The sequence below is a fragment of the Plectropomus leopardus genome, chromosome 8, assembly GCF_008729295.1.
Source record: "Plectropomus leopardus isolate mb chromosome 8, YSFRI_Pleo_2.0, whole genome shotgun sequence".
Lineage (NCBI taxonomy): Eukaryota > Metazoa > Chordata > Actinopteri > Perciformes > Serranidae > Plectropomus > Plectropomus leopardus.
The window spans coordinates 26728723-27016603 of NC_056470.1; the positions used below are offsets into that span (position 1 = coordinate 26728723).

A 287881-nucleotide genomic window follows, 5' to 3' on the forward strand; every position below is an offset into this window, starting at 1 on the left:
GGAGATTTTTACCAGAAGCTGAATTATCCATAGAGGTCTTTTAAAAAACAAACAGACCAGGTGATTAAAACCAGCAAAAATACAGAATAAAGCAATTTCATGTTACAAGTCAGTGTTTCTCCTACGCTGTACAGCTGAGCTGTCAGCCCAGCGCCTGCTAATGTATGCTCAATTTATTTCTGATCCAGACATCCAGGATGTCTTTACCAGGAGCCGAATTATCCGCAGAGTCGTCCCCTTTCCAAAACAAACAAACCAGGTGACTAAAACCAGTAAAACACAGATTACAGCAATTTCACATTCACATTTTCCGATGCTGTTTAGTTGTGGCAGACAGGCTGCAAGCCCTGCACCTGCTAATGTGAGCTGATCTTTTTTTCCTCGAATAACTCCAGACATACAAGAGGTTTTTACCAGAGGCTGAATTGTCCACAGAAGGCTCTATGTCTCCAAAACAAACTGACCTGGGGTTTACAACCAGTAAAAACACTGAATAAAGTAGTTAAAGTATGTTAAAAAAATCTGTTTTTTGCCCAATACTGCTCATTGTGAAGGGGCTACTAACAATGGTAGCGATTTCAAAACTTGAATGGCCCCATCTAGAGCCAGTGTTTGGCTCGTGTGTTCTAGGCTACAGCAGAAACACAGCGGTACAACATGGTGATCTCCAAAAACAAGGACCTGCTCCCTCTGCAGATATAAACCATTAATTTCTAATGCAACAAAAACACCATGATTCTCATTTTCAGGTGATTACTCACTAAAGAAAACATACTTACTGCATTATATTGCATTTCTGCCAACATATCCCCCTAAATCCTACACGCTGGACCTTCAAATCATATTTGTGCATCTTTTTTTTAACCTGCTATTTCAAAACCATGATCACTCTGATCTCAGACTCTTTGGCTTCTCATATTTTAATGTTCTGGCTTAGTGGCCTTCATCAGAGCATATTTGCACTTCATTATCCTGCTCCTAATGTGTTTCCCCCTTTATTTATGCAAAGCTTCATATGCCCTGCAGTAACTAGCCTACTTGACTGTGCTGCTTTTAAACAGTGTATCAAGGTGTTGGGAGTACACTCTCTTGAAGGAAAGAAAGAAGCTTCTTAGAATTTCCTGAAAGACACGAGATGTGCAAAATGCGCAGCCCTCTATCTGAAGCTGTGTGTGCACCAGCAAGATCCACCAATTAAAAACACTGTGTTTGGTTTCAGATATTGAGGTTAGGGATCGGGCCGTAGTTCAGATAAGGGTCTGAGAGGTGGGATGTGTGCGCAGCCTAGGGGGAAGCACTGCCCCACAGGGCCGAAGAAACAATTACTGGAAACTTGACGGCCCAAAAAAAAAAAAAAAATGCTTGAAGATGTCTTCTATATTTCCCAAACCAAAATCCAAAACAATCTCATTAAGATGCAAAGCTTGGAGAAGCTCCAATAAACAGAATAAGAGACTGACTGTCAGCACAAAGCCTGTTACTCTTAACCTTTACATCCAAATGAGTTTCCTTGTACTATAATCTGTCCGAGACCTGATAACGTTCCCCTTATAGCCAGAAAATCATCCAGGATATGTTTACTGTCATTTCCTCCATCTTTGGTGATTCATTTTCCATGCTGCTGCGAGTTAGTGTGACATTATAAGAACAGTGTGGGATAAATCATTCTCTGTCGGAGTCTCTTCCTTTTCAGAGCGAGCAGCTGAAAGCACGAGCATACGTCAGCGCTGAAAATCACAGGCATCCAGCAGAGGAGAGAGACAGACAGACAGACAGACAGACAGTCAGACAGGCAGGCGGAGAGACTTTTCTCTGTGTCGGAGGAGTTTTCGATATCCATTCCTCTGTTGTTCCTCGTCACTGCTTCTCGATCATCACAGAGTGTCCACAGTCTGGATCACCTCCTCTGCTTTCTCCTCCTGGCTGTCTGTCTGTTTGTTGGGGGGGGGGCTGCATGTGTGGTCTTGCTGTTCTGACCACAGTCTGGTGATCTCCCAAACAACAGCAGATCCGTTCCTCTCAACACAATCCTGTTTTCCAAACTGCTGATTCTGCTTCTCAATGATCCTTTAACAAGCTTTCCATTTTATAAGGCTCAGTCCGCTCTGCCATATGTGTGTCTTGGTGAAATAGTTTCATTGAAGGCTTTGGACTCTGGAAGTTTCTTTTTTGTGGAGGATAAAGTTTTAAAGTCCAGATGCTGCTGTGTAAAATCACCATGCAGTAGGAAAAACTCTCTTTTCACCAGTGGTGGACTGTAGCTAAGTATATAAAGTCAAGTCCTGTCCTCAAGTACAAAAATGAGGTACTTTTACTTGAGTATGTTCTTCTTATTCCCCTTTATACTACAATACAGAGGGAATTATCGTACTTTTTACTCTACATTTAGCTTTAGTTGTAAGTTACTTTACAAATTAAAAGGGTAAAATCTTTTTTTCAACCTGGACCTTATTTTCCCATGTTTTGCGTTGAAGTGACTCGGGAACTGCAGTTTTTGAAAATGGTTCTGCACAGAGAGAGAGTGCTGCAGTCAGCGGTGGCAAAACAGGCTGCAATGTGACCACTTCGCACCGCCAATTTACATCATCCAAAAGTGCTTGTTTTTACCGGTGACAGGCTCAGATTGTTATTCTAAGTGTCTGACAACATTATGCAAAGGATTCCTACAGAGGCAGACCTTTTTATAAAGAGTAAGATCCTTCTCATTAAACCGGAAACAGCCCAGAAGTTGCTATTGCTAAAGCCACCAGACTCCATTGAAGTGAACTGTAATTTTAGCCTGTATAGAGTCAGCATATTTTCACATAACTGGGTGAATTAAGGGTTTATTTGAACCAAACCAGAGTTGGCGATTATTGGATCAGCGTAAAGATGAACCAAGAAAGTTTCTGATTTTTAATTTGTTTCTGTCAATTTTAAATGAGGTGTGTTTTTGAAGATAATAAAACTAGGGGAGTTTGGTGGGATTGACAATAGCAATTTTGGGTCTTTTTCTGGTTAGACAGAGAGGATTTTACTCCTTAACAAAAAGGTGTGTCTCTGTAGGGATCCCTTCCATGATGTTGAGTTGTTAGGCACTTTTTATAACAATCTGAGCGTGTCAGTAATAAAACTAACAAACAAAAAACAAAACAAAACTCTCTCTCACTCTCAATGCGCAGACTGCTGCTTTTCCTGTTAAATGTTTGTAATGTTGGTTGGACAAAACAAGCGCTGTGAGGCTCTCTGTAATTCTAACAATCATCACTATTTTCTGAATTTTTACAAACAATCAATCAATTCACATCAAGAAAATAATCTGCAGATAATCTGTAATCAAAAATAATTATTTGTTGCAATCTTATACAAAATAATCAAAAATTTGCTCCACCTTAACCAACTACGACAGTAAAAGCCTGCTTCTACGGCCATGCATTAGTCATAATAATCTATAATATATAACAGCGGAACAGATACAGAGGCCACTTTCCTGCATAAATATTTTTACTTTTAATACTTAATGTACATTTTCCTGATTATACGTTTACATTTTCAATCAAGGACTTTTACACATACTGGAGCATGTTCACAGTGCAGTATTAGTACTTGTATAAAGGGTCTGAGCACTTCCTCCACCACTGCTTATCAGAGAGTCGGTGCATGAGAGCTGCAACACGCCTACAGGTTGAACATCTTCATTAGAGGCCTGTTGACACTAATCAGAGATGACATCCACTAGCACTCTGGTTAATTTACAAGATTTACAACACAAACAATGAAGCAAATAATCTCTCCATCACAGAGCGAGAGTTCCTCATAACGGAGACGCATCTGACGAGGTGTCGAATTAATCTTTGTTCTTAGCAGAGGTTATAATGCCACATGCTGTCCTCAGCAAAACGGGCTTCGACTCACATTTTAAATAATTGGTCCCTCTTGACAGACCGAGTTCATTCAGATGAGTCAAGAGCGTAATGGATCTATATACATCTGTTATAACTCAGGCAGTGCGATGTTTTGGTCTAACCTACAAAGTCATGTAAGTGAGATAAAGTACTAGTAGTAAATGTTTAAATAATTCAGTGAAATAAGCACCTTTATTTCACTGACACATGACTATAATGTTAGCTTCTTCCTCTTTGTGTTGGCGTCAGTTATCAAAACATTTCTTCATGAAGCTGGATGATTATATTAAATCTCCTAATACATTTTAATCGCTTGGGGAGATAAAACTACAGGAAACTCGAAATCCTGAATTCTTAACTTAGTAGGTGTTGATTGTGCTGGTGTTTTTTTCCTTGAGCTGCTTGCCATTACATAACATATATCCTTATTTTAATTTTCTGCTTGATATGCTCACAGTTTTGTTATGTAATTGACAGATTTGTTCATAAGTGTTGGATTACAGTATAAATTTGAAGGAGAATATTGTGATTTGGCTCAATTTTACACCATAAAAATACTAATATTTGATACCAAATGACAACAACACAGGATAATTGTATATTTTGTATTTTAACCAATACAAAATAATTTGGTTTATTTGGTTATTACAGGTTATTTTGGGATGCTGTAATTGGCAGTGGTACAGCAGCATATGTTCACAATTACACTAATTAGGCAACAAGAACATCACACATATTTTACTGTTAGTGCAGCAGCTTTGGGTGGACAGTAAGGTTACATTCTGTATGTTGTTTGGATCACAAAATAAATATGTCAATCTGCTTCCCACGAGGCTTAAATATACACTCACATAATACAGGTCAGCATTTGGTACTTACAAAACCAAATATAATCACGCTCCTTCATATAACGATTTTCTGATCTGATCTATTGGACTATACAGTACATTCATAGGTTATTTTTATTACATTGTTGATCAGTACCTAAAGCCATATGAAATCACAGTTTAAGTACTGATTTGTAAATTTTAATAAATAAATTATTTTATATTATTAAGGTTTGACTAGATGTCAGAGTGAAAATAACTTTTAGGTTTTGGGAAAGATCACAGTTTGGGTACCACTTTTCTCAGGTTGAGGTTAGTTAATATGGTTAAGTAATTGTCATTAATATGTGCTATCACTGTCAAACAAATACATGAAGTAAACAAAATTAGAGGTTAGGGACAGTGTCCAACATTAAAGTAATCTGTCACCCCAACCCTCCAGCCTGACTTCCTCCCTCAGTTGACTGTGGCTCCGTAAAAACATGATACCACTTTGTCCTTTGCTCCTGACTAACAACACTTTAATGTCCCCAAAGAGGCAATTAGTGCTGAAGCACAGTAAAGAACACAAGATTATGACAATGATCTATCAATCAGTAAAAAGGACGTCCTTTGTATGCTGATGCATTGGACCAAATAGCCTTTGTTTTTTTCTGTGACTAATTTTGGAATTTCCACACCAACACACGACACAGTACCAAAGGATGCTCTCGTATGATGATTTGAAAATGAAGTAAGAATTTTACAAACAGGCTTTTTTTATAATGGTCAAATCATAATAACTATGGGCATTTGAAGTTCACTTGAACCTTTTTAAGTAACTTTTTCAGAAAGAAAAGAGACACAACATTGAAGCAGTTAAAAAAGTAACATTATCCACCTCCTCCCATCCCTCTGTGCAAACTGTGTGTGTACTCCACAGTGTATATTCCCATGATCATGCCTTAATAGAATTGCATTGTATTATAAAAAGCATATGTAAACAAATGTTCAACTGAAAGAAGAAATCACTGAGGTGTTATGAGGGTTCTCTCACTGCAGAAAGGTTAGCAATATGTGTGTAAATCTTGTTGCTTTCCCTGTCATCTCATCGTATTTTCTGCATATATGAAGTATTAGAGAACTAGGTGAGCCAGGCTTTAAAACACTGGGATATCTCTTTGTACCAGACCCTATGGTTTACAGAGACCTTTCCACACTGGATCAACATGCAAAAAGTTACAAAAGCAGACACCATAGAAATGCTGAAGAAGGTGCTGGAACCACATTAAAGTGCAAACACTGAACACAGGAAGGTCCGGATACTTCAGCTCCCTTTATCTTATTGAGATACTCACAAAATCAGGGATGGTTCGAGCCTCATGCTCTTCTTCAGACTGAATCAACATCATTTTCAAATGAGATTTTGCAACCAGTTTAGGATGTTACAAAATCATGTCAATAAACATCTGAGTAACAACGGAAAACTTCTGCGCAAAACTTCTGGAGTGCAAAACCAAAACATATCGTATGAGCCAGCGGTCCATCAGATCGTTTGCAGTCACTTGAACGTGAGCATATGTTGTTTTGGAGCATTTGCTAATGCGTTTTTCTTGGACAGAAAGTCTCTGTAATTGATTGGTGTTGTTTGGTGCAGGCGACATTGCTAAATCAGGTGTTCTTCATGCTCTGCCAGAATTAAACACGCAGTAAACAAACATTTAGTTATCTCTCAGGTTAATCGGGCAAAGCTGCAATGCTTTGTTTCAGGTTATTAAAGCTCCTCTCATTTAACAAAACTGTTAATGGCTGTTTTTTTTTTTTTTAATTTTCACTATGGACCTTAATGTATAACATTAAATGTTTCCAGTACAATAGACATACGTAGACCTAAATATCTATAGGCTGGATCAAGTTTCCTATAAGTTTAAAGGCTTCCACTGGAATATTCTAGTTTCATACAATTGTTATATTTTTTTGTTTCACGAAGGGGCCCACTTCTACATTTTTCATTGATATTCACAATATGTGAGCTGAGGCATTTTCCCACTTTCTTTGTCAATGTTAAGGTCTGCCCACTACTCATGAATATGTATGAGCATATCTTCACACTAAAGAAATCTGGCTCATGAACTCCAGCTACGTGCCTTAAAGACAGAATCTCTGTGCAATCGATCTGTAAAGCTGCAAGGTCCAAACAAACAAGCCACTTCTATGTGCATTACAGTGGGATTAGGAACTTGCATAGGTGACAGTTTAAAAAGAAATCTGTTGATACAAATCCAGAAAATGCATGATTTCTACTGTTAAAATTTGTGATAAGGATAAAAAACATACATTAATGTGTAACAGTTCATAAGGAACTAAAATCATTATATTAGATAAAATATTTAAAATCAGTGAGATCGTATATAGAAGTAGCTAGATGCTAAAAAATGGTTTATCATTTTTTATTGATTAATATGAGATTTAAGTGTTTTTTTCTGTGTTTAACAAGGTGGTCTTAATCTAAGATTCTAAAATAACCATGAATAGATCTAAAAGAAGCAAATGACCATATTTTCCCAAATGTCAAACTTTTCCTTTAACGAAGTACAATCATGCTTTGGTTGGCATGATTTGATGTTGTTGGAAAAACTGATTAATTACATTGACAACAAACATTTTGCAGACGCATTCAAGCTCACTACGAATATTTTGCAACTTTGTAGAAAAGTTCATTAAAAATGTTATTATTATTTAGTATATTGATGTAGCAGTACGAGTTTTTCACAACCTGCCAGTGTGTGACGTAGTACCGTATGCTGTATGCAGAGAACTGTGGCTCGCCGGCCAAGTCACATCGTGCTAAAAGCAGACACCCGGGGGGTCTGTGGGAGGCCATTCCTTCTGTTGAAAGTTACTATGCTATTAGATCGACTTTGAAACTGCTATTTTACGGTAGAAAAGCTACACAATGTTGCTTTAAGATTGTGCTGAGGAAAGAACACTTTCATTCTGTGATTATTATTGCCCCTATTTTAAGGGCGTAACCATACATATTTCAATTAAAAAACACAGAAACAGTTCCACAGCTTATTCGAAAGGAAAAGTTTGGATTGTAATGACATATGAGGTATTGGCTTAGCAGTGATGAAAATATTGGCCTATTCAACACAGACTGAATCCTTTGAGTAGAAAGAAAAAACACAACCCTCAGCAAGGTCCGGTATTCAACGGAAATGTTCTACATGGGCCTACAGCAGAAAATTGTAGAAATGAAAATTATCCCCACTTTTCCCATAATGCATGACTTCAGGGCCAGTTCCTTTTAGCTGCAACAGACCACTCCAGATTAGCTCTTGTTCTGCACACCAGTGCCTGGCAGAAATCTCTTGCCAGCAGCAGTGGGGAGGCACAGCCGAGTTCCTAAATCCTGCAGTCAACAGCCACCCAGCTCTCTGTGCACTACTCCTGGCCTTGATTACGATTTGTGTGCCACAGTGGCTGGCTCCACAGAAAAGGGCCACATGGAGATATCAAATTATACGTGCAGTTGGATTGAATGGGCAAGTTCACTGCCGAGATTTTGAAAAAAACATTGTAATTTCACATAAAGTCATAAACAGTTTAAATGAAATATTCAAAATCTGGGCAGTGTTCACAATGTGTCAGGTTGTAAAAGCAAAGGAAATCCTAAACAAACATTGTGACTCAAGGCAGTAATCTTATTTTGCTCCTCTACCGCTTATAGATCCGCCATTCAGATCCGATTTTCTCATTAGTCTGCCACTGCCTTAAAGAAAGATGGATGCAAAAAAAAGCATTCATCCTATATCCTAAACTTGTTCAAAGACCATTATAGGTATCAGCGCTGGCAGACGCTTGACATGATTAATTGCAATCCCATGCCCTCTTTGTTTTACTCAAGCCTACAATCTTCACAATCGAATATGAACAAAGCATGAGAGGAAGCTTGGGACAAATATGAGGAAGCACAATGTCATTGTTTCTCAGCAAAATGCAATAACATATTGACTTTGCAAGAGTGCATGCAAGTTACCTCAGGTCACTGCTGATTGGCTGGCACAAATTAGCAAAGACAAACATTTAATTGAAAAATGCAAAAAAAAAAAAAAGGAAAAACAGGCAGGATGATGTTTTATTCAACACCTCCTGCTGTATTTGCCAATAGTTCAGCAATCATACTCCTCAACAACACCCACAGAGTTGTGTTTAACAGCATTACATTGTAAAGGGAGAATGCCATTAGAGGCTTTAGTTGTTTCACTTGGTTGTGTTTTGCTTTATAATGGCCCTGTAGGGCTACTACGTGCACCACAGGTCCACTTAATGGTGTGCTGATCTGTTAGAGCCCATTACTCAGAGAATCCTTGTCATTGCCCTTGCCCTTCCGCAGTAACACACTTCAGCTCACCAGTAATGAGATGTCTGTATTTACAGCAAGTCCTGATTACTAATGCAGAGGCAGTGATATGGTATAGCATGTCTACCACTCCCAGCTTTCATGTCTGACACCTGTAAATGGGGAATTAGAGACGGTTACTCATATTGCAAACATGCAGACGCTTGGAGCCAAATCTGGTGAGCCGCTCAAGCAACTACCATAGGAATAAATACAACCTGTAGTGAGAATTTCTACAAAAACACCCACTTATTTCAATCCTGATGCTGAGATTATGTTTATATGCTAAACAGTCATAAGGAGATGGTTACATGGAATGATGGGTGGATCCTAGAGACCGTCCCACATGTGGTTAGGTATCATTAGGAAATCTTATTTGACTGAGGTTAGGAAAAGATGGTGCCTTTGGTTTAATAGTGGGAAATCAAGCTTTGTCATGTAGTTTCATTCTCAGATTCATTTAAATTCAGCACAATCCCCTCATTATTACAGAGTCACTATGTTTAAATTTTATGTTGGCTAGTTATTTTTCAGATTTTTCCTGAATTATTATGATATTACAAAGTGAAAAATGGTCAAATAATTGGCAGCAGTGGCTGCCAAACAAAACTGCAAAATTAAAGTAAAATGTCCCAATTCAAATAAATTGCAAAACTAATAAATGTAAAGAAATGTTCATTAACGATTTTGCAGATAAACAGTTGTTTTACAGATGTTTGTTGGTCTTGAATAATGGTCTAAAGTGTCAGACGTCAAGCCATTGACTACGACAAAGTCAGTTCACATACATAATAATCAGAACTACATCTTTTTAGAAATGATATAATATACATAAATGATGCAAATGTGACGTTCCAACATTTTCTTTGATGACTGGGATGTTTAAATGAGTTTAGGCTCCTGAATTTTCATTTCTGAACTGCAGTGAAAACTAAAAACCTAAAATAAAAAATAGGCACACCATTTTAATAATACAACCATGTCTGAAAATTTGCTTTCAGATGCATAGTTTGCTTTCGTGAAACCATTATTGACTTCGACAGATTTGTTGTGTGAACACAGACAGGCGTGGACAGCATCCTCAATGAGATGCTGTGAACTATATTTGTTTCATGATTGAAGGTACCTCGAACTCCCCATCTGACTTACACTCTGTGTCCTGTCTTTGTTTACAACGTGGCTGTAATGGGGGCTCTGTAGACTTTCCTCAGTCAATACAAACACTATTCTAGACCCTGGCTTGGCAGCGTGAAGCACACACGCACCCGCACACACACGCACGGAGCAGCAGCAGCAGCCGCACTGTGTGGATGCCTTAGGCTGTTCTTCTCTGGATTTTTATCCATGTAGAGAAATATTAGTACATGGCATGGAGTGCATTTGATATATTGCGACGTTCCACTAGATTTAGCTCCACTTGTGCCACCAACATACTGTAGGCTGTAAGGATAAGAATATATGGCCTCTTTATTAAAAATGCAAGATGAAAGGCAAATATTTGAATTTGCATCTCTTGGTGGTGTCTAAGCCTCAGCTGCTGCAGTCTAAGACATACAAGTTACATAGCTTTCAATCTGTTTGAGTTCTCTATTAAACCCATTGTTTCCAGGATTGTACATAAGATCAATCAATAAGGAGTCACTGTAGAGGAATGAAAAAACAAGTTTGTTTAATTTCACTTGACAAACCTATTGGCTTGGGTGCCAAAAGAACAATCAGTCTAAAAACACACCGCAGCTGCAGTAGCACAACATATGACATGTACCAAATGCTTCACCCAGCACCAATACGACCGCTGTCCTGCAGCACATCAACAGAAGACCACAGACAGTTATTGGTGCTTTTACTAAAAGGTCTGTATTTCTTCCAGCATTAAGCCTAAAATCATCTATGGACACTCGCTACTTAAACTTCACATCTCACTTTAACAGTCGATCTCAAGAACTATGGTTGCCAGGCCATATCTTTTTTTGCCATCATCTTTATAATGGTGTCATTGTGGGACGTTGTAGCTCAAGATATTTCTGAATTTCAACAACTACTCTCTCTTATTCCATTCACACACAAGAGACAGCAACAGCAAGAGGTGAGGAGAGAAGTCAAGCTTCCATGGGGAAGCGAGAAGAAGAGTTGCTACAGGAGCCGGGATGTGCAAGCAGCGAGCAATTTTGGAAAAAATAGATCCCTTCAGGGGCGCTGAGGCTGGAAATAGGACAGTAGTTTGAACTGTTGCAGGTTTCACTGCCATGCAACAAGCCAGCAGTTGTTCATAGAAAGTGATAGGGGCGGCTGTATTGATGTCCACCATTTGATGGCAGTACGCTTTGTCTTCAAGTTTACACAGTTTATCCAAAAGAAGTGTCTGTATCCTCCTCTCATAACTGCGAATCGTTTTTCTTTGGTGAGGTAGTTCATGCTGCGACAGACTCTCGGTTCCCTCAGAGGTTAATACCATCAAGACATCTTGCTGATGTTCAATGTTGCAAATGTGTTCAAAGTTAACCAAAATAGAACTTCACACAAAAGATTTGTGTCCCCTACAAGTTAATCTGTTGATCATGGCGATAACATTAAAAAGGAACATGTTGGTGCGGCTTGGTTTGGCTGGCTTGGTTTAGGCTAAAGGATTGACATTGGTTGGGTTTAGGGTAGACTGTCAAAGTAAGCCTGTCAGAGGGCGAGTAAGGTGAGTCATGCCTTCGCCATCCTAGGAAAAAAAAATTGCAAAACACACACTCCATTTAATACATAAACTTGTCAGTGCTCCCTGGTGGACAAACTTAAGCGATATTTTCGATAAAAGTTGATTCTACACCTGAATCGGATCCCCCATGCACCACTGTCTTTGCTATACGGATTGACAAAGCAGTCCAGCTATTAGTGCCTGTTCCATCTTGCACCTTTTCACACTTGTTTTTGTAAATTGGTGGCTCAGCTCCAATGTCTCCCCTTACAAACTTACAAGACTGTGGTGCACGTTCCCGCTAAGTCAGAGAAAACTCAGGGCTGTCTCACTATGAAATCAGCAAGTGTTGGAGGGCTCTGCCACAGACTTTTCGAGCCTTTTCTGCAACTCTGCAAGTCTGCTACAGGATATAACCTACAGTAACAACACAGCATTGACCTTGGATTTGTGCATTGTAAAAAAAAGAAAAGTAAAACATGACTGAAATTGTGAAGATTATATTATCCTCTAAAGTGTGAACATGCAACACAGTTTGGAGCAAAAAACGCCCTCCTAAACTTACACAGTTTGGGTGCAGGGGAAAAACAGAGCTGGACCAGTTTGTTTTACTGCCATCTGTGTTTTAGACCTGCAAAATCAGTGAACCTCCTTCCTGTGTTTGTCAGATCTTTTGCCCACTCTCTTCTTGCCAACCACAAGCCCTTTGTTCGACCATCGATTCCTGCGGATTGCCTTTAATTCACCCTACTTTTCCTATGTGTCTGCATTTGGGTTCTTTCCCAGCTGCCACATACCTGACCTGTGACAATCAGCTACTTGGATGAGCAGCTACATTAATGACTTACACATCTCCCCATACAAATAAAAAATTAGAAGATGAAGGAGATTTTTTTAGACGCGCTTACAAGAGTCCAGGAATTGTACCAAGTTAAAACTGGATCCAAAATAGCAGCGTCTCTCTGAACCTCTAATTAAGGGTATGGTGTGAACAAAAGGCCATCCTTCCAGGTGCACTGTGTGGGCACTCTCACAGCCAGTCTTTCATCACAGTGCAACAGCAGCCACCCGTACCGGCTTTCTAATGAAATGCTCCATCTCTGTCATCAGGCTGCCATTTTCACGATCTATTAAACCTCATACATTCACTGCACTGTTATGCATTATGTGCCATTGACTTCTGCTATCCTGCAGCATTGTTTCAATTATGAAGAAGAAGGGAGCGGCTGCTGAAGCTTCATCACAAAGTCATATCATGATTTTCCACATTATGTATATTTTCCGAGAAGCTCGAGATTACTTCCTGTGTGATTTTCCACCTTGCATGGTGGCCTTCCCGCTGAACAAATTGAGGATCAGCGGCTAGCGTTTAATGTATGCGTATTACTTAGTTTTCTTTGATGTTAATGTGTTTGCAGGGTTTAACATCCACCAAGACCAACACACAACATGCTTCCTCCAAAGTTGCACTCCACATAAATGACCACAGGGTTAAATTCTGGAATAATCTCCACCGACAGAGCGGTGGGCCTGCATGTAATGGCACAGCTTAGATGTTTATTGGAATTTGGACCACCGTATTTGCCCACAAGTTACAAAATAAATAACAACTTTCAAGCCGCTTGGATCATCCACTGCGACAACTTGGGGAATCAAAAATAAGAGTCTGCATGTGCCAACATAGGATTTAATAAATATTATGTTGTTTGAATGAGGCTGAATCTCTTAATGAGAATGCCAAGGCAGTAATGTTATCTGATGTAGTTTGGTAAATGCAGCAATGGAAAGTCAGTCATTTTATTTAAGAACTGTACTCATATTTTTTCAGGTACTTACACTTTACATGATTATTCGCATTTTATGCTACTTTATACGTCTACTCTGCTACATTTCAGATACTTTTCAGATTATTACTTTACATGAAATAAATGTAACCCAGTGGTTTCCAGCCCTTTTGGCTTGTGGGTTGGATAACCAGTGTGCCAGTATAGCAACAATTCCCATATGAGCATTTACAGTACAGTTTAGAATATCTGTCAGTAAACAACTCCCAAAGACCAAAGCCAAGTTCCCCTGTCTTTCATGCCACCTGCTGATTTATGGGAAGAGGGTTAGCCCCAAAGTTAGCAAGCCAAGTCACATTTGAATTTGAACAAACTCACTTAAGGTGGACCAGCAATTATATTAATTATTTTAAGTTCAAATTTGTCTTTGCAATAAAAAGACATTCTTTAAAGTAGTTGAAAAAAGTATCAGTTTGTGCACCGTTTAGACACCGGTACCATTTTAAAAGTATAGTTCTAGCACCGGTATCGGCAGAAAAAACAACAACGACACCCATCCCTACTCGTTATTGTATGAACACAGGTAAGACCCAAGAATGCAGGCTCAACTCAGAAGTGAAATCAGCAAAACAGTCTTTGATTAGGGCAAAGGTCTCTACACAGTAAATCCGTCCACTCTGGCAGAAGTATAAAAGTCCACAAGGCAAAAGGCAATGTCAAAACTCAAAACTGGTAAAAACTACGTTGGTTCACTAGGAAAAACACGAGGAATTGCTGGAACGCTGACACAAAAGACAAGACAAACTGACAGGGAGGGGAGGTGAACAAAGACTACATGCTCTAGGCGAGAGGAGACAATGAGACACAGGTGCATCACATTAAGGCGGGACAGGTAATCACACAGGAGGCCAAGAAGTAAGGAGACCTGGAGCGAGACAACGTGTGAATATCAAAATAAAACAGGAGACACAAGACTTGAAACCTGAGGAATTAGTGACAAAAACTTAAGTACCAGGAGGGGGCATGACAGTAAACACATACAAAAAACTATGTGGTTGGGGCTCCGTTATGTTTCAGATGTCTGTGAGTTGAATGCAGACCCACCAAAGAGACATTTTTCCTCTTGATTGTTTTACTTAAGCAACAATGCAAGGCCCAAAGTGACAAAATTATCAAATATTTCACAAAAAGCACAACTCAAAACTCAATGTTTATCACTATGACAGCAACAGACTTCTTGAGGTAACTGACAATATTTTGGGTTGATTCGGTTTAGCGAGCGGATGTCAGTGTTTTGTGAACAATCCAAGCGTAATATATTCTTATATCTCATGCGTGTAATTATGACAGCTTTTAAATGTCAAAGAAGTTGAAGAATGAGCACGTTAAGGTATGGGAAGGCATCTCATCATGTGTTCTGCTGATGCAGTGAATTGTTTACATTACAGTCTACCAGTATTCAAAGATAATAAAGCTAACACACCGTGCACCTGGTCACACAAATTAAAGTGTGTCCTCATGAACCCCTGAATGAGGTCAAACATTTTTCATATCCTCCCTAATCATATCATATCATTGAACATTCATGGCAAAGAGCTGGAGGCTTTTCTTTTTAAAGAATAGTCCAATATCGCAGCACACTTTGACAGCAATCCAGGGAGGTTTAAAGAGCTTCTGAGAGCAGGTAATGCCCTTTTATTGAATATAAATATTCACTCACATTTTAGATATTATAATGATTTTGCAATTAATAAAGTCAGAAGTCAATAAAACACAAAATGATTAGCTGATTAATCCATTACTTCATTAGCCAAAAACTAAAAAAAATATTTTGATGACTTAATTAATTAATTAATTAATTTTTCAAGAAAAACATTGTCTAGTTTTCAGTCTCTCAAATGTGAGGATTTGCTGCTTTTTACTGTTTATATTATATAGTATGTCATATCGGTATTTGACTGAATATCTTTGGGGCTGGGGGACAAACCAAGCAGTTTCAAAACATCATTTTGAGCTCTGAAAAATGTAATGAGGATTCATTTCAATATTTGTCTGACAATTCGTAGGCTAAACAATAAATACATGAATCAAGAAAACAATCAGCAGGTTAACTGGTATTGCAAATAACTGTTATTTGCAGCCCTGATGAAAGCCTTCTAAAATATATAAATTATTATTTTGAATGTCATCTAGTCACGATCACTTTAATCTTTGTGATACAAATACCCACTAGCAACATTAACATGATGTGTTCCAGTTTCTTACATAACAGCACATCGCTGGTCTGCAGGAGACATTCACAAACATAATGCCATCACAAAAACAAATTAAAAAACTTAATAGAGACGTACTGCAGTTATATATCCAAATATTTACCTATTACAGGCTCGAGGTGAATTATTAATGATAGTTATAGTTAACAAACCCCATAAACCAGAGGCTCTGCCTGAGAGAGTTGTCTGTTCCCTCGAGCTTATTGAGTGGGACACACGGGATCATTAGAGGCTGATGTCGTCTGTTTGAGGTCAGATGTTGCAGTAATGAAAACATACAACCTCAAAGGACGACAAGGGGAGCTCAGAGATGACTGTGTAGCATTATCTCTTTACATTTTGTTTAATACATTGTTACATCAACCACCTACAAAGTATAGTCCCTATGAAGTGCTGTCCGAAGCTTCATTGCAGTATTTTGCCTCCTGCTTTTTGTTTTTTTTCAGTCTAGAGAAAAGGATTGCTATAACTTAGCATCACACCAAAATTTTAGTGTCCAAATGGACAAAATCAAACCAAATGAAAACACAGAGAAGCATTTAGTTTGATTTAGAACGGTGCATATTTCATATTCTGACAATTGATTAATCATTTAAGTCACTGTCCAAGCAAGAATACCAAACATTTGCCGGGGGCAGCAGCGGTTCAAGTCCAGCTCGGACCATATTACAGGCTATGGATTGGTAGCTGGAAAAGTTCACCTCCTGCACACACACAATGGTTTGTGGACTACCATTTTAAAGCCTCTAGTTTTGCATTTTAGCTGTCACCATCTTGTTTTTTGGGGCCAAAATTGTTAATATTTGAAGGACTGAGAGCCCTTGTCAATTACAAGGTAGTCACACCCTAAAGTATACCCGGCTTTATCGTCTATTTTACTCTAAATGGGACCACAATTTACAAAATGAACATCATGCTGTATTGAGGAAGACTTAAAACTACTGATTGAGATCATAAATTAATTAGGAAAATGTTTATTGAGGTAATAAATCAAGTGAGGAGAAGGCTCATTTCCCCATTACAATCGGAATTCTTATTGGTACCAATGGTGATGCCGCCTGCTGGCCATTAATGCAGGATTAAGCACTTCCATACTGGCATCACTTTTCAGACCCCAAAAAAACCCTTGGTGGGAGCCCCAACACTTTGGCATCTCTACAATGCACATTCATGTGTGTTTAATTAAAATAAAAATAGGAAAAAACCTGGAACTTCCCCAAGAGTTCAGCTTCTAAAATACGATCATTTATTGCTGTTTTCTGTTTCATATAATTGTAAACTGTAGATCTTTGGGCTTTGGACTATTGGTCAAATAAAAAAAGACATTTCAATATCTGCCTTTTCAAATTTGGGAATTTTCCACAGGCTTTTCAAACAGTTTTTATAGATGAAGCAAGAAATGGAAATAATGGTTGGTTGCAGCCCCTCCATTCATTCATTCAACTACTCAGCCAGCCTAAACCAATCTGCTCAGCCAGACAGCCCTCAGTGAATATAAACAATCTGATCACATCTTCAATCTCCGCTGTCGGCCCTCTCATCTTCTCATTGTCTGGAGATCAAGTAAACTTTCAGCTGTTTGACACGGCTTAAACAAAAATAATGCTCTGTAAAATCTCTTTGCAAATTATATTCATACACTTGCGTTCCCCCCTCTTTTGCTTGCTTGTCGCACGGCACATGCCTAATCTACTTAAAACAAGTTGATAGACTGGTAATATAAATGAGACTGCTCGGCCATCTGAGGATCTGTCTTCATTAGGAGCGGATCTGGAGAGAGTTTCTATTAGCTCACTATCAAGATGGGGAGACTGTGAGGAGGAAATTACGCATGTCACAAGACAAAGTGCAGGCGGCCCACAGCTAAGCCCAACGGAGGATGAAAAGCCTTAATCAACGACAAGGACTACCGGTGACAAGCCACCATGATCGCCCAATGCGTCTCAATGTGGGAGATTATATCCAACCTCTGACAGATTGACAGTTCCTCTTTTTTGTCCCTGGCCAGAGAGAGTCGAGAGTGGCACCTCCCTCCCTTCCTTTCCTTGCTTTGTTCGTCACCATCAAAGGTCTTCCCCACATTTGGGTCATTATTTTTTGGTCTCATCTGCAAGGGTAATAACGCTTACTGTTTTTTGAAAGATAACAGCGGCAGAGCGAGCCCCGGGAGGGCCATGAACACAACTCGCCAAGACAATGAATCACAGTTATAAAGGAAGTGGAGATTTCAGAAATATATGAGGATGTTTTCATGTAAAATACTTATTTCAAAGGTCATTATCCATCTGAATGAAAGTCCTCCTGTTGTGCTATCCTTATCTATTTCCTGTTTCACTCTCTTGTCCTTGTCACATTACTATTACGAATAACCTACGTAAACAGCGTTGGTAAAAACGCTTTCCTGTGTTTATTTCAGTGCTTTACAGACACTCTTGTTTGAATTAGTCAGATGCTATTATCACAGGTGCACTATAAACAGTGCTTCTTCCGATTACTCATCTGCCGCAGCTAAAGAGGGTTCACTGTAGACAAGAAATGTTTTTCTTCAAAGAGAAAGGATCATTATTTTCGCCCGACCTTCTGAGTAAGAGTGCAATTACTCAAGACACGCCTCTGAGCTACAACAGTGCAGATAGGATGATGAGTTCAGGACTGATGTACACACATGAAGCTGGAGAACAAAAAAAAACAAACAAAAGAAACATTGTCTGGGGTGTTTTTCTACCACTTCATGCTCTCATGGCTCTACAAAAACAGTTTTCCTGCCTGTTGATCCTCAGTTGGCTGTAGTTGTCATCCACCGCCAAGGTTACTGGCTGTGACTTGTTGTTCTTTTGTCGTTCTTCTCCTTCATGGGGTGCTGGCTGATAATTAACTTGATTTAATAGCTCCGGTCTTTTGAGGCAACTGTGCTAATTAAGAAACAAGGAGCCAATATTTCCATCTTGCTCTCAAATGAAAAGGGTGCTAATTGCTCAAACCTAATCAAATCTCATGCTGTATCTGCGCCAATGGTTAAACTCATTCTTTGTATGCTTCTTGCATAAAAATCCCTGTAATGACAGTATTACAATAGAGCACACCATCGATTAAGCATTGCAGTCCTATAAGACTTATCAGGGGACAGTGCGTTTAAAAAAAGGATCAAACTCGATGCAGCAGATTGATTGATTGTCTTTTGTATTCTGCACATTCTTATTTGTTGTTAAACAGAGACTCTGACATTACCCACGATACATCACTGCTAACATTGCTGTCTGATGGTGTGCTCCATTTGCTGTGGTAAGTCTGAATATCAGTGTCAGAAAAGTTCAACTGGAGCACCACCTGAAGTTGGATTTTTGACTCAAAAAAATAAAAGGGACCCCACCAACCCTGACCTTAAAATCCAATGTAGCTTCTCTGTGCATCAACAGCAGTATAAGCTTAAGTAATATATTGTTTATTAGCACTTCTGTGATATTTGTTTCTCATTAAAACAGTCGCATACAAAGTCCTGTCCAACTTTACATCTGTGGACATTCTGCTGGGGTTTTTGTATACGCAAAATATGGCGTAATACTTTGTTATCAACTGGTATGCTAACAGCGGCTGACCTGGCTTGAACTGGTATTGTTTATAACATCTTGGCTTTCCGACTTGCACTGGATCTTTATGCCCCAATTAGTGCATAGACAGTATGGACACACTAACAAAAGCAGCAATAGATGATGTTACTGATTTACTAAACAAGGGCACAGATAAGCAACAAGGGACAGTGTGTGAGGAAAAGGAAAAAAAAGAAGAGAAGAAAAATAGTTAAATAATTTGAAAAAGGAGAGAAAAACTATATTCAAAATAAGAAAGAGGACAAGGGGAAGGTGAAATAAAAAAAATGAGAGGGAGCGAGGGAGATAAAAATAAATAATTGAAAGGCACAGTCTGGTTTGGATGCATTTCAGTCGAGTTTTGCAGGATGGGTTTGGTTTAGAATCATAAATTCTCTCAATAGACACACAATCACATTTACACTGCCAAATTTCCCCAATTACATGCTTACATCCCCTAATCAACCGCTTGTTTTCCAGTCACAGAGTTAAAATGACTCAAATCCTGGAGACACACAGATGAGAAAGAGCTGGTGTACATAAAGATGCCATGTCGACCGTGTGGGTACAGTACAGGAAGTTAAATGTAAAAACGCAGCCTTTACAGAACATCTTTACAGGCCAAAATGAATCTAAATTTCATTCATTTATATATTCATATTTTGGGGGAAAAACATGAATTTGGGCTTTTTAAACGACCGATTTCTAAAACAAAAATGACTTAATTTCCTTCATTATTTCTGTGTTCTTGCTCATTTACATCAATGTGATGTAAATGTACCAAATCTGGCCGCGAGGCTAATTTCCATTTGCAAGGTGATGTTAAGCATTAAATGAAACATCCAGGCGAAACAGAAAGCAGAAAAAAAAATCAGTGCAAATAGGACACCGCATAAATGTCAAATCTACAGAATGCCATATGACAGTTAAACCATCTCCAGCGGTTTCAAACCATATCTCCCTGAATGTTGCAATTTCTAAATATTATACGTCATGCCCGGCATATCAAAGGCTATCTTTCATCGCAGCGGTATATCTGCTTCTTTGCTATTGTAGATTTGCGGCATATTTCAGTCCCTGCCAGCGGTTATGTAATGAGGCTTGTCGCCAGGGGTTGTGCAAACACAAGGGACCCTGCTCTCTTCTCTGAGTAAGTGCCAAGAAGGAGAACCTAGGGTTATAAGGAGGAGGCAGAGAGTGTAAACGGCCTGCTCTCTGAGAGCTTTGCATGGGATCAAATGATCAAGAGTGAATAGAGCATCCAAACAAGAGCGAGATACTGTCGTTGCAGGACTTTTGTGTGGATAAAGGGCTACAGTTCAGGTCTAAGAAGTACTCCGGGGTTGATAAGAGGTGCTTGTCTATTCTGCGTCTCTGCTGACCTTTCCAATAAAGAGCCTGCAGTAATGACAGAGGTTCAGTATTTTCCTGTAGGCGGTCAGGCTGTGGTTTCTGGAAAAACATATCAGCATGGCACAGTGACACTTGTCATCTTGAATGCTTGGCTGGGAGCAGTGACAGGGCAATGTGAGCCGGAGCTAGCCTGTCGCTTGTCTCCACCCGGCCGCCTACAGTGATTAAAAATGGCAGAGCAGTTAAACCCTCAACCACAAGCGCTCTTCGAGGTCTCACGTCATGTTCAGTTTTAGGCAGACTCCTGATGTTGGACTTAAAAACTTCTGAAAACATTATGTTCTCCTGTTGTGACGCTCTTTAAACCAATCTGTGCTGCATATTGAGAGATCTGTCACCAACAATGTGATTATGCCTATCAAAGGGACTGATTGTGCACTTATCATGTAATAACAGAGTTTCTCTGTGGAGTGACGCTTTGTTAAGTCTATTCTTTTGTATTCTAATCTGGTTATTATCCCGGTGCATTTGCTAATTAAGGTGTGCTGTGTTCTTTGTGTTTGGGACATCCTGCATCTTAAAGCTCAAAGTCTGGTTGGATAAGCAGCAGCTCTCCGTTTCAGGAGTGGGATCAGTGCCTCGAGGGAGCATCAGGATATATCTTTTGCTTTGAAGCTCTGAGGGCTGGACAGAGTTCACCCAACTGCCAGTTTAATGGATTGAGTCTGGCTTTGCAGAGGTGCCACAGAGACAGAGCTATTTGCTGCGCTGGTTAAAAGTCGAGGAAGCGGATCTGTCCCCCGCCTCTCTTTCTGTCTCTCTCTTATTCTCCTGTTATCTCTTTGCTCTGTTTATAGCTGAGCTGATACACTCATTTATTCACTGTTTAACAGGGAAACAAGCAGCAGTGGAAGACATATGCAGTTCCTTTACTAAAGTAAAAGTACCAATACCAGACTGTATTAAAATTTTAAGTAAAAGGCCTGCATTTAAAATCTTACATAGTAAAACTAAAGCCCTATTCTAATGTAACAATATTCCCCCCAAAAACACCCTAAATCACCAGCAAATAATAGAGATGCCGATTGGCGTGGGACTAATATTATCGTATGACCTCTGTATTCTGCCCTGTAATCTTCATTTTACAGACATGGCAGATTCACGTGGGATTACAATCATAGTTGTCCCCGCGTAATACTAGTCGGGGGTGAAGAGGTTGGTATAATGAATAGAAATGAATAAATTATACCTCCCTGAATAGATAGGTATAATCAGAAAAATGTGCTTAAAGTATTAAAGATAAAAGTAACATCATAATTAATAAAATCAGAGTTATTTTTAATGTGATCTCTTCTTCTTCTTCTTTTATGCATCTTAATTTGTAAAGTAACAAAAGCTGTCCAATTAATGTGATTAAGTAAAAAGTACAATATTTCCCTTTAAAATGTAGTAGAATGGAAATATAAAGTGGCAAGATAAGAAAATACTAGTGTAAAATACAAGTACCTCAAATTTTTACTTATGTACAGAACTTGAGTAAATGTACTCAGTTACATTGCACTGCTGGAAACAAGCAGGAAAAAAAGGAGTTTGAAAATAATGCAGCTGCCACTCATTTTAACATGTAGTATCAGCGAGCATTAAGTCAATATTAGCACATCCAACCTCTCTGAAACTTTATCAGATTTCATTGTCACAAATGTATGTCTTCTCAAACACAGCTCCAGTCTGATACAGTATTTTTCACATAAGGTTTCAGCTCAGGATAGCCACCATTTGTCACAGCTAAAAGTTATATAGTGGTGTATATTCTACACTAAAGACACTCACAATCAATGCATGAAGTGTTTTTTGGGAATAAACAATCTAATTGCACTTCATTGTCACTGTAATAGAGAAGGTCAGGCAAAAATAATTTAAACACTGGATGAAAAATGCCTTTATCTTTGAAATAAACAAATCACAACTTCAAGGACAGAAACATTGCTGAATACCAAACACCAGTCCTCATGTGCCAGTTTTAAAAAAAATAAGTCTGGCAGTCACTACTTTAATACAAACGATGAAAGCAACATGAAAAACAAACATGCACATATCAGTAGCCTAATTCTGAACAATATTGTAAAATTTGAGTCGTTGCATTTGTTTGTGTCCCTGCTGCCTCAACATGAGTGACAAGCTACTAACAGTCGCCAAAATAAAATGTTGGTATTGTATCATATGTGTCATATCAACATTTTAAAGTGATGTAAGTGGCTATATATGCTGACTATGTCACCTAGAGGTGAAGAGGATGGTAGATAACATCTTGGCGAGACCCCTGTCAAGCTGCAGACCACAGTTTAAGACCAACAAAGTCAGTTGTGAATTAGCAAGTCATTGCTTTTTTTTCCCAGAAGCTTTTTAGGCACACAGAGTGGCTTTTTTTTCTTGTTTGCAGAGACATCACTTTATTTCCTACTGGAACGGTAGCTCGAAAAGCATTTAATTTTTACAGAGACATTGTTGCTCTTCTTGATGGGAAAGTGGCGGGAAAAGTGTTTTTCCTTTTGCTCGGACATTTCTGCCTTTCCTGCTGGGATAGTGGCACAAAAAGTGGCTGTTTTTTACTAAAACATCACTGCTTTTCCTGCAGGAATAATGCCATGCAAAGTGATCTTTTGCCAAACATCACTCCTTTTTTCTGCTGGTATGGTGGCAAAATAAGCAGTTCCTTTTCACAGAGATTGCTGCTTTTCCTGATGATATTTTTGCAAGACATAATGCTGTTATTTGGAGAGACATTGCTGCTTGTTCTGCCAGGATAGCTGCAGGAAAAGTGGTTGTTTTTTTTTTACTTTTTGCACCAATATTTTTTTTAAGATATTGGTGCATTCCCTGCTGGGATTTTCTACTGGTTTGGGGATTTTGCCCCCAAACTGGATATTTAAGCCATCTTTTCCTTATCATAAAGTGTTTTTTTTTTGTTTAAATGTAAGAGTCACTGTGTTGTTTAAATGTACATAATAACATGCAAATTTAATGTTTGAGTGGTTTGCAGAAACATATGACTTCATTTTTTCTGGTGATTACATTGGAATGACACCAATCGCAGACGGTTTAAAATTCAAAAAAGCCAAACTATGATTTTGACCCAGAATGTTCAAAATGGTGTTGGATCTGTAATCCAGGACACCATTTACTCAGATTGACCATTATTGTAGCACACCTGCAAGTGATTACAGGGTTTTTTTTTATAACACCAAGTGGAAATTTTGTTGGACGCAATCTTTTCTCACAATGTCCAAATGATATCCAAGATGATAATGTCACCATAAACACCGCAAAACAAATTCAGCAGTCCCTCCAGGAACACCAGAATGAAGTCAAACTGCTTCCATGAACTCCACAAACACATGAAACCTTTATGAGATGTTCTAGCATGCAGAGTGTAAAGCAGAAACCTCCTCCTTCACCCACAAACAGCTGGAGGCTTTCTTTCTTGAAGAAAGGTTTAACATCCCACGACACAGCTCTGCATGGCAGCATTCAGAGGACTGAAGCTGCTCTGAAGCAAAATGTCGGTCTGACTCCTCACCTGATATTCATATATTTCGGTGTTTTACAGCATTTCTTTTTCATGATGATGAAAGCCCGTCTGTCATGCACCTCATTATGTAAGTGAGACACATTGGTCTCATATCACATAAAGCATCTGAGCCAATTTTAGGTAAAAATCACAATAGAAACTTATTGGTAACATTACTGTAATACTTGAAACACAACTCTTAACTTAATACCAACAGACTAATGTAAATGCTGCAGCAGCAGCAGCGCAAGGTAAAACCTTTGAAATCTTTCAAAATCATAGGAAGAAGGCAACGAGCAATGAAAAAAGAAATGACCCAGAAATTTGAAAGAAATAAGTAAAAAGTACAGGAAAAATCTTTGGAAAATTAATTTTAAACAAAACAACAACAATTTTAAATATGCAATTAGGACTTTAAATATAATTGTTCCGTAGACATTTTTTCCTTGCTTTTTTTAAAATAATTTTCTAAATATAATAATTTTCTTGCAATGTGTGAAACATTTAACATCAAATTGCTCATTGTCTTTTCCCATGTCTTTGAAAGAAATCGCTTTGCTATGATTATGCTTATTTTAAAGTTCATACCTACTTAGTTACTCATCTTTAGGCTTTAATGGTCAAAAAAACTTTATTTTATTTTTGGCAAAATTTTATTTGATAATAATGTATATACAGAAAATAAGGCAAAGCATAAAAGGTCTCCTTTAAATATACAGAGACATTAAATGCATGTCTTGTTCGCCTTACTGAGATAACTGTTTTACATATCTCACTTAAGCATCATCTCATGTGATCAAAGAAAATTAAATCTGCTTGATTAATAAGAAAAAATTCTGAATAAGCTGATTTTATGTGGTTCGGTGGATTCTTCTCATGTCAGATCAGTTTAGAAAAATTCATTTTACCCTTGCTATGCTACCGGGGCAAATGGGGTCACAAAAACCTTCATACAACCTTAATCATCCAGCAATATATTTTTAATTCATGCTAACTTCATGGATGAATAAATGAATATCAACTACGCTTAACAATTTACATACAGCATGTGAGCAAAAATGGACTTCATTTCTTAGAAATATAGGTTTGTGCAAGGTTATGCTTTTTAAAACAGTCTGAATATGTTGGATTTTACTAATAAATGATTAAATTGATATGGAAATGTGTGGGAGGATGAATTGTGAGGGCTGGGTGAGGGGTAACAGTCATGTCATGTTGAAGTAAAGTAATAAGGAACATTTACGCAAAAAGGCCAAGATACACCAAACTGACATAATATAGCTAGTGGCGAGGAAGGCCGACTGTTGCCTCATGTTGCCTGTGTCTCTGCAAAAAAGTTGCATTTTAATTCACCGCAAAGGCTACAGCTGACGGCCAAAAAGCATGTTTATTCTCCACCTGTCTTTCAGGAAATAACTCTCCACATCAGGAGGCAGCAGTAGTCTCTGTTTGTCAGTCAAAGAGGGAAAAGGGAAGACTGACAGGATGGATTCAAGACATTAGTTAGCCCGTTAGCATGTTAACAACACAGCCCAATGATGAAAGAACAACTGACATTTGTCACAAGCTGGAGAACAATAACACAAACAATTACGAACCATTTCTGCTAAAAAGCTTGTTTCTCTTCTTGTGCACTGAGTTGAACTGCCAATCAGAGTGATTTCATTCACTGATGGGATATGACGCTAATTCAACATGCTGAACCAGCTGAGAAAAAAAAGCTGACAAGGGTCGACAAAGGCTGACGAATGCCAACGTGGGCTTACATGAGGCAACGGGGGCCGACAAGTGTCAATGATGTGGGACACATCATCAAAGGGCAACAGATGCTCACCAAAGGCCTGACACTGACCAGCGGCCGACTGTTCGCTTGGTGTGTCAGGGTCCAAAGACAACTGTGTACGAATGACAAAAAGCCCAGTACCAGATAAATTAAGCCAGCAATGTACATCTGGCAGCCTTCACGCAAACTGAACAAAGACAGACAAAAGTCAGACGAAAACCTTTGTCACTATGACACAACCAGCTTTCAGTGTTTCAAAAGTACTCTTTGAGTATGTGGAACTACTGCATATATAATTGCCAGTTACATGTTTTGCACTTCTTTTTTTGCAGTATACATTGCAGCAACATGATGCTCTATTTTGAGCCATGATGGAGCAAAAGCAGATAAAAACGTTCAGATCCTGTCAATATGTGCAAATTAACCCTCCTTTAAAATATAAAAGAAACTTCCAAATTGGACCTTTCAGTTAACGGTGTCAGGGTGTAAAGTGCGTCTGCGAAGGGTGTTTTTGTTTTAATAAGGACGAATGACAAACAAGCGTTTTAAATTGGATCCAAAGCACAAAAAACAACAAGCTGGCTTGCCTCTTTTGCTATAATAGAGCTCAAAAGTGATAAATAAAGGCCTAACAGCTTTAATTAGCTGTCAGTATGGGGTCTGGGGTCATGAATCCTCCTCCCACTACAGAGACACATCTCACTCTCTTCCACAGATTCCGCTCCTCCTCTCTCTCCATCTTTTTTTGCCCCCCTTCATTTTAGCCTACTTTTTCTCATTGACACCCTCTATGTGTAAATTGAGGGAGGCATTTCAAGGTTGTCTCCATCTTTGATCGTCACACAGTGGACCCCATAGGAAATATCAAATATTAAAGCGACAGAGCTCCTCAGTAGTGCACACTTTGAGGCACGCTATGCCATGAGAATGCATAGTGTGATGTTCAAAATGCAAAGCAGTGGTGTTACAGACTTTCCAAGGCAGTTCCCACGGGATCCTCCTTCCATTACTTTGAACAGTTTGGTGTTTGAGCGCCTGAACGTTCTCGCTGCTGGAAACAGGTTAACAGAGAGTCTAATCCAGGCATGTCATGAAGGGCAGACAGTGTTCAGATTATACCTGGTGAGGATGAAGAGATGAGGAGAGGAGGAAGTAATTAGTCAAATCATTTGGGGTTGTATTCATAAACATTCGGAATAATTCTGTCAGAGAGCTTTTTAGCATAAAAACTTCCAGCTTAGAGGTGATTTAGAAAGTTCTCTGAGTGACTCTGAGCAATAACAAGAAAACTTTTATCTCAGCGTCGAGGTTTCTCACTTGTGAAATGTAATGAAGGAACTCTAAAAAAAACGAAATAATCCCAACTATGACCTCAGTTTACTATTTTACGGTTCTCTGAAGATGCCTCTTAACATCTTCGCCGGTCTCTCCTGATTCGAATTAAAATGTCATGCACACCTGAGCCCCAAGCAAGCTATAGGTGGTAAGCCCATTTAAAATGGAAAGAAAAAATTACACGTAAAATCCAAGATTACACTCTGACAGGATAAAAACGCAACATCTACTTGGAGAAAATAGTGTCAGCGCCATAGAAGCAGCAAGATATGTCAGTGCATGTCACAGAGACAACCGACACAACACATAACAGGTGGAGTTCATCTCCTCACAGCTCAAACTCTGCCTTTTTATTTACCCTATTTACTCTACGCCACGGGTTTAAGGTTTTTTTGGTTTGTTTGTTTTTTACACTTGATTCTATGAATTTGTATTTATATATTGTTGTTAATTGTTTCTCTAATGACCTCATGCAAACATTAATTACTAGTTTAATTACTTACTTTACTTTTTGCGTGTTATTTATGTTATTTATCTGATCTGTTGTTAATTTAATTCACTGTATTTGAATTGGAATTGTGCTTTGGCAATGCGTGTCAAATGTCTTGCCAATAAATCCTATGGAGCTGACTTGAAAAAGACATCTGAACGTTAAACTCATAATTTGTGAAAGTCTAAAAGAAACAGCCACGAGAACGTCTCCAAATGCAGCTCTGGTGATTTTAACACCTATGGTAACCCGGAAAGTGCACCAAGCTGTTGAAGCTTTTGTCTGATGCTTGAATGATCTGTGTGGGTGAGGGAGCCCCCGAAGACAACATAACTTTTGTCTCACTCGTAGAACATAAAAACATTCACCCATGTCTTATGTGTGGGTTTATGAGTAGTTATTAGCAAGCTAACTGTTTCTGTTGCTGTTCTGTGCACAAGTAACTCTTCTTTTGGCATTTTTGGCAGCTGATCATGATTTGCATGCAGCCCTGAAAGACCAAGAAAAATCTACAGTCATAGATTTGTGATCTGGCTTCACAGAGAATTGTATATGTGGCCTCTGTATTTTATTTGGACACAAGAAACTTGAAATGACAAGTTTAAATGGAGCTAATAGGATACAAAGATGTAGCCTGTTGCACCATAACATCAAATCCCACTCTGAAACATCTTATAGAACTATGTCTACTTGCAGTTATTTGTGTGGATATGATAAATGTATCATTACACGTCCATCATGTCATGTTCGGAGGTGGTGAAAATGAGTCACAACTTTGACTGCAGCCTACATGAACATGTTCACTGATGTCCATCGTCTGATGACGCAGATGTGCCTCTCATCAGTGATTCCAACAACACTAGAGGAGTCTGTTACATCGATTAAAGCTGCTTGTTTGGCTCTCAAGAAGTGCACATCCTACGGTAATGAAATTAATTGAAGCTGTGCAACAGTGTTAATGGTGTAATAGCATTGATTTATTGAACAAGGAATACAAACTTGTCCCCAATGAGACGAAAATCCACCACAAATATCATCCGTGTACAATCTAATCTGTTGGACCTTTACAGCTGCTGGTTACTATGAGAGCACTTTTCTGTATTCGTCTTACTTTTAAACATTCTGCATCATGCATACAGTCTCTAAGGCTTCACAGCGGTGTGTACTCAAAGTACCCAGAGTAAAAGCACTTTAATATTATTAGCAACATGTACTTCAGGTGTCCAAACTTTGGATGCTTGCTTGATTAATAAAGTGTGTGGCAAGACACATATAGTATAATTTCAAAGTCTAGCTGGGGGGCATTTAAAACTGATCCTAGGGCCATGATTGGCCTCTGGACTGGACTTTGGACATGCCTAACTTCAAAGTATCTAGAGTAAAAGTACATTAGTATTATCAGCAACATGCACAAAAAATCCACTAACCCCCATTGTTTAATGTAATGGGAAAGGTGACCATCAGCATTAACACCCACATCAAATGACTCTGCAGTTGTCACGGGTATTTTTTAACCCCTTAACCAGCAAGATACAATGGTGTGCAGATGCAGATTGCCGCCCGTCTCCATCCAAGCAGCGCTCAAACACCGATCCAAATTAGTCTGCACCCAGTTTGAGAGGGAGGCTCATTAACTAAGAGATATACAGTACAAAGAGGTGTAACCATCGAACAGATTTTACAGGCCTCCATCCATGTCGCCGTCTACTGTTTACAACATGTTTGCTGGCATGTCCTTAACATTGAACATGGTACACCAAAATGCACACGAACATGGTACACCAAAATGCACACACACACACACACACACACACACACACACACACACACACACACACACACACACACACACACACACACACACACATGCAAGCACACGGGCACGCAAGCGCACAGGCACGCAGGCACGCAGGCACACAGAGAGAGAGGCATACTCGTCTGTTGCAGAAGATCTAGTCTAGCAATGGGAAAGGAGTCTATCGCCTACTGTGAGCTGGTTTACCCATGTTTAAAAAAAAAACAAAACACGTACATGCACTAATTTTGGTGGAAAAGTGGTATTAATAATGTCAGCAATGTGTACTTAAAGTTTACAAAATAAAAGTACATTAGTATTATCAGCAACATTTACTTTAGGTATTCAGAATAAAAATACATTAGTATCATGTATCCAAATTAAAAGTACATTAATATTACATATTCAAAGAAAAAGTACAGTAGTAATACCAGCAGCATGTACTCACAGTACTGTATCAGAACTTTAAAGGTCCCCAAAGATGCGTTGCTTTAAAAAAAGAAACCAACACACTCTTGGCCTTCCAGATCACATGATTTGACACCCCTGCTGGAAACTGTGATGTCACCGAAAGACAGCAACAGTGCTTTCACAGGGGTGTGGATATTGTGTTTTCTGGGTCACAGCTTCTAGCCTCCCTGAAACTTGGTAAAGCTAAAAAAATTACAGTCTGTGTTTTCACTTTGTTGACAACAGAGAAGTTGTTGAAAGAGTAAGTTGATCAAATGATGTTTGTTGTTGTTGAGAGTGTATGTGCATAGAAAGCAGCATTTTTCCCTGTGCCTCTTACATAACTTGCAAGTCATTTGAAAGTCATCGAGCAAAAAAACACAGAAGATCGGTAACAACATATTGCTAAAAACACAGAGAGCACTTTTCTTGTTTGCCAATTTCCAACCTCTTGTGTACGAGTGACAGATGAGGAAGAAGTGACCTGACCCTCGCTAAAGCACCACTTCTGGAGCTGAGAAAAACTAAAGAGGTTGTGAGAGTTCATCTGACAGGTCCACATGGAAATGTCGCTGCAAGCACATTAGCTCCCCTCACTTCTACTGTTAAATGTCAGTATGCTAATAACCAGAAACCCATGTCAACGATGTTCTCCATGTTATAGCATGCCATGCTGGGGTGTTTCTGCAGCATTTTAAACCAGTCCTGTGCAGAACCTCTATGTGCATGTGGTTTCTTCCAGCACATGCTAAGGCAGATAGGATCTGATGAAACATTAAAGTTTCAGTGGGGGTTTGTGGTCTCTGCGGAGCAGGAGCAGATGCTGAATGTATGTTCCCTGGTTTAAATCACATTTCCAAACCCTTTGGGCATAACCGAGCGTGGAAATTGTGTAATTTTTGAAAGCCGAAGCACGGGCAAGATGGAGTCCCCATATGGATAGCTGCAATACATGCTGCATAAGGTTGCTTTACCAATATTTATTCAGCCCTTTTACTGTATTCACTTACAGATACAATCATTGGCGGTATACAGTCGCTGGTGTCTTTATAGTCTTTATAGAATCACCTAAGTAATCATCATTTAGTTTGATGAGCTGTCAAGTTACCGATGCCACAACTGTAAAGCACATATTCAAAGACTCATGTTCACACATATTCCCAGACAAAAATGAAGGGTTTTACTGCTGCGTTTTCAAGTCAATGTGAGAACCCTGAAGGTGGTATATAACATATGCCGTTTGGTGGATCGCTCAGTCACATAATCTACCTGTGAGATCTAGAGATGCTAGATGTGTAAAGACAAAGTCATGGTGCTGGAAAACTGACATAAGAGATGAAGATTCTGCTACATTAATTCAAATATGAAATTCAGAAAAATAAAAAAGAGGTAGTAGTCAGCAACTCATCTTTCCAAGTTATCTTGGATTGCTGAACCCATCATGATTCAGCAATAAGGGGAAAAAACTCTGGGTTGCTTATATTTACTTAAACCAATCACTGTTGTCTCAGGAGGCACAGAGCCCAGGAAGCAGCCTCTGTGCTCTTGCATAATAGCTTGGGAAGAGAACTTTTTTGGTGGAACACTGGCATGTCTGGAGGGGAGTGGTGGCATAAAAATGGCTGATTCCCCACAAAAGAAAACACCACACATCATTATAGAGTGTGGGTTGGTAGTTCAGAGGTTGTTGTTCTTTCACGCATAGCGTTAAAACCAAATGTTGAGATTTATGAAGCTACAGGAATTAGCTAGGGTAGAGGTACATGCCCAAAAGAAGAGCCACATTTATTGTCAGACGGTGAAATGAACCTACTTTTAAACATTGTGAAAGATGTGGATATCATTTTTTGGGCAACAAAGCTGTTTAAGGTTTTTAAACTTTTGTGTAAGTTTCTTTTTATTGTGTGTCCTCTCTATAAATTTGGACATTACTGCAGGTCCATGAACGCAGCACAGCTGGAATTCGTATTGAGTTCATTTTTCCCTATAGCAGCAGTTTGAGGAGTCTGAGTGACGGGTGGATAATTGATCTGTCGATCCGGTTAGAGCTAATCTGATCGATGGATGAGAGGAGCAGCTGCTGCAGACTTTTAGACCCAGCACAATGAATGGTGAAGTTTCACTTTTACTGCGCCTGGAATTCTACTGCTCTGTCTGTGCCCAGAGTACGCTCTGCACTCCAGCACTGTGGTATAATGCATAACCAAATGGTAGGCTTACCCAGTATCACTGCTAATGAACGGTCCAGCTCCTACGTTTGTTCAGGCAAACGTTTTAAACATGGAGGGCTGCCTCAATGACATGATTGTGTGTGAAACCCTGTTGGTGGAATATTCATCTTCATCGGTAATGTGACCTGCTTAGTGGGAATATTGTTTTTTTCTGGCGTAAGGTCAATAAAACTGAATATTTTGTGCATATAAACATTAAGTCAAGTCTCTACTTTTGGGAAGAAATGGAAACTGTACCACCTCTAACAGCACAAAACTCATATCAGTTTAGGTTTATGTTCAACACACTGTTGTTTAAGTTACAAATTTAGTTCAGCTTGACTGTTGACGCAGACACAAACAGTACAACTTGTCCCTGAACTCTGTCACATTTTAGCAATGCTAAGTTAACTCAGTTTGTTACAGCTACCCGTGGCCACTTGTTCAGGCTGTCCTCTTATCTTTGGGAAGTAGGGGACAGATTTATGATCACATTATCCAGTTTAAGGTGTGACTGCATGTGTTCCCACATTACTTATTTCCCAAAAAGCTGTAAAAGGGAGAAGTGACTCATAGCATGCTACTAACTGACGGAATAACTGAAGCCCATAATTCATGCAAGATATCATGGGACTAGGAATAATGTGGATTGTTACACATGTATCTGTTTTTGTATTAGATTGTGGACTATGTGCCCAGATACACTGAATCATCTGAGAGGGAGAGAAAAACATATGCACACACTGACACACATGCACAGTTTTCTAAAGCTGTGTTTCTCTCAGGTGTGCTGGTTGACTGAGCAAGCGTTTAGTGTTTGTTTGTGTCTGCCACAGGACGGTTGATCCATCTGCTGCAGTCACCGAGACTGATGGTGAGATTCCAGCGTCCAGTGGAAAGTGACAAAAGAGGAAAAAATAACTGCGGCCCATATGCTTCAGGACAAGAGAAACCATTAAGAGCTGAGAATTACTGAGCAACCTCACTTCAAAGAGATGAACAACGACGCTCGGAGCGTTTTTTTTTTTGTCATTGTGCCCGTTTTGATTCAGACGTTCAGCACCATCAGTAGACCATTAACAAAGTGCCAGAGAAGAAAGCAGGGAGTGACACCTTTACAGAATATGAGTGCACACATGAACTGTTGGATGTTGTCTGTAAATTTACATTTTTAACACATCTGTTTCTGTATTCATCTGGCAGCTTTTACTGTATGGCCTTATTACCATGTCAATGACAAATAATTGCTTCTTCAACCTTGTTGCACAAAAACTAAAGACGGCTCTGATTATGCTGATTATGTAAGGAAATTAAAGTGATTACAGTAATGTAGAAACCTTTCTAGACCTCACAGCAGTTACAACAGCGAAGACCTTTAATGGGAGCACCACAGATAGAACAGGTTTATTCTCCGCAGTAATTAGAGCTGTTCGGAGATGTAGCCCAGTCTTTAAGGAGAACGTTTCTTAATTGCTACCTTTGTCGCAACACTGCTGCCGTTTGAAAGGATAATAACAGCCAGTCAAAGTAATTGTTGCTTTATAAATTCATTTGTTGCTCTGTACTGGAATGTTTCCCCTAGAAACTGGTTATTGTTCTGCGCTCAAAGCTGTTGCATCGTCGGACAGATGCTGCTAAATTATGTTGCATGACAACAACAACAACAAAAAAATGCTAATGTGCTCCAGCAAGAAATTCAGATGGTTTGAAGAAATGAGGGAATAAAATGCATGGAATTCAGGGATTTGAGTTTTCAAAAATTAAAACCTGGGAAACTGTTCTAGTTTGAATATATGAATTAAAGCGTAACTTTGATATATTTCAACCTGGACCCAATTTTCCCATGATTCTGTACATGTATATACATGTCTCTTTTTTCTTTATACAAATGAGTAATCAGAACAACAGTGTCTGAAACTAATCCAGTATTAAGCCAGAGCACTGCAGCTGGCAGTAAGGAAACAGGTTGTCAATTTACATGGACTAAAGGTGCTTGTTTTTACCGCTGACAGGCTCAGATAGTTACCCTAAGTGTCTGACAACATTATGGAAAGGATCCCTACAGAGATAGCATTTTGCTAAAGAGTAAGATCCATTTTGTTTAACTAGAAACAGCCCTGTAAACGCTGTTGCCAAACCCACTAAACTCCATTTTAGCATGTATTAAACCAGTATATTTTTACATCGAACTGGGTGAATTTAGGGGTTTATTTCAACCAAATCAAAGTTGGTGATTGTTGGAAGAGTTAAAAGATGAACCAAGACAGCTTTTGTGTTTTTTTTGTTTTGTTTCTGTTGACTTTGAATAAAGTGTGTTTTATGATAATAAAAATTACTGTTTTTTTATGTTGAATCTGGTGGGTTTGTCTATAGCAATATCGAAGCACCATCAAAGGTGGTGTCTATTGTGGCTGTTTCTGGTTAAACAAAAGGATCCTTCTCTTTAACAGAAAGATCCATCTCTGTATGAATCCTTTCCATAATGTTGTCAGACACGAAAAATAACAATCTCAGCCTGTAAGTGGCAATAACAAACACTTTTAGGGGATGTAAATTGACGGTGCACAAAATCTCCAAGTGGTTACACTGAAGGCAGTTTTGCCACTGCCAGCTGCAGCTGTCTCTCCCAATACTGAACAAATTCTAATTATTTTATGACACAAAAATGTCAGAAAATAAGGTCCAGTTTGAAAACACTGAAGTTAAACAAGGAATAATAGCACAAAGCAGTGATGTTCATTAACAAGTAAACACCTTGAAGTTTCCTTGTGAAAGGCGAGTTTAGACCTGCATCCTGCCCTCGGAAATTGATATGCCGGTCAATGACAGTGATTACAATGCCTGTGGTTCTCCCTCCTACGCCTCTCCTGTCAGAGCAGCTGAGATAATGAGACAGCACATGTTATTTGGCCGTGCTGTGATCATGTTTTACTAACCCAACAGCAGCAGAGATAACCTAGTTGTTTCAATTGTCCTGTGCCGTTAGAAAGCCGTGATAAACCAACCACTTTGCTGTAGGCCATGTATGCAACCACAGATACATCATCATATAAAGACTCAGTGACAGCAGATGAAAAAAAATCTATCTCGTTTTAATCAGTGGGAAATGGATTGCTGCAGATTCAGTGCAGTGTGGGTAAAAGCTATAAATGCAGGAGCATGCACATACAAAGTCTGCACACAGGCATTCTCTATTAGGCTTGTAACCAGTGATGAATATTTATATATTGCATACTTTTAACTTCCCATTAGTCTTTTTAAAAAGAGCCCATGTGCACTTTTCTGTAAATTTGTTTATGCTGAATCCCTCATTTGTTGAAATTTTTTCCTGTGTTCATGCATCAAAGCATTTGCTGTAAAATATGTGAAAAATATTGTTGTTGTTGTTCTTCCTACGAGGAAATTTGCCCTCCAAATCCTGAAAATATACAAAACTGCACACACAGGTCCAGTCATATGCCAAACTTCCTCAGCTGACATTGTGAGCTAAAAGTCCTGATGAATGATACAGCAACTATCTAACTTTAAAGTTTGAAAAAAAAAAGTGCAACTTCCATTAAAATGTAGCCCAGTTGGGTAGAAATGTTCAGATGCTTCGAACTGCCAGAAATATTGAGGTGCATCACTCTGTTTTTCTTTTAAAACTGGAAATTAATTAAACCTATCTTCCCCAACAGTTTTGCTTAACTGACACCAAACTTGCTTAACATCATCTTCAGACTCTCCTCCACAAACAATTTCAACAGATTTTTAAATGACCAGTCCAGTCCAGTGAGTCCAAAGTGCAACAGGATGTTTACTGTAAACAGCTACTATACATTTTCAATCAATAAATATTCAATGTGATGAAAATAATTACCATAATATTGATGCTGTGGTATAAGTAGTGTAATAAATTCCAGATTCGTATCTTAAATACAGCATTTTTTGGCAGTGCTTTGAATTCTATCCTTGTGCAAACTATTGCAGTCAAAGGAAAAAAGAGCATCTTGAAACATCAAATTTTGTGGAGCGATAAATCTCTGTAAAAAAATTAATTAAATGAAATCTGTGTTGTTTAGATAAGGAACACACATTTTTGGTATTTTGTCTTAAATACCAAAAATGCTAGCTAAATTTTTGACTCTAGTTTGAAATCTGCATGTACATGCAACCTCTGTGATTGTTGGAGTTATAATGTAAAGCAGATCTTTGATCTTACTCACTTGGCTCATGTAGCTCAACATGATCTAGACTTGCCCTTAATGTATAAGGCTGTGAATTCAAACTGCAGATGATGCAGAAAGAAAAAACAATTTATGTTTGTTAGGAGGACATACATTTAAGTTAATTTCAGTTTAATTAAGTTAAATAGTCAGTTCTGCTGATGGACTCTTCCTGTCTCTCGTTTCCTTCTTCCTCCTTTTTCCTCCTTCTCAAAATGCTCAGTCCAAACTCATTGCTGCTGCACTGCAGCCATATTTTAATTTGACCTGTTCTCTCTCATTACGTGGCTTTCCACACAGAGAAGGGTTATAATGAATGTCAAATAAGAAATTGAATGTCACTTTAATGAGAAGGTGAATCCACAGAATTCACGAAATGTAAACACAGAGTGATTATAAAGGCTGCACTGTTCTCTCTTATGTGTTGGAGAAGTAGTTATCATGACAATTTGGGAAATACATTTTTTTAAAACGTTTTACATTTTTTTTTGGAGAGTGAGATGAGAAGATAAAGCCAGATGAAGCCAGATGATGTTAACTTAGCTTTGCGTAAAGAATGAAGCAGAGGGAAACAATGCTTGATTTTGGTAACAAAGTCCATATTTCAGCACCTTTAAAACTCACAAATTTACATGTTACAAAGTCAGGCTACTTGTTTCCTGTTTAGCTAAGCTAAGCTAAGCTAAGCTAAGCGGTTACTGGCTATAACCTCATACCGCCATGAGAGTAGTATCGACCTTCTCATGTAACCCTCTGCAAAAACACCATAATAAGCATATTTCCCCAAATTTCTGTTTTATTAATTGTTCCTTGATATATCTTTACAGTAATTTCACAGCATTAGCCTGTATATAAAATTAGTTGTACAATTCATTTGTGCAGCTCAAGAAATAATATTAAGATTAAGATAAAAATCAAAGTTAATGGGGCATGCTAAGACTTTAGTGGGCTAATCTTGCCAGACCTTAATCAAGTCATCCCCTGTCTCTCTCCTAGGCTTTACGTATCCCAAGCTTCGATTTAAAAAGATAGAAATGCCAAATAATATACACGTACAAGCCAAAAAAATTAAAAAAAGGAAAAAACCTCATCCTCTGAAATGTAGATACATTCAGAAGGTTGAGCCTTTACACCCATTGCATGCCTAATCAACATCCACTGAGAGAGTTCTGGCTCATTAAACAGGCCCTTTGTGCCGGCATTAATAATGCAGAGGCTATGTGAGAGCCGTGATGTGCTCAAAGACCTGCCATCTCGTTAATGCACCATTAATCGCACAGGTTAAGACAACAGCCTTGAGGGCAGTTGACCCCCTCCCCCATCTTTAGGAGGAGGGGTCAGAAAACTGGGCATGCGTTCCCCAAAATGGGCACTTGTTCTCTCTCCCAGACACTCATCGAATCCACCTGGAATACCTTGAAAATAGAACCACGATACAACACGGAGCAAAATGCAAGATATGACACTTTATTCTGTACTGAATAGTATTAAGCTGTATTTGTCACTACAACCTCACTTCCTTTCTGTGTGTCCAACATGTTCTCATCTAACGGCGTCACATGTTGCCGCTTTGCAGAGGACTTTCGCATCTACATATTATTGGTATCCTTCTGCATGTGCTATTGGCATTATGGGATGCTTCTTCTGTTTAGGCAAAAATAGCACATGGAAGCCAACGCAGGACGTCAACAGACGCACATGCTGGCATGGATGGTTAGATTTAGGCAAAAAAGGCACATGGTATGGTGTAGAAAAAAAAAAACAAAACATAAAATTCAGATTGACAGCAAACACTGGATTCCCGCATGAAAGTCCAGAGTTTGTTGGATGCATCCATCCTGCTTCTAACCCGCCCTACAGGAACCTTCTTGCTCCTTATATTACATCGTTACAGGCAGCGTCTCAGCCTGACGCCATCCTGCTGCATGTAATCATGATCGTTTTTAGCTAATGTAAAGTGTTTTTGAATACCATGAAAAGTGCTCTAGAAATAAAATGTATTCTTAATAAAATAAAATTACTACTACTACTACTAATAATAATTATTATTATATTTATTACATGACAGGTCCAGTCCAGCTGCATTCTCAAGTAATGCCGCCCATCTGTGTACCATGTTGCCATGGACATCTGGTGGTGTATCATAACACTGCTAACGGTTCTGTTTGCAACTGATGCCATCCAATGGTGTACCATGCGGACGCGAAAGATGGCTTTTTGGATGTTAAGGGTTATCCATCACTGCAAAAGCGGCAGTATTAATGACTTTGGAATGAGATTGGGAAAGTATGTCACAGGCACATTATTTTCACTTAAACCTTGCAGTAACAAAGTAACAAGGTGAACTTGGCAAAATAAGAGTAGAAAACTATCAGCGTAAGAGGAGTGTATTAAGAAAAGAACAGGATGTTAATGAAAGCAGATCTGAATTTAATCCTTAATTCTCTCTGAATATGTGTATAATCCTTATCATGGCACCTGTTTTTGTTTCACTAAGAATTATCCTGTCGCTCCCACATGAAAATCCTCAGACTGAGGTTACATCTGTAAACATTTCTACATACTCGCCTGTATGCTGTATACATCGGAAAATTTCCATTGTGGCTAAAAATTAACTCCTACAGAAATTCAAGGACGGAAGTAAGGGTAGAAGTAATCATACGAGACAAGAAAGTGACCTGAATCGTCTTGACTGACTTTTTCCCTGCACCCACATGTGCATTGCCACACTTTATCTGACTACATTTCCCTCGACGGGGGATAGACTGCTAGTTTGAAGGCTTTTCTGACTCGCTCCTATTCCCTTTTCCTCCCACCTGCTTCTTGAACTGAAATCAATGTTCCAGCCCTTTCATCCTCTCTGCAGATTGCCTCAACCAGGGCAGAGTCTATCAGGCACCACCAGACTGACATTTCCCTCTAGCTGCAGCACCTACAGGGGACTCCATAACTGACTCAGCCCCCCCCCAGGGACGGATAATCCCAGGCTAAAACCCCCAGATTCTGTGATTAATGATATGTCTAGTGGTTGTGACCCTTGTTCTCTAGCTGTGATGCCTCGTGTCGAGCCCAGGGAGCTTTCGAGAGCTGACAAGGGAGACCTGTACAATTATGCACTGGCACAGCAAAGCAGCCCCCTGGCAAACATAGACGGAGCTTGACAGGACCTTTATTAGCAACAAGACATGCGGTGCATATACAGTACAGTATATTAAGAAACAAAGCCACAGTGCAGCCATGGTGCTTTGTACAGTGGGTGAGGGGTTTGCAGCGTTTACAAATAGTGGAAATTTATTCTACATGTGAAGTCATGTGTGGTTAAATCTCTGCTGTACTACATAGTGTAAATGTATTTTGCATGCAACCACCCATATTTTAAAGGGAGCCTGCAGAGTGTCAAATGCATTGGATTGCATTGTATTCTTGAGGCCTAACAACTGTGTTGAATGCATTTTCCTTTCTCGTGGAACATTTGCAAAGCTAATTTTTGGAATATTTTCAAACCTGCATCCATTTTTATATCAGCCAGCAGTCTTCTTCTTTAGCGCAGTTTTGTGACCTTTTCTGCCAAAAACTGTCGCCAGTAATGTACATCATATGCATCCTTGTGTAACAAAAGTGCACAAAAGAAAAACTGCTGCAATTAGCGCCTTGCGGTTGTGTTCCTCCGGGAACCACTCAAGTTGCACTTACAGTTTACATCCATCTGTCCAGACTCATGTCTTGCAACGACAGTAGACAATGCTTTTAATATAAATGCTGCTGAGAGAAGCTACATATTCTAAAACATGGATCCTTCGCACACCTCTTTCAACCAGCAGCACAGGAGATATGTACAATCAGCACAGTTTCAAGGTGAGCACCCAAGATTAGTCACCAATTTAGTATCTGACCAAATGTCTGCCCTTCTGTTCCTGAGTTGCGACACTTAATAATGGCCAGAAAAAGTGTTTTGCCAGAACATTATGTCATAGTGAAGTTGACTTTTGACCATTTGAATATAAAATGTCATCACTTTATCATTTTATCCTTTAGACATTTGTGTGAAATGCTGTCATAATTATCATATGAGTTACTGAGTTGTGGCCAAAGCATAACTGGCCACCAAATTCTAATCAGTTCGTTGCTGAGTCCAAGAGAACGATTGTGCCAAATTTGAAGAAACTCCCTCATTCATGAGATATCGCATTCACAAAAATGAGATGCAAAAGGTCACGGTGACCTTGACCTATGACCAACAAAATCTAATCATTTCATTACTGAGTCCAAGTGGACGTTTTAGCCTAATTTGTAGAAATTCACTTAAGACATTCTTAGGATACTGCATTCACAATGGGATGGACGGTAAGACGTGAGTATGGACAGCCCAAAATCATAATGCCTCCAGCCACTGTTGTCTCCAGCATGGAGGCATTAAAAAACAGGACTAACTAATCATCACATGACTCCACTGATGGTCAAACCTCCACAGGGTATCTTTATTTCCACTAACTATGGAGCATCATGATGTTTTTGATCATACTGCCTTTGTGTGTCAAGTTTACAACGACATGCTGGTTACGCGTGCTGGAAACTCAGAACTGCCTGCAGGTTTGATTTTAGCCTGAGTGTGCAGGTCTATAGAGGACTGGCAATCTGTCTTTGTGCTAGAATACACTTGACTAACGCGGTCACTGACAGGGCTGGTCTGCATTTATGCAAATTAGGGCTTATATGTTGAGAAACGTTGATAATTTAAAAGACAGATTATCTATTTTTTTTCTCAACAATAATTCTAATTGTGTCTGGGCTTGGCAGACAAAAGTTGTCTGCAGGTGTCTGTGTTAAGTTGTTTTTCAAGGCTTTTAGACCCGAGCAATAAGTCAAAGGTAACAGCTCCAGAGGGGCTGCTCAATGACCAACAAATAAAACTGTGAGTGGACTGTGCAGCCTCCAGCTGTGACTGTGTGCAACTGCGAGAGCATGCAGCAGGGCGTAGCTGAGACATTCATGCTCAGCTAACCTACACACTCACACACTCAACAGTGCATTCTCAAACCGAAAACTATATCGTAACAGGCACTAAATAGTAAATCTTTACACCCAAAGGCACACAGTGGGTAGTTTTAATATATCCAAATGTATTCAAATGTAAATCACATCTGGCTGAAGGTACAGTTACCAGCTAGTTAAAGGGACAGTTCACCCCAAAATTAAATATACATGTTTTCATCTTGTTGCTATTTGTCAATCTAGAATCTAGATAGGGGGTAGACATCTCTACATCTGATATCTCCAACAGTCAACTCACACAAAAACAATCTAGATTGATAAATAGAACTATAGGTACAAGGAAACATTTTGATTTTTGGATAAAATGTCCCTTTTGGTCATGCGAGACCTGGGTTCAATTTCTGGAGGTGGTGCCTCTGGCTTGCCCCACTTAACACAACTGGTTGTGCCTATGGGGAATCATGTGCTGAAAACTGGTTTAGTCAATATGTCTCACAGGGACTGCTGTGGCTCAGGAGGTAGAGCAGGTTATCAACTGATCGAAAAATTGGAGGTTCGATCCCTAGCTCTGCCAGTCCACATGTTAAGTGTCCTTGGGCAGTGTGTGAGTGTGTAAAGGGTTTACCGAGCAGCAGGTGTCATTATATTTTGGTTTTTGTAATATAAGTGTTGTCTTTTCTTGTTTGTAAAGCCTGATTTACAGTAAAGTGTGATGTTATTTTCTTCTTCTTTTTGTCCTTTACCCACTAAGTCATTATATGCACAAACCTACATATCATCTCAATATTTATATTGAGGTATTTGGTCAAAAATATTGTGATGGTTGATTTTCTACATATAGGGTTACCGCACATTTTGTGATTAAAATTTCAAAACTTTTTCATGAGTTTTTAAGGACCCAAAATCCTTATTTCAACACAATTCTGGCTAGCTGGCATATATGAAGGGAGAGAATGACTGCAGGGAGAGAATTCAATTTGCCGTTATGTTACATTACGTGGACATTATCCACAGAAAAATAACTGTAACAATTCTATTACAACCAACAAAATCCCATGTCTTTTCCAAAACTTTCATTGGTTTTTACTAATTCCATGACTTTTCCAGGTATACAGTGACTGTAAGAACCCTGTCTATATCACCCAACCTTAAATTAAAATTCAATACAAATAAGTTATAGTACTTAAACTGACATAATTTTTCAGAGATGATTTCAGAGAAAAATTTAGGAGCAATCACACTGACTATTTTTATTGCTGTTTTCTTGATCCTTTAAAACTGAATGAAATTCCTCCATAGTAATGAGCTCTGACTGTTTCGGGCCCTTCTGTTCATCATTCCATGAAGGAGAGGCAGTATATTTAAAAGCTTTTTTGCCTTTTGCCACGGACCCTTCTGCCTACACCCTTCCCACACCAGGCAACAGTAACATCTCTATTCTACAAAGTGAGAAAACTGGGAAAATGCCAAACCGATTTTCTAACACTTGTCTGATTATTACACCATTGTCTACAGGTGCGTTGTTTTTACTTTACTAGTACAAATTGTACTAAGTGAACAAATGATGCCGACCTTATTAAAAGTGATTTTAATATGTATCCTTTAGATCATTTCATCCACAGGAGGAGTTCAATTGTTGCTTAGCAAGGTGCTCTCACTAAAAGGTTTCAGACAGGCCCACAAAATTCAGAAAAAGATGTAATAAAATAAATGTTTGAGAGCAAATCTGGCAAAAGTGCTGCTGAAATCCTGTATAAATTTGAATGCTCATCTCTGCCAAAGTGGAAAAATGAAAGTACTTGTTTCAAGTGTCATCGTTTCTCTCTTTAGCAGCTAATCTCCCTAAATAAGTTGACTTCATAGTGGAGCTCGTCTAATAAGCTGCTGTGCAATGAATCTATTCCGAGTGCACCTTAGATTACCACAAGACAGCACCTGACGGGCTTAGTGATCAGCTTTTGTTTCTCTCATCCAGAACCACAAGATCAGCGTATCACTAGAAGACAAATTATGCTCCAGTGCTAATCTTCACTACAGCATCACCCAGTATCCAGCTGTCCCATATTTTACAAAGATACTCATACAAATCTTTTACATGATCCTTTTATGGATCAAAGTCTTTTTCAAAGCTTTCTTCTCAGAAAATTCCAATTGCTCAATCAGACACCTATTTCCGCTGAGGAGCCTCAAGTTAATGACCCTGTTTCTCATCTGGGCTCCTCCCTATTTTCCTCTGGCGTTGAGGGTGAATGCTTAATCTTCAGGGGAAGCTGTCAGAACATGATGAATGCTAGCAGTAGACTGGCTCTCAAAACCTGCATTAATTTTTAAGCACAATTACTAGAACAAATTTTTTTTATTAAGCTATGGGAGATGACTGCAGTGGCACACGCAAGGCCAGGAAACTTGCACAAGGGGTTTACTGGAACAGTATTCCTGCATATTTGAGTCACAATCGGTGAGAGTTTTGCTGTAATGGCATAGGGGAACATGAAACAGAGACAGAGAGTTTTCACAAAAACGTTGATCTCAACGCACAGACGGCGGTGTTGCGGGTCTGCTAACCCGTCCAACTCTTTGCTATAGTTTGCAATCAATGTCTCATTCATGCTCTGCCTCATCGTCTTTGATCCAAGAATTAACAAGACAGATGAAAGGAACAATTATCAGGTCCCACGCTTCACTTAAAGGACCGTCTTACACAAAGTTAGCTCGGTTTATGTTAAGCTTTTGCTACAAAGAGAGGTTTGCATTCTCCCACTATCTGCTGCCGAGCATTCGACGAAAGAGGGGAGAGATAAAGAGGACTAAGGAGGCTGCGATACAGCAGAGAGGGGTGAATAATTAATGGGCTGTATTCAATTGTAAAAACCTAAGATGCACACAAGCTTGTAAATACGGATGCTGCAGAGAGAGATAGGGAAAAAGAGAATCATAGCATTTAAAAAATTCAAGTATGTCAAAAGGCCCTGAATTGTAAGGTGCCCTCTTTTATCCTGCAAAAATGATGTTTGTGAGACAAAGACCTTGAAGTTTGACACAGGGATTTAACAGCAGCGAGACTATACAGGAAGAACCCTGAAATCAAATGTGTTTCCTGCTGGAAGCCACAAAAGAGGCACAAGGCCGTGCCCAGAGTGTCTTCTGTTTCTGTGAATTGACATGGAAGACATATTTTCTGTTTCACTGCAGAGGGGGTGGGGGGGTGGGGGGTAGGGGCAATGAGTCATCTCAACCTCGAACTTCTTTATTAATACAGGCTATTTTTTCCTGTGATCATTAATGAATCCGGCAATGTTCAGCTGACACATTCAGAATATCTCAGAAGATTTAACCATCTCTTTCTTAGATTATTTATATACTTACTAGAGATGCAGAGGATATTTTGACTGCTAATGATGTCGATCTATGGGTTACTGCACTGTGCACCAAGTCTGGTGGGAGCTAGCTATTATTGCCACTAGTTAGGGTCATGACAGTGATTTAAGATGTACTTGCACAAAACAAAAGGACTGAAATACAACACAAAAGAAGACAAGATTGTCCAGGCGAGATTAAGAAAGCCCTTATCTCACCTCAATAAGGATAATAAATTCAAATGTTGTGTAATCAAGACAAGTAAGCAAACATAGTCAATAAACAAACATACAGTCAGCCAAGAATTACTTCTAGTAATGCAATCAATTTTGAGCCACAAACCCCCTTTAGCATTGTTAACTATGTTATCACTGTTTGATCTGTTAGCACTGTTAGCCGAGGTTTCCCACACATTCATTGTGTGTGGCAGCCCACCAAACAAGTTAAGAAAAATGGTAAATTTCCTGATGGGGGAATTATTTTTCCACATGTTAACGCAGTCAGCCACCTGCTTGTAGGTAAAGTCAACCGAAATTGAACTCTTGTATTTCATATCATTTTGCAGTCAAATCATATCAAAGCAAAATTAATCAAAACTGACATTGACAATTCTTCTTTTTCATATTGCTTCTTCTTTTTCTTATTGTCTCTCATGCATTCCTCTGATAAACTGTATATGTGTGTTTTATATATATATATATATACACACACACACACATATATATACACATATACATATACATACATACACACATATATACATTTATACACATATATATATAAAGCACACACACACACACACACACACACACACATATATATACATATATACATATATACACACACACATATATATATACATTTTTTTTGTGGAAAAGTTTTAAGCAGAGTTGATCTCTCTCACTTAAACCTACTGAAATAAGCCTAACCAAGAGTCTAACCAAGAGTTTATATGTATGATTATAACTAAATATCATTTTTACCATCAATCAATCTGCTGATCATTTTCTTGATTAACTATCCAAAGATGATGTCAAAGATGATTTCTTCAAAATGCTTGTTTTTTGCTCAACAAACAGTCCAAATCCAAAAGGTATTTGATTTACTTTTATAATGGACATAACCACCAATTTTGTTTTATATTGTTTGTTATACATTGTTGTGGGCATTTTCTCTTTTAAAAATGACTTAATTGACTGATGATCAACATTGTTGCAGATTATGTTTAAGTCAACTAATTGGTTAATTTACTCTAAATTTACTTTAAACCTCTTTGTGCTCACAACCTGCATCCAAATATCAGTGTAAAATTGTAAATAAATCCTACATTTGTAGTTGTCTGAATACAGACAACAGCATTTGAGGAAAAAAAAACCTCTTTGTGTTCATGTTTCAGTTTTCATTGAGGTTTTGTGTCATATTATAGCTCTGTTCCACGTTTCTTTATGACTAACAGAGAATAAAAAGCAGTGTGCGGTTGCATTCTCGCATCATGCTAATTATAGAGAGTACAGCATGAGCATTGTGTTAAGTGACTTGGCTTTGGCTACTGAGCCCCCGTGGGACTGATGGACAGCTGGACGAGCCGCCATCATCACGTCTCATTTGGCCATTAATACCTTCAATCACTGCAGCTCACTGTCACTGATTCAAAGCTCCTTGAAAGGAGCTTCTATATAAAGTCTGAGGCCAGTTACTTCTCAGTCCTCAAACAGCGTCTGCAGCCGAATGGGTCAGAGGCTTCTGCTGGCAGCTGGATCACAGCTGACAGGCCCTGTGGCTAAGCTCATCATGACAAAGCCATGTGCTGGACCTGCTCTGAGAGATGTATGCATTCATGTATCGTGACTGAGAAGCTGCTGTAATGTCACATTTTTTAGATTCCGTGCTCACAAAGTAGAGAGAAGTCTATTTGCATAGCTCTTAATCACAGTTACAACCTTGAAAAGCTTCACAGCAGCAGGATCATAAACCAGTAAATGAAAAGGACAACCCCTCCACACCCACTGAACACCGTCAACTGAGCACAGGAAATAACTCCTACGAAAACAACAATTAGGACACAAATTGTGAGGGAAAGGCCACATGGAGAAGAATGCCGAGGGTACAAAAGCAAGGATTAAAGAAATACTTTGCAGATTTACCACCAACTCTGTATCAAAACAATGTGGCCAATATGTATAGATGAACTGCGATAAACTTCCCTCTATCAAACTAGATATCCCTCCTTCCCCCACAGCAAAACACATTCTCATCCCAAGTTGTCACATATTACCACTTTGCAGTGGATTTCTGCCTTTACATTATACGCTCAAGGTATCCTTCTGTGTCTGCTGTTCTGTGATAGTGCCACCGTGATGTCAACAAATGCACATGGTGCCTGACGTTTACACAACACAAGCACGCAGCAGCCAGCAGGACATCGACAAAACCACATGCTTAGGATTAGGCAACAAAGGCACGAATAGTAAGGTTATGGCAAAAGGAGCACATGGTTAGGTGTAGAAAAAAGCTATCAGCGAACACCAGACTCCCGCATCAAAGTCTGTGGTTTGTTGGACCCATCACCCACCCCATAGGGACCTTCGTGCTCCTTATATTACGTTGGTACTGGAAGGCGTTTCAACCTGAAGCTGTACACTGCCCTATCATGTGAACATGACAGCTTCCACCCTGCTGCGTTCTCAACTGATGCTGACCGTCTGCGTACCACGTTACCTGGTAGGTGCCGCCTGCGTTCTTAGCTGATGCCTTCCAGCGGCGTATCATGTGGATGCGAAAGATACCTCCTGGTGTCGGGATCTTACACCATAAGAACTGCAAAATCAGTGGTATTGTCTGACTTCGGAATGAGAACGGGCTGGAGACTTCACTGGATGACATATGACTTTTGCACAAACTACAGGCTGCGATTTCATATTGCCTGCCACCGATGCTGCTGCCACCGAGGACACAAGGAGCACAGAGCAGATCACTCACTTGCCCATCTCTCTCTCTCTCTCTCTCAAACTCGGATAGAAATCTGATCAAACAGTAAAACTAGGCAGTGCTGACTGAATATAAACCAAGATTCGGTTACTGAGCTGTCTATGTCTCTCCTAAAATATTCTTAGAAACTGATTTTTAGTACCATATTTAGCTGTAAAAGTGAGAGTTTTTGAACAGAAAGTGGGCAACATCTCGCCCAAAAAAACACAGAGATCAGACAGTAAAATAATGCAGTGCTGATCGAATATAAACCAAGATTCTGTTACTGGGTTGCCTATTTGTTGCCTCAAATGTGTTCAGAAACATGCTAAATGTAACACGAGATTGCTGGCTGCCATTGTTTCACATGGACCAGCCCACAACATGTCACCCACCAGCGGGAGTGTTTATTAGTCATGGTAAGGTGCGTTGCATTGTAGTTTTTCTAACTTTTGAGCAAGACAGTCAATTTTCTCTATTTTCTCTGGTCATGTGGCACCGCTTTCAAAAGTAAATGTATCTTTCTATCTCATAGTTTTACGGACTTTCTTTATATTGGTGAAATACTTCTGTAAGCATCAAGAAAACCTTTAACTTGCCTTCACTGCCTCTATTCTATGCACAGTTGGATGATACACAAATACCATGCTGTACTGTAACATTCATTTGACTGTAAAAACCATCATGCACTATTTGCCTGCAGTGCTCTACTGTACCTCTCTAATGGTTTACGAGACACTTTCTGCCAAGAATCACAGAAAAAAGGCTTGGAACTGGAAAAAAAGTGGCAGATTTTAATAAGAGCGCACTGGCAACCCAATTAGCAGTGATGCAAAGCTTACAACCTAATACCCTTTGATTCACTGTTTGTATTCCTGTATTTAACACCCAGCTCCACTCCTCTTGGCATACTCAAAACATGCTCTTTCAGCCACACTCCAGCTGCCCAGCATGCACATTTGACAAGATGAAGAAGGGCAAAAAAATCACTTTTATAAAAATCTTTAGTCGGGGGATTAAATCCATGTCATGAGACCAAAGGCTGACGGGGTACCCTTTGAAGCCGGATAGATCCCTCTAAGAAGAGATGAATGGCAAAAGAGAGGAGAGATTTTGGTGTTGGCAGATAGCATTAAGTGAGCTGGGCTCTGCTCTCTAGTTTTTTAGTAATGATACCACGAAAAAAGGGGAAGATGACAGCGCCAGGAAGTGAATGTGCCTGAAAGGGAACTGGTTGTGATGTTGACAGGGACCTTTGATAGAAGCGCCAAAGAGTGTGTGGCCTGATGCTACAGCAGCTCAATATCAATTTACTGTTGACCTGTAACATAGTGTACCATGGAGTCACTGCACCACAATACAAAGCAATCTGTGACCACATGTCCTCAGAAGCCTGAGCAAAGGAAATGTAGAACTGTAGAACAGAGATGCATCATTTTTTGGGAAGGTGTGCATAACCACAACAATTTTATTACAAGCCTATGTCACTTAGATTTATATTTAAAGACCAGTAAATGGTTCCGCAGACAACAGTTCAGATTGTGCTTATGGTTACAACCAGACTACAAAACCACTAAAGTTAGAGAAAGGATCAGGGCTCAGTTAACCCTTTAGAATCTATATTTACACGAGTTTTGCTGTGCTGCATTCAGACGCCTTTCACACATACTTATATCTGTGGGAGCTGAGAAAATTGGTTTGATTTAAAAAAAAAAAAAAAAACATGGAAAAAAGGCAATGAGAAACTTGGCAAGACATGCCTAGAAAATTGAAAAAATAAATAAACAGATAAATAAATAAATAAAAGGTGACAGGAAAATGACTTGCAAATTAGCTGAGGGGAAATTATTAGATATTACCCAAAAAAGGGAAAAAATGTCCAGACAGCTATATTTATCATTCTTACAATGATATTTTTCAAATTATGTCAGAAAAAATAAATATATTTTTAAATTTTATTTTATTTTTCACACTTTTTTAAAGTTCTTTCTTGTCTCTTTTTGTTTTTTATTTTCCTTTTCTTTCTTTTTTTCTTCTTATTTTCAGGTAATTTTCTTGCAACTTTTTACTAATTTCTTGCTCATTTTGGGGGCCATTGCCCTCTTCCCTTCGATTGAAATCAAGCCAATTTGTTCAGGTTTCAAAAGGTAACAATTTAAAATATGCTCATTTGCTTTGTTGCTGAAATTAAGATAAAATAGTTGATAACACTCTCATCTCTGTACAGTAAATACAGCTAAACCCAGCAGCTCAGCAGACAGACTGGGAGCACGCTAGAAATGTCACGCTGCTGACATTCCTAGCATTGTGTAAGTATGCCGTGCTCCCAATTAACAAATTGCACTGGTCTCACCAAAAAAAAGCTTTTCTCTACCACAAGTAAAGGCAGAGCTGTCGCTGCAGCTGCACTTGTCACCATCTTCCATGTGTTATTGTTGGAAAGAATTTTTGGCCTTGACTTGTTGGCAAAGTTTGGGTTCTCGTGACATTTCTAACTCCAGGAGACAAAGTTGACATTTTGGTCCTAAACTTGATCAGACTTTATGAGGTTTATTACAGTAATGTGTATTTGTATTTATCTTCCCTCACCAGAATAGCAATTGTCTCTTTGCTCATTTTCAGCCACCATTTGCTCCAGTCCAGCTGTCCTGTTAAATCATGCATGCTTTTTAGTGTTTGTCACCGAGCAGCTCAACAACCTTATCTCTAATTGTATTGTCCCAACAGAGGTGAGTGGTTTTGCAGCAAAGGTTACATCACAAAACACCATTAACAAAATAAAGCACAGGTATTCTAGAAAGAGTAAAACAAAAGATGTACAGTATATAGCACAAGAACATTTAAAATCAATAAAATCACTAGAAGCTAAGATCTTGATGAAAAAAGAACCAGTTAAACTGATAAATATGGCAATAGAGCGAATAATATAACTAGGTAGGAAAGCAGAGATTACAATTCCTAAGAGTTCGGCTGAGCTTTGTGCACAGAGGACAAATGAAACAAGAGCGTCAGTGCTTTTCTCTGTGCACTGGGAGAGAAACATGTTATTAAGGCCCTGCTGCTGTGACCTCCTGACACTCATTCAAAACCCTCAGGGTACACTCCATTTGGCCCTGCCAGCATGCCACATACTGTGTAGTGACAGGGGTGGTGAAAGCCACTTAGAGTACAAGTGACAGGTATTACACTGTATCCCGATTGGCTGACAATCAAACAAAATGATTAAACAGTGGCAGGTGGTTTATTTAAAGCTGTGGGAACACTTCTCAGGGAAAATGAGCTGCATTAAGTATCTGGTGAACATAAGTATCAGGTAAAGAAACCTACTGAAGATTTCTTACTTGGGTGCAACCGTGTGAAATGAGCATGTTTTCTCCGGTGTTTCAGGCTGTCACATACGGCAAGTGCCATTCTGTGAGAGATATTGTAAATGAAGTGGAAACCACACCCACTTGGCATGAAACAGCTTTGTGCCGGTAGGGTTTGGAGCTCTCCCTACGTTTTCTGAAAGCACCATATATCAGAGAGGGATGTACGATTATCTCCACCAATGGCAGTGCCAGTGAAAATGAGGTCCAGGTGTTCAACAGTGAAATCATGGCAGGGTGGCGGGGGTGGGGCTCTTTGAAATGATGGAACTCAGTTTGCTCGCTTTTACCAGGAAGTAACTCTTTGGTCCAGGGGAAAAAGTCGAAATAATAACTGAGTTCTTGCAGCCGAAAGAGACACAGTCGCTGTAAACAGACTGCCGCCCGGCCCGATTCCCCTGTTGAGCGCTTGGACCTCATTTTAAACTGGGACTTTGGCTGGTGGAGACAATCATACATCACTTTCTGATGTTTACAGTTTTCAGGAAGGATTTCTCTCTCTCTCTCTCTCTCTCCTCCTCAAATAAAATGTTGCCTTTGAGTCCTCCAGGAACATTCAGCTCCCCTCTGCATCCCACGTCTGTATGTAAAGGAACACAGGCAAGAAGTAAATGGTGGTGTTCTCATGATAAAAATTCCACTTTATCCATTCAAGCATGCCTCAACACTGAAACCCTTTTTGACAGGGTGGCAGCAACCGGAGGGATGCAGTATTCATACAGTCATCTCTGTCTCCAGGAGCGCAGATAAACCCGGGCTATACTTAGAAGCTCAATGTGCGATTTGAAACATGTGATTCCTCACAAATACGTCTTTGCCCCCCTAATGTCACCACCAAGGGAGGTGTGTGTTCGCTTTCTGTGACAAAACTACCCTCCTCCCCCCACACACACACTGAAATGTGCTCAGCACTGTTAGCCAACTATTACTTGACTATTAGGATGCTGCTCTTGGGGAGAGATTTATTGGACTCACAGAGTGCTTTGCATGGCAGCTGCCACAGTCTTCCTTCATTTGATTTCGGTGCAGCAGACATAAGAAATGTTTCATTCTCGCTTGAAAGAAATGTGCCTGTGAGCTTTGTTGTTCAATCAGACCTTTAGCAATCTGATTTAGACTTTTTGAAGGAACTCAATGGGCTGAAATGGACTTAAAGGATGAATACCCCTTAGAAATGGTTTTATACCTCAAAATATTTTCTAAATAGGCTAAAACTGAAAGTCTTTAAAGTGGTATTTCACTGCTGGAAAGATGGAATTTTCATAAAACTAGGCTATCTATGCAGTAAAAAGATGCACATAATTGGTGCTACATGACCACATAAACCAGAGGGGAGCTTTAGCCTTTGCTTTTGCTCAAGAGGTAGAAAACCTGCATTTTTTGAGTGTCACATTCCCCGCAAAATAATAAATCACCATCAGAATTTTACTCATTTGGTCCAAAAACATTTGGGAAGTCTAAAAGAGCTGCACGATTGAATCACATTACCCCCATCCAAGTAAGCAGAGCGCCAAATTGGAAGTAGTTGGCTCGGTATGTTAAAGTATCCAGTGCCCCTGCTCTATGGGCCACACAGTGCAGAAACAGTGCCGATTATCTGGCTCATTTAATACGCCACAGTTGACGTTTTGTGGTTTCATGCGCCAGCTGGTAACAAACTATCTCTATTAAAGTAAACATGGTTTGTATGGTTTATATTTGATCAGCACTACCTAGTATTACTGGTTGACCTCAGTTCTCTCAACAATTATTTTTACAATACAGTAAACAGTGTGGCTCCCACTTCTCGGATATCAGCAAAACAGTTCACTAAAATATTAGGGATGAGCGCACCATTGTCAATATCTGTTTGAACAACTACATTATCTTTATCTGTATCTTTACTTTGAATGGGTGGAGTTTGAACCCGGATGTGGGTGGGATAAACTGGAAATGTATTTCACCTAACCTGACATTGTTATTTTAACCCTGAAATGAGTAAGGGTTCATCAGAAGTTGCTATATTTATTAGAAAACTATTTACAGAAAAATCTCAGGATTGAGCCTCAGATCATTTTTGATCATATCATCACATATGAGGATTTTCTTTTATAGTGAGTAAGAATATTGACACATTTTGCTCAGATGATACTCATAAAAAGTACATTATCTGCACTGGATACTCTTCATTTGAGCACTAAATAAGCAGTACATAAGCAGTATAGCAAAATCTTTGTTTATACTCGATCAGCCCTGCCTAGTTTTTTCTGAGTTTGACAGAGAGAGAGAGACAGAGGGGTGGGTCTCTCTCTTGAGCCGCTTCTATACTCATTGTGTCCGTGGTGGCGGGTATACGAAAATGCAGAAGTACAATATGTAGTTGGCGCAACAGTACTAGAGCCAGTGAAACTTTGAGATGGTTCATGTATACATACTATACAAACTGTTATGATACAGAGCTGGTTGAAAACGTCAAAGCATCCCTTTAATTAAAAAAAACATTCAAATTCTGGTCTTTCCTCTCATTTTGACTTCATGTGTCATTGCAGTCTTTCTTATCCTTCATCTTGCCATGTATGACACCAGTTTATCGATCTGCGGGATACAAGTGTCACAGCATCATCTGGCTTGACTATCAATGAGTTCGATCGCTTGTATTCATTCTCACTTGGTTGAAACACCACATGTGGAGCAACTGTGACAAAACTGCCCCTTGTTTAACATCTCCGTTATTGTTGTACCAAGGCTATTTAGACAGGTTAATCCATATCAGGACTTCTTTCTGAGTCATGGTGCACCAAAGAAGCAAATAATAATCAGCTGCATTGATGAAATGATAGATTGCTCGGTTGGTTGCTAACTCAGCTTGTCTGCAGCCCTAGTTTTTGGATAAAAAGCATCACACTGTAGCTGATTCTTCATACTGTCCACTCCTTTAGTCTGTCTCACTTGGCACATTTAGGACATCCTGATTCAAGCGCTTACAAAGTGCTGTGCCCGGCTCCTCAACGGCAAAGCTCAAAGGGTGCTTTTGTGTGTTGATGTTGTAAACTGTAGTGCGACATGAAAAATTAGTTCAAGCAAAGTGGGACACACACAAAGCCTCAGCTAGTGCCTCTTGTTCACTGCTTCACTGCCTCTCGCACAAACATTTCTTATCTCCCTCTGAAAAAGCAAACACCAGGACAAAGTCATATCTTTCCTTCACCCCGACGAGCCCCCTAGCATTAATTGCGCATATGTTGGTGGAGCCTTGAAGGATTTCGCCATGAATAATTCACATCTTACATACATGCAGTGAGGAAGAGACATGGTTTGAAACCACGTATAGTGGAAATTGCATCACGTAGCAAAGGAGCTGTTTAAAGAGTCATTTAACTGCTGAAACACTGCATCTGACCAACAGTTCAATTCTTGGATCCATTTCTATCATCCTGATCTATAAAGGCAACAAAGGCGTTCCAGCTGAGCAGAAGGCTATTGTTCATTCACAGAAGATACTCTTGTATCCTTATCTGCATGCAGCCTGTATTGATAGATTTGTTTATTTAAAGGGGACCTAATATGCTTTTCTATCCTGTTATATATATAATGTTACAATAATATAAAATATTCATATTAATGCGTCAAATGTTTCGAATAATGAGGTAAAAGTATGTGAAAGAAATCCTTGTGAGTAAAAACCCTCATGCTTCTGACTGTACTCTGTTTTTGCAACACATTCTCATCCCAACTCATCAAATATCGTCGACTCGTTAGTGCCGTTCAGTCTATATATGACGCAGTGTCCTGTGTCTGCTGTTGACGTTCTGGGACAGTGTTTCAATTTACGCCTTGCATTGTGTCTTTTCAAAATACACTTCTGCGTTCACAGGAAATACAGTTTCTGCTAGCGCTGTGAGTTAGTAATGACGGGCCCCAGTGTAGGCGATTAGGATGGGCCCTTTGGCTCGCTAGTTATGAAGCACACATGCCCACACATACAGTATGCACACTTTTAGATACGCACACACAATTAAGGGTATATATAAAGTACCAACAATTTGTTGGATTTTACAGTTGGAATGTGTTACTTAGGCCAGTGTTTCCCAGCTGGTTAAGCCACAGATTTCTCCTTCGAGGTCCACATGTTAAATACATTACAGCATATTCTATTTTATTTTGCAAAATGTAAACAACATATTGGCTTATAACACAAGTAAATAAAAATATTGCAAAAATAAATAGAAATGACATTTCAAAATAAAAGCTGGAAGTTAACTGTACTCTAAAAACAAACGTGTGCTTTCTGAAAATTTGACATGTTCTCAAGTCACTTGCTGTGCATTCAGAATGGGCCCCCGACCCACTTTTGGACCATGACCCACCAGTTGGGAACCACTGACCAAGGCTATTGTATTTGCAAAGTACATAGGTCAAAGACATAGTTATGAGAACCATGGGAAGTGCTGTGACAGTCAAATTTCTGAAACGTGAATACAAGCACCTGAGAGCTGAGGAGATGTCCATGTAACTGTCTGCTGAAATGACCGCACACTTTTCATGAATTTTTAGCGCACTCCTCTTTGAAATACAAGCAGGAGATTATTGTACAATACATACTAGCAAACAACACCGTGTCCCAAAAACTGGCCAGCTACAGCAACACGCACACAGTTTACCCACAAAAGTACAAATACACAATGAAACAGGCGCTCAGCAGCAACCTGTCTCCAAAATAACACCAGACTTTGAAACACGGGCATGCGGCCCAACAGATAATCCAAATCCCCTTAAAAAGGCACTTGTACTCACCCATTTGAATGCTTCTGTCTCCGACTGGTTAGGCCTGCAACAAGAAATATATAAATATACAGTGATAATGCTAGAAGTAGACAGCATCTACTAGGCTACTAATTAGCTTACCATGAAAAATCATAGACTGGCTATGCACCAGTAGCGATATTAATTTACAAGCAGCCAACAATTTAGCCTACATAATACATGAACGCCTTGTCTTAAAATTTGCATGTAAAACTATAGCCTAATGTTAAATTATTTAGACCAACGTTAAATAGCTTGCAGCTAAGGTCAGCCTACCTGCCGCATGTTTGTTGACGTTCACTGAGGGCAGCAGCAAGGGGCTGGTCCATGGACTGGCGACTGTAAAAAAAAAAACCCCAAAGAATCTAATTTATCAGAGCAGATGTTTTTTCAGGAGGAGGGGCTTAAAGAGACAGGTGCTTCCTTTCAGAAAGTGGGTGAATACAGGTGTTCCAGCACAGACATGAGCAAAATAAAGTGTTTTTTGAACATTAAAGCTTGTAAACAGTCTAATAGATGCTCCAAATGAACCTGAAAATGAGCACAATAGGTTGCCTTTTCAGAAAAAGAAATCCTGAATCACATTTGGGATCATTTTCAGTAACAAAAACACTATATGATTCAGGTACAAAATGTGAATCTATAATCTCATTATTATGACCTCTTTAAAGAGTTGTTTTGACTCACACTGCCTTTTCACTGTTAGACGTTCTCCACAGAAGTCTTGAATCATCTTCCCTGATAGCTCTGGGCAGTAACACAGACTGTTTGTTAATGGAATCTGCATTTTGCATGAAGAAAGTGTTAATGAGCGAATATGAATCGGCCCTAATATCTCCAGCTCTGGTTGAGCGAGCTAATGGACAGTGTCCTGGAGAGGGGGAAGAGGGTAATGGAGAAAAGGGGAATTAGCTTTGAGGTGGGTGTCTGATGTCTGCCGTGAAGATAGGATGAATGCAGATAGCCTAGTATATAGAGTTACAATGCATGTAATGAAGCTTTGTGCAAACTCCCCTTTACTCCCCCTTCCTCTCAACCACTTTCTATTCCCCCGCACCCTCGTATCCTTGTTTTTTTGTCTTCACTACCTTGAATGTGACTCATCATACAAGGAATGTTTCACACAGATTTAATGTGACAGTGACTCAGAATATTTTGCATCCACAAAGGGTACTCTTAAAAGAAAACTACGATTGCATCTGAGATCATCCCATTGTATTAACCACACACTGAGGGGAGTTGAAGGGGGGAGGCAAAGATACTGCATGAGATAAAAGGCAAGTAAGGCTTTAATCTGTGAGCTTGTGTAGATTGTCACAATTTGCTTAAAACTCATAGTCCTAACACTCACTATTTCTGCTGTCCATTGCAAAGAAACATTCATGAATTTGCTTAGAGATCAAAGAAAGGAGAAGACATTCCCCTTATTACTGCAGACCTTGCACAAGTGTCAACAGAATTTAAGGTTTTCTTCAGTACTAAAGTAATCCAGTGATAGTTTTCCTTACATTCATGGGTATCATCGACTGGACATCGTAACTGTTCTCTAAAAGTGAAGCCAAAATATTTTGATTGCCCCCTGGTGGCTGGCTGCAGTACAGGTCATAAACTCCTACCCTCCCTCTGTTAGTCAATGGGACATGAAGCAAACTAAAAAGTCAAAGTACATGCCAAATACATTTTTCCAAAAAATGGTTTCTGTCATTTAAGATAGTTCTTATCACCCTGATGTTTGCTCAAATGTTCTTTTTTCTTGTTTAAATGAGTTATTTGATACTATAAAAAGGGGATTTGACTACATGATTGACAACTATGTGTGCCAACACAGTGATGATTGGTTGCATGGGTGTATGGGCGGGAACCCACAAACCTACTGCACAACAGCTTTGCAGCATTTTCGTGTTTCTCTTGTTACATAACGTTGCTTTCCTTCAAAAGGAGCCAGTCATGCATTTTGCATGTTAGACATGTTTGAGGATTTTATAAACATATTCTAAACAGCAAAACTTTGTCAATTCAAAACTTTTTCATAACATTCTGTTAGTTCTAGACCACTTCCAGGCCTGGAAGGCTGCTTTTCTAGTTTCATGGCTTTTCCAGGAATTTCATGACAGTGGTAACGCTGGATCTTTGTCCACTACTGCACTGCATTGTGAGATATTTGAGATATTTTACTGAATAATAATAGGCATGTCAGAAACCATTAATGTTATATTTTTATGTTGAACTATCAATATTTGCTTGATGTTTTTATATCACACACTTACACATACCTCTAATGTAATATGTGATTCTTTGCATGTAATTTACTATCTGCATGTACAGTAAATCCCAAAATGTCAATTACACACATTTCTCCTTTACACTACATGATGTAGGAGGAGATTATTTTTTCCTCCTACAATATATCGGTGTAAATAAACTGCATTCTTCTTAAACATAATAGCCAGTGACTCATTGCTTTTACAGGATCTGTCACTACTCCGGTTGGCAATGAGGACAGTGTTTTTCCCCCACTGCCTTTATTGTCTAAAAAACAATAGTCATAGTCATCAGTTTGACGCCAATAATAATTAAGCTCCCGTTCCTTTTGAATCTCAGCAGAAACTGACACAGAAACTGTCTTATGTCACGGCAAAATGAAACAGCGGCAGCTGAACGTTACAATTCTCTCCTCTGATGGATTGCTGGGATTTTAAAAAAGAGACGAAGACATTAAAATGACAATTACTTTAAAAGAGCTGTGCATTGAGTCACGAAGAACTACTGCAACACTTTCTACTCTCCACAGCATTCATTTTCTTCTCACATGCAGCTGAATTTATACAGTACCTGATTGTTTATAATAAAAAAACATGGTTAAAATGCACTAAGTGAACACGAGGGAAACAAGAGTAACAAATCTGAAGATACAAAAACCATCTATGTATTCTGGCAGACCAGCGATCAGACAGACAGTGTAGCACTCTCTACTGAGGACTTTATCTTCACTCTCAACTGTAATCATATTGGTCTTTTGGGCCTAAGTATCTCCTCTGCCGAAGCAGAACGGCCAAAACAGCGGTTCCCTGTCGGATTAGGACATCACTGTCAGACGGTCCCAGCTACTCTGTGACAGACCTATTAGCAGGACGCATGTCATTGTGAGGCTTTGCAGAGATGACAGGATGTAAAATCAAGGGGTGTGTCTCGCTGCATTTCTTTGGCACTTTTCTGACTTTAGAGAAAATGAATAAAACATCAAAACATTACACCATCAAATACTAAACTAGAATTACCACCTCACGGTGGTATGCCTCCTTAAACCAGTCGAGTTGCAGTTTGGATTCATTTCTGGCCAGACTCCGATGTTTGTGAAGCAAACATGTTTTAGAATATGCAGCTTTTTTTTCACAGCAATATCCATATTTGCATTTTCTATAGTCATAGCTACGACTTTGTGTTCTATCAGAAAAAGCTTTATTGTCCAAGCATCTAAACACAAAAAGTTTGACTTGATGTTTCTCTCAATTCTCAATTAAACACTAGTAGACTTACAGCTGAACAAGAACAATAAAGCTTAGACAAGACAAGTCTAACCAGTTTTATTATTCCTATATCACAATTGAAGGGTCTGCACCAAGGGTATTTACAATCGAACAGCAAACAGCATCCTCTATTTTTAGACCCTCATGTCAGATGAGGAACAACTCAAATCAATGGGCAAAATGGAGAAAAAGCAGAACAGAAGGGATCCCTCTCCCTAGACAGATGTGCAATTGATGTCACATATGCAGAATAGACCATTACAGAATACAATCCCTTCAATTTCAAAGTGGACATCCAACATTAGTGTCACCAATTTAATATCCAAACAAATGTCACTGAGTAATGACCAGTAAAGTGATTTTTGCAGATCATTATGATGTCCCAATGAAGCTGACTTTTGGCCTTTTGGATATAAACTGTCATCACTAATCAGCTCATCCTTGAATCCAAGGGGATGTTTGTGCCAAATTTGAAAAAGAAATCCTCAAGGAATTGCCGAGATGCTGCGTTTCTGAGAATGGGACAGATGGATGGACGGCCTGACTAGACTATAGTAGATTAACTGACAATAAAATATTCAGGCTGGTTTGTTTGGTTGCATAGCTTTAGTCTACAAGTTATCAAATCATTGCAGATGAAGATATAAGCTGCTGTCTCTGTGGGTGTCATGGCTTGGTTCAAGTGTTTTCTGGTATTCATCAACATTCTGGTTGAATAGTGATTAACTGAGTGATTTAAGACATCTACTGTTATTGCTTGTGTAAACAACAACTATAGAGACTGAGTGTAATTAAGTCTTACCTTAACCGGGGGGAGGACATTCATCGCTCTCGCTAGTAAAAAACAGAAAACTGGCTTAAAGCTGCTGTGTGGTGGGATGCACTACCAACAACATAAAGAACCAGAACTAAGTTTTAATAAGCTGCCAACTCGAAAAAAAGCTTTAAAAGTGGATACAGGCACTAAGACGTGATGCATCAGTAGGAAGAAGGGATCCTGACACTCATAAATAAGTTACAGTTGCTGATTTGGCCAGATAAACTGTAGAGGTCGAACTAAGCTATGCAAAGTTTGGTTTTCATCTTTGAATGTTAAATGATGATTTTAGCTTGTGATTGAATTAATTAATTGTAAATATTAAAGCATTTCATGTCTGCCTGGAATCATGTCTCCAAGATATCCTAAAGGAGAAGGGATAGACCTACAATAAACTGACAATTTTGAGTTTTCAGATATAACTTTTCCTCTATGGAAGACAAAGGGTGCAAAAATGATCCTTTAATATGTTGAAATCCAGTGTTTTTAGCTAGCTGCAGGGATTTTGTTAGCGTTTCAGCCCTTGGTTGCATTTTGTGGTGCCGATTGTCTTTCCCTCCAGTGAGTGCAGTTTTCAGAGGCGTTGTGCTTTGTCTGAATAAAGATGGCTTTGATGCTACATAAACAATAGCTGAAATGATTCAGCTAATTATTGGCCGAGTTGCCTCAGAAGCCGTCTGGCTTGGTGGGAGTTTGCTTGTCTTTCCGCCTTGGTGTTGGCTGGCGAGTCGCCAAAGGCTGATTCAAAATTTAGAATCGCCGTCGGCAATCTTTGATCATTTGGCAGAGAAAAAGGTTTGTACTTTTCTGAACTGTTTCTGAGGCAGTTCCTGTATGTCCCTTCATTTTTAGCATTTAATCTTTTTCCAGCTCTCCAATATTTAGTTAAATCCCCAAGAGAAACTCCCTAGTGGGCATTAAACTTTCTCATGCTTGTAACAAATTTAAGTAAATTGCATTCAATTAAAATGTCAGAACAGAGTGTGTGTGAGTGTGTGTGGCGCTGTTGAAGAAAGAGCCTAAAACTCCAAACACATGCGGCTAATTGCTCAAGAAACAATCACCAAGATAGATTTTAAAACATCTAAAAAAAAAAAAAAAAATGATCATACAGCTTTTATGCAACTGTCATTTCATGGCAACCATAAACTACAATGCTATATTTAATGTATTATTGATTCTTTAAGTGAAAATGAAATGTCCTGAAATCACTGCTCACTTTGTGCTCACTAACACATTTACCTTCACTTTAAGCCTATTTCACTGATAATAAAAAAAGGCCCTCACATTAATCTATGCTGTCTCTGCAGTAGAAAAGCTCAAATACTTTTTACATTGGTGCTATGTGACCAGAGAAAGCAGAGAAAAAGGACACTGCTAGAATGCACAGTGCCACACCGGACCAATAAATGCTCCCATCTGGATGACATAATAAGTCCACGTCTGTTTGAAACAACAGCAAGAACAAACCTTGTATTCCAGTTAAACGGTGGGCTAAAATGTGTTTCTAAAAACATTGAGGTGAGAAATAGGCAACACAGTAACTGAATCTTGATTTATGTTTGATCAGTGCTGCTTAGTTTTATTGTTTGATTGCTGTTTTTTCTGCCTCTGTTTTTAAGTTATTTTGAAGGCTACAGAAAATTAATTTGCCATCACCTGGAAGGTTTTCATTGGAAAATTATTATAACAATTTCGTAATACACAACAAAACTCCATGACTGTTCCAAATCTTTTAATGATTTCAACTAATTATGTCACTTTTCAAGACCTGGAAAATGTGACTGTGAGATTCCATAACTTTTTCAGATTTTCCATGAACATGGGAAACCTGTTAAGTGCAAAACACGTTGTGAATTAACAGAGCAGTGAGCACTGAGGTGGCTTTATCAACTATTTACTGTTGATAATCTGATTAATTTGCGCTGCAATGTAAACAAACAAATTTTAATAGTGATTAATTGAACTTTTAATGAATGGCTCCCACTCACTCAACCTTGTGGAGAGCACACAACTGCTGACAAAAAAGGCATGCTATCTCATAAATTCTAGACACACTCCAGTAAATACTACATTAAAAAGTTTTTTCCATAGCAATGTGCGATTTAATTTTCGAGAAACCCTCGGTGGAGAAAAGCCTACAGCTCTGTCAGCCATCAGTGTGGCAGTGCACACAGCAGCGGGGGACTGTGGTCGAGTGCAGAGGAAGCCGGAGTTCCTCCTCGTCACAGTGAGGGGAGATGGTTGCTGTGTGGATTCTGCAATTTCCCCCTAACTCCCGCTCTCTGCAGACAGCTGATGTTTATCTGCTCTGCCCATCTGGGCCTTGCGACTAAACATCTGGTAAAGCTGCCACTGTGCATGCAGTGTTTCACAGAGTGATGACAGTGAAGGGGCAATGCTGTCCACCTCTTCCAAAAAGATCTTGAGAGGCGGGGAGGACTTCATCTCTCAGATGTCTAGGCTTGTTCTTAAAACGTGACTCAATTACCGCAGTATTGTCCGGCACTAAAGACATTTATCTGGCTGTTTTGTTCAGTGGTGCATTGAAATTATCCACGATTGCAGCTTTATTAGTTTGTAATCACAATGATGAAGGTGATTTGAAATAAAAAGCAAGTTTCTTGCCTGCAGCTCCTTTCTGTAATTTTCAGGCTGAGATTACGATCTCGTTGAAAATGATCAAACAACATTATTACCAAAATGCCCACAACGAGAAATGCAATCGTCAAATTAAAAAGCTTTTTTCAGGGCCACCCATGCTGCAAAGCTTTTCAAAGTAAAGCTCAGAGTGCCCTGAAGAGTGATTATAGTCTATACAACAGGGGCCATTTTCCTTCGATGTGGTGCTTTTATAATAGTTGTTACAAAGCAGGTGTTGCTCCATCATCATTACAGCAGCAGTTTCCTTTCCTACCTGTTTGTCTGTTATCAACTCTTTCGCAAAAAGGACAAGCCTGCGTAGCCAGCCCTCCCTCGCCCTTCTCTTTGAGGCTTTCTCCTTGAACGAGATGTTTTGCAGCGACTGGTAGGCCTTCATCCATTATGGATGCTGTTTTTTGGTACCCAGCAGGATGGGAGAAGCAGCACAAGACAGGCCACTGTGTAGTGTTAGAGCAGGGCATCTTTATTATTTGATTTGATGTCCAAAGTAAAAGAAAGCAAAGATGCGCACGCTCTTTTTAATTTATGAGTCACTGCAAATCTCTCAACACCTCCACTTCAGTGAGATAGTTCTACAAATATATTCTCAACATTAGAGATGAAAGTTGCAGAAAAGAGGCATTCCAATTGTAAATAGATAAAATAGTTATGAACAAACCAATCACTATTTATTAACTTACATGCTTTACATGTTATGATATTGCTGATTTTAAAACTGAACAAATATTTTTTTTTTTTTTTTTTTTAAGAATTGGCTTCCTACTTATATTCAGAGGCTGTTTGAAAGCAGAGAGTGCATGTACAAACTTAGGGGAACAGGTGTGTTTAAAAAAAAACAGGGTGAGAACAAACATGATGAGCAGATGTGTATCTATCAGAGGGGTTAATTTGTGGATTGGATGTGATAATGAATTAAAACTGTGTAGCTCACTCTGAAAATTTTTAAAAAATGAGTGAAAATATGGTGGTAAATGAAAATAAAAATAGGGTATGATTATTATTTTGGATGAAATGTTTCAGAATATTGTTTCTATTTCTCTTTTGTCCTTCTGATGTTTGAACCAGATTTTGTTTTCTAAAGATGAGTTTCTAAGGTGAATATTCTAAAGAGAAAGGGTAGGTATAATAAGCTTCTCGCCGAGGGCACCAGATGTGCTAGAACCGCCATTGCCAGTTACTGCCACTACACCTCCATTCCCATTAAAATACTTGCAAAATATCACTCCTCCACGACGATGGATTTGACAGCTGCTGCAAGGTAGCACAACTTTGTGGTCCTGGATGAGCTTTTGCCCTCTGTGTCCTCTGACACAGGCCGCACCACGGCGGGAGGCTGTATGTTAGCATACAAAAGCAGCATGAGGTAAAGCCTCACAGATACGTGTGTGTGAGAGAGAGATGGTCAATTGAGAGTGAGAAAGAGGGAGGGCTGCAGGACTCTCCCACTGTGTCCAGATCCTCTGCTCTATTAGTCTGGCACTGTGGGGGAAGTAAGCCTACTGTTGGGACGTGCGTACGAACACACACACACACACACACACACACACACACACACACACTCTATTGATATAAAGGGAAGGAAAGACGATGAGGGATTGGATGTGCAAAGAGCAGATGTGTTCATAACCCGAGGAATATTGTTTCTTTGATTATCAGAATCCCTTGCTCTTAATTTAGCGCTATATTTCATAACCTTTTGGTAAAACAGTCTGGAGAGGATCTACATGAGCAGAGCAGTGTGCGGTTATGAAGTCAATGGAACAGTGCCAAGCAGCAGCAAATCAGTTATGCTCAAGGCACATAGAAATAATTCATTGCAGTGCTCTGAAAGCAGTGGAGGCATGGGTGCAACACAGAACAGATTTCCTGTGTTGAGTTGCAGAGTCCAGGTATTATTTATGCTTGAATTTCAGGATCCAGAAAATAATTTGGTTCTCTAACTGACCCATGCAAATGTGCTATGCAGCTCGGAGTATGACATCAATTATAATATAGCAGCTCATCTCCCATACTCTTATGGGAGACTTAAGTAGGACCATGTTGGAGGCTAATACAAGGCTGTATAAATCTATTTGTTGCTCTTCCTGTTGTTTCATCAGTTTTTACACCTCTCGTTTCTTTTTTCAGGAGCCTGCAGTGGAGCCCGCTGGGTCATCTCGTGACTTCCTGCTTGCTTGAAGGACCAAAAGGAGAGCTAAATGCACCTGAGTGATCCTGGAGAAGCAGAGAAGAGAGGCTAACTTCCCACCTTTGTTCTCGCCTTATGTGAACGCTCTCTACGGACTCTGGCTCAGCTCGCCCTGTGCTGTTTCTGCATGTAGCCACTGCTCTCAGGTGCAGGAAAAGAGTGAGACAAGAGGAGAGAAGAAAAAGATAAAGAGAGCGAGGGCTGCATAATTAGTATTACCCAGTTTGTGTCAGAGCTAGAAACCATGAGAAGAGACTTCTGAAGAACGACTGTGCTCTGAAAAACATTGCGGCTAACCTTCAGGACATTTGTATGTGTTTGTGGGTGTATGTGCGCACACCTCTTTCATTTTCAAAGGACTTGAATTTGTATTTGGATGCAGATTTAGCCTTTCATTATGACTCTGCGAGGAAGCTTTGAGAGAGCGTGGATTGGCTGCAACAGAGGTGTCTGCTGCTGGGTGCTGCTGCTGGCTTGTTATTTCTCGATCGCCTTGGCAGCCAAGCCCAAAATGCCAGGCCACACACACCTCAATTCAATACGCATTGATGGGGACATTTCTCTGGGTGGGCTGTTCCCGGTGCACGCCAGGGGAAACGATGGCAAAGCATGTGGGGAGCTGAAGAAGGAGAAAGGGATCCATAGGTTGGAGGCCATGTTATTTGCCCTGGATCGTATCAATAATGACAACGAGCTGCTGCCTAATATCACTCTGGGGGCGCGCATCCTGGACACCTGCTCCCGGGACACCCATGCTCTGGAGCAGTCGCTGACATTCGTTCAGGCACTGATTGAGAAGGACTCAACTGATGTCAAGTGTCTCAGTGGAGGGCCGCCCATCATCACTAAGCCTGAGAGAGTGGTGGGAGTGATTGGTGCATCTGCCAGCTCTGTGTCAATCATGGTAGCCAACATACTGCGTCTCTTCAAGGTCAGTTCAGCTTCTTCCTCTTACTTTACTTTTTCCTTCTGAACATGCTTGCAGTGTACAGATATATTCATGATTCCTGCACATATTTAGGGACATTTCAAAACTTTTCCATGACTTTTCAAGAACATATATATTCACATCAGTTTGAAACGCAGCTAAAAACGACATATAAGGAGCTTGAAAGTCCCTCTAGGGCAGGCGGGAGGTGAGATGGATGAGTCCAGCAAACCCTGGACTTTTACCCGGGAGCCCGCTGTTCGCTTCACATATGAATGTAGAGCCAATAATTTTTCAAACCTATGCTTGTGTTGCACATAAACTTAAATAGGAGGTGTTTTACTGATATCATAAGTTCATTCTGACAGACTTTATGCACCTAACGAGCAGAAACTGTACATTACCTGTTAAAATGGAAGTGTATTTTGAAAAGACACAATGTATTTAACAGGCGTCAATTGACAAGAGCCCTGAGCCGCAGAATGCACTTGGTTCAGCACTGTGCAGAATATTCCCTAAAACATATTTTTGGAGATCAGACTTTTAGTTGAAAACAATATGAAAGGGAAACTTTGCATTTTAATCTGACATTGTTTCCATATCACCAGACTGTGTCCAAAGTTAACTCTAATGGAATAAACATGCATACACAAACACACACACACTTTTCATTCAGTGTTGTTATTGTTTCTCTTTTGACCTTTGTATATTCCTCAGAAGCTTAAACCACATTAGTTTCAGACTTTTTTCTTCCACTGTCCAGAATACCATGCACTGATCATTACACCATAATTCTCCTCACTAATGACATTAATTTGCCAAGACTCCTTAGTGTTGCCTTCCTCTAATTAATTCAGGGAAGCCATGCATAACACCATGGGCTCATTGCTACTGCTGTTGAATATAGTGCACAATATGAGCCTCAGCGTTGTGTTGGCTCAGCAGATGCAAATATTATGTGCAAATGAGAACAACACATAAACAGTATATGACAGGACTTTTGTAATACCTGCTCAAGGCTGTCAAACCAAACTACAGGCCACAACCGAACTAATGAGCGTAAGGACTGTGTCAAAACAGGTTGGCTCTTTTTTGTAATATCCCAACATTCATAGCAGACTAGCTGCAGTAGGAATACAGCAGTTATGTAGTGTAAGCCCTGCTCTACCAACACAAGTGAGGACCTCTTACGGGCTCTTCAGGATTGACAAACATGTTTTTATGAATCCAATGACTAAAAAAGGGACATATGTGCCCACTCATGAATCTATTTAACCTTACAGAGGCTGAATATAAAGTATCATGGATATTCATTTTACCTTCCCTGTTCCTTATCCATTTAGCTTTGGGCGACAAGTGAAGTGGCAGTGAATATAGCGAGAGCTTCCATTGATGTTCAAACAGCAAGAAATACAATATGTAGCCATTGTTCTGTTCATGCAGGCTTCATCTTTGAAAAGAGCCCTATAGAAGACGAAGCATGGCTCACCCGCTGTTAAAGTGATTGTGTTTCACCTGCCTGCCACCATCCTGGGCCTGTAAAACTGCTCAGCAGAGGGCTGGAGGGTGATTAGTATGCCACATCACAAGCATGATCGACATGTCACAGTCTTACCAACTACGTAACACAAGGCTGGCATCTGTATCCAGCCATTACAAACCAAGGCAGCGTTTCCCCTATATGCATTATGAGTGTAGCTCCCATATGCAATCGACTGGCTTTTTCTCTACTATTAAAAGCAAAAGTTGAGGACAAGCAAGGACTATAAACTGAGCACCCCCAGATAAGGTTACTACAATCAATCAGCCGCCAATCGTTATCAGTTAATATTAAATAGTTTGAAGAGCAATCAGAGGAGCTGATCAGATGATACAAAACACATGAGACATTATGGAGGCCTTATGGCTTAAAAATAAGATCGCAGTATGTTTAAACTATATCGCGATACACTAAATATGCCTTGATTTTTAAAAATGTCCTCCAAACTACTGTAGACTGCTGAAGTACAATATTATTAAATGGACTATGGTTACAATAAAGATGAGGAAAAAAGACACTGTTTTTATAAGAAGGTTGAATAAAATATTGTTATAAAGAAGTTTAATGGAATACTATAATAATAATGTTTCAAATGTACTATTATAATAAAGGTCAATGAAATACTATTTAATAAAAGTAAAGAAAAGGCTGTTATAATAAAGGTTAAATATAGTACTATAATAATAATGAAGTTAAATATATCACTGTTATAATAAATATAAATAAAATTTTGTTATAATTAAATTAATCAAAGTGAAACCACTGGTGCTTTTATTTTGATTCACCTTGTTGATCTGTGAAGTTTCTTGTGAATTTGTTGCTTTCAATCAACAGTTGGATGTTAACAGTTAGAAGAAAATTGCCACTGCGCTTTTAAACATGAGGATGTTTTCACTGTGAGTTGGAAAAAATGAACAGCTCTCTTGCTCATACGTCAATAACATTTGCAAGGTGCACTGGTGCTCCGCGGTCGCAAATTGCAGTTAAATAGTCACGTCCTAGACACTTGCAAATACAAGGACACACACTTTGCCTGCTCACACATCATTGCTCAGGAAAAAGTGATTTGCATGATGATGGCCAAAATGCAGAACTCAAAGCTTCAAAAAGTCATTCCACAAACCAATGGGTACTTTTACTTTACCTTTTTTTCTGGTCTAAAATCTTTCTTGTATCAGGGGACTCACTAATTATCTTCCGGTGTCAAATTATGAAACTTTCACACTTCAGCATCGTTGCTGGAAAAAAATTTGTGGAATCGATCTTCTGGTGCCGTGCATGGACCTGTCACATACTTTCACCATCAGGAAATGCACATTCTTATTATAAGTACCACTAAAAAAATAGATGGTTGGTGACATACTGTATCTCACATTGTCAGAAACTGTCTCATTGCTCAGTACAACAAAGGCTGGTCACTATGTTGCCCCACCACTTTATGTCACATGCCAACATTTTCTCATCCTGCACAGAACAGTTTTATATATGCACTCAGTCTGTGGGAGGTGTTTCGACAACAGGTCAACAACAACCAGTCCACAATCACTTTCTGCAAAAGCAGAGGGTGTGGGAGACAAGTGACACTGCTCAGCAAACCTCGATAAAAAAAGACCCAAAAGTCAGAAATAAACAACTCCATCCATGCCACCTTTACATCCCTGCAGAAGACACAGCTTGCAGCAAAAAGAGTCCCCGCATTAGCCTCGAGACACTGTTGAGCGTGCATCCCGAGAGGCTAAAAACCCAACCCCAAATGTTCCACCACACAAGGCTGTCAGTGCTGCCAGACTTCTTGTGGAGGGCACATGAAATCGCCGGAGGAGTTTCTGTCCACTCACAGGCTTGTGAGACGTCTTCACACAGCTAATTGGCAAGCCTCTGTTTGGGCAGGATTTTGCCAATGAGTTGTTGTGTGTTCCAAATAGCAAGCCAAATCCTGCAGTGGGAGCAAATGATTTAGTTCTCTCTCTCTCTCCCTCCCTCTCTCTAAAGGGCATTGAGTTGCTCCATCCAAGACTCTGTGTTTTTGGGGGAAAGAATGAGTTTTGTGTGAGAAAAATGCGACTCAGATTCTGATAGCTAAGATGGACAGAAAGTTGTTCTCCCTGTAGGCTTAGGTCAGAGCAAGCAGGGATCCTTTTTTTTGATGGACAACAGCCCTAAAAGGTATCTGCCCAGTGGGCTTGAACAGCCTGCTTGAGAGGGCCTTGAGCACGACCGGCAAATCCCACTGAGGGACATAGGAGACTGCTACAGGATGCTGCCACTTCACCCCAAGCAGGAAACACTATATTTCAAAAGATGGATACTAAAACTATCTCTCTCAAAACCACTCATGGCAAGAGATAGCTGACACGTACACTTTGAAATCTGGAACTTGCACACGTAGCAGGAAACTCGAGAGTTTGTGCTTCAATTTCCTTTACTTACAGTTTCTTGGATGGTCACGCAAGCATTGGATGACTGTACCATTGCCGGGTACAATCTTAGAATCTCAAGTATGTCCGTGACATGATACAAGCTCTGAGAGGCATTGGGTGAGCAGCCATTAGCTGAGCATGTTCTGCATATCACAGCGTGGCAGCAGAATAACCAAGAGCTGCTCCTGTCTGACTCTCTGCGTCAGCTGTGGGATCAGATGGAAGGAGGGAAAAGCGTAAGAACAAGCTTTTAGGTAATAGAGTTATGTGCAAATGCATCCACCTCCAATGGTGGATGGGGGAAAAATCAGAGGGTGTTCAGTCTCTACATGAACAGCTCACATCCTCTCAGCTTTAAAAAGTATGGGGAAGTCTTGAGTCAGTGGATGATGAAACATTTCTGACACATTTCAGGTTTGTTTTGGAGCACTAATGTGGCATGACAGTGCACCCAGCAGAAAATGTGAATGGTAAACAAGCAGGTTGGTCATAGTGCTGCTATTTCAAAAATCTAACCTGAAAAACCCAGAGCACACAAGGGTTTCTCCAGTCTAAAAATGTAACACTGTGATTACTGTACAACAGCAGGGTGTTTCTCAACCTTTCTTTCTTTATATCTACAATCAGTTAAATCTGTCATTCTGCAGCTCAAAAAAATACATGGAATTAAATAGTTTATTCTTAATATTTTGATTTTAATTTATCATGGTTGTAGGCCTTCTTACATTTCCCAATGGCAAACATGTGTAGCATGTACACTAAATTGAAAAAAAAAGTTTTAACATTTCATCAACTGATTATTGTTTTGTCCACAGCCTGGCGCCTTTTCCTCTAAATTTTACTGAACTCAGTAGTGTTGTCTAGCTTTCAAGTCCCATTTCAAAAAAGAAAAAATCTCTTAGAAAAATAAAGAATTTAAAAGAGAACCATTTTCAAGATTCATTCATGTTATTCTTTTGGACAACAAAAATAAGTGAACATGACCAACTATATTCCAAATCTGAGAACTAGAGTGCTAAACTCAGATATGTGATGTCATCAGGTATAAAGTCTGGATCTGCTCTGTAGAGAATGAATTGGGAAAGATTTCATAGATGACACCTAGAGCAGCCGGGGGGAATGATCTCAGTACATTAAGACATTTTCTGTTTAAGATCCGAGATCAGTAAAACAAAATAAAGCTGCAAAATTAAAATACCAAATAATCATTAATAGCCCACTGCGGAGTAGCCAACTTGTAAAAAATAACTAATTGTCTTTTAGACCTATTAGTAATGTTGAAATGCTAACTTTGACTTAATAGGCTGTGTTACCCTCACTATAAGGCTAAAGTACATTATGCAACACCTGACAGATTTTTTTGGAAATGCGTCCTTTGACAATGAAGATTACCTACCCCTGAGCTAAATGAACAGTGAATCTGTTTATACAGCTTACATTTCACTAAAAAATGCTTCATCAACCATGCTGGAAAAACACACGCCCCACTATGTCCCTGAACTGAAAATACTTTATCTAACAGATACAACAGGTCAGTGTGGCTTCCCTCCTTGCTTGTGTTTGTTCTTTCTTTGTTTAGTGCTTTTTTTCATAATTTTACACAAAATGCCAAGGAGATACCATTAATTGCAAATATAAATGAAGAACCACCTACAACACCGGTGGCACCCTTCCTTGAAAAATTTTTCTTTAGATGTTCTTTCCTGTAATATTTCAAATAAGCATTGCAGAGAACTGGGAAGCTTTAAAAGCCTTTAATCGACTTATCTTCTGTTTTGCACACGACAGCCAGAACGATTTTTCATGAATCACACTGATAGGGAAACAAGAAGCCATGGAAATGGGATTTGTATGGGGCCCAGAAGTGGCCCCAGGTGAAAAGAATAATACTTGGTTTAATATTTTTAATAATAGTAGTCCTGCACAAGTCACAAGATGATTTTGCATATGTATGAGTCAGACCCTGTGCTTCAATTTACTGTCATGAACCAGATGCATATCACCCCCTTGTTTTAGTTAATTTGTGCCCCTTTTTCTGCAATTTTCTCTTCAGGATTTAATCTTCATGCCAACAAATTTAATAATGTAAACAAGTAGATAAAATGTTCCCACTGTGCTTAATTTAACTTGTTATCTCCACAATCCACCATCCTCTGTTTTTGCATTACACTCCAATCTACTTGATTGGATTGTTTGGTTAAATAATGGTACTTTGATCAGGTGACTGTTTAGATAAATGAGCCTTGTGTAGTAAATAGCATCAGTTTAAATTTCTATTGCCAGTAGGTGATGTTGTCCCCCTTTTCAACAAAATGACCAAAATGTATCCTCCTTGTTAGCTTGTCATCCCTCTCCGTCCCCCAGGTCCGGACCCAGACCCATAACCGATAAATTGAAAACAATAATCAAAATTTGACGGAAGCATGTCCACTCGAACTGGTGCAGCATTTTTAGCACTAATTTACAGACCAAGAAACTCTCAGACCAATTGCATATGTGAAAAAAACCCATGTGATGCTATTCAGACAATCAAGACTCTTCTTAGTAATTTAATATGCCTTATCGTTTTCTCTGTTATCATGCCATTGCATTTCCTACATTATGTTACCTGCTTGCTAAATTTTTAGAATTGGTGGCAACTAGATACCAACAGTGGTAACCTTGTTGGTATTCTCACTACTTAACCACTTGAATACCAAATATAATATGAGAAATTCTTCCCATGTCGTAACCACAAGCTCACAAGTTCAAGAGACAACAGTTGCAGAAATAAGTGACTCTGTCAAGAATCAACAAATTGCCAATTGAGCATTGCAAAACACAAAAACCCACGACATATTTAAAGTCTCTACCACTGCTATAATGAAAACTGGAATGATGTTTTAGCGTATTGGACAGAAAATTGGCAAAGTTTTCATTTTCTCCTGGTTCTGATGGAAATGCATGAACTTCAAGTGAGTTGGGAACAAAATTATGCGTATTGTCTGGCAGTTGTCCAAATGTATTGCGGGAAATGCAGGAAATCACTAACTGAGGCAGAGGAAGAAGAGTTAAGGGAGACAGGGTATATCCAAGATAAAATAACTCACAGGACATAAGTTAAAAATGAAACTGATGACTTATAGCAAAACGAGAATTTTCCTCGGGTGGATTTTTCCGTCTAAACATTTGTCACAAGCCTTCAATGTGGCCTTTTTGAATTCCTGAGTGTAACATTTACCAAGACCCACCAAAAACCAATCTGCTACAATTACATACAATCCCATGTGCTTGACTGTAATGATACAGAGTATTCAACACAAGGGTTGTGCTTTCACACAGCTTGGCGTGGCTCAGCTCAGCAGGCTTGGCTCTTTTCTCCATCATTAAAGTCACATAAAACCATAAGCAGGACTCTGTTGAGTGGCAGGAGCGGTTTTGCCATTCACCACTTCCCTCTAATGATTTCAAAACTCTGACATGGCTTCTTACAACCTTTCAACCTGTATTTGTTTTCCTGACCTCAACTGCTGGGCTTAAACTGAAACTGAGACGATGATGATGATGATACTGGTGAACCTTTATTTTGCATTTGATGCAGTCTCTAGGTTGTTTTGAAGACAATCTAGAACAAAAATAATGATGTTAAGAGATGTGCAAATAAGTGGTTGTGGCTTATATATATATATATATATATATATATATATATATATATATATATATTATATATATATATATATATATATATATATATAATATATATATATACACACACACACACATATGGAAGCATGTCCAGAAAAACAATATATAGAAATTTCATAATTATATATTTAAACTTTTTGATAATTTTTTTGATTGTTTTTGACTTTTCTTTTTTGCTTATTTTCAGGGAACTTTCTTGTAACTTTCTACTTAATTCCCGCTTAATTTTAGGCCATGTCGAGTTGATCATTGCCATTTCCCCGTGCTTTTGATAGAGATCAAACCAATTTGCTCTGGTTTTAAAGGGTTAACAGCTTATCAGTAGGTCTGCTGGTTTGTTGCAGCTCTTTGTTTCTCTTCATGCAGCCTTTTTTTTTTTTGGTGTGTTTTTTTTTTTTTTTTTTGCTTCATCAAATTTTCATGGTTATTTGATGATCTAATAAACACAAAGAGCACGCTCATGAAAGCAGACAAAAAACAAAATATACCACCAGTATGCTTTTGGACCTGATGCTGTTAAACCTGCTTGCTGTCCTCATGAGGACAAGAATTTGTTTCCTGATGATAGCTGGCTTTATGCTCGCAATTGTTTTTCAGCTCCTTACTTTTGGGCTTTTCCTTATCCTGCTCACAGTCTCAGAGTGGCTGAGGGCGAAGTGTTTGCTCAGCACTTCAGAGCAGGCAGGATTCCGTCCCCATGGTGTGTCATGAATATTTTACTATATTGTTACGTAATTTACGCCCAGGGATTGGGGTTGAAAGCTCCCTCTCTGCATCCCCTCATCAGTGGGTCCGGGCAGCTCTTGGTCTGTTCTCATCAGTTGCGTTTTTTATACTGCCTTATAAGCAGGAGCAAAGTGCACCAGCACTTGTGGTAATTAGTGGTTGGTTGCTTATGATACTCAAGACAGACCGAGTGTAATTAAAGCTGCGGGCTTTAGATTGTGTCTTATACATCACTGAAAACAGCTCCACTGACTGGCTTGAGGGATATTGCTGCAGCAGTCAGAAACTGCAGGAGCATGCACTGTTTCAGGTATGGAAGTTGACTTGCTGAGACAATCATAAGCTTCCAGACAAAGGAGGGGGTGGGGGGGCAGCTTGGGCAACTTCCACACAGCAGCTCTTTAAATTAGGTACAAGCAGGCACAGTGAGTGTGCAGGACTAAGTCTTTCCTCTGTGGAGGAGTGAGCTTGAAACCCGGGAGACGGATGGTGTGTGAGGAGAGCAGAGGTGGTAGCTAGGTATAGGCCGAGCAGAAAGAGGAGGCTTAACCAGTTGCCTGTTGTTCTGTCTGTGAAGAAGAGACCTTGCATCCGCCTCCCTCTTCTCTCATTAGAGACAGAGGCAGAGGCCCTCAGGCACAGTGCCTTACTCCCCCTCAGCATTTCACTGTGTTGAGACAGTGCTCTTATTGGATTACCCCGTCAGCCTACAGTGAAGACACGCTGAAAGCTTTAGAGGCTATCAAATATATGCACACAGCTGCTTTTTACTCTTGCTTGTTCATGCTCAATCCATTCATCTGGCCATAAAGGTAAATATCCATTTCAGTTCATGTCAGACCTGAGTAAAATTTCAGCAGCATTAAAATAAAATGTATGTTAAATTTTGCTGTGAAGCTATAGTAATGTGTTCAAAAGGGTTGAACGGGTATATAGTTTAGCTAAGTTCCATTTTTTGGCATGCCCACTGTTTTGTTAATAAATAACTCGTTATTAGCTATAAAAAGTTAAGCTGTCATGGTTAATGTATTAGCAAACAGTTGCCTATTTACCAACACATCCTTGTTTCCTGCCAGGATTATGCCCCAAAAGCAGGTATTTTAAGCCAAAACATGATCTTTTCCTAACTCTGTCTGAGTGTTTTTGTGCCGTAACCTGTTAACAACAGCATTGCCGAAACATTTAATTTCATACAAATGTATTGTATCCATGGTTTGCAGAAATACACAATGCCATCATTTTTTAGGTGACTGAGTTGGGTCAGATGTCCACAGACTCAATAATAGCAATATAACTTTGGTACATTCTAAAGTAATTGTTGTGCTCAATGCGACTCCTCAGAGTGTAATACAGCTGGACGCTCCACTCTGACTTGTTAGTGCTTCATCACAGCTGGACAGTGCTCCCATGGTGTGTCCTGTCACCTTCACAGAGCCTCAACAACCTGGAACTGTGTGGTAATTGAGGGGAGAGAAAGGTCTGAATAGGAGAATTGATTCTGACGAAGCTAACTCCCATTCTGGGCTAAGTGTAATTTGGAGCACACCACGCTACATTAGCTCATTCGTGCAGCCCATTCCCTGAAACCCACCCACCCATGTCCAACAAAATCCCATGTACTCACTGCAATCCCCACACCCGGAGAGTCCAAGTGACACGAACAAACAGGAAAGCAAATCAAAAAAATGCCTTAAAAACAAGCAGAAAGCAATTGTTTTCAGTGTGTTCACAGACCAGTGGGCTTCCATGGTTTTTATCTGTGCCCCCCAACTCTTGACTTTTACAACTGAGCGGACCAAATCCACCAAGCTGTCTCTCCCGACCCCAGATTGCAGACATCCCCCATCTACCATGCTCTGGCTACAAAGGAGCAGCTCCTTTAGTTCAGGATTAGTTCCAACTCAACTCACTTTGCCCACCCAAGCCCAGGTGGTCAATTCTCAGGACAGTCATGAGTGAAGGCTGCTGAGAGCCTCGCCTTTTTTATTCTTGGCACTATTTTATCCCCCTTTCTCCTGCCGTTTGCAAATCCCTCTGCAGGCAATCCCAACCACTGCTGGTAATCACCAAGCGCAGCGACAAAAAGCTACTGTGTGGTTGTCTCCTGTGCATTCTCTTTCTCGATATGTTAGGTCTCACTCAAATTAATTTCTGGTATTTAATTAGTGTGCACTAGCAGGCCCACTGAGGGGATGCTGGCAGGAGGGGAAAAAATGTCTTTTCTTTTTTAAATGTATGATTTCATTCTGCTGAGCATTGCTGTGAAATTATCAAAGCAGAGAGGGGACAACGGAGAGAGCAACATAAACACCGACAGGGTTTGCTTATGTTCGCTGTGTTGGAGCTGTCACTACACCACAGTGGTTACAATCCTCCAATCTTGAACATTTAGATGTGCATTTGGTATCCTGCTCTGACTTTTCTCTAAAAGTTTACAAAGAAGTAAAAAAAAAGAAAAGAAAAGCATCCTCAGAAGAGAATAAAGAGTGTACAGCCGTCACACAGTTTCCTTGAAAAGAGCGTGGGATTAAAGGCTTGGAGCTGTCTCACCTGCATAATCTCACCATCAACCCAACAATCCATCACTGTCCTGCTGTGTTGAGGCTTAAAATTTACTCAGACTAAAACAAAAGGTTTGACGCCACAATGAAGAGAAAAGAGAAACCCTCGAGTAGCTCAAGCCGATTTAAATTAGAAGTAATCAATGGTGCCATGACAGCTTTAGTATTGACTGTGGGAGAGTGATTTTTTATTTTTCTTCAACTTGAACAGTCAAAGTGATAGTGTCAGCTGGTGAAAAATGACTGATGAACTGCAGATGTTTATTAATTTCAGCACAGCAGTTTATGTGTTCTGGTCTTTACCAATAAATATAAAACGCACAACCAAGAAAAGGTCAGTATAATAAAGATTTCATGCGGCCACTGTAAAGTTGCCTGAGATCTTAAAGGGATTGTTCTGTCAGCCTAATGCCAGCCGATATCCTCAGCCTACCCTGCAGCGGCGACAGAAAGAGAAAGTTTGGCCGCCTTCAGGCTAAGCAGCTTGGACATCATCCAGCCTTCCAGCACATGAGACAACATGGAGGCTCCCATGAGTCACTGCTGTGTCACACAAAGGGACTCGCTTTCTGGTCAGAGGCAGTTGGGATTTACCATGAAAACACAACACTGAAGCTATAATTCTGAAAATAAATAAAACTGTGTTGAATTGATTCAATACTTTTAAGATGTTGTTTTGTGTCGAGCACTGTGATATTGTGAAGGGACATGCATTATGGATGTTATAGTTTTCATGCCCCAGTAAGGACAAAAATCTACATTTTATACCGTGAGAAAAAGACTGTTATTGTGGCAGTCATCACAAGGTCTTTTGCTATTTCTTCCTCTACTGTGTGTTCAGTGCCCTTGATCATCCATAGAAGGTATTTTGTCACAAAGCGCAAAAGAAAAACAGTAGTAAGGGGCCTTCCACACCAAAAATGATAACTATAACAGTACCAATAACTATATATTGTTTTAATATAATTTTAACTCAAGTGGATGGGTCCACACCACTACTATAATGACAATGACAGTGGTAAACAATATTGTTGGGATAAATTGTAGAACAATTTCATGAAAAATAGAAACACTGGCAGCCAATAAGAATCCATCTGATTGTTCAGAATGCTACATTCAACATGGAAGATGATACTGTGGAGAGACTCAGCATTTAAGTCCAAAAATCCCACCCCTGATTAAACAAAGAGTCGTATACAGTACTATCAAGAAGGACATCTTGGATGCAGTCAGGCTAATTAGTAGTTATTGTCATTATTATTATTATTATTATTAAGGTAGAGAGTCATAAAGCAGTTAAAGGTCATCAATATTTCCTCAGCTGCCGACAAAGCTGGAGCACACAACACATGCTTGCCACCGCTGTTAACAAATGTCATTGTTCATCAGTGTGGAAGCTAACATCATCATCTTTACAGTCAGTGTATCCTCATACAACTGTGCGTAGAATATCTAACTAATTAGTGCACCTACAAGTCAGGCTAGGCTTATGACAAATATCATGGCTGGGCTTAATCAAGCTGCGTGATCTGGTCATCTGGGGGAAAGTCCTGTATTTGTTTGACCCATCCACCACCACAACCTGCTTCCTTACACTGACTTTCTTTGCTCTTTATACTACCTCCCTCTTCACTCCAGTCAACATATTTGTAAGATGCAAACAGTGCATGAAAACAGCCTCTTAAAGTTAGCATCATAGTTATCGTTCTTGTTGTGGATGGAGAGTATACAGCCACAGTTATATGCCCAATGACAACATATAATATTTAGCTGATATTTACCATGTTTGGCATCTTAGCTTTCCATGCCAGCATGCTATTATTTGCTAATGATCACAAAAAAATGAACGACAGCTCAGGCTGATGGAAAAATATAATATAATATAATATATAATATATTAGTAACTAATATATTAAGCCACAAATCAAAGAAATTGACAAATTGAAATTATGCCCTGAGGACAGTACTAGAGAAAAAAGGGATCAAAAAAGTCATTACAATTCATCCTGAAGGGGACATGAATATCTACCAAATGTCACTGAAATCCATCCAATAATTCAAAAATCGAAATGTAAACCTCATGGTGGCAAGTTAGGAACTGTCTGGGAACTATGAAGATTTTGTGCCAATCCGTCCAGTAGATGTTAGGATATTTAAGTCCTGATCAAAGTAGTTGACCAAGTGACCAGCAGACCAACACTGCCATCCCTTGAGCCACGCTGCTCACAAGGCTGATGGTCATTGTGCTAATATTGATATTGGACATGAGGGTATTGCCTACAATCATACTGATAGGTAAAATTGCTATAGGAAAGGAAAAAAGATACTAAGCACCAGCTAAATTTTGCCTTTAATGATGTTAAATTAGAAAGTCATACATCTTTTACTTTTAAACAAAGGCTGATTACTCACAGTTGTGCAGCAGTTAGCATCAGGGCAATCTAATGAGGATAGCACTGGTGCTGGTGTGATTTTTTACTGATGTATTTCTTCATTAATTCCATTGATTTTTTTGGGCAGAAATCACTGAAATTGATTGACCTAATCTCACCCAGCACCTTGAGATATATTTAAAACACACTCTAGAGACATAATTTAGCTTTTTTTTTTTTAAAGCTGTGGATCCACACGATGATTAGGGTATTGATTAGCACAAAAATATTTGCTTATTCTTTCCTTAAGTAAAGGCTTGATTTTAAGAGACGTGCCTAGAAAAACAATTATGTGGTTGCTTTTTCAAAATGAATGTTAAAATAAATAAATAAATTAATGAGCTGAGACAAGACACAAAAATGAAATGGTTTCAGCGACCGTGACAGCTGATATTTATGTATGCCAACAGGCAAAGATGAGATGAGGAAAAACAACTTTATAGTGGCAGTACACTATTCATCTATTCAGATTTTTAAGCCATTTAAAAACATCCAAACCCTTTGCTTCTTGATTTCTAAAGCTCCAGCATACATCCCTAATGTTCTCACACCAGATGGTCCCCCATGTCTCATGAATTTGTTTACATTTTCTTCTATTATGATTCCCTCAAGCACTTCCAGTTTTCAGTTTCTACAGCAGTGCAAAGGTGGAGTGCTGCCATCGAGGAAAGAAATTATTTGCATGGCTTTACAGCGGCTGCCATTTTATGAAGTCAGTTGATATTTAAAACCAGTGTCCAATGAGATTGGCTGCAAATGTAGAGGCAGGATACAGAAGCCAATCAGGCCTGCTCTCCAAATATTTGTACACATTCACATTACCAGCTGGCAGAGGGGGATCAATTCTCATTTACAGGCTAATTATCGTCTCAGAAGCTTCCTCACTCGGTAAAAACACAATAAATCCTCACAGACTAGCTGTCCATTTTGTCACCACCCCATCACCTTGTTTCTTTAACCTGCAATCATTGAGCTATCAAGATTTGAAGACAAACACACACCTGGATATTGACCTGGCCGTCTTCAAGCTGGCGTGACAACATGCCTCATTTCCTGACACGTTCACCTCATCCTTCTGTGGCTCAAAGTCAGTGTTTGGACCTGTTCAGAGCAGAATTGGAGCACATTGCTATTGATTTCTGAAAAATGTGACATGTTGATATTAAACTTTAGATGACTGTTACATAACAGCAGTAAAAATCTCTGCCCTCCTTCTCCGAGGATAATTCCCTCAATAAATTCTTATTATGAAATGGTGTATCAATAATAATTCGATCTATGCCAGTGTGGGCAGTCTGAATGATTAAAATTCAGAATAATCATTCCACCCGTGGCACCAGCAGACATGTAACTGGGTTGAGCAGCCCTGACAACAGCAGCAATAAGAATAGTAATAAAAAATAATAGTCATTCCTCAAGAGGCCACTAAGCCTCTGATTCTTTGTGAAATCGTAGGAACCAGCATTTTGTATTTCACATTAGAGTAGAGTTTTGTATCCTGAGGTCCTCTGTATTAGTCACCACTGATTCGTCTCATATAATACATTTTGTTACACAGGTAAACCTGCAGTTTGCCCTCTGATGTAACATATCTAGTAGGTCATCTTATCTGATCTTAGTTGCACTATACATTACAGACAACAGCTAGGCTATCCCTGTAGTATTTAAGCATTCGACACAGGCCTCAAAAATAAAAATGTCGGGGGAGTGTCTGTATACTTGGGCATTGTCTCTGGCAGTAATACTCTGGATTCAGTTTCCCATCCCAAGAAAAATTAAGAATTATTTAAGCGTGCTACCAAGCAACATACTGTGTGTTTTTGTTTGATGAGAAATCCTTTAAGCGGCCACAGTAATTATGGAAGGAGTAAAGGAGGAAGTCAAGGTGAGGGGTGGAAATTAGTGGGACAACAAAAAGTTGTTCTTTAATGGTAGACAGCTGTTTGTCTCCTTTTTCCAACTTAGGGACAAAGATTTTTAAATTATGACCACAAAAAGTCCTCCTAACCTTAAACATGGATTTGTTACCATCACCATAATGATGGAGCTCCCCAAACCTTTACAAAGAAGACATTTTAACCCAAATCACAATGTTTTTCTAAATCCAACCAAGTTGTTTTTGTGCCTGAACTTAACCAAACCTTACCCACAGCGTGGTCACATAATAAGACAGATATATTTTTAAAATAAATTATTCATTTGAAGATAAACTGTTTTAGTATTAAGCATTTGTTTTGCACATTTTGGTTTTCTAGATGAACAAACTAACCCAAAAGCAATTTAAAGGTTCTGTATGTGACATACAGAACACTAATATAGCAACAAATCATCTGTAAAAGATATTGGAATAATGCATCCAGAGCAGCTGTGTGTGTGTGTGTGTGTTGTGTCCCAGCTTCTCTTTGGTTTATTGTGGTAAACTGGTCTAGCAGCGCGAGCATATCCGACTGGCTAGCTAATCGCTGCGACTTTGCACTGCACACTGCATGACCGTCACCGCTGATATCTGGGAGGCAGCATCGCTGAAGCATTACACCCACCCTGTTGGACTGTTGCTATGTTTAGCGCTGCTTATGGAGTTTACACCATTAGCTGTTAGCCACCTCCAAATTGAGAACTTTGATTTTTGCGTAGAGACTCTTTAACCACGTGTTTATTAATAACACGATAAAGAGAAGCTCACATAACCATAAAGAAGAAGGTAATTTTCACCCAAACCAAGACACTGTCTTTAATCTTAAATGATGTAAGGGCATCAGATCAGAGAAAGAGGGCCAGGACAAACAACAAGTTGGAGCATTTGTTGCAATAACTACGAATGTTGTAAAATAAATAAATAAATAAATCTTAGTTTAAATGTAGACCTAATCTTTTTAATGCGTTGGACTCAATTATCATTTTGAAGATTAACAGTTTGATAAAAGGCTGTTGGTAAAGAAATTAACCAATAAGTTATTTGACCCTCAGATGAGTTAAAAGAAAGTATATTAGTCCCTGGGCCAGATGTACAGGTGTAAATAATGTAAGCACAAAAATTTGTGACGTTATAGCGACAAGTCCTAAAATTTAGACAACAAAATAAGGTTTGGTTAGGTTTTAGCTCACCAACAACTTGGTTAGGAAAGATTATAGTCATGATTTAAAGAAATCAACGCTGATACATATGTTGATATTTATGCTTTTTAGGCACAAAATGTAGATGATATAGTTTTTTACAGTTGGACAGTGTGTTTCACATATACAGCACAGCGAAAACAACACAGAAAACAACCAGGAGTTTCTCACTCCATCTCTCTGCGTAAAACTTCTGCAGGTTGTACAGATTTGACTCATGGAGTTTCTGGGTCATTGCCAAGGATGCTGCAGTTTCCCATCTCAAGCTGCTTTTAGTGCTTTCATATAGAATGATATCATCTCAGGGTGGAGATCTCTACCCTGCTGGGCTCCTCGATGAAACTCTATAAATTGAGACATGATCCACGGCCTCAGCAGTGTTGTGAGCCTCTGGCAGCTCACAACACTGCTGCTCGCACTAAATGAAATGTCAACAGAGCGGCAGTTTAATCACATTAACAATGTCACATTCCTTATTTTGCCATGCATGACTTTCTAAATCAGGGAGAGGATTTACTACTCTTTATATTACAACCTGCTGTCTTTGGTTTGACCCCAGATTTACTGTCTCATGTGTCTCAATGGCACTGCAAAGTCAACAGTACAGATGGTAAACCCACAAGATCCCACTGACCCCAGCTGGAGCATGACCATTACTTAAAACCAGAGCGGCATCGACACAGGGATGAAAACAGTGAGGGAATGGACTTGTTCCAAAGTCATTCAAAGGTGTTGTGCCATTAGCTTTGAATGATAGTGCAGTTTGTGCATGAAAAATCAATATCTGTGAATGAGCATAACAAATATAACTTTCTATAAATTCTGTCACTGATATATTGGGAGAACAAATGTCGTTGATGCAAATAGTTGAGACTGCATTTTGTCAACAATCTGTTATGTGCCTCGGGAGAAACATGAAATCCTCAATAAATGTCTTTTTCTGAATAAAAGATCAGACATAGTATATATTTTTGGTACATGCAAAAAGAACAAACTTTTCTATAACACATACTTCCTGTAAATATAGTAACAGCTCTTAAAACATTCCTCTCTATAAGTAATCAAGGGGGGAAAAGCTTTAGATAAGTACATTCAATTAAGGAAAGCAGGTAATTATGCCCAATGTGAGTGTGAAACTTTCTGTAAAACAAACAGAAATTAGTTTCAATGGTGCTTAGAGCGCTCCAGATTAAACCCTGCAGAAACTTTGGGTTTAATCAGTGTTTTTTTCCTTAAAGCACAGGATAAAGGTCACGGCAGGATAAAGAGGATAGCACGGTTTACATCAATCATCAATTTTGTCTGAAGCCATGAAGCGATGTAGAAAATTATCTGCAAAATGTTTTTAAAGCAGTCCACACAGCAGCAAATGCATCCAGCCAGTCACAGCATGCGTCTTCCTTGAAACAGATTACCTGTGCAGACAGTGACACTTTTGTGTTAAAGCCATTGCCATCGACTCAGTGAATACATTACCTGCCTGTGTACTGTTCTCACAGTTAATCAACTAGTCAGTGTTAATGGAGGCGTCAGATCCTGACATAGACACTGACAGTGAGTCTGCAGCTGCAGTACAGTGCTTTTCTCCTCCATTTTATCTCACTTTTGCTAAATGTTTTAACAGCACAAAAGACACCTCTGGTCAGCCAAAATGGTGGTGATTTTGTGTTTATGGAAAAAATGATGGGAAATTAGTTCTTAAAGCAGCCCTGAATGTGTTGGGTAGAGCTCAGCCAAGTTAACAGCAATGTTTTTAATTGGTAAACAACAAGACATGGCAGATTGTTTTGGCAAATGCTTCTCACATTAATCACATGTGCTTCATGCATGAATGCGTTTCCCAGTAATTTAATATTGCATTATAAACAATATGGATTGCATGTGACATGGAGGCCCATTAAACAGTTCCCCTTTGTTCTCCACGCATGACAGAAACAATAGGAGGCATCTGGACTTCCTTTTGTTGTGCTCTCTGCATTGAAAAATAACACATTATGCTCATTATCAAGTTAGAACATGCTTACATATTTTTAATGGTCAGCGACACACATGTTCTCGCAGGAGTATGATCCAAATCAGGGTATCAGCAACCAAAATTTCATGTTTCTCTGACTTTAACATACTGATATGTAGTAATTGAAGCCATAGAATGACTGTAACATAGAATCGCAGCTCTTTCTAACATGAAAAATCACCTAGAAACCTTTTGAAAAACAAGTGAACATGTTCTGGTGGGAATGTGATGGGAAAATGCAGGAATAATGAAAAACATTGCAACAAAGGTTCCATGTTTTCCAGACATTAGCATGAAGCTACATGTACATTAGCAGTATGCTTGCAGCTGAAGAGTGACTGCATTGGAGAAAAGCGCCATTTTCTACCATGAAAGAATCACTAATAAAAGTTTCAAGCACAATCAGACATGTACCAGCAGGATTATGATCCAAAATTGGGGAGAAACTGACAACATCAGCAACCAAGTTTACATGTTTCCCTGACTTAAGCATGTAGCTACATGTAGTAGTTGCAGCTGGAGGGTGACTATAATGGAGAATAACTGCACATTATACTGTGAAAAATCACCAATATAAGATTAATTTACAAAATCCACAATCAAGTTAACATGGTTACCTTAGGTTTGCACAAGGCTACATGTACATTAGCGGTGTACTTTGAGCTGGGGTATAACCACAACAGAGAAACGTAGAAACCAACTTGGCCACTTAAAAAAATTACATTCTTTACTTTAACACACAACATACTAAAAAGCCTAGGCTAATAGGCCAATATAAGGTGAAAACTATTAAAAACGGTCCACAGTGAGCTCTGTGGATTATCCTGAATGGTCTGGTCAGAATAAATTTATTTCTAATATTACTATTATATGACATACTGTATGTTACTGTCACTAAGCAGGATGTGTTGTATATGGCTCAATACGGGCCCACTGTGGACAAATTATACACAGCCGTGTGTTTTAGCCTAACAGCGAGAATCAGAGATTAAGTGCATGTGTCCATCACCTGCAGCTTTAATGGATATCAGAGTAGCACGAGGCCTTCAACAGCCATGCATTTTTAAATGCTGTGTCATGTCATCAAATACAACCTCAGTGTATCTGGCAGATTTCAGAAGTCAGCTAAAAGCATTACTACCAGGAGTAAACCATGAACTGCGACGGGTTTGTTAAAATAATTAATCAGTTGTAACTTTAAAGCAGTGCAACAACAGTCTGTAGAGTTTCATGATTTTCAGCAAATTTACTTATTGATGTAAATATTTTATGTTGCCGTCAGTCTTTGTAAAAGCCACATCGAGAGTATTGCACCTATGTTTCTTCCTATTTCAATTTGCAGGTCCTAAACATCAAAGATCTGCCTCAGGTGAAAAGCCTGGTTTGCTTACACATGGAGAAGTCGGCTGTCTGTTGGCATCAATGTCAAAGCGCACACAGGAATGACTCGATTGAAACACTCAGGCAATCAGCCCGCGCTGCTTACAGACTTTAGCTAGGCACAGCTTGATTTTGAGCAGGAGAGACTGCAGGCACACTCACTCAACCCACTCTGTTGTCTCATAACTGCTGCATACTGTGCTATCAATGCTTTTCACCGCCCCATTTCTCTTTTCTGCAAGTTAAGCTGAAAAAAGAGTAATGAAATATTTAAAATCCAAGTATTGGGGTTTGCAGAGGAGTGCCTTTCTTCCTCTCCGAGTCCCAGAGGCATTGCACATGTAGGTGTAGTTTGACGTTGATTTAGTCAAGATAATGAAACACAACTTAAAGGAGAGCATAAAGGGATGGGCAAAAAAAAGAGGGGTAAAGGGACAGTTCACCCCAAAATCAAAATACATATTTTTCCTCTTACCTGTAGTGCTATTTAACAATCTAGAATGTTTTGGTGTGAGTTGCCGAGTGTTCGAGATATCGACCGTCTGCCCTCTCTCCAAAACAATGGCACTTGATGGCGCTTGGCTTGTGGTGCTCAAAACGCCAAAAAATATACCTTTGAAAACTTCAACAGCCGTGTCTCTTTCAAGAAGTCATGACTGGTTATTTGAGATAATCCAGAGACCTTGTTGTGAGCAGTTTCATGTACAAACTATTTTCTTCTCTACCAACTGTATCACCGCCATATAACAGGGATGGTAAATGATTGTTATTGCCATTGTTACTGTTTATAAAGTGCTGCCGATGCTCATGTTATATGTCACACAAGAGGCTGTTGGTGTGACATGTCATGACTCTCGTTTCAGGGATGGTGACATCGCACAATCACACACTGGAGCGACATGATGCCGCCATCATTTGTTTCTGTGTTTTAAAAATGCAAAGGCGGCGTAAAGAACAGACTTTGTAATGATCCTATAGTGTGATCTCTATGTAAAAATGGCCATTAATGGCTATTAATCCTCCTTGTATGAGTGCTAACATTAGCTTGCTCAGTGGTACGAGGTGCCAGCAGTAGATGCACGCTTCCTCCTGCCCTGTTATACAGTTAGTGGTGTTGTTAGGTAGAAAGAAAGTAGTTCCTATGTAAAACTGCTCAGAGCAAGGTCTGTGGATTACCATGAGTAACTGGGTCATGATATCTGGAAAAACACATTGCTGTTGAGTTTTTCAGATGTATTTTCTGGCTCTTTGTGCACCACAAGCCAAGTGCTATCTACTTCTATTATACTGGAGAGAAGAGACATCTCATCTCACAACAAAACAATCTAGAAAACTTGTAAATAGCACTACAGGTAAGAGGAAAAAATCTGTATTTTAATTGTGGGGTAAACTGTCCCTTTAAGATTTAGATGGCGCCTATTAGCTGAGGTAACATGAAAAGACCATCTCCTGCTTGTTTACATCAACGTTTCAACTGTTGTGACATTGCTGCCAAAGGATGCTATTGAACTGGTCTCTGTGGGATGGGTTGTAATTTGATTAAACAATCTATGCAAATTAGATGTAATTTGCATTACCTTTTGTGCACTTCAGCACAGTTAGTTGTCTGCAATTAAAATGCTTTTGAACAGGGGCAATAAGGCCGCTTCAGACACACCACATTCCAAATACTGTGTCAAACCTCAAAGCATCTGAACAGCGGTTTTAACACTTTGTGATCTTTTCCGTTTTTGGTGAGAAGACAGTGAGAGTATCCTGATTTTTAAACTATGTTGCCTTGCTCTAGTAAAAAGTTCTTATTTGACCTCAAAGGGATGATCCAGAAACTAGTTTAAATTTAAAGAATCCTTTACTTTAATGTAACACTTCTTTTTTATGGTCTGTCATAGAAAAGAAAGAAATAACCCCATTAAATCTTTTTTATTTAGGAATGGGGTCTTAATAGCTTTGTAATAGATAATTAAGTGGTACTAATCAGTTGCCTTCAAGTACTTAAGGGATATTCAGAAGGGACTCAAATCCCATAATATTAAAAGGACAGATGACACCTACCCTAGATTCATTTCAAAGTTACAGAATTACAACACATGGTCTACATAAGTTGAGAAAGTTGCAAACGGGACATATGATTTTGATATTATTGCAATGGTTTTCTTCTATATCCATTTTAAAGCTTAAAACTTAAGCTTATATTTTTTCCCAACTTCCTTTTTCATTTGATTTTGGTTATTCAATACACATCCGATGGGGTATAGCCAAAGCACACAGATCAATAGTGCAGTCAGAGGCTTTAAAAGCTGGCAGGATGAATGGACGGCAGAGTGCTTTGAATTATTCAATGGCGCTGTGGATTTGTCTCTTTCGCGCTGACCGTACTGTTTACGCAGCTACACCTCAAGAAGCTACGACCAAGATGTTAAATATCACAGCAGATATCATTCACTCATAACTTTCATCCGTTTAAGGTCGAAACCTGGAAGAGAAATAACACGCCACTTATACATAAAGAAATATGTTTCCTTATGGGAGACCATGGAGATCAAACACATTTCATTCTGGTTAAAACACGTAGGATGATATCGCTAGCTGTCCTATCTAAAAAAAATTAGACTCCTGCCTCTTGTGCAAAACATGGCTGTGGCCACACTGCATTCAGGTCTATTACAGCATTCAGTGGATGCTATTTGCCCCCTGGTAAAAGCAATACAAAAAACACACCATCAAACAACAACATGGACCTTGAGCTCAGTGGATGCTGCCTCAAAAGACGTTTGAACTGGAATTCAGAGTAACATCAGACTCTTAACTGTGAAACTTTTTGGTGTAATGGATACCCACCCAGCAACCAAAAAGCCACTGGAATATATAGGATAGTACACACATCTACCTTGTGTTACAGCCACCTCAACAACTAGACCGCTGGTATCAATAGAAAGGCCGACTCTGAGGATATGAGGCACAGTTTCCTGGTTTGGTTTAAAGGGTGCATGAACCATTACACACAGACATGGTATGTTTCTGTCATCTTAAACATCTTTTCAGCAGATAGTTTTGTCATTGAGCTAAAGGAGCTTGCAAACACAACAACCCAATTGCCAGAAAAAAATGTTGGCATTTCACTTTTCTGCAAACCACAGATATGTTATATTTGCACCTTAATTTGCAGAGGATATGTTGAAACTTTAAATTTCAACAATCCTGTGGTTAATGTGTGGTTAGACCTGGTTATGGTAAGGAAAAGTATGTTTTGAATTTAAATGTATCATTTGCGGGCACAATGCTGTCTATGTAAAAAACAAAATAAAAAACACTCTTTTTGTGCCTAAAAATCTGCTGGAGAAAAATGTTAGGATGCTAAAAAAAACACCCACGTTTGGGACCCGCAAGTCAAACATTTATTATTTTAGCTATGGAAAATTAGTGCTACGGGCAAAACAAACAAACAAAAAAAAAATGTATTCTGGGATATATATGTAATAATGAACTGAAGTAGAAGTGAACAGACAGGTTCAGAAAAGAAATTAGTTGTCTACCACTAAGCTGCAAGTAAATGTTAATTAATGACATCTAATGGCCACCTGATTAGGCTGCAGTGACTACTCTTATAAATACTAAATTTAATTCAATCAAAGCGAAAAACAATGGTAGGTAACAACAGCCTCTCAAAACTGTTGACCATCAACCCAAAATGACACGCAAATGTTTACAGTAAATCAGAGCTAACAGATCAACTGACTTTGCAAAACAAACACTACAAAAGTGCACTAAGGGTATGTGGAAAAGTATTTATTCCTATAGCCATAGTTATGGAAGTGCACTTTACTGACTCTTAAAAGTAAAGACACTTGGAAAAACAGATACCTGAATAATTGTCATTATTCCAGTTCGGCCCTGACTAATACAAACCATATGTCAATTTAGTTGCTTACTAGCTGCTAGTTATACTGGCCATGGTCCTGTAGTGTGTTACATTTGCTTATATAATACTGTATATGTGTCTTAATTGTAATAAAAATTGAATTATAGCAGTGTATACCTTATATTTATGGCAGGTTTCCTTCCCTGATTCTATTTTATAAATGAAAATAAACCATTCTCAGTCTTTCTCCATTCCAAATTCCAAATTGTAAACATTCACAATGTGAGTGACAAAAAGACAAAGTCACACATTTCCTTTCATTTCTTATTCAGTTGAACAATCTCTGCGACACTTGGAAACTTGAACAGTTCATGAGTGGAGGAAAGTTTCTGAAGATTTTATCCTTATGAGCTGCAAATAGCCAATAACATTTCTGAGCCCATTTTGTTCCCAAAGCCGGTAATGTCAAGAGCAGCCATACGTCTTTTTCCACTTCTAAGAAATGGCAAAAAGTAAAGTACCCTGTAATCAAAAAGGGTAAAAATGGTTTTAAGTGTTTGGGCTGAAGATGGAATCCTAAAGAAACTGAACAGAATTAAAATAAATGGGAGGGTTTTTGAATATGAGTTGAAAAAGTATGCATAGGAGCTGAAAGGAATTCCAAAAAAGTTCTAATGAGAGTAAATGAGGGTGGTCATCAGCTATAATATGGACTAAATGTTGGATGTGACCACTGTGTTACTCATGGCTGAAACAGTTTGTGCTCTGCTGGAACGTGTGCACCACAAATCTATATTCACTTTTATATTCAACAGATCATCAATCTATTAATTCCTTAGAAAATGTGTCTAATTACAGCATAACCCTTTTATACTCAAGCAAATTGGTTTGATTCCTTTCTAAACCATGGGAGGGTAGCAAGAAACTTTACAAGAAATGGGCCAAAAATGAGCTAAAAATGAGTTTAAAAACAAACAACAACCAACCTGAAAAAAAGCAAAAAAAAAAAAAAAAAAAAGAAAAAAAAAAGAAAAACAGAGAATAAACTATAAAACAAAACCAAAAAGTATATTTATAGTTCTCTTAATTATAAATTTAAAGTGAGATTACAGAAAAAAGATGGGGTTATATACAAGTAAAGAAAAATTATGTTGATCAAGGTGTAAAAGGGTTAACCTTCGAAACACCTGATATTAGGAAAAAGATCATCTTCACCATTATGTTTTCAGCCTGTGTGCTGTTTTTGTCTAGTTATCCATATTGGATGGTTTTCTCCTCAGTGCAAAATAGAAATTTGAACATTACATTTTTACAGAAAGCTGGGAAAGACTGTGAAGAGCATCATAATGGAAACATTTCAGCCCCGATCTGCTGTTGCATCTGTATAATTACTGTAACAATAAACTGAATATGTTTGATTAAAACCATTTGAGATATTATGGAAAACAAGTGGACAACACAAAGATGCACTCAAGTCAACACCTGTTCCCATTTATTCCAAAAGACTGAAACACAGCGACTTGTCAGCCGGAGCTCGAGGAAACGAGATCTAATTAGCTCTCATTCCTTAGCCGGGAACCCCGACCTCATTTTCCCAAATCCAAACCACAACTATACCTCATTTCCTGACACTTCACAGCAGAACAGTTATTATCAACTTCCACTTTTATTAGCTATCTGTAATGGCTCTTGACCAATTATAAAGTGTTCGGATAATTGGTTGCCTTGGAGAATGGGGAGATTCTCAATTGTTTGTCGCTTGAGGCTATCTTTGAGGAATTATTTGTCAGAACAGAGACGAGTGCAATAAAACAGTGCAAAAGAGGGGGAACAAGAGGAGTGAGTTTGAAGAGATGGAGAGTCCCCAGTGGTGCAGGGAAGAAAGGGCGCCACACTCACTGGAGCCAAGTCCTAAAATTCTCCCGAAGTGCTGTAGCAGCCCGTGAAATGGCTTCTTGGGGTCGTGTAACCCCAAATTGTTTCAAGGGGTTGTATATAATGGCATGTATTCTACTACCTCCTACTAAAGAGCCGAGCGATAATGGCAGGGAAAACATACAGTAAATGTGGGCAGAGTCTTCAGGCTTTGTTTCTGTTTGTGTTTATCAGGCATCCACAGATCCCTTCCAGTGTAGGCGTCTAGGGTAATGGATTAGAGTGCTGGTGCCAGTGATATCATGGTTGAGAAAGAACTGCATATTTTCGACTTTCTTTGTCTCTATGTGAGGCCTGTGTATTTCACTGGTGAGTTTGACTGTTACTGATATGCCCCCTGGCGCGGTGGTCCAGTGTGAGTATAATTTAGTGCAACAACATTGGCAAACCCGAGGGTGTGGAAGAATGGCAGAGTAACAGGCCGGCCAGGAAGGATTTAACGTTAGCCTTACTTTGTGGCTGCAGAATTATGGATTGTTTTGCACACCAGATGCACCAACATTTAATAAAAAATACTACTGGCAGGTATTATATACACTGCATGCCAATATTTCAGTGATAACCTTAGTTAAAGAAGCAGTGTGTAAGATTTAGGGGGATTTAGTGGCATTAAGTAATGATGAGTACAGATTACCACCAGCTGAATCTTTTCCTAATGAGAATTACTTCTATGTTCATTGCTCAAGAGGTTTTTACCGTTGAATCAACCCATTTTCAGCCCATCTTATTGAATATAACTTGGTAAGTCCAGTTCACACCAACATAATGCGAACTAAATATCCTCCTGTGTTTGTTGTTGACATTCTGGGATGGTACGTCAATGTATTGAGACTTTTCAAAACACTTTAGTTTTCACAGGAAATGTACAGTGTCTACTAGTGAGATGCATGTTATCTTTTTCAAGATAAACTTAAGTTGGTAAAACACCTGGGGTGCCCAGTAGCTCACCTGGTAGAGAAGGCGCCCCATGTCCAGAGGCTGTGTCCTCGCTGCTGCAGCCACAGGTTTGACTCCAACCTGCAGCCCTTTGCTAAATGCCTTGTTTTCGCGTTTATTTTCTTGTGCAACAACAGTACGTGAATAGGTTTAAAAGCAAACACAGCAGTTTGCTGGACCCGTCCACCTCCCTCCAACCTGCCCTAAGAGGGCTTTCCAGCTCCATATTATTCTGTTACCGGCAGCATTTCCAACTGGCGCCACATATCATACCACTGTGACAGGTGCCGTCCGGCTGACTGCCGGCACATCACACTGTCACAAAAGGTGGCTTTTGGCATTGGTGTCTAACGCCAAAATCTCCAACCAAGTGGCAGTACTGATGAGTTCCAACTGAGAACCGAATGGAATCATCTCCAAAGGTATCCTTCTCTCCAAAACAAACAAACAAACCCAGTTTCATGTTACAAATCACTTTTTCACAGTTTGGCTCTTCAGAGAAGAGCCACTAGCACAGCACCGGCTGATGCGTGCTCACCTATTTTCTTTGGTGACTAAAGATCAGAAATTCAAGAGGTTTTTCCTAGGAACCAAATTATCCCCAGAGGTCTCTTCATCTCCAAAACAAACAGACCAGGTGATTTAAACTAGTGAAAACACTAAATAGTCTGCTAACTAAATTGTCTGATGTAAAACATGAATGGCCCTACCTAGAGCCAGTGGCAGCACTTGCCATAGGTGATATAGCCAGTGGCCTAGGGCACCACTGCAAAGACGGCATCAAAATTACACCCAGAAAAATAATCATCTGAACAAGGTGCAATGCTATCTTTGATGGGTAACGTTAAAGTGGAGTCAGTTGGATGTTAGAGGGGTGTATGTGGAGAGAAAGAAAATTTAAAAAACAAATACATATTAAATCGTGTGGAGGAGTGCTAATTAACGTTTGCACTAAACAGGTAGTGGCTGCAATTAAAAGCTCACAGTGGTTGCATCGGGTTACACTGTGATGCATTCAGGCTCTATTCAGTAAAAATTGGTATTGGGGGAAGGTAAATTATATTGCGCTAGAGGCTTGCGTAGGGCACAAAATGTGCCTGAACTCCCACTGCCTTCAGCCACTGTTTGGTTTGTCCGTTCTGGGCTACTGTAGAAACATGATAGTGCAACGTGGCAAATTCCATAAACAGGGATCAATTCACTATGTAGATATAAAAAGCTCATTCTCAGCTAACAAAAACACATTCTTTATTTTCAGGTGATTAACACTACAGAAGACATTATATTCCATTCTGCTGATATTTTCGCCTAAATCCTACACACCTGGCATTTAAAACTGTTTAAAGAAAATAAACAGCAGATGTTTTGGTGCTTGAAATTGTGTTCCTGTTTATTGTAATCGTTGGAGAGTGTCATCCACAAGAACAACTGCCGACCTGTGAGTACAAGTGAAACAAATAAGCAAGTTTCTACACCTCATCTCTGAGTCATTTCTGTTTCCTCACCTCACTTGCACCCATTCCTCAGCTGTTTACAGACATATCCTCGATCCTATTCCAAGTGTAACACATCATTTTCAGAAACATGTCAGTAGAATTTCTCAGCAAAAATACAGAAATGTGTAAAATTTCCACTACAGTACAGTACACCCCCCTGGATCCCTGCCGCTTCCCTGAGTGCATGTTCTGTCACAAGCGTTCATTGATAACTGACATCATCTGTCAGTCATCAATTTTAAAATGGGACCTTATGGAAGGAACAGATGCAAAGATGAAACGATGATGAAACAATAATGAGATGCTTACTGACATCTTATTCTTATTGATGCTTCCTGAAATCCTGAGATGCATAAATTGCTTTTGTGTCTCCAGTGGAAAAGTTGCACGGCTTCATCAAATATGTGATGTTGTCAGCTTGCATTCTGCGACTTTGTTGAAGAAAATCTCACATCTCATCAATATTATCTTCATGTCAGTATTACTTGAATTTTTGGCTCAGAGCCCGTAGCTTGCACACATCTGTGCATACTATTAATGAGTTGAAAAAGACGCTGTACCCCTGAAAAAGAATCTATTTAAAAGATGAAGGTGTTTTGGAAAAAAAGCTGTGGGGTAGCATTTATTATCCGTCTGTATAATTGCTTAGAAAGTAGGGAGGAAATCAGCAGGGAGCTTCTGATATGATAGTGTAAGTGTTCACGTGTCCTGCTTGTCGCCCCATTGGCCCAATCGTAGCCCACATATGTGGACACAAAAAGGAGCCCACATTGAGCTTGTGGATGATTACTCATGTGACTCCTGTCTATTGGCAGCATTAGTGACCCACATACATTTGGAGCTGCTGGACACATTTTTGTGAGCCAAATTTGGGAGGCCTCAATGGAGGCCAAACGCCAGACCAACACAAATTCACATTAAGCCTACAAGGATGTTCAAAAAGATAAGTACTTTGTCTTTATGTGTTCATGCAATTATTTTAATAAATTAGTACAGACCTTGCATTTATGTCTCCAGAGTTCTTGTTAGGAGGAAAAAGCAACAGGTTTCCCCCATTCATATTTTAATAGATTTTATTTTTCATAGTTTTGTGCCGTGTGTGTGCATATCGGTTGTATATCAACTCGGGATGGTTATGAGTAATTGAGTACTGGGCAGCTAGCATGCAGAGGGGTTTTTAAACCTTCTTCAATATAAACAGCTGCCTGTTTAAACAATACTGATGAGAGCTGTGAAAGAATCCAAACAAAGCGCTGAAAGATAACAAAAGCTCTGCTGAACTGAAGGGAAACTGAAGAGCAGGGTGATAATTCTCTGACGGCAATATAAAAATATTGATTATAGCAGCTTTAAATTGGCTAAGACAGGGTTTACAAAGACCTTTAGTCATTCTGTATCAAGCTTTGCTTTGTCTTTAAAATTGTGCGCCAAAGCTTGGATTCAAAGTGGGCAGGTGCGGCTCAAATCTAATGCAGCGTATAATCATCCTCCATGTGTGTTTTTTTTCTTCTCTGGTAATTTGACCACCGTGCGAATTCTTACAAAGGATGGTTGTTTCAAATCTTGAGTTATAAGAAAAGACAAAGCAAGATGCAATAGACTTGTTAAAATGCTGTTTGGAAAATACTGACACTGCCAATACAAGAACAGTTACATGTTATACTGGAAAATATAAATGATGACTGAATTTTTCTCCTGCCTGTTCTGGCTTGACCACATGAAGAGAGAAAAGTAGACCATCAATATGTTGGTGCTTAGAGGCAGACTTGAGCAGACGGATCAAAATGAGACAGTCCACAGTGGGTAAAAGGATTCAGACCTTGGAATGATAAATAAAGTAGAGAGACCTTGCTAAGCCTAACAGAATGAGAATGCGGCTATCCCTGGACCCCCCAGACCATGCACATGAGCTGGAGTTAAGCAAATGGAAAGCTACCATTAATGCTGAACTAATTAACATGACACGACAGCCGCTCACTGCTCGGTAGTTGACTGGGATCATTATTGAATGAAGTGAGGTAGGAAATCACTACCGGCATTAACTGAGACTTAGAGCAGCTGCTGTGCTACCGGATGCTCAAAAGAGCTGAACATTGAAGTTAAACATCAACTGATCGAACATTCACCAATCATCCAATTCAAATAAATCAATGAGGCGGTCTTTAAACCTCGAAACAGAGGACTATAACTCTCCTAATGCCTACACCACTACTGCTGTTTCTGTTTTTTCTCCTACGTTGCCACTGTAACTAATTAAGCTGCTGCCAGTGTCTGTCGCGACACCCGCTAAGAAGCCGAGAGTCCAAACTCGGATTAGTCTAAGCCAATGGCCTTTCATTATACCGAGGCCTCACTCAGTCATAAAGTCCTGCTTCAGGCCTTGGAAACCGCTCATTATCCTGCTCCTTTCACCGCCAGCCACACATGCACTGGGTCTTAAAAACACTGGAGCTCCAAGAAGAGAACATTTCCCTTGAACTCATTAGACACCCGAGCCTTACTTCCAAAGGAATTTTGGACACAAAGATGTCTATTTACAAGAGAAGACTGTTGGGACATGCAGTCCTCCTACCCTTATTTAACCTATGCCAACTACATGAGAAGGTTTTGGTCTGACTTACTGACATCTAATAACAAAATCAGAAACAGGAATCGCCTACTGATCATTGGAGATAATTGGGATATGTTACAATTGCTCTTACACATAAGCATGGAGAAATTTAAATATCAAGAAAATAAAAAGGATGTAAAAATTAAGGCTGTCCCTTGAATGTCAGAGACTCAAATCATCAGACCCCTCAGTCCACTGGGATTGCTTTAGGTCGAGCAGTCTTTTTTTTTCTGTGCACTTTACTTCTGGAGAAATTTTGGTCCCCAGATTTTGCTGCATAGTGAGTGCTCATGACTTTCATGCTACTCATAGCCGCTGCAGATATGCAGGCAGCGGCACAGTTGGAGAAGAAGTGGTGAACTTAAAGCACAGAACAAGTTAATATGATACAGTCTCTGCTCTGGCTTTTGTTGATATGTAGAGCTGGCAAAAAGTGTTGCACATTTGTAATGCGTCGTGGGCACCGATAGCTTGTTTTCTTTATGACGTGGATGTCACTGTCACACTGAACGTACTGCAGAGCCTGCTTAGACTTTAAAACTTTGTATACAAAACGAATCATCAGATATTTGTATTGAACAGCCAAATCCGATTCGACAGAATTCTGAGTCGGGTACAGCCGTATCAAAAATACATAAAAATATGTGCATTATGCATGTGTAATATGCTAGAATATGTACATAAAAAGGAAAATAAGAAATAAAAAAAATAAAATAGAAATATTAGCTGAAAAGAATATTGCATAGTTGCAATATTCTTTTCATGCTCAACTTAACAAGCACAGTATGACGTCAATCTGTAGCCAGATTAGAAAAAACTGTTGGAAATAGAGTATTCATAACAACAGGGGTTACTTTTACATATGTTTATCTGATTTTTTAATAACATGTGCCATATTTAATATGAACATCCTTTATTGTAACATTATATTTTAGACACAAAATATGGAAAAGCATAATAGGGCCCCTTTAATAGGAGAACAAGATTGTATCAAGACATCTTAAAACAGCTGAGGAGTGTTCATCTCGGAGAAACACCACCATTACGTTACTTGCTAATTGTCTAAAACAACAAAATTACTCAACTTCAGTATCAGCTGATTGTGAGTAAGACACTATGCTTGCACATATACAGTCGAACAGATTGTCTGAAACTATTGGCATTCAATGCAGCACCTCCGCTGTAAACTTGCAGCTTATATTTAAGCCCAGAAGGTGTCCAGAACTTTTCGCCTGTATAAAAATACTGATGCAATCTTAATCATTTGAGGGTATCCAGTAGCTGAGCTCACACCTCAACTGCAAAGTTATGTAAGCATCCATGGAGAATTACAACATGCTTCCCATATATGAATAGGATGAAGACTGCGGTGTTGCATCTTTTGTTTGAGGCAAAACCAGGAGACAGACTTTTGTTTGTTTGTGCTCACCACAAAATCTCACACCGCTGCTTGGATTCCTCGGGGAGGGATGCTGAAGAGCTGAGCCCTTTCTGCCAAATTCAACCGTTTCTGAGTGAAATGGAGCATTGCATTTGTTCAGGCAGAACACTGCAATCATGCACTCCATCAGGCGATCTCTATTAGCTCTTACAGTCACCAATCACATCCAAAAATCTCAATGGGGTGGTCTTCATAATCTGACAGCAAAGACTCCCTTTTGGGAACTTTCAAGCCAAAACAACATCACCACTGACTACGATTTTAAAGAGAGGTGCTGAGTAGTCCTCATCAACGAGCAGGTGTCACTGATCCATAACTGTTTGCACAGATATTTTGCTGCTGAAAACACACTTAACATCTGTACTGCTCATTATGGACACATGAAGTGGGTACTTCTCATTCATTCTTTGTGTAAAGGCTTTAGATAATCCAATCAGCTTTAATCTGTCAGTCATTGCCACTTCACAGCCGCAGATATGGAGGTACTTGACTTTGTTGTGAATTGCTTTGCTTTGGACACTGAAAAAATGAAATACCCTGATTACACAAAGGTAAGCATCGGGGCGTAATTAGCCATTTGCTCATAATTAGCATTGACATCCTTGTCACCAACAATACAGCATCTAGTGGTTCCAACAGCAGATTGTTTGTGTGTGTGTGTGTGTGAATGGGAGGCTTAGTTTAACACTCATACAAGACGAACGACATCATTCAGGCACAGTAGTCGATTATTAATAGGATGTAATGTCTTGGCATGGTCTTAAGCCTTGTTCTAATTATGGATTTAATAAACTTGCAGTCTGTTTGGGAGCAGAAACTAAAATTACCGTTGTCTCATGAATAATAGATCCTGTTTTAAATACAGTATGCTCCTCAATTCATCAGCGGACATCCAGTACACTTAAGGACATTCTGCTTTCACAAATGTGTTTTTTGGATTTTAGTACAACGTGTGAGTGATATGCTGAGAGGATATTTTTTAGTTTTGTTTGTGAATTTCAGAGAAAATTGCACAGTGGAATGACTGCTGGAGGTAAATGGGAAATACAGTACACTGAGGCAGGCTGTGGATTGTTCACTGCTGATTGAGTTTATACAATCAAAAGGCAGGGATACCCTTTTGATGAATCAGATGGGCTTATCCACAGACGAAGTATAATAAATTCAAATCACTCTCGTGCTTACCAAACAGAATATATGTTTTTAAATCCAGGGAGAAGATATTTTGTTTTCTATTCAAATGCTAATCTTGATTCCGACTGTTTTTGCAGATCTGCTCCTTCATGAATTACAAAAAAACACATAGAATAGATGGTGGTCCCAGGATCCAGCCAGAAGATGGTACAGTGGAAAGTCTGCATGAGATGGAAAACAACTGCAATGCACAAATGCCGGATCATTTTTAGGGTCAAGTTCAGACTTAGTTTCTCTAAACACAATCCAACAAATGCCCAACATGTCATGTGAAGCTTAGAAGTTAACATCTGACTGCTGCTCATGAGAGAGATTTTGCTGCCACTTACTTTAGCTTGACTGTGTGTCAAATTGCAGGATGTAAAGCTTGTATCAGACTTAATATTAAACAGATTAGATATAACATAGACATTATTATCACATGAAATGGATGAGCCACCTTAAGCAGAGGTCAACAGCTGCTTAAAGAGTAACTAAACCCCCAAACCACATTTTTTTTCAGTTTAAAAGCAGTACATATTCAGTTCAATTCAATTCAGATCAATACAATTCAATTCAATTCAACGTATAAAGCCCATTATCACAAATCACAATTTGCCTCAGAGGGCTTTAGAGCATGCAATATCGCTATGTCCTTGGACACTCACAAGTAGCATTGATAACTGATTCAGGTCCAACTCTTGATATTTGAGTGCAAAGTATTACAATTCTACATATTGTGTTATAAATATGCATAGTGACTTTTAAGGTTGAAACCTGGATATTACAATTGAATTTTGATATCGCCTGCTTTCATCACCAACCCCCTGTTGCAGCCCTCTCACCAACTGATTATGTGCATGGGGCAGGGAGGTACTGTGGATCAAGAGGGGGGCATGATTGAGTGACTGGTCATTTCTCAGTCAACAGTGGGTAACCCTCTAAAAAATAATGACTTGCTTATCTCACATTGGGAAACCTTAAAATAATGACTTGTATCTTAAAATACTGAGATATTTTTTTCAAAATAATGTCAAACTTTCTTATGATAAGTACTTAAAATTTCAAAAATTAGACAATTAAGTCATTGTTTTGAGGAGATATTAAATCATAATAATAATAATAATAATTATTATTATTATTATTTAGAAAACTTACTATTTTCATTACACTGGTATAAATCGACTTCCATAGATTCACACAGATGGGGACATCTGAATGACAGACAGACCTGTTCTGATAATCACATGGCTGTGAGGCAGATGGTCCACAAAATAAATCACTTCACCATTAAATGCCATGCAAAGGTTGTTTCAGAATTAAGAATGTGCAGCATGTTTCATAGCTGTCTCTTTTGTCAATCTGAACTTTCATTTAATTACCTTCAAGCTTGGTGTGAGCGGTGTGTGAATGACAGGACCAAAGGTACACAGTGACAGCTGTGTGCTGATGCTGGAGCTGCTCATCCAGCTGGAGAAATGAATGATACTTCTTATTGAATCGGATTGATACAGTGTCATTTATCATGTTTTGATGCCTGCTCGTCATCCTCCTCATCTTTATTACTATCAATCTAAAATATACCTGCCCTCAGCTCTGGACATCTGCTGGCATGGCAGCACACTCACACCCTCTCTGCTGCATTGGCAGCGGCAGCGGAGCTAATGTTTGCCTCACTAGGGCTCATTAGGCTGAGACGCAGAGTGAATATTGTTAGCAGCAAACACTAGCAGCAGTTGATTCCTTTTGAAGAAAAAAAGTTGTCAGAAATGCTTTCGTTTCTCTTTCTTTTTTTGTTTGTCTGTGCCGGTTGAGTAGCTTTACTTTAATTTATTTGTTTGTTATGTTCTCCGTCTCTTGTGCAGTAGAAAGGAAAATTAGCTGAGAGTCAAGTGGCAGCATCATGCTAACAGTCGAGTGGAAGAGTGCAGTGAAACTAAACTCTGTGCTTGTGTGTGTGTGCGTGTATGTGTGTGTGTACACTGACGAAGTGGGTAATAAAATGTAATGACTTTTGGGGACTAAAATAAATTACTATTTGTTTTAGTCTTGTAACGTAAAGGCACATTTATCACATTGTTGTCTTAATTAAGCTCCAGCCTACCAAGTGTCCTGCATTTGTAGTCAACAATAAGGCTAAGGGTCAACATCCACTATAGCCGCTGAGAAATGCTTTGAGGTTAATGATGTCAGCAATATGCCAAAATTACACTATGCTGGGCAGTTATGTCTAACATGTTGTGTTAGCATGGTGAAATTCACAAATGAGCACTGAGGCTGAGTGCAGCTGAGGCTGATGGGAATGTTATTAGTTTTGTCACAAACTAAAGTACTGGACAAATTATAATTCATAACCTGATAATAGGATAAAAAAAAAAGTCAGAGGTCACTGAAGTTATTAGAATTTGTCCTGAGGGGGACATGAATGTCTGAATTAATTTTGTTATCAATCCATCAAACAGCTGTTGAGATAATTCAGTCTTTGGGTATCAGCAGCTAATCAGAAGCTAAAAATGTTGTCTGTGAAGCTTTGCAACATTATGCAACCCTGCATCAGAATAACTCATAAATCTAATCGATAAGTTACATGTGAAAAATGCAGGTGCACTATTAAAATCTTCACTTCGTATATATTGAGCTTATTTTTACATTAATTTTGAAACTTGATCTCAGAGAAAAACAAAATGACCACAAACTCTTAAAACTGCTTTACGTGGCGGTGGCACGTGAAATTAAGTCAGTGGGACTTGGTTAGGTTTAGAAATGTATTGTGTTCTTCTTCAAAATAACTCCGCTTGTTAAATACAGGACGCAAGCACATTGAAAAGGGACGTACCATTATGCAGTACGTAAAGGATGCAAGTATGTGAAGTTAAAATAGGTCAATGCTGACTTGTAGCTCTAAACACAACACAAAAATGATCTCCTGGGTTAAAGTCCTATAAAGTACATTGCTGTGCAGCAGTTGCAATACAAAGTTAGAGCCGATCCAAAGCATGCAATATACCAGGACTAAAATTACGTTTTTGCAGAAAAAGCAAAAGTATAGCAAATTTAAAACTAGCTAACTATAGCTTGCAAAATATTAAAAAAAATAGTTAACAGTAAGTGAATAAGGTGTAATCCAATATATACAATAACGACACAAACAGGTGGTTAGCATGGATGATAAATATAGTCCGGTGGGGTTTCTTACTCTTTTTGATACCTAAGAGGTTGTTACATTGCGTGACTTTATTGAATCAGGCAATCTGTGTGTCCATCGCAACAAAGGATCCTATTTCCTTTCCAGTGGCATTGTTTTTATAGTGCCAGCATGTAATTTTTTACACATAAGTGCATAATGCAGTGTTAAGAGGTCATGGTCATTTCATTTATTTCTGTGAGACCAGGCTGTCATTTTGTGAAGATGCATCTTCGCAGTGTTGTTCTGCACGCATTGGTTTTTACATTATATTTAGTTTTGTTTTTGTTTTTTTCGTCATTTGAATCAACTGTTTGAGGCGGGGCGATGATCCCTAACTCCCTAAAAGTCTCCTCTGTCACATGAAACTGCATATGGTGACTAAGTGGTACACTTTATTAACAACTGTCACTGTTCCACAACTGATCTCAAATTTCCAAAAAGAAATAGCTTTTTGCTCTGCGTTTTGTATTGTCTTATATGTCCACTTTAAATAATCCTATTTATAGGAGACAGTAAACAACAGTAGACATTACAGCAGTTAATAGTTCAGAATCTGTTACTTAAAATGGGATGGTTTGGATGTACATGATTTTCATCTTTTAGCAATGTTATGTTATTTCATATTTATAACATAGAGGTTTAACTATTTTTTCAGTGTAAAGGATACATGCCAAGATTTTGTTGCAGCAGTCAGTGATGACCTCAAATTTCAAAATTTTCCAGGGATATAAGACAAGTGAATGAGGATATGTACCTTTAAAGTTCATCATATAAGGATTTTTGTTGTGCCAGAAAAAAAAATCTTATTTTGTTTTGTACAAAAGCTCCTACACCTCCTCTTGTTGTGTCACATCATTCAAGCAGCAGTAAACATGTTTGTCACAGTGCACAGTACTGAGTGTTCAAACAAACTGCTTCTCAAAAACAAAATGCCATTTCTCGTCTTTTATTCATCTCTGCAGGTGTGGGATATTGACTCATCAGTGTCACGGATGTAACTTTTTTGGGAATCGATTCAAAACAAAACTGAAATCATGTATCTGTTCTCTTATGAAATTGTGTTTTATGCTGATAAAAAAATGCTAAAATGGATAAAATCTTCCACGGACTACTATGCCAAAGTTTCCCACATCAGAAAACTTAAAACATAAACGCCTGCTTGACACAACGGGCTCTCAAGATGGCGGCCTTAGTATTTCAGAGGGTGTTACACCGCGGGGCATGGTACAGAACTTATTTCACCAAATTAGACACGATTTCATCACTGTTTACATACCTGGGGCAAAGACATGCTTTAAAATTCAGAAAGAGAAGTCAACAGAAATACAGTAAGGAGTAGGCTAATGAAAAAATGCAGGATATTAGAGGAGGAGAAGCTTTGTCAGACTCAAAGGTGTGCAGAAAAGCAATTTTAAGTCCCGATATTAGTCTTCAACACAGATATGGATAGACAGATTATTTGTTTTTGACAAGTGCAAACATTTTGTAATTGAAGCATTTCCAACTAATGTCCTAATGTTTCATCTCTACTGATCTGATAGAAGACAGAAGTTACATGATTTCTCTTTTGGTTTGGACAAATGCCCAGAAAAAGCCACAACAATGACATTGATGAGTCGACAACCCACACCTGCAGGGCCTAATGAGAGAGGAGGAGTGACATTTGTTTTCCCAGATTCTGAGCTGACTATAAGTGGCTGAATACTCAGTACAGTGTGACAAAATTGTTTATTGCTGTTCAAATAATAAGACATAAATAGGAGGTTTGGGAGCTATTGTGCAAAACAAAATCATATTTCTTGTGGCACCTGCAACCTACTTAAAGCACCAAATCCCAAATGCAATAATTGTCAGGAGATAAACGGGAAAAATCTATCTGCAAAGTCTGAAGAAGGTTCAGTTATCAGAACTCAATAATGACTTGTTCCTGCACAGATAATCAGCTCATTTCCATAAATTAATCTTTCCCTTAGCATTATTGATGAGTGTATAGCAAGGTTCAACAAATGTAAGCCGTGCTGAGTTATGATTTGAAATAAATGCGCAGTCATGCATTCCAGGGAGGGGATTTATATTCTTTACCCTTCAGCAGAAATATCAGCAGAGCTATCGTTTGTTTTTCTCCATCTCCCCAGTGCACTATTTACCAGCTGGGAGGAAGTAAATCTCTTCATCTAAATCAATTAATCAAACAACAAACCACAGTTTACCGAAGAAAGATGAAGCCCTCATAAACACAGTGTGTAGTCAAACATGAATGCAATGGAAAAACAAATTAACCTAGGTTAAATATCGTAACCTTAAACATGGCAGACGAATAAATTCTATTCACTTAATTAGGATTTTTTTCTATGCGAGGGCCACAAAAAACATATAAGGTGAAAAGGTGGAGTCGCAACTGACCCTTTCTTTGTGTGGATATACACACGATATATAAAGTAAATATATCTCTCAACCAATGTGCTGCGAGAAGAACAGATTGCCTGTGCAGCCTCACACATCATTAGGCAAAATGTATTTTTTCATTCACACAGCAGCAACAACAGCTGCAAACATACGGTACTATACAAACACCAGTGAAGTGTTTGTATACTGTAACACCATGTTCTCAGTACTGGGCCAACTTAAATTTCAAACCAGCCAGCCTCCATGTAGTTGCAATTAATATGTTTGTTAAATACATGGAGATAATGTTTCAATCAAAGATTTACAGACAGCTGAGGGAAAAACACAACCAGACTATCAAACTCTGGTTTCACAGCTAACTTCTGAAGTTTGGGGACATCACAAAATTGAGAAAAAAGGGGCCATGATAGCTAGGCATATCGGCATATTTTGTTAGTAAAACTATAAAGCTCCTTAAAGTCCCACATAAACACTACACAGTACAGCAGTGCAGCTGTGGCACAGGAGGGGGAGCGGATCGTCCACTAATAAGAAGAGTGGTGGTTCAATCCCCTGCTCCTCTACTTCGCATTATATGTCCATGTTACATGATGACGTATCTGTAGGCAAGATACTGCTGTTCCATTGGTGTTGGAACACCAGTGTGTGAATGGGTGAATGTGACGTGTAGTGTAAACACACTTTGAGTGGACTAGACTAGAAAAGTGCCATAGGTCCATTTACTAAACAACATTGCTAAGTGGGGGCCCCAGGAGCCATAGATAAAGTAGTTGCATTGTTAAAGTAGTTGAAAAGTTGTCTACTTCCACATAAAATCATATAGTATGAGGACATCTCTACAAGTATTAACTAAGGCAAATAAACCTCAATGCTTGACAAACGTGAGTTTTGCAATTCCTTATCACCACATTGACGTGACGTAATTCAGTTCATGTAAGTCTAACACACACTCCTGTCTTGAGTGTCCAGATTGTTAATAATTAGAGACAAAACTTTTTCCACCACACAACGATCATAAACCCATGTGTATAAAAACGATTCACAGAAATCAGCTGAGAAATTTAAATGTTACAATGCTTTTTAATCTTAACTTGCATTTGTTTATAGGCAAGTCTTTCTTTCTCCAATATGGCAGCAATGTTGAAGTACTGCTGCAAGGGCTGACAGTCACTTCCATGTAGCTACAGTATGACAGCTAGATATCGTCAGTAAGAACTGTCATACATACAGCGTTGGGTATAACCATCAGTGCAATGAAACAGGGCCTTGATGGGCTTCTTTGCCTGGGGCAAATAGTCTAGCACTGTTTTTTGTATCTTTATAATAAACATTTTCACACACGTGTATCTGTACATCCCATATCCAGCTAGCCAGTCATCTATAGAAAGCATGACTCACTGTTGCCTTTGAAGCAGCCTGATACAGATTCAACAAGGTGCTGGGTACGGTCCACAGGGATCTCGGTCAGTGCTGACTCCAGCAGATTCCTCAGCAGCAAATTCTCACACATCCTGTTACACCTCATCGTAAAAGTGCTGTGCTGAACTCTGGGGACTGCTAAAGCCATGATCATAGATCCAGCTTGAGAGGATATGGTATTTAAACCAACTTGAATATCACTGTAGTACAATAAAATCAGACAGTATGTCTGAAGTTTAATTTCAGGGAAAAATTCATTTCTTTCCCAGAAATTATTCAGAGCATGAAATACTCCTCATCACGACAAACATCAAGGCTGCCTGAGGGGTTTTTTGGGGTGCTGAGTCAGCCATGATGATCAGCAGAAGCACCTGCTAGCTTAACGGTAACTGAGCAACACATCTCCCAGAAGAGTAACGTCACATGTTGAACACAGAATAAAAGGGCTGTTCTGATAGACTGGATACACTGCAACAGACTGAGCAAGGAGTATTAGCTAATAGTTTATTTAAGCTAGTTAACATTAACTAGTTAGTAAACCATTAAAATATTAACAGTTTGGTCTCATTATCTCTAAATAATTAAAATCTCTGTGGTGTTTATTTCACAGTGTACTCCCTCTCAGTCTGCTTATACACCTGTGTCTGACATTTGCTCTTACAGAGAGAGGAGGGTTGCATTAAAACTGACAGGGCACATTATTCTGCTGGAGGTGTCCCTATTAAAAGCTTGGACTGTGGCCACAAAGAGATAGACCAATGTCTCAGTCGCACCTAAATGGAAAAGTGGCTGATGGTATACCACTCATTTTGGAGGCACATGCCCATTCTTTAACCAACTTTACTTTTTTTTAAATTTAACAATGGTAATGCATTTTTATGACATTTGTCTGCAGCCTCCAGGCAGGCAAACAGTGTGAATAAATGCATTGAAACTATAATCAACTATAAAAGCTGTAAAAATATTCAGACACAATTCTGAGTATATATGTCACTGATCTACTGGCCCAAGGCCATTATTGTCAAATTATTGACATATGCTGATAATAACACGCTGCTGCTGCTGCTGTATACAGCCTGTTTTGCTGGAAGATATCTCTGTCCCTCTGCACTGTCACAGCCGTCCACCATGATGTGCCTCTTTTTTTTAACTGTTGTGACGATTTTTCATGGTATGGCTCTCTAAACTAGTGGCTTTAAATGGTGGCTTGCTGTTATTTGATACTACATGACTGATGTTTTATTGTAATGAATCACTGTCGACCAGCATGTGATCATTTTTTATTGCAATATGCCACTGCTGTGGCTAACAGTATACCATATGCACATATCTAACTTCTTACATAACAAAAAAAAAATAATAAAAGTGACATTGTGAGATAATTTCCGTAAGCACATAACTAACATTAGTGGCCAAACTTTGCCCAAAAGTAGCCACAAATGATCTTCCAGTATGATGTAATTCCGGCTGTATAACTCATAATTATGTCAGTAGAATCAGATTTGGCTGTTCAATACAAGTATTTCACTATTGGTTCCTTATTTTCCACAAATATTTTGAGAGTTTGGACGGGGTCCAGCGGGGTATCCAGTGTAACAGTGACACAGATATTAAACAAAAGCCAGAGTCTGTACCGTAATAATTGTTGTGAGCTGTAAATTCACCACTTCTAAGCAGAAGATGGAAGAAAGCATTTTTTCTGGGACTTACGGGGTCTCTCCTCCTCTGTGCTACTTACGCAGAAGCCTGTACCAAGGAGCAGCACAGTCCTGCCTGCTTTATGCTTCTGCCTCCAGTCATTTGGTGGGTTAGTTGCTGGAGAATATGTCATAAGTGCTTCAGGTTGAGAACCACCTGATTAATGTATTTCACTTTAGTTTTATCTGTGCAGCTTTAGGTTGAAAATCTGGTTGTAGATTTTTTGCATAATTAACGGATATTGTATTGACATGGTATCAAAGTATCAAACCATTTAACAGCCTTAGAGCTGAGCCTGTGTTTGGGCCAGCACAGAACAGTACTATATATTCTACCGAGATCTTACACTACTTGAATACATACTGGCCGCCCACCTGAAAGCAAAGGTCTGGCCATTCTCCTCTCACCTCTCCAGATAACGAGGCATCCACTGGACGGCAGCTAACTGGTTGTTTTTTTGCTTCTCATACTATTAAAAACTTGTAGACCAAACTCCAAAATGTAAAACTTCGTCTCCCCAGAGGGAGTTTGTTTCTGAGATCCAGATTAACAACAAATCCTTTCATATTTATCTGCATCTTGGCCATTGTTAACATTCAGACAAATGTCTCCTGTCGCTGTTTACTAAATATTCATGAGAAGTGGTTTGTGTACACAGGGAGCTCTGCCCAACAGAGAGGAGAGTTTCCAGAAGGAGAAGGGTGAGAGCATGAGAGAGAATTATATAAATCTTTGCTGCAGTGGATCATATTGTATGTTGTGTGTATCATTTTCTCTATCCGCAGTACTTACCCTCTTACAACAGGATCTGTCACTCCGATAGTCGCACAGATAACGTATCAAAAGGAAATGAATGCATGCTTTTCATTTTGTCTGCCCCGGGGATATTCATATCGCAAATAAAATTGCTGTAAGAGACCTTATAATACACAGTATGATGAAAAATGCTGAAAAAAAAGATGGTATTTTGAGTCACAGTCATAGGGGTATTACCAAAGTTCAGATAACAGCAACTGCTACTCAGGCAATTCTTTGACTCAGCATGTTGCTGGAATTTAAATCTCCGCTGAAGCAGAGATCCAAACCTTTAAGACGGCAGTGCTACTCCCATCATTGAGAGGGCTTCAAAGTCACATGATCCTGTCTGGGAAGTCCCATTAGCTGGGTTATGCTTGGGATATGTGGCTGAGGGGACGGATGTCCTGGAGCCCAGTATGACACAGTGATACTTTGATCTAGCAGCCAGTTTCTCTAGCCCTGGGTCCTGCTGGGTGTAGTATCAGAGCCACATAGAGTCACTGTAAGGCTCCTGCTGCTCGCTGTCTGTCTGTGCCCTGTGGCTCAACACTGCACCATGCAAGACAGGAATCTTTAAAGGACATCCAGGATCACCATACAAACCAATCCTTCCCCTGACTACACTGCAGCAATGTGTCTAACTTTCAGACGCACACAGTGAGGGGTTTCAGTGTCCGTCAAAGTTAAACATATCTCACAACTCCTAAATTGATGTTTCGGGCTTCATCTTGCCTTCATTTGGGAGGTATTTGTATTTATTTCCAGTGTCTTAGATCAGTGTTTCCCAACTGGTAAAAACTAGGTCATAGGTCCGTTCTAAATTGATTGCAAGTGACTCATTAACAGGTCAAGTTAGTAAAAACACACTTTTATTGGAGAACAGACCCAGTGACATTATTAAGGGCCTTATTTATCATGTCAACCTGTTTTTTCCCAGTACAGCAACTATGTTATTGCCTTATTCTTGATATTACTTTACGTGCTGTGCCTTTGCAGTGTTTTATGTAACCAGTCTTAACGCAATAATACGCATTTTTCTGGTTGCATACAATATAGTGGCTACATTTTAAGCAACTGGATGTTATTTCACTGTTATAAGCCCATATGTTTACATTTTGTCAAGTAAAATTGAATATGTGGTAATTCATCTAATATGTGGACCTTGAACTAATGACTAAAGGGAAATCTGGACCTCATGGCTGGACCAGTTGCGAACCTCTATCTTAGAGAGCCATTTCCAGGCTAACCTCTGTTCCACAAGCTTTTGTCACGTTTCTTTCATTTGTCTCTAGACTTGATCATTGTTGCCAACTCTTTTCCAATGAAAGTAGCTCACACTAGCTAGTCAACAAAAGTGGCGAGGTGATGTCATTTGCATACTAGTGACATCATTGCACATTAATGGATGCATTAAAACTTTTGACTCGATAGAAGAATCATCGACAAAACCTTTGAATGGCATGAGAACTATAGGGGTTATACTAGAGAGCAACATCTTCTGCACTTCCAATTCAGAGAGCGAAAGCTTTGTCTCAACTACAAAAAAAATCACTACAACTTCCACAACGAGCGACGTCCACGCACAAGAGGAGAGAAGGGGGAGCCCCTGCACTGATGGCAAAACAGCCATGGTCTGCAATCCGTTTCCTCTTAACCCACTGACTGATTAAACACATTGAATTGCTGTATCTTTTTTTAACAAAAAAAAGAGCTAATTATTCTCTTTTTAAACTTATTTTTACAACACATCATTTCTTCTGTATGTGTATAACCTTGATGAATCCAGGTTACAGTCGTTCTCAACACATGCCTCCTTTAACTGAAATCCATTATTCTTGAAAAAAAAAAAAAAAAGCCAATCCGATGATTCTGCAGCCAGTCCCTCCAGCCTGGAGCCAACACGGAGCAACTGTGAGGTCCAGGCTGCAGACAAGTCTCTGTCAATAGTCCAGGCGAAGGCAGAATTAAAATGCTCTCTGTCTTTCTCTCATCATGTCACTCACATTCACTCACTAGTGGCTCTCTGCTTATTTCGTTCATGCCAACAGTTTGCTCATTAAATAAGTAACCATATATCAAATGGGAATCTTGTGTATTGTAATTCCATCTTGTGTCATTCTGGTTTGTTCTTTTGAATTGACTGTATGAGGGACCGCTTGAGAGGGATATAAAATAAATAAATAAATAAATCGCTAAAAACCCACGGACAAAGAGACAGACATGATGCTGGTAAGTGCGTTCCATTTTTGTTTAAATGTTAGCTCCTCTTTTTCTCCTCCTCCACTAATGGCTCCAAAACATCCAGCTGAAAAGTGCTGCAGTTAAATACGCTGAGCCAGAGAGGAGCTGCTTAATCATTTAGGAAAAAAGAAGAGTACTTTCTTGTTGGTAAGAATGGTAATGAAGTGCAAAACCCTCTCGCAGTTTTTTTTTCTTTTTTTCTGGGAGTGTCTAATGAGTAGAGGTGCCCTACTTTAACAAAGAGTCTATCTTTTGCAGCGCACACAAAAATCCAGACAAGACAAATATAGATAACATAATTAAATCAAACAATGTGGAAGGAAAATAGGGGCTCAGTTAGATGAGGAGCTCAAAATGGTGAACTGGATACTGAACAGCAAAGCCCCCGAGACATTTGAGACTTGTACAGTTAGGATGATTTCTGGGTGATGGGAGATAGTTATTTTTGTGATGCTGTGAGGGATTCAAATGTGGGCGTGACATACAGAGTTTTTAATTAACGCTCACTCAAAAACAAAAACTGTGCGCTTTATTCCTCTGTTTTATCTCCTAAACAGTGTGTGTTCACTCTTTTAATTGGATGAGTTCAAATACAGTCAAATATTTTTCCTTTATGTGACTCCTGACTCAGGTGATTTAAGGCATATTAGTGTGTGAGATACCGGCAGGCAGTGGTGGAAAGTAACTAAGTATATTTACTAAAGTATTTATTTGAGTATTGTACTTTCTACTTCAACTATACTCTACTCATTACAGGAGAAAACATTGTAATTCTTATGCCATTACATTTTTTAACACCTTTAGTTACTTTTCAGATTCAACTTATTAATGTATAATTAACTAAATAAATGAAAAAATGATGCATGAATAAAATTAGCTCAGTATTTAATAGCTGGATCATTAAAGTACATATCAATGCATCAAAAATTAAGTATATAGTATATATGCATGATGATTATCTTGGTGCTAAAGTAGGACCTACATTTTGATGCAAACACTTTTGTTCACATGATTTTTAACACAAGACTTACTTGTAACTGAGTATTTTTACCCTGTAGTACTGTGCGTGTTGTAATTTGAGCTTCTCTATTCTTCGTTGTGGTAGACAGTCTGGTGGCACATGAGCTCATGCGAGTCTCTGTGCAGTAGCTTCCGCTTCCCGAATCCACAGCATCATTGCGAAAACGTAAGGCCCACCCCCTTGTTTTTTCTCAGGTTAACAGGTCTGTTGCTGTTGTTATCACTGTTCACGCTGTAAGCACCGTTGGCTGTTAGCCACCTCCATGTTAACAACAACCTGAATCAGACTCTGAATCATGAATATGCTCAAAATATTGCACATAGTTCCTTTAAAGTTTGTCAACGACTAAAACTCCTATTGAGCAAATTTAATAGGTGTATTAAACAGGTGTCATTGGGTTTAATTAATCTGTTTTTGTTTGACTTTTAATTCATTATTATTATTGTTATTATTATTATTATTATAAAATATAAATGATAACACAAATATATTTATATGAGAATGAAATATGAGGGAGTTTTTGTTTTTGTTGTATCTTTTAATGGAATATTAAGTCATTTATTCATACATACTTCTTGCCTTTCCATAACAAGTGAGCAAACTCCATCTGCTGATAAAAGACATTACTTGTGGCTAAAAAGCTCTAAACTTGTAAGTAAGTAAGTCAGCTTTGAGTGGAGATGTTTTGGTCAAACTAATATGTAATATTGAGATCGGTAATTACTGAATGAAGCTCAACATCTTTTAAATCTGCCTATGAATGGTTTGTACATGTTCATGTGTGTGTTCATATGCAATTTTATTTATTATAATTACAATTATGCTACTCTGTCTGTCATTCATTCTCTGTTTAAACAAGTTACAGATGCTTTATTTAAGAAGTTATATTGTTGACCAATACATTATTAAACACCTAAAGTTGCCTGTTACTTGTGAGTTGCAAGCCATTTATTTAAGTTTATAAACTCCTTATTGGCAGGTTGAAGTTACATGATATTGTTGCAACATGTTGGTGTAAATTGTAAATATGGTCCCAGCATTTATGTATATTTACTATAAGAACAGGACTCCAGCTTTTGTCCAGCTTCAACAAACAGTATAACCCAATACCTATTTTTATACTAAACTTCTATTTCAAGAATTTAGAAACTCCAAAATATTCCTGAGTACACTTACTTTTGTCACTCTCCCAGTGATGAAATGAGAATTAATATGTAGCATGGCATTGAGAGACAGACTTAATAACAGATTACAGTGAACACCTGTAAGCTGCATGACCTTGATCACTGCCTCTTTGTGGCAGGTGCCATCACAGTTGTTATTAATAGAATAGCTGCTGACTGCACTCCAGCAGGTCGTCTATGTCGGAGGTATTCAAAGGCTCTGATCGCTGCAAACTAATGGCTTTCATTTGGATCTGACAGCTTGGTATTTGCAGGTCCCTCTTGAATTGATAGATTGCATAATTTGGAGTCATTTGTTTACCCAGCCTGTCTTGTGTGAGCTATTTCGCCTCCGTAGAACTGCAAAATAACAGAACAGGAATTGGATATGATTAATAGGACGAGTTATAATGTTAAAGCCGATTCCTGTAGAATGATACTTGTGTGGGCATTGTTTTCTCCCTGAACTCACAGGTTTTCTCCAATGAATGTCAGTGTTATTTCAGTGTGAAGGCAGGTTAATTAAAAGTGCTGATGTAAATATGAAACTCAAATGGAAACTTTATATTATAGCATCTGAGCCGATTATTCCTCGTTGATATCAGCTGATGCCGATGTCTAGACTCACCCAGGGCTGTTGCTGCAACTTGGTATAATCACACCAACTTCTCCACACAGATGATAAGATAATCAAATCCCCTGCTCAAGTAGTCCAGAGGGAGTTTGTATATGATGGCAATCTGTGAGCATCTCTTGCAGAGAGCCAAGGAGCCTCAGCTGAGACATGATCAAAGAGATCCAAAATGTGCTACTGTAGGGAGGTAGAGGAGCTGGAGTAAGGAGGTTTTTAATGATACCAGTACTGTAAGGTTTGCTTACTGATCAGTATTTCATGCCATAATTGTTGATTTCTCCTGACTCCTTTTCATCTATGTGAAGAAAATCTTTGGAGGATAAATGTCAGAATGACTTCCACACTTCCTGCAGTGGCACACAGAACAGAAAGCCATAACCCAGAGTAATGTGTTTTTATGTACGTCCTTCATGTCAAGGTAACCAACAGCATCTGGCTTTATGGGTGGAAAGAGATGCATCAGGCCACAGAGAACAGAGTCAAGTAATGGCTGGCAACATGACTGAGACTACACGCCAGTCCACAGATACAAGCTGAACATGCTATAAGCTTCTCCCTTGAGAGCTTATTTTTCATCTCCTTTGATTTATGGTTGTCATGTAGACTTCATAACATTCTTTGATCGTATGCACAAAAACATACAGCATACTACAGTGTTGACAGGCTTACTGATATAATGTATTCTACTACAGATAACTATGTCCTGAAATGTAATTTGTATTATCCATTAAATTACTCAAACTAAGTATTCTAAATACTTTTGATTAGTTTTCGAATATTTTAAAACCATCTTCCTGAACTAATTTGTCTGGGTATTATATTTCCATGCCAAAAACACATTTGTGGCAGTTTTCTGCCAGTATATCTCTCCTGCCATTGTCATGTAGCAGGTGCAAATGTGTGCCTTTTATTAATTTTACACCCGTGCCTGATATAGCAGCAAGCGTCACTCCCTGTCCACACTGAATCTGTTAAATATGAACTCCTTTTACGTCATGTGCACAAACAACATAGGCTATCTATCAGCTGTGCGCCCAAATAGAGACAAAGCCACTTAATGGTCCTGCGTGTACAATTTAGGGGGTTTTATGGGCAGAAATTGAATATAATATATTCAGTATGTTTTCTTGTATAATCACCAGTTGTGCATAATCACATGAAAGTAAGAGTCTTTGTGTTTTCGTCACCTTAGAATGAGCCACCTCTATCTACATAGGAAGCATGTCCACGCCTCTTCAATGAGCAGTGTCAGAAAAACACAGATTCTTTAATGTGAACCTTCTTCATTCAGTGTTTTACAAGTTTATATCACCTGATCCATTTGTTTCGGAGATTAAGAGATTGATTTAGATGCCACAAAATCCCCCTAGATATTACACACTGTTCCTTTAAAAGATGGGTGAGTACTTGCCATCTTTCTACATTTGTACTTTTAAACAGAAAACACACATTTTATATTGTGATATTTACTGGAAATGACACAATATAGCCAACAGCAAGTAGTTTGTTATTAGCTGTAGTCATTAGTTCAGCTCAAAACAAAAGTGCTGCATCGCTCTCAGCCAGCTGGAACATTCAAATAGAAAACAATGCAATCAAACTCAAGCTCATTCACGTTGCATTCAGTTAGGACACAATGTTAGAGCAAACTAGGACTACCGTCTCGTGAACTATCCATGATCCAGCGAGGTTGCTGTTACATTTAACATCTATGTCTGTCCAGACTCATGTTGCTGCCAAGAAGCTATAAACTCTTAAACATACATCACAAAAATCTTCAACCGGACAGCACAGAAAATCTCCAAAACCAGCACAGTTTTAAGATGGACACCCAAAGATAGAGTCACCAATTCAGTATCTCACCAAGTGCTTTCCCTTCTGTTCCTGAGATACAGTATGATGCTGAATAATGACCATAGACATGATTTTTTTTGTTATTATGTCACAGTAATGCTGACCTTTGACCTTCTTGATATAAAATGTCATCAGTCTATCATTTTATCCTATAAGACATTTGTGTAAAATTTTAATTAGTTTATGAATTCTTGAGTTATGTCCAAAAACATGTTTTGTGAGGTCACAGTGACCTTTGACCACCAATCAGTTCATTGTTGAGTCTAAGTGGATGTTTGTGCCACACTGGATTATATTCTCTGGAGGTCTTCTTGAGATAATGCGTTCATGAGAATGAGACAGAGGTCAAAGTGACCTTTAACCATAAAAATCTAATGAGTTCATTGATGAGACCAAGTGGACACAATGGACAAGTGGTTTATAAGGCAGAAGAAATAAAGTAATCCCTTTAAGTAATCTACTATTAAAGACAGTAACTGTTTTAAATACACCATTGATTAAGCTCTAGCTGTAACAAATATAGTTACTCATATGTTAAATACCCGATGGCATTACTTGTACTCCATCATTTCCCAATCCAGATGGTGTGGGTCAAATTTAGTGCGAGTGACGACGTCAAAAGCAAAATATCATTTAAAGATCTTCCATAGAGCTTAAATCTTTTTTGTTACAGTATTTAATTAGTGGCCTGTTAGGTCTCAAAGGAACTAAATAATAATAACCATTTAAGAGGGTATGATTAACTTTTTGTCAACAAGAGAGTAAATGACTCTTCAGATTGCTACCAAAATAAACAGCAAGGCAGCATAACAATGATGCATACAGATTAATAAATTATACCTAGACATAAATTATCAATCACAAGATCATTATGGTGCCACACATGAAAGTGCATAATGTAGCAGAGCAACAAAGCAATATATCTTGTGCATGTGAAGAGAAATGATGCCAGAGGATTTCTGTAAAAACCAGAGTGTGTGCTGACATCTACTTATGTGTACTTGTGGGGGGAAACATCAGACACGTAAACAGTTTACCACCATGATGAAACACAATGAGATTCATTTAACTGAAGAATCAATGACGACGTTTAATCAGGGTAAAATAAAAGACAGAAATAAAGGTGAGTTTTATTGCTCAGCACAGTTTTATAAAAGTGTCCTCCAATCTGCAGCCATGCGATGAGAGACAGATGGATGTCTACAATCAGGTTGACAGATTGAGAGCACATACATACAGCCTGATGCAATCAAAGGCAATATATGTTTGTCTTTTGTCTTTGCTTTGCTCCCTTTCCTTCACAGTTCAGAAGGTAGAAGCAAAAGTACAAATAAAGCAAGAAATAAAATCAACACCTCTCGCACTCAGACATCTTAGTTTCCTTAACTCATATTTGTTTTGGCAGTTTCGACCTCATTCTAATGATAGATAACAGGCAGTGTGACTGGCATGTGGTATTTCTTGCCATTTGTTGGGAATAGTCTGCCATGTTCACGCTGCGACACATCACCGCTGCACAGTGAAGAATGTAATGTATTACCACAACACAGCGGCGTACATTTCTGCTGAGCTGTAAGTGCATTCAGCCTCTCGTTATGACTGAAATTAATGTTGCTATGTAAATAATTAAGGAGTCGTGTTTGTTCTGCAGTGTTGAAAAACACATGGAGAGTTGGCAACACAGCATGTGATTGCCTCAAGGATTTCATTTACTTTCAAGGAATGTGATCATTATTGTGTCTTGGTGGCTTACTTTGGTCAGATCAGTACAATGAGTGGGAGGGAAGTTAAGGCAGAGAGTGCCTGGCGGGATCAGTGAAATTGGCAAAGTGGTAAACTGTATAGGATCTTGATGGATGAGTTGGAAGAGGGATGCAGGGTAATATTTTGGGAGGGGAAATCTCATTTTCTCTGAGCTACCTTAAGGGAGCACTGAACTCAATCAAACATAAATGTAATCAAACATGTCATCGCTCTTTGTAGCCGTAGAGGGATCTCTCTGACCACGGACTTACAGTTCTCGCTCTCTCTCCCACACTTTGTCCCTCCCTCGCTCGCCCCTCCATCACTCCATAAACACAGACACAAGCGTCGGAGTGGTTAAGGTCACTGTGAGTTTATGTGGAAAAAGTGCATAAGGGAACACTTTACTGCTTCCGTTTGATGAAATAATTCTGTTTTATCTTAGTGACGGAAGTTCACATTAAATAAAACTACATGCAGATGTAGTTCTCAGACAAAATAAGGACACTTACTCTTTAATGCTGAATAGGGTTGCAAATCTTAAGTACTTTCCTTAATCAAGAATTGGTATAATTAATGATAAATGAATTGTTATTTGAGAAAAACATTAAAACTTTGCTTACTTCAAACAAAACCAAACATGTTTTATCCTCAACGATGAACGCAATTCAACAAAAAATAACGCATTATGTACGGACCTTAATCACATCTTAATTAACGTATTAAAGCTGACAGCCCTAAAAAAACGAAACCTTAATATGCAATGCACAACACAGATGATGTGTTAAGCGTTACCAGCGAATCCTTGTCGAATGTATCCATGACACATAAATATATGAGTCTGCCAATAATTCATATTTTAATTGCTTATTGTATGCACCATATAAAGGTTTGTTTATTCATAGCACTTAAAACCGCCCTACACATTATTGTAAGTCTAGTTCATGCAACTCAATTTTATGTAAGTAGTAGGAGGTCCTTACTCCTTTCACTTTCAGCTAGGGGGTCTTTGGCCGAAGACCTAATTTATGCAATTCAGTGTGTGCTACATAAATCGAGAAGGCTGAGTTTGCAGCTGCAAAATCTGCATCTGGGGCTGCCTTTGATGAAATGGTGACGTAGTTGGAGGCAAGAAAGAACTACAGGCTGATTCATTGTTGTTTATGCGTAACAAGGAAGCATGTTCGAGATGCCGCGCAGAAACAGAACTTGGATTGCAAACTAGCTTCATTTCCAACGGTGAAAATGGCATCCTAGAGTGCAGAGGATGTTATAGACAAGGCTACATTTTACTGTGACTCAGATATTCACCCCCACGAGCGAGAGCTCTACATCAGGGCCAGTACCCACCGGCTGGCATAAAAAAGGTGATTTCCAGGTGGTAATTTGTTGTTTATGTGTTTGGTTCTTGGTTCTTAGTAAATGTGGCTCAGATTGCAGGTGTTGGGTGATAAATATATTGAAATATAATTAAAATAATAATAATTAAATTTGATGTTTTGACGTTTTAATCCTCTGACTGTTGACTTTATGAGTTGGCTCTTTCTTCCGCGCCAGCTGGAATATGAGAGCTGCATCAATCAGGTGCGTTACTAACAAGCACATTAACTGTGGAGATGTGCAGCTCAGTATTACGAGAATAAACAAAAAATATTCATTTCCTGATTAACCTCATTTTAAAATATACTACCTTCGTTTCATATGTATGAAATGGCCCAAAATGATCACTTTCAACATGCTGTTTAAACAAATTATTTGACCAGCGTCGCCATTATAGGATTGGCATTTTAGGGTTGGCCAACGGATCGAGTCGACGGGTTGTGGAACTAATTGTTCATATGTGCAAGTGGTTGGACGGGTGCAGTACTGCATGTCCCAGTGCTGGTTTGGGAGCAGGTCTTAAAAATCACACCCATGCACAACTCTGTCACAAGCTACCAGGTTTTTAGAAGGATTTGGGGATTGGGTGCAATGCATCCTGGAAAATGTAGGCACCAGCAGGAGAACTCAGCTTTTTCGGTCGATATAGCATGAACTAAGGAATCTATTGCTTAAACTGACTATATTTTCCATCAACACTAATAGGAAATCCACATAACAGATGGCAAATTTTCTTTATAACATGTTCAGTGTTACAGTGCATGCACAGAACATATGGTTTTCTTGCCTGAGATAACAACATGGCCAAGGACAGTATCTGCTGCTGGATAAAAAGCCCAGACAGGCTGCTGCTGTCGATATCTGCTATATGTGCAATGCTTTGAGCTCCTCAGCACAAAGCATACATTACATCTCTGGGGAAAACTGAACCATGGCACCGTATTGATTAACGGGCACTCCTTTTGTAAGACACTAGCACTGAAGCTGTTTTTAACGCTCTCTGTAGGTGTGTTTGGAATATGCTGACAACTAGGCGGTGCATGGAGATAGGTATCTCAAGACAATGGTGTTGTTTTGGTGTTCACCTGGCTGGACGGCCACTGAATTTTATATCTGAGCAACTGTGTCCCCGGTTTCACAGTCAAAGCGACACGTGACTGGCTTTGACTGTGCATGTCTGAAAGCATGTGTAAAAAACATGTCTTTGGGATGGAGGGAGACATTTGATAAAAGCCCATTGGCTGGACAGAGGGGAACTGTAGGTCAGTGGGTGTCATGGGGGACATCATGTGAAGTGGTCTGAGGGAAAAAACACACAAAAAACAACTACAGAAGTTCCTGTTTTAAGCCTGAAATTGACAGGGGTTTATCAGAAGATGCTAGATTGATTATTTATCAGAAAACTATTTACAGAACAATCACAGAAATAAGCTTCAGACCATTTTTGATCACGAGAGTAAGATATTTCAGACTTTCTTTCATCATAAGGACAGATATTGACACATTTTACACATTTGGAACTCGCACTCCCAAAAAGTACATTATGTGTATCGGATACTCTTTTTATCAGGGTATTCAGCTACTGTTCAGTGGACCACACTCTCAGGGCGGCAGATCACACTTTAGAGAGGGAACAGCAGAGTGCCATGCACAGTGAAAATGAAACTTTTTTTTGGTGTTATTTTATATAAAAATATAGCACTCTTACACTGGGAAATTGGTGAGAACCTGACCCAATTCAAGACCGGGCAAATACCAAGAAATTACAGCCTGATCCGGATCCAGCAGCTAGGGTTCAGCTCAACGGAGTTTAGCCATTATCCTAAAATATTTATAGGGATAATCAAGAAAGACTGGGGGTGAACTGTGAATGATGGTTTTAGTGGGGAGATGTTTTTTTACGCTTTAAATACAATGACAAATGTAATAGAGGATTGAAAATCATGGCTGGGAAATGAAGATATCCTGTTAGTATGTGTGTGAAATGCACCATAAACAAGTAATGAGGCATCAACAGGTACAGGGCTAACTAACTGGAGGGACCATGTCTTTTGCTAAAGAAAAAAGTACATTGGCTTCTGTGTGGATTTAATTAGTGACCAGTCACTTCCATCAAAGTCTAACCACTTGGCCAGCAATCAACAAGCATGAATCAGACATTAGGCTGAGGCACTGTGACTTGAATACTAGTTTTGTAATCACAAAGCCAGACTTCTGAAGAGACAAAAACACATTTTCCTTTCCATTTAACTTGATGATTCGTAGTGACATACTAGCCTGTAACTAATACTTACAACCTGCTGGGTTTCACTTTCTTGCAATTTTTAATTTTATTCTCTTTTACAAAAATTCATCTATGATTATATAAGTACTTTTAGCAGCGCTATAATGTGTCTATCTATATTCATTCTTTGTGTCATTCTATATTCATTCTTGTGATATGAGAATCTTCAGATGCTTATGAAGCTGCCACAAAATCCTGTTTACCCATCATGTCACTCAAGTTTTCTTTTCCACCACAGGGACAAGCTGTAAGCTACCTTGATATCAGCAGACAGACAGACAGACTCTCTTATGTGCCTTAAAAAGGTTGTTATTTCCTTCAGAGTGCTAGAAATAAAGACAGAAAACAGTCTTCATTGTCCTCAGTCACTGTAGATGCAGCGGGCCCTTTCAACCGCAGTTTGAGCTCAGCAGTTATGTTTCTCCCCCAACAAAGCTGCTCAATGAAAACAGATTTTTAAGAGAAGGATTTGCTCAAATTGCAATTTCCCAAATGCAGCTGCATGATAAATAATGTTTACCAATGGTCAATTACCATATCAAGGCATATTACTAGCTGAAGTGTAGTTTTGTGGAATGAATAGGGCGGGAAAATTTTCAGAGGTTCACACAAAGGTCTCCTCCATTAAGGATCAACGAGTAATAAAAGACTGGCAGGATTATAGGTTCTGATTTCTATTGCAGATTTTCCATTTGCTGATGGAAACGTGTCAAAAGCAAAAGTAATCCGAATACAATAATTGCCTTGGCTCTCACGACAACATTCATAGTTAATAACCCTGCTTTTGAAATTATAGATGACAGACTGAGTCTACCTCCTCATAATTCATGGCCATGTCTCATAAGTGTGGGTCCCACACAACCTTATCATCTGTATCTGTAACCAAAATCATGCAAGTAAACAACATGCTGCAGCTCTGTGGGTTTTATAATCTCTCTCGTGTGTGTGCGTGTGCTCTGTTTTAGACTGCCCACATATACCTTAAAAAATTGCTTTGAATCACAGATTATCATTGATAGAGATCCCAACACCGTGGGGGGATATCTGTGCATTATTACCTCAACTCTTACTGATCCCACGTGGATCTTTTATCTATTGATTGTACTGTATAACATCCATCAAGTCCAGCAAAACAACGAAAGACATTACTTAAAATTTTTCTCCAGACACTTTTTACAGTGTGTAATAATACCCTATTATGATTCATATTTTGTTTAAAATGGTTTTTCAGAGGGGCTCAAAGCAGATACTCTCTCCTGCATAGAGAAATTTGAGTTCTGCTCCGCCCACCACCTATGCTTGCACTAGGTCTCGCTTTCATGTTTTCCAGCGCTGGCACAGTGCTGACGGGGAAGTAGTGATGTGCAGTTCAGATAGTTTAAAGCCTGCGCCAACCTGGGCCAAACCACACCGCCAAATATATGGGTTTTACTGGTCATTCGATGACCTGAACCCGAACCCGAACCACAAACCATCACTGAAAGTTTCCTTCTTGTTGTTGGCTATGTTGTTAACATTTCTGTTTTTAGAAGTATTACAAAAAGTTCACAAAAGCTTGCAAATCCAGACAACTCAACACGAATTAAATATTTGTGGGAGCATAGTACTCACCCATCTTTTAAGTGGTTACCTATGATATTGAGAGCAGAGCTGGTAACCTATGTGGTTTGTTTACTTGACATTACAGATGTGCATATTCATTGGATTTATCATGGACAGAGAGGTGCTTTCTGTTAGGACATGGTGTTACACCTATATATTTGCAAAGGGAAATATTTTTAGCAGTCATTATGATGGGAGAGCTCTGAATATGTCCCATTGGTCCAGTTTACATTAAAAGAATTGCACACTCTTAACATGTTTATGGTCAAAACTTTCACTATGGTAATGCTAACTCTCTGTCCTAAAACGTTGCTGGAGGTTTGAGGTTCATTTGCCAGCATTTGTATATTGGACAGTGATTGGCTGTTGCATTTGCAACGTACCTATATCAATCTTGCTTGAGCAGGCATGTTTGAATCTCAGATTTTAGGGAAGTGCACAGACACCTCCCTCTCCAGAAGAGGAATGGGAAAACTCTTCTTAAATGACAAACTTTGCACAGACATAAGTCAGCATAATCAAGGTCAGATGTTTCAGACATTAAGTGACTCTTTGGTGAAGAGCTTGGACCCTCCAAACACTGCAAAGGCTCTCTATTGGATGGCACATTTCATTTTGTTTAAGTATTGATAAGCCAAGGCTGTGACTTTGGGGTGATTGATTTTGGTTTGAAGAAAAGGTCATGTTTAATGACTTGCTAGTGCTTCATGCCAACTTTGATCCATTCCAATATTAGACAAGTAAATATCAGACAGAACACATTTTAATCAAAGTGACAAAGGATTTAATTAGTTTTTTTTCCTCCGTCACATATTCTACTATAGGTGCAGAGACTGTCCTCTCACAGAACAGCATGTGTGAGCTTTACATTGATTGCAAGAAACTCACAAATCACTTTAATTGTCTTTGGACGACACTGATGTCCAGACTGTGTAAACCCTGCTTATGTGACAGAAGGTGAAAGTATGTAGGGCCAAAGCTAAGACATACTATCCACATTGAACGTCCGTGGACAGCTGCGGTCATGCAGACATGGTTTTATTCGTGCTACGCTTGACAGTTTGTGTCAGGAGGGCTGAGAAGTGAACTAAAAAAAAACTAACTTCACTGTGGTGAGGCGGCTGTGGCCGCAGTGTGGAAAAGAGACTTGAGCATGCATATTTGGTGCGCTTACAATACCTACAGTTCCTGTGGTCACAAAAAATGGCTAGCATGCGGTGGTTAGGGCTGCACATTTAATCAAATTTCAATCACAATCACAATTTTGGCTTCCCACAATTAAAAACAAACATGATTGGCTCTGATATATCAATGTTTAACATGCATGCTCTGTTCATAGAAAACTGCATATCAAATCAAGCACTTCCTAAACTGACAGCCAGCTGCGACTTCTGAAAAGGCTGTCATACCATTACCCATGCACCATGCAGCAGCAGTGTGCAAATGACTTCAATGGATGTTGCGAATGCAGACGGGCATAACGAAAAACATCTGTCATCCACCATCATCATCTGTTGTTTCAAAGTTTTTCTGAACAAATCATATGCAAAAAGTGCATGCGACTTGTTTCTGTGCTGCAAAGCAGCACAACTAACTTGTTAAAGCCAAGAGAAAATGCCACAAACTGCAGTATGATGAATGCATGACGGCCAACGTTAATAATTTTGCCAAACAATACCCCACTGAATCCCATCCTTGTCGAGTCAACTCAGAAATTCATAAAAGCAACAATTTACAGCATGTCATGGTGCAGTGACCACTAGAAAAATACAATAAATAAATAAATACAGTAATGGATCAGCCAAAGACAGACTGAAATAACCAATGCAGTCACATTCCACATTTGTTAATTAGCAGGAATGTAGCATGACATGGAAGTGAAAGCAGTGCTCGGTATAATTAAATGTGAAAAAGCAATATAAATATTGTCCCCAAAATCAATGAATAATCATCATAAACAATCTCTTTCTCAATATTGATCAAAATAATCATGATTTTCATTTTTGGCCATAATCATACAGCCCTAGCAGATGTCCACGGGATCTGTGCTAACACAGTGTGTGAATGTTGGACTCAAAAAGTGATTCTTGCTGAGACTTGCTTGTTTGCAACTAAAAATAGTCACTGAATAATGAGAAAAATACACATGAAAGACAATCTCACTCTCTGACACCCATATATGAAATAAACGACACCTATTTCATATCAATCACAGACTCGTGCTCTAACTTGACTCTGCTTTCCATTGTGCCAATTTAGTTTAAAATAAGGCTGACTAGCAGTGTGGAGCAGTTTTTCATAACTCTTTATGTAGGGCAAAATAATGAATTCACCAAAATAAGAACAAGAGAAAGAAACTTTTATAATCAGTCTTTTCAAGTTTTCTTTTCTACCAGTCTAAATAGTCACCTCAATACATTTACTTTATTGTCAGTGTATTTAATTGAATAAGCCTTATGATTTGAATGTGTTTGTAGTCATGCCAAAATTGATATTAGTAAAACAAATTGCTATGCAAATGCAGTGACCCAAGAAGCAAGAATTCTTTATTGAATACTTATATAAAACACACATTAAAGCCTACACTGTTTGTTTCTATCTAATGAATGCAGAGCAAAGAGCCACTAAGCGACTTATACACATGTTAATAAGGGCTGGAGGATATCAGTAAAAGCTCTTGAGCTGTTACCCACCGAAGAAGGCACAGAAAAGTTGATGCGATAACCTTTCTTCAGGGACCGCTTTAGTCCTGTTGTGCACACAAGGTACAGAGGTACTTAAGGAGACTCTCATTTCACTTTCCTATTAACTGCCAGTGCCCTTGTCTTCTTTCTCCACCTTCAAGTATATTGATTCATCACATGAGTATGAGGCCTCAGACTGGGCTAAAATTGCCTATGTTTGGATTCTTTTAGGTTTTCTGGATTGCTTGCACTGTTTCAAGTACTACAACTTAAATGAACTGGTAACATCATGTGTAATGTACTGTTGTATCAGTCTACAAAGAGTCAGATACAGTTTCTGCTGACAACAAATCAGGGAATGATCTGGGATGATCTGTTACCCTAAACTCAAATACAGGTTGGATATGGTAGATGGGAAATAATATTTTATTTATTTTCATATGATTAAGGGACATATATGACAGTTTAGGTTTGATTCTGTTGCTTAAAAAAATAACAATTATTTCATCTTACTATTTCTTTGTGTTTTTGATGGATGTGCTATAAAACTGTCTGGGGTTGGGTTTAAAGAAGGGTGCAGGGACGAGTCCATTAGAATTTTAGCACACCCTGTTCCCTCGTTTAAAGTAAATGGGTTTTTCTGAATGAGTTTTGGGGTAGATGCTTGAAATAAGCTTAGCATGTTAAAAATTTTGTTATAGGACATAAAATATGTTAGTAAATAACTCCACTCGTAAATTTTGAAGGTTTTGCTAACAAGTGGCTAAATGAGACTTCAGAACATCAGCTTTTAACTTCTGGCAACTGCATTTACACCTTAAAATTCATGATAGGGATGTCTATTTGCAAATATTATTTTGCTGAATAAAAAAAAAAAAAAAACAGCCCGACGAGTGCCAAATTTGTGGCACACACTATCACGACGAGGGCCACGGGTACTTGCTGTCAGACCAACACGGGCAGGTGGCCGACCTTCAGCTTGCTATTTGTGAACTGCACTAAAATGAAGGCCAAAGTTCACCAAATTTGAACTTGATGCAAAAAATCTCTGCAGATTTACTTCACCCCTGCAAGAGAATTCACTGATTGCTGCAATTCTATTGAAATCAATGGATTTTGACGCAAAAGTTTGCCATATTTAACAATGTTGGGATCAGGCCTTGATGCTCAGTAATTTTGTTGGGTCACAAAATGTGTCAGCTCTGTCTACCATCCTGTGATTAACAGATTTTTTTTATAGTTCTTGAGTTGTGATGATCTCTAAGAAACAACAGAGTTTGTACCTGCTTCAACCCAAAAGGATTTTTTTTCCCCAGTCTTACTGGGTCGTCTACAGTCAGTGGGAGTCACACAGAGATATCACAGACTTTCCATCATACCATTGCTCTATTTATAAGCCTCCCCATACACCAGCCTTGCTCTCCAGGGAGGTCATTAATTTGCCTCTCTGTCAGTGGTATGCCCCACAAAAAGTCCATCAAAACTTGCAGGCTGCTTATCTATACGGCTACATTTGCTCGAGTAGAAATTATAGCCGTGTGAATTCTCATTAGAAAGAAGCCTTTTAATTACCGAGTCATGACAAATGCTGCAGCAAACCCAAAAGACAGATGACCCTCTTTATTTTTGTTTCTTGTGTTTTAGTTTCAGACAAAATGAAATTATATCATAACAGTGTTCATGGTGATAAAACATATCTGACTGCTCTGGAAAACAGGACAAAGCCAACTTATCATAGCCTAGTGCCATGCTCCTTGATGGTACCCACAATGTTTATTTTTTTTTTATTATTTCTTAATATTATTATTCCTCATTTTTCTTCAGTTCAAGTGTATAGCGATAAGATATGAGGGACAGAACAAGGTGCAGGAGCAGATGTTTTCCAGTGAAGATAAAGTGGTCTGGAGATAAATGTAATGCAGTCTGTGACTCTGATAACCTCGGGTTGCTTCTTGTGTGGCTCTTCGCTCCCTGCTACTGTCTCAGCATTTATCAGCGGACTTCTAAAGTGGGTTGACCCCCTGACCTGCATGAGCTTATATCGTGCTTTTCATTCCAGGCGTAGAGCCACGGTGGCTGTGAAAGGTGTTTAATGAACTGTCTTGTAAGGAGAAGGGTGCTTGCCCATCAGCGCTCATCCCTCCTCCCTGTTTCTGCATCACTTTCTTATTTACAGCCATATCTCAGCTGCCTTTTTGCTGAGCTAGGGAGTTTTCCCCGAATTGAAAAGCCCTGGAGGGGTGACTAGTCCGTCTGTACAAAGATACATCATTTGTTGGGATTTGCATGTTACAGAGGAAAGCGTGGAGAACACAAAATAGGTGTAATAGCTGATACTGGCATTGAATCCACTTGAATTTACACACTGAAAATATGCAGAATGATTTACTTTGGAGAAAAAGGAAATGCTTTGCTGATGTTGAAAGCTAATATCCTAGAAATATTTTTGAGGGAACCATGTAATTGCATCTATTGGTCTGTAACACCAGCTACTGGTCAATGGCTCTTTGTTTGAAGCTGCTGGCAGCATGTTAGATCCATTCATTGTTGATTTATTGCCTATTGATCATTCTGCACATGAATAGGAGGCTACTGTAGCTAATATTCTATTTCTTTTTTTTTAAACAATTAATGCTTTTTTAGAACTCCACAGAGACATATTCTCTGCAGTCAGCAGTCTTGATATTACAATTATCATATTTTTCATGTACTTTGTGTAGAGCTCGACTGTAATGGCTACAGAGAAACAAATGCAGTAGATTCTTTTTAGTGCATGCAAAAGCACAGAGGAACCAGTGAAATCAGTTCCCGTGCAATTTACTGAGGAGAGCTGCAATTCAGCTGTAATCATTTTCACCATGCATAAAGTTACTGTAATTTACATGTACTATTATGCATACTTGAGTACAATGTAAGTCAAGAGAGAACTCGGGAGAGATGAATAGTAGCAGGTTTGATGCTTTGTGTGAACTTTCAATTCAGAGTAGACTTGTTCCTGCTTGCAGATTCTGAATGGCTGCTTCTAAGAGACAGGTTTTGATTGGGCAGTTGTCTTTTTCACAATTACATTTTTCCTAACAGAGACAGCAGAGTATTCAGCTGTCTTGATTTTACAAGGTAAGGCGATTCTTGCCAGATTAGTCTTGATTAGGAATCAAATGACAGCAAAAAAATGCATGATTAGCATAAAGTGGGTAAAGGGGAGACTCGTGATTAAAAAATGTGATTAACTGCGATAAACTACTGAAATTCTACGATTTATTGCGATTGAAAAATGAATCATTTGAAATCCCTAATAAATATGTGAAAAACTTATATACAGATATATTCAAAGTATCATCACATATCAAGGAGTCAGACTAGAATATAGCCCTTCGATGGAGCCCAGAATACTGACTGCTGTCATGCATCCAAACATTTTTTACATCCTCAGCACAAATGTGCACAGAGCTACATTATTGAAGATGTTAACGTTTCATCTACATTTTCAAAGGTTGCAGAGCAGCCCATTTAGATAATGTATGTATGAGTCCTCTTCAGTGGTGACTAATAAGATATCTAGGGAGTGTCTAAAGGTTAAAATAATTAGATATCAGATTATGAGATCGGTTAGTGAAATGATTATAATATCAGCAGCAAAGCTGGAAATTCATTTATTCCACTTCCTTATCTGAATGACTGGAAAAATTACTAATTGAAATGTTGCAACCAGTATCCTGCCGTAACATGTTTATTTACAGACAGAAATGAGCGCCAGAGATGGTGGTTTGGGATGTTTTCTGCATCATAGGAGAGGAATTGATTTTATTTCTTTTCATGTTTTTAAAATGGTTTCTATGAGGTCGGTGATGTTGGCTAACCAAGCTGTAACAGTAGATACTGCCTCTGTTCAGGAGAAACCACAAAGAGCATCAAAAGCATCACAGCATTTACCAAACATCCGATCATCGTATTTCATTATTAATCTACAGGTACCTGAGGTTAGTGCTTTGTTCTTTTCTTGTAAAGGCTGTGGTTGTAACAGGCAGCTCCCAGTTCAGACACTCACGTCAAGAATCTGACCATTTACAGCCTCGTGTTTGGACAGCTAGATGTTGCAGAAAAGGCTCTGCTCTCTGAGGGAGCTCTCAGAAATCTGAGCACCACCTGTCAGTATAATGCAAAACAACTCAACAGCACCACAGACTACAGCCTGCAAACTGTGAAGCTATTTAAAGAAAATATGATTATCGCCTACAGGAAGGTAGTATATTTTGAAGGACTGTTATATTAGACTATATTAGTTTCAGCTAGGTGTACCTGCTGTTATAAAACTGGCAAACCCAAGTGAAATGGAATATGTGGGTGAGGTATGGTTACGAAACAGATTCAAATCAGATTCTTAAGATCTGACTTTGTATCACTAAACAGTAGGCATATTTATTTAAGTTTCAGGGACAATAAAAATAGCATCTGGTGCACAAAGACAAGGAGTCTGGGTCAATTCTGGGACGGCAAGAAACGTATAATTCCAAGTGAAATTAGTACATTCATGCGTCATAAATTGTTAGGGGTTCAGATTCAAAAAATGTGAGGTGGCATCGTCCGAATCATACAGAGAGTCCCAGATGAGGGAACAAAAAACCCAATGATGAAATGCTGAGGTGGCTCAATAAGACCAGCAGCAAAGCAAGGGAGCCCCCTGAAAAAGCCACAGTGACAGCCAGAATCTTTATTTTTGATTCAGTCGTAAGTGTTGGGAGCAACTAACCAAAATTCCAAAAACAAAACAAAAACAAAGAACAAGCTACTGCAAAGCAATGGACTCTTTTGAGCAGCCAACTCAGTGCACAAAATGAAAACATCTTCTGAGCCAAAAACTGAGCCGCTGCGCAGCTACAGACTCTTTAGCAGCTCAACCAGGAGCCCAGAAACACACACCAGGCCGAAAAACGAGAGAGACGCTGCACGGCGACAGACTCTGTCGCCGTGCAGCCGTGTAAGAAAGCAAGCAACACTAATATATAATATAATGCTACGAGCTCTGACGTCAGTAGAACATTTCAGCTACTTCAGCGGACACACCCGCAGCATTTCAGAGCCGAGAATACTGTTCATTTTTCGAACGATTTTGATAACTAATTTTTAATACTTAAAAATGTTTTAATCATTCAAATTTGTCTGGGTGGTTAATAACTATTTTTTCTGTGGTGTGACAGACTTATTACACATATACTAAAATATTTTTTGCTTTATCTGGACTTTGATTTTGGGACAGCTGGAAGTAGATTTTGGAACAATAACTGGAAATTGAGCAAAAAAGTGACTCTCGAGTCCTGGGTTAGCTAGCACCCCGAATTACATTTGACTTGTGATTTCCAGATGAGTCATAATTAAGGAAAGCTATAGCATTCAGCAGCCTCACAGTACGCATGATACTGTAATTCCTATGAATTGGAAATGTAACAAACATCCCCTTTTAAGGAGATGGTTGCAGGAGGTGTTGTCTTTGCTTCAGCTTGAGAAAATTAGACAAACTTTCAATGGATCCTTAGACAAATTCAATAAAATATGGTCTTCATTTATTGATCATGTAAAGGGACTTACTCTTTGATACGCCAGGCCATCTCATTGGTGATTTCTTTCTGTGTAGATATTGCTGCTATAATTAATATGTATATATTGGACCCCACTCTTTTTTTAATGCTGTAGGCTTTTGTGTATGATGTGAATATTTCTGTGTATTACAACTGTCTATCCATTTGTATGTGCATAAGCAAAAAAGTTCTTTAGATAAAAGTGTTTTAAAAAAGATGAGTCATCAAAAATATTTTAACAGAAGGATAATGATGGATATTTTTAACAAATATTTGGCATATTACAAGAGATGGCTGAACAAAGGATTAGAATGTGGAAAATACTTTTTTTTTCAAGAGATCCTTGTTTTTAACTTTAATTGAAAACTCACTCCAAGCTGACATTTAAAGAAACGAGTGATATCCATTCGCTGTGAAGCCTTTTCCTCAAAAGAGTGTTTTTTTTTCATGCTGTATTCATCTGTTTGGCGTCTGACAGAATTCTAATTTATATACCTCACAGGGGAGCTGTTTTATATGTAGACAGTGGAAGGGGGTAAAAAGTGGAATAACATCATAAATAAATAATAGACCCTCTATTGTTAAATAGCTTTGTGCTGTCTGGTCTCCTTCCTGAACATTTAGGTAAGGATCAGGACAACATACAGCAAAACACTACTAAGAGAGATGTATAGATATGAGGACTGCTGTGATTCAGGTCATGGACCCCGTGGGGCTACATTCAAGAGAATAAAGTGACCCATATTGTCTGTAAATATGTACACTTAAATAATGCGCTGAGCGGAGAAACAGCTTCTTTTAAACAAACTCCCAAATTGCAAAAGGTTTTAGGTTACTGCAGTGCAAAGCAAACACAATTAATGTAATGGTTTAAGGAGCAGGAAGTCGCCCGGAGTAAGAGTTCTCACATTTATGAAACGAAATTACACTAAAACTATGTTGTTTGTCCCCGTACAGATTTCAAAGTAGTAGCATACGGCATGTAGTTCATTTTTGATGCGACCAACACCTCATCTGTTTTATCTGACCTCAGTGCTGCCCAAACCTGCAGGCAGAATTACGTGGTGAATGACTTCAAATGTAGGCAAGAGATGATGGAAATGCCTGACATGCTGCTTTATATGCTGCTTCTTTACTGATGGGAATAATTAAGTCAAAGCCCTATCCTGTTTTACTTTTTTTAAAGGCTTTCTTCTGGGGTTTACATTTCCCTGCTGATATAGTTTTATTAAGAGGTGCTTGAGCTTGGCTGGCTGGTTTATAGGACTGAGCTCCAATTTCTGCTCTTCACATCAACAACAACACTTGTTTACCTTGTCCGCTTGGGACAAGTCTTCACGTTACACCCTGGATTCAATTTTGCTTGGCTTTTTAGTTTGTCTTTGTGAACAAAACAACCAGGCAGCAGTGGTCTCTGTCTGACCTCTATTTGTCTTTAGTCCTCCCTCTGAAATGAGCCTTCCATCCCCCCCAGATCCTTTTTTTCCTCTATGGAAATAGCTCACTGACACATTTTACATGTTTACCCTGAAGGTGAAAAACTGGCTGATCAAAGCCTGTTGGGAAGCTTAATAAAAAACAACGTGCTGTCGTCTCAGAAAGACACAAATGTTTGAACCAATATACATACTTCTGATCATTAGGCAGGTACACAGTTCACACGAGGATATTATTTACGTGCAAACCTAAGACAGCCCAGTTGGCAGAAGAAAATGATGGTATTTTACGTGTAACTGTAAATTTCATATGTATCATATCAATGTTTCTAAAGTGACAGTGTATAAGCAGACTTTGTCATCAGGAGGTAAAGGAAATTGCTTGACACCTTAGCAAGATGCCTGCCAAGCTGTAGACTGCTGTTCGAGACGAAGTAACAACAAAACTAACTGTTTTAAGCCCCCACTGGGGATAGTGCCATGAAAAGCAGTTTTTTTTTTACCAAGACATCGCTGTGTTTTGTGTTAGAATAGTGCCACAAAAATGTCCATTTTTTTGCTAAGACAGAATTTTGCCACAGAAAGTGGGTATTTTAACCCTTTGAAAGCTGAGCAAATTGGCTTGATTTCTTTCAAAAAGCATGGGGAAAAGGCAATAAGCAACTCAACAAGAATTACCAAAATTTGTGGAAAAATGTGTAAAAAAAAAAACTGCTTTTCATGGCACTATCCCCAGTGGGGGCTTAACACAGTTAGTTTTGTTGTTACTTCGTCTCGAACAGCAGTCTACAGCTTGGCAGGCATCTTGCTAAGGTGTCAAGCAATTTCCTTTACCTCCTGATGACAAAGTCTGCTTATACACTGTCACTTTAGAAACATTGATATGATACATATGAAATTTAAAACAAACGTTGCTGGTATCGGTCTGCAGAAAGACACAAATGGTTTTAAGCCCCCCACACTAACATTTTACCTTACTTGCATCATTACTGCAGGTACCCCCGAGAAACCCCGTTAACACCCGAGGTTATTTATTTAGTTGTCCGCCCGCCCTTTTACCGCCAGGGACTAGCCTCAGTGGCAGATACTCAATTGATTGGTCCCATCTCCTACGTTGGTAACTACACTATGTACAATTTTCACCCATGTATTTTATCAATGTGTTCTACACCAGTGACAGACTGTTTTAATACCCCACCCACGGCAGCTCATTTCCAATTTGATCATCACGCCGGAGGTAACAAAAGGGAAATTCGCTTGGACGCACACTTTTAGCAAGGTAACCCTGCCAAGCTGCAGTTTGGGGGACTAGCTGTTGCGAGACGAAAAAGTAGTCAAATACAATTAAAAATCTTAACTGTTTTTTAAGGGCCCCCACTGGGGGAATAGTGCCATATGAAAAAAGCAGTTTTTTTTTTTTTTATCCCAAGCCCCCATCGCTGTGTTTTGTGTTAGGAATACGCCTCTGCCACAAAAAAATGGGCATCATTATTTTTGCTCCGTAAAGGAAAGAATTTTGGCCACAGTAATATGTGGGTATTTTAAAAAAAACCCTTTGAAAAAGCCTGCAGCACGCCCCATTGGCTTGATATCCCCTTTTCCCCCCCTGGGGGCCCAGGCAATTAAAGCAACCAACAACCATGACATTACCCCCCATTTTGCCCCCCCCCCTCACCCCCCTCTCCCCCCCCTCCACCCCAACCCCCCCACCCCCCCCCCTTATCCCCAACCTCCCCAGAGCCCCCCCCTCCCAAGAACGGTACTTCACCCCCTAACAGCATATAAGAAAATGAAAGAGCTACATTTATATATATATATTTCTGAAACATAACAGAACATATATAATTGAAATAATTATAAATAGAGTTTTCATGTACATTACATATATTTTCCTTATTTTCAAACAAAAATTTCTAATCTCTCTCTCCCTCTCTTATTTTTTGACTTATTTTCAGGTCATTTTCTTGTCACGTTGTCCTAATTTCTTGCAAGGTTTAAATGCTTGTTAAAGGCATCTGAATGCAACATAAGAAAACTGAGGTCAATAAAGGTTTCTGAAAGGTTAACCCACATGACATAAACATGACCTTTTCCCAACTAAAACCAAGTGGTTTTGTGCCTATAATTAACCACACATGAACCACGGCTTTGTTGGAATGTAAAGTTAAGCAAAGTTTTAATGTATCCGCTAAATAATAACGTATAAATATAGCAGATCTATGGTTCTCTGAAACATGCAGTGACAATTTTTTTCTGGCAATTGGGTTTCCCAATAAGTGGCAAACAGGTAAGAAAGATACATTTTCAAAATCTGAATTCAGATCCGCTGTATCTTTTGTGTAATGACGAGGCAGCTGAAAGTGACCTCAATAGACTGAATGGGAGTTTATTTAAGGTTCTCCATCTATTGAAAATTTATAGCTGCAGCACTTGACTCCAAAATGGACATCACGGGCACCCTCCCCAGGGTGTGTCTACTATAACTAACCCACATAGCCTCACCTAGCCTGGAAGAGAATCCCACTATGTGCATAAAAAATGAGGAAAAGGGAAATACATGATCATCTGCTCTCATGTGCGGATTAACACCCGCTGAGAGACAGTTATTTTTAGCGAATCTTAAATGCAAAAAAACACTATGCTGACTTTCTTTGCAAGATTAAGTACCACTCTAGATGACACATTTCATAAAGAATCAATCAGCAAAGTCCAGTGGCGAATGACATCATTTGATGAAAACAAATGTGTTCATTTAAGGGTTTATGCACAGTTTACAGTTGAACAAACTTGTAAAATAAATATTCTGTTATGTGGTCTGAGGGTGTATCCATTGTTAGTCCTGCATAGCAAGACCTATCTCCAAACGGCTGTGTCATCGCTAGAGAAAGGTCCACTATAGGGGACAAATGCTCTGTCTTGTTTGTATTTATTTATACCAGTCACAATATTCTTCGGTGTCACTGAGCTCAAGATGCAGCGGCAGTGCTCCTGCAAAAATAATTTTGGGGGAAACTTGCTTTGGTCTAACATTTGCATATGGGGTAACAGACAGTAACAGACATATGATTAATCTTTTACTGTTAAAGAAGACAAGTATAATTTGATTATCTGTGCCCTAAAGGTGAAGTCTGGCTATACTTTAGCTCTGGAGGAGCTTACTGAACCAGTTAAATCTACAAACAACTTGCTGGCTGTATGTGGCTCTTGCACAACATTATTACAATGATAACACAGAAGTTCATGAGAAGTTAATGTCACCAGCACATACTGCTGCCAAGGCAAAAAGACATGGCAAATCAACAACGACTGGCTCTATGAGAAAAGTTATCAGCATCAGGCGTAAATTCTGGGCTTTTCTGAGGTACATTCAAGTTGTTTGATTCATTGCATGCCTTTACAAACTCTCTAAAAGAACAAAGCAGGTATTCCTTATTACACAATCCAAATCCTTGTCAAAACTTGACATTTTCAGCATGTAGGTTGTTAGCTCAAAGGATATCGTTTCCCATAGCAAAAAGGGTTTTTCAAAACGGTAACATGCAAATAGCATAAGGTAGGGAAAATGTTGGACTAAATAGCTGGCCAATGACAGGTTTATAGCCACAGTCAACATCCAGTAATCCAATCTAGTCCATCGTCAAGTTGTTCATTACCAAAGACATAAATGTATAAAGATATAAAGATAGATATAAATGTATAAAAATAAAAAACATATAGCATAGCGTAGATATAATGGAGATATAATCCATGTAAGTAGCTACAGAGTGTTGTGTTTAAAATACTTCCATATGTCTGAATATTCCTCAATGAGCCATTCTAAAGTTAAGAGTCTCCACATAAACTTTCAAGGTTGAATGGCTTGAAATTTGATGGCAAGTTACCTTGATATATATTGAATAAAATGTTTCTTTTAGAGGCTTCGTAGAAGCACAGTCATCATTAATTGACACCTCATCTTTCATGCTAAAGTAGAGAAGTTAACACAGTCTCTCTCTGTCTCATCTGCCTTTCCTTCGTCTCACCCGACTTCATTCCTGAAGCAGAATAAGTAGAGAAAGGAGGAAAGAGCGATAGTGAAAGGATTTGGGACATACCCTCAGTAAATGGAGCTGATGATGCCACATTTTAGAAGTGGCCCCCTTTGGTCCACCTGCAGGGAATACTTATCTGAATTCCCAATCACTTTAGATGGTGATGTCTTTCTCTATTTGAGATTAGATGAATTTTGTCACTTTTCTAAAACAGAGGGTAGAACTCTGAATTATTCATGGAGTTCATATTTCCATATTAATGGATGGTATCATTTGTGTACTGTGTTTTGTAGCTGTGTATTGTCAAACTTTCGAGAGGGCACCGAAGTCAGAACATTTCAGATTCTACAAACAGGCACTAAAACATGAATATCACTAAGAAGATTAGGATTTTTGCATATATTTGAACAGGATTCTGCAGCCATGCAAGCAGCTCTGTAACCTGTGCTTTGACACAGTGGTTTGAGCCAACGCTAACCTCGGCATTTGAACAAGGTTCACAATGCTCTCCATCTTAGTTTAGTATTTTAGCACGTTGGGGTGGTATAAAAGTATTACTGTATACTGGGGGTATTTAAAAATCCCAAAGGTATAAAAATACAGACAGTCGTCTTTCTGTATAAGTGATACAGAGACGCTGTATTGAGGCAATGTATTACAGTGCACAGCGTGCACCACTAGAGGTCAGTGCAACAGGCATCTAAGATGAGTCGAGTGGTGGGGATAACATTACAGGATGAATAAAACAAGAAAAATGCCAATGCTACTTTTTGAGAGTCCTGCCACATATAACAATCTTTAAATGACTTCTTCCAACTACATAAGAATTTATTAGTTATATGATTTTATTCAACAATCATCTCCATCTGGCCCACTGATGTATGAAGAGGACTAAACATAGTGTTGGTGTTGTGGCCCCGCTCATTACTATGAAAATTGTTAAGCGGCACATGAAGCCAAAAACTAACATGTATAAAAACTTGCCAAATTAGCCCTCCGCTAGCTTGAATTGGAATGAAATGAGTTAATCTCTAGCTCCTCTAGACTTTTAAAATGTTATCTGACTGACTGGATCAAATCTTGATATACAATTGCATCATATTGTGAAAATTGTGATGCTCAAAAACATTTATGTACTGATTTACGGATGTCTCTTTCACAAAGTATTTTATACTACTAGTAATTGCTTTGGTGTTTTCCAGTCAGTGCAGGGCCTTGCCAAACACACAAATAATATAATCCACAACACAGCCACTGCTATAAAACTAACCACATCCTGTGAAGCTCTGGAAAAAAAAATACTTGGAATACAATACTTATATTTGCTACCATGTTAATGTTTGCCTCTAACTGAAACTGAATCAACAGATAGCCTTATTTATTTTGTTTCTGTAACAAACTTTTCTTCACTGTTTGAATCCAAATATTGGAAAACTGGCCATTAAGGCTACGGGTTACTTTTGCTCAGAAAAAATACTGATTTTTATGCAGTCCAGCTGCATTACAAAACATATCTCCTGCTACCCTCCCAACGCAGAAATATAATAATCTAAAATAAATGTCGTGCTTATTATGCAGGAGGAAATGAAACTGGTTAAGTAAGCCAAATCTGAAATAAAATATGGTAAATGAGCCTATTTGAATGTGTAGGAGACACATTTCTTTATTTTAAACATGATATTTCTCATTAGGTTAGGCTGTATGCTCAGGAAAATGTGATGATGTGAACTCATTATTTTTAATTAGCTCCATCCTCTTGGTGTGTTATCACCAGTTTTACCGATAACACTGCTGTCTGTCAACACGTGTTTGTGCCTGCTGCTGATGTTTATGGCTACTGTCGGCAAACTAAAACCCCGAATACAAAAACTTCAATGAACTGGCTCAGGCTGGATTTCTCTTAGGTCATAAATCAGTGACACAGAAGAATGAATCAGGCATGTAATTATACAAAGAAGTTGTGAATTGGCCTACAGGGGGGAAAGAAAGCTGCTGCAGCGTCATTGGTTCAACCCCCGGCTGCTTCTGGTGTGGTTCCATCAAACAAAACTGGCAGCGCTCATTGGTGTGAGGCACTGCAATAAATTTAATGCAAAATTCTTCAAGAATTTATGGTTCGTATGCAGGAACATCAGGCAGCCCAATATACTGTGGATGAGTTGGGGACCAGTGACCTCATGATGTTTAAGACACTTTTAAGATTGGCCGAGATCGATGAATAAAGTATGAATCTGACATAGCGTGCAAGACTCGTTCTGAATCTTCCCCCAGAAATATTAAATCCATTCATATCCCAAGGCACTGTCGAGAATTTCCATTTTTCCCTTCATTGATGTCTTTTGAACCAATGCAGTATAAAATGTCTGTTGCCTGGGGAGAAGAGACACAGGAGGGCACCAGTTCAGAGATGTTGAATGCAAAAGAGATATCCATTGTGTTAACCCCAAATACATTCAGACAATTTATTATATTTCAAGTTTATTAATCATCTGTTGTGAATCTCCCTGAGCTCTAACAAGAGTGTGGCTTTTCACAGCTTAGTGGTACTTGATAAAACTGTCAATTGAGACGAGGAGGGACTCTTATTTAAAAAGTTTCAATTGTATTTTGATCAATCAACTTTTGTGTGTGGTTTTTAATGTTAGGGTTGTAATGCTAATTCACAATAACCAGAGGGAGGATCAGTCACACCTGAGCATTAATTGCACTATTTACAACTTCCTTTCAAATTTTGTCGTAAACAAGTGCATTATTTTTTATGCAGTGATTCATTAATCACAAATGTCATTTAGTTCAAATCTCACAACACTCTTAACCTTTAGCTGAGATCATTTGCATGTTTAACGCAAGTAATAATTCAATTTGTAATGAGATAATTAATCACAGTCGCCACCGGCCAAATTAATGATTGCCACAGCTTAACAAATAGAATAACAACCCCTGTTTAGGAACAGCAGAGAGTGGCTTTCTGAATTGGGGATGAACAAGAAGTGCCAGGGCATATCAAATATTTTATTCAGCTGCAACATTTTCTTGCGTTGCTTTGTTTTTGCAAAGGCAAAGTAAGAAAAATGAGCTACCTATTTGTGACAAAAGGTTGAAAATGAAATGGAACAGCCCACCCCTGCAAGAATGGGAAATAAATTCTTATCTAGTATTGCCTGTCTGTTCTCTTTTCTCAGAGATACAAAGATTTATGCAAACTGTAACAATGCAGAAATGGCTGCCGGCTACTGTTTTGTGCTTAGTTTGGTGAGTGTGTTCTATTGAATAAACGAATAGTGACAAAAACAGTTGTGTGGACTGGTTTGAACATCATATCGCATCCATGGCTTTCACAGCAGCAAAAGTTGTAAATCGGGTCTTGGAAGAGTGAACTGGAATAGGCCCGGGGATGTTTGGTGCCAGAATGTAAACCAATCAGGGAAACTGCTACAAGATGAGGAGAATAAGGTGGAGTGAACACAAAATCACCCGATTAATCAATTAAGCTCCAGCCTTCAAACATGCAAATGTGTTGCTCTCCATAAACAAACAAGGGCCAACATGTGTCACTTGTTCTGCTGAAGGATAAGCATGATCTGACTCATTTTCTCCATTAACAATCTAGACATTTCTAGCAGCGTAGTGTTATTTAAGACTGCTTGAATGAGTGGCTGGCAGCTGGTATTGCAGGGTTGGCAGTTCCCTCGCTCCTACTGTCACAATAATTTTGTAATTGACTGATCGTATGATGCATGGACATGATCATTTTGCTGACCTCAATATTACCCATTGTTTTTACGTGTGTTTGCTTACACAAGAATGTCAACAAAATTTTAGCCAACATGATGCAAGAATAAATAGCAGGGTTTTTCCAAATGTTGCAAGACTTGGACGCAGCAAGTCAGGAGAAAAATAAATGACACTTCAAAGACAACACAGTGTAGCTTAGTGGTAGACTGCAGCTGCACTTTTGGAGTAGAAAATGTTAAGTTCTGATAGTCGTTAGCTTGCTAACCCCAAGCAATGAGCCAAAAAGTCTGTCATTAGAAGTTTAACACGCCAACAACTTCATCCTCTACTCCGTGATTCCACCAGCAAACCACTCAGTTAATAGGTCCTCCATCCCAAGGAGCCAACTGCAGCTGCAGTGTTCTCAGTGCTACGATGAGCTTTTCTATTAGTTGCAAGCTACCAGGTTACTTGATTTTGTTTTTTTTGTCGGCCATGCAGTAATTTTTGGCTACCCTTATAAAGGTATTATACTTTTATAAATACTTTTTTGTACATTTTATTAGGTGTTTAAAATTATTATATTTATATTATATTTTACATTTTAATTTAAATGTCTGAATAGTCTTGAGAAATTACAGTTAATTGCTCTTCAAAAGGGTGTTCTTGTAGTATTTTACTATTATTTTATCATCATATCTCTGGAATATAATGATCTCAAAATGACAGTAATATCTTTGACTGCAATTATTTCTAATACAATATGTTATCCAATAAAAGTACTTCATCCTGACAGGCCGACTCCTGTCAAAGTCAAAGTATCCTTAAAGATATACTAGATATATCTATGTTTTGAGTCATACAGAAGATATCTCTCTCAATCATCATAAATGACCACCTAGGAGAACGTGGCAGAGTATTTTTCTGCAGAGACTCTGTCCACTGCCTGGATTTTCTTATTTTCTTGTTATTTTCTGTTCAGGACGATTGTGGGAGTGTATCCCTGCAGCGCTCTGGTGAGGTCAGGGCTTTATAAAAGGGGCCAGACTGTAAGCAGCAGGCATCCAATAGACATAGCACTGAAAAACACAAATATCATCAGGCAAAACAGAAAACAAGAGTGAATCTGGGGTTAGCTTTTACTTTCACTTTTACTAGGTAAAAGAGAGACGGTAACCAACAATCCTGCAGAGTTTACCTTAAAGCAAGACAGACAACCACAACCTGCTCACTATTGGGAGGCCAGCACCTCTGTGTGTGAATGTGTGTATACATGAATGAATCAGAAGCATATTTAAAATGCTTTGTCCATTGAGGTAGAAAAGCACTACATAAGTGCACATCATTTACCATTTAAATTCATGTGTCATAACTAAAGGCACTTTTAAATCTAACTCTGAGGCTCATTTGCTGCAACTCAACACAACACTGCTGGGGCAACAGTGACATGCAGACATGAATGGCAACAACAAACAGTAATTCATCACTGCAAATGTGAAGCCACCAACTGCATTCTGAAATACTAAATCAGAGGTTTTTACGTTATAAATATCAGTTACACTCACTTTTTCATCATGAGGCCCACACTTAGGAGGACACATGAGCTGCCATTTTTACTTTTGTTCTCAATAATTAAACTGCGAATTTAATATTCTTGGCAGTCATGAATTATTAAAAGCCTTCAAGTTAACCAAAGCAACATTTCCTTTCTAGACATTTTCTAATGTAATGGTTAAACTGCCACCAAAATGATTAAGTAGTGTACCTACTTTATAAAACAGTGAGGACAGAAAACATGACAAACGCAATAAAAGCGCAGTAAAGCCATCTACATTAGTGTTAAACAGAGATTGTCCTGAAAATGAATAAATGTGATTTCCCTACCTAACTTTAACGTTGTTTTTTTTCTGTAATGTGAAGTTTTCTGTAACATCTCCACTGAATCTCACAGAGTTCAGTTTGGCAGAGGCCACATCAAAGCCCCATATTCAATACACAGCACATATGAACAGCTGTCATTACCCGTACCCTGTAAACATGATTGTCGCACTTATGGATCTAAACAACATAACTGCCAAGAGCTGCCTGAGGAGAGGGAAGCAGGGAGTCGTCGAGATGTAGCACATTATTTTTAGTGTTTCTTGGTACATTTGTGAATACATAATAATGCTGCCACTATGACTGGCTTGTGCGATTACATGTTTTGCTTTTCTTGGCATTTCTAGATAGACTGAGTCACTGTTTGGAGAGGAAAAGTTTGCATCAGTAGAACAGGAGAAATGTAGTTAAGTTTTTGGCCATTCTTTTGTGAATCATGCCTCTTTGATTCTTTGTGTGTCTGGGTCTTATGAGCCACTCTTTGTGAAGATTTACAACTTCAAACCCAATTTTCAGAGACTTTACAGCATCAAAGACATGAAACTGTAGTGTGAATGCAACATGGTTAAGTGATAAGCTCACTAGGGGATGGCTTTTACAGTAGGCTGTGGAAAAATGTTTCTGCTCTTTCTAATTTCAAATATACGCAAACACATCGGCTTGTGTTATTATCATTATTTTTTTAAAAATGCAATGCAGTTCTCATTTTCATGTGCATTCTGGGATTGCAGCATACTCTCAGAGCATTCACCAAAACTATATTGGGGTGACCAACAGCTTCAATCGTATCGGTCTACAATACCGTCACCCAAACTCTGTCCCCTAGAAATTACCTTTGTATGTTACGAAACATCCTTCTTAGTTATGCTGAATGATGTTCAGAGACAACATTTTCAGGTAATTAAATACTATATTTATGTGCTGCTTAGGCTTCAAAATGGTAAATGGTAAATAGACTGCACTTGTATAGTGCTTTTCTTCTTTTATTTTGAGTGTGAAGGCATGTATGGACGCAGCATCTGAGTCCAAGACAAATTTCCCTGTGGGGACAATAAAGCATATTGTATCATATGGTATCGAATTGAAATACATTTTCGGTGAACAATTTGCTGATACATTCAGTATGAACATTTTTGTGACTTTCTAGATACATTAATTAGCAAAATGTCCTCATTATGACAATACACATTTTAAGATGCACTGCATTACATTTCCCTCAAAACATTTTTGGTGTTTTAAATTAGTGTATATAAACGTAATTCTGAGGAGATAGGGCTATGCAGCCAAAGGTGTTTGTGTATCTGAGGCTGTGTCCTAAATCCCTCCCTCGGTTATTATTTCCTATATAAACAGAAATTCAATACTTTACAGTGAGCAGAAAATCGACATTGAGACACAAATGAATCATCATTTTGCATCATCACTGACAGTTGTAATATTGCATTATATTCCATGTTTGTATCTATCAAATGTAACACAAAGGACTGTGGGATTGGTGGTGAGTAGTAGAGTTCATTCATGCCATGAACACTTTTACTAATGTTTGCACAAAATATAATGCGCTAAGTACTAAATAGGGAGTGATTTCTGACACAAATTAACTCTCACAGACTAATACTTCCATGCACACAAAACATCCACATTGTGTATAGCAGTTGGAAGAGTTGTCAGTGGACGTTCTCTGTGAAGTGAAGCTGGGAGCAGTGCCAAAGTGTTTTAACTCAGCACTTAATGTCTCTCATTTGCTTCCTACCATTGAGAACAATACATGCATTTGTTGACGGTAATGTCAGACACTTTCTGTCTGTCTGGTGCTTTAGAGTCTCCTGAATCTAAAACAAATTGAATTCTACTAACACAAAAGTTGAGGAGTCTACAACGCTAATGTTGTGCTGCTAGCCAGCTAAACCTGCTGACTGCAGGGAAGGGGAGTCAAATTCTTTCTCAAATCATTATTTTGTGCACTCAAATTAGTGATTTGTGCTTGCAATTTAATATTGTTATTGCTGTGAGACACCCACTTTCAAGCTCTGTCTTTCACTCTCTGCTGCCCAAACAAAGCCACACAGCCACACCTAAAGAAAAACATTCAGTAGCTATATAAGTTAATTAGAGTGCCTCAACAAACATGATTACATCTGAATGTCAGGCTATTTTTTCATATTCTTAGGTTAACAAAAGTGCACACACAAACCTCTGAAGTCTTTTATTACCTGTCTAGTATTTTGAGTTTAGCCTCTTTCACTTTGTTCTCATTTTCAGTCTGTAAGAGGCTGGATTAATAAACCTATTATATTCACACGCCACTGAGTAATCAGTTTATTTCGATAATTATTATACCTGTAGACTTCACACAGCAGCAGGAATGATACCACTGTTTCCAAATTAAGAATGGGCTCCTTATTCTGCAGAGTGGCACAGCAGTGGTAACTTCATTAATAATTTGTAATTATTAATTTTCCCTTTCACAGTGACAGGATCGGTCAGGATCTAATGGTAAATTACGTTCTGTACTTTTCAACACATCAGACAGATGAGCTGAGCACAGAGACTACAAGCTTATCCAGTCAAACCTTTCTGAATAAAGAAGCCGACATCAGGATGAGTCGAGCTTCATCAAACCTGCAAAACACTAATGCATCACGTAATGATGAATGTAAAGTCAGTAACTGCGCCCTCCTTAAAGAGATACTTTACCCATTTTCAACCAGGTTTTTATCATCACAATGTGCAAAGTATGTGTAAATGAACTGTTGTAAGTTTCCCTCCATCTTACCAGCACCCAGATTTCTCTGCTCATCTTTCAGCTTAGTTTTTGTGGCTCTAGGGCTGTTGCAAAACCTACGGATTGTTCTTCCGTATTTCGAGTTCGAGAGAAAGCAGCACCTCTCTCTCGCTCCTAAAATGTCTTCAGGAACATATTTAAGTGCATTGTTTGGTTGTAATATGTGAACTTGTTAACAAGAAGTGGGCTCTATACTTTGCTGTATTGTAAAAATAGTGTCTGAAAATGCTGACATCAAACGGTAAAACTAAGCGGTGCTGTTCAAATATAAACCAAAATTCTGTTACTGTGTTTAGTGTACTGTTTAACTGTAACTTGAGATTGTTTGATACCAACCGGCAGCCATATTGTTTGCTCTGGAAAACAGCCAAGCTCGCATTACAGCACAAATGCAGCACAGTGCATTTTAGTAGTTTTCTACCTCTTGAGCAAAAGAAATTGCCACAGCCCTTTTCACGTGTTTTGTCTGCTCATGTAGCACACATTTAGAAAGTAATTGCATCTTTTCACCATATAAACGGCCCAGTTCTATAAAAAGTTGATCTTTCCAGCAATAAAATACTTTAATATTAAGTCTCAAAAAAGCATGGCCATACGATTCACTCATCATTTAATCGTTTCTGACTGACATTTAGAATTCTTATGTCATAATATGTCAAGCTACATAAAATCTGATCTAATTCATACTCATTTGTATTATTAAATACAGGATAACTGTGGAGATAACTTCAATTACCAACATTAATAAATGTGTGTTTTGATATTTATCTGTACATTGAACTCCCTCTAGCCCCTTCATCACATACCACAGACATGCATAACAATAACTGTGTTATGCTGTCCATTTATATGCTTGTACAGCAGAGAATATCAGACTGTAGTGAAAAAAAAACATTAACCGGCCTTGGTCGTTTAGCTCATCAACAGTATCTATCTATCTATATCTACCTCTTTGGAGAAGCTTTCTTCATGTCTCCAACAGGACTGTACATGCAACTTGCCATTGTGTAATTGCATGCATATCAGGCAACAACATCATCTGAGATATTGTTTTTGAGCTTTTATTTGGGACGCAGTGAAAATTGCTGTGGTGCTCAAGCCCTTCAGCAGCCACAGAGATTCAGTTCAGTCGTTCAGTGGCTGTAGTAGCCATTTATTTAGCAGCTCTTATAGAGAGTGGTTGTATTTTTCACCAGTTTGTTCTTCTACTGTAAATATCTTAAGATAATGACTGGATTGCAGTTTTTTTCTGGGTCAAAAGGAGGGTCAAAAGAAAGCATTAATAATGCTGGGAACCAAAATAGAACAAAAAACCAATATTAAACAAACAATATTTAATTGAGAGCATGCATTATTAAATAGAGAGAACGAATTAGTAATTCAAGAACACAAATTATTAAATGGTTTTTTTCTTCCATGACACCTCCCGGGCGCCATACCTTTCTGTTAATTGGACTTATTATTTTGAGCTCGGCACGGTGGCTGCCCTGAACCCAATTAAAGTGTAGTTTAAGCAGGAAGTAAAGAGCAGAGCAGAACAGATGAATTGCTAGATAGAGAGTAAACACATTAGCAAAAAGAGTAACTAAACATGAACATTTAAATGACTGTCTAAAAGTTATTTTAGTCATTTTTGAATGGAGCAGCACAGTGAGATACAATCTGTCGCTGCTAATTCAGCCAGAATCATGATTACAGCTCGGACATTTCATGCCATGCACTAACGCTGACACATTATTGATCAATTACAGATTGCGGTCGGTAAATTTCAGTCATCTTGTGCACTATAACAGTGTAAATATGCACAGAAATGGGTTGAGGTTAGTGGTTCTGGCTGAATTGTTGGAACAGCACAGTTCAGTAGAAATAGGGTGAAGGTTTGCAGCATTTGTTCAGCATCCTGATCCCCCCGCACAGTGAAGCTTTATACAAGCAGCAGTGCCCTTTTATTCTCAAGAGGCCGTTCATCTATAGTAGAAACATATAAGAAATTCTTGCAGAGTTGTAAACAGGGAATGTTGGAGAGAAAGAATTAAGCCTTGGTGATACCTTGCATAGAGGCGGATCAGATGCCTGGCCCGAGTATCAGTGTGGAGCTTGCATTGTTCACTTTAGTCTCACCATATTGATCCCAGTAACAATGGGTTGAAAGATCTCAATGCGTTTTATGACTCAGCAGATTGGTTCTGCAGTTAGTCACACAGGGTCAGGCCAAGCTGGAGAGAAAGAGGCCCTTTTTTTTTTAACTTGGCAGAAACAAAGCGTCTTAATGACGAGAACAGTGAAACTGTTGAGTAGCTGAAAATAGAGAAAGCACATAAAAATTCCCGCCAACACAATGGCTTGATCAATCAGCATGCCAGGAGGAGCATTGTTTAATTATCACCGGGTTAGACTGGATACACTGCAGGGATTCACTGACTGGAGGCTTCACCTTTGGATAACATCCAGTGTTATATTCAGCCGCTTCTTAATTGAATGGTGAAGACTACACTGCATGCCTGAAGGTGCTGCCGAGTGTCAGCCCTCTGGCTCCTGTGAGAGCAAACAGGAAATACATTTGCCTCTAAGTGAATATGAGAACCAGGAGGAAAACCAGTCTGAGATTTACAAACTACAGCACCATTATTGGGATAACACGGTTTCCCCCCGAGGATAGGGACAGGCAACGTATAGGTATTGTAGTGTGTAAATGACTTTGACACCCGCAGTTGGAGGGGACTGTGGATGGCATGACACATAAGACTCCTGCCAAGCTGCAGACAACTGTTCAAGGCCAACAAACAACAAAACCAGTTGTGATTTAGTGAATGATTGTTGTGTTTCCAGTAGCTTTGGAGGCATCAAATGTGGGTGTTTGGTAGCAACCCGTTGCTGTGTTTCCATGGGCTTTTTGGCATGAAAAATAATTGGATTTTTTTTTCCACTGAGACATCCCTGCGTTTTTCTGACAGGATTGTTCCCGCCAATATGGGTATTTTAAGCCAAAACATGATCTTCCCTGAACCATAAACAAGTAGCTGTTGTGCATATTTTTTTCTAGCGATTGGTTTATAGTTGCTATTGCATTGCCAAGCTCTCCATTCTAGCACTAGTCTACTTTTAGGTAGATGACTGGGGATTTTTCTAATGTAATCTGCAACCTCATAAAAAATGTAGTTAGCTAACTGATATGCTTCTTTCTTTTGACTGTAATGCTAAGTTACTTCTAACAAGTTAGCCGATCACGCTAACAAAGCAGTCTGAGTTAGAGCAGACGCACTGTTAAATCCATCCCTCATAATGACAAAAAAAACCCTCTCAAAAGTAATTTTCACCCTTGCTGCAGTTCAATGCACACCACATGGGGCTGCAGTAACTATTATTATTCATGGTTTACATATGAAAATCGCTGTTCAGGGGAGGCAAGGGCATACATTTAGTCAAACATTTATGTGGTTTGAGGATCTTGTACTACAAAATTTTGAGCGTCAAATGCTTTATTTCCTTCATTCTGGTGAATTTTATAAATCAATTTGCACATGTTCTACATGAATTTATGTAAATGACAAAAATATAGCTCAAAGGTCAGCCACCATCCTTGAAAAATGCACAATTTTAGCTGGAAACATCCCAGACTACAACCACTGCTCTCAGACTTTGTGTCTCCATTATTGTTTTATCTCACAATAACTTCAGATAAAAACATCAACACCTGATGCACAGAAACAGCGATCCTGCATAACTGTCAGCAAGACAAACGAGTTAGCTCATTCAGAACTTTTTCTTCTGTTTTTACAGATGGAAAATACACAGCTAACATATTTGCAGGAAGTATTTACTGGAACATTTCCAGATCCTGACTGAAGCTTTTTGATTTTTCTTCACCATGCAAACAGTACAGATGTACAATATTTCTGTACAGTTCTAATGAGCATCATTACTCCTGCATTGATGCAGTGCCAAATGAGCTCATTGAATTTTTAAAAAGGCACAGTTATTTAAAGCAAGTGATTTGAACATTAAATCTGCATCAAAAATCTGCTTGAGACTCACATCACAGCAATTAAGCATATTTCCCAAGCCCATTAGCAATTAAATGGATAGTGCTAGGGTGACGGGGTGCAGATTAAAGCAGTTCTATAAACTTGGGGTGGAAACGTAGTGTATGGATGAACTCTGTATAAAGTGATGGGGTCACAAAGAGCTCACATCACAGGACAGGAAGCTCAGCTGCGTTAGCCTCAGCCGGAGCAGATGGTGTACACAGCTTCACTAAAATGGAGCCACAAGAACATTTTTGAGCAACGTAAGATCTTTACCACTGAATCTGGCTGTGAGTATAGTGAGCAATCCTGAATTCAACTGCACTGTGCAGTTTTCATACGTCAAACCCCTGCCAAGATATCTTCTCCCTGCCTGCATATGGCATATTCTCTTTTCACATCACGTCTTTATTTTTCCTTCCAATCCCTGTTTCTTTTGATTCTCTATAGGGGGATCAGAGAGGGCCTTTGCTGAGGAATTTAATTTCTTGAGTCAATGCTAAGAAGTGACTGTGTTCTATTAGAGGAAGCACACTGTTCAGGACTATCGCTGTAGTCCAGCGAGCAAGAAATCTCGCCAACACAAACATGATAAGCTCTGCCTGTCCCGGTTCTTGACAGAATGCTGAAATTGTGTGATTGTTACAGCAGTGAAAATCCCTCAGGTGAAAAATACAACACAGGGTTGCTTCACTGCGGCTCCCACTTGTTTGGCAGATATGGGACTAGACACGTCACAGCAGCACCACAATACATGACAGCAGCAAAATTAGAAACCCCAAAACATGAGATATATTTCAGATCAGGGTAGATTCATTCAATTAGGCGTTTTTAATGTACTGCAGGATTTTGCTGACAAAGACTTTTTAAATCCAATTACAATTACAAAGCTACTTTATTATTCTTCAACTGAACTTGGTTTTATAATACAATAATACAACTACAGCAGTCTGTGTAATTATTCAAATGTGCAAAATTCTCTCAACTTTTGAATGTTGGCTTTATTTAACATGTTACTTATATTCTATTCATTGTATATGTTTTTATTGTTCTTCTATATATCCATTGTACATTGTAGCATTACACATATTTTATATTTCTTACTTTACATACTAGTTTTATACATTGAGTTGTAGCATAAGAAAAAAATATATATTTCTCCACTTTACATGTTTAGAATTTTACATATTTACATACTAGTGCTGATCCTTATTATTACTGTATTTATATGCTATATTTTAAATCTTTACACACTTTTCATAGTCAGCACATTATACATATAAGTTTTAAATATTCATATACTAGTGATATTTGTTTTTATTACTTCTGTTTTATATTTTATATGTATACATACTGTGCTGGTACTTATTTCTGCTTTACATCAGAGCAACTTTAACAAACCACAATTGCCCCCATCCCAGGAGATCAATAGAGCATTTCCGACTCTGAGTTTTGCACCACACATTTTAACCTCTAACTAATTATTCTTCAGTCAGTTTTTCTGAAAAACAGCTCTTGTAAAACACAGTGATAACAGGTGCAATCATGCATGTCAGCAGGGATTCATGATATGTTATCTGTGTTTTTTTTAAAAGCCCCTCTAGGAGGAGAGTTACAAAAATCCTGAGGGGTGCCATGGGGAGAAGTTGCCACGTACATTTTTATACATGTGCTTTAACCTCATTTTTTACTCAGAAGATCATGCTTTACTCACTTTGCAAAATTAGCAGATATTAGCACATACTCTCTAACTCTCTTAAAAACTGAAGAGTAAGGATCATTTTCACTGTGCTGCTGTGTGCTAGAACATTGAAATAATCTAAAATGAGACATTATTAACACCTTACAAACACCTTTGCACAGCACAGCGTGCTAGATCCCGCCTTATGACGTCAAAGCAGTGCCAGAAACAAAAAAAATCTGGTTCACACTTTTGTTGCTAGAAAGGGGGAGAGAAAAACAGATGTAAAAGGAGAAAAGTTCTGCCAACAGTCAAGGCAGACATTAAGTGAGCAAACTTTTAAGGTCAGGTGTATCTTAGTCTGCTGTTACCACCAGGTGTTAAATCGACAAGTCAGTTGACTGCCACCAGTCCGCAGGGTGCACACTCAAAACATGCCATGGATCCCGTCAAGGTCCGTGTCTCTGAGAGAATCCCGGAGGAGCACGTGCATGAAGCATGTCAGCTTCCAACATGGATGTCATTCGGTGCTCACAGTTCATGAGGCAGAGCAATTTGCACAAGCTCTAAACAAGACAACTGACGCAGAAATACTGCTTGGACACAGCACAGTGTGATGCGCCGGGGACGACTGAGAGCCATTCATCCGGGAGGATGACATACAACATGCACATGGTCCATTAGCACACACAGATATCCCTTTTCTGCCTTTTCTCTTCTGCGAAAGAGAATCGACTTAACAAGGCTGTTTCTGACTGGCATGCTTGCCGCATCACAAGTCACTACCTATAAAGCCGATTCGGCACTGAAGCACAACTCTGACATATCACAATAAAATGACACAAGGGGAACATCTTCTACATTCATTCATTACAAGCTCTGCACTCGTTCAGGCTTTACCCAGAGGATCCTTGTGGCGAAAAGAAAGTCTGTGTGGAATTACACGAGTTGTTGGAGCTGTAGGTCACGGGTACAGACTGAACAGCTGTGCTCCTCACACAGGCTACAGAGACGAGCGGGGCGCACAGCAGTAGCAGGATCAGTACACTGCTACAGCTGACCACATCAAAGGCCTCCGCTGTGTGAAGTGAGGGAGAGAGGAAGGGACGGTTTCAATTCCACAGCCGTCTGTGTGCAGATAGAGGAGTAAATATTGGTGAAGTACTATGAAACTGTAGGTGGGTAAAGTTTACTTTGATGTACCACTGCAGGATGTAAGTGCTGTAATTTGTTCTGTGATTTGTTTCCCCTCCCAAACATACCATTTTATATATTTAAATTCAGATATATAAAAAGCAAATAAATAAAGGCTGTAATGCAGGGCGGGGCGATTAATCTGACTTTTTTTTTTCAATTACAACTCTGACTTCTCTCAATTTTCAAATCAAGATAATCGAAACTATTTTGTGCCGCATGAAGAGTCTACAAATGTTGCTCGCATTTGGTCTTATTTTGTCAATCAGGTACATCTTACCAGCAGATTGGCCGATTGGCCCCTCCTACCAAAGCCTAAAAAGAAATTTCCGTGCGATTTGAAAACAATGTTGCCAACTTAGCGACTTTGTCGCTATATTTAGCCACCAGGGTAATCAAGAAATGTCTTCAAGTATATTATACTGTATTGCATTCTCACGCATCCTGCGCAGGACAGTACAAGACTACTCTGCTGAATTGTGTGTTATCGGGGTGCCCAGTAGCTCACAGAGCAGGTGCCCCATGTACGCAGGCTGCTGTCCTCACTGCAGCAGCCACAGTTCAACTCCAGCGTGCGGCCCTTTGCTGCATGTCATCCCCTCTCTCTCTCCCCCTTTCAAACTTGAGCTGTCCTATCACTAATAAAGCCAAATAATAATCTTTTAAAAGATTGAATTGTGTGTTGTCAATGCTCCCAGTTCGGACAGGCACACAAGAAAACTGATAACTTGGTTCCGAAAGTCACACAATAACACAAACTGCCCACCAGCCGAAGACAAGAGACTCCTTGTGAAGTACCATCACTTTTTCTGTCAATGGCATCTGGTGGCTTCAAAGACAGCATAGCAGTCATAATGGTGTTAGTTTCCTATTGTAAAGGACTGTATGACAGCAAGGTAAAGCAGTGAAAATAGTCTAAACTTACGTATACTAGGTGTTTATGTGGTCCTATTTTTATGGCTGAAATATATTTTGCTTCTGCCCCCATCCACAATAACCTGAAACACTACTTTTACCTCACAGCTCTCATGCCATTCAAATGCTTTGTTGAGGATATTTCTGTTTAATGTAATTAACCAAAGTTGTAAAATGGTTCCATTTCTGTCAGGAGTATAATTAAGAAAACATTGCCCTACTTTAATGTATAACAAATGAATGCTGTTCTGACATACTGCTGGTTTTAAGTATTTTTCAGCTTATCTGTCCATCCACATGTCCCTCCATCTCAGTGGGGATGCTGAAAGGTGATTGTCAAAATCCCCAGAGTGCCTCTTAGGTGCCATGACAAACAGCATTTGGAAGGGATGAGCAAAATCACATTCAAATGTCAGTCATCAGATGAAAAAAGCACAGTCAAAGTCAACTACTTTGACCTCCGTATTTATCCTCAGACTTCAGAAAAAGACAAGTAACTTGTAGCAGCAGGTCTCAACCTTTTTTCACGTTAAAGACCTTTAAATTGATACACATTAGGTCACAGACACCCATTTAATAAGATTTCACTTTAGGGATCTCCAGCTGAAAACGTTTTGGTTGTTAGATAAGATTAGCACCAGAGTTCTCTTGGAGGAAGTAAAAACTATAATCAGAATAGCTTTTACTTACATTTTACAATTTCAGGCATTCACGAATACTTACAATCAGAATTTTCCCTTCCATTTGACAAAATTATGTTTTTTCCTCGTGTGTTACTTCAGCAATTTGTGTTTTTACTGTAAAAATGAAACATGATTTCTCGGATTAAGGCGTCTTTAAAAGGCAGGATTGGCTTTAGGACAAGTAGTCTACTTTTAACACTGAGCTGGGTCACGCACATTAAAAGATGTTCCCCCACTGACTCATGCAGTTAAACTCTATTCTGGTTTAAAGCAGCTGTGACTTCTACATCTTCTGCCTGAATTCATCAACCCAGGAGAATCTAGACCTGAACATTTTTTTACATCAGCATAAAAAAGTGTGTCCGTATTTGAAGTTAAAGCATGAAACACATTACTGAGTGTCATAAAATCTGGTCAGTTAACTTCCAAACTGTGCAGCACGGAAGCCATAGGAAGATCACAGAAGCCATAAATCTGAAATAACTTGAGCAAGCAAAAAGTTGAGATTACGAACCAACTAAGACTCCCTGAAACACTTTTGTAGTGAAACTAAGAAGAGTTAAACCTTTTATAACAGCAGCATGTGGAGACAGGCAGAAATCTGAAGACAGCACTCAACAGTTTTCACATTTTATTAATGTATTTTTAAATATATCTATTGAAGGATTATTAAAAATATATTTAAAGCCATTCCCATCATTTCAAAACGCTTAACTTCCTTATCTTCCATACTATCGAATTACTGCATAACCTTTCACCTTATTGAGTTCTACTTTCATTTCAAACTCTTCTAAGTAACACATTAAAGTTATATTATATTTATGGTTTTCTAGCCTTTCCCATGAAACAATAACGGCTTTGCAATTCCTGACAAGAACACTGGGTATTACTGCAGCTCTGGAGGCAGATCATCATGTGCTTTTATGTTTTTCAACACCAAATAAATCTCACATTATGTTCGAGACAAGTGTGAATTCATGAGCAGATTAGTGTTGCTTGACTGGTGTGGAAGTATACTTTAGCTACAGCTAAGCCTGTAATCATCAGGCCTATTTAAAGCAACAGAGTGTACACTGTAGAGGGTGAATACCAACCACGGGGCAGATGAGATTCCAGCAGATGTTCGGTGTCATTCAATAATCATGTAATTGTACATGGAACCTTCGTCCTGAACATGTCATTAATTTACATAAAGTCTATTATTCATACATTTCACAGTGTGTAACCACGTCTCTCTCTTTCTTAGATCCCTCAGGTGAGCTACGCCTCCACAGCTCCGGAGCTGAGTGACAACACCCGCTACGACTTTTTCTCCCGGGTGGTGCCCCCAGACACCTACCAGGCCCAGGCTATGGTGGACATTGTCAAAGCCATGCGTTGGAACTACGTCTCCACTGTAGCCTCAGAGGGAAACTACGGGGAAAGTGGCGTTGATGCGTTTATTCAAAAGTCTCGAGAGGACGGTGAGTCTTTATTAAAATATTCCTACAAGCATCCAAGAGTTTGTTCAGACTGATGTGAAAGTGTTTCTTGCTATGTGTATCTCATTTTTTAAATCCCTCAGGGTGTTTCCCCGTGATTGGACAAAAATCAGATTCTCGTATCTGTGCTCTTTAAACAACCAGTACGTAAACTTTCTATCGTGGGCGCCCAGTAGCTCACCTCGTAGAGCGGGCACTCCATGTAAATAAGGCTGTGTCCTTGCCGCAGCAAACTTAACCTCTCTCTCCCTTTCAATCTAAACTGTCCAATAAAGCAGAAAAGGCCTAAAAAAATAAATAAATACAAAGCTTTCTATCAAAATAAATCACAATGAATCAGTAATAATAATAATAATACATTTTGTTTATAGGTGCCTTTCAAATCACTCTAGCACACCCTACAAGACACAGTTCAAAACAAACCGCAACACATCCATAGATCACAAAGGGAAACAATCATTAATATACAACTAGGTATTGATTCATTATAATAAAATCATCAGCAGTGCAAAACAAGATGTATACAATGAGATTCTTCAGTATTGTCGTAGTAAGGAAGGAAAAATATCGAACAGCTGGAATAGTCTGGTAAATATATAAAAATTACATTACTCTAATGTAATGCAGCTTTTAAAATCCAGAAAAGACAACATTTATGATATTATGATATCAAAATCTAAAATGCTATCTAGTATCATATCACAATATCGATATCAAAATATTGCCCCCCACAAAATTTAAATAACTTGAATTGCAGTATAAGGCATTTCCTCAAGCACTTGAATGTATTCTTTGCCTCAGCTGTTTAAGAATGTTCCACAGATGTAAATGTTTAGTGCAACTTCATTTTTTTTCATATACATATACAAAAAGTAGACCCCATTGGGCATGTTTTATGCTGAAGTCTTAATTCTCTCCCTAAAGTCTGACTTAGCACTAAGCTCTTGACTCTTGTCTCCAGGGAGCACTTGTATCTGCTACAAAAGTGTGCACAGTAGATGCAGTGCTAATTAAATTTGATTTTCAAATATTGAGGAGCGGTGACAGTGTGAAAGTGAGGCTGCAGAGCCAGCCCGCAGCAATACAAGAAGATGGCATTGTACAGTGTTGGGAATACAGTCAGTTTGGCGCAGGGAGCTGCCGGCACACACTCAATCTGACCTCTGACCCTTTCTGAAGCAGAATGTAATCACTACCGACATGTCCAGTACTCTCTGTGCCACTGCGTCCCTTTCTTTCCTGCCAGCTCGAAGCTGCTGCCCATCATCAGTCGTCCTGGAGAAGCACCAGCAGCAGATTACTCCTGCAGAGCCCTCCAGTCTGTCCAGCTCAGCTGCCTATTTGCCTAACAGTCTATGCAAAAGGGACTCAAAACCCAACACGACAGATCCAGTATGATTTGGGCCTTTTCTCCTTTTTTTTTTTTGAAACATTCTCTCATTTTTCCACTACTTTTAAAAATGCTGGGATTTTATGCTAATTATGACCTAACCCTTGCATATGAATTTAAATATTGTGGTATGAGCCTTCCCAGATTCCTAAATTCTCATAAAAAAGGACAGACACAAGGAGGAGAAAGCCTGTGAGTACTCAAATGTCCTCTACAGTCATGAAGAGTTTTAAATAGGTGGGTGTAAAGTGATTATGAAATGAATCCCCTTCAAACTTGAGTGCAACTTTTTTAAGGGCAAAAATCCAAAGTCTGTTTGACAAAATGTTGGTTTAGTTAAGAGCAACTTTAAAACTTTAAAATCAGTTTATGTCCTTGCTTTATGGGAGCAAAATACAGTGTTATTCAGAGTCTTTGTGAAAGGTGGAAATTTAAGTTAGAAAGAAACTGAGTCATAGTTGGTGGCATCAGATGAAGAACACAAGCTAGTGTAAACAATCCACATTAAAATAAGACTTCTCTGTGACAGGAAACTTTGTTATGCCTTAAAGGTCATAAGTATAAAATGAATTTAGTGAGTGATAAACAAATCTGTGTTGTTTTGACATCTATGCACAGATGTCTCTAGATCTGCTGTTTCTCTTTTGCTCAAAATGTCTCTGTCTGAGCACAGGTGAAGAATCCCTAAAGCTGCCTCCAATTCACTCAGCGCAGCCTTTCATTAAATCAAACCCAAACTGAGTCATGAGCACTTAAAGCCCTGCAAACTTCTCCTTATTCCACCTGTTCGTTCTGCAGGTACAGAGATCTGACACTTTCTTACAGGGTTTTATTGCATTTAGGGATGTCATTTCTCTGCGTGCCTCCTGAGGTCGCATCTTAATTAGAAAGGTTTAGTAAGCATCCCAGGGGGAGGTGCAATATGCTTGTCGTATCATGTCGGTTAGAGGAGTTACATGTATTTTTAGCATCATCGTCATATGTTGTATTGGGAATAAATCAGCATTTTGGGGGCCTTGTTATTGCACAAATTAAAAAACTAGTATAGGTTCGTTAAGACTAATTTAGAAAGTATACTCAAAAGCATATAGTATTTTTCTACAAATACAGCTAATGTATACAGTGATTGTTTGTTAACTGTGGCATTACTGATTCAAGTTGAAATAGTTTTCTTTTTATCTGACAACTTGTTGTCAGGTTTACCTATTGCTATGTTGGCTGGATATGCAGCATTTTTTGTTGCATTTGTTTCGGGGGTTTGTGTGTTTTTGATATTGTTTCTTTTCTGTATTTGCAGCACATTTGCAGTGAATGTCTTGTCTCTTTTGACTTTGTGCAGCACATTTTTTTCATTTGCAGCACTTTCCATCTTTGTATTTGTTTTGGATTTTTGCAGTTTTCTGTATTTGAAAATGTTTGGGCCATCACAGCGCGTCTGCCCTTGTTGGCCAACAAAGTTTAATGTGGTTAGCCCTATGTTTTAGGAATTATGTTTTGATGCAACTAACTCTAACCCTAATCCCCCTTTATTAACATTTAACTGAAATCACGATCTTTCCCTTTCTTTCACCCGGGTCCTTAAACCTAAGACAGGATTCAAGTGGTGTCAAGGTCCTGAACTTTGTAGCCCACCATCCTCCCCAACCATCTCTTTCCAAAGCCTAAGTAGAACATTAATGTAGTGTGTCGTTATTTGAGAAAAAAAACGTCTCTGAACATAATCCAGGCAACAATTACGTTGCCCCAACAACATTAATACAAAAGCAGTTTTGCAACATACAAACGTAATTTCTAGAAGACAGGGTTGCTGTAGTAGTAGGGCAGTATAATATACTGTAGTAAATACAGTATATTGCATAGAGAGTCCACATAATACCAAAAAAGCAAACAAAGAGGGGAAACATGAGAGTGATAAACCACTGATAAGGTGATGGTCTTAAGTCATCCAGCAACGTATGACCCATGACTCCATACATCCACATGCATTTTACATCTTTCTCTGATGCTGTATGACACAAACTCCTGATCAAATGTCTTGAATTGAAATTCAATCAATTTTTACAGTATATTTAAAAAAATATATTTTGTTCTGGTGTAGACTAAAGAAATAATTATGCAGTGATGGTAATAGACAGTAATCTGATATTAGTCGCTTGTTGAAATATGGCTCGGGGGCATGTTTGACTGAAGCCTCAGCCTTTGTACATTGCATGAGTCTCATCGGTGCCTGGTTTGATGAACATTTCCGAAATGCCACAAAGAATAAAGCAATGTCAAGACAAAAGATAAACTACAAGAGGAGGACACTTCTGGTTTGAATGTTTCAGCACAGAAGGTCAAACATCTGTCTTTATAGACATTTGATGGGCACAACAGAGAAAAGACTTCTGAACACAGTCTGAAATTTCATTGCCACTAAATTGAACCACCTGATGGTAAAAGACAAAATGTCAGGCGAACAACTGTCAACCACGCAGGCAAAATCACTGTTTAGAGACAAACACTGAACTCTTTTCACTGCCTTACAATTGTAAACAAGAATCGAGACAAATATCTGTCAGGTCTTCAAGCCTCCTCCTCTTTTAAATGTGACGAGTGAAGTGATTGCTGCGAAACATTCACATATGTCTGTTTGCTATACTGATGCATTGTTTGAGTCCCATGCCCTTTCCTTCAATTCAGGCTTTGATTGATTATACGACAGGGACACTGAGGACAGGCAGGCCGCTCTGTCAAAACCAGAGCCACAGGTATTTGGCTGCTAAATGGGTTCTGCAGTTGTCTGCTCACATAATAAAACAGCCAGATCAGAAGTGGCCAAATGTTCTATCTCATTAACCAGCCAAAGGCCATACTGAGCAGCAGTCGCACCCACCTAATGTCACAGCGGCCCTGTTTTCCCTGTGTGGCTCTGTGTGGAGGAAAACTGATTTTAGTTTTGACTGGCAGATTCAGGTATGGTGAAGCAGCATAATAATTATGTAATATAACATATTCTTTGTCTTAATTGAACAAAACTGTTTATTTTGTGCTCATTTTCAGCTATTTGTGAAGAAGAAAAAACAGTCGTGGAAATGATTATCAAAATCTTGAAAAGAGAATATAAGTAGAAGCAGCCAGTTAATGGAGCGGCTCACAATGTTTATTTACAATAATTTGCAGGTAGAAAACCATTGTGACATCTACATTAAAACAACATTGCGCCATTGCTGCCTCCCAGCCAACATTGCTATGTGGGGCTCATGGTTAGTAAATGGGCTGAAAAGTCGCCCCTGTCATCCACAGGCTCCATGTAGGAATGGGTGTGGGAATGGGCCCTTCATGGGAATCTTATCTTATCTTATCATGGGTAAAACCCACCCATGTGGACAATTGGCATGGAGCCATTATGGAAACCTAAGACAATCCCACGAAGGTCCCATTTTTCAGCCCACATATTACCCACATAGGCTTCACAAACAAATGCTGGGTTTGAATGATTAGTTTTTAGCCATCTTAAAAAAAAATCTAAAAAACCCAGTTTATATCAGTTTACTTAGCAGAACACAAGCAGGAGTTACTTGTCAGCTTCGTCATTGGTCAATGTGTACGGTAAAGCTGAGCAAATACTGAAATATAGAACACACATACTCTGATATAATTTTTTTTAGTTGGCTAAACTACGTTTTGCTGCAGCCCCATCCAGAGTGTTATATTACCTAGCTTTTGTGCCCGAATTATTAAAGATATTAGCAAAGCAACACATTACATAAAGCACGGCTGAAACCTCGATTGGTCAGACCACCGTGTTCAACTATGTATATCTAAACGTTACAGTTACAGCTGAAAATGACGACAGAAATAAACAAGTTTGTAGATTTTACATATCCTCGCAATAGGAATCAATGGCCAGTAATGTATGCGGAAGTGATTGATGATGTTAGCCTGATGTAAAAGGGATTAAGTCTGTAGACATTTTCAAGGTGTCTTTTGGTTACTAGAAAAAAAACATTGTTGTTCCACTCATACTTAAGGTCCAGCCACTACACAGTCACAGTTACGCATATTTAAGGGTCACTCGCTTGTGTGACAGGCTGTCTGTGAGGCGTCGCCACATTCTGTGAGTCACATCCACTCCTCCCTCCTCCACAGCTCTAACCTCTTGTCCAAATTTGGTCACTTTTGGCTCCAGAAAATTAAGATAATGACAGCTGACATGTAAAACTGGAAGCCTCAAAAAGGCAATCCACAAACCAATGTCCATTGCTTATATAGTCTATGCTTGAAAAGTATATATATATACTGTATATTTCCATGCACAAAAAATAAGAACTTCAGTTCTACTTTAAGGACTTTTTCTTTGGGATTAGTGCTTTATTTGTTTTCAAGACAGCTTAGCTGTGAAACAGATTGCTGTGTTGACCCACAGACCATATGCTTGTGAGGTCCTATCATCAACACACTGCAGCTGGTGTTTCTGTGCTATGATTCAGTTATATTGAGCACACTGTTAGTCTCAAGCTCATAAATGGATATTATGGCTTTTGTAAAATTTGGCCTTTTCTACACAGCGCCCTGCAGTTTAATGTTTCTATTTAAAGCTAGCTGGAGGACAAATGTAAAAATTTCTCCCATAATGGGATGAAAAAGATCAAAATATCAAATGTAGTCCAGTCATTCAAATATCCATTTAGTTTTACTGTGTGTCCATTTGGTTCCTGGCAAAAGGGAGCAGAATGAAACAATAAGTGTTTGACATTCTACTTTTTAATTTTATATTTTTGGTCCAATAAACATTTTCAAAAAGTGCATTAGTGTGTGGGGGGTGTTGAGGCGTTGTTTTAGATGTTAGATGACACGAGGTCCTGCTGGTGAAAGAATCTGATATCATTTGATCCCAGCTCAGCAGGCTTTCAAGTGGAAACAGAATTAAAGTAGAAACTCACACAGTATTTGTTCAGACTGGCTGGACTTGAGTATCGGTACCGTGGAGCGGAAACAGTTTGACACTGGGGCAGTCGATATCTCCGAGGAGGTTGCAAATAACCTTTAGTGCTTCTGTGAGAGCAAGCATGAACTCGAGCTGTGAGAATAATAATTAAGACAATCGAGAGACCGCCATGCTTCTGCTTAGATGGCCTGGTCTGTTGTATATTAAGTCCTGAACAGTTTTAAAATGAGAAAAAAATCATTATTGGCAGTTTTGTTCCCTCTAAACGCAGCACGCCCGTAGCATCCACTGTGTCAGTAAAAATGTGCAACCAAGAATGCTGAACCTCAAAATGAAGACAATGTGTTCTTGACAGAGTTCCTATAATCCAGATGGTTTTTCTGACAGAATGTCTTTTTTTTCAAACATGGTAAGGAGATAAATGCTGAATCACTGAGTCACTCTCAGTCTCTTCACACCCGTCAACAGCCAGACTTCCATAACCATGTATGAGGCTCTTAAATCCAATTGTAACAGATTTTTTTTACAAAATCTGTTTTTCGGCAGTGACAAATCAGAGGATAACAATGCACTGATGTATTAGCGTCAACATACAGTATGGGAAGCTAAATCACATCCTACATTTTGTTTCCCACTGGACTTATTTCTGAATGCTGCCTACGAATTTTTGAATTTTGCTGACTCAAACATTTGTCTGTGATGAGAAATAATCTTATTTCTATGACTAAAAAAGCACCTGTGGACATTTGTTTGGTATTATGGGAGATGTACCCTTTGAGTCTGCCCCACTCCGCTGAGTTTGAGTTGACTGATTGGTCTGACATTGTGACATGAAACAGAGGTTCCTCAGTTAAAAGAAAAAAACAATGAGCACCATCAGGGGACTCAATTAACCAATCAGCGGCATGAACAGGACCAGCACCCTTGTCAAACCGATGTCAAGCATTGTCAAGCAATGTGCCAGAAGCAATAAAAGGTAACAACAACAATGGCGAGTGCTAAAGACAAGATAGATGCTGCTATTGAGGCTGTTATAGATAGACATCTTCTTCTAAATATCAGTCGACATTGTGGTTTGTTTTAGACTGAAGTGCTGAAAATTCTGTCTAATTTCAAAAAAGTTTTTATTTATTTACCTCTTATTTGGTGTCTTCAGGATGTTCTGGGCATAGTAGGCAAGTGAGGTCAGGGTGTTGTAAAGTGGTAGCAACAAGGTGCCAGACCATAAGCAGCACACATCTAAGATGAAGCTACAAAACTGCAGACACAGAGACAAAAAAAGAGGAAAAAAACACATAGTGAGGCATAACGTGAAGGCTCACTGACTTTTACTTTCACTTTTGCTGGCGATACTGTTTGTAAACAGTAGCTGACAATTCCTGCATAGAGATGATTCACGCTGTTTCCAAAAGGAGGCCATGCAGCAAATGGCATAGTCATACCAAAACACAGTACAAACTACAAATGATATAGTCAGAGGAAGAAAGCTTTTGCTTATTCACTAGTTTGTTTTCACTGGAGGAGGAAACAGCAGTTCCAGTAAAAGATTTCTCAGCAGTGAGGGGAGAGAGGCATCAATGTTTAATGTTAGACCACGCAAGCGTCACACATAGAGCTGGTTTGTATTGGTCTCCAAAGTGTGTCAGCTGCTGATTTTTTGGCAATGCTGAACAGTGTCATCGTCAGGACAGTTATTCAAATTGAAACTACGTCAGATATCATTTCATCTGCAGCTGCTGGACTGCCGCTGAGATGTTTTACCTCTGAGACGCAGAGCTGTTTTCAAAAAGCTGCATTTCCATTTGGGTCATTCCCATTGTATAACATCTATCAAACCGCCCCTCGGGATTAAGGAGTGTCATTATGGAAGATGATTACAAGCAAAGAGGGATAAAACACTTTCTCAGTACGATGTCTTGCTGTTGTCACCATTGGAATGCAAGACCGTCCTTGATGCACAAGTCTGTGCTCCCTCAGAAGATTTCTTTTCTGTTTGTGCTTCTCTCTGAAAAGCTGCTGTGCCTCCAGTGTCCTTATTAGAGAGTGTACGGTCCTCTGCGGTAATGGAGGCTGACGCTCCGTGTCATTTTTTTTCCTCACCTTGTAAAAAGTAGTGTGATTTTTTTCTTTCCCTCCAGTGGATATTGCACACCTTCCTATTATATCCGTGTATGTAATCAAATTTAGTGGATTTTACGGACTCAGGTGGCGACACACTTTGAAATTAAAGTATTAGAAAAAGGCATCACAGGTTCATCCTACAAAATGAAACCACAACATTTTTTCCTTCTTTTTTTCTTCAAATCTCTACACCTGCAGTTACATAATGCCGGATGGATAATTTCAAATCATAATAAATCAGATTTTTTTTTCTTCTTAAATGACAGCTGAAGCAAAGGAGGAGGAGGAGGGCAAAGATAGCACACAGAAGCAAAGGGGATGACAAGGAGAGATTATGCAAATGTTTGAAATGAGGGTTGCGTACTGCACCCTTTGTCATGAGGGAAATGTCAAGAGGAATGACTTGAATACTCATTAACCTGAAACGCCTGGTGGAAAGAAAAATATTGTGTGAAGAGGAGGTTTCAATAATATTTTTAAATGTTCTATATGGGCAACACAAACAGTAAATTACTTATTATGGAAATGCACATTATAAGCTTATGATACCATAGCTATTAAGATATTACAATGATCAAGACAAAGCACAATAGTCTGCGCAATAAATTGAAGTGAATGTTTAAAGCCTTATTCTGCGACGATGAAAGGAATTACCAGAACAATTCAATAAATAAGGTGTTATGCAAATGTGCAGCTTCAACAGAATTTTCTGTCTAATGTTCTTTCTCATTCTAATTATACTTTGTGTGCAAGAAAGAAAGAAAGGACGGGAAGAAGAGAGGGAGGGAGGCAGGAGTTCATGTCCCCTCGGCTCAGCATGTCAAACACAGGAAATCCCTGTCAGGGCTCAGACAGCTGCTCCTCCTGCTTCAGGCCTCATTGACTCCTGATGAATGCTGTGTTGGGCTTCTGAGGGTTAAGAGAGACGTTAGGTGAATTTACTTTGACTGTGCAACCACCTGTACCTTTGGTATTTATTTCATCCATTACCCCTGCAGTGTTCACCCGCTGGTATTATTCATACTACTGAACAGCCATCCACTGACAAGAGACACCAGAGCGGTGAGCGATGTGGGAATACTGCTGTGTAGGCCAAAGTGCAGTGCACATACTATTGATAAGACAAAAGAAGATAGGAAAGTAATGATCGAGACATGTGTGTCAAAGCAAAAAAATCTGAGCTGGCATATTTTGGAGACACTAAAGCCCCTTTTCCACTGCACAAAAAACAGCTAACTCAAGTCAACATTTGGCTTTTTAAATGAATAGGGAAGGTAACAATCTGCATTCACAACTGAATTAAATGTCTCTGAGTCATGGGTATTTATGCCCTACGACTCTGACCAGCATTGATGGAAACACAACACCCAGGTGAACACGTTAATTTTAGCCCCTTTACCGGTGAGACTCAATTACTCGCCGTCAGAAATTACTATCTGTCTCCCCCACGCAGCGATCAAAAATTGATCCAAATTAGTCTGCACCGAGTTTGAAAGGGAGACTGAAAAAGAAGTAACCACCATTAAGCGTTCGCAGGCCTTCGTCCATGCTGCGTTCTACTGTTTACCTGCTCTCTGGCTTTTCCATGATGTCAAACATGACACACTAAAGAGGTAGTAACACAATACTTATTTAACTCTGTATGGTTTCAAAGGTGTGACCCGTAAGATTCTCCTTAAAAATTAATACCAGCTATGACCAACTAAATTACGTGGCAGAGTATTTATCTGCAGAGACCCTACCCTCTGCCTGTATTTTCTTCTTCTTATATTATTATTAATAATAACATAATAATGACAATAATAATAGATAGATAGACAGACAGACAGATAGACAGACAGATAAGACTTCTATTGCCCCTTTCTAAGTAGTCAGAGATGCTTTACATGAAATGCAAAAACAAAATAAATACAAAGAACAGAATTTCAATACCAAATATAGAGGATATGACAGTTCAGATTAGGCAGTGGGAGCTGCTCCTACAAGACCCTTTTTGATGAACAGCGCTGTAAACTGAAGTGTAGCAAAATGAACCTATAGACCGACATGAGTAGCATTAAAAATTTACTCAGCGGGTAACTGACTGATGGTTGACTGAGGACATCCTTAATAGGGATGGAGAGTGACGCAGAATTGACCTGTTTTCTGTTGGACAGGTGGGTGCTGGCAGTTACCTTAGTTAACTTGCTAAAGTATAAGCATATCCATTACAACATATGTAGCTTCCTATATTGGTACAGTATTGTAAAAGCCAAGTTTGAATGTTGTGTTTACAAACAGTAACCGACAATTCCTGCACGGTATACTTTTGGCAAATGTAGAAAAATTATTTTCTTAACCCAAACAGAAACATTTTGATTGAATTTTCCTCATTTTATATCTCCACTTCAGTTACATTGCTATGCTGCTCTGCCCATTTAGTACTTTTCCATTTTCCACTGTTCATTACCTTGTTTGATTAGCAGTTTGCAGCATTTTGCAAATGGTTTCATGTCTTTTAAACTGTCACAGCGACACTTCCAAGGATTGCTTTATGTTCCTTGCAACCACCTGGAACTTGGTTCCTCAGACAGTTTGAAAACCAATGAAGGGTTTTAGCTGCAGGTGTGCAGAGAGAGAACGATTGTCGAGACTCCCGTCACAGATCTTCTATTTGCATAATGTGCTTTATCTCAATCATGTCTCACAGACTTGCAAACACTGCATAACAGAATATCCAAAAACTTTCCAGCGACGACACAAAACGCAAATCTGTGGTTTTGGTTTATCTGGCTTAAATTTCCTCAGTTATTCTCTCTAATCCTTTGTTTGCATTAAATATTGGGTTGACAGTTTAGCTAACCTTCTCCTAATCACATGTCAGACAGTTAATCTAATCCACAATATGTGAAAATAAGATATTTTCTGTTTTTACTTGACTGAAGGAAGTCCAGTTTAATCTTTTCCACTTTGATGCCTGTAGCTTTTAGACCACTGCTTTGGCCCCAAAACAATTTAACAAAGGGAGAAATCGTCTGAGAATTGTTCGTTACTGTATGTTGGAGAAGTTGTAAACCCAGCAAGGCTGTTCTGAACTCTGCGGGAGACTGTCCTGGGGCCTGCCAGAGGCAATATTAAAGGTGAAGACACTTTATCACAAATGGATGAACCTTCAAGTAGTTGGATTCTGCTGTAGCTTTGGGGGCACCTATGGCCCTTGGTGCAGTCTGATTGTAAAGCACATTTGGGAAAGGGGCAAGAATGGGCAGCATTTCTGTTACATACACCTGACTCAAATACATGAAATGCATTGAGAAGAGTGGTGCTTTCTCTTATTTGTAATGTAATGTTTACCAGAAAGAAACTGGCATCTTCTTCCAATAATGTGATTTTGTATTGGTGTTCGAGCTCTCTAGCAGAAGCCCTAGAAATCTATTTGCACACTATTTCATAGGATGAGTTAAGTATAACAAATTGGCTTTAGTTTTCGATTCAAAGGCATACCCATCTCTACAGTATATCTGTGTTTTTGAGTAATATAATCACGAAAAGTGTGTCAGCCTTATTGAAAATGTAAAACTCTCTCCTTTCACAGTTTTAAAATCTCTATGAATACAGTAGCTATTCCAAATAAGTACTGGATACAAGGCCAACATTGAGTAGTACAGGAGTTTATTATTAATAAACTCCTGAACTACTCACTGTTGGCTTTTCATTCCTGATAGTTAATTGTCTTGTCTAAAATGTCTACGAGAATATGGAAATATACCAGCAACTGCTCAACTTGAAGGACTTGAATTTTTAACTTGTGGGGGGGCAGCCGTAATTTTCAAATTATCAAATTGCTTGTTTAATGCAACCAACAGAAACTAAAGATATTCAATTTAACACTGAAGGTATACTTCGCAGAATTGTCGGTTCCTCTTTGTAAACAGCATCACAAGTGAAAGTGAAAGCCAACCCCAGTTTAGCGTTTGGCTTCACTATATTTGCATTTCTCACACTTTTGGAAATAAAATACTGTGCGGGAATTGTCAGCAAAAGTCAAAGTCAAATTTACCGTGTTGCAGGGTCTTTTTTGGTGCTGTGTATGGGATTTTTGTAGCTGCCTCTGGGATGTGTGCTTGACCGAGGGCCAGGTCACACAGAAGGGAATTATTTTCGTATGAATCTATATATTGTTTTCTAGGAGAATCCTGCTTAATAAAAAAATGACAAACAAGAGCATGAAATAATGACGATTGAGAGACTGCAACTAACAAATAGGTCAATATATCAACTAATTGTTGCAGCTCTACTCTTGAGCACTTTTTCTGTAATTTAATTGAGTGGAAGTAATACAGCAGAATATAATCTGCAAATAACAGGACCAAAAAAGGGCAAAGTCGTATACAGCCAGGTGAACATTAGCATCTGAAACAGTATGCATTTTCAAAAAAAACAAACACTAGTGGCCATTTATCCTGCAGCAGCTCTTTGTCTATGACCACACAGAAGTTGCTGCCAGCTGTATCAGCGGGTTACAATGAAGAACGCCGGCAAAGCCAAGAAGCTATTTATCACATCTGAAGCACTGATAAAGAAACTATTGTGATATGCCAGGGGAGGGAAATAAAGAGATTTAAATTCAGGATGTCAACTGTTATTTCACTCATCTGTTGTCAGAAATGTATGCAAGTTACTGACGGTAGCATATAAACTGATAGAGCCTGACAGTCTCACATCAAATGCAGTTGCAGGGAAGTTTTCGGCAGCTCTTTGACAATGTGAGAAAGTGCACCTCAAGGCCCGCTGCAGCACGCTCTTCAGCCGAGCCCACGCCTGATTAGACAGCACCGTTAATGTTTGCTTTGCCTCATGTGAGGAAGCAGTACACACTTTTACTCTTCAGCTGAGGTTTTCATCTTAAGAACTTCACAATGTGGATTCTCCTCAGTAAGAGGAAAGTCCCATGGCTGTCAGGTGAGTCATGTTTCCACAGTGCAGAAAAGCTCATTTCACAGTGCTTAGAGGCCCGTCTTTGAGTTACAAATCATTTGCACTGAGAAGGAAAATGTCATTCATTCATTTTGAAATCTAATTTATAGTTGCCCCAGAACTTGTTGTCGTATACCTCTTTTTTTATTCAGGATCAGGGAGCTGAATAGTCAAGATGCTCTCCAGCATAACTGCTCAATGGCCCACAATGACATGCAGTTGCTATTCTCTCCTGAAGAACATAAAAAGCATTATCAGAATTTCTGTGTGTGAAGTGTGTATCCCCAGGTCAAACTGACACATTTGTACAAAAATCTTTGCTATTAACAGCTCAGAACTTTACAGCGGCTGGAAAATAGGACAGTGTGGGATTTCTCAAGCTCCTGCCGACACAGACGAATCATTTGTGCTTACACTGCTGAGTTGAAATAATAGTTTCTAATGTAATGTCATGGTTGTCAATAAACGGTGCTCAGCCCGGTTGGCAGCAGCAGTGCTTGAGAGTTTGTTTTTGAAGAAACAGTTGCACTGACAGTGACAGTTTTTATGTGTATTTTACTCGTGGCCTGACAAATTTCTAACAGACAACAGTTGCTACTGCTGTTTTATGTGCATTGTTACTTCTTTGAAATATTTGAAATGCAAACCAAATTTATCCTAAAACTAACAGTTTATAACATGAAATACACATAATAATAACAACATGATATAAAACAGGGTTTAAAATAACTGAACTGGGTAAATTCAAGCTGTCACTGGCACTGACAGCGAATCAGAGTCTGCAACATGAGCAATTTGTCGTGTTCAAGACATGTGACCTCGGAAATTCTTTGTGATTTGCTGACATACATGTAGGAATGGTGAAATGCATTATGGGATGCGCTCTTAGTTCACTAGCATGTTACAGAGATGGAGCATTTTTTCTATATCATTTAATTGTCAGCAAAAAGGCCACACACCTACAGCGTTTGTGTGCACATCTATGAACCCGTCACGTGACCCATGTCAGCAGTGATGTTCGGCTGTGGCTCATCTACAGGTTCAGTCTGTCGCCTACTTTCAATGTGACAAACATGGTTCTCTGCAAAAAGTTGACAGTGATAATTATAGTCATACTGTCATCATACCGGAAACATCACACTTATTCCATTTTATGACAGGCTGATTGCATGGCTATAATGAGCACAATACACCTGAATTATCCAAAGAGCACCTGTATGTGGTCATTACCAAGCGCCGCTTCTACGCCATTGTCTTCACAGCAGCATTAAACCTTTCACTTCCATTTTAGTGTCTATATCTGGGGTGTCTGTGGCTCAGGAGCAAACGGCACCTCAGAGGCTGCAAAATGAAGCCATGGCAGAAGTGCCACAAGCTGCAGTTCGTCCAGCGGCCGCTTGAGGCCTACTCCACAACAGTGAATTCCCATAGACCCTCATGCTAAAATGTCTGACTTTACAGCAGAAATAAACATGTTGACAGCCTCGTACAAAAAATGTTTTTGGTTTCGAGAGCTTATTTCAACATCCATGCAATCTGTGTGTCAGATCCGCCACTCACCTCTTCACAGCTCTAACCCTTCATCCAAATATGGTCACTTGTGGATCCAAAAAAAAAACAAAAACATGGCGACAGGCAAAATGTCAAACACAAAAGCTTCAAAATGGCAAACCAACAGATGACGTCACAGCAGCTACATCTATTATTTACACAGTCTATGCTCAGGAGGCAGAGCAATCGTCAACTAATCGATAGATCGTCAGATCAATCCCCAGCTCCTCCAGTCTGCATGTCGAAGTATGTTTGCACAAGATACCGAACTCCAAATTACTTCATGTGCATGTGATTGTTTAAAGATCAATATGTATGAATGTGTGTGTGTTTGTGTGTGTGTGACCTGTAGCGTGAAAGCAATTTGAGTAGACAAAAGACAAGAAAAGAAAACCCATCAACCAAGTCCATGTACCATGTACTCTGTGACAGACATGAAATAAACAATACTACACTTCCTTTTTCTTTTTCACAATAAAAGCCCTCTAGCATTTCTGTGAAGAGAAACCCTTCATTTGTTTACAGAAGGCATTTAATATTATTTATTATTTACAGTTGAGGGCACACTTCTTAACATTTTTCTGCCTAAAATAAGTATAAATGGCATTTATAATGAAATGAAGACCTAAAAAACACAGTACATCAACATTACATATAAGTAAATAAGCACCAGAATTATAAGAAAAGTTTGTTATTTTCATTTTATGGTTGCCGGACCAGTTAAAATATACAAGGGGCCAGAAAGACTCTGATCTACAGTATTTGCCTCAGGAGTCAATGGGGGGAAATTTGACATTGGACACTGAATAAGATAATTACGTTATCCGTTAAAATTGTGGCAAGTGAATCCATTTCAGTAGGGGATTTAGTCAAAATATTGCTGAAATAAACTACCTGTTCATTTATACAAAACACACTATACAATTAAAGCTTATCATATCAGTAAATTGGAAGTTGACAGCTATAACTAGCTAATATCTAGTTTTTAAATTTCAAACCTCCCCCAAAATGACAGCGTGTTCTCAGTAAAAATACACTGCAGTGGAGGAACTGCATATTTCCAGCATGCACCAAATTGCAGGGACCGTCTGGGATGAATAATATGTACAAAATAACATGTTCTGTCACTCCTGCCCTCTTGCCCTCCATGAGCTTCCCCCACACTGTGGGGATAAATAGAGAGTGGGTCTATTTCCCTCCGGGACTTAACAGCGTGCTGATATCGGAGCAGAGTTGCTGACAGACGTAATAGCGGGACTGGTTGCCATTTGGCTTAAGAAAATAGCCATGCCAACAAATACTTTGAGTTGATCCATCAACTTTGAGGCCAGAGTGTTACTACATCTTCCACCCTGCTGTGTTCTCACATACACTTTCGCAGATTGTTAGCGGAGTCATCAATACAAGCTTGAGTGGATAATTCTTTCTTTCAGAGACCAAAGATTAGACCCAAGCAGTTCATAACACTCAATTTAACAAGCCAGTCCAGAGTAGAGCACCTGTTGGGGCACTAAAGTTGCTTCACTGCTCCCTTTCCATACCTTCATTATAATAAAGGCAAGTCGTCAGTCTCCATTTAATTGCCTCAGCTCTCAGAGTAAGAAACTTTTTTCAATAACAACACCAGAAGCCGTGCAATAATACAATTCTAAATGTAGTGGATTTAACTTGTCTTGCTGAGTCCGCAGACAAACAAAAGTTCACATGGGAAGTAATGAGTCCACTATTGCTGTGAGGAGGGGATGGATAACAGTCAGTCAGCTGCAGCAGATTAAAACACACATTTAAAGGTCCAGTCTGTGGATTTAGGGGGATATATAATGGCAGATGTGGAAAAAAAATATTTATACCTGTGCTTTCCATAGTGTTTAATTTAACTGCTTGCAGCGTTATGTCTCAAGTAGAAATGCAACTGTAATTTTATAATCAAACACTGTTTAAGTAAAACATTTTTAAGACAAGAAGGGCTGTGGACAAAACAAGAAATCTGAAGATGTCATTGTGGGCTTTGGGAAACACAGATCGACATTTTTAACCATTTTTTGATATGTTATAGACCAAATAACTTATCAATTAATCAGTAAAAAAAACCCAAAAAGAACAAAGTCAGCTGCAGCTCTATAGGGTCGCCAGGTAATGAAGTCAAATCTGGCTCAACTTCTGCTAGAATGCGTAACTAATTAAACACATGCAAGAACACGTTCCTGGTTGAATACTGTTAACTTTTTGGTTTTTGTTGCCGTATGCCTTTTCTGATAACATAGCCTATGTCTTTTACACCATAATGGAATTTTTACTTGTGTGGCACCCATAAAGAGTAGTTGCTTCACTGTTAGTGGCTAATGGAGATAAAAAAAATCATAAATAATGTTGCTGTAATAACTGACTAGAACAGTGCATCATATACTGTAGACCATGGTATAAAAACACCCTTCAAACTCATGGATCTATTACTCAAACTGGACATCCTGGATCATATTTCATTGTCTCACTGGTACATGAATCAAAACACCACAACTAACACAGGACTGCTTTTGGGTCTAAACGCCCACTCGGTCCTCTTTTCTAGCTTAGCTGTCAGCTGAACACGAAAAACAGCCTGACTATACAACCATTTCTGAATGCATCACCGAAAACATTTTTTATCCTCAGATTTCAAAAGTATTAACTGAAATGTGATAACACTATTCATTTGAAATTGAAAAGCATGGAAGCTTTCCCAGTTTCATCTGGACTGCAGAGCAGTTTGTAAAAGATACCTGAAATCAGTAATTGATAAATTATTGATCAGTTATCAATAACTATATTTAAAATAGTACCTCAAGATTAAGGAGAATTTGAGACACAACAATGTGATGATAAAAATGAAATTTAGGGTAAGATGTAAAACAAGCATTTGTGTCATATGGTTATTGATTAACCTAATGGTGTATATGATTGTAGAAAGGGTTCAGGTATTTTTGTCACAGAAATGGCGGCATACTTATTTTACAGAAAACATATGGGGAGGATGCATCACAGCAATCACAGTCTTTATAATCCAATCTAATTTCACACATCACCATGCAGATGTCTAACTTATTAACATCAGATCATCTCCCCATGAGTACATTCGAAACCCATTATAAACGACGACACAGCAAGCTAGAAAATTGCTTCCTTTCATTTTGTTTCATCCTCTGCTTCTTTGATACCCAAATATTCAGCAGCTCCACTTTCCGTCAATAACATAGCAAAGCCAGAAGGAAGCACAGAGGAAGTGCACAGCTAGTTATTAGGAAAATAAAAGGCTAGAAAATATTATTAGCAAGGCTCTTATGCTTTTTACTCATTACTGGGTTCTTTACATGTTAAAGAAAATTCACTGAGAGGTGAAAATTAAAGGACATGAAGCACTTGCCATAGTGAGGCATTAGTTACTTCATAATTACACTACCTATTATACTTTACAATTCAGTGTAATCAAATTTCAGTGTTAACAAATTTTCTAAACTGTCTAAATGGTCAGAATTAGAGCTAAAGAGAGAAAAGCTGCATATTGTAAATGAATTTGCTTTAAATTGTGTGATACTTAAAAAGCCTCTCACTTTTTTGGCTGACTTTAACTCCCTAACATATTTTGGTAAAACCTAATTCAATCTATAAACACCCTGACCAATCTCTAATTGAAACAGAGAAAAATAAAATATGCAGCATGACTCCGGTAAAGTTGTTTTAGCTAGATATTTTGAAACTATATTTTCATTATTCAATTATTTTGACAAATGCTGCAATTGTGATATGAGTTACAATTTTAGGGGAAATGATCATTTTTGCATTTCATTACTCAAATGATAATTTGATTTTTGGCTGGGGTCTGTACCAAACAAGCATGTTCCCTTACATGTGGAATATGATTTGTAGGACAGGGCGTCTCTTTATCGTCACAATGCATCATTTATGATAGCATGATGTGACACATTTTACCTTCATCAAAACATGGCAGCTCCTGCAATGTGGGTATTTTCCTTGGCTATGTTTGCAGCCCCAGTGTGTGTGTGAGAGAGGGCAACTATCTTGCATGTAAATACGTCTCACTTTAATTGCATTAAAAAAATACTAAAATAGGCAAGGAATATCTCATTGTAACAATACGGTCACCTGCCATATCACACATGAAATTATATGTGAGTATATCACATTAATTCGATACATCACCTCCCTCTATATCTGAGGGGAGAAACTTGACTCTCACAAGCCTCACATTAAACCAAAGTCCAGCCTCATTTTCCCAGCAGTACATCACGGTGAACCCAGGGCTTATCACATGATCCAGCCCAAAGCTGGTCTCAGATATTAACCTGACGACTCAGCAAGTCCCCAACCAGTTATCCGGACTGTGCAGAAAATGCACTGAGACAAGTTCATGTGTTTTAAATTCACTTAAAATGAACATTCACACGTACACTGTACAGTAAACACACTATTTAGACACAGTGGCTATCAAATGCTGTGTAGGAGGTTTTATAGATTTGGAAAATGACACACATGCTCGACATTATAAAGACAAATTACAGTGACATACAGGTGGAATTGGGTTCATTTATCTTCTCCCCTCTTATATGGAAGCCACTCAGGTAAAAAAAAAAGTGTAATCTCTACCAAATTTTGTGTTCTACTTTCCATGTTGAGACATATGGCAGAAGCAGGTCTTTAAAGTCATCTGAGCCTCATAATATTGCAGATAAGGATGAAATTTGGTGGTTTGGGGTATCTTTTTGGCTCAGCAGTCTATAATAATTCTAATGGCATATTATACTGTAATTGATCCCCCGAGGAGGAATTCATTTCTTTTTATCCCCTCAGCCTTGCACAGAGAGGTAAGAGCACAGAGTCAGCGACAGAAAAGCGCCTCAGGGACTGAGGGGGATTTAGTGTCTTGCTCCAGGACACTTTAACAGAGGGGGGTTGCTGGAACAAGGGACTTAACCTGGACCTTTTCTGTATGAGGTCACTCTCCCAATTGATTTCAAACCATTCTTTCACATTCACCTCCTAGTATTATTAGTATTATACTTCCACTCAAACACGGCTTTATTTCTGATAAGTGGGGGAAATGTACCAATGTCAAAACAAAGCACACTTCCTGCCGTTCATCTACAGCAGTGGTTTCCAACTCAGTCCATTCTGAATGGACTGCAAGGGACCTGTGACTGTGTCAAATTTGTAAAAAAAAAATTTAAAAAAAGACTTTTTTTTAAGTGCAGTAAATTTCCAGCATGAAGCTTTAACTTTGAAATGTCATATCCTTAAATGTTTAATTTCTACGTGTTCTAAGCCACATGTTATCAGCGGTGTTCTTGCACTTTACTTGGGTATTTTCTTTTCATGCTAATTTTTATATTTTTACACCACTACATTTCAGAGGGAAATATTGCACTTTTTACATCACTACATTTATTTGACAACTTTAGTTACTTTACAAATGAATATTTTTGCATAAAAAAACATAATAGTTTTAAATAATATGATGTTTTGTTATTAAATTACCCAACAGTTGCACAGCTGCAACAATTAGCTAATGAATTAATCTGTTGATTCACAGAGAACTAATTGCCAACTACATTGACAAACATTTAACACTTAAATAACAATAGTAATAATAAAATAATAATAATAATAATAATATCTTTATAATTTGAGGGGTTTCTGGGTGGGGATTTTTTTTCAAGATTTTTCTGCATTGGGTTCTTTTACTTTTAATCCTTAACGTACATTTTTCTGATTATACTTACTTGCTTTTACTTAAGCAACTCTATGACAGAACCATTTTGGAACCACTGATCTAAGGAAACATTTGCTACCAAAAATGGTTGGGATTTTACTTATACGGTTGTTTTTCTTGCTTAAATTTACCAATTTCTCTCCCTCTCAGGGGCCTGAGTGTGTCCCAGCATGCACAGGATGAAAGGCAGCGAAACATTGGACAGGTTGCCAGTTTATCACAGGCCTCTGATCAACTGATTTGCATAAATCATTCGGTGCACAGTTGACTAAATCAGAGGGGGATATTATCTATCTCCCCATTTAGTGCTATCCACATCATCTTGTTTTGGTTCACAACATTTTTCAGTACTTTGATGTCATCTGAGAGAGTTTGTATAATGTGAACCGCTGTGATCACATCGCTGAGGCTGGTCTGTGCATTAGACTGCTGGTCAGACGCCAGACAGTATATATGGGACTGTCAATGAATTGATGAAACAACACTGCCGTTCAAAGCAGATGGGAATTCAAAGCACTGTACGGCTCAAAGAGGCTTTCTAATTATTAACTGATTGTGTCTGTTGCCTAATAAATCATTGGTTGCAGAAATAAGTTGCAGCTACAGTCAGTATGTTTCTATGCTGTTAGAAAAAGTCAAATTATTGTGTTAGTCCGACTCGAATGGCCTTTTAAAATACATGTTAATGTGTTAGTCAGACTGAAACAGTGTGAAATGGAATTCCTCAAAGTCGGACTAACACACCCAGATAACTTTGTTGCGAATCGAGCTACTCTTTCATGTACACTGTACAATCTGACAAATTCATTTGCTTTAAAAAAAATCTTGGAAACCAAATGCCTTAAAAAATGTAAGTAAATATAATTGTTAGACTTCATCTATGTTTACTTTATATCTAATTAAGTTTACTTAAAGTACACTTATATTTACTCGATTTTGTGAAGTTATTACAACTAAAAAATGAGAAGTTTAAATAAATCAATCTTTCTTAGTTTTAGCAACTTCAGTAAACCAAGTATAATGTGCTATATATCTGTATGCTGCTGGCTGCAAACTAGTCAGTCATATTTGTATATCTTTAAACACATTAAATTTCACTTGTCATTTTTCAGTTGATTTCACAAAATGAAGTAAATACTACAAAGTTTTGGAAAAAAGGCCTTTTTAAAGGGGGCTTAAAAGTAATCAGTTCAGGCAAAGTTTGCTCAAGGCCATTTGATTATATGCATATGATGCTGTGTTTTATGTTACTATGAAGTTATTGTAAATATACACTGTGATTCGGTCTATAGGAACTAGCTGAAAGGGGGCATATCTCCTCCTACCGTGGCAGTCGGACATACTTGCATCAAAAAAATCGATTCTCCCTTGGTGCTTGTATACTGGGACAAGGACAGTAGTCCAATTAAATAGCCTAATCGAACTACTCTGCAGCTCAACTTATCTGTGCATGCTAACTAACCAAGTGTTGATGTTTTCATTCAGCAGTGAAGAAAGTGACAATTTCTCAAATCTGCAGCATTAAAAATTACTGACCATCAGTGCTGTAGGAGCAACATTAGTTTTTTTTGGATCTCTGTCTCTTTCTCCAGCTGCAAATTAAGCCTGCCTGTGTAGGTATTTCCTCTAAGGGCATCCCAATAAACAGGCTATATATATACCTGCACCTTCCCCACAACGCCCACCTGGGTGTGTTTTGTGTGCTTTTCTGCACTACTTTTGCCCGAGCACAGGTGCCTCAGTGCCAGGGAATATTTAACGTTTATGGCAGTACTGTCTCTCCCACGGGTGTCAAATGAGAAGGAATATTAGTGTTCTGAGCTATTAGGAGAGCAGAGACTGAGGCTGACAATGGAAGACACGAGAGAGGAGGCTCGCAGTCTCCTCAGCAACGGATATTTTTAGAGGCGTTTTTTTAGACATGGCTTAGATGTTAAGAGTGGTATAGGATGAGTGTTGGGAGAGAAACACACTGCTCATAAAGTTTTCAGCAGTATCTGCAGGATAAAGGATGGCTCACTTAATACAGCAGATTCGACTTTGCCCTGTGCTGTACGTACAGATAATGTATTGGGTTTTGACAAACTGCAACAGGTCATCGGGAAAATGAACAAACTAGCTAAACGTGAAGATAAATTAAAGTTTTGATTAATTATTTACTTTGCTAGACTTGATGCACAACCCAGTTGTTCAGTTTGGTTTCACACAAACCAATGATTATTAATCTGTACGGATCATTATCAAATAATTTTGATACATAACTGTAATTAATCAGCAGACCTGGATGTCTCTGAACATACAAACAATACGGTAAATGTTTTTTTTTGTTTGTCTGCAGGAAAAATTGTAATTAATGGCTTTATAATTTTCTTTCTTTGTGTTATTGTGTTTACAAAGACACACTGGGTGGGAAATGGTATAAAAACTCTTCTAACCCCACCTGTTTAACATATCCTACAACCTCACGTAACTCTGTCACCTTAGCAAACATACAACTTTTGATAACTTTTTCAGACTTGTCTTTATTTTAAATTTTATCTGTTGTTTTATCTACTATGTAAAGCATCCTTGGGTCTTGTGAAAGGGGCTATATAAATCCAAGCTATTATTATTATTGTCATCATTATTATTGCTAGAGTAGATAGTATCTGTTAAGGCCCAACCCTACATGAACCTACATGGTATCTGTCCAAGTCCGGCCTGTGCCCCACCCACAGGAGCAGCTTTAACCCCAAGCCCAATTAAAAATCTGAATTTCAAAGTCAAAGACATATATTGTATATTATTTATTTTTTACTGTTAAAACTTTTTTTTACAAGCTAAGGGCTGATGTGTTTCCTCACACCGCTACTACTTTATCTTTTCCATATTTCAATAGTCTGGCGTCGCATACACGACAGGTTAGGCAGAGCGAGCTATGCTCCTCAGTGTCTGGTGCGAACGGTGATCCGTGGCGATGTGATGCGCAATTGATGATCACTGTTTTTTGCAGCATGTAACATGCATGCGCATCTCTCCTACTGCTGGTAAAGGAAACACTGTCAACCAACCAAGTGACTCAGACTGATTTAGTACATCAAAATTATGCTCATTTATATAACAACAGCCAGTTCCATTAGAAAAACAACAATAATAAAAGAAGAATCTGTGAATCTGACTCAATTCAAGCTGAGGGGCATTAATGAGAAACTACAGCCCAGTGGGGCCGGGGCAGAGAATCAGAGCTCTACAATGGTGGTCTGGTTCGCTTTAAAGGAAGTGTGATGAGAAGCAGTGTGCAGACAGGAGGAGGGGACATTCTCCCTAATTACATCCTGTCCGATGGCAAAATGGAATCTGGTTAATTGTTTTATTGAAAACCTGATACCTCTTAAGAGACTTGTTTCATTAGCTTAAATTAATATAAAATATGGAATGAGCAAGACCTATAATTAACAAAACCAATTAAAAACCACTTAGGTTGTATAAAAATGTCCGTTTGGAGCAGCTTGACATAGCTGAATCAAAATATATTTCAGAATGTGAGAGAAATAACCGTATTATGTGTGGATGTTTGGATACATAGTATGTACATTATTCGACACAGCGGGCTGCCACAAATAGATTTTTGGAGCTGTGCTGTTCATTAAGAGGAGTACTGGAATATATATACCATTTGGTTATTTATAGCACATCAGGTGCACTGAAAGTGAAACTTTACCTTTATTCTGAAAGTGTAAAAGTTTGTTTTTACTCACTTTTTACTTTTCATTTATCCACTGATGTGATCTGAATGGATTGATAGATCAATTATCCACCCAATGAGTGACAATCTCCTGCAGAGGAAAAAGAAGTCATGGAGAGCTTTGCCTGCACTGCGTTTACGGACCTGCAAAAACCTCCAATTTTAGAGAGGGGATGCAATGAAACAAAGGGACACACAGACATTTAAAAGATGCTTAAAAAGAAACCCTCAGCAGCAGCTGAAGGAGTCTGAGGAGCAGGGTGGATAACTGATTCATCAATCCGGTCAGAGCTGATCAGATCGATGGATGAGAGGTGCAGCTGCTGCAAAGGTCAGTGTAAAGTAAACTTTTAGACTCATCCTAATTAACCGTAAATTTGAATTTTCACTGCGCCGGATCTGCTGCTGCTTTGTGCCCTGGGTATACTCTGCACTCAGAGAGTGTGGTGCAACGAATAAAAAGACAGTATATGTATTCCAATAGTGCTCCAAATGAACTGTCTAGATCTAAAAATCAATACCTAGCAGCAGATGTTTTAATTGTGGCAGGCGGACACAAATGAATGAATGTGTGGGACATCCAGATGTTTATGTGTGTAATGAAAAAACTGATGGACATATGTCAACATATGTATTTTTATCTTTAAGTGCTGTTTATGAAAACAACAACAATTCTCAGGTTAATTGTTATCCTACTAGACAAACAAAAACTCTTAACCTACCAATGTATCATATATCGAGAGGACAGTACATGAACTTGAACTTTTTGACAGATTCTATGTCCTTCTTCCAATATACAAAGATACTGTATAAATAATATATAAAAAAGATTTGGTACTGTAAAGAGGTGTGTTGTGTGGCTGTTGTGTTTCTACATAGTATTAATTAATTTGATGTTGTGTTTATTCCTTTTCAGTAGTGATGATTGGGGGGAAGACATTTATTTATATTGACATTTTATTTTGCATTGTGTTGTATTTTTAACTTTTTGTATATTTTATTCTTTTCCTAAGTTGAGGTCCTTAGAAAAACCCATTGTGGGTCTCATCTGCACATGCATACTGTTTTATATCCTTCATTTGTTTTATTTAATCTAAATGTGCAACTAAACTAAACTAAACCAAACTAATTATAGAGTTAGCTACAGAACAGAAAAACAGAAATCCAATCTAGGCGCAGGTAGGGATTAAGTGTCTTGTTCAGTAGCTGCTCCCCATCACAGGGTTTGAATTGGGGTCCTCGAGTCAAGGGACCATGTCTTTGACCATCCTGTGCTCAGAGAGGAATGGGTGGACAGATGCATGGATGACTGGGTAGTGTTAGCAATAAAACAAATTGCCGTGTCTACCCTCCAGCTAACAGAGTGACAACAGCAGCCCCATGGAGGGCTTTGTTCAGTGTGCCTCAACTCCCACAAGCGGTTCTTATCCCCCTGGTCCTCCCTGTATTCTCTCTGGAGGTTCAGCATTGCTGCAGCCTGATGCTGGTGACGTGAGAAGAGAAGGCAAGGAAGGGATGAGTGCTCTGCTTCCACACAGCAGATGTTGTGGGAATGGGGGACTAAAGTACCAGTGAGGCAAAGACATAGAATCTAATGATTGATAGAGTCTCTGAGAGCAGAGAGCTGCTGCTGTGCTGCTGTTGCTAAATTTCCCATGTGCCCGTCTGGGTAGTGTAAGTGTAATGACACAGAGAGGGAGACAGATAAACCTCGGCTTCAGTTTTAAAACAGCCTCAACAAGCAAGACAGTAGAGCGGTACACTAACATTGCAAACTGTAAAATGTTTTAATGGCATATCTTCCTATTTTTAGTTTAACTTGTTCGGTACAACAACTGTGATCCTAAATCCACACCCTTACCAACAATTTGCATATCATTAATTGAGCCTGCAGCATTAGTCTGAATACCAGTCAGCAAAAAGACAACACCACAACAGCCACCATTACTCGTGATCCCTACTGTACGTACTACTCAGGTTATTTAGAATATATGTATCATTAATTTGTCAAATGTGCCTTTAACAGTGATAATCAATCAATCAACATCATTTTTTGTTTACTCTCATATCAATACATGCTTTAAAAAGTGCTTTATAATAAAGATAATGTGACAAGATCACAGAGGGAAATAAAATGTGATGCATCCTGTGTAAATTAAAAGAGTGATGAAATTGAGTTGGTAATTAAAGCTGAGGTAGACGGAAATCTGTAGGGGGGAAAAAAGGCAGAATATAGAAATACATCCTCCTCTTGCAGCTCTCATCGTTATGTCTTCAGCCATTGATTTTTGAATGATTTTTTTGATTATTTAAAAATCTTATTTAATTGTTAAGTGCTTTCTCTCTGCTTATCATACAACAAAAGAGACAAGAATTAGCTAACTGCTATCTAACCACTATGTGTGCAGCATCTCAGGAGACAGACCCTCAGTGAGGGGCTATAGCAGCTTGAGTTTGGCCAACGATTCTGATTTTAATGTTAAACCACATATGCACTATATCACAAAAACAGCATTTTATCCTTTAAAAAATATTTCCAATGTCAGGTAGTTTCTCTGAGCTACACCAAGAAACTAATGCACGCTTTTAGAACCAGCAGACTTCTTTAACGCTCTCCTTACTGGTCTACCAGAAAAAAAAAATTAATCAGTTACAACTAATTCAGAACTCTGCAGCACAAGTTCTGACTGAGACCAGAAGGAGAGCACAAATTATACCTGTTTTAAAAACTTTACACCAGCTGCCTGTAGGTTTAGTTTTAAATTATTTTATTAGTTTATAACACACTGCCTCTTCTTGTTTAGCTGTTCCACAGAGTCACACTAAAACATTTGTTGATTCTGCTTTAACCCATTATGCTCCAAAATGCTAGAACAGCCTGCCAGAGGATTTGAGAGGAGGTGTAAATATTGATACTTTGAAACATAAATTCAAAGCCTGTCTTTTTAGTCTGGCTTTTATGTAGTGTCTGACTTTCACTATTCATTTTTGCTTATTTATAAAGGTGCTATATAAATAACATTTGATTGATCGATTGATTGACTGAATGCAAACCCCCAGTGATGGGGCCACCAAGCAGGCTGGTGGCCAGCGGCAGCACTGGGTCTATTTTGTGACTGTGATTTTCTGACTGGGAGTCCATCTCTGAAGCTGCTGCCTGGATGGTCTGCAGCAGCAGGGAGTGACGCGTAGGACACGCTATGATTCGTGACTCTAGCTAATGTGTCTAGCTGACACACAGAGACAGACAACCATCCATACTCACATTTATACTTACTGCTAAGTACCACCACCTTGAGAAAATGTGCCACGCGTGGCGTCGTTCTTCAGAGTAAAGTCTCAGTTTTAAATGCTATTAAGACTGCAAAAATTGCAACCTAAACAATGTTTTATTATTAGATTTTGTCTTTTCATCTTACACTCCCATCTCCACCTTACATCATATCACCCTCAGGTGCGGCTAAAAAGGTACGACTGGTCTTAAGTATGAAATGCTGAATGCATGTTTCCTGTTAAGATGCATTATTTATACATCTGGCTGCAGTTCACTAACACATATGACGCAATCTGTGAATTTCAAGAAATCTGTGTTCACTGCAATATTCAAGTTGTGTAAATTAGGGGTTTGATGCGGCTGTCTTGCTCAAGTGCAGAAGGAAACATCCCCCAAAAACAAGACATGGGCCACTTCGCACAAAAGAATGAGTCTGTTCCTCCAGTGAAGGAGCTGCTAATCCATTAACCAGTCAAGTGAATGTAAAAGCCAGAACTGTCGTGCTCTGGCTGTGACATGCATCACCACAAAAAACCTATACACGCAGCCTTTCTGAGGAAAAACAGCCGCAGTAAAATAAGCGAAAGGTTTGAATAGAAAGGAAACATCATTAAATTCATACACAGAGTACAATCAGAAAAATGTTGCAGGCCACGGACTGAAGCTCCTTGCTGACTTGAGCGGAAGTGACTTTTCATACCCAAGAGCAAAGCAGTCAAATATCATTGTTAATTTAATGGCATCCCCTACTCTTTACTCATATTTCCAGTTTCCCAACCTATTAGTATCTGAGCAGGGGCCAGGCTTTGTTTTATGGTGTGAGTCTGGCTGCCATGAACTGAACTAGAGGGTATTATTCCTGCATTGATTGTTCATTGGGCTGCTTTGTACTGGGTCACGAAAGGGAAATTCATTAGCATGCACATACTCTCTGTGGCATTTTGGCAGGGCTACAAAACAGTTATCCTGAAATGTAGCATTGGGAATTAAAAAGCCTTTGCTTGTTGGTAACCAGGGGACATCTCCTACTGCCTTTAGACTTGTGTTCAATACCAGAGCATTTCTAAAAGGCTAACGGCCCTGTTTCACCTGATCCCGGGGGAATTACGGTGCTGGACAGTGCCTAACAAGCTAAACCGAACTAATCAATGTCACTGGACCGTACTGTGGGGTGACCAGCATTTCATTTGACAAATTCAACTGGAAATTTTGGTAATATATTGTCTCTTATCTGTTTCTCTTTCAATCATGCTGTTTGTTGTTAGCATGAGAAAAAGCAGTGTCTTTGCAACCTAAACCATGTACATATATATATATATATATATATATATACATATATTTAACTTAATGGATAAACATAATAAGGCCACTTTAAGGTACATTTATCAAAGTGTAAAAAAAAAATTAATCAAAAGAATTAATGAAAAAATAAATAAACAAATAAAAAAAGTATTAAAAAAAGTTTTTTAAAAAGTATAAATTAAAAACAATCAATATATAATAAAATTAAAAGATAAGTGGATTAAAAAAAAAGGATTACAAGAAAAAAACTAATACTAGTTAAATTAAATTTACAAAGTCAATATGAAGTAAATAATGGTTGCATCAAATCAGTTTAGGAGACAATATTTGTATTTATCTGTCTGTCTTTCCAAATTGGCTCATTCTTGAGTCAAGAATAAGAAGAAATTAAGTAAAAATAGTTTTTACTTCGAACAAAGTGAAACCACCTATAAGAAAAATGACTTCGAACAAATGAGACCAGTTTTCAATTACAAAATTTATGTACTTTCAAAATGCTACAAAATTCCCTTGGTCTCTCTGCCAGCACCATAAACTGAATTGATGGGTCTCCATGTCTCAAAGTTGCCCCTTGTGGTTTGAGGAAAGATTTTTTTTTAATACCTAGCATTCCTCATGCTGTGAAATACTGCACCTGTGCACATTTACTAGTGCATGTATCATAAAAAAGTCCAAAGGACTGAAAAGATTTGTGAGGGTTAAACGAATGAAGAAAGAAAAAAAATTCAAGGCTCAAACAAATATTTCTGTTGACCAAGATAAAAGACACACCTGAAAGCGCAGCATTAATATGCACTAAAATGTCTGCTCCTGAGATCTGTTCTGATGTTTTGCAGAAGAAAAGGCAGTTTTTTCTTCTTAAACCTGTTTAATTTAGAAACTTCTTTTGTCATCCAATTAGGTGGTCTGTGCATTTCCCAGTCTGTGAAAATACCACGTGAACCAAGAGCTGGAGAGTTTGACAAGATCATTCGCAGGCTGAGTGAGAATCCTAACGCCCGAGTCGTCATTATCTTTGCCAATGAGGACGACATCAGGTGAGTTCAGTGAAATCCTAATTGCTGTTATTTTAAAGACCTTTTAACCTAAATTTTCTTAACCACTTCTAACTGCTGATTAATATGTTCTGTCATAACATGTACCCACCAATCTTTCCTGAAATAAAAGTCTACTTTGTTTTGATATGTAGAAGTAAAGCTGTTCGAAGATTTTCAAAATCTAGTAACGTTTCAAGTAATAAATGTTGTTTAGTAATGTCTCTACCTGAGGCTGCCTCTGCAGCCGGCATTAAAATGTCACAAATGTCTCCAGTGTGCATAAAGATATTGAATTTCTTTTTTTCTTGTGAAAAACAGTCTGCTGTCTGCCTGTTAATATTTATGAGTTCTAAATGGAAGATGTGATTAGATTTGGGTGTATTCATATTTTCTTAAGCTTTGTCACTGAAGATGTCACAGGTACAGGGAAGTGTTTTTTAACACAAAGACACCAAGGAACAGGGTGATCTAAAGCAATACAGTGGAACAACCTTGCAAATAACTTCTATCACTGGTACACCATTAATGTTTACATCGCACGCTGTCACAATCACGCGCCTCTTGTCCATGAGTAGATTCACGCTTCCTTCTCTGTGGTGATATGGTTGGCAGGCATAGATTGGTGGAAAGAAAATAATTCCTGTAAGACATTGCTCACAACAAGGTCTGTGGATTATCTTGAGTAACCGGGTCATAATTTCTGAAAAAATACATTGCTGTTGAGTTTTAATGTATTTTCTTCTGGCACTTTGAGCACCGCAAGCCATCTAGTGCTATCTAGTTCAATAATTTTCAAGATAAGGCAGACATCTCTACAGCCGATATCTCCAACACTCAATAATGCACAAAATAATCTGGACTGATAAATGACACAAGTAAGAGAGAGAGAGAGAAAATACATATATATATACATATTTGATTTGAGGGTGAACCTTCCCTTTAAATAAATGATATGAGTACTTCTTCCACCACTGATAGTACCTTTGCTATAAAAGTTGAATCCTTTATTGAGACTGCCTCAAAGAGGGGTTTACTGCACTCTCATCATGTTGTAGTTAAATGCATTTTATTGAGAAGTTTTTCTAATATTTTGTATTCTGACCATACTATACAAAAGTGCAATTAACAGTGTCCCTGCTTTCCTTGCGGGGATGCAAATGTATCAATTAAAATTCATTATCTATTATTAAGACGGATCTTCTGCATTAAGAACGAGTTAATTAGTTGTAGGCTGAATCAACACACGCAGCACTGTTGTGGCTTTACAGGGGAAATGTTTCCCAGCAACCAGTTAGTAGGCCAGTGAATTCCTAGTGGAAGTGGGCAGTGATTTGGGGCGGTCTCTTGATGATGACCAGGGCAGAAGTCCCAGTGCTCATTGACTTAATCCGGTCCTGATAACGGGTAATAGTCTGGATATATAGTAATTACAGAAAGCCAGGGGGATTTCAGCGCTGCATGCCTGCTCTATCCTTGAACCCAGTCAGTGTTGGCTGGCAGCAGCCTAATAAGAACCCAAAATTGTCTACATAGAAAGTATAAAAGACTTGAGCTGGTTGATTGAGCCCTTTAATGTAATTATTAAACAAATATATAAATATACTACCTTGTCTAAGCATTGTTAACAGTAGGAGAAATACTGTGTGTGGTTTGCCTTTCCTAATGTAGTCAGGTAGGTCTGTATTTGTTGTGAAGGAAAACAACACGGTTTCATAACATTAAAGTAAATATAATAATTCATATATGTATTGTAAACTTCAGTTATAGAAACATTTTTCCTCCACCTCATTATTTTATAGTAACACACACTGGATGTGTTCTTTTCGCTTATTTATCACCTGAAATTTTGACTTTGATTTTAAAGCAACATTCACCAAGACATGACTCCATGTTATGTTGATGATTATTATTGTTTACTGTATGGCTCCATGCTGAACAAAAAATCCAAAAACGGAGAAAATAAACTGAAGTCATGGGGGGCCGGAATTCTAACACCAAAACTACGTATATCAAAACATCTGTTTACAAACTCACACACACAACTCATTTTTCTCCAGTCATATGCTCAGTACCTCCTAAACTCTTTTCTGGAGGGGAACTGAACAGACAGTGAAATTTATCTATGCTCTCTTCAAGGCCAACAGACTTCATTGACAAAAACAGTAATTCTACCTTTCTAATTACAGAAGCACCTGGTCTACCACTGTCTCAATCAGCTTGTTTGTTTGTGTTTTACTGGGCCTTTGGCATTTTAAAGAGTTAGTTGGGATTCAGCAAAGACACAATAATACAATCATGCTGTTGTTGAAAGCAGCCCCCCTTTAGTACAAGTCATCATGAATTTTTAGTTTTCTTAGTCACCAGAGGCATGCGAGAAAAACAAAGGTTTCCTCATTAAATCAAAATAACACAGGCAAGTAATTCATATAAATCGTTAGTTGGGGGGTGGAGTATTCCTATAAGTTTAGGTACGTCAAATGTTAGATAAAACTAAAACCATGCAACTAAAATAGCTTTCATCATAGTAAGAGTAGGGTTGTTTTGCAACATAATTACAATTTAGCACACAGTAAAGAACTTACTGTTAGCTGGGAACTGAACCTGGAAATGTACAAGATGCACCCATCCACGACCTCGACACAGCATCTTTACTTCTCACTGTGTTAAACTTGTCAGCCTGTCAACTCATGTCTCTGATATGTAATCATCTGAGGGCTGGAAAATCTATTTCTCTCATTTTTACCACATGAAGCACATAATTGCACCTTACAACATGCTCATTTCACTACATTCCTGGAAACCAGGCTCAGAGAAAAATCATTACCAATCAAACATACGTCACTGGGGTCAATAAACTAAAGTAAAGACACATTAAGTCAGTTGGATGAGTCGCTGCTCGCCCACTGCACATATGACATAAAAACTGTAGTAAATATTTTAATGCTTTATTACATCTTTTATGCACCTAAAAACACCCATGCAAGATTTTGAAACAGCATATGTGATGTAGAAGAGCTGCTGTTGTCTACGATACAACAAGATGCTTCATATTTATTTTTTGAGCCAGCATCTTTGGGGAGATATGAGGGTCGAAATTCTCCACATGCCAGGTGGCTGTGTTTAAATTTTATGTTGCTGTGCTCAAGCTTTCTTGATATAACTGCAGCTACAGCAGAGCTCGCTGGCACTTTTTTACAGCTCCCCAAACTTAGTCCCATTGGCAACAAGCCTGGACAAATGTGGCAAGGGTGTCATTCTGCCGCAGACAAGAAGAACTACGCTGCACTGGGAATGGATAGTGTGTCTGTGGTGGCTTTTCAATTCTCCTTAAGTGCCTCGGTGCAACATAGTGCAGACTCCGAATCGAATATTCTAGTTATGGTATCACCTGTATGACAGATGCATGCCCTCCTCTTCATAGGGCAAATAGGATCCCACATCATTGTATGTGCATGTAAATGCGTAAAATAAATTGAAACACTGACTATAAAAATATTTATGGTATCCTTCACCATTACTCTCCTTCTCTCTCCCAAAGGCGGCTCCTTCAGGCAGCAAAAAAAGCCAATCAAACCGGCCATTTCATCTGGGTGGGTTCAGACAGCTGGGGCTCCAAAATCTCCCCGATACTGAACCAGGAAGAAATGGCAGAAGGTGCCGTCACCATCCTTCCCAAACGACAGTCCATCAAAGGTATTCAAAACACTCAATCTAACTTTACCTTACAGAAACGTCTTCATGGTTTATTTTATTACATCACTGTTTCCCATACAGTGTCCCAAATTAATTTTTTGACTAACCGGCCAAGGTAGCTGGTAGATGAAGAATCCACTGCAGATCCTTTTTTTTTTTTTTTTTTTTTTTTAAATAATTGCCTTTTTGTGTCACATATAACATGCATTTGGCTCAGTACATTTAATTGAGATAGCCTAATGACTTATGTTGAATGCAAACTTCAAGAACAGGCAAAATTATATTATTATAATGCAATATACATATATATTGAACAGCTCATCACCACAGCCTAAGCATATGAATAAGTTCACTCTGGTAAGCAGTGATGCAAGTCTAGGGCTTTTATTGTGAAAGGTAAGAATAGGTGAGAAGGCTATAATAAGTTTGCCGTCTTGGTTCAAATCAAGGGGCCTCTGTGTTATAATTTCATAAAATTCTGCTTTCAGTAATAGTATCTGGATGTAACTTTATTTGTATGGGTTGGATGAGCACCAAGATATGTGCCCACATGGACCTGCCAATGCGCAATTAGTCTGCACTGGGCCTCTTCATATGAGTAAGATGTCAATTTGAATAGGAAATGTGGTGATCAAACATCACATAATTTATTAAGAAACTTCAAAGTAGTTTCACAATCAGATAAAACAGCAGTTTTCCCAGAAATCAGTTCTTCTTCACCGCTTTAATACAGTAGCCTACACAACAAGTTGCTCTGTGCAGCCACTGGCAACTATGAGTTTAGGGCGACTATAAAAAACCGACTTCTGGCAAATAGTTCTCAATGTGTCAGTAATACTGGCATTATTTTGCACTGGATAGTAAAAAGATAAAATGCACAGCTTTGGTTTCAGGATTAGTGGTATAAAGCTGTTAATGTTTTTTTTTTTTTTCTCACAATAGTATCAGATCAGTACTCAGTTTTGAGTATATTGACAAGGCAAAAAATGTTATTGTGATAGTTTGAAATCAAAAAACCACCACCCAATCTAATCTAATCTAACTACCATCAAATTCTGTGGGGAAGACTGTACATTAATATTTCACATTTAAAAAAATCTTTATACTTCTGCCACTTTTCTGCTTATGGTTTTTTTATGTTTGCCTCTACTATACATTACCAATACTGCTCTCTCCCACTTACAGACACATTGGACATAAAATGTTTTGTCGTTGTTGTTGCTGACTTTTCATATTAATCGCATCAATATAAAAAAAAAACTGGATATATTTTCCTGATGTTTATATGTAGAGTTACTCTTTTTTGACAAAGTTTACTTCATAAAGTGCATAAAGTTGTCTATGGGTGACTGAATATGCACTCAGTCATAAAATCTGAAAAACGTTCTAATTATACATGCCCCTCAGACAATTCTGCAGAATTAGGTTTATCAAAAATATTTTGACAAACTCATGGACAGCATAATAATTAATCAAAGTCAGCATGGTGAATGAATATGTACAACTGGATGTTTTAAAAAGATGTGACTCCGTATGAACTGTTCTTTAGCTGAGAGCAAACCAAAGGGAGTTTGGGTTGCTAATGTGTTTGACTGCTGAGCTTCAGTTCTAGCCGGGCTTTGACAAATACAATTTGGAATCATCACCAAAGTTATTCACGAGGGCCGGGACCCAAAAGACATTTACAATTTGCTTAGCATATTCAAATGTAAAAACAAGATTGATTAAATTCTGACAGCACGTTATTTCTTCCAGGATTTGATCGCTACTTCATCAGCCGAACGCTCGAGAACAACAGGAGGAATATTTGGTTTGCAGAGTTCTGGGAGAATAACTTCCAATGCAAGCTCAGTCGACACGCTGTGAAGAAAGGATCCGGCATCAAAAAATGCACAAGTGAGTCTACACTTAATAGCAGAGAAGGCACTCCGTCAATGGAAAGCACTCAATCAATGACTGAGTATATTGATTGGCTCTGCTATGAATACATTATGTGTTTGCTTGGTATGCAAAAGTAAATGTATTTGTCACCAGGGAGAAAACAATCACGCTACTTTAATTTAGGTTAAATGTAACGCATGTAGATAAGTGATTGGGAATCTCTATCCGTCCGAGAGAAATTAATGTTCCCATTACTTGTCTGTTGGCTACCTCAATTTGCAGGGGGGGCAACAATAGCAATCACAAAACTATGCCACCGCATGCGCTGAAAACATAATCAATAGTAAATCCAATCAACCCATTAGAAACAAGCTCTCAGGCCGTTAAAATCAGTAGGCTCTCTGGGCTTGTCTCTCATCCCAGCGCGCAGTGCAGCGCTGCATCTCAAGTAGTGCTGATTTAAAGCCTGTAATGTTTCCAGGCAATACATGCCTCACATGTATGTTGGACTATCGTACAACGCAAAACTTTCAACGAGGAAGCTGCTTGTTCTCTGCGGTTTGAGAGAAAGTGATTGAACTGTATGATTGCACCTGTCCGTCACTGGTCCAGCCTTGGCAACTAACTGCTATCAATCCCCAAGAGAGGGCAGAAATGTCATGTTCATTTGTATTTGAATACAAATGAGAAAACTCCCACGCAGTGTCTCGCTTACTGCTGGGATATTTATTAACGATGGTTCAGCCTGTTTTGACCTTCATCAGGTATATGGGAAAGCATCACAACACTTCCATATACTGCACATACACATATAGGCGCCTTCAATTATCCAATCATAAGGTCACAGAAATCTGTTCAACTGGAGAATGGAAAACCTTGAGCGAAAACGCACACACTGCCAACCAGGTTATTAGGAGAAGGAAACATCATATCAGAGACTAGAAAAGGATCAGAAATAAAAATAAAGTGTCAAGTCATTAAAAATCTCACGATTTTATCTATCAAAACACACTGCAGCGCATTCCTTTACAGCCTCAAAGTAAGGTCAAAATATAGAAAATGACAAAAGTAAATAAGGGCAAGATCATAAATCTTACAATAATAACAAAGGAAAGTTATCTTTGCTATAAAACTTTCAAAACTATCAACATGAACACATAAATAACAATTTAAAAAAATACTGTAGTTGTCTCGCTAATCTAGAGCTTCTGCCACCCGTCCGCAATTCTTCAGTTCTATAGACTTTCTGTTGGTTAAAATCATGACCATTAACCATATTGTTAAACCAAAATGGTGAATACTGATATTAACACTGATGCAGGGCCTGAATTTTAGCGCAGGATTGCTGGTATTGCACATAATTTCATTACTCATTATTATTAATTTCACAAATCTAGCACTTATAATTAAGGAATTTCCTGCATGTATTTATTGCAATAAATACATTTCAGCCATCATTTTCATCAAAAATGCAGCCTGTGTTCGGACTGTCCAGAGCGCTGCATTAGACGTACCAATTTCTGCCCCGGACAACACACCCTGTGCCCACTCTCTCTCCTTCTGTCTACAAGGCTACAGGCCCCTCTGCTGTTGCAGCTTCTCTTGCCAGCATACACAACATGAGAAAAGGTCCACACACTGGGAGCCTTAGTTTGTGGACCTTTTTTTGCATGTTGTTTATTGTTGAACGTTTTGTCCAGCACCTGCCTTAAATGGTTTTTGGATTTACATGACTACTATGTTTTTCCTGCTAGCACTTACAGGCAGGTTTCAATAATGTGAAGTTGAAGGCATGCAACCATGATGGACCGCTGGCGGAACCCTAAAAGACAGACACAAGTGCAAGTGCCGGTGATGCCAATGTTAATGATGTTAATCGTAACATTAACGTTACTATGGAAAAGCAGCAGTTCAAAAACACGCAAGGCAGACTGCCTACCTGGCATACAGCAGTAAAAATCAAAACCGCATCAGGAAGGGAGAGAAAAGGGAGCCACCAAAAGAAAGACTGTGGACACTAAATATGTTTACATTTACAAAATAGTCCAGTTTTTTCCCCTTATTCCAGAAAAAACAATACTCCTACCAAGCTGTGTCATGACATGTCTAATGAAAATGAATATTCCATTAACACTCCAGTTTAAATATAGCCGAGCATACTCAGATTAACGTGCCCTAACATGTAGTTAATCATGTCACAATATGGAGAAGTGGAACAACTGGAGCCGCTTGTCATTTTGCTTCTTTGCATCAAAATAGGATTTTTTCAGTTTCATAACGGAGGTGAACCTGTTGGAATCTTTCCTTCTGCATGTCCCACGTGTTATTTGGAAAATGCTAAATTCGGAATATTTAAATGGCATGCGATGTCTATATGACCGCATTAAACTCAGAATATTGTAAAAGTCGAAATAGGGGAATATTGGTGTGCATGTAACTACAGCCAGTGATGCAGCTCAAAGGGATGAACACTGCAGAGGAGGAGAAAGACACAACAGCAATGTAAATTGTGATAAAATACAATGTGAGGATAAGAATAAAATAAATTAGTAGTAAGTGCAGTTTAAGCCCCTTTCCCTGAAAAGCTCATAAAGAGAACCATCTACTGTATCTCTGGAAGGAAAAAAATCTTCAGTCTCAACACTTTTGAGATTTTGAGTGCAGCTGATGCACAAGTTGTGCTCAATGCATTCGACATAATAGCAGTCAGAAACGACAAGCTGCTGTTCAGGCCTCCTGGAGATACTGTAGCACACTCATATTAACACATCAGTATCAGAAAGATGTGCAGAACAGATGGTTTACTAACTGCAGACATTTTTATCTGAAATGACTTGTTTTGAATAGTATTATTAGATGCGGCTTTTTAATCCAACTAATATTGGACACTGCAACTCCAAAATGTCAACAAATACCATAGGAGACCGACTAAATTGGTACAGCAGATGAACGGACAAAGCTAAACAATTAAGCAGAGATTTAATTGTCACCTCTCGAAACAGCAGCGTGTCCCTTGGCAAAACACAGACATGCTTCCAACAATCCACGCTTGTTTCCAGGCTCCAATCCACACAGGTTTCAGGAGAGCACGTTACCTTAAATGATTTCTGTATTTATCAGTTGTCATGGTGGCTGCTCTTGGCCTAAATTGCTGCAGGCCCTTTTCTTCCTATGAGTAGCCTCCAGGGCACAGTAAATTTTTACAGACAAGAGGTACAATCATTTCACTCAGAGCCTTTTGGAAGTACTATCACTATCCTCCCCATTGTTCCCTTTGTAAGCAACATCATTTCCTGTCCCCACCTCTGCTTTTGTTATCCATTATAATAATGTAGTGTATAGACCACGCATAATACACCAAGTTATTTTTCAAATTACAGGAGAAACTTTTAGCCTCAAAATCCTTTCTGAAGTTCCTGTGATTATATTTAATGAATGTACAGTCTGCTGTCAGTGCACTTAATAAGAAAGAGATTCCTCTGTGGAAATATCTGCAGAAAGCTGTATCAAACCACCAGAGACTGGAAAATGATATTCTTAAAGTACTAACATGATTAGATGGGCATGTAATTATTCTATTTGTGTGGTATCAAAGCTTTTAATCACACAATGCAAGTCACTGGCATCTGATTTATGTACCATAACAGCGGGGTAAGTAACAGGTCATATTCCAGGACTGAGACATTAAAGTGTATCTGGCTTAGACAGTGAGAAAAACAACTCTTTGCAAATGTATAATTCAGGTCCTTTTGCTGCTGTTTCTCCCAGTGTTCATGTATCTGCTGCCCCAGAGGCCAAGATTTACTTTGTATCTTCAGATGTAAAATGTAACCCCCAACCCACCGATCATTTTACTGCTCTGTGCGGATGTTCCCGGGGGTGCAGCCAAAATACTATCAAGAGCACCTGAGCACCTAAGCTACCTGCTTTAATTCTCCAAAAATGTGTTAAAATACATGCACTGAACTGCATTATACGGAGAAACAATGGTCAGTATTATACAATATCAACAAGCACAAAAAACCACATTTTGTGGAATGATCATAAAGTTGAACCAACACCTCGAAAACAGTTTCAACAAAGACTGAACATTATGAGGGCAGGATTTTTTGCAGGGTTTTAGTTTGAAGCAGGGATATCCACTTGTATGATGCATACAATACAAAGCTTTCAAAATAATACTTTTTGGCAGATATGTATACATGGTTGTTTCTGAGGTGGACAGTATTTCAGAGCCTCATCCTTGAAAAGTTAAAGAACGATTCATTGTGGCAAACAAGAATGTCTGTACACTTGAAATCATACAGCTAACTGGCCAACATTTTTCAATAATACGTTACTGTTAGCCAATTAGTTTAGCTCGCTGTCATGTTATGGAAGGGTACCACACAATGATTTAGTGTTAGCTAGCCAACATGATTGCACAAGGATTTGTGGGTAACAGTCTTTCATTAGTGTCGTTTACTGTAAACTATGTTATGTATTTTGTGGCCAATTTATTTTTGGTAATAATATGTTGGATTAATGTATATTTTTGACATATTTTAATTTCAGAAAATTAAAAAGCTGCATAAATCAGCATTTATATCAAATTACATTTAAACAATAATTTGAAAATGATTTTAAACAACAAATACATTATTAAGAGAAACATAAATGCATTTCATTTTCTATTAACGAGGAAATATTTCAAAAAATATAAAAAGATTTTAAATACATTTGGAAATTGAAAGTGAAAGAAATTCTTAGCAAATTAATTAGGTCACATATACCAAAACATAAGTTAACTGCTTTTAAGCCTTGAACTCGGAAGCTCCTCTATCAAGCTTATAAAATGTCCTATTTTTTTAGGACCTTTATATCAGTATCATATAAACAACACGGTTTTGTTTCCTACAGCGGAGTAAGCAGAGCCCCAGAAACTTCTGGTTACAGGTATCAATCACACATCAGAAGGTCCAAACAGAAGTTTTACTTTCTCTATGGCTAAATTGTGAATTGTTGCTGTGGAGAATCCAATAATTCTCGAGTTTACTATCTGATCTGCTCAGACCTTTCACTGTACATCATGCTATTTCACGCTGCTGAACCATAAAACATGATCCTGTTTTGCAGAGCACAATGAAGGAGAATTGGCTGAGAACTTGTGAAAAGAGAGACAAATTGGCAATAACAGAAAAATGTTGCACGGTATCGTGGCATGAGATTTCTCATCAGCATTGTATCGGTCAGAAATGAGCAGGGCTATCACTTGAATCATAATTACTCTGGAGTGAGCAGACCACTGCATAAAACACACAAAACATACCAGAAAGTAGAATATCGAGGAGAGCAATTAGCCAACAGTCCAGCCATATCATGCAGCATTTCCTGTTATTAAACTTTTATGTCTTACTAAGCAGTTGGCAAAGATAAAATCCTCTGCAGGTATGCGTCTTATTCACGTCATTTCAACACACTTTGGGGTTTGAAATTTCAATGAAGCAAACTGGCTTGAGTCATTCTGTTGCTCTCCATCCCTGCAGACATGAGTCATCAAGGCTACCAGACACGAGCACATGCCTGCTCAATTGTCTGACGTCGATTGCTCACTGAGAGCATCAAGGACACCACCTGCAACTAAGCAATGTTCTCTCACTTCTTTGAATCTCTTGAGATGCAACACAGATATCAAGGTTCAAGTAAAAAGATGAGCCAGAAAGCAACAAAGACTATTCACTGTGGAGAAATTAGGGCTGACCTGCAGTGCTTTAGAATAATTATTCTGTATGATAGCAATGGAGGAAAGATATCCCCATTTAAAAGTAATTTGTTATCCTCAATTTCTTACCTTAGACATTTCCTATAATTAATTCTTGTTTAAAGGCGGTTAAAACTCATTTGCTATCCATAGCTTGCAGCTGCAACAATGAGTTCACTCCGTCTATGTGACCGTGTCTTTGAAGCTATGGTCACAAGCACTGTGGTCTATTTTTGTCACTGGGGTGATAATGTCCAATATCCTTAATTAGAATAAGGAAATGAGAGGGGTTTGTTATGAATGCCAAACAAAGTTTGTCAAACCTCTCACTAATACAACATTAGGACACCATTTTAACTATTTCTCTACATGCCGTGTGCCATGTGAATCACACGTGACCAAAGGTGGCCTTCACACAGAGGCTGAAAGGACTACAATTGTTTCTGCTTCATTTTTATGACAGCATAATTTCCGTTCAGTGATGGAAAGTAAAAATAACCATAACCTTGGTACCGTAGCACAATATGAGTGAACAAGTAATTATAAGAACATAATGTAGGTGCAAGGCTACCAAAAAACAGCATACATGAAGGACAAAAGTAAAGAATGCACACTTACGTCATTCCACGACAGGTCAGGGCCAGATCCAATCCAAGGAGGCCCCACCTTGAATCTGGGCTACTGGCACATCTTATGGATTAGGGCTGCCACCTGAAAGTCAAAGATTCAAATCATCAGTCAAAGACCCTCAGTTGACTGTAACTGCTTCAAATCAAGCAGTTTGTTTTTTTCTTTTTTGTTTGTTTGTTTTTCGTGCTGTGTACTCCTGGGGACAGTTTGGTCCCCAGACTTTGCTGTTAAGTGATTGCTCTTGACTTATGGACATGAAGGCAGTGGCACAGAAGCGGCAGAGGAGAGACCTTCTGCCTAGAAGTGGTGAGTTTACAGCTCACAGCAACCTAATATGGTACAGTCTCTGGCTTTTTGCTGATATCTGGCATTGCAAAAAAAACCTGTTGCACTTTTATGACCTGTCGTTAACGCCATTAGCTTTTTTACTATATTACGTGAATGCAGCTGATAACACTGAACTTCCCGTTGAGCCTGCTCAAACTTTAAAAATTTGTATGGAAAACAAAACAAATCTTTGAATATTCACATTAAACAGCCAAATCTGATTCAACTGACATAATTCTGACTTAGGTACAGCCCTATGGATGCTCAATCACTTTGGGATCTGGGAAATTTAGATTCCTTGAGCTCTTGGCCATGCTTAAACAGTTTTTGCAGTGCGGCATGAATCAGTGTCTGCTGAGGAGGGGCAATGCCATCAGGGAGTGCTGTTGCCATGAGGGGGGTTACTTGGTCTGCAACGGTGTTTGGGTTGGTACAGCACACTAACTGGTGTCCACATTTAATTCCAACCTGAAGTTTTTCAGAAGAGCATTGAATTGTAACAAAATAATTAAATTTATTCACTTGACCCACCAGTGGTTTTAATGTTTTGGTTGACCAGTGTATACCTTATATAATAAAACATTATGTCAAAATTAATCATCATTCCACATCACCTGTGTTCAAAAATGTATTAAGTTAGAGGAGGGGCAAAAAACATGTCAAATACATGCATAGATATTAGGTCTAAAACACCAATCTGAAAAACTGATCAAATTTCAATTGAGGAAAAAAATAATATGGGAAGCACAGCTGTTATATTAATTTCCTTTTTTTTTTTTTTTTTTTTTTACAAACACTGACCTGACTAAGATCCAAACAGGACTGACACATTGCCTTCATTAAAAACTTGTGTGGCATTGAGCAAGTGTGTAGGCGTTAAATCTGACATGGCCTTGATTTTGATGTTGAAGTAATTTGAAGTAATGTTGAATGTTTTGAAGTAATTTATTATGCATGACAAGGCCTGCAACTTGCATTTATTTTCATATTTTATCAAATGTTTGCACTATGGAAACAGGGAAAATGCTCATTGCAATTCTCCAGAGCCCAAAATGACGGCTTCAAATGGCTCCTTTTTTTTGCAGGTCAAAACTGGCAAAAAAAAACCCCAGACATTTTCTGTAATGTGAGACTAGCAAGAGAAGCAAATCCTGACAATTTGAAAAGGGGGGAACATTTCCTAAAGAAAATAAAATAAAATAGTTACTGATTAGTTGCCAAATAGTTACCTTGCCTGAGTGACCCGTTATGTCAAAATGATCTGTACTCTGCCAAGAAAGACTCATCGTTTCTTCTATCAGCTGAGCACATTAGAAGCCTTGTAGCCTGTAATTCTCAGCACCACGAAAAAAAGGAATCACAGTGTGCACCGGTAATAGAATGAAATTTTTGCACCACTCTACCTTGAATGAACATACAGAGTGACCCGGAGCTTTCTGGATCATTGTGTTCTTTCAGAATTTCAAGGTTTGCCTTGATGAAAACTCCTAAAGCACTGACCAAGAGATACAGTCACAAGGTTTCATCTTTATTCACATCCACAGTTGTTTTGCACTGCTGACTAACCTTCCTGAGGCACTTCTCAAAATCCAGTTTCTCTCTTTTGTCTCCTTCCATCTGCCAACTGGAACCTCATTTTAGAGAAATAAGCTCTTAAAACATACAGCAGGTGTCTAAACATGGATGTGTTCTGGTATTTCTTAGGTTTTCCGGAAGGATATTTCCTGAAACTAAACAGCAAAGGTGCAACATTATTCAAGTTAAAAATGTGTGAAATCAATTGTGGTCAGGTTTCTACACAGAAAAATGTCTTTTGCACAAGAGGAATTTCTTGTGACTTTTCTCTTGCTTTTCATAAAATATTGGATCTTTTTACCTGTAACAACCATAAAAATCCCTCAAATCCAACATGATATGGAGTCATAACCTATAGCAGGGGATCACAAGCACACATTGCTTCATTTTTTACGAGTCAAAAGCCAAAAAGGTTCAGAGCCATGGTCTGCCTCACCTGTACGTGTTTGGACAGTGAGGGGAAACGAATGCCAAATACCAACTCTTGGTCAGTGGCTCTCAGCATCAGATACACCATAGAAACTATAAACTATAAACTATAAACTATAAACTATAAACTATCTGTTTTACCTTTACAAAGTTAGTGTGTAAACTGCCTAAAAATTTTAATTTGACTGTTTGAGAAGACAAGTTGACTAATTGTTGAATAATTCATCTTCTCAAATTCAAACATGAAAATTTAAGGCAGCCTGAACAGTGACTTTTTAGTTAAAACACATAATTCATTTCTAGACTTCTCGATGCACTGAGGTACTCTTTAGCAGCTGTTGTTTTGTCCAGTGTGAAACCGATACTCAAATTACTTTTTTAAAAACTTGGTGTGCTGGTATGTATGTATGTATGTGACGTATGTCCTGTGATGTTACATTACATTAGTAAATAAAGTATTTATTTTAAGCCGCGTTATCAGATTTTTCTACACCTAACCACATACTTAACTGCTTAAACCTAATGAAATAAACCTTATTTAAAAGGCTATACCCGAGAATGATGTAAGTCAAATTTAAATTTTCAGTTCGATACAAATATTCGATGATTCAGGGTTATTTTCCATAAAAAGTTTGAAAGTTTGAACGTGGGTCAGTGGGAGTTTCAGTGTGACACTTAATACAGCAAACAAGCTAAATGTGCTAATGAAGGATCGGAAATGTGCAACAGAGAGGGCCAGAGATTGTATTGTATTAAGCTGCCGTGAGCCATGATTCACCACTTCTAAGCAGAGGGCAGAAGATAATGATATCCACGGGCCTGACGGTACATAGTCTCTCTTTTTCTGAGCTTCTGCATCAAGGTATCTCCAGCTGATTCAAATCTACGACTTTCAGAGGGCAGCCCTAGGTTTTTAACCTACGTACCAAGTTTATTTTTTAAAAGAGACAGATTTGACAAGCTGAAACTGTACATTTCCTCTGAAAATTGAAGTTTATTTTGAAAAGACCCAAAACATGTCATCCCTGAGTGTCTAAAACTGAATGGAAGGGGTACAAGGCGTGTAGTTTCACGTGCAAGGCCACTGATCAACCATCAGTATTTGTCGAGTTGGAAGTGAGAATGTGCCGAAATAAGGGACCTTCTGGCTTTTAGCCGACAGTGCAAACCTCTGAGGCTTCTTGCCTTCAATGAGCCAAATGTCTTTGTATATTTATGTTTAAATGAGAGATACAAAGAGTGTGGGAGAGACATTAAAATGAGAGAAGCTGTGACAGCCACAAACAGAGACAGACTGCCTTGTCCATGCTTCACTTTGCCTGTAGCACACATTTACAGAATAACTGGCGATATTCAAGCTACTTAAACATTCAGAGCCCTGTCACTGATGTTAAATTGCCTCTTCTTAGTGATCAAATAATGGGGGAATATATAGATAAAAACAACAAGACAAACAAAAACTATTCATCTGTTTAAAGCTAACACTTGTTAAAATGAAGTCTCTCTGCTGAGATAAGAAATGGCTGCCACGTCTTACAAGGCGTGCAAACAAAACCTGATTCCACTTTATCAATTGCTTCATGTTGCTTTTTGTTATCTGATCATGTCGGGCTGTTTACATCGTCTTGTGTTGTGCTTGTCTCGGCACAGACATGTGGAAGAGACAGTGAAAAGGGCAAGCATTTGATGAGGAACATTGAAGTTAACCTTAATTGAAAGCAAAAAAAACAGAGGACTCAAATACTGCTCCCTCAGTGACAGCAAGCAGATCGTTTAAATTATATATATTTCCGTATAATAATTGCAAAATGTCAGAGCAAACACGACATTTCAGTGATTAGGAAACAGCCAGGAAGAGCATAGTGTGACCAATTTTCACTAGAGAATACCCATTAGCACACCAAATTGATTATGGTCACTCTTTCCACTTTTCCACATTATGTGTTATTGACATGAGCTATTATTCAGAATTACTCTTTCAAGTCTTTGATGGTACAGATGAAATGAGGTGCTGTAATACAAATTACTCCATTACTTCCAAACATTTTTTCCCTTCAAGCTAAATAGAGTCCAGCATCAGAGGATTTAATTATTCTAAAAAAGCATCAACCTTCAGAGCACAAGAAACTAGGCTGACATGGACCATCTATTGCTCTCATACAAACGAACCTCTATTACAGGGTGTCATTGTTTTCTGTTTGACTTCAATAAGCTCTTCAGACATTTCCCCGAAGAATAGGAAAATGTCAAATGTTACTTGTCACTTCAACCATCACTTGTCCTCAGTGTTTCTGACCACAAAATATATCATATTTCCAAGGGGTTTTGGTTAGCGAGTTTTAAAAGCATGTGGATGACAAAGCATTGCAAAGTGTCTCTCAAAAAACCTTTTCCAACAAATTCAGGAAATAACACAGCAGACAACTAATTTCAGATTAGACACATACATAATAAAGTCCTCATGGATTCATTGAGAGAGAAAGAAAAAAAGCAACACATCAGAATGATGCAAAAGTGGTGTTCAAATGAGTTGTAAATAAAAGATAGTTAAAGCAAAGCACATTTGGAGTGTCTCCTTATCACCGCTGTACCAGCACTCAAACCTGTGATAAAACTGAAGTGTGAGATAGTGACAGTGTTTGTCCTTTTCTGTTAGTTTTCTCACAATTTGTTATACTGAGCCTTAAGAATAGTTTTTGGTCACTTCGCAAACAAGCAAATCTGCAACAGCAGATATATTCGCACATCCAAATGCATACAGTGCTCTCATCCCAGGTCGTCAAATACTGATGCTTTCTCAAGCCCTCTCGTAAGGGCTGGGCGATTAATAAGATTTTAATTTCGATTACGATTTTGGCTTCCCTCTATTTTCAAAACAAGATAATCGAGATTAACGATTATGTGCGGCATGATGAGTCTAACAATGTTGCTCCAATTTTGTCTTTTATTTTGTAAATCAAGCACACCCTTTCCTCGTGCTCTAAAGTCCAAACAGAAGTTTTAGCGCAGGTTGATAACAGAGAGCCACAGCACACTGCCTCTCTGATTTTTTGGAACTTTTCATTTTGTTTATAGACAGCGCTTGCAGCGAAAGAGAGAGGACGAGCAACAACGTGCACAAGCAGGGAGAGCAGATGTGTGCGTGCTATTGATGGTGACAGTGAGGCTGCAGCGAGAGGAGCAGAAAGTATGACGTGAAACGCAGCCATGTGATGTGTGAACAGTTGAGGCTGTTTGTCAGAGAATACATGCTACAACTCTTTAAGACTCGAGACACATTCCCATGTCTAGCTCGCAGAAGTTAGCCCCGAAGTTAGCAAGCTGTGAATCTGAACAAACTACAGTATACAGTAGCAAGATGTGTTACCCAATTGTGGCTGCACCACAAAGCGTTCATTGTTTTTCAGTTCACTTCTATTTAAAATTAAAGGACATAAGTGTTGAAAGTAAACACCAGAGTTAATGTTCAATAACTGCTTGATGTTCCGAAGGCCAGTGAGTAATCATGTTAAATAATTCTGATTTCAACAGCAATCAAAATATCGTGATTATCATTTTTGCCATAATAGAGCAGCCCTACCTCCTGTGTGATACCTGTGCTGAGGGCATCCTTTTGCCTCTCTTTAAGATGCACCATTTGTGATGCACAACTATCTCCTGGGCAAAACTTGTAACACATAGTTAAAGTTGACAAATAGTCGTGGTTAGGTTTAGGCAACAAAACAACTTGGTTAGGTTTAGAAAACACATTATGCTTTGGGTTAAAATAAGTATGTAACCTGTCGTATATATGTCAAGAGTGGCCTAAATATGTAACAGATAAACGTACATAAACGTATGTCAAAAACAGCATTGACTTTATGTTTAAACAGCACTCAGTTTTGTTTTCACATGGGTCATTAACAGCGATATCCTGGGCTAAAGTTTTTTGTGTAACCCAGCCATCACCCTGGCAGTCTGCCCCACACGGACTTTCTCACTCTTTATACTATGCCAGTTTCTCTGAGCATCAATTTTTGCCCTGGATGGGATTACACTGGACTTAGCTGAAACTCATAGGGTATCCACAGGGTGCCCAAGGCTTAAGTATCACAGGCTGAGGGGTGTGACAACACATCAGTCTTTGACAACCTGGGAATGTGAATGGCCTTATAGAACAAAATGACTCTGATGTGTGCAAACAGTCCTTTTCAGACGTTAAATACATAACACTGCAGACTTTATCTATTTGCAAAGACAATGGCTTTTTGTCATTCAGATAGGTGCAATTTCTAGGTAAATTTTCCTAAAGGCTCCATTCAGACATGAAAGCACATTTACAAAAACAGACACAATGCTTGCATGATATTTTGTACCACTTGCATGTGAGAAAACAGCTGTGAGTGTAAAAATGTTATGATAGCAAAGAAGAGTGTTTTCTGATCTCTCACAGGCTGCATCACTGATGGATTTTAATGTGGTTGAATGATTGCTGAAGCTTGATTAATGACCATCGTCATGAGTGCAAGAAACACTCACCCCCAAGTCTTACAGTATATATCCACTGATATATCCTGATAATGATCAATTCGTCAAGCTATTAGAGAGCAAATTTTGCAGCCTGTTTCATAAAGTGTGACAGTTAACGAGTACCAAATGACAGGACCTTATGTTGGACTTATGTTTTATCTCTAAGAGCTCACATGCTTAAAATAGGCTCTTTAGTAGTTTAGTGTACTAAAACTTAGTTGTTTGAAAGGGGTGTGCTTCTACTCTAGCTGCTTTTACAAACTTTTCCAATTTTCCAGTTTCATTCCTGTTAGTTCTTGCAGTTTCTTGAAGCAGTAACTGTCCTGCTGTCACTCTTTACGGTCAACTTATCTGGCAGGCCATTGGCTAACAAAAGCATTACGCTGCTAATTGAAAGCTTGCTTGGCAGTTAACACGCTTTCAAACCAATAGAACTGCCCCAGCTATGATTAATATACACCTGTCATAACTAATTACATTAATACTGAAGAATGATTAGGCCTGTCTTGCTGTGTCTTCCACTCCTCCTCTACCACTCTATCACACTCTGCAGTCTTGATTAATGGATGTGAGGTGGCATGTGACTTTGTGGGCATAAACACTAAGAGATCATATAAACCTAAGAACATCCAGAGAAGGCTCCCAAAGTTACTGAAGCAATTTCCAATTCATGTTTGTATTGACAAACCTTTGCTCACAATATTTGAAATCATTTAAGATCTTTGCATGATGCCCAAGAGTTTACTAAAGGCCTTAAACTGCACCAATAAAGGCAGATTAGGATATATAACACCAAAAGAGTCTCGTTAAATAATCTTGAGTGGGTCTTATCAGCTATCGACGGACCATTATGAGAAAAGCTGTGCATGAGACCATTTTAGATGTTGGTGAGAGGAGATTCTGTGATTGATGTCTTAAAGAAATAGCGTATAATCAGCGGTTAGAATGCACAATTCAACGCCAATCTCTTAATAAATTAAATATTGTGAAGAAATGATGGGTTCACAATTGAGTAATCAAGCTTCTTGAAAGGCTATCATTTGCTTGATTTTACACATCTAGCAATCATTGTTTAGTTTGTACATCTTTGATTGATTGTGGAGCAGCTTTTTTGTTCTGAATATTATGTCATTTATATCAAATATGCTCGTCTTGATTGTCTACTGTGATCGCAATGATTCAGACAGTAAAACACAGCTTGAGAACATATACAGTATAAGTCAAAATCAAATAAGTGATAATATTTCTTGCAATATTTAGAAGAAGAATTTCATTAGTTGTGACTTTTGTGTTTTCTTTTAGATCACGAGCGGATCGGTAAAGACTCATCCTACGAACAAGAGGGAAAAGTCCAGTTTGTGATTGATGCAGTTTATGCCATGGCTCATGCTTTACATAACATGCACAAAGATCTCTGCCCTGGAAAAGTTGGCCTCTGCTCCAAGATGGATACCATCAACGGCACACTGCTGCTCAAGTACATCCGTAATGTCAACTTCACAGGTATGTACTCCTTTTTCCACCTTGGAAGGCTCAACTGCATGTGTGTACTGTGTATAAAGTGGCAAGTAATCTGCAAAATCTATCCTGTATCATCAGTTTATTTGTACCAAAGCAATCTTATCTGTATCATTCTGAGGCATTTCTGCACAGCTTTCTGAAGCAATTTGAATGTCCTATTTATTTTTGGGTTCACCAACATGCTCATGAAGAGGCTTTTGTGAGTATACAGTGTTCTCCAATTATCAGGCTACTGAATGTAAATTACTCCCAGCAAGTATAAGAGGCTGAGAACTGTAGGAGGGCTGTCAATCATCAGAAGAACAGCGTGTTTTATCATAGTTGATGATGTGCAGGGACTGTGCTTTGTGTGATTTCCCGCCTTATCTTGTCAGCATTGAATTGCCCACACAAGAGATCCCCTGCTTGAAGTGCACTGGCTGCGTAGTTAGAATTGTACATAAATGAGAGGAGGAAGAGTGTTAACACGCAGTGGCATGAAAAGCAGGCATCAGTAGTTTTCCACTGGCTGTTCTGTGGGACTTACAAGGCTTTCACACCAGGGACATGGCACGGATCAGAGTACACTTGACCCTAAAGTCCAGTTCATTTGATTGGTGTGAACTCCAGGGCACGGATCAGTGCACAATGTCCACTTGAAAAGGTGGTCTCGAGTACGGTTTATGTCCACTTTGCTACGGTGCGCACCAATCATACTAAAACACTAAAGTTGACTGCAATGTAACGTGACTACAAGGAGTTTTTAAGCAGTTATGAAACTGTCTCAATTTAACACTGATGCCTCTATATTAGATGACAGTGCAGCCTGCCGCAGACAGACCCAGACCTGGCTTTACTGCCACCTTCAACCTACAGTCAGAGCCTTGGGGGAGGCAGAGAGCTCCGTGCCTGACAGCAGTGCCTCAGCCTCCAGTCAGAAGCAGAGCTTCACCTTGCTGCAGCTTTTCCCGCTGATGCAGTTCACAGGCCAGCAGTGTCCACCTGGGGCCCCCTTTTCTAAACTGTAGTTCAACAAAAATGTCACATAGATGATGACGCGAGTATACTCAACATTACTAATGTGAGAGCTGAGAGCTGGGAGTGGACAGGGCGAGCTCATACTCAGGCACGCTACAGATCAATCATACCGAATATGAAAAGCCTTTAAATGTAGTGTAACTGGCCAGTACAGTGAGCAAAGTGTGACTTAAATACACTTCTGTACAACAAAGCTTGCAAAGCTGTGACCCATTCCAAGTCATTCTCTTAAAAAGCATCACCTGAACATCTAAAATGTATAGGGAGACAAATTTCACTTCCTGTCTGGCTTCTGTAACTTCAGTCAGTCCCTCAATGAGTATTTTTCTTTCATCGGCCTTTCTCAGAAAATGAAACAAGATCGTGATGTTTACTTTCTACATCATATGACAAATTGGCATCCACTACGAGAGCTTATTGCAGATTTAGAGTCTTTGTGTGTCTATTGGCCGATAATTAACAGGAAATTTTATAACAGAAATTTAAAATAAGGTTTGAGGCAATTTCAAAAGTCACCTCAGTCACTGCCCTTCAACTTGCCCACGGACTCATCTCTTTTGTTGAGCTGTGAAGTATACCTTGAGTAGCCTCAGGGTTACTCGGGACTCGTAGTTACTAGTAGTACTTTTTTTTTTTACCTTGACCTGTTTCAACTGCTGTCTTCCTGCAGTCTTCCCCAGAAGAGTCACATGATGTTGTTATGACATATCCTGTCAGCTGTTTTACATACATTTGGTCATCCTGTCAGGTTTACTGTCCTTGGGGCCTGTTTAGCAATCTTAATGGCCTCCCTCATCCAACAGTGGTGGTTGTTGCTCTCTAGCCGAATGACTCTGGCTTTGGCTTTTTTTCAAAGGCAATAAAAACAGCACCTGCACAATGCAGACTCACTTTCTGAAAGAGATATGTCAATGACATACTGGAAAAGGTGAAATCTGTTCAATATGTCAGACCTGACACGATGACCAAACCTGTATAAAACAGCTGACAGGACACATCACAACATCACCTGACTCTTCTGAGGAAGACTGCAGGAAGAAAGCAAAGGTTAAAAAAACAACCTTACTAGTCTGGTGATAAGGAAAGAACTAGCCATATGACACACTCTTGAGGCCTGTTTTTTTTTTTTTTTTGTTATTTGCATTGTTACAAAAGTAAGTTGGATTTTGAATACAGTTTCCCTACTACTTTCCTACTACAACATTATATGACAATTGCATTAACTGCTGTTGTATCACAACAATGCAAAAACATTTCAAGTATGAAAGCGCGCCAGTGTTAGCAAAGAAATGTTAAAATTCACCGTTTTATAGCCAAAGCTGTACATTATTTTGTACCATTTGTTGCCCATTATCCTGGGTAAGAACAACTAGAACATTCAAATACAGAACAACTGGCTTGCACTTGTTCTCTTCCTGTATCAGCACATGTATGGTGCCTAAATGATTTACATATTATGACAATAGTCTCCTATTGTTATGACAATAGGATTTTGCACAAGAATATCTTTGTAAGCTTAATTGTTTTAGACACTGACATTGTTTATCTTCTGCTATTCATCTTTGATGACTGCTTTTAGGACATATTTTAGAGGATACACACTATAAAACATTCAGCTAAAGAGTGTAGCAACTGATGTAAAGAAGGTGGAAAGGTTTTGCTAAACTGTCTCAACACATGTACAATTCTACAAATGTAACACTATAACATAGCAACAAGTAAGATGCACTTTGAAACTTTGAAAATTAATTACAGCCCTGCATTTGCAAGAGAAGGTACATGTATAAGGAGGTCATGAAAGCGGCATGCGCACAAATTTAACCTGCTGGCTTGTAAAGAAATAATGTAAATGTACGCACAACGGGGTCTAACTCAGGTCAGCATTAGTGCTTATAACAACTTGGGTAATTATACATCAGATGAGTAGAGGGTCAAAGTGTTCATGCAATCAAGCAGAATGCAATGTAAGCAGTGTGACGTAGTCCCGAACCTTTTCCACCCTCACAAATGATTATACAGTAAAGGCTGCATTTATCTGTATGACAATTACATGGTGGAATTTTTGGGTGTCGGCAGTCACACCACAGCAAGTACATGACAGGAATAATTTGCAGTAAATGAGAACAGTAAGGGAACTTTATGAGTAAAACATCTGCCCACTGCTGCAGGATCCAGTGTTGCTGACAGTTTAAAAAAAGAAAAAAAAAGAACAGACAGAAAGAAGCAAGGACCTAAACTCAACCTTTCTTGGGAAATGACAGCATGTAAGTTGAAAATAGCAGGCAGCAACGACAGCAACAGGGTTAAGTTTTGTTGCTAACTAAACTGATGTTAAATTTAGGGAAAAGTACAAAACTGTTAAAAGAAAAGGCATGATATGGCATTTACTTTTTAGAGACTTGTATGGTTTATAGATTTATGTACGAGAGCTTTAAAGTCGAGACAAAGTAGCAAAGGAACAAAGCAAACACAGATACACATTAAATATGGATAGATTTTAATAATGTAGTCAACGTAACCTTTTGTCGGGTATAATAAAGGTTAACTTGACACTTGTTATTTGCAGCAGTTAGTTTTCATCTCAAATGGATATTGAAAGGAAACTCTGCAACACTGAGATAGTGTTTTACTGTAGGCCTTATCTTCAAAGTCAAAACATTGTTTACCTGCACTGAGTGTGCCTATTACTATGTAAGCAGGTCAGCCCTCATTTGTGTAAAATAAAAAAAAGAAGATGAAACAGTCTTATCCTGAAGTTTAACTTGTTTAGTTTTACAAGACAGATCAATTCTCCCAGCTCTGGAGTAAAGCTTTAATGTATAGCAGGCTTGTGTTACTGGATTAAACTCTGTCTTTATGCACCCTTTCATTCATGGTGTTATGTTACTGGATGGCTTGTCAGCACTGAAGCCAATGGGGTTACTATAGGGATGGCTAGAAAAATCAATGCTGCACATTACCGTAATGCTGCCTTACCTCTTTCGGCACAGAGGTATGGAGAATTTAAAAGGTTTGTAGGAAAACAACGGGAATGTCCACATGATCCCAGTGTATTCTGGGAATTGTATACACTCATCCATGCTGACAAAAGGAAAGAGGAAACCCATACAGATACTGTAGATGATACGTATTGATGCATGGCATTAAGACTGTAATCCCAGTGATGCTGAGGAAACTGCTGCTGTTTATATTCATAAAAATGGTACATGCTTAGTGGTACTTAACCCATTAAATCTGGAGCAAACTGGTTTGACTTATATGAAAAACAGGGGAAGAAGGTAATGAGCAACGAAAGAAGAAATCACCAAACATTTGCAAGAAATCTGTAAAAAGTACAATAAAATTACCTGAACCACCTTATGATGAAAACCATACATAAGAAAGGAAAGTTAAAAAAAAAAACAACAAAGAAATGACCTGGAAAAATGCTTAAAAATGCTGAAACATAATTCTACTGTGTATTTATGGTAATTAAAATGAAGTTTTTCCTGAGCTTTTTGCCTTCTTTTCCCCTAGCCTTTTTAACAATAATTTTTAAAGCTAAAGCTAGAGTTTTTGAACATTTCTTTCCAAGTTGCTCATTGCCTTTCTTTCCCATGCCTCTGAAAGAAATCCCACCAATTTGCGTAGAGCTCAAAAGTTTAAATACTTTTGAAAGGCATCTGAAAGCAGCTCAAGGAAAGTGATGTTGCTCCGGGTTACAAAGGGTTAATGCTTGTTTTCCTGAGGAAATTTTGTTTTACAAAGTCACCTTGCAAGACGTAAAACTGATAGTTATAGCTGTGTTAAAAGCGTTGTGATTAAAGGTTGGCTGTAATATAGAGTTTGCGTTTCAATCTGCCTGTTTTCATGAGGTTTGATTACTAATTTAACTAGGATGTAACCTGAGGAAGCACTCACTCTCAGGATCATATATGTATACTGCTTAATAATGGATCCTGCCTGTCGGGAAAGTAGGAATATTAAAGAGCAAACTGTGAGGGTGTGATAGAGTTTGAGAGACTAAACTGTTCCTGAGGTCAGTGCTATAAAAGAGAGAACGCTGAAAAGACAATCAGCCCCAGCACTGGCCCTTAACTCTGCCCAATTGAACGACTAATAACCATGTAAGGCTCTGCTTCCATTTACAATAGAAATAAATTGCAGGGTCCGACAGCTCTGAATCTCGTTTTTTTTTTTTTTTTTTTCTAATCGCTGCTTTGCATTTATGAGAAAAGCGTGGTAATTCTGTTTTCTTCTGCTTGTATTATTAGGTTTGTAGCAAATGCCTTCATCAAAGAGTTCACCAAAAGCAGCACTTTTAAAGTTCAACGGCACAATCTGTGTATGGATTTGATCAGTTTTTATGCATTTGTAAACACATTAGATTCTCGTGGCTTTGGCTAATGGCTTTTAATGGAGTTGGAGGGTGATTTTTTTTTAACTGAAACCGTGACATTCTGCAAATTGCTGTTTTGTTTGAATGCATTATCAATTCTTAAGAGAAGCAAAGAGGAGCTTTAAATGTGTCGCCTTCAATAAACCAGCCTGAAAACCGAGAAGAAACATTAGCAGACTTGGAACGTAAACTAGCAGACCAGTCACTGCTCATAATCAAACAATAAAGTTCAACAATTTCACAGCAATGAATCATGTTTATATAGATTTATTTGTTCTCATCTAATTTGGAGTTGTATGTTTGTAATAATACAGTATCTACACACTGCTCTGAACACATGTTCTTTGTCATCTCCACCGTGCAGCTTTGTTGATTTAGCTCTCAAAGCAATAACACACACTATTATAATTAACAGAAAATTTTACTGAGGCCATTTAATTTTTGGTGCATCTGGGCAGAGCTGCAGTTCATGAGAGTCAATGATGTTTTTATGCCTCAGAGCCAGCAACAGCCATGGCTTGAGGCATTACGTTTTTGCGTTGTCCATCCCATTGGTTTGTCCCATAAGGGATATTCTACAAATTTGGCAAAAACGGCATTAATATTCTGAAAAAATATTTTTCTGACCATTACTTGATGCCATAACTCAGGAACAGAGGGGAGACATTTGGACAGATACTGAATTGGTGACACTAATCTTAGGTGTCCATCTTGATACTGTGTTGATTGTATAGATCTTCTGTGCTACCGTTTGTTGTTTGCAGCAACATTCATATCTAAAGCATTGTCAAGTGTTATGGCTTCACATGAGTCTGGACAGACATGGATGTTCACTTTAACTGCAACTTGAGTGGTGTGGAGGCATACAACTGTGAGGCTAATTCCCGTGTTTTCCTGGATTGCATGTTTTTTTTTCATAGGAGTTATCATGTGCTGTGTACCCTCAGAAATGTGACCTGGTTATTAAACAAGCAGTTTGTTCATTTTTGCTGGATGTGCATGAAACTTGCTAAAGTTTAGAGGTGAAACTAATCGATTAAGGCAATCAAATCAGGAGAAACATACATCCCACTCAATTCCCTGTATTGCTGAGATCAGCAAGAAAAGTTTTCATAATTCTACATGACTGCCTGCAGTTGTCTTGGACATGTCCTCTAGATAATGCAGCAGGATTATACTAATGCAGTTAAGTCCTATGGGTTCTGATCAGACCTCTGACACACACAAATCTGCAGGGAGGGAGTAAAAAAAAAACCGTCTGGTCTCAAAGCCTGACTCACAGGTTTCCAAATCTGACTCACAGGTTCAAACAACAATCAATACGGTGACCTACACAGGGAAACAACAACACACTCACACATAAATAATTCCTTTTATTCTTATGACAAAGAAGAGTGAATTCAATACTTTTGGAACATGATTAACTCTGAAAAATGCTGAAAAACACTGAGTCTGAGGTCCAAACATGAAGAATATCCTCTTTCTGTTACAGAAAATTGCACTCTTATCCCTTTGATGTAGCTCTAGAATATACTGTACACAACATCCAAATATTGACTGTGGGCAATCCAAAACACATTTCAGCAGCAAGTTAACTAAGTGCAATTTTTTTCCCTGACTTTTCAACCCCACTTTCAACATGTTACAGAATTGCTGAGTATTAGGGAATCGCATTGCTGGAGAGACAGCACATTTGGTTGGAGCAAATAGACAGAGATGGTTATGCTATTAATGGTCCTTTCCTCAGAGATGCTCTGCGGTGGGCTCTCATCACTAAATCTGTGAATCCTCGTTCCCTCACACCACAATTTTATAACAAGTTGTGAAGCCGGAGAGGGGGGTTGTAGCTTGGCTCAGAAACAGGAAGCAGGGGGATGAGAGAGACCTCAAAGTGGTAATCAAAATCAATGCCGTCATTCGTTAGCACTCCGAGTGGGGACCTTGTGGATAACAAGCAATGGGGCAATAAGCAGAATGAAGGAGTGTGAAATGATATGGGAACATGAACAGACAGCAGCGCTGGCCCTCCTCAAAGGACCAGGACAACATGGCTGTCAACATCTATTTTGCTCCCATCATTAACACTATAACAGCATTAGCTTGAGGTCCCCTTGCAGCCTCATTTCATCTCAGAGCGTTATGGGAACTACTTGAGTTTGTGCTGTGTTGTCCAACCCTGGAGTTCAGTTTTACTTTACAATTTGCCTTTTATTAAAACAACTATAACATTTTATTCCCTTTCATACTCAGGAATTGCTGGCACCCCGGTGGTCTTCAACGTGAACGGAGACGCCCCAGGTCGCTACGAAATCTACCAATACCAGATCACGAATAACACCACAGAATACAAGATCATTGGCCACTGGACAGATCATCTCCACTTAAACGTATGGATATTTTAAATACTACTCTTACTTTTCATATGCTTGACTTTTCTAATAATGTGAGTGCCAGATCTTTATGCTAGTGATTGTGCTCAATATCCACATCAGACTTTGACAATCAGCCATTCATCCGACATCCCATATATGGCTGTTTAGTGTTTCATTACTAATTGAACTCATTTAGTCTTGACAAGAAAATAGAAAAACATACAATAAATAAATCATAAAAAAAATATATTTATAAAAAAATAAACCTACAATTTTTAGTTTCACCAACATGAAAGATCAATGTTATAACCATGGTCTTAAAGAAAGGCACTGAACGGAGGAACATTTCCCTTCATCAGTTAGGACAAAAGCCAAAGTAATCTAAAGACATACATTCTTATCTGAGTTTATTTTCTTTCAACACTGCCAAAGCAGCCTCTTTACAATTAGATATAACATGTACAGCACTATTATTGCTTCACATAGTAGAACTTCATGTGTTCACCTTCTTATGACTGTTATCAAAGCTCATGTTGAATGCATGTTGCTCATGCTGGCTTTTACAGGGCAACAGTCAACTGAATAATGTTAATAATTAATCACCCTCCACCTGGATACCTTTAGAATTTATAAACATACAGCCTAACAAATGCTTTAGGTTAATACAGTGTGTGTTGTGCAGTATTTCCACAAGATTTTCACCCCCAACCATGCCAATATAAGAAGGTCCAAGGGAGTAAAAAGCCATCTGTTTGCATTAACCTTCAAGACTCAAGATTCTGTGTCACTATTACAGTACATACTCCACATACTTGAAATAGCATTCTCTGCAGCAGCATATACTACGGACAAGACACACCATTTAAGTTATAAGCATATATAGAAACTGAGTAATGACTGGAAATTAATAAGTGCTTGCAAAAATAGTCCAAAATCTTATTTGACATTTATTCACGATACGGTAATAGTTCCCTTTTCAACATATGCATGGTAGGGTTGGGTACTGAGGTTGGTACTTTTGAAAGTACTGAGCAAATTACGTCAGTACTACCGAGTTGCAATTTGCGTTAAATCCATCAGTGCCAAATGCAGGTACCTGAAAGCACATCTGGATGAGAGTGAAGGGTTTACACAGGAGGGGGAAGTACTGCAAAGCATCCTGAAGCCTGGAAGCCAGCTATAAAGCTCCAAGGCCAGCAACAGAGCTCCACGAAGCCGCTGGGTTTACCTTCAGACAGGAGGCGGAAGTTCCCCAAAGCCACAATGAAAAGATTAGAAAAGAGCGGAGGAGAATAGTTGCCTTAGTAGTCTACTACCTCACCCCTGCAGCTTTTCAAAAACTAAATTTTGTTATAACAGAGAAAGTAAAGTACCAAAAAAAGGTATGTTTGGCAATCAATACCAAAGTACCGGAACCAAATATCACTTCACATGTGAACGGTATCCAACCCTAATATATGAGGCACAGAACCTGTAGTTTCCTATGTGTTGACATCAAATTCTTTGTTTTCAATTTTAAACTTTGTGAAAAACAATGAGTATGCATCATTTTGTTGTTATGCATCATTTATACATGAGCCCCCGGGCGTTCTTATTTTGTTGATGCACTTACTGTGGGTATGGTACAAGATTATTGTAGACATCAAGTTTTTGAGTTACTGCTGCACACAGATCAACTTATCAGCATCACCTGCATGGCAGAGATCTCCAAGGAAAATCAAGAACGCCATATGGACATTTTTTTAGACCCAAAACCAATCACCTAAATCATCCAGATGTTTATTTGAATAATTGAATATTCCCTATCCCTTTCCGCACCCCATCTTACTTTAATAAGGCCTCTTAAGCAAACCGTGTTGTAATAAAAATAAATAACGTCAGAGCAACAGTACAGGCACATGACACTGCAGTGTTGAGACTGCAGAGCCACACACACTCTATTTACTTATCTTTCCCCCAGTAAGTGCAACATCGCTTGGAAGTAATTAAACGGCAAAGTTGTTTCCTGTAGAGTTGTAATTCGATGAGTTTACACAATGATGTCTTGATAAAAAGAGTGCAGCTTTCATGTGGTGAATATCCCATTTACAGTTTGTTCATTCAATCATGCACTCCTGTGTAAACTAATCTACCAAGTGTTAATTGAATTGTATCCTCATGCATTATGCAGAAAGCTATTTATGTAACTAGTGTTACAATATGTTGTAAATTATGTTCAAGTTTTTGCTGACCCTTAACGGTGCTCTTTAATTCTGATTATGAGCTTGTCCAAATGTAATAATGTTGAATAATTGCACAATATTTTTGTTCATTGGTTATCAGGCATGTGAGTATACAGTTCTGAAAAAAACATAGGAGACCGCTGCAAAGTCATCAGTTTCTCTAGTATACCTATTTATAGCTATTTGTTTAACTACAATTAATATTTTTGTTTTATTCTAACTAACTAACTACTGACAACATTCCCAAAATCTAAATAAAATAGTGTGATGTACAGCAGTGGTTCCCAACTGGTGGGTTGTAGTCCAAAAGTGGGTCGCAAGTCCATTCTGAGTGGACCAAACATGACCAATGAACATGTCAAGTTTCTCAAAAACACTATCTTGATGTAAAGTGAATTTATAGCATAAAGCTTTTATTTTGAAGTGTCATTCCTGTTTACTCTTGCAGTTTGTTTTATTTCTTTGTGTTTAAGCCAACGTGATATTTACATTTTTTGTAAATAAAATTGGTAATGGGGTAATTTATTAAATGTGTAGACCTTAAACTAATAACTAAGGGGAAATAAGGACCCTATGGCTGGACTTATTGGTAACTGCTGATATAGAGCAGTCATTTGTGGAAAATAACAGCTGGTCAAAATAACAGAAAAGAGGCAGTTTTCAGACCCCAAATAATGCAATATTAATAAATAAAAAAAATCATATTCACTTTTTATACAACACAGTATTAATGTTGTTCTTCTCAAACTCTGAATGACTTTTGTTTTCATTTCTTTTGGCGTGGTCACTAGTTACTTTTTGATTCCAGTTATTTTTGAGGTACCATTGGCACTGTTTTTGCAATCAGCTTTTTTCTAAAGCTGTATACAGAGGTGGAATAAACTGGTAATTTCTGTATTTTTCCCCCATTCCTATCATTTTCTCTCCAGATCAATGACATGCAGTGGCCTGGTTCAACACAAGAAATCCCGTCCTCTATTTGCAGCCAACCCTGCCGCCCTGGCCAGCGCAAGAAGACAGTTAAGGGAATTCCATGTTGTTGGCACTGTGAGAATTGTGACGGTTACCAGTATCAGGCAGACACTTACACCTGCAAGATGTGCCGCTTTGATTTGCGGCCTAATGCGAACCACACTGGCTGCGATCCCATTCCCATTGTCAAGCTGGAGTGGAGCTCTCCATGGGCGGTCATCCCTGTCCTTATCGCTGTGCTGGGTATCATGGCCACCGTGTTTGTGGTCGTCACCTTTATACGCTACAATGACACACCCATTGTTAAGGCATCAGGTCGAGAGTTGAGCTATGTGCTGCTGACTGGTATCTTTCTCTGCTACGCTACAACATTCCTCATGATCTCCACTCCTGATGTGGTTATTTGCTCCCTAAGAAGGATTTTCTTGGGCTTGGGTATGAGTATAAGCTACGCAGCCCTGCTGACCAAGACAAATCGGATCTACAGGATTTTTGAGCAGGGCAAGATGTCGGTCAGTGCCCCTCGATTCATCTCCCCAGCATCCCAGTTAGTCATCACATTTAGCCTGATATCACTGCAGCTCCTCGGAGTGTGCATCTGGTTCGGTGTTGACCCATCACAAGCCATCATCGACTACGAGGATCAGCGTACGGCCAATCCTAAATTGGCCCGTGGTGTTCTGAAATGTGATATATCAGACCTCTCCCTCATCTGTCTGCTGGGTTATAGCATGCTGCTGATGGTTACCTGCACAGTTTACGCCATCAAGACCAGAGGGGTTCCCGAGACGTTCAACGAGGCCAAGCCCATCGGCTTTACCATGTACACCACCTGCATTGTATGGCTCGCCTTCATCCCCATCTTCTTTGGGACTTCGCAATCAGCAGAAAAGGTAAACATTTCTTTTTAAATGTGTTGAAATAGAAAATGTAGAGTAAAATAATCTAAGACGGTGCAAACAACCTATTCTTCAGCCCAGTTAAACCAAAGATTTTTTAGTGGACAGGTTAAAATTTGCAATTAATTGCAGTGTGCTAATCTTTCTGAAAAATCTGCTAGTTTACACCTATGACTAGACAGTGTATTGCCTCCATGGCGTCGACTTTCTTCACTTCTGTTCTTATCTCCAGCTTTTTAGGAATATTTTGTTCCTGATGTAAGTTGTAGCTTTTTTAAAATATGAATGAGGGTAGCAACAGTGAGATGTTGGCTAAAGTTGCATTTAATAGACATAAACAAAACAACCTGAACTTCAAATGGACAGTATGCACAATAAATAGGCCACAATAATTTATAGGACCAGCATCTATTAATCACTCAGTGAGTATGTATGCGTGACATGCACACATACAAGCAACAGCACTGAAACACTGTCCGACATCAACACACAGTGAGGACAGAGACCAACATACGTGCCAACAGCCGCATGGATTTAAATGAGATGGACTCAGGCTCTGCGGGAACCAAGGGCTGTTGTAGGAGAATGCCACAGCTAGCAAACAAACCATCTTCTGACTGTTTGTAACTTACATGGCCAGAGAACTTTTTCTAAATGTTTCTGAATAATATGATGTTTATGAAAAAGGGGTAATTCAGCCTCCAGGAAAATGCAGAAGAGTCTACAGACCCCCACACACTCCAGAGTTTGCCTTTCAATCAACTTCACAAAAAGCAGCAGTTACAAAATGTTTTGATAATCTCGAAATAATTGTAAATTACAAGAATAACATGAAGTAAATTGTAAATACTTTTTATGCCAAAGACCCAAAGACTATATTTAAAGAAGCATAGCAGTGATCAGGAGTAACATAAACAAATGAGACCAGCTGACCAACGCACACTGCAGCACCAAAGCAACCTAAACCAACTCTGTTGTGACAAAATAACTTAATGCTCAGTCTGTTTCACCTCAAAAAACCCGGCACCCACTTAGCATCTTGGCTTTCTCCGCAGCTAATATTGCAGCAGAGCGGCTGCTCTCCACAGCTGGAGACATTACCACATATTACAACACAGCAGAGCACTCCGCCTCCCCCTCATTTTGTTATTCTCATAAAGTTTTCATATTAATTAATTTGTAAATTAATTTATTCAGTTAACTTTTTAAAATAAAAAGGCTGTGGACCATTTATCTTATTTGCAAGCTATGTTTCAGATTGTACTTCAGTGGAATTAGGACACCAATGAATAGTTTGGCACACAGTATACTGGTGCAAGACAATGAAAATTGTGGCCCGTTTTCTATTCAATCAATCAAGAACCAGACAGCAAAGATTTGGAATTGAATGGTGAGGGTCCAAAAGATTCCCTCTCCTAAAAATAACCAGCTAAGTTTTGCCCCCTTTGTTTATTATTATTTTTTAATTGTTTTCGGTGCACAAACGCCAATGCAGTCACAAAGCTTCCACTGATTGTTCTGTATTTAGAAAGAGCACAATGACAGCAAGTCAATTAAATGCACTCATGCATGTTGGATGTCAGTTTTGATTTGGAGTTCTTTCCTATTTTCTATGTGCCTCATTGTGAAGAAAATGGCCACTCAAATTATGTTTGTTGTGTAGCATCAGCCTCTTGTGTTTGTGGATACTGCCACTATTCATCACGAGACGATGGGCTTTGTGCTTCACCGTGGGGATTACAAGGCTTTTAGAGCTGTCTTGTGAGGATAATTCATTCACCTCAAGTTTGCTTGGATATGTTGTCTTTAATTGTGTTTCTGCGTATGTATTTGATTCAGTTCCTCTGGTTGGGAATACCGAGTAGTCAATCACCGCATATTCAGGCACATAGAAACAGATAACGCAGGTTTGTGAAGTAGCATAAAATTACTGTGGCTGTTGAGGTTTCTTGTCAGTTGAAAGTGAATCACAAATTACCTCTTTCAAGTGCTAATTCTGAGGTTGCTCAACACAGATGTACATTTAAAAAAGCAGAGAGTGGAAAAGTTAAACTACTGATAGAAATGGGAATGCTACTGTATGGTGCTGCATAATAACAACCTTAATAGCAGCCTTCAGGCAGCGTGATTCATAAGTGTGCATGGACATTTGGTACTACTAAAGAAGTCGTAGAGGAAAATGCCTAAACACCTATTAAAACATAGTAGTGTTTCTTAGACAAAGGCTGTGCGGGGAAGTGTCCTTTTAGATACGTACATACTCTTTGTTCTCCTCAGCTGGACAAGAATACAGATGTAGTAAACCAGTAATATTAAGACCATTATCCAGTTGCTAAAGTAAACTATCATTCTTACAAATTACTACTACTACTACTACTACTACTACTACTACTACTACTACTACTACTACCACTACTACTAACTAATTGTACTATGGTAGCCTATTAACAATATTTAATAAATAGAGTGTGAACTATAATTAGAAAATTGTCTGTTAGGGCTGCAACTTTCACAGTGTTTCCCATGTATTCATTCACATTTTGATAATTCAGGAGTGTTCATTAGGAGTGCGATTGGAATAGATATACTGTTCTATTATGCATTGCACCAAACTCTTGGAGAGCAGAGCATACTGTTGTCACAGGCAGAGTAGCAGAATTCCAGGCGCAGTGAAAGTAAAACTGTTAATTGTGCTGTGTTTAAAAGTTTGCTTTCACCCTCTTTGCAGCACCTTCTCTTCTTGTTTATCAATCTGATTAGCTTTGGACAGGATCAACAGATCAACTGTTCACTCAGAGATTTTTTTCTTGAATAATTTACTGTTTATTTTTTTGGTTATTTGATTAATGACTAATTTATAGATTATTCTAAAGATTTGCTTCATTACTCAACTAATTTAGCTATTAATTTACCCTCAAAGGGTAAATTAAAAAGGCTGTACCCGACTCAGAATTATGTATGTAGAATCAGGTTCAGAGTCAATTCCTCATGCTTTTTCCATATACTTTTAAAGTTTGACCATAGTTCAGTGGATGTTTAGGGTGACAGCGGCATTCACCTTCTAGAGTAAAAAGGCTGACTGCCCTAATGATGCGTTGGCATTGTACAACAACATTTTTTGCTGATACTTATCAAATAAAGGCCAGAGACTCTTTCATGTTGCTGTGAGCTGTAAATTGGCCACTTCTAAGCAGAAGAGAGAAGATGACATTACCTCAGTGCCTTACAATGGAGAGTCTCTTCCTCTGTACTGCTGCACTGTGTGCACAGCCGTCTCTGTCAAAGAATAGTGTAGGAAAGAGTGCTCAATGCACAGAGAAAAAAAAACTGGGCACCAGAAGTACGAAACACTAATTCGTGTTTTTAACTTTCCTTTGCTGCCTGCTGTGTTCGATACTGTAAAATGAACAGCACAGCACCTCAAAACTCTACATTAACTAACACGCACATATATTTGGAATTAGCTTGCGGCAGAACCCATTCGGTCCTCCTTGCCAGGTGTGCTTTCTGAAGATTTGGTTGAAGCCCTTTAGAATCAACAGGCAGCAAAGCTGTTGCCTAATGCTATGACGTTGCCCATCTGGTGACTTGTCTATCTTTTCTGTACTTTGTTGCTAATGGACTGTACAATGTGTTGGCAGGAAAACATAGGTAGAAAAGAATATTCTGTCAACTGGTTTATCACGGCATAGCAGCACTCAATTTAGGGTTATCATGAGGCATGTGAACAGGTTTCCCCAGTGTGGCCAATAACTAAGTCACACCGTTCATGTAAACACAGCCAGTGATGAAACAGGCAGCCAAATACAAATAAGCTCTATTCTTCAGTTGTATCTCTGCCACTGAAGAGCAGGTGGATGAACTGAAAGGAGAAAATCACTCTCTGTCTAACAGGGTTTCAATCCAATCCAACTGGCGTTTACACAAATCGAAGGCTTGCTATGTTGTTATCACAAAAGATGTTAATTTACACCCTGAAATAATACAGACTATCTGTGAAAGAACACTGCAAACTATAAACTATTACAAGTAAAACTATTTCCAGATCAAAGCTACTGTGGTAACTTTAAAATAAGTTTGAACTTTTTGAAGTTTTTGTCATACATGCTGAAACTGTGACTATATTTTGGCAGTAGTATATATGACAGATAAACATGTTTATCCTCCAATTAGCGGTTCTAATGGAAATTGCTAGAAACTACCTCAGCTGTTGGAAAACAACCAATGAAAATTGAGGAGTTTCTAACGCTATCATGTCAATCACGACATATGAACAGCAATCAGACTGTTAAACTAGGCAACCCTGATCAATTATGAATCAAGATTTTATTACAGAGTTGCCAATTTAATGTTTTTAGAAATGCATTTAAGTTAACTGTTTAGCTGTAACTTAACTTCAACTTTCACAGCATTTCTGTGAGAGCGGCGTGGTCATAAATTTTCTCATTGCACAGCTAAAAACTAGATTAAAGTATGTTTCTGAAAACAATAAGTAGGCAATTCCTTAACAGAATATTGATTCATATACGAGTTTTTTAGTCTGACCGCAGATCATGAGCAGTGATTGATATGATTGACGTGTGCTAGAGATTCATGGCTGTGATTGATTGTTTTCCTTTAGCCGTGGTGGATCTCGCAAATGCCATTAGAAGTACTATGAGGAGGAGGAGCGTGATTTTTTCATAGTTTATGTGTCTCAAGTCCTACTGTCAGAATATACTAAAAAAAATTTCAGCAAATATGACAAAAACTCGTTCTTATAAAACGCGCACGCTATAGCTTAAAAGAGAGCACTGCAGTCTTTTTTTCATTTCCAGTTTTCAGAGAAGCAAGACTGTATCCTGTTTATTCATGAAATATACTCTTACACGCACCATTAATTTCCAATCCAATATGCTGAATGTAGCTCCCTATAACTTGTATTTGTTTTATTTATATACACATTATTCAGTAGCAAATGTATTACCTGAAATTGTGGTATCTTATGACCTGCCATGATATGGCTCCTTTAATATGTGTTGTCCAAATCCAAACAAATACTGACTATAAGTAACCATTTTGGAATCAAACCAAATTAGAGTTAATCAACCTTTTCACAGGAAAAATGTTGTCATAGTATGAGAAGAATAGCAGTTACTAATATCATTAATGTTGGCCTTATTTTCGTGAAGTGTCCCAATAAACAATAATAGTGCAAAAAATAAGTCACCATGCGTAACACCAGGACCCTGAAACCAGTCCCTGATCAGATGTTGCTGCCCTCCACCCCCCACCATCAAAAATAGATTCTAATTTTTCTGTTGTATGCTGACTGAATGCTATTCAATGCAATTTCAATTATTTTTGCAATCTGCTCTGTTCCCTTTATTTTATTGCAAAAAAACCCTCATCTAGAAATATTGCAACATGCACTACAAGTTTTTTTGTTTTTTTTGTTGTTTTGTTAGAAAAGCTGCCTGAGAATCAGGCATTTCAGGCTGCAACGATTATAAATACAGTCTGTGAAATCCTAGAGGGAGTGTAAAACTGCAGCATCTACTGTACATGGATTTCAGCTGTCATTAATTTACACCTGCACTTTTCCTTTTGTGACATGTTTGCTTAAGGAAATATAGCCAATAAAGTATTTTGCAAATGATTTAATTACTAAATATACAAACTATATATACTAAATATATATACAAGGACTTGGAAGAGCTGTGAGTGTGTCCCTGTTCACATGCTCTGCGTATAGGTAGGAACAGCTCTGGAAGCTGTCTGGACAAGAGATTTGATGCCTAATGACATAAAGGAGCAATCCCGCTTCAAAGAAACTTCATAATGGCTCAGCCCTCTGAGGTTCCTGTGCCCGGCCCTGTTCCCTCACTGTACCGATGGAGCAGATTGGCAATCATATCGGCTTGTCAGAGAAAATTTATGTCACCAGGGCCGATGGAAGTGGACAAGGGTCTTGGCTCCTCTCACAGAGTGACTCCACTCTGCACTCCAGAGGGGTAGCAATATTGTTCCGAATTCACCACAGGCCACGTGTAATCTTCTCAGGAGATTACAACACTCCCCCTCCTTCACCAAGGAATGCTCACATCGCAGGATGATGAAATACAATGTCCTATCACTTCCATTTTCTACTGACATTTTTTCTTAACTGACATGGTTCTAGGGGACTTAATTTGTGGAAGGTTTCTCTAAAGTTTTTGTTTTGTATTGCATCAACATATATCATTGTCACTGTATGACAGGTCATGCTACATATTTCGGGGTTTTTTTTGCATTGAGCTTACTGAATGTTCTACCTAATAATTGACCATACTGTGCAAAAGTCTCAGGCCACCTTAAACTTTGTTATTATAGCAAGGTTATAATGATCATAAATATGTATTTCTCTGTAGTCTCCTTACTAAATTACGACCAAAACATACAGCAAATATGTATACAGTATTTAAAAAAAGCAAATATTTCAGAATAAAACAAATTCAACAGGCTAAAGATGCAAGTATTGAGTGTGACCTCCCTTTTCACTTAACATGTCTTTAATTCTCTTGGGCAAACAATAGATTTACAATTCTAATCTTCTGCTGTATTTACACCACGTTGCAGTGAAGACATGTCCAAAGCTCAATACTGATTGTTTAAGCTATTTTTTGTTATTTCTGTAAGACTCCTTGTTTTACACTAAATATTGAAGTCTGAAGAAGCAATTTTGGTCCGTCATTTCTGGTGTTTTAATTTATTGTACATGTTCTCTTTATTCTTTGTATCTAAATAAAGAGAATAATATATATATATATATATATCCTCAATACAATTTTGCTAAAACAACAAATCTATGGTGACCAAAGACTTTTGCACTATAATGTATGTGTACAAAAGCACTCACATAGCTAAAAGAAAGCTACACAAATACCCTGCTGAACACTGAACAGTGCCTTCTATATTAGATTAATATGAATGAACATTTACCTACAGCTTAAGATTGTCATGGTGCTGCAAAGGTTTGTAAGAAGAAAAATCAGTAAGCATCTTGACATGTCAGGATAAATGTTGTGCAAGCTGACATACAAACAACATATGTCACGACCCCATGCTGGGAAACATAATTTGTAACTGTTGACATGCTAGTGGTTCAGAGCCCTGTGGGCTATTCCCATGCCAAAAGACTCAGTCATTTGTGATGTCTGCAAATGTAATGTCAGACAAAACCTCAGGCAAATCTCTTTGAAGGATGTCTGCCAGCTGTGTTTTCCACTGTACACTCTTCGTCTTGTGTTCATCAGCTTTAGAGGACCTCAGCAATTTATTCCAAAAGGCAAAGTCAACTGTTCTCTTTTTCTTCTGTTTTCTAATTAATGCTGTGACTGTGAAAAGATGGAGGATCACTGCAAAACACTTCAAATTCAAATTCATTACTTTGATGATTTTGGAAAGGTTTGTTAATAGAAGAACACTTTGAAAATGAAGAAATCCCTTTTTCATATTTCATAAGCTGTGACAAATTCAATGTGATCTACCTATTATATATTTTACAGCTGGTGCGCCAACTCACCACATCCCATACATCAACAAATCAGAGATGGACCGTGTCTGAGCTCTGGGATGATTATCATAAATGAAAAATCACTTGCAGGCACTTTTAATATGCTCTAGGATGTTTCTCTCTGCTCCATAGCTGTTGCCTGTAGCTATATATCTGCTACCCAGCTGTGAGCTGCAGCTGTCACTGACTTCAGAAAGCACACAATCCTTATGCTGTTGTCTAAAACCTCAGGGTAAAAAACATCTATACGCAGACTACATAGACACCCATCAGGGGGGCACTTCTATTAGTCGTGTATCATAAATAAACAAACACACCGATGAAAGCAGAGCTCAGGAGTGATGAACCAAGCACATGAAAATAAAAGATTATGAATAAAGGGTACTGGATGCCATCGCCATGTCTTTTTATGTGATACCGTGAGCTGTGTAAAGTTAAGTTCTCCTGTGTAAGAAGCTGTGAATTAATATATTATCCTCTGCTATCCATGTATTACTTGAGTAAGGCAGTGTCTGTCCTACTTGCAAAGCTTTCAAAGCCTCAGTCTATTGAAAGCACTACATTCTCAGCCATCACATGCCCCAGAAACTATTCTTCTTCTGCAGCTTTATTACAAAATTGGCCAACGCAATGAAATAAATGAATTTAATTTCCCCTGATGGACTTCATTCAAACTGCACAGGCTCTACAGTGAGTGTGCCCTGTTTAACCCATAGACTGTATTAATAATGGACGTAGCTCCTGTGACATTCCCTATTGGATTGTGGCCTGCCGTTTTGAGGTCTCGACTTTCGCAACCTTGTTTTTTTTAAGCCAAAGGTGACCGTATTTGAACAAGAGGTTGGAGCTGTAGAGAACTAAAGGGTGGATCTGACTCAGACTGCAGGGACTAGTAGTGATGACAACAGCCTGTTACTCAGGTGGCTCTACCTTTAAATATGCATAACTTTGGGCCTTAATAAAATGTAAGCAGTCTAGTTATGAAAAAAATTAACCCCCCTGCACAGTTACCATGGTTGCTGAAATTAGCTACGGCGAGTGCGTTACTTACTTTCAGCCTTCAAGACTAATAAACACACAAAAGAAACCCACAAAATGTTAAGAAAAATAATATTCTCACACGTATTGTTCTTATTAAACACAGAAATACAACTGTACAGGTTTTGAATTCCACTTTCTCTTGGTCAAGGAAAACTGACTTAATTGCCTCGTTCACTCATCATAAAACACACTTCATTCAAACTTATGCCTCCACCACTACGTGTTGCAGTTAGAGAATAAAGACCAGAGACTGAGCTCCGGTGGTGCGTGCTGTGTACTACATACAAAAAGTGTAATTGAGAGAGGAGCGCATGTATTTATGACAATACTGAAAAACATACCTTAGGGATTTCTAAATACTCAGGTATACTGTAATAATGCGATATTGCCCAAGCCTATTACAGGGACATTTTTTTTTTTTTTTTGTAGCAGGTCCATTTCTGCTGTAAAGTTGGGAATTTTAAAATGGGGATTCATTTTGTTTTGAATTTAACCCTAATCGGCCATTGGATGAACTGCAGTTTTTGGCACTTCCACTTCATCTTTTAGTCTCAGAGGTTGCCGCTTCATTTAACCGAGATGGTTACAGAGATTCCATGATCACAACATCACTGTCAATCAGTCAGTGTCCCCTCAACAAATGATTCTGTGTGGTTGTGTCTCTGCTGTCTCTTCCATAATGCAGATGTATATCCAGACCACAACCCTGACCATCTCCGTAAGCCTCAGTGCGTCAGTCTCTCTGGGAATGCTCTACATGCCTAAGGTCTACGTGGTTCTCTTCCATCCAGAGCAGAACGTACCCAAGCGCAAGCGCAGCCTGAAGGCTGTGGTGACTGCGGCCACCATGTCCAACAAGTTCAACCCTAAAGGAGGCCTGAGGCCCAACGGAGAGGCCAAGTCTGAACTCTGTGAAAGTCTTGAAACACAAGGTTGGTACCGTGCCTGATGGAGCAATAAAGAGAAAGGAAAGAAATGTGAAATGTGTTCCAGTGGACCTCAACCAGGAGTTGATTTTTATGCTAATGCAATGAGCTGCTTCTGTGTAAAATTATAGCAGTTATAGAATACACATGTCTACTTGAAAATAATTAACTCCTTTTATGTGAACATAATTGATGCCAGTGTTATTTTGCACTTCAGCAGTTCTGGAAATTAGCAAGCCTTACGTGAGCACACGAGAAGTTGGGATGCCAGCTAGAGTGGTTTTATACTATGGCTTCTTTCTAAACATGATCGGAGGACATAACGTTTACTTTAAATTGACTCCACTAACACACATCAAACAGCACATGGGATATATTAACCTTCAGGGCTTTCTGTCCTTCCTTGCCTACACTGACGTCACTGTCACTTCAAATGACATCGAGTGTAGCAACAAAAACAGAGCTGTGAACTCGGTCACAACTAAGGAAATTACCGCATCAACCCTTTCTATTAATACTGATTGGACATCCACATACAGTATTCTCTTTAATATAGTATACACAGCATAAATCTTTTCTCAGATAAAGCAAGGTATTTTTTAAAACTTTGCTTTGTTCCAAATATACTCAAACAAAATAATGTATTTGAAAAAGACAGGAAGTTATTTTTCACCAGGATAATCCTGCATGTTAAATACGTGGAACAAGCAGTTCCATTCTCAATAACTCTGACCACACTGGATTTTTGAATCAGGAGGTATGACAGGGTGCCCACGCTATTCTGATTTTGAAAGGGACTAAGGAGACGAGTAGCTCAGTGTAGGAAAAGAGAATGTTAAAATCACCAAGATAAAGTGTATGAGACTGTGTGGGGGGCATGCTTAAATCCAATCAAGCAACCCCACATGTTCTGATTACTGAAAGTCCTGATTTTATACTCTGACAAGCTGAACATTATAGAATGATGTGTATTAGGAGTAAAAAACCTGCACCCACACTTGCATAAATGCCTTTTTTGGACCTCAGAATGGAGCCGTTCATTCACCATTTATAGGTGCTAATTCTCGCCCTCAGGTTTGAACTGTGAATCTAACAACTGCTCTTTGTGCTTATGTGTCAGACTGTGTTGAGGGAGGGGAGCCTTGTGAGGGACTTTAGACTCTCAGGTAACCCGATTAGACAATGACTGTGCCCTTTTATTATCTGTGACCACTTATTCCTGTTACTTTCTGCTAATGTTCACCACGACACCCGTGCCTGCCTATACTATGCACAAAGCATCCCGGCTGCCCCTGGCTAAAATACAGCACCCTGAATGACACGAGGCAGTAATCACGCCCTCACAAATCCACCCTTCACCAACAGACATTAACTTGGGTAGACAATATTGGTGTGTGTGGTGCTGTAAAATGGCCAATCAGCATGGTAAAGCCTGTTAATGTGGGAAGATGACACCACTCTGCCTGAGTGCAGGAGACAAGCGATAGCCATGTGTCCCCTGTAATTTGTTTCCCTGTTGACAAAAGAAGGAATTTGCGGTAATAGGACAACAACAACAATAAGAATGAACAGGAAAAGACAGATGGGTCTGCCAGCTCCAATTCTTTCTGGACCATCTATTCTTTATCTTGGCCTTGCAGCACATAAATATTCAAATAAGGTACATTTATCAATGCTTCTCTTGGAAGAGATGCTTTGGATGAAATGGCAAGAATGCCGCCCCCATTCACACACACCCAACGTGGCACAAACAAATATACAGAAACATTTACCATTACACGCCTCTCCTCTACAGCACTTTTGCCCCGACTCTGGCTTTCAGCTGTCTTCTGATTGGATTCATCCCCTCTGACATATTCAATCAGCCAAGGCTGCTGCAGGCAGATTGGCAGATTGGTAGTGTGATTACCACCACACCAAGCATGCTCGCTGAGGACAGATTTATTTTAAAAAATGACACACACATACACACTGACACTTGCGCACAGACATATGTGTGCACAGAAGCATGACTGCACACATGCACATAGGTACTGTATTGAGAGTCATGTTTCACCAGCGGGCTGAGCTTGTTATGGTCACTGTGGTCTTCCCTCTGGTCATCTGTCTGATGTGTTTTATTCACAGCTGATAGAAAATTCCATGAAACATGAAAAGAATGTGAAAGAATAATGAGCAGTACTATCAAACATTGATGACAACGCTTACAGTGCCAAGTCAGATCACACATTGTCTATTACGCTTTACAGTTCAAAATGTTACTGAAATACACTGACTGTCTGCTGCATGCTTTGCTTGGTGCACAGAGAAATCTCAGGCCTTTGCATGTAGGAAAAGACTTGCATTTGAATGGTTACTAATGCATTTTATACCACAGCTGTGATCTGCTTGGTGGCTCTATATGATGCAATTTTTTTAAACAATTAAATGATATAATCAGCTGTGAGGAAAACACTGAGACAGAGGTTTCCCTGATTCCATAGATGGTACTTTGATAGTAGGTACTCAAACTGAAATGACCATTGCCACGGCCTATGAGTCTGACTGCATCTGCATCACTGTCTTGACAAATATTTCATGGTGATATGTTGTTAAAATGTATGCAATGATATTGTGTGCAATATTAATCAATGATTCACCAACAACAATCAACAGAAGTCTTTCGTTGCTATGAATTTTTGGAAAATCTATTTTTAGAGCTGAAACGAATAGTTGATTAATCAGTAACTATTTTGATGATCAATTCATCGTTTCACTTAAATTTCAAGCAAAAATCCCAAACATTATTTTGTTCTAGTTTTTCCAAACGTGAGGACCTTCGAGTTTTGGAGTTTGTCAGATATCATTTTGAGTTCTGAGAAATTGCAATGAGCATTTCACTATTTTTTGACATTACAGATGCTAAACAATTAATTAACAATTCGAGCAAACAACTGGCTATACTGAATAGTTATTTTCAATTCAAATACCCCACAGCTTTTTTTTGTTAAATCACATATTCCTGCACAGCTGCAGACAAAGATTAGGCCTCACTTCTTTTAGTATTATACTGCTTGCAACTTATGTGATCCGAACATTAACCGATAACTCCACTTTTAGTCCAAAAGTTTAAATTTACTGAAAAAAAGGTAGATTCAATTATTGTCCAAATTCTTAACATGTTATTATCTAACACAATATTCTGTTTCAAACCATGTTTGTTAGTGTGTAGGACCCTCCCCCCTTGGAGGTACTTTAGTGTTTCCAATACATATACTCTTTTACATAACTCTTCAAATTAGACTATGGCGGGCCGCCATGGTCTAATTTGTCCCGCCATAGTCTCAGTGGTGCTGGTCGTATTAAAACTCTGGTGAGTTATTTGTAGCACAGTAGCAGCAGAGACGCGCAGTACAACGTCAGGCGCATTAAAAGTTAAGCTGAACCGTTCTTTCTGCTGGACCTAAAACTGCGAAGGAGATAAAAAGAACTCCGCCTGCTGTGCTGCATTTACGGACCCGCAAAAACGTCAGATGTTAGAGTGACACCACAGATAGAGTGACACTAACCGGTACGCCAAGAACTCAGGATTTTGTTCAAAGCATTTTTATTCTTTTGTAGAGTGATGTCATCATAAAATATGACTTAAGACAGTCAAAGCTTTATCTGAAAACCTCAATATAAGCTTTGAATAAAACAAATGACATTCGGTACAGCCCTCATGGAAATAACCATTAGCTACAGCCCTGATCCATGTTATAAATATAGATGTTTTTGCATCTATGTGACAGTTGATTCTCAATCAGTCACATTTCCATTGTCATCAGCTTCGCAAATGATGTTTGACAATTTAAATGCAACACAAAAATATAGGAGATGCCATTCCTGTAAATACAGCTTTCACATACAACGCCCTGCTGTTATGATTGGTTCCACCTGCCCTCATTCAAGGAAGTCATCCTCAAATAGAACTTCCCATCAATCTGGACTCCACCATGTGCTCTGAAAGATTCACGCCTATTTGAATCTCACCCATTGCATTTTTAACCCTCTCCTTCTTTCTCCCACATCTTCGCTTACAGTGTTGGCTTCCAAGCAGACATACATAAGCTACAGTAACCATGCCATCTAAGCCAGAGACGAACAATGGAAGCGGAGCCAGGGCCTGCCTGCAGAGAAATCACCTGATTCTGGGGAATACTGGGGGAAATACTGGAGGACTTCCAAGCTGCTACAGCAGAGAGGACTCGGGTGGAAAGATGGGAATTCGTCACTCCATAAATAGAAAGGATGTCATATTTTTCTAGAGAATCAGGTACCGGCTCGAATGCCAAAATTTATGAGAAATTTGTGGGAGATGGGAGATGTAAGGGAGATTGGACAGTTAATTTTCCTCTTCCCACCCTTCCTGAGACACAAGTGAGCGTTGAGCAGTGACGTTTCCAGATGCAGGCTGAGTGAACCACCTGGAGTCTACAGTATGTTCTCCTTCTGAAGTGTAAAGCACACAACTTCAGTTCTCTCTGAGGCTGAATCGTTTGTCTCATTTCAACAAAAACAGGGGAATAAAGTGTTCTGTTTGCGCTCAAGTCAAATGCAGTCGACAAGATGAAGCAGTATAAAAATAAAGTCATTATTTTTCGTTACTGGTATTATTGGGGTTGAAAGCTGCAGTACTCTTCAAACTGTACATGCCTTACTACAGTACATTCAGTATTCCTACATGAACTAACCATATCGGAACCACCTGAAAATAAAGCAGTGGGTCATCCCAGTTTGTTTTTTTAACTAAATGTTTCATAATGATGATGAAGATGATGATGATGATGATGATGATGATGCCGTCATCTTGGCAAACCTAGTGTACAGTCCCAGAGCATGCTTGTGGGAGCATCACGTGTACTGTGCTGTGTTGTCAACGTCTTTGGAATGCAACATTTGTCATGGTTGTCATTCACAGTGGAGATGTCATTTTGGACCATTACCCGCTGGGTTACCCTCTGCTGAATAAAGACTATTTTCAAACACAAAAGGAGCAAAATCTAAAAGCAAATTGCCATGTATAAACTTTATAGTTGACACCATACTCCATAAATGTCAGCCAGGACTTTAAAGACTTGTCAAAGCAAACATCCCGGATTTATTGGCCTTTATTTATCAGGCGCTCGTTGAATCCTTTGCAAATTCGAGCAGTTGGATAATTGTGAGAATTCATTTTTACCCATTTGTTTAACTTCCATCACAGCTAACATTAAATATATGATTCTTGAGACGACAATAACACACTTGCAATTGACATTCATCCTGTAAATTACAGTTGTCTCCATATTATTCCGTATTTTCTATATTTGTGTATTACTATGTTCAGAATTCACCAATATAAATTTTTAGAGAATAACCGTATATTCTGTCCCTAGCCAATTAATTTGTGAAAGAATAAAACAGCACACTAGTCTGTTCAAACACCAAATAAATTATGTTTAAAGCTTGATGGTACAATATGATAGATTACATAGGACAGTGTTACATGGGGACTTCCTATGATTTATGATAGATGCCCAGGTAATCCAGGATCCTTGCAAAGGGTCCTTCTTTCCTTTTCTGGGTCATGGATTTTGAGGCTACAGTGGAAATGATTAATGAGAGTTTTAATAGTATTTTGGGCACAAAATTAGGCTCGTGCAGCTGCTCAGTAGAAGACCCATTTGGAGAAGGTGCAAGTTAAGTTCCATCAAACAGCATAAATGTTCAAAGACAATTAGGTGGATGACAGGCACAGGATTTCAAAAGGAGTGTTTCACCAATATGATCCCTTTAGGGTTGACATTATAGCTCCCTTTAAACATTTTCCACAACCCTAGAGAATAGTATCTTGGTAATGGTCAGATATTTACATATAAATACATTTGAGGTTATGTGTGTCAGATTTAGAGGGAAATATTGGCAGAAATGAAATATAATATTCATAACTGTGTTTTTATTAGTATTAAATCACCTAAAACCAAAAATCATTGTGTTTTTGTAACCTTAGATTAAACCGTTTATATATTCGCAGGGCACAAGTTGCCCTCAATATTTACAACATTTGCATCTGTGCCTCCCAATAAAAACATGAAACTAGCAGAATAACAGACTCTATTAGAACAACTAGCAGACTTTTATTTTGACAAAATTAAAGATAATGCACAAATTGGTGCTTAAAATTTCACCAGAATATATGAAATTAAGTGTTTGATAATAAGAATTTGAAACAAAAACCTATGACCTTGGTTTTTCTTTAGTAGCCCAGAACAGACAAACCAAACACCGGTGCTTGAAAAAGCCATTTGCGCTTTCATGTCCGCCACCATAGCTCCCTCTACAAGTTTGGCACACAAGATTCAGAAGTTTTAGTTGGTTGCAATCTGCAACCTCACCACTAGATGCCACTAAATCCTGAACACTAGACCATTAAATAGTCAGCTAATTTAGCCAAACTAGGGCTGGCCGAAAATTTTATTTTTGACCAAATACCTTGACATGGACATTGCAGTGATATTGTAGGGCTGACTATTGGTGCTTTCACAAATTATTCATACAATAAGATTTTTGATTAATAATCATCAGTAATGTGGATATAATGACTAAGTGCAGTAGGTTCAGAAAACAACATTACTTGGCTGCAATGCAGCCTTTACAACTAAGAAGAGACAACACTCACAATGTTACATTATCCATTGTCACATTATCCAATTTCTAAGATGAAAATTTAAAAAAAATCTGTATTATCAATACTATTGTCCAGCCCTGAGCCAAAGCAGACTCTGTCATAGTAACCTGCATCAAGTAACAGGGCTGCTCATAGTATGGATCCCACTGAGAATTAACACTAAAGACTGAAGCTTATCATACATTAATTGTTTTTTTTACCATAGTGAAAACCTCCCATTTCTAGATGAAAAGGGGGTATGTACAGCTGCTTGATAAATAAAGGCCAGTGCCTTCATTCTGTGCCTCATACCCATTTAAGTACTCCTGCCATTCTTTCAATGGATTTTTGATGGTGTCATTTATGTTGCATCCATTACCTTTCAAGTGTACTCTGTTCAATCATGAGAAAGACAGGACTCAATGTACATTTATATTTAAGTGTGTAAACTCCATCTCTGTCTGCAGTCTCTAAAGTATTTGTCATAAAAAGTAACTCTGGAATTTGTCTCATTAAATGTTATCCTCAGCGATGCAAAAATATGTATGTTGCATGTCAAAACTCATAACAAGTCATGTGAACAATTTGAGAGAAAGGTATAATGTCCAGAAGGAGAACTACTGCAGAGGATTATAAATAACTAATATTTTTTGGTTTCATCAATGATTCTCTCAGATTCAACAAAAGTCTAGGGTATTGCCGCAAATGTTGTTTTCTCATCAGTTGATAAAGTATTGTTTGTGGGATTGTTTGTGTTTGTGAATATGATAATTTACTGCTTTTTTTCGCCACAACCCCCCTCCCTCCCCTTTATTTTTCTAAAACACTTTGTCTGTGTTACAAAATAGAATATGTAAGTGCTGACTGAAATTAAGTGGCAAGTTAATGTACGTTATTAAAATGGATTGATCATGTCTGCTTTATGTACTGAATTATTTAAAAAAAAAAAAAAAGACAGATAAAAAAGAATTACAGTGCCTGGATATTTATGAATTATCTATAGAAAAAAATACAAATGTGTAGAGCATGTTCATTTTTATACAAGATATTTCTAATAAAAGACTGTTTTGCTAAAAAAGTGTGGCTGCTTCTTGTCATTTTGCAATTTCATTAGAAATTCAACGCAAAACAGCATGTTTCAGCTTCAACAGTTACAAAGGAAAGCTTTTCCATAAGCACCAGGAAACAACCCCAAACCTGATTATCATCATTATTAAAAACCTCTTTAAATAGAAGGGTGGGCATTGGGAGGTCTCCAGGTTGACACTATATGCAAGACAAAGGCAAAGGCATGCTAAGGGCTTTTAATTGTCCTGTAGACGCTCTGAAATGATGTTCGTCCTTGAACAGACATTTGAACAAACTCATTATTACATAAGAACAGGTATTCAGTTGGAGTTTTTTTTTTCTTGTTTTTTAATTAACAATTTGTCATTCAATTGATCATTCAATGATGAGAGAACTCTTAAGTTCTAAACAATATTCAGAGTATTAAAATGGCAGCAGTCTTTAGCTATGTAAAGATGTAGTGGAGTAATTGCATCCTGAAAAGAGAATAAAGTCATGCACCATCTGTGTGTGTTGCAGTTCGAGCTTCTTTGTTTTTTGTTGTGGCAGACAGTCCATCTGCGCGTGCATGTGAACCCTCATTTGTGTATCCCAGCTAGCTATTACAGCTGGCCTGCACTGAGCTAATATGGCAGTTACTTTTGATATCTGCCAAGCTGGCCGCTTTTCCGGTATAGGTGCTGTTTTGCACCCACTCGTTGATTTTCTAGCGGCTTTTGTCCCACTGAATCTGAGTAAGTATTAAACAACAATTGCTATGTTTCAGTAGCTCTTGTGCAACCAGTTGTTTGTATTTTAAGCTAAAATATGATCTTTTCTTAATCAAAACCCATTTATTTTTATGCCTAAACATAACCACACGTTAACCAAAGCATTTTAAGAAACGTAAAGTTTTAACCAATCAGCTGCATAATAAAGTACAAGTGTAACATACCCATGGTTTGCAGAAATGGGAAATGGCAATATTTTCACTGCTGATTGAAAACTTAACTGTTAGATGATAGCTCAGGCAACTCCATGTCGAGGATGGTGTGCAGACATACTCTTAGTCATAGGTGAGCTCTGAATATCATATAGAGCTCCTTTAAATAATTTATCAATCCATACCTACAACACCTGCATTTTCTAATTACAGCTTCTTCAGTGTTCAGATGTGCTGTTTTTCCATTCTATTTGTCTTTAGAACAAAAGACACTGGAAAAATATCTTAGACTTTGGGAAACGTAATGCCATTTTCAGTATTTGCTGACATTCTATAGACTAAATAATAATCGATCCAAAATAAATAAATAATTGGCAGCTTAATCAACGATGCAAATGATCGTTAAAAAAAAATCAATGCCCGTGTTGTCATAATGGCTTATATTCAATGGGAATATGAGGTTATGTAAACTGATGACTGGAGACTGATGGATAACACAATTTAAAAATATTGGGAGGGCCACATTCAGATCACGTACAATTTCTTCGCACCAGGAAGGCCCAGAGCCAAGACTAGTACATCCCATGAAATAATCAGGATTTTCCATCTCGTCATTTTTTACTGCTGAATCATAAAGCCATGTGATTTGCCAGAGGAGAAGCTGTCAGGAGGCTGGGGAAAAATACTAAATTGGAGGGTAACATGGGGAAGATCTCAAGGCCACTATTGAGCTGCAACTTCTTTTTGAAAGTGCCCCTGGGTCATTATATTGACAACTATGCAGAAACTGTTAAACATGAAAACAAGTCAAAGTCAGCACAGAATGACAATGCCACTCGTGTACTGTGAGTTTCCTCAGTAAGCAGGGGAGCCATGACCTTAACCCCGGTTTAATGGTGGATCAATACGGTCAGCTACACCTGCAGCATAAGCCTTGAACAAATTGAGAAAATATCATACTATCTATAAAAGCTGGCAGAATTATGAGCCACTCTAAATGAAAGTAGAGCTAGTGAAACTATCTTTATTGTGCATTTACTGCAGGGTTGAAATTGCCACCTGGGTGATCACTGATATGGCACTATAATTAGCCTTGTGTTTTCTAAGTGAATCCCCTGCCCTGCACAATTAGCAACACAGCAGTGTGTAGAAACTGTATAGTCTCTCTTTCACGGTGATGTATAGGTAACTTCCCAAGGAGGAAATGAACATTTTTCAAATTCTAATAAAGTCTCTGCTCCCTGTTACTAACCTTCCCCAGAATACTGCAAAGCATTTCTGGGTTTTAATAGAAAAGCAGCTCTCTTGGTTGTTGCTGTTTTTTTCTGTGGAAGTGAAAGTTTCCAAACCAGCATATTTTTGTTACTAATATGACCATAAGATCAATGAGAAAAACAACTGGGTAAGAAGTGAGACCTTAGTCTGCAGCACATTTGGTTCAGTTTCTGAATCTGCACCAGTTTAGAAACAAATGCAAAGGTAATAGAGGTGGACCGATATATATGTTTGGCTGATTAATCGGCGCAGACGCTTTACGAAGTATTATTGATGGCAGAACTTATTGGTGCAGCTTCCACCAGTCACAACAGGACACACCTCTTGGAGCTGGAGAGGGGATGGTTGTGCTAAATGGAGAAAAAAGGAGCTGAGATAATGTGCCTTTTGTTCTTTGTGACTGTGTCTCAGTGTATTGTTCTTCATTTTAACATGTATTCACATGAAGTTTGCGGCTGGACTGCAACAGCACCGAAGCGAAAGTCTGTTAGTCTGTGACTGAGCTAATGCTGCCACTTCCTCTTTCAAATTAAAATCTTGTTAAAAATTAAAAGCCCTATAACTCTTTGACCTAGTTATGCATTTTAATGTTTAACATACCATGGAAAAGTAATTTGAGTATTCTGAAAACAAAAAAATACTCCACTGAAAAGTTTAGTGTTGGATATTAGATTTGGATTTGTTTTCAGTCCTTTCAAATATCAATTACAAATATTCAAAAGTAACTGAAATGCATATTTTAAACACAAGTAACAGAAATACTGCCCATCTCAGATCACCATTTTGCAAGGAGGAAAACCTGTAGCTCAAAACACAAATTTACTCCCAAATAGATTTGTTATTATTATGAAGTAATTAGACTTAGATGTGTTTTTTGGGGGATTTATGTGAATAACATGAAAACATAAAGCACAAAACAAGTAACCAACAAATAGTGCAATACAATTAACTAACATGAAAACAAACAGCAAGACAAGCTGGGAAACAATGGAAATATAAGAAAGTTTTCCAGTTTCTAATAACAACAAAGCCTGTTGATTTCCAACACTAAAGCTTTCGTAGGTGGGGGTGTTATCCGCCCATTTATTGACAGATTTTTCCTGTTCCAAACTATTGTTCAATCTATTAGACTTTAAAACTCCACCTTGGTCAACCTTTAGCACAGATCTCTTCAGTGTAAACAGTTGTGCAGTTGTCCACTGACCACTTTTAACAGGTAATCAATCAGTAATCACAAAAGTCTTAAATCAGGTCCAGCTCTTAACTATAATGCTTTTTCAGTTTAAAAATAAAATATTTAATAACCTAATAAAAAAAAATTGAGGCTTTTTGCTGAGTAGATTATTCAAGGCAACTTTACTAAAAATTAGAAATGCAATGCTGTATTTAACTAGATGACAAAATAAATGACTAGTAATGTCATTGGATCCCACTTAACTAGTTAAACACAGATACTATAGTCAATTACTAAACCTTTTTCACAGTCAACATTTTGACTTGTCAAAGCTGGAGTAGCACAGTAACTAGTAACCATCATGATGGCTTCACTTCATTCAGGTGTCTCAGAAAGCAACAGTGAGAATTCATGCAACTCCAGGGTTCATGCCTGATTAATGTTATTAAACACACCTGTGATTCTCATGCTAGACGTGCCTAAGTGTCTGCTGGAAAAATGGTGTTTGGCCACCGGGATAATCCTCAGCAAAGATGAATTTGCCACGCCATATCCGGCCTCTTCAATACTCTACATCACTGCCATATCACATTGTCATTTTAGTCATGGCTGAGGATGAGGAGTTCTGCTGTATAAAGTTCTCTCTGCAGGACACTGATTTACTTGTCAAGCGAGTACAGAGCCACTGTGACTGCAAGGAGGTCCCCAAAGGACTGGTGATGTAAGACTACTTCAGAAAGAGGTAGACCATAATCTAAATATGACTGTTAGCATGCTGTCTGCCACTGGTGACACACATCTGTTAGGAACTGGTATGAGCTCATTTGTCATCAGTCAAAATAAATTAAACCAATTAGCAGATGCCTGCCTTCATCACCTGATGTGTTGTGAAAACACAAAGGGAACTCTTCCAGACAGATCTGCCAAATAAAGCAGAGACAAATATTAAAACAGGAGTTTATTACATCAGAGGACGGTTAGAATCCACTGCCCAATGACAAGTAGGAGATTCTCATAACATTACAGCTGACTTTATTCGCATGCCCAATTCTCATGAAAGTAGTACTGTAATATAAGTATTTGGGGGGATTTTCTGAGAACTTTATTGGATAGAAGCTAGTAGAGAATGGTAGGAAATGTTGGGAGAGAGAGAGAATGACAAAACTAGGGCTGTACCCAACTCAAAATTATGTCAGTCGAGTCAGATTTGGCTGTTCAATACAAATATTCAACTATTTGTGCCTTTATTCCATATAGAGTCAAAATTTGAAAGTGGTTCAGCGGGACAGTCAGTGTTAAGTCTCATTTATACTCCCTTTACATACAAAATATATACGTCCATTTCAGAAGTTGCAAACATCATGTCAGGACAGAGTCAAACATTTTACACAACAATAAACAATTAGAAGGAGATGGACAAGGAATTCCTTTCACCATTTCACTCTAAATACTGTATGTAATTATATATTTCCAAATCGTTTCGTTATGCAATTATTTTAATGTTTTTCTCGTCTCCTACTGCATCTCTACGGTTGTGTATCACTGCCCCCACAAGCCCTTCCAGTGACATTCGTGATTGGAAATGCGCAACAACACGTTTTGACAACACTAGATATCAAATAAAAACATATAGACTAAAAAATGACCTTGCAAATGAGTTTGACAAGCCACCAGAATTTTTGGATGCCAAGAAGATATTGTCTCATTGACCTTGTGAGTTACTGGTACGACCAGGATGAAACTAAGAAGAAACACAGGCATGATGTAGGTCTAATTATTAACTGATGTAGATTAGACATCTTTTGTAAATTAAACAGAGTAAAGAAAACCCTTAAAGCGTTTAAGTAGGAGTCACCCAGGCTTCCTTTGCTAAAAGCCTTATCTAGAAGTTGTTTCACTGGTGATATATTATTTCTCTCTTTGGCCTAAAAGGTACACTGTCATCACAAAGGAAAAGCATTTGCACTTAAATCACTTTCTACCCACATTCCCTTCCAGATGGATCTTGCACTTATGTTCGACTGAGAGGGTAAAATCAGTTCAAAAAGAAGGTGGCATATTCATAAAGAAATGTGAAAAAATGGGCCATGAAAAGAGTGTTACAGGTTTGACTCAAGGGAAAAGAAAAATTTAAAAATAGAGTTAGATTCTGTGTTTTCGATTTCTTTTAAGAATGTAATACTCATATAAAAGCCCTTAACATTGTTAGAATCAAATGTGGGCCACTACTGAACTGTTTCTAAACCTGTTAACCCTAGCTATCTTATGTCTATTCTACTCACACAGTAAACAACGAGATTTAGAATTGGACTTTCCTGTTCAATTTTTCATGCATGGTTTATCATCTCAGGATGCGATGTTCTCCATATCCTTTCCTACAAATTACCAAGAAAACGCCACAGCTTTTGAACATTTTCGCATTAAAGGTAATGTTACCACGTCGACATTCCCATTGTGCAAATTAATAAGCACTGTTCATGAGATCATTTAGGGAATACATGCTGAAAATAAAAAAGGTTTTCCTCATTTGAAATATTACTTTAATATTTCCACTCTGCTGCTCTAACCAGCGAGTGGGTATTTTATTTTGTCCCCAGGAGAGAACCATTAAATGTGGCTGAGGTGTTTTCTTTCTTTCTGAATGTGGTGGAGACACACTGCCTGGATGCTAAGACTGTGGTGAGTGCAGATTGAATTTACCCCTGCTGGATTGTGCTGCATCATAAAGTACAACGTGCTGAACAAAACAGGTCAAAAACAGTCTATTTGTGGTCAAATGCTTCATGGATGTCCCTTTTTTCCGTGGGTTGCTCCAACAGCTGTATGCGGTGGTCCATTAATCTTAACTCCATGCACATGTGTCTCACTCTGTGTGACTGATGCAGCTTCTGTCAACTAATGCTGGCAGCAGACAGGGGTTTACTGAGAGTGATGGAGCTAGAAGGTTGCAAAGCTCTAATAACAAAAGGAATGAAACTGGGCCAGTTGGAGCTACCTCTTAGCTTACTTTCTAATGATATAAATAATTTATTAATGTATGCATTCTGAGTCAAAGTATAATGTTTCTTGTTTCTCTCTAACACGATCCTTAACCTATAATTTTACATTTAATTGATTTCATTTCATTCTTTTTTTTTTCAATTTATTTACTTTTCTATTTTTAAAATGTAGTTATTTATTTATTTACTCTTTTGGATTTTGGATGAATTATATGTGTATTTGACATGTCCTTGTATGTCCTAAATGTTTGGGAGAAAAATTCAAATATCACATTTCAAATCCCAAAGGACATCTGTTAAGAAACAAACTAATCTTTTTTTATGCTTTTAGCAGTATGTTCATTTTTGCATGATATCAATTTTATGAAATGCCTCAATCACAATACATACTTTAATCAGTTTTTACAAAGTTACTTACTTGCTTCTTAATAAGAAGGAAAAATAAAATACAAAAGACTTTTTCTGGGTAGCACAATAAATCACACAGACAACCTGTACACTGTTTTGTGGCCCATTACAGCAAGCCTGTAGCAGGAATTTGTTTTGGACCTCCCTTGACTAGTTACAAAAATGTAGCAATCACTATAAAATAATCTTCCTGTAGTTTCTTCTTTACTGTGTCCTTTCTCCAGTAGAAAAACAATTATCTGATAGGAAAGTGGCGGTGAACTGCAAGGTACAACAAAACGTCAAAAGCCTAAGGTTAACCTTCGACACTGGCTCAAAAGGTACAGTCAGCTTCAAACCAGCGCAAAAGGATTCTGGTGGTTCAGCACTGTGCAGCAAATGTGTGTCGTGAAAGCAATCTACTCATCCCCACAGGCACAACTAAACTACACACAACAGTTTGAAAGGTTATCAGTGGCCTAAAGTGCTTTAAAAGCTTCAGAACTCCTGAACAGATTGCTATGATGCATCAACCATCCAGGTTTTGTTGAAATAAAATCAGTCTAGTGTGAAATATATTCTACTTGTAACAGCATTACACCAATTAGCGTGTATTTTAAGGAAAGATGGATATGCGTAGCCAGTTTTGTGCCACAAAGGCTTATCAATTCAATTAGCGTTTGTTTTTTCAATAGATGTTTTTTATTTGTCTGTTTTCGTTAAAACTGAGAACAGTGCAAAGTGCATAATTGCTCAAAAGTTAATGGAAATCTCAAAAATCATTGAAGTTAAAAACAAATTAAATTTTGCTACTGCACCCCTGTGACAAATCTGCATACTGGAACAGTATAGGAATGTATTATTCCTCAGCGATTAATCAACATCAGCCCAAAATGGCTGATGAACATGCACTGTGTGTTTTGTTTAGATCTTTCGCTTTGGATCCTGATGCAAAAATGCCCATCTGTTAGGTAGTTGGATGGAGAGGCACAATTGAAGATCCATTTCAATGTGACAACTTAACGTGGCACAAAGGTAGTTGAAAGTGTATTTTTGACAGCCAGGTCTGTCAGCCAAACAGTGTCTCCCACAGAGACGGATAACATATGATTTAAATTATGTATTCAGATGACAAAAAAATGAATAAATAAAAATACAGGCCACTCTCACCAAAAAACGGCATACTCAGTAGCTTATTACGACCCATACTTGCGTTTATTGTAAGATGATGCCCTCTATTGGCTGTTGTAATTATTAAAGGAGCAAAGGAGGAAGTGAGGTTATGTACAATAAAAACCAACAAAGTAGTGTGATGTTGTACAAAAATGGAAGATGTCCCTATAGGGTGTGTAGGAGGGGTGGTGAATGGATCAAACAAGCACAGGATTTTCACCCATGAGATCGGGGTTCATGACCAGAAGTCAACGTTGACTTATTTCAACAACATTATAGATTATGCTAATATGTGGAGCATACGATGCTAGTGATGTATGTGACTTGACACATGTGACAATAAATATGTGACGTTGGTCATGTGACATATGAGAAATTACATTATTACTTTATTATTACATTTACTTAAAACTCAAACATGATTTTTTTCCTAAACCTAACCACTGAGTAAAACTGAAGTGAAAATTAAACATATCTATGCTCCTTTCAAAGCCAGACTCCAAAAAAACAGTTTTAGCAAAAATATATGTTTTTGGGAAGTGCTGAACATACTGGATGAATGAGACTTGGATTATACTGCACAAATTGATGTTTTAATATAGGTTTTGCTATTGTTAAAAGTGGTCCTTAATCAATCAATAAATCGATATGTCAGCCGTTTTCTTCACAAATTTAAAGTAACACAGCATGACTGATTCATATATGGTCATTTCATGGCTGAAGTATTCATTTAACCAAAATGCTTTTGTTGCCAATAAAACCATAAACGACACCACAGCATAATTGTGGAAACAAATTAGTAAACTAGACAAGCTAAATACTTGGACAAAATCATAAAAATTGTGCTTTAAAAATGTAAATATTTCTGATTAAATACCTTCCAACCTCTGGATGCATTTAGATCAGCATGTAAGCTATGTGTTTGATGCAATAAAGGTGAATTGTCAGTAAAACACACTGTACTCCGCTAAAGAACAATAGTAAATCATCTCATCTGTATTCCTCTCTCTCCCTGCATCTCAAATCCTCACAGTCACCTGAAGGCAGCAGGACAGACGATCAGCAGCCTCCAATTTGAAAAGTGCCATGCTACAGCGCAGAGTCATTACAGATGGCCGTCCACAGTGTTTAAATCATGTACAGAGAAATTTGGACACTGCGACTCTGCCATTAAAACAGCAGATATAGGCTGATGGGAATACTTTTTGGTTAAAAGGAGATGTAGAGGGCAAAACATCAACACTGATAATATTCACAGAAATGAACTCAAGCAGTTCATCTTGAAGAAGACACATTAGCAGTTTATGCATGTACTAGTGCATGCCCTCCCAGGAGGAAGTGCTTGTTCAATTTGTTTGAACAAGAACATCAGCCTGCTTCTTTATAAATGTTTAAAGGGCTTGTGTATCTTAAAATGTCATGTGATATTTTAGCATATGTGTACAGCAACTTGATTGTGATCATTCCCAACAAGTTGAAGAGTTTATGGACATGCTCCATCAAACAATCAGATGGAAAAAGTCTTCACACTGCAATCTGATAATTGAAATTCAAATGAGCACATATCTTCTACAAACATTTAAATCACCCGGGAAGAAACTCATTATGCATAATAGCAGCCTTTTCCTGGACCTCCAATAATCTTAACAAACTGCATGACAGCATAATGGAACCCTATTGAGGAAAGATAAATATTCCATCAGCAAGACTCGCTCTTTAAAATTGCAGAGACAAACACAGCATACAAGTTTGTGCAAGCAACAAACAAGAAGCTCCTCACTTGTCTTTCAAGGTTGAAATTATATCAACACTGTGGACGTGATAATAAGATCTTGGGGTTATACATGAATACGATTATTATTTGCTGTCGGAAATTCTCAAAGCTGAATCCTCTGAAACAATTCCCCACAGTTTTAAGATACAAGCTGACTACAATATAAAGCAGACTTTGTTACACTCCCCCCCGGTGTATCAAAATACATTTACTCAAGTATTGTATTTAAATACAATTTTGAATTACTTGTATGTTACTTGAGTATTTCTATTTCATGTTACTTGTACTTAGGGATGGGGATTGTAACCCAGTTCTATTAAGGACCTGGTTTTGCTTTTTTCAAACCAAAAAATCAATACAGTTTGAGCTTATCAATACTGCTGTCGAGTCCCGTGGGTCCTAAAACGTAGCATTACATCTTCAGTCGAGTCACCTGTCCGCATACATCAATTGTACATCAAATCAAACCTAAAAGCAGTGCCTTTGACTGTCTTGAGGTAAAAAAAAAAAACCTCCTTCAAATTCATCAGCTGGCACAGTCTTCATCATCATCCACTCAGAGCAGCAGTGGTAAGCATTCCCAAATTTTGTAGCAAGTTCACTTCAATTAAAAATAATTATTCAATGTTGAAATTCTAGTTTAAATTGGTCAGATAAGAACTATATAAATGAGGATGCATAAGGTTTCATCGTGATAACAGTTCAGCTTAGAAAATGGCAAAGGTAAATAAAACATCATCATGATATGTTCAAATGTAACATCAAGACAGAAAATTTAGTTTTTAGCTAGAAACATGAATAATACAGTTGCTTGGGTGCAAATTTATTTTTCGCAGCAATATAAAAGAAACAGTCACCTATTAAGCAATAAAAGCAAAACCAGCTCTGTTAAAAATGTGTTGTCTCCTTGTCTTCCCACCAAATAAGAGAAAAGTATCGACAGTGGTATCGATTAAGACTCAGATCGTTAAGGAGTCATGATAATGAAATCAATGTTAATAAAAATTTACGATCCCCATCTCTACTTCTACTTCTACTCACTGTATCTCAGAGGCATATATTGCACTTTCTCTCCGCTTAATTTATTTGAAAAGCGATTTAGCGCCTGCCTCTGTAAACTCCAACACCGAAAAAGCCCAGTCTGCTCTGACTGGTCAGTGTGGGTCTATCATATTTTGGTGACTCTTTATCGTTATTGTAACCAGGGAATGACTGTTACTGAGTACAGCGTCATTGTCTACTGAGAAGAACACCAAAAAAAGCCTCTAAACCAAAATCAACGCAACTGGACTGATTCCAGCAGCAACTTGATCCAAAATCAGGGAGAAATGAACAGCTACGATTTCTCCATCACTGTTGTTAATGTACACTACAGTCATTCTGCTGAAAAGAAAAGCTGCCATCATGTCACAGCTTTGTTATATATATATATATATATATTTTAATAAAAAACTACCTCAATGTTGTTTTCCGTGTGGTATTTAAAATGGTATAGAATATTGCTATTTTTTAACAGTATAGTATCACCTTTGGAAACTCAAGCATCTAGAAAACATGAGTAAACACCTGCAGTAGCATACCTGGAGCATATGACTACATACAGAAATCTGACACTGAAGGACATCAGCTTTTCTTGAAAGTAGAAGAAAAAAAATGCTGCAAACAGAGAATTCAGAACGGTCTAAAGCCTGAGGTTTCTGCTCATAGGGATTACTTTTACATAGTGTATGTTTATCTCATTATTTAAACTCAGCCCACGTCTAATATGAGCATCAAACATTGTAACTTATTTATATCAACAGAAAATAAGGGAAAGTATAACAGATCCCCTTTAATCCATTGGTATGCATAATAATACAATAATTTGATATAATAATATTACAATTCATAGGCCCAATTTTGCTACGTAAAGAGTCCTACTTCTGATACTTTAAATGCATTTTGCCAAAAATACTTTTTTACCTAAATAGACTTGCAAATGCAGGCATTTCCTTATAGTGGAGTATTTTATATATTGAAGTATTATTATTGTAGTTTTGTAGTATTATTGCATTATTGTAGAATTGCAGTATTACTTCTTTTACTTAAGTAAAGGATTGTAATACTTCCGCCAACATAATTGTACAGTATACAGACACAAATCTCATTACACTGCAGGATGACTTACACGTTACAGTACAAGGGGCAGGATCATGTGTACATTACCATCACTCCTTGTACAATAATAACAGCATGCCCACACTGACAGGGAGATTTAATGGACCAGATCACTAGATGAGAACCCTCATTTATCTCCAAGTATGCACATGAGGTTGTGTATGTGTGTGTTTAAGCTACTGCATGTGCATTTATGTGCATGCCAGGTGGATGAAAAGCCTGCTTATAGCCACACTGTCTGTGTTTGTAGATTTGCAGTAGTCTGTCGTCTGTGAGGAGATGTCAATCAAATGTGTACATGCCCTGACAGGAATTTAGTAATATTCTCGTCGCTATTTTTAACCAGTCTCCACAGCTGTTTGTGCTGTCTTTTTTCTGTCCTGCCTCGCTGTCTGGTTTACACATCATCATCTAACTGGAACATCCACAGACTCACAATATTTAAAGCTGACTAATATATTGCACATTTAACATTATTAGTATTCATAACATGTACACACGGGTGTTACAGGCATGCTGCCGGTAACGAATGTGGCTATTGTGTTCTGTGTTTATGTGTATATGGTTGCAGCTAGCCTGGTGACACTATTACAGCTCATGATTTAGGACTGTCAAGACTCTATGCCATTACTCTTCTAATAAACACCAGATTCCTGGCTCGTACCTCTGCTTCACCTGCCCCACAGTAGGTATTTACGTGTTCAGTTAGCTGTGCTACTGAAGGGGCCAGCCCATATGTCTCCCTGAACCCTCTGAATAATTTAGCCCAACAGCCATTCCTATAAAAACCCCATCTATATTAATGAGCAGCCTCCAACCATTTGGATCGCTGCATGGAGGTTGTGGTCCCTCCATCATGCTTGAGGTGTCGTTGAAGGTCCGCCTTCAACCAGACAATCTCAGGCAGTGTATGCGAAGGGGGTAGATACCGTGTGAAGAACTGGTCTGTTCAAATCTAAAATCACACCTTCTCCTCCCATTCATCAACACACTTTTGCTTTCACTAGATGTCACAGACACACAGATCTTCCCTGATACAATTCAACCCATTGTGAGGCAGCCATTTTATATCCCCCATCAAAAAGCACTGGTTTGATCTGGTTTTTGAGCAGCATGAATGAAAGTTCACCCATGTGGAAATTGGGTTTACTGTCATAGCTGCATAGCAATTTCTGTGGTAACTGACAAGAAACATTATGTGTGTGTTGCCCGAAAAGAAAAGAAAAAAGAAGAATGAAATGGTCAGTGCCTTGGCTGAATGATGAGTTGACGTCTATGATTTATAAAAGTTAGAATTTTGGGACTTTATCTGCACAACAAAAAATATTTGTAAAATGTATTTTTGAGGAAAAAAACCTTCTGTTGTAATTACTTTGAGGGTTTTTGGCACAATTCCCATTTTTGTCATCATTGTCTATCACTGGAAGCAATCCAGTCACCAGAATAAATGTTGGCATGGTAAATATTTGCTAACATGTATTTGTTACATTTGTTCCTTTTTATGTAGTTGGTATTTTGAGACTTTTGAGACTGAATTTTGTGTAGGCATAAAAAAACAATTGGTAATGGTTAGAAAAAGATCAAGTTTTGGCTTTTGGTGCCACAATCAAAGCTGGAAATGCAGCAAATGTTTTGCAAAACTAAAATTAACACCTTGTGTTTTGTAAGCATTTGCCAGTTAGTCAAGTTACAGTTTACATCCATGTCTGTCCAGAGTCATATGTAGCCATGCCAGTTGACAATTCTTATAACATGAATGTTGATGCAAAGAAGCTATGAATTTGAAAACACAAATCCTCAAAAAACAGCACAGAAGATGTATAAAATCAGCATGGTTTTAATGTAGACACATTAGTGTCGTCTCTGACCAAATCTCTCCCTTTCTGTTCCTGAGTAATAGCACTGAATAATGGCAAGCAGAACATTATGTCACAGTAAAGTTGACCTTTGACATTCTGTAAAATGTCGACACAAATGTCATCATTTAAGCCTATAAGACATTTTTTTCTCAACTTTTGTCATAATTAGTCCATGAATATTTGAGTTATGGAACTAAACATGTAGATTCCATGTAGATAGTTTTGCCAAATTTGAGGACATTCCCTCCATACATTCTTGAGATATGGGATGGTCAGATGGGCAACCCTTAAAGAGAATGCCACTGGCCATGACTGTCACTGTCATGGAGGCATAAAAATGCTCAGTTTTGGTGGCACAGTCATCATTGGAAATGGCACTGATGTCTTGCAAGAAGACAGCCTGTTTTCTTGTTTGTTTATCTCGAACAGTGGTCTGTGGCTTTGCAAGCGTCTTGTCAGGTGTCACACCATCCACCGTCCCCTCCACCTTTAACGTAGTCAGCACATATACACATAATCAAATTACTTCACTATAGAAAAGGTGCCATGATTCGTATAAAACATACAAATGTAATGTATGGTTTGCAGAAACATACAGTGCAAACATTTTCTCCTGGCAGCTTTTCTTTTGAACTTTGGGAAATTAAAATCTGGACAGAAACCAATTTAAGTTAATGTGCTCCTTTTTTGTTCAGACAACATAAAGGCACATGCTTCAGGGATGTGTAATAGAAAAGTTCTTTTATCAAGACTACACAGAGTCCCTGAAACTGCTCAAGTATCTAGCATTTACTGGCATATTGCCTCTGCTGGTTCTCGAATGAGGATACTACTTCCTCAATGTGCTGTTTCTCAGTCTACCCCAGTGTACTTAAATGTTCATTAGGATTCAAAATAAATAGCACATTGAGCTGAGATTGTCCCCCTGTGAAACATCCATAACTTGTCAAACATTTTAAGTCAAAAAAGCCTCTCTGCCTGCCGGACTGTTTGGTCATGGTCCAGTGGCAGGAAGTTAACAGTACTCAGGGATCAATTTACTTTTCATCAGCACTCAGTTTGAATCATTAATGAGAGTTTGGATATCTCCTCTGTTTTGTCCACAGAGCAGAAATGAGCTGGATTTCATTTGTGCAACTAATATGCATGTCCAACACCATCAATCGTGCAACTGCAGAGGAATAGTACAAATTCTGAAATCTATAAATATGAGGGCTGTTTTGTTCAAGTAGATTCAGATCCAAGTAATTAACTTTGGGAAAGTGGATGATATTTTTCATGAACTGAGACACTGGTGCGAAATTAACTTCCTCTCTCATCTGTCTAAAGAAATAACCTTGCCTCTATTTGTCACTTTTCTTGCTTCAAACTTTTGATCTGGAGAAACAAAACATGTAGCTTTATCACTGCACAGGCAGTAACAAGAAGTAGATCAAAGCACTACAGTTATTCCTTATCATTTCCAACAATATGGAAAAAATGTACGTGAAGGCTCTTAAAGGTGAAGTGTATAACAATTGGGGGGGTTGCATCTAGCTGTGAATTGCAGATCATAACCAGTTAAAACTTCTCCTAGAATTTCTTTTTTATTTATTGTTGAGGCATTTTTTTATTGGGAGAGAAATTATTCACATAGGTCTCTTCCTCTCCAAAACAAAAAGGACCAGGCAATTAAAACAGCAGCACACTTAATAAAGCACTTTCAAGTTACAAATCAGTGAAACTCCTACGTGGTTTGGCTTTTTTTAGAGCTCCAGACCATGACTATTTAGTCACATTTTATGACCACAGAGGTCCTTTCCTCCCCAAAACAAACGGACCCAGTGATGTTAACTGCTAGAAACACCGAAAACAAAAGCTTCACGTTACAAATTAGAGTAACTTCGGTGCTGCTCATTGCCATTGGGCTGCCGACCGCAGTGGCTGATGGGAAAACGTGAATAGCCCTCTCTAGAGCCAGTGTGGTAAGTGGTAAGTTCAGGGCTACTGTAGAAACATGGCAGTGGACTTGGCAATCTACATAAACCATGACCCATTACCTACATAGATATAAACAAGTCATTCTAAGGTAACAAAAACACAACAGTTATTATTTTAAGGTAATTATACACAAAAGAAAACATACTTATTACATTCTAATCCATTTTTGCCAATAACCCCCCCTAAATCCTACACGCTGGTCCTATAAGCTGCACACTTTAATCAACTTGATTATTGGCTGTGATGTTCTGTTGATGGATCAACAGATTTCCCCCACTGATGCTTTTATGATGTGTCAGGCTCAAACAATGCTTTGCTATGAAGCCATTGTAAGGGGAAATCAGCTATTGATCACCACCAGTTGGTGAATTGCCTTGAAATGAAGATTAGAAGGCTGTACTGTGCAGAATTACTAACTGCCCTATCCTTTCACTGCCCCAACCCCCCCCCCCGCATTTCGCCTAGGGAGCGATCTCTCTCTCTCTCTCTCTCTCTCTCTCTCTCTCTCTCTCTCTCTCTCTCTCTCTCTCGTTCCAATAAACAGCCAATAACACTACGCCATTCCTCAGCTGAGCATCTGCTGCCATGGCTGGCCATTTGTCTTTATGGTTAGTAATTCACTTACAAAGGGGAGCTGTGTATGGCCCAAACTTTCATCAGCAGGAGTGTGTTTTTTCATTTGAGAGTAAATGAAATGAACACGGGAAATGAATAAGCCAAGAAATAAAAATGGAACAAAAAGAAAAATGAAAACTCCTCATGGCCAACCACAAAAAATTCCTCCTGGAGTGCCGCTGTACGCCACAATAATGGTTTTGTGTATGGAGCATTTATTCACTGTCAGCATGCAACAGCTTGCATGTAAGTTGCGTGGCTGGCATCCAGTGAAACGGTTTGCATTCCTGTCCACCACCTGTCCTGTCTGTGCTATGCTGACATGTCTATTAGAGGAATATGAGCTCGCCCTGGAGATTATTCCTCAATGCATTTTGTCATCTGCAGTCAGAGTAAAACTGCTGTAATCACCATGCTGTGTCAACACAGAGAACGCAGCGCGGGGCTTTTCTTCTGCTGACAAAAACTACCATGACAAGAATCTCCTCTGCTGGGACGGAAATATTAATCTACTCCTGGAACTCACACTGTGCCTAAATGCCTTGTGGATCTTGTTGTTGCTTTGCAACAATAAAAATGGTCAAAAATAACTTGTGGAGGATGATGGTTAAAGGTGGTGCGATAAAAGGGGCACTAGGTCTATGCAACAGATTAATCACAGCGCAAAATGCTCCTAAGCATTACAATTAATGACCCTGCTCCACCAAAGATTATTTCTCCCAAAATATTCTTTGTGGTTATCTTAAGGAAATGGTTATAATACATTATTAATGAGGACAATGTTTATCTTACTCACTCTAAAGACTGACTTTAAGGAGTAAAACATGCATAGCTCAGTATGCACACACTGTATTTTGCAGCTATGTATTAAGTGCACTATAACGAGGTTATTTTCTATGGAGAATTTATTTTCAACTTTTCTTCAATAGATTTTGCTCCTGCAAATCATTCAGTCGCAACCTTTTTTTTGTTTTGTTTGGTGCTTCATTAAATGTACATCTCTGAAAAGAAACCTAATGAGGCAATGTTCAATTAATAGAAGCCATTTCACCTCCTGTAACTGTATCACACTTACGAGACTAAAAAGACTAAAACAGAAGAAAAATGGCAAAGATCACCATGTCATTCATTTTGTAGTAAAGACATAAAGGCATAAAACAGTACACACAGCAATTCAGCATCATCAGGAGAATCAAACTTGGTATCAGAAATATACTGAGAGTATATTGGGTCAATGGGTTGAAACAAAAATGTGTTATGTGGCTACTTTTGACAGACGAAAAGCATTAAAAAAGCAGCATTATTCTTTGATGCGACAAAACACCACTGGAGAATTATTGGATCTGTGTAAAATGTGTTTAAATGTGTTGTGTTAAAATAGGTAGTGTTAACTGACAAAGACAACTACTGTATGTGATGAACCATCTATTTTTAGTGCATTTATTAGAGGTATTTGATAATAGTCACCCTATCCTCATGCTTTACCAGCGGGAGGGAGGAAGTGACAATATTCTAATGTTCCTCAGTATGACACAATCTACCGATGAGTAATGTGTGGTATCTCTGTATATTGAAATTGCATACAGCGACAAAAGCAAACCTTGAGAAATAAATCTGATTCGATCTTCCAATTTCATGCTGATAAGCAGCAACCTAATCCTTTTAAATAGTTATTAAAAGCAGCAGAAATTGCTGCTCATGGCAACATAACCTTCTATAGTCACATGCAAGAAATGAGAAAACGGTTGACAGAAGAACTTACATGTATGTGGGCTTCTCAATGCATTTTAGACAGATGCTTTAAATATTTATGCTTGATTATTACTTCTATTACATCACAATGCAAATATCTCATTCACCATTTATATCACCCACATCTGACCAGATTAAAAAATCCTTTAAAATAATGTGGAGGAAAAAAAATGTTGCAATTACATAATTTTATGAGGAATCAACTTTGTTCATAACTACGTTAATCAAGTATATAACACTCTAAAATTCCTTGTAAATAATGTGAAAAATGTAAATGGACCAATTTAACTTTTACTAGTAATCTTAAATATGAGTGTTCATCATTATGGTAACAATACATAATAAAAATTCATTTTAAATAATGTGAAAACTTAATTTTGAATCAACTTAAAAATGCGTATTCATATGTCTAAAAATGCGTATTCAGTAAGTCAAATTTAATATGAAAATTTTCTACTACACAGGACACACCTCATATGGATTTAAGTGCATTCTCTGTTTTTTAAATCAATATTTCATGGACATTTGTCATATATATTTCATATTTTTCATATATAAGTTGGTCAGTAACCAACTTCAGTAACGGTTACGTTACTGGTTACACTGATGACATCAAACTTTACATCTCACCGAACTCCATCACCACAGAAACCCACCCCACCCTGACAATTTGCCTCTCTGAAATAAAAACCTGGATGAACACCAATTTCCTCTCACTGAACTACAATAAATCTGAAATAATTATCATCAGCCCCAAATCATTCACCAAATTCGCACAAAATTTCACCCTCCAAATTCACAACTCTGCCCTATCACCCTCCAATCATATCCGCAACCTTGATATTATATTTAAGTCACCTCACCTTTAAACAAAACGTCACCCAGCTCACTTGAACTGCCTTCCTTCACTTAAAAACATAGCCCGCATTCATCCATTTCTCCCCTTCTCTGCTGCTGAAACCCTGATCCATGCCTTTATCACATCCAGACTCGACTACTGCAATAGCATCCTCTACGGACAAGCTTCCAAAGTTCTCAATAAACTTCAATATATCCAAAACTCCACCACACGCCTCCTCATCCATACCCACACCCGTGACCACATCAGCCCTGTCCTGCAAAATCTTCACTGGCTCCCCATCCCCTTCCGCATCCAATTCAAAATTCTCCTCCTCATACACAAAGCCCTCAATCAACAGGCCCCCTCCTATCTCACTGACCTCCTTCACCGTCACACTCCTTCCCGCAGCCTCCGCTCTTCCATCGCCAGCCTCCTCTCTCCACCACGCAGAACCAAGCACCGAACCCTGGGGGACAGAGGCTTCTCAATCGCTGCTCCCTCACTCTGGAACTCACTCCCCATACATATTCAAGACTGCACCGAAACATCCGAATGCAAATCCTTTCTAAAAACTCACCTTCTTAAACAGGCTTTTAATGTGTGATTTTTTTTGTATTTTTTTCCTTTGTTTGTTTGTCTGTTTGTTGGTTTGTCATTAATTTGCTTGCTGTGTATTTGTGTGTTATGTTATTATCCTTTATACAGTGTCTCTGAGTTCCTTTAAACGTGCTTCATAAATCAAATGTATTTTTATTATCATCATCATCATCATCATCATCATCATCATCATCATCATCATCATCATCATCATCATTATTATTATTATTATTAATAAGCAAATTAATTAATATAAGCAGAGGTTTCACTGTACATTACTGTAATTTCAGGTATATCCAGTAGCAGCCATGACGGAAGTGCAGATAAAAGACAAACACACCAAACTGGTACATGTAATTGTAAAAGTTACATGCACCAGTGCATGTCCACAGAAAAGGGTATTTCGAGCCCCGCTGCTTTATCTGATGAATTATTTAAGCCTCTTTAACAATCACAGGTTGTTCAGTAGAATATTGATGAAGCATTTGCATTTCAATTCATTTCAACAGCATTCATCCCATCTTTAGACCCTGTGATTTAGGTTACCTGTAAATTGAATGCACCATAAGACGTATCTCTTGCAGTAAAAGCTAATGTCTAAATCTTTACATTCGCTCAGCAGCTAGTTTAAAACCACTCAGTCCATGATAAAAGAGGGATGAAGCAACCAATAAATCACACAGAATTTAAATGCCGTGTGTGAACGTGGGGGGGGGGGGGATTAATGTAAAACAAGTCCCCAGCGCCTCATTGTTACCTGCACTCAGACAACATGTTGAATGGCACTGAGAGAAAACGAAGACAGTGAGATATAAAAAGGTGGGTTTCATTCTTTTCCAGAAGGCCTTGCCTTTTCTCAGAAGAAAGAAAAAATATATTTATTGTTGTTCAAAAGGATATATGAGGGATCTGGAAGCTTTAGACTCCATTGTGTAGCTGGTGGTGGATTAGAGTGTGTTTGCAAAGCCTGTTTTGGCCCTGAACTCCAGGAAAGATGAGAAGATGAAATGTCTCACCACATGTTGCAAAATCAAATACAACCCACAATGGCACACAAGAGGACTCCCACCTGGGGCTTAAGACAGCACAGCATAAAATGAAGACACACATGCCACCTAAGGCTAAGCATACAAAAGCAAAGAGACCTACTGTAGAATGAGAGGAAAATAGATGCATACCTTGCTTTACATAGCTAATTTGAGTGACAGTAATCTTGAACACTAAGCTATAATAAAACATGAATTTCTCATCATCTGTGACCTTCATTCAATCCTATATTACATGTCATCTTCGTTTATTTATCATCTTTTGAGAGCTGGTTTGCATCTGAATTTTAGAAAGTACACAATTTTATATAGAAATGTAATCAACAATAATAACGACAAAAGAAAAGGGTATATAAACGTATAGATGCCACTCACGTCCAACATGATATGGTATCTTCCTTTTAAGCAGTATAGTATATGAAGGGCACAGTAAATTGAATTTTCTGTTTGTATTGTCATATATGTGGCTACGTTCTCTTACTTTTGTTCTCACAGATGCAGTGCATTAAGCTTGTTTGGAGCTAGGACTTCTTTTATAGTGAATAATGGTTTTTCTGCACAGGGAACGGATCCAAGTCCTACCAATAAAGTGGTGGAGGTATATCATAGCCCTCATTAAGCAAAGCTATTATGAACCTGCTGGTGCACAGTGCCACAAGACAGGATGAAAAACTGTCTCTCTGGACTTCCACTCCTCCGGCCGGACTGAGCAATGCAGCCCCCCCCTTGATATCCTTTCAGCAGCCCCAATAAAATTGTTGTATATTCACGCTGTGACATTTTCTGTGTAGCTATAAACCATCTGATCCAGGTCTGCGTAGATTTACTTATTTAGAAAACACATGGGAGGACTTTCTGCAATTGATTTGATATTGAATATCACATTCTGATGGAGGCACTTTATTTTTACATAACACAAACATATAAAACATTTTACTCACTGTATTGCATATTGTTTTTATAGTGAATGACAGCATGGTGTGTATCATGTGTTTGAACATATAAAATGTGCAGGATATGATTGGATTTGATTTTGATGTTTTTGCAACATACTGCACGCTCTGACAACTTTTTGTGCATTACATAGAAATCTAAATTTAAGGTGCCATACAGTGCCTTTTGATTGAGTTTGTCAAATATGAGGGCTGTGAGAACACATCCTCTGATTGGTTAATGGTAAATTCTCCTGTAGGCATGATCTGTGTTTCAAGAAATTTAAGAAGTCACCACACAGCCATGTTGGAGAAACTTTTGACAGAAATTACATTTTGTTTTCCTGAACACAACGTTTTCAGCCAAGAGTCTAGATGCACTTGTGTAACTAAATATAGCTGCCTTAATGTGCCACTAAATCTAAAGTTCAAACCACAATATGTAACGGCCACCTGTACAATGATAAACATAAGAGTCTGCTGTTTTTATGTACAACATTTGAACATTTGAGCTGGAGCACATTGAATAAACAGGCCTTCCCAAATCATTTACAAAATAACACTGCACCATTTGACTGACCAAAACAAGTTGTTGTGTCTGTGTTATGTGCTCAATTCAATGCCACAATTTATTAGTTCATATGTAATATGACCGAACCGTTGCAATAACTTTGTATATTATTTTCATTACATTTTATAATCAAAGGGTGTTATTGTACACAAAAGTCATAGTCTGAAGCAAGTTTGGTACAACAGGAAAAAAAACTAATGTATAAGGATAATTTTCTTTTTATTTACTTTGAACAGATAGTCGTGTGAAAGACAGCTCAAGTCCTCCTGCCAGAGACTGAGGTAGCATTTTGCCCGCTGGCAAATTTGATAAACTATTTTTCGTCAGAAACTTCTTTTAAACACTTATATATTACAGTGTATTAACACTGAACAAACCAGAATACATTTAATAATAAAAAAAATAAAACTTGTCCATGAGGAGGAGTCCTTCAATTAGTTCCACCTTGACTATATTTAAACATGTACAGCAGCCACATATTTATCATCCCAGTGATTGGACCACTTGAGTAATGCTGAATGTGCATGAGCATGCAATAAACGAAAAAACCCTACACTATGCTCCCATAAATATTCAATTAATTTACCACCGAGGTAATGTTTTGACCTTCATACTCTTTATCATGTTTTTTCTCCTCTTGCATAATCTTTTGTCCTGCACTTTTATCATCTGGACAAGTGTGATTTTTATGTCAGCTGTGTTTCTACCCACAGACGCAATGGAGAAGGAACACAGACACACTGTCCTCATCTTAAAGACGACTCTTTCATTGATGCTGTTTGAGCTGAACAGGAAGCTGCAGGCGGGTCCTCCAGCTTCTGTGTTTAACATGTGCTTTCCAAAGTATGATTTACTCAGATGGCCAATCCACTTCTTGTGCTCACGTCCACATATGTTGCAAATGGCATACAGCTCAAATTTTCCAGGCAGAACTTGCACTTGTTAACTTTGGTTCCACATTATGTGCACCTATCTACATAGGCCTACTGTGTTTTCTTCTTAAAGCTGCGTGCACAGGAGAGTGACCCTTGTACTGTGACACTTCAGTACGAATCAGAATCAGAATCAGAATCAGAATCAGAATCAGAAATAGTATATTGATCCCCGGGGGAAAACTGTGGTTCGTTACAGTTGCTCTGATGCCAACATAGAGAATTATAGCAGGAAAATAGGCGCAAGCACAAGTATATAAAAATATGAATGTAAAAATAGAAATACAGTATTAGTAAATAATAAGCACAATATGCAAAAAATCTTATATTTAAAAAAAATAGTTTATGTATAATAATATGCTGAGTATGTAAAGGTGTAAAAATATATATGTAATTAATATAGTGTGTATGAAAAATGAAATTTTAATATGGACAGTGTGATGAGTGTGTAAAGTGTAAATATAAAAATTGTGCTTCAGTGTGTAAAACTAGTATGTAAGTTCAAAATATAAAAATATAAATACGTGTGCAATAGATACACGAACCAATACAGCCCTATGTTATCATCAGTGTTGCACCATAATAGAAGAGATGGTATGACTTTTTTTGAATTGGACTGAATGTTTTCATTTAAACTGAACCCAAATTACTTTTTTGTATGTAAGACAGTTATCCAAATATTTACTGGACAGAAAAAATAAATCAGCGAGACATTGAAAACATGGCCTTTGACAGAGAGTAAAAGACCACAATCATCCATATCCAGCATCAAACATCAGCTGTGACGTAGCTTGAAAAGCGAAAAATAACTGTATTATGTACAGTAATTTTATATGAAGCTAAATAAGTTGTGAGCTTCGTCATTATCATACACTGTATAACTGTGTTCTTAGGTTTAGTTCACATTATAGCTAAACCTTTTCCTGTGCAGTTGGGTATACAGTACATTTCACTTCCTAAGATAATTAGAGGTATTGCTTTACCAGATTTAATAATGCAGTGTAGCATGTTTTCCCTTAACAGCCATTTTGTCATCATCTCTATTTGTATTATATAACAAAAGCTGCCTATGAGGAAAAGGAGAACTTTGTGACCTCACCGTTTGGTGTGTGGTAACAGAAGTTAAATACTAAGAGAGAATATAATATGGACTTTTAAGACTCGTTATAAAGAAATGTTTCACTGTCTCAGCTGTGAGTGATTTAGCCTTTTTTAAATATTTGAAACCCGGCATTCACAAGATCAGTTAGTGGACATGAATTATTTGGCTCTCGCATCTGCTCCCAACGATCCCCATCCAGGCGCTGAAGCATGTGGCTGCATATTTTTGTACAGCTCTGAATAAATGCTGAGCACAAAATTCTTCTGTAATCAATATTTCAAGACATCAACATTGCTCTCTAGTTGTCGCATTAATATAAAAGCTATTGTTGCATAATGTTGTTTTCAAGTGAGGGAAAACACGGAAAGAAACGTGTGCTCATGAGAGATCAGTATTACTGTATTCAGGAATTAGGTCCAATGCATCAGAACAGTAGTGTAAGGTCACAACAGTTACAATGACTCTTGTATTAGCTCTTGGTCCTTCGCGGCGTGATCTTGTAAAAGGCTTTCTTTCACTTTGGCCTTATTACCCTACCTACTGCAGGTCTGAAAGTGCAACAGACAGATTGTGGCTTTTCACTCAGGTGTAGTGCTTTGTAAGGCCCTCCAAGGTTTCATAGTCCAGCAGCAGTTAATCATAGCATGCGTAACTGACTGAATTCATTTATTCTTTACATTACTATGCTCTGATAGGTAGCTCTGTCCCATTGAACCCCGAGGAGAATATTACTAAAACTGAGAATCTAATTCTGAGGCATTTTAAACTCAGTTAGAGTAGGGAAAACAATTGATAGTATATACAGCAAATGATCACTATATTTTTGTTTGGCGATATCATCTCGATACATGGATGCCAAGAATAGATTTTATCCTATAAATGATTAATGTTGCAAGCACAAATTAAACTTTTGGTAGCCTAGACTGATCAAATAAATTTCTTCTTCAGTCTAGGGGATACATTTTGCTGCAAATAAAAATAACTGAAGCAAGTTAAACAGACTGAAAACTTTATCTCATTAGATAAAACTGGCACAAGTTTGTAGACGTGCCTTTGAAGACATAATTTGCAGTTTAAAAAAGGTAATGAATTACAATATATCACAATGTACGTTATCCTAAAACTCAGCATATTTCAAAAATATTTCACTCCCTCTGCAGCAGCTGCTCCTCTCATCCATCAATATGATCAGCTCTAGTGGGATCAACAGACCAATTATCCAACCGAAATTAACAACAAAACCATCCATTCTGAATCAGTATTGTAGCCTACTGGTGGAAATGACCAATGTCTAGCAGACCAATCAGATTGCTAGGTCAGATCAACTTGTGACAGTACAATACTTGTGACAATACAATTTATACTGAATGGAAGATGAATGTCTGTTCCAAATTTTATGGCAATCCATCTCATATTTGTTGAGAAATTTCACTCTGAGCCAAAACTGTCAACTGGCTGATAGTGGCAGCAGAAAAGTCAGGGGATCAATTTTAAAACCCAACACCTGTATGAGAAGATACTGAAAAGTATAACAATCCTACTGTCAAGGCAGGCAGAGACCTATCTGACCTCAATGACCCACAGAAACACAAATCAAGGCAAAAGGCTTCTCAGCACAATCTTTTTCCAAGACTTCTTTCCCACACAAGACCGGAAGCTTTTCTTATATATCAAAACATGTCTTTCTGATTTCTACATGTAGCAGCTCGAACATCCCTTTTTTGTGAACAAATAATCTACTTTTCTAATTTGATTCAGTTGAGCAGATTCAGACACCTCTCAGTTTAAACATTAAACAGCAGCTCTATGATTTTTCAGCAAAAAATGTTTCAGTGTATTGGAAAATAATACATTCTCTGATGCTTTTACTGTCAGTTGTTTTTTAAGATACAATAACTTCGAATTATGTCGGTATTTCCTGCATTAGTTTAAACCCCACTAAGCAAACTCCTGCAGCAGGCAGCTATTTAATTGTGGCTGACTCAGTGCTCTGCGCGTACCTGCAATCTAGGAGTTCACTGACGGGTCCATTCAAGCTCAGCAATTTTTCCTGCTCTCTTTTCTTCAAAGTAACTCCCTTACCAAATGAAATTACTAAGTGCATCAAAATACATAAGATCAATTTATATTCAACTTATTTGACTATAAGGGAGCATGTTTCTAAAATCTAGGTTTGCTCTCATGTCTTTCAAGGCTGCTCATTGAGTCTACCGTTATAATGGTTTTGCCGATGCTATGAGGGGTGAGAGTCCAAACTTTCCACGCTACTCACAGTAAGTTAATTGTGACAAGGAACAAGATTGAAATGCTAACAAGGGAGTTATCCTCATTTATTGAAAGGTGGTGTTTCATCACATGGATTGAACCGTTTTATTCTGGGCTTTTTTTCTGTCCATGCTGTTTGTTGCTACAGTAGCTGGTTTACTGAGCAGAGCAATGCACTACTCAGGATCATCCAAGATCTGATGTTAAAGATGCTAATTTTAGTTTAGCCAGTTATATAGTGGAATATTTCATGAAGTCACAACTGTTGTCACATAACCTGTAGAGTTGAGGCACCAGATGAGTAAACCTCTGTAGATTCATGATTAAATCTGTGTATGTACAAAGGCAGAAATATGCATATGCCATCTTTTCGTCTGATTTAAAAAGCTGTGCGTACGTCCGATTCTGTTTTATGAATCTCAGTCACTGTGACACTGGATGCATGTGCAAGCACCTCATTTACACACCAATTGTTCACCATAAATGGATAGAAACACCCTTAAACATTAATTTGCATGTCGATACTTGTGCCTCTCCACCACTCATTGCACCTTTAAATAAGAAATATGGAAAATTAATTTAAATCACCACATGATATACACACTTGTCAAGTATAAAAAGACAATTACTTAATTATGTGATATTCATTTTTTTGCCACTGAGCCCACACCATGGATTTATAAATGAAAATGAAATAAATTCCCAGCCTCAGTAAGATCAAGAGAACAAGGGCTTCCAATCCAGAACATGTGAGTCATACCTGTGAAAAGTCTCCTGCATGCTTTATATTCTGGACTACAGTCCACTGTGGGTAGAAAAACTGGCATCATGTTCCATTATACAATGCATTTTCTCCATGCATGGCTGATCATCACTGGCACGCTTGTGATTTAAAAAAAAATCTTTTTTTTTAATTCTGGATATCATATCATATTTCTTAGCCTAAGTTCCCGAAGTCGCCCTGTTTTAAAATATGAAAATATCACGCATCAACAATTGACAATTGACCCTTCAAATCCAGAGTACTTTATGCACAGCTTTTTTTAATGTCAGGATGAATTATTTTCTTACAACAAACAGACGTGGTTGAAAAATTCTAGTGTATATGTTTCTGCATAGGATCAGCCACGCTAGCTAAGATAAAAAGAGCTTAGTCAACTTAATGAATTCATTTGCTCTGGAACAACTGGATTAATAATGTTGATGTTGACATCTCCAGTCACGATTATTCTGTCAAAGTCTGTGAACTGCATAGTTGTAGCAGATTAGTAAGTCTTCTGAAGACTCAGAGTTGAGTTCCAGTGTCCAGCAAATAACATTTTGAGGAAAAATGACATTTCAAATACATGTTTGTAGTAAAAGTAAGATGCCTCAATGGACCTTTGGGGGAAGGTATCCATGGTATAATAAAACTTGATTTGGGCGGTACTACTGTATACCAGGGTATTTGGAAATCCTGACATTATGACTTTCAAAACTGTCAAAAATACAGACGGTCATCTTTTTATTAAATTCAGCAAACCAGTATCGTACCAGTATACCAGTATAAGTATTTGTCCTCCCCAGTGAAAGTCTCAGACCGATGCAGTTGACACTTTAACAGCCAACCACCCGGATGGTTTGCAGGTGGGTATGTCATTAATGACAAAAGTATTAATTACACTTCTAAATGTGAACATAGCAGAGCTGCAAAGGTGCTGTCTGACTCCACATTAAGAGAGAAGCTGTGCGCCTTTACACACGAGTAGCAGGATAAATTCAATGATTTCAGTGTTGTTTTCTCTGTCAAATTCATAACTACAGCTTTTACTAGGGATGTAACGATGCATTGCGAGGCAGTTAAAAATCAATATAAAATATGACAAATTTAAATCGGTGAAATGAAAAATGAACCGCAATACTTTTTTTTAACAGCCGAGAGCTCTACTTTTGACTTCGCTTGCTGAATGTGCCACATCACTACCTGTTCAACATCTCACGTCATGTTCAAGACTAGAGACAACTTGCCAACGTAAATAAGATTAAGCAAAGGCTCCACAACAGGCAATGTTAAAATAGAAGACGCACCCTCCAGTTTCAAATCGGAAGTGTGGCGGCATTTGAGCTTTCTTAAGATAGAAAGTAATAAAGGCAAGAAAATAACAGAAAAGACAAAAACAGTCTGCAAATATTACTAAAGGGTGTCGAACTACACAAATAGTACAATTAACATGATGCAGCATGTCAGCTAGGATCACAGTGACGTGCTCCGGTCTGCCCTGCCTACGCACGTTCCTCCTTACTGATGACTACATGGCCAAACCACACTGACAAGCACATTTGCAACCCCGCTCGCCAAAATGCCTACAAGAGACAAAGAGAAAGCCCAACTTATTACTCACAAGTTGTTAACTTCTTCAAACTAGCCCTCTCTGTTTTCCACTCTAGCAAAAACATGCATTTCTACACCAACCACCTATGTCCCACGTGAAAGGATTTTTTTTTTTTTTTTTTTTAAAAGGAGAGGACACTGTGAATGTCCAGATGTGCATTCATTGCATAGTTTGTGTTTTGCACTTATACCCTACCTCAGAAATAATAACGGATTCTTTAATTTGATATAAAAAGGAGAGAAAATGCAGTATTTTGTATATTTTTTGTTTGAAATAATTAATAAATATCTTTCAGTCATAATTTTTCTGTAATCTCATTTTGTATTTAAAAACAAATGTGAGAAAATCCCGGTGCTGTAAATTGTATTGAATCGTGAGTGGAGTGAATCATTTCATCCCTAGTTTTTAGCTTTACTGCTTAAATAACATCACAATATTTGCTGCAGCGACATTACTGCTCTTGCCGACTCCACCATGTAAATAATAGTGTGCCACGTGCCAGCGCATGGGGTCCTAAAAGGGAATGGGAAATGACACATGCCCAAAAAACACTTATGAATAATACAACACCTTTGCCTCTTACACCTCAATTTTCTCCCTGAATATGCCTCATTTAGTAAGTAAAAGAAGAGCTGGGACAAAACCTAAATGCACTTGTGCCATGCACTTTGGAAAATGCGCTTAGACTGTTCAAACAGGATCCTAAACCTTTACATAATGCCATTGTATATAGAGCTGCTGCAATGGCACAAGGCACAAACCTGGTTGGTATTTGTATGACTTTAATGTACTTCTTTGTGTGTACACAATATTTCCTTTATTTAGGGCGCTTGAGGTTTTGTGCTGTCTTCACAGTTCAAAATTGAATTCCCTTTGGCGGTGTGTATCGCCCACATCTCTCATTTGTTCAATCATTCAAGCAAGCCTGGTGCTTGTGCTTATTCACAGCTGTATTCCCCAGTTGAAGAAACAGTCTGCCAATCAGAGCTTTGTAGGCGGGATAAAGAATAAGGGCATCATCTTTCCATGTAGCTAAAAAAAAAATAGCTGGCTAGTTATGGATGGATATGTGATTTGGTAAAATAACAACACAACAAAATACCCAAACCCCTCTATAATAGAAATCAGCTAAGAAAGAAATATATCAGGCTGAATGAATTATAGAGCAACATACTGGCATTTTAGTCCGATTATCAAGCTGTATTTCAAAAGCCATTACAAACAAATAAACAACAATAGCAACGCTATTACAGTTCACAGGTTCAGTTTCTCTCCCAGGGCTGTGAAACTCATCGGGTATTTTTACACTTCATGTAGACACACTGCACAAACCTGTGAAATTCTGCTATTAGCTCTCTTCCTATTTTAAAAATCAAAAACTGTTGGCAAGGAACAAGGAAAAAGAAAGCCTCATTCCCAAGCTTGGCAAACCAGAGACGTGATGAAAATATGGGCTCCGATTGCTCAACTGACAGCCAATAAGGTAACGTCTATAAGTCTTTAGGCTTTGCTCCGAGCGACAATAGCCCTCCAGTTAAACACTGCAAGGGTTTGCATTGGTTTTGTTCCCAGAGAGTAGATGAAATATAAAACAAAGGAGTCCAGTTTGGATGCAAATCATGCAGAAAGACACCATACTGTAAATTACTTTCCTTTAAGGCTGATTTGGGTGATAGATTCATACATATTTTCTATTTGAAGGTTGCAAACATAATTATCTCCAAACTCATACATTAATTTCTAAATAAGAAATACATTCATCACAACCAGCATTGTGCAGGAACACGTTCATTGAGCATGTTCATCTTTTTGTTGAATGGTGAATTAAACGTATCAGTTTTGTTAACTCTCACAGTTAATGCTCCAGTACTGTGTTTTACAATATCCAAGCATTTACAGCACCTGCCATGCTGGTGTGTGACACATTTTTACAGGGAAAAACTGTTCGACATGTGAGCAGACCTTGACACAACAGCAGCATGGCTAGCGCAATTGACAATTCAGGCAATGTCGCTAGTAGTAACTGAAATCATATTATGCCTAAAGCACACTTATGATTAATTAAGGGACTAAATACAACCACTTTGTCCCTTATGCCTTTCTTTGCACCCTGAATATGCCCCATTTAACAAGCAAAAGAAGAGCTGGGACAGAATCTAAATGCACTTGCCCTTATGCACTTTAGGCCATGTGCTAAAGATTGTTCAAACAGGATGCTACACCTTCGACAAAACAGCAACTTAGCTCCTGCAACTAGCAATTCAGGCAAAGCAGCTAGTGGTACTGCTGAAGTTAGTTTATATTCAATATTTGAAGGACTTTTAGAAGAAATTCCTGTGTTTATACTAATTTCACAAAACTTTACATGACAGTGTTGTATAGTTCCCAAAGGTATTCATTTACAAACTGGCTGAACTGAAACAAAACACATTATGAGAGAAGGTTGCGAAAACTCACAAACCATTATCTTTACTGAGGTCTCAGTCAATATTTGTCAGCACTGGTTTACTGGTAGATTGAGCCTAAACAGTTTTACTAACTGCTGAGGAAACCTCAGGGGAGTCATCAGGTCAGTAAAGTAAATTAATGTCAGCCCTGAGACCATAACGAGTAAAAACACAACTAAGTGGAGGGTAGACACACAGAAGAAAATTACTGATGCCCATTCATTTAAAATAAGTTTTATCTTTTGTTATCAAGAAGGAAAATAACTTTTTTCTCTTAGTGTAACTGACAAGCAGGAATACTTTGCCATTAATTTGTTTCTGTAGTTACACTGACATAAACTACATGAGGTATGACAGCACAAATACAGTATGAGTCAACATCAAGCTCCAGCAGAAGTAACTTAAGCCACTGAATCTGCTAAAACTAGGTCTGCATTCAAACCCATCACACCAAGCTGAGAGGTAAATGGGCTGTAGAGGAGGCATCCACTCTAAGTGACAGGGAGGTCACAAAACACACTCCCCTGGTGCCTCTGAAGTGCTCTCACTGACTGACAGCAGCATATCATTTCTGTCGATTTATTCTGAAGGATGTATCCACCTGACCTGCAGATGGGGGCATTTGTCTGCTGGTCAGTGGAGAGCAATCTGAATTCATTTGACCTCCACTCCAAAAAAATCTGACGTGCCACCTATTAAATTTGGAGAGAACTTGGTTTTGAACTTTACGATGCATCACTGAGTCACAGTTGCTATTCTGTTCAATCACATCACAATCCATTAAAAAACTCAGTCACTTCTGAGCAAAGTTTAACATTAGATTGTGGACCGTGCTTTAAAAGGCATGTCCTGCTTTGTGTGAGTGGATGTTTAAAAGTCAGACACTATAAATACTATACTCTAACATCAAAACAGACTGGGATCTCTGTTGTTATATTATCAGAGATGTTGAATATCATTTTTGAAATGACATAGAAATTTTAGATGTTCATTGTGGTCATGTTCAATTATTATAAATGTTTCCTACCACTTAGGATCAAGCAAACTCTTAATCTTAGCTTTAGCAAGGAGATAATTATCATTTTGCTGCAACTGGACTTAAACATAGCAACCATTCAATCATTTAGGCCCACAAAAACATTCAAAATTCAGCTGTTACAGCAAAATATACTCAGACATCTCTTCTCATGTTCTACAGATGAACCACAGTTGCAAACACTGAGTGTGTTGACATGTACATTAGTGTCCTGTTTTGGACATATTTGGGAGGTGGCTTTGCATGGAAAACAAGAATCCAGGTTATTCATATACATGTATACATGATGATAACAGTATAGAAAGTTGGTTTCTGATCATTTGTCTACAGGTGTGTTTAATGTCTCAGCCACTTCTTTCAGAGTGGATGTTTAGAAACCCTGATCTAATCCTGGAGCCTGTTTACATCTGGTATTTACAAGTTTCATTGATCTAACCATAAGTGGACAGGCAAGAAATTTTGCTGTTCACACCTGTACCACTTTTGTTTAGATTTTTGTTTGATTCGATTTGTTCAGACTCGAAGGACCTGCTCAACAGGATGCCTTAGCAGTTGGAGCTGGAGATATCACTGTCAGCAGAATTCAACACGTCTCCTTCCATAGCGCAAAACAATAGACGTCTACACATAAATGGGAATGGGTTATCATAATAATGACATGGTTAAAGCTAGGGAACATATGAAATACAAATGTGGTTGTTCTTCATAAAAACAAAACCCAGTTAAAAAGTGCTGCTGTCTCCCATGTTAATCTCACATGTTTACTTGACCCAACCTTCCTCCCTCTACACAGGGCTTTGTCACCTTAGAGTTTGTTGTTAGAGGTACTTGCTGAACACTGTTGTCATTCTTCTTCTGGGGACAGCCTGCGTCCTGGTATGAAAACAGTTAGTCTATCTTGTGTAACAGTAACAGTATCAGTTGCACTTTGTTAAGCGCCTGAAGGTGACTTTTTTCAAACCCCATCGTGTTTGTGTCTTGAAAGTTTAATATTAGGTGTGAAATACTTTTTCACAGATTCCTGGAAAACTCTCAGTGATATTAGACTCTCCTCTTGCCAAGATACTGAAGATCACATTGCACCCACTCAGCTTATCCAGTCTCATTTACTTCAAAACTCTTTTCAGTCAGGTTAGAAAGGTATCTCACATTGGGTGGATCAAAAACAAAACCCCCTGGGGGAATGGAGTAATCTGTATTACACTCTTCGCCTGCAATCAACAACTCTCTGTACAGATGTGAAGGTGGCACCTATGAGCTCCATTAAAATCCAATTTGAACCAATTATCTCTAATTATCTATGATTGTTTCAGTGTATACCATGTTTAAATCAACAACACTATTATGTCTAATTAGTCTCCAGTTTGAAATACATTTTTTTTTCAAACAGGTCTAAGAGTTCAAAGGCATCTACAGAGTAAACAACCTTTTGGGTACTTTTTGCTTTTAAAAATTTCCAACTGTGATTAGCAGTGCATGCAGAACACAGTGTGTCATGGGGCTACGACCTGAGCACCCATCCAGTTCATAAATTGCTTTTCAACAGGAGGTAATCCAGTGGAGTTGTCTCAGATGATTACCACTTTCTTGTGAAATTCTCATGCAAATCACTTCAACTTTATGGCCTCTGAAACCAGCATTACACAATCCCTCTGCGTGTCCACCACTGAATACTATTCAGTCTAATGTACAGTACTGTTAGACTGAATACTATTCAGTCTAATGTATAGTACTGTTAGCTTTCAGTGACCTCTTGAAAGTTAAGGTATATCAAAAGTTCCTACTATATATGGGGCAGATTCCATGAAAATATATCATTATGGCAATGATCATTCCACCATATAGCTGTTGTGCAAACTGAGGTCAAAAAGCCATAAAGTATATTCACTGGAGTTGCAGCCCGGGCTGCATATATCTATCTGCATACAGCCGTCACTGCTGTCCAAATTTGTGCATGCCAGGCAGACGTTAAACTGACCTCGAGAAGAGCGGCTCTGAGACGGTCCTTCAGTGCTCTGAGCGCTGTGTATGGCCTACATAATGAAACGTTAACAGCAAGTTCCACTAAAGTTGGCTGGTCTTGCTCATGTGAACCTTTTAGTTTATGTCTTAATAGACTAATTGATTTCTGGTTGTTCAATAAATTAATTTAAAAAATAACTTGTTCTTTCTGTTGTTGGCCAATTTAAATTCCTATTTTAACATGGTTGGGGTTTTTTTTTCTGCATGTACTCTAGTGTATAATAATTTAATGTGAGAACTCGAATATGACAGTTTCTTGACATATCCATCCTTTGTTGGGTCAAGTCTGAGTCAGTCTAATTCACACAACCAAGATATCCAGCTTCTCCAGCAGAAATCTCCAAATAAAAGGAAAAAAAGGTCCTTTTTCTGATCTGAATCTAATCTGAAAAGGACAACATAGTCGTTTCAAAAATAATACTGTTTTCTGGTCCTTTGATTAGGTTTAATCATAAAAACAACTCAGTTAGGTATAAGTTTGACTGTTGGCAGGAGACAGGAAACAAACAGCAATCTCCTATGTCTGATGTTTCACTGACCCATCCATCCACCCAAACATTCCTCCTCTGAGGACCTGCCTGTACAACGTCACACTACTAACGTCACCCACCTTATCTCCTAACAGACAAGAGCCGCGATTACTACGCAGCTGGAGGGGTTTACCCCTTTAACATACCCAAGCCGTTTTGAGCATTTGTTGAAATGATTTTCTTGTGAAGGCAGTCTCAGAAATCTAACTGTGTAAACACTGCTCTCCTTTCTTTTAACAAAATCTGATTAATCTTTACTTGACATTAAAATATAAAGTTTGAAAGCAAACAATAACATGGTTACTTGATAAGATGAAAACATACTGATTGGAATTAAACACAATCTCCTCAAGACTCTGAAAAATAAACCTGCTTTTGTTTTTAGTCAGGGAATATACTGTGCAAAGACATGTCAGTTAAATTTACAATATAAATACTGTTATTCATGTAAATACTTGACTGCAGAGAGAGACGAATGATGTTTACTAACATGAAAAACAATAAGCATTCACTTTGGTGTTTATACTGACCTATACTATAAACCTTCAGATAATATATGGCTTTCTGTGGCTAAGAAAAGTAAATATTGTCTGTGATACATAACTCAGTATACAGAATTGATATGTTGTCTACAGTAACTGTATTCCTGGAGATTATGCAGAAGCAGCATGGGCTCTGTATTAGGCACATTCGGACACAATTTCTGCAGCCTCGCAGGCTATGAGGAGAAAAAGAAAGTGTGGGGTTGTGAAAGCCCTAAGGGTGGTTGTGAATTAAGTGACATTTTTCTTCCTTGTTCCATCCCCTTTTTCTTGCCTTTTCTAGTTGCATGCTTAAATATGTGTGCTAGTTATGGCAAAATGTGAAGCAATGTCATATCTAGGACCATGCTATGCATTATCATTAAAAGTAACGTAGCTGTACAAAGTTCCTGGTAAAAATAAAAATAAATGAAGAACCTAGAAGTGGGGGAAAAGTATGATTGTTTCTCTCTGATTCTGACTGAATAATTAGCTTTGAATGAAAGAAAGTGAAGTACTCTATGCCCCTATCCCCCAAAGACTAGCTAATGTTAGAGGAGGGGAGCACCAAACTCTAGCACTAACTAAGGACACCAGCTGTCCAACTCACACTGCAGCACTTCACAGAATTCAAAGCCAACTCTGTTCATGTACAGAAAAGAGCTTGGTTGACTACTGAATATACAGAACGGGCACATTCATGACAACGTCACATGTTTTTATGTAACCCAAAGAGCTTTATAATTTAACAGCTGCATATTCACACTTCTCTTTGTATTTTCTGTAGTCACATTTTTTTATTCCCAAAGATTATCATCCTGAAAAAAAAATGATTATTACATTATGTAATGGCCTTACATTAAAGGCAATACATTTTTTTAACCAACATTTTTAAAGCACCTTTGAGACACATTTTTGTCACACTTCTAACTCTTTTTAACACCTTATTTATTACATTTTAATGATTTTTTTCACAACTTTATGAAAGTAAAAGGTAATGAATTTATGACTGAAACATAATAAAACAAACAATAAAACTGTCTCTGAGACAGTAACAGGTATTTCATGAAGGATATGTTTGACAACAACAGTCTGTGCAACCCAAATATAGGCAGGGTCTTGACAGCGTCACACATTGTTCAGTACTGCATAGCATTTTTACCATAGAAAATGGCCTGCTTTTACAGAGATCTTTTATCCAAAGCACTTTACAATTTTCCCATCATTCAACACACACACACACACACACACTGATGGCAGTGAGCTACCATGCAAGGCACTGGGGCAACCACCGGAAGCAATTTGGATTTCAGTGTCCTGCTCAAGGACACGACATGTGGACAGGAAGCGCCAAGTATTGAAATGATGACAAGAACAACTTGCTCTACCTGCAGAGTCATGCGAGGATATATAAACAAGCTTCTGACAGTCATTTTAAAGTATCTGCTCTTGCATGGATAGAAAATGTCATGTGATTATTTCCTCCTGCATAGCTGAGATACAAATGAAAGATTTTACAATTTCATTGTGTAGCTACATTATATATTCCCTAATCTAATGTGCATTAATATCACAGCAACTGTGAGAAGTCTGATTTTCTTTTCAGCTAGCCAGTGGATAATAAGCTTACAATTACCTGTTTGTACAGTTTACAACAATGACTCATCTCAGTGTCAGCATATCTAATGTTGGATGACACATGAGAGTGGTGCTCAACAGTAAATGTAACTCACATCTATGTTTTTGCCACACAACATGTAGAGTCCCAGTTAAACTTAGGGCGTCTTTTTCATCTGTATTGTGACATATTCCCCGGTCAAATTACATATTTGGATGACATACAGTTACAAAAGGGATTTAAAACTAATCCGCTGCATTTGGCTTCGAACATACACCTCTCTTGTTAGATCCAGAGAAGAACGAAAGAAAAATGCAGGAGCGCTATAAAGTGGGGACTTAGTTGCGGCCCTATAGCTCCATCTCTTTGTAAAAGCAGCTACTGAAAATTGAATTTGTACACATCAGACATTTGCCCAGTAAGTTACAGGGCTATACATTAAATGTAATTACACCTTTTTCCCTGTCAGACAGGGAATTTCCCACAGTGTCCCACCACAATATAAATTCTATGATACTAATGAAGGCAGTGTTGTTTAATAAAATGAAAGCTTAAAAAGGTATTTTTATGAGTGCCTTTCTTTCATCATCATTGAGGAGCACAGGGCCATTATTATCCCAGGATTATTTGTTGCCATCATTCCCCAGCATTGCCTACTTAAGGCAGGAGCTGTAAAGAAGAGCTATGGTCTCTAAAGGGGGAGATATACAGCAGGCAGGGCCTCACATGACAAATGAGGAGCTTGGCCCACGCTTATTTATGGCTACTTAAAGCTGTCAGTTGGAGATGATAAAGGGTGACCGCTTGATTAGAAAGTGTTAGATTGGTCCAGTCCTTGTGACCCGCGACAGGAACAGATGAGCAGGGGAAAGGTGCTGATAGCTTTAGTGAAACTGTTTTTTTCTTGACAGGTTCACTGGTTTTGGGATTCTAGCAGACAAGAAAAAGATGACTGAGGAGGATATGGATGTCAGGTTGTCTTGAGAGGTGTGCCTGTGTCAGCTTTATTTTCCTCTTTTTTTCCCAGTCTGACCTACATTTGTTATGATTGACATCAAGAGAGGTACTGAAATGGGTATCATACTTTCTAAAGTCATTGTCAAGTTAAATGATTCTGGGGGTTAAAAACAGAAATTGCAAGATGATAAGGAAGACAGCAGAATATAACGAGAGGTTGCCTGTAGGTCTCCTGGGTGACAGGTGAAGAAATTGATTTGAAAAAAATCAATTTGCAATCACCTTCATTACTACATTATGACCTTTACTTGCACGTTTCAAACGTGGTCTCTAAAGCATGTGATGGGTGGAGGAGGGGGTCATGCATTTTCCCCAGTCCCTTTCCTTTTTCTTTTCATTAATGTCAATCAAAAATATCAAAGACCGTAATCTAACAAAGAATAAAAAGAGCCAAATGGACAGTTAGTGGTTAATAGTTTAACCCTTTGAAATCTACATCGCCATCAGTTTTCCTGTGCTGCCTTCAGATGCCTTTCACAAGGATTTAAACCTTTTTAAACATTAAGCAAATTGGTTTCTTTAAAAAAACAGTCTCTGATTTTTGTTTTATATCTAGCCTTGGCAAAAAAAATGTTGTTACATTTTTACGACCTGTTGTTAGCACAGTTAGCTTTTTTACTATATGAGGTGAATGTTGCTGGCACCCTGAATGTCCAGCAGAGCTCGTTTAAACTTTAAAACTCTGTATAGAAAACAATGTGAATCATCACATATTGGACAGCCAAATCCAATTCCACTGACATAATTTTGAGTCGGGTAAAGCCCTACAATGCATATTGCTGCAATCAAGATCCTCTAATATCAGAGCTTTTAGATGTTGAACGTATGGCCTCAGAACTACAGATGGCTTATCTGCCATCTTCTGTATTAAGTGTCTTCTGCTGCAATGCAGTTAAGCAGTATGGTTCAAAGACTGATAGGCACTGTCAGCCCCTTTTTTTTCTAAATTGCTGCTGCTGTGCCATCTTGTTAAGTGGATGGTTAAGTATCATGGTCTCGCTGAAGCGTGTTCTGTTGGTTGATGGACCAGGATTTGCTGAGAGATAGGAAGCCACAGACACCAGATATTACCACCAACAATCTCACCCGTTTGATGACAACTCAAACTGCCACACGAGTCCTCACTCAGACCCATTAAAGGAAAAAGATTAAACTCTGCTGTCGTCTCTTTTTCTGTTGTTGTGGGGAAACTAGCCCAATCTTTGAGTTAAAGAAAATGGTTTTTCCAGAATGATGAAACAATTATCCTATATTTTGCTTTCAGTTGATTAGTAAGCCAAAATAAATACATGTCCTTGCATAGGTTTCAGTTATGTAACCACAAGAGGCATGTGAATGGCTTTTCTGCTGCTAATGTATTAATCGGCTCTTTAAATGACAGCATTTAATCATCATTTAAAGTTAATAGCCTCTCTCCTTGATAAGTTTGTGATAAATAGATAATGCATCTTAATAGCTTTCATTAACTTAACAACCTCTACCCGAAAGGACAGGTCTCACAGCTATATAAAGAGAAGACACTCGTCTTTGACCTGCGTGACTTCATTCTTTTCAAGATGACTGCCAAGAGGGACAGAACAGGAAATTGGAGGGATGTGCACATTGTGGTTAAGCCACGCATACAGAACAAACCTTGAACAACATGCTGGAGATAGCTGTGAGTGGATTACCAGTAATAAACTGCCCCTCTGGCTAGTATCAGCCGGCTCATCTTCTGCAGACTTCACGGTGTGTTTACATGTATCCAACAGTAGAGTCACCCGCGTTATCGTCATTGTTGTTTACCTTTTGAAACACATAAAACATTGGCTGCATCATTCTTTGCCCCCAGCAGCTGTGATGGAGATTATCTTCCATCTCGTATTCTTGTACATCATGCTATGTGTAAGTATTAATGCTTGTCCTTGTGTAACCTGGGGAATCATTGGTCTGCAGTTCTTGGCAGCCATGGAAGGTGGTCCTACACAAAGCATTGCTGTCTATTGCAGGCTGTTTATTTTTTTAATGGTACGTAAAGATATGCTAGCACATTTGCAGTGTAGTTAATCTTACAAGGGCTCCTCACTTGTGTCCTGAAGTAAAATGGACTGCTGTGCAGTCTAAACCCATTTATACTTCCTTACTGTTCCATGTTTAAGAAGCAAGGAGAGATTTGTCTTTTGAATTAAGTTATGGCTTAAAGTTAAAGGAGGCAGACTGTATATTATGAATATATGAATGTGGCTGAATAATATGTCAATTGATATGTTTGGAGTGCCCTCCTTCGTCACGGTTTAATCCAGCTTCAGTTATCAGTAGGAGAGTATTTTAGGGGAGGTGGGGCTAGGTGTTTGGTTGTTTTTCTTTCCTCACACTGTTGTACATGTTGCTTCAATAAATGCAGGCACAACCAAAAAGATCTCTGCCTGAGCCTCTTCATTTATACACATTTCAAAGTCAACATGACCCCCTTTCCTCCTTGCATTAAAATGCATTTTGATTGACCAGACATCATTCCAATAATGCTCGACCACATGAAAGTACAGGTGTAAATGCGACAAAACGCATTGAGAATGGACTGTGATCCAATCGTACAATGCTTATTATTTGTGACTACATTCAACACAAGTACAAATTCAACTGTGTTTTTAATCTACATACAACAGCCGCATGAGCAGAAATACATAATTACACATGACTGTTCTAGACCAGTGAGGTAACAGCCATTAGCCAGTTGACAAACTAAGCTACTAGCAATAAGGCAACAACAAAGTTTACGAAAATTTAAACACTTGTGAATGAAGTAAAGAAGAAGCCATGGCTGAGTAAATGGAGGACAACAGCCACGATCCACTGGATATTTGAGTTGGATAGAGCAATCAGATCTCAATTTGGACACTGGGGACATAATACCAGGTGTGATTGTAATCAGGCTAAAACTAGATACAATCTGGATACGAGATGCACTTTAATGTTATTACACTGATGATGTTGATGTTAATTAGGGCTAGGCCTAATTATTCTCTTTCAAATCAATGACTGACTTGGTCTATAAAATGCTGGAAAATGGTTAAACGGAAAGCATCCACCACAATTTGCCATTGCCTGTGTGATATCTTCAAATGTCTGGAAATGTCTGAGCAACTGCCCAAAAACTGAAAACATTACATTTAAATTCATTAAAACCACCAGATATTCACATCTGATATGCTGGAAAAGATAATTTTTTGGCATTTTTGAATGATAAGGGACTTGAACGATTCATATTTTAATGTAATGTTGTTTAATCTTAAACATTTCAAAAGTTTCTGTCTGATCTTTTTCATTTTATTTATCAAACTGCATTACTGTATAAACTTTGTAACCCAAAATATATTAGATTGCTTGCTTTTATGCCATAAATCTGTCAAATTGGTCAACGACCAACATCTGTTTGAATCTTTATGCTTAAAACAATGATGGTGAAAGTGTGGTTTGTTCTCTGTTAGAGCTCCCGTATCACAAGCTGTTTACACAAAACAGAAAATGAGCATCAGTTAAGATTTGCATTATGCTAATGATGTTGACCACTGCGGGTCAATGCTGGTGGTCATAAATGCAGTGCAGATGTCACATACAACACCAGGGACAGGAAACAGACGGAGCTATGAAACTAACACAAGGGGCAAGCACCTCTTCATGGCTGCAGTTGTTGAGTGCTGGGAGTGGGAGGGAATGTCGATTTGATTTAAGATGCCTGCTCCTTCAGAACGACACTGACAGTATGGCAGTGACAGGCACTGTTCCTGAGGAGCACTGCTGCGCCTGTTTTTTGTTTCTCCAACAAGCGACAACAAAGATTTGGGAGAGCCAAGGAGTGGAAATTGTCTTGAATTCTCGGTACACTTTAATATGTGGCACAGACGCATTCTTTCAAATGATAAATGCTCCCCGATGGAGACAGATTTTGAGTAATCTGATCAGATTTTCTTGCAGGTGTAGCTGTGTGAAGTGCCATTTTCCCAGTGCAACATTTGTTCTTTCTTGTAAGACTTTGGTTCCCTGTTTACTTTACACTGTAACTTTTGGATTACATGTTATTAAAAGTAATTGTTGTTTTTAATTTAGCGTTAAAAGAAGAAATAGGTTCAGGAATTTGTGCAAATCAGTCATGGCAGAATGTTTTTAAAAATCTAAAATAAGATTAAATGAGTAGCCTGAGGTTAAAAAAACAGATCTTTTATCTAACATTTGATAGGACAGCTGAATTGTAACAGAAGTGAACTATGATAAAAATGTAGAAATAAATAACTAAAGCAAAGGTTAATAAACATTGTTATATGTGATAATCCTGCACGTCAGAGTTGATTTTAAGGTTTCTGCCCAGCTACTTACAGATACTGGGTCACAATCGAAGAGCGACAGTCTCACATTTCTCCCCAGAGCCCTTTTCATTTATCTCACTGAGATAGACTTGCCATATCATCATATAATGCCTTTCTCATATCCAGCAAAATGAAAAAGCTATTCAATGGATGGAAAATAGCCTGAAATTCAATGAGGAAAATTACAAATTAAGTCTGGATTGAATATAATGTAATTATATGTGTTCTTTCCTTTTATAATCATCTTTTTTTCTCTTTTTTTTATTTTTTTGCAGTGGTCTGGTTGAATTTATTTTCCGTTTCACCCAGTGAAGTACAATGCACTGAACCCATTCGAGAGAGAAGCAGATTTTACCACAATACATTGATCAAATAGCCTTAACTCACAAAAATATGAAACTGCCCTATGCTCCCTGGTGATTACACAATAAAACTTCCAAGAAAAAGATAATTTTTCAGAATTTCATTTTGTAAAAAGTGATGAAGAAATCATTTACATGTTGCACTCCTTACAGGACACTTCTTTTAATTTTACCATGACTGCAAATGAAGGAAATCTACTGCCATCTTGTGGATGGCTTAAGGGAAGAAGACCAACCTGGTTTTAAATCTTCTCTAAATGTGAGTTAGATGATTAACACGATAGGACAAGCATCAAAAAATGGCAGATCCACGTCTGGACCTGGACCGAGTGGTGGTTCTATACAGACCCCTGCACAGTCTCTGATAAATTAATAATAACAATCTTCACAGAGTGTTTTTCTCCAGCGTTCATGGCTATAGACCAAGAGTGAAGCTAATTTAGTTAATATAGCAATAATGAGCCAATCAAATTGATTGTTTACCATGCATAGACAGTTCAATAAAAACAACAACAGCAAGAGAGAGATCTGAGAGAGATGACAGCAAGCAGCATGGAGCAACTGACCTGCTACTTTCTGCTTACAATCTGACTACATTCCCTGCTTCAGCCAAAGTAGCACTACACACCTTGACCATGTTTGGATTTAACTAACAGCTGTGAGTCAGCTTTCTCCGCTATGTACATTATTAAAAGCAAATACCGTTCCAGGCTCACCAGGGAGCACATACACATGTGCAGGAGAATGGCACTAACACTGTTCAAGCCAAGATTCAAATTAGCGGCAGGGCAGTCACTGGCCCAGTTCTCTCTCTGGGAAAAGAAGTAGAAAGAAATGTAAAAAATTTAACAGAAAGGGGGCTGCCCAAAGCTGTGTTCGCACTTCTAAAACCAGCACTTTGTATTTATTTTATTCAGTAGATTCTGTGTTTTTTGTTTTACTTGAAATGTGGGTTCTACAGGCCAGTGTGTCCCGTTTAGGGAGATATGCTGGCAAACCTGGAATACAATATAATTAGTATGTTTTCTTGAGGGTATAATCACCTTAAAGTATGATTCATTGTGTTTTTGTTACCTTAGAATGAGCCATTTATATCTACATAGGGAGAGGATCCTCATCAACGGAGATCACTAATCTGCAACAACATGTTTCTACAGTACATAAGAATGGACAAACCAAACAACAGCCTTCTGTAGTCAGAAGCCCCTCTGGGATGCAAATTTGCATTTATTTTTTTTTTAGGAAAGCGGAGGTATGACTCGCCATGCTCTGCCTTACTCTGCCTCTGGTTGGCTCACCCTGACATTCCTACCCTAACTGTAACCAATCACACTCCTCTTGCCTTAACTTAACCAACCCAAGTGACAAAGGCAACAAGCACTAGCCAATCATAGGGAGAGTAAGGCAGGTCATGCTTTTGCTTTGCTAGAAAATGCAAATTTGTCTGAGTGTTGGAAAAATGCTTATATTTTCCATGAAATTGCTTTTTTCAGGCTTTTATCAATTTCAAGGAGGAAGGAGGAAATTATTTACTGGACCTCATCAAAGTGAATTAATAACCTTCCTATCAGACAAAATCCTGGGTATTAAAGAGAACCGTCTCATAGGGAGATCAATTCAGGAATCTGAGTTACAGAGAGAACTAACAGCAACACAGCATTTTACCTTAATAAGTATCACACTGTGTCCTAACAGCAAGCATCTGTCTATTGCGCAGCATCGCATTACAGCAGATTCTCTCTGCTCACACTGAATCTATTGTGAACAGACCACTTTCCTATGAGCTGTGTGCTCAAAGAAGTATGCACTTTGTTATTATTCATATTCTCTACAATGCTATGGGGTATAAATAGTGTTGTAGCTACCTTGCTATATCATACCACAATCTCCACCCTGTAAAACAAGGTAGCTTGCTAGCAAGTGCTGCTGTGCATCCCACGCAACGATACTAGACAAGTGCCCTCGCGATCTTCCTCCAGCCAGATTTCAACGTATTTAGTTTTTCTGTAGTGAAATGAGAAAATAATGTGTACGTAATTCCTCATTTCATCCTTCTGAATCAGCTGTTTCTCATCCACTGCAGCGCTCTCAAGCGCCAGGAAAAAAATAGAGACTAACATCTGACAAAAGTTCTGCCTTAAATGGCGTGCCGCATCACAATATATCGCACACAGGTAATTAGGACACTCCAATAGAAAATGTTGCAGTCAAACTGATTTACATGCAGACAAGAGCTGCATCCAGTTAGGACATGGTTTAAAAGCAAAATTTGTATTTAAATCCCCAAAAGAAATACTGGTGATCTAAATACTACATTTGCCCTAGTTGGGGTTGGTGTATCTCAGACAGGATTCACCTCAGATAGAATAGTGACATATTCTGTTGGAGTTGTGTCATATTTAAAGGTCTCATGACACACATTGTACATGGTGAACCAGATCTTATCAAGTTATTTTTGCTGCATGCTCCATTTGTAGAATGTAATTTGTGCAGAGGCAGCTGCAGACATTAATAAAAAGAATGAGCGTCTAGTGATATTGTGACAATCCACACTGAACTGTGTCGTGAGAGTACAAGCTCAATACTGTATCTGATGTTGAGGACTGTGCCATGTTTATGTCAATCCTGGGCTCTTTGATATTACTGTGGCATGGTGTTGATCCTAGATGGATGAAGAGCGAGGCTACCTCTTAGGCACGCCCTGACCAATCCTAATATTTTTGCAACGGGGAACTGCAGTGAATGCCATTCAGCCTAAGTATAAGCACTCAGGTATGAACAGCTTTGTTGTGATTGGTCAGCTCTTAAGTACGTGATTCAAATGTAGTTGTACGGAGGGAGCGTACCGGCAACAATCAGCGTGCCAGAGTCTGAGTGTTTAAAGCACACAGATTATTTTTCTGTGAGGAGAATTAATCAAGCTTGGAGCCTTTGGAGCTGTGAATAATGAGGATGGAGATGGGCCACCAGGAAGATGTGATGAGGTTTTAGAATGCAATTCATGGCAGGAAGTACCCCATCTCAAAGAGATGGAGACATTTTTTTCACCCTCTGTGTCTTGCCAGTGGACAGAGACTTTTCAGGCATATCCATTTCCTGTCTGATTTATCTTGCATGCAAGATTTTGCAAGTGAAATCAGTTCTCTTACCATCACTTCGAATGTGTTGAATACAGTGTATGACAAGACTACAATCAGGGGGAGAACACAATACATACTGAGTGTTTTCTGTTTTGTGTTTTATATTCAGCTCTTTAGCATGTATCTACATGTCTGTATAACATTATGTAAGAAACAATGCATATGCTCTAATGGTTCTTAAATAGAAGCAGAGTAAACATTTAAAGCAGCGTTTGTAGATGTTGACTGCACTGGGCTGACTGCCGTGTTTTTAATGATTTAATTTAAATGAAGTAGAAGCAAATAAACCAAAAGCTTACAGAAGTGTAACTCTCTCTTGACTGAAAGAATCTCTAACAATAGAGAATTTTTGACTGAAATAGTGAGCAGTAATCAATGTTCTGTATCCACTACAGCCTTGGCAGCCCGTTCCCATTTATCAGTTCGTCAAATACTGCCACTTTGCCACACCCCACGGTGTGTGATATCAGTACTAAAGGCAGCCTTCAGCGTCTTTACGAGACACGACTGCCCATCAACTAATGGCATGTTTGAATGTTTGATGCTGAGAGCAACTGATGTAGTATAGAGAGCGAGAAAGTCCACATTAGGGAAGAGCTGGTGTGGAGTTGGATGGATCAGACTAGTCTGGACCTTCAGTCAGGAGACAGCAGTTCATGTCCAGTTTGCAACCAAAAGGGCAGTGCTGTTTTAACGTAAGAGTAGACAATTTATATGCAGTCATCGCACACTGACGTCATTCACATGACGTACTTATTGTAAACCAAAACATGGTCTTTTTTCTAAACCTAACCAAGAAGTTTTGTTGCCTTAACCTATCCACAACTGTTTTACATCATAAACCTGCTCCAGCTCTGGGTCCTTTGCGGCACTATGAGCAGAGGCACCATAGCTTATTTTGACAACCTGGGATGAGAACGTGGGTGCTTCTACTGAGGGACATCTCATAGGTAGTTAAGCCTAATAAGAAATATATAACACACCTGTTTTTGTAATCACTTTTGTATTTGGGGTTATATTTTTAAACAATTTGTGTCTTCAGGAATGTCTTTAGGAATTTTATCTCTACATGATACATGAGAAACATTACGTCATCTAAAATGAAGATGCAATGGCTTTACAACTGCATTAAAAAATGTAATGGTTATTAGTAATCTCATCAAAAATAGCTTTTTATTACTGAGCAAAGTTGTCTGGGCCATTCTGGTCTGAAGCCTAGAATTCAAGCACCCAAAATACATGGTACACTTTTCCCCCACCCTTTCTGAGCCAACACCATCCTTTTGGCTAGGAAGACAGCAATAAAATAAATGTGTGTGTCACAATCACAGCTCCCTTATTGCTTTCTTCCATACATTCTAACATGTGTTTACTGTGATTTATAGCCATCAGTGGTCCATCAGCATTGCAATGAGCATGTGAAAGGCACCTGATGCATCAATGCAATCATAGCTCTGTGGGTAGGCATGCTCTAGAGCAATGATGAAGTGCTGACAGCATATGGAGTATAAAATATGAGAAGCGACAGCCAGCTGTATTAAGGTGTGATTGCTGAAACAGTAATGAGGTACTCTGATTTGAGAGCTCTGGACACTACGTTAAAGCAACTAAACCATCAATAAAAACATTTTTTTTTTTTTAAATTGCATGAGTACAGGCTATATCAGATCCCACTGATTCTGTTCACAAAATGACTTGTTATTTCTATAGCACCAGCCCAGGCCATCCGCTTGCCTTCAGGATTAAATCTAACAATTACAGAGCAAATATCAAAACCCCAAAGCCCTCTGATCAGAAACTCAAACAGTCAGGGCACAATGGGGACAACAAAAGTCAAGCCAAAATGGCAGTAAAGATATATAATTGTCTTCAAGTAATTCTACCAAAGTTCGTACTCATGGCATAACACTGAAATACCATAGCTACTGAAAAAGCCCTTAACTCTTGAAAAGCTTCATTATGCTCTATTAAGTATGAAAATGGGAACATGTCCTGCCACGGTGGAATTCCAGCACAAATGTGTATTGCTTTCTGGCCATTATTAGGTTACTTAATGTTAAATGTGCTGAAAAAGTCTATTCAGGAAGCCTTTTTTTTTTACCTAATTCCAAAATCTAATTAAGATTTTTACATTTCAATGAAACATCACCTGTCAAATATTCCATCTACAGACACATAAGTCTACTGAACAGTGGCATAAAGGTAATGGACAAGGTTCTGGCAGCTTTCCTGGATCTTTTTATATCACTCTTTATCTATAAAGTACAAACCAGCTTTGTCAAATTCATGAATGCTACAGACAATACGAGTAATCTCCTTCACATTATTTATGCTTCTCATAATGCTCATCACTTAAAATGTAACTTTTGTCTCCTTAAGAACACATTTATGTTTTATGTTGTCCATTGCACCATGAATCACAATCTCACACTAAATTCATATGTATATTTTAAAGATTTTACTATATGTTGCATGTTTTCAGTTATAAAACTAAACTGGCGTGTGTTAATATTAATGCAGCTGGGTGTGTAGTGTGTCAGTAGAGTTATGGAGGAAAAATACACACCAGCTGTGTCCTTAAAACACATTTCCGTGTATCCAAGTCAAAATTGTCTCAAGTTTTCAAAGCTCAAGAGTTCTAATATAAACGATGTTATTTCTTCCATACTTCACTTTCGACTAATGACAATTGACAATTTTGACTTGGATACACGGAAATGTGTTTTAAGGACACAGCTGGTGTGTATTTTTCCTCCATAACTCTACTGACACACTACACATCATCATGCAAACATGCTAGAGGATAAAGCTTTTGTTTTTCACTGCAAGATATAAATTTGTATCATTGTATCGTTCATCATTAGTTTCAAACTTATATTTCTTTTTATCTTCCTTTTCGGTATTCTGAGACAATTGATGTTGAGTTTTGGAACTGGAAATTGTTTCATTTTTTTTTAAATGTTGGCCCCAGTGATATTGTTGTGTGGACTGTGAACATATTTTAATGTTCTGCCATTAAGAGACTCATTATGTCTGTGTGGAAGATTTTTTGTTTTTTTAATCTAGTGTATATACATTTGAATGTCACCACAGAACCACTGAAAACAACTGCATGAATATATTTAAAAACTAAATAATCTAAAGAAAAATAATGCAGTACTTAGTGATGGCTTATTTATGGTTTCATTTATAAAAGACTATATATAAAAAACAGGTACTTGTTTAATTTTTATCTATAAAGAGAGTAAATAAAATGGAGAAGTCTAGTTCAAGAGATAGACACTGGTGGTGCAATGACCTCCTAAGCAAGTATATTTATAGCTTTTTGTTTTAACCAATGGCAGTCTAATTTTATGTAGTGTATTTGTGTTGTTTACATCTGGTGTTTTTTCTGTCCTGTTATCCAAAACGTAAATTAAAAAAATTAAATAAAATGCAGAAATTCCTCTTGCTTTATTTTTATGTACAACTTGACCTGTCTCTGGCTAATAATTTTGAATTACCCATACTTAAAAAGCCAGATTGTTTGTTGGGCTACATATTTTTATTATTATTATTTATAGGCAGAGATTTGCTGTGAGTGCACCTAGTGAAACCCAATTAAGAATATCTTCACTCCTTGTTGACGAATGAGTGACAAGGCCTCAGCTGATGTACTGTTGAGGTTTCCCTCAGAAGAGCAATCTACGCTACGGAGAGGCAGGCCAGGCTGTCTAGTTAGCACCTCAGCGGCGGCTCTCTGTGGTTCCCCATGACTGGAATGAAAGCTATGCAGCATGACATTTCATCAATATAAGGAAGGCGGGCTGAGGGGGTTTAATTTCTAATCCAGCTGGTTTATGTGGGCTCAGGCCTACTCAAGAGCCTATTCAGATGCATTAGAGGTACTGCACGTGGAAGGACAAGCATGACAGGACACTGGCACCATTTGGAGTTTGTGCTAGTAGATTCTATGTCCTGTTAAGAGTTAAGTGTCAGAAGTCTGTATTTTCATTTACTTTTCAATGTACAATAGATCCCATTGGATACTCTGCAACTGATATAGAATTGATGGAACTGTTATGTATGTTTTGCTCAAAATGTGAATGGTTTTGGGACACATGACATCCTTTTGTGGTGGCGAAGTATGTTTTTTCCTATACAGTTTAAAATCTGGTGTTTAAATAATACTAAACTAGGGGTATTAGGTTTCTGAAAGATATTTTGAATAACACCCACTTGAGGTGGGGAAAGATGGATCCTTAGATGCACTGTGATTTATTATTCATCCTTTCACAAATCTCAAAAACAGGTCTTCTAAATGCTAGTAAACAACATGATGTTGACGAAAAAGGCAGAACTCAAACACAAGGGCAGGCACAGTGACATCACACAGAGGCTCACGTTAATGGAGCACAGCAGCAATCAGCAGTAACATTACCAAATACACTCTAACGCTATAGTCTGTTTCACCTCAAAAAACTCTGCGCGCCCTCAGCATCTTGGCTTTCCCCGGAGCTAATTGTGAAGCAGAGAGGTTGCTCTTCACTGCTGGAGATATAAGTAAACAACAACACTGATTTTGGTATTTTCATACAGGCATTTTTAAATGCCCTGATGAAGACAGTAAGCTTGAACGCATAGGCACCAAGCCCATGTATTAAATGCTTTGTAATTCTTAGTGTTCTATGGTATTTTTTGGTTTTGACTTGTTGACAAAACAGATAAAAAATCCAACCTCTCCCTCCTTTTTTTCGTCATTTTGGCTAGTAAGTCAAAGTTAAAAAGAACTTTCAGAAGAGCTGCACTGCATGCAAGTAAATTCATCTGTATATTTAAATATGGAGCATTACAAAAATGCTCTTTTCAAGAGAAAAATAAATCATGTATAAAAAATTTTAAAATTTGATTTAACGTAAAGATTCATCAATAATCGTTTTAGAAACGCTCGCAGCCTTCTGAATCGGAATTGAATTGTGAAGTGCCTTGATCTTACCACCCCTAATGTTAGCAACTTAAATACCAGAAAACTATATTCTTGGATGTATGGCACCAGAGTTAAGCCTGTTTGGTTAGCAAAAGAAAAAGGTTCATCCTCTGGACAATAGCCATTTTAGGAAATCTCATCAGCTTCAGCTGTTGAGCTGGGCCAGGCTTTGAGCTGAACGCCAATATTATCATGCTAACATGTTTATGCTAGGTGTCATGTTAGCATGATGTTACGCTCACATTTAGCATAGTGTTAAATGCTCATGTTTCACAAGTTAACATGTTAACATCAGTATGCTATGTGAATATTAATCTTAAATCACAGATAAAGAGTGGAAATTGTATGTCGGCAGCGCTAAATGAAAAGTCAGAGATCACCAAACTCATTACATGTCAGCGTCAGGGGACAATGGAAGTGTGTATCGCACTAAATGGCAATCTGTTCAGTAGTTGTTCCTCTGGACCAAAGAGATGGACCAACAGACTGACAGCATTGCCATTTCTAGAGCCAAGCTGCTAATGTGGCAAAAAAACAAACAGGTTTCCATGGAGAGAACATAACAGGAATTAAATATAGTTACCTCCCATAAGGAAACTGCAACAGCAACTGCAAAAACAAAGTGTGTTAAAGTCAACCGTTGATGTTTACCACCTGCTGTAGCAACATGTTTATGTCAACGTATATTCTTATGCATTATAAGCCATGCACATTACACAGATTAAAAGCCAGAACATGCATGCACAGCTTGATTGTTATGTCATGACTGTAACAGACATTCCAGTATTTGACCTTGAAACCATTAATGCCTTGTTCTTCATTTGACCTTCCCCTCTCTGAAGTTACAACCGCCTCAAAGCCATGACAAGAGGAGCTTATACCACATAAATGCCATGACCTTGATTATGTAATATAAGAAGTACATGGCAGACGAGGGATAAGTACCTTGTTCACAATGTTTGATCTTCAATTGCAAGAGGTGGGTTCAATTTGGGATCAAATTGTGAATTAGTTTCAACATTATCTTCAAGTTCAATGGAGAGTATGACTTCCAGGCATGTTCTTTTATTAGCTTCACAGTTCAAATGAATAGAAATGCCACGCTACCTGCTTGCCACCACCCATTAAATTTCCATAAGCAGCCTTTAGTTCTGCATACTTCCATCGAAGCCTTGGGTGACAGCTCAAACTCACATGTATCTTTTGAAGTCCTTTGCCTGCACTTTCCGCAATTAACACTCTACTTAACAGGGAAATTAAAGCACTACTAACCCCGTGACGGCTGAGCGTGTATGGTATCTGCAAGAATCAGATCCCACACAAACATAAACGAACGCACCAATCATTTTCTTGTCAGCAACTGTTCTGTGAAAGATGAGTATGCTGTCACCAGTAATTACCGCGGTAAGAGATAAACTTCACCACTAACTTGTCATTGGTAGCCCTTCCCACTCCTTCGGGCTATTCATCCCTCCTTACCTCATGCGGTGCCCCCACCACCACCCACTCCCTTAATAATAACCCACCCCCTTTGAGCATCCATCTGCCTAAAGAGAAGAAGCCTCTCCTTGACAGACACTGTCTAGGCACAGGCTTGCAGGCAGCAAAAATCAAACGTGTTTTCCTAAAGGATTTAATATACAGTAAACCCCAGGAGGCAGACCATTTATACTGTCTATAAACCAGCCTAAGAGCCTCAGTGGGAGTGAGGACAGAGCTGCAGACAGGTAAACCACTCTTCCTCTCCATGTGTTTGTGTCTGTGCGATCAAGGGGTGCATACTGACCCTTACTTCTTTATGTGGATTACAGTTTATGAAATGCTAAAACAACAACAACTGGGGTATTTACTGGATGCTCTTGAGAGGAATCAGAGGTTTCTATTTAAAGGAAGACCGGATCAAAGTGTTGATTTTCACTCTTGTTTGTTCTGTATTGTAGGCATGTTGGTGTATGAATAACTCTTCTATCCTTTAATTACCTTCTATTTTCAATCTGTGATAAAAACGCAAGCAAGTTTGGCTTCAGAAGCAATCATCATTGAAAGTTTGGATTGGAACAGATAAATGAAATATTCAGCTGTAATAAAGTTACAATATCTGTGTCTCTTTTTGTAAGGTTATTATTTTATTTATTAACAGTGAACTCTGAATGCATAGATGTATTCAGAGCATCTAATTCTGAGGATATTACTTCTGAGAATGGGGATCTCAGAGCAGCAATAATCTGCAGCAAGGCGCTTTATGAAGGTATTACAGGGTCACAGCTAACTTTAGCTTCGGGAGCCAAACACCATCAGTGTTTTTGTCCTGCACTCAATATGAATCGGCCTCTCAATGACCACCGTCTTAATATTTGTAAGCCCTGAGATCTGTCCTGAATATAACAATATGCATAATCATTCCTGTCAAAAAAATCTTCACTTAATACTTTTTGTGTTACATAAGAAGTAACTGCTGCCATCCCTTTAGGGATACATTTGTAAAGGCATACAGTTCAAACTTCAGAGAACATATTAAAAAAATGAGTTCAACAAAGCTTTTCACTTAAGCTTTTGAACTGCAGCAACTAGTTGAATCAACACTTTTTTGTATCCCTATTAGCACATAGAGTTCATGTATTCCCCACCGACTGTAATGCTCATAGGGAATAACAAGCCCCGAGTCATA

General features: G+C 38.5%; 1 protein-coding gene across 1 annotated transcript; it reads left to right on the top strand.

Moving 5' to 3' along the window:
- Window positions 1–65670: 65670 nt before the first annotated feature.
- Window positions 65671–230862, top strand: LOC121946929 (metabotropic glutamate receptor 4-like). Its single transcript, XM_042491761.1, has 10 exons — window positions 65671–66204; window positions 154802–155018; window positions 184950–185085; window positions 188624–188778; window positions 190534–190674; window positions 205172–205372; window positions 213036–213172; window positions 216309–217244; window positions 226511–226757; window positions 230813–230862. The coding sequence occupies exons 1-10, from the start codon at window positions 65671–65673 to the stop codon at window positions 230860–230862; spliced, it is 2754 nt and encodes a 917-aa protein (XP_042347695.1).
- The last annotated feature ends 57019 nt before the right edge of the window (window positions 230863–287881 follow it).

Bases quoted from the DNA above. Each gene is read 5' to 3' on its own strand.
- LOC121946929 (XM_042491761.1), top strand. From the start codon at position 65,671: ATGACTCTGCGAGGAAGCTTTGAGAGAGCGTGGATTGGCTGCAACAGA. The intron at 66,205-154,801 runs GTCAGTTCAGCT...TCTCTTTCTTAG, and splicing joins ACATACTGCGTCTCTTCAAG to ATCCCTCAGGTGAGCTACGC. The intron at 155,019-184,949 runs GTGAGTCTTTAT...TCATCCAATTAG, and splicing joins TCAAAAGTCTCGAGAGGACG to GTGGTCTGTGCATTTCCCAG.